Source organism: Falco punctatus, assembly GCF_963210335.1.
Source record: "Falco punctatus genome assembly, chromosome: 6".
NCBI lineage: Eukaryota > Metazoa > Chordata > Aves > Falconiformes > Falconidae > Falco > Falco punctatus.
Window position 1 is genome coordinate 68,303,589 of NC_137585.1, and position 243,793 is coordinate 68,547,381.

Genomic DNA, 243,793 nt, shown 5'->3' on the forward strand with positions numbered 1-243,793 from the left:
TTCCCCCAAAACACCTCTGTAAGGGAACTAGACACCATCTTTCTGCAGAGACCGAGAGGAGAAAAACTTAGCAAAGAAAGCATTCCAACCCAGTGACATGTGGGAGCATGCAGCTTGCGATGTCACATCATGGCCACAACTTTCCGACGGTGTTGGAACAGAAGCAATTCTCAAAAGTTGCTTCCACCCGGATGTTGCTGCCAAGCCACTGCTTTCCCCCTCAGCCTCAAAACGAGCTCTGTGAAGAGCTGGCTGAGTTTTTCTAGGTGACAGAGGGATAGGCAGGGAGGAGAAAGGAGCTAAAAGACCCCTCTAGTCTGGAAAACAGTTGTTAGTGATGTTGAAGCTCATAACATCCTCAAAGAAATCTCTCCTGTCTTTGTTCCCATAATATTTTCTTCTCTTCTGGTCACTGAAGGAAAAGAACAGCTTCATATATTTTAACACATTCACAGACTTTGTTTTACCTTGGCCTTAGCCTTGTTCAAGTCCTCTTGCAGGCAGGAGTTTTCTTTCCTCAGGTAATCATGTTGGTGTGTAGAAGCTTTCAGTGAAGTTTCTGCCATCCACTGCTTTGCAAAAGTGTCAGCAAAGAATCCTTGCAGTGCTCTCACAGTTCTCTAGGGAAACAATGTCACAGGAGTATGAAGGAAAAAGTAAGAAGCCAAAGTCTGTATTCTCAATTACTTGTTAATATAGCGAGATCAGTTCTCTAGGTGCAAAGAAATCTCATCCTCTAGAAGAAGATGGCATCTGCACAGCTGCTCATCTCTAACCATCAATGGCAAGTGAAGACAACTAAAGAGACATCATCTCTTAATTAAGATTTCTGTTTCTCAGCACATTACTCTCAGAAGATGCTGAGGCTGTGCCTTTGTGGGGTTTTGCTCGTTTGCCCAAATCCCATCAGATGCCAATGCAAGAGCCATAGCTGGACTGCAGCCCTTTCCCCAGTGATCAGAGGCAAGGCTTTCTAAAGCCAACTCCATGCATATCCTTTACGCTATTCTTGTGCTATGCAAACAAAAACCAGGGCATGCCTAAGCATTTGTATGTACACGTGTCTATAAGCTCATCTCAAGGCTTGCCAGAACTTTCCGTAATTCCAACAAAACCAGGACCAAGCAGAACCAACTTGACTGATGGACTCCCACACACATACCTTATACTTGTGGATTTTTAGGAGTGTCAGATAGCCTTGAGAAGTGCACTTCTTTACATCATTCCTGATCAGTGCTCACCTCACATCTTTTTTTTCTTTGTCACCTCACTTGTAAAGGCATCACTTACCATCCATTCTCGGGCAGTCGTCTTCTGCATGTCTCCCAGATGGTGACAGAGCTGGAGCTGGACCAGTTGTTTCTGCAGCCCTTCTGCCTTCTTGATGGCATCTTCTTGGTCCTCAGTTTCCTCAAGGTAGAGAGTATGCCACTCCTCTGCCAGCCTCTGAGCCCAACATAAATTTCTTTCTGAGATGTCTAAAGCTAATGTCTTTGCTCAGAGGTCTTTTTTCAGTTGGTCCACTTTGTTTTCCAGCTTGTCAGCTTTCATTTTGGCTTTGCTCAGTTGCTTAGACAAAGTGCTTTTTGTTTCTCACGTCTCAGTGATGTCCTCTTTGACCTTTTCTTGCACTTGAAGCCATTGCTCATATGCTCCCTGACATCTCCACATAAACACTTTCTAGTGTCCAATGACTTCCAGAACTCAGGTGGGAAAAGGATGACTCAGATCCTGCTGTTGGCATTTGGGCTGTGCCGTTTTCTGCCTGTTTGAAGCTGAAGAATAGAAATTGACAAAACTTAGAATCCACTCAAAACAGGAGATAGTGACAGCATAACATAAAAGCAGAAGAGGACTGTCACCAACTTGACATCAGATTTTGATAAAAGAATTTTCAACATCTCTGCATTAGATGTTATTCATGGAAAAGTCTTATTTGGCATTCACATGCAAGTTAATCCTATAACGAAGACTCTCAGTTAAAAATCTTTGGGTTTACTTACCTCCCCCCAGAGCTTTTGCTCTCCTTGATGGCTTCTTCAGCTGCGGGGGACTTGCGGATGGCAGGCTCCAATTATACTGCAGGCTCATCTGCATTAAAACCACATATTTTTGGAACCAGAGTGAGCTAATACAACTCCTTGGTGCCTGGAGTGCTTTCCGAACCATCATGCTTCCAGAGACAATGTTAGCACAAAAACACACCCCAAACCCATGAAATTCAAGCGACGTATCAAAACATGGATTCAAAATGCATCGATTTTCCTGCTTGGAAATTCACTTCCTCTAGCGCACACACCTTTTCCACATGCCAGGGAGATCCCTCAAACTGATCAGAAACTAGCCAAAAGGGAATCAGTGTCCTAAGAATTCTGCTTCCCAGGGACAATGCTGGCAGTGTGATTTTTTCCTGCATCATGAGCAACACCACATCATCATTTCCAAACATCCTCTCTCCAGGGCACCCCATCAGAAGGGCAGGTGACAGGTCTTTTCCCCATCACCTCCTCTGCACTGGAGAGTCTTACCTGCTCTCCCCAGAGCAGGTGTACACCGTGTAACCCCAGCAGCTCCTGCCCCATAGACAGCACTGGATGTTGGCACCCCTTTTGCACAGCCTGGAGCAGCTTCTCCCTTGTTTTTCTGCTCCCTGGGGTCCACAGGCTGTGCTGTGGGACTGTGCCTGCAAAGACAGAAAGCACAACCAGTTGTAAGCACAGCTGACAGCAAGGTAACAGCCTGTTATTATCTGCCCTTGCCAGATTTACCTCTCTTGAGAACAGCCACAAGCACAAAGCCCCAGGGGAGGAACACAGCCCAGAGGTTTCCCAAAAAACACCCATCTGCTGGTGCTCCATTACCTGTCATCCTTGTCGCAGCGGTTGGTGTTGAGCTCCTTCACCCACGGCTGCCCTGGGGCCAAGTTGCCAATGGCAGCCACATGCTACAGCTCCTCCTGGCCCTGTGGCTGGAGCTCACCTCCCTCATTGTCACTGCTGCTCTTGGAGGGCACAGGACCTCCCCGTACCCTCCTCCAGTGCAGGAACTGCCAAATCCTCTTCTGAAGAATATTCTGAAGAGTACCTCCTAAAGAGAAGGTGTCAGGAAGGAAAATTCCTTCCTGGCACCTATTCTGGGGGAGCAATGGCTGGACATTTCCAATGTGCATTTGGGCTCTGGGAGAGTGCAAAAATATGGGGTGCTGGTTTTCTTGGTTGAGAAAGTAGATAGCTCAATTTTTGTTGAGTCACTACCATGGGTACAAAGGCAAGGCTAGAAGCAGCAACAGAATTCCTTCTAGGCACCTTCTCCAGGGAAGCACTGGTTGAACATTTCCAACATGTGTTTGGGTTTGAGTAGAATTCAAAATTTAGGGGACTATTTCATTGGCTCTGAAAGCAGATAGCCCAAGTTTTGTTGAGTCACTTCCATGGGAACCACGGCAAGGTGAGTGCCAGCAAGAAAATTCCTTCTTGGCATTTTCTCTGCGGGAGCAGTGACTGGACATTTCCAAAGTGCATTTGGGTTTCCAGTAGAGTGAGAAAGTGAGGGGACCATTTTCTTGGCTCAGCAAGCAGGTAGCCCAAGTTTTCTTGTGTGACTTCCATGGCTTCCAGGACAGGGTGAGAACCAGCAAGAGAATTCCTTCCTGACACCTTCTTTTCAGGAGCAGTGTCTGGATGTTTCCAATGTGCATTTGTGCTCAGGGGGCACACAAAAGTGAGGGATCTGTTTTGTCAACTCAGAAAGCAGATAGCCCAAGTTTTGTTGTGTCACTCACATGGCTGCCCCAGCTCCACCGGAGGTACTTGCCCGCAGATGGGAAAGTCTGGCCTCTGCTCCTGCAGGGAAGGCACCAGGCAGGAGTTCCGTTCCTAGCCCTCACTGGCCCTTGGCCACCAGGGACCTGCTGCAGCAGCAGCAGGTCTTGGGCTACCTGCTTTGTGAGCTGAGGGAACGGTCAATTATTACATTGTTCTTCTCTCAGTCCTCGTGTTTACACTCCTGGCTGCCCTTCCCATCGCCGGGTGAGGGGGAGCGGGCGAGTAGCGGTGCTTGGTTACCGGCGGGGTTACACCACGGCAGACCCCAGAGCCTATAGTACGGAATTTCATCCCAGCGAGTTACCATCAGCCCCCGAGTGATCTTGTTCTCTCTGCATGACACAGCTGTCCTCTCTGCTGAGGATAAATCCCAGCTTAGTGACACCAACAAGTTTTCTCAGCGCAGCCCTCACCTCCACCCCGTGGTCACCGATGCGACCGCTCCGTGGAATCTGGCGACATTACAGCACAAGTCACCGTTCCCTAGCAGGCCTCCGACACTTCCTAGCACCCGCATGACTGACCGCCCCCTTCCCACCCTTCCAGAGCAGGAGGTCCCGGGCGGCCTCATTAGTGCTACAGCCCCCACGGCGGGGAAACGCGGGCAGCCTCGCCGCTCCGTCCCGGACCCGGCAGCACTCGCCGCCCCGGCAGCCGACAGGGGCCGTCCCCGCGCCGGGCGGGCGGGCCGCCCTCGGGGTCGGTAGGAGGTGCCCGCCCTCGGGGTCGGTAGCGAGGCGCTCCCCGCAGCCATGGCCGCCACCCGGCTGTGGCGACTGCGGAGGCCCATGGCTGCTGCCTTCAGCGGCGCCGCGGCCGCGGGAGCCGGGCTGCCCCCCCCGCCGGAGAAGCTGACGGTCCGGCGGCAGGCGGAGGGCGTCCGGTGAGGCGGCGGCCGGGCCGGGCCGGGCCGGGGGAGGCACTGCTGCGGGCCGGGCCCTCCGGCTCTGGTCAGCGTTACACTTTGTAGTAACCCTGCTGTGTTTAACGGCTTCTGCAGACACATTGTCTTGAACAACCCGCGGAAGAGAAACGCCCTGTCCCTCGCCATGCTGCAGTCCCTCAGGGAGGACCTGCTGCACGACGCCAAGGGCAGAGACCTCCGAGTTATCATCATTTCAGGTACTGCCGCCATTTCAGGCCGGCGGGAGAGAAGCGGAGAGAGAGGGAGGGGGCAGAAACGGGATAGTTGAGAGTTCAAACCGAAATCGCTCACAGAATTGCAGAAAACGGGACGGAAGGTACTTGCGTGTTGCTGTCCGTGCAGCAGCCCAGGAACAGGCAGTGTATCCTGCCGGTGCCTTCGCCCTTCAGTCCTTGTTCTTCTATATTCATCCTGTCCTTCTATATTCATCCCAGTTTCCACCCTCACATACTTAATTCCTTATTCTTGAACACCACATTAACTTGGTTTTTATTATATATTTGTTGATAGTTAACGTGTCTAAGAAGAAACACTGTAGAAACACGTTCCAACGTGTCAGTATTTCAGCCAGTTTACACACAAACAATGTGTTTTCAGAGTTGATGAGCTTTTTCCTTTTGTAAAAATGTTTGGTAGATTTGGGTTTAAAACTATATGTAAATAATACTTTAAACAGAATAAAAGCTAGGTCGTCAAACTAAAAAACTAACATTCCCAAATAGGGGGTTTTGTGCTGGGACATGCTGATCTCGTATGACACTTGTTGCCTTTGGTGGCAGGTATTGATGGTAGCAAACAGGGTTCACAAGGTTTATTCAAATTATGTGCTCTGTTCCTCTGCTGTAAGCCAGGATCAGCCTCGTATCTTTGCCACTGGTTTGTCAAAAATGTTTTCAAAAAACTCTCCAATGCAGGAGAAACCATAATATTGATACTGCAGTCACCCATAACCTACAGTTGTAAAAGACTGTCTCTCACAGCCTAGTACAGTTTTCTTCCATTTAGATATTAACCTGCAGAGTTATTAAAGATAGTGAAACTTGAGCCTGAGCTGTTCTTAAGCCACCTTTTTTCACTTTGCAATTTTAAGATAATCTTTCCCTGCCACCCTCTCAAACATCTTGGAGAAATAGGTTTATTAATTTAGGATGTTGCTGTTTCCTGTACAGAGGAAAACACTGTGTGTTAGTGCACAGACACAGGAGGGAGGAAGTAAGCTAACTTCACAGGGGTGAGTTTAAATATACCTATTCAATGTTTCAAAGAGCAGTTACACATTTTGTGAAACACTTCAGGTTCTTCTTTGGGAGTAGCCTAGTCTGGGAGTTCACAAGCACAATTTAATTTGTTCAGGTTTTCTACTTAGAAAGAAATTGCACGTTCCTGTTGATTTTTAATTCCCTTGCTGAATGGAATGCAAATGAAGAAATCTCAAGATAATAAAAGACTTTTCAGGGAATGCTTTGAGTCTTTAACACAGACTTTGTAGTGTTTTCTTCTTCAGTGACGCACAAATGCAGAAGTGATTAGTTTCCAGGTACATATTGCTGATCCCATGAGCTGACTGATGTTAATTGTGTGGTTATTTCTGGATAGACTGTGTCACAATAATATGATCCGTAAGAAACAAATGCATAGGTAAGGTTGTGTCTGCATAGTTGTAGCTGGAAATCTCACATCCATACAAATACCTGAGAAGTTCTGAAGGATTCAAAAGCATCAAATTAGTTTATTCATATGGCAGATATCCTCATGACAAAGGAAAACTGTTGTAAAGATAGCAAACCTGTGAAGGGTGTTTTGATTTTAGCTGCCACTGGAGGCAAGCAAATCTAAAGCTTCGGTCCACAGAAACCTGCTTTTTGCTGCCCAAACACTGGACATGCTTTTTGGGGTTCACTAGATGACAGTTTTAGCAGTGGAAGAAAAGATACCCCAACAACCCTTTTGGTTCTGCTCTAGCAGAACAACTTTTTTTTTTTTTTTTCTTTCCACGTGGCCTTGAACGCCGTGACACAAAAATCTTCATGCTTATTTAGTAAAAGTTAATCATTAATGCTGGGTACAATAAATGGGGACTAACTGTATTTATTAATCTGAGATCAGAGCACTCCACCCTTGCTCCAGCTGCCCAGTTTACATTGTACCAAGGAGCTGTTTAGAACAGTATCCTTACAGAAACGGGGCTCAGAGGTGTGAAGTGCCTTATTTTTAGCAGAAGTAACTTGGAATACAAGTAAAACTAGGCCTTTAAAAATGTTTATGGCTGTTATTGCGGTTAAATGTTGCGTTATGGCGATTTAAAGTTGTTATAAAACCCAGAAGGCAGTATTTTGGAACTCTGTAAAACTCCCTCCCCAAGCTGCTTTCTGACCATTGACATCTCATTGACATACCTTTAGGGGGGCATTGGTATGCTGCTACCCCTGGTTTCTCGATTAATTCAGACTGACTTCCTGAAATTCTTTGCAGCTGAAGGACATGTGTTTTGTTCCGGCCATGATTTAAAGGAACTGTCAAGTGAAGATGATGTGAAGCATCATTCTCAAGTATTTGAAATATGTGCAGAGGTAAGCAGATGTTCTTATGTGCCACCCCCTTTTGCCTGGTATTGAAGGCAAGCAATGATACTGGTTTAAGGAGGGACAGCATTGCTCATCTTGCTATCTAAAGCACATGCTGTTGCTCCCCATTCCTTGCTTTTTGCCACTCTGTCATTTTAATACCTGATCCTGGTGAAATTATATTTTCCGTGGTTTTCTCCACATGCTAGTAGAAGGGCTAGAATGCCAATGTGCATGTCTCCTATGATAGGTACAGTCATGGCACGTTCCTTAGTTTAGCCAGTGTTCCTTGCAGCTGTTTGGGCAGTGTCTTTCCTAGAAGTCCAGGGATAACCATTTTCAAATCACTTGTGATCAAATGTTCTAGCTGGTAACTCAAGACCATCTTAAACATCAAGTAAACAACGTGAAAATAAGGTCTGACTCACTGGTTGCCCAGTCAGCCAACCAGACAAAAACTTGTCAGGAAGTTAAAGTGAATCCTGGAGCCTTTGCAGGGAATGTCAAACCCCGATTTGATTGTAACAGCAGTAGAATCTGACCCCTAATCATGCTCAGTGTGACCACAGGAAGTAATTTGAAACCTTTTGTTCTAGTTCCCCCCGTAATAATGATCTTATACACATTGTCAAGCACATATTTAGTAAATGCTGTAAAAACCCTGTGTGAAAGTTACAGCTGAAGGGCCTTCAGTGTAATACGAAGAAATTCTCCTGGCAGCTTTGCGGGGATTTCATCTTGGTATGTTGATCACAAAGAAGTAAGTACAAATATGACTGAATGACAGGTTAGTCCCTTCATCAGAAAGGAGCCAAGGTCCAATAGTTTAGCCGCCAGTAGCTTAACATCAATTTTTCAGTTGCAGGGCAGAATACCAGTATGTTGTCAGTGGAAAACTGAACCATGCAGCTTCCAAGTCACAGAACAGGAAAGATTAGGCAGAAAAAAATGTGAAACTTATTCCATATGGCATGAAATCAAGAGCTGGTAAACTCCTCACTTTAAGGACCATAAGAGTTTACATTGTCCTGTATGTGTATCTAGCACTGTACCTATGTTCAGGATTAATTAATAGTATAGCAAGCTTAACCTTGGTTAGTAAAGAGAAATAGCCAAAAATGTCAGCATTTAGAGTTAAAAACAAGCCTAGCTTTCTTTGTGAGTATGGTGCGCTACTGAGTAGTAAGTTTAGTAAGGGACCATTATGATAAATAATAAATGGTGTATCAATTTCAGATGAATATTCCTAAGACCATGAAATTCAGAGATAGGGAGATATTCAAAATCCAGTTGGAGACCGTCCTGGACAACCTGCTGTACCGAAGCTTGCTTGAGTAGGAGGGTTGGACTCATGATCTCAAGAGGTCACTGCCACCCTAAATGCTTCTGTGAAACTGGCAAAGCGAGTTCAGGAAGAAATTAAATATGAGAGATGAAAGGACACTTGAAGTGATCCTTTTTCTGATGTTCGTGGTAGTGATAAGTGCTTTAAACTTTCTACCTGAGTATCCTAAATGGATTTAGGTTTCTCATAAATCATAATTCACTGTTGTCTTACTGTTAAATAACAATGGCACTTTACAGGCAAACATAAATAAAGGTAGTAATTTAGGCTTTATTTAGGATTCTAACTAATATCTAACTTTTAGTTTTAGCTGTTGGGTAGAATAATTGATTTTTGCTTTTTTGGGGTCAATAGAGAGAAAAAGGTGCTTTTGAGGGCTTCCAAAATGGGATTGTATCTTCCTAAATTTCAATACTTAAGTAGGACAGATCTTACCCTAAATGACATGCCTACAGTGTTGTGGACTAGGGGGTCCAGAGTGTTGGACTACTTTTCAGGAACCTTGTATTCTACATCTGTCTATGACTGTTAGTCCTAAGCAGATCATCTCAACTGCTACACCTCTGTTGCCCCATGCATATGGCAGTGTTAGCAATACTATAATGCAGTATCCAAGAACTAAGTACTTGCCACATACAAGATTGAGACAGCTGAGAATATCACTTCTCCAGAGGTTTTTCAAATACAGAACCATAAGTACCAGGGGTGGGTTTTTTCAGAGAAGCAGCTGACTTTGAATTTTTATAGCCACATGAGTACTCTGTAATTGTTTGTCTGCATACATGCTATATTGTTACGCTTTTGTTGTCTGCTTCTCAAGACCCACTGAAAATTTGTTTTTAAGGAAAGATAGAAAGAAGAATGGATACAAAGACTGACCAAATTCAAAACTGAATGTAGGTAATTTTACCTAAGCAATGTAAAATTTGCTAGGCATCATCTACTGGAGAAATTGAAGTAGCAAATGAAAAAATGTTACCTTGCTACACCGTGCTAACATGAAATATTATTTTTTTTGGTCTACATAATGACTGCAGTCATTTAACTAGCATTCTGTATCTTCAGGCATTAAAATTAGGTGAGTTCATTTATTCTGATTGTATGGAAGGACAACCTGCATTAGAAATGTTAGGACAAATTAATCTTTCTTAATTTCAGCTATCTGAAGTTGGATGTCCAACCTTCAAGAGTTATCAGGGAGAGAGAGAGAGAGAGAATGAGCGTGTTTTCCCATCTTGTGTGTAATACAAACAGGAAAAATTGTTTCCTGGCAAGTAAGTCTCTCCCTGGAATGCAGAGTAAGCCTAGAAAAACATTCAGCGCTTGTGTTTGGGGGAAATTAACCCAGTCTTGAGATCATGCAGAAACCAGCAAGACAGGCTGCAGTGCAGAGACCCCAAGCTCCATGCAGATCGGATAACAAGCGTTTCTGCCTTTCATTCTTGTGTTTTCTATTTCCACTGGAGTTAGCAAGACCAACTCATGCTACATAAACACAACTGGGCGTATCGTGGGATGGCAGTGGTCTTGTGCATTAGAACAGGTTTTGCAGAGAGTTTGCTTCTTTTACTAAACTCCAATTAATAAAGCTGAAAAATGCACATGAGGTGCATGAAGCAATTGCAAGTTTTAGAACAGCTACCGCTTAAATTTCAGAGGCTAACTGACTGCTTTCTTTTGTGTATGCAGGTTATGACTTTAATCCAGAAACTTCCAGTACCAGTGATTGCCAAAGTAAATGGCTTGGCTACAGCAGCAGGCTGTCAGCTTGTGGCAAGCTGTGACATCGCAGTGGCAAGTGAGAAATCTCAATTTGCTACTCCTGGAGTAAACATTGGACTGTTTTGCTCCACACCAGCTGTAGCCTTGGGACGATCTCTTCCCAGAAAGGTAGGCTTCCTTCCCAGCTGCTCTTTGTAATTTTGTAAGAAGTAGGTTCCCATGTTAGGAGTTTTAGTTCCATTGCCTAAACTTTATGTTGCTGCAATACAACGTGCAAAATACTTCATTGCAAAAGACACCTTCATAATTCTTTGGACTGGGAAAAAATAATAAAGGGATGAACTCTGTTTAGGGAAAGCAGCTTTCTGTTGATGCAGTTTCAACCAGCAGGAACTCATACCAGCAGCACACCAGCTCAGCAATCCCTTTCCTTTCCAACAGACAGCTCTGTGCTTTAGCCAATGATGTTCTCCCCTAATGAGGAAACCCCTGCAAGCTCAGGATATCAGTCTCACTGAGGTATCAATTCTTGCCAGGCAGTGACGTTTCACAGCCAGCATGACCCGCCTGGGTGTACATCAAGATGCTTTAAACAGCATCTAAAACCCTCCTATACTTTCTTCCTGCTTTATTTTCTATTGATTATGACTACAGGTCTCACTGCATAAACAATAGTATGATCTGTAAAGCTTCCATAACTGAGAAAAGAAATTTTAAGTTCTGATCCAGTTGGGTTCATGCAGACAGACTCTTCAAGCCCAGCAGGGCTTTGCTGAGATGCAGTGTCTTAACTGCACAAGTCCAATTGCTGGATAAGAGCTTCAGCTTTAAACTTCCCATCTGTAAGGCCATCTTGTTCAAATCTAGCTTGTCTGTGGGGTTTTTTTTCCCCAAGTCTGCTATAGTATACAGTTAGAACTGTTTCTGAATTAGTATTTCTGGGGGTTGTGATCACCTTTTGAAAATGTGTGGGATATACTTTTCTCTGCCACTTTTCAAAGTAGCAAGAACATTCCCTACAGTTCTCATGATTACTGGTTTTACCTTTTATAAAATGAAATGTTACCGTTGTTTGTAGCTACCAGAGCAAAGACACTAGTGAAGATAATCAGCTCTTACAATTCAGGGCATTGGTCAATTGCATTAGGAGTCATGGAAAAAAACTGTTATTGATACATAGCATTGAATAGTCACTGACTATTTGGGGGACTTCTTAATATGAAACCTCAAGTACAAGATGCTGGGAACAGCAGAGGACTGAAATAGCTGTGGCTATAAGAAGGACATACTTAAAAACACCCTACTAAATGTAAAACTAATGCAGGTATTTTCAAAAACTACACATTTATGTAAAAAGTCTTTATTTATTATTATATGCCCAGCTTAAAATACCAAGTTCAGTCATTTGACATCGTGGATGATCCATCTCTCTCTTAATTCCTCCTGCAGTCACTAGAGACTGTGAGCTTTTGAAAGGAATCCCAGGGGCGTCAGCCTAGGACAGCTGGAGTCAGTGGGCAGGTTTGAAAAAAGGTCAGCTTTCGACCCAGTCCCTCTCTTTAATGCTTCCTTGACAGTTTAAGAGGCCAGAAGATTTAAAACTTACATTTATCAAAAGAGTAACTTGCACTTGAAGGAGGAGGCTGAAATTCCCCAGACAAACCAAAGCAATAAGGTGGATGAATTGACTTAATACAATACTTTTTCTTGTTCAGGTGGCACTAGAGATGCTTTTCACGGGTGAACCTCTTTCTGCCCAAGAAGCATTAATGCACGGGCTTGTCAGCAAGGTGGTACCTGAAGACAGGCTGGAAGAAGAGACCATGAAAATTTCTCGCAAGATATGTGAAAGCAGCAAATCTGTCCTGGCACTGGGGAAAGCCACCTTCTACAGACAGATGGCACAGGACCTTGATACTGCTTACAAAATGACTACTCAGGTCATGATGGACAATTTGACTCTGAGAGATGGGCAGGAAGGTATTGAAGCCTTTATTCAGAAACGTAAGCCCATCTGGTCACACTCTCAGGATAAGAAGAAATGAATTTTGTTTCTAAGCTAACCTTAGCTGTGCTTTGTGATTCTTCATGCAGTTGCCTTTGGGAACTATATTTTTGTTCTTACTGAAAGTTAGATTTCTCTTCTTACATATGCCAAACACACAACAAATTTATTCTAAGTATATAATAAATCTTAAGAAAAAATCAAACAAAATGTTTTTTTTCAGCAATGAATTTAATCTATGGTTTTAGAAGGAATTCTGTGCTGCAAAAATCAGTTTAATATGTCCCAGGTTATTTAGGGAATTGCAGGAACTTTGAGAGAGCTTAGATCACATTGTTCAGTACCTGTCCCCATAGTTCTGGGTGAGAATTTCCATTTTGTAGTAGTAGTAGTAGAGAATTAAAGGGCTTGGACACGTTCCAGAGGTGATGGTAGAACATATATCATAATGGATTCCAATCCTGTTTAGATGTTACAGACAAAAGCCTGGAACAGTAGTCTGTTGCTCCATATGATTATATCTGCTTATTAACTATATGTTTGTCTCTCTCAGCACTGTGGCAGACGGACATTTTGCCTTAAACATTTCTTGGTACAAAAGGTGCCAGCTTTGCTGACTCGGGTGCATAGCAGGTGTTATAACCACAAGAAAGAATGAGACAGTGGTTTCCAGCCCTGTAGAGGCAGGACTGAGGTGGTATTTTTTCCACCCTTGCATCCCATGGTTTTGGTGCCTGTAAACAGCTAACTGCACACGTGCAAGGGTACTAAGTCATCAGCCTTGGGAAGGGTCTGGTCTGGTGTCACCCCAAAATCATATGAGGTAACCCCAAAATAGTCCCTCTGTGACCGCCCAAGATCCACTGAGCCTGTGTGGAACCAGGCCGTACCTACTCTCACCTAGCATCACACCCACCATGCATATGCATCAAGTTTCTTGGAACCGGGTGGAGATTTTGGGACTTGGCCTGTATAAAAATGGTACCGTCAGCCGCTTGGGTGGGACACCCACCACCAAGATAGCCAGAGTGAAGAGGACCAACAGGACGCAGCTGGATCCACAGGTGGTGATATTTCTTTCTTTTATCTCTCTCCTCTTTTTCTAGCTCTCTCTCCCTCTCCTCCTCTCTTTCTTCTTAGAAACTTGCGGCATGGAACTTGCTTATCCAATTAAGTTATTCAATTAAGTAATTGCCATTGAGTTACTGTATCTACCCACATGCCTTCTATTGTGTGTTAATAAATCATAAAATTGGTTGGCTGGTGTCATTTCACCTTAATTCAGTCCAAGGGGATCGTGAACTTGGTCATTAGTCCCAAGGGGAGGGAACAGCTCCCTTTGGGTCGCAACAAGCACATCCTGGTTTTCCATCAGTTCAAGCACTTGTCCCAGCTCTGGAGAACTTTGCTGTTGACTCCGGTGAGGCCAAGCATGGCTTGGGAGTGTTTAGTTTCACAAAGGGCACACTGTGAAAGCCACTGCCTGTGACTGTCAGCAGACATTTTCACCTGGCAGTGTTTTGACCCAGGTGTAATTTTCAGGCTGTATGTCTTCCGTTTATCACATCATTTTAGATGTGTTCATTGGAAAGCCCATCCTTGCACTTAAAGCTGGGCTTTTACTGACACTGCAGCAGTTCAGCCATGGATTTACGGTCTTGACAACCTCCAACAACATGGATTCAGCTGTTCTTCTGGGTAATCTGTTATAGCACTTTGCAAACCTTCCGGTGAAATATTTTTTCTTAAAGTCCAGTCTGAGCCTCGAAGCAGCATTTTTTTGGCCAGTACCCCTTGTCACATTATCTGACATGGAGAAAATTTCAGTTCCATTATCTTTGTAACTCTCTTCAAGCAGTCACAGGCTGCAGTTAGACCATGCATAGATTCTTCTGTGCCAGACTGAACACGTTCAGCTTCCTCCACTTTCTTTGTAGGTCATGTTCTCTAACCAGCTTGGTAGCCCTCCAGTGGACCAATTGCAGTTTCTCCACATCCTTTTTGTACTGGTTGTGCCACAACCGGACTGTATTCCAAATAGAACCTCACGAGTGCTGAGCTGAGGAGAACAAAATATTCCCTGTATCTGCTGGCCCGTTTCAGCCAGTCAGTATCGCTCAGTATGTATGCATTTTGTCTTATTTGTGATGAGAGTGCACTGTTGGCTCATGTCCCGTTGGGCATCCACCGTAAGGCCAGTTTCAGCAGGACTGCTGCCCTGCCAGGCAGCACCTGGCCTGTACTGGTGCTTGGGGTTGTTCTTCCCCAGGTGCAGAAACTTGCGTTTCTCCTTAGATTATTCTTCTGGATTGAAGCCAGGCCATTTGGTGTGTCAGCCATTCCCCCGGTTTCTCATCATCTGCAAATCTGCTGAGCATGTATTATTGATGATGATGCCAAGTAATATATATGAGCCTCGGTATCAATCGATGTTGATCATGGGATGGTGTCTCAGCAAAGACATTTTTTCTACAGTTCCACCTAGCCAAATTGTGTAGGCTCATCTGCTTTATCCTTAAACAGGCATCTTAGAAAGACCAGGTGAATCACTATATGGATGGGCCTTTTTTTATTTGTTGACAGTAAAAGTAGCCCAAAGTACTTAGCTCAGACTTAGATGTCTTAAGTTAGATCAGATGAGTCCTACCTACAGCTGCTAAAACTCCAAATATGGAAGTATCATGAATCAAGGATTGTTTTAAGGCATGTTTGCTCCTGTGTCCTTGGTTCCCTGTCTTGTATGAATGTTAGTTCATTCCTTAGTTCTACTCTGGAGTGAATCAGATACCTAGGAAAGTCCTGGCACAGTTCTCTCCAGGGACTGATTACTCCTAGGCAGTAGGGATGAGTCCACATGAGTTTTGGCTCGCTCAACCCTTCACAGTGCCCTGATACCACACCCAGAGGCCTTGCCTAACACTCCTGAGCATCCTTAGCATTATGCTAAAAATTGCCCTGCCGGCAGGCCTGCCTTTATTTTGGGCACTTTGAACTGAAAAACTGCCACAGCAAAAAGTCAACACTTCCGTCTTTGGGCCTTTGGGCCATGAAGCAGCACCTTCATAGAGCTAGAGGAAGCCCAGGGCAAGTGCTATGCAATGCAGTTGATGCAGGTCTAATTCAGAATGACCTAAGCATGAGAGCCACCAAGCAAAGGCCATTGGTGGTGGTGTCAGCCTTGTTGCTGTCCCCCTGTTACGAGAAGTGGTCTCAGGGTTCAATCAACCTGCCTTCCACACAGCAGCAATGGGCTGCACTCTGTCAGGTGTGCTGCTGGGGTCCAGGCGTTGGATGACATTTTGCTTCCTGAGTAGCGGTACTAAGTTCTGTTATTCCTTATAGTGGAACAAGACCTGAATAGTTTGGGGTAAAAATCAGCCTCTTCTCTTTCTGACTGGCCTACACATTTTCATTCAGTAATATAAATTCTCCTATCATTTATACGTATCCAGCCCCACACAGCAGTTCTCTTTTCCATCTACAAAGCATATTCAGAATGAAAAGAAAGCAATTTCCAGTTCTGCTGCTATTTTTAAATTGATGAATTAAAACTTGAAACTTGAATTTACCATTAAACTAGTTTGTTTCTACAGGAATGTGAAAAATGTGGATCATTGGGAATAGCTGTTTTAAAAATGTTCCCATGAGGAAAATGGGTAAGTTTTACATAAACTCACATAGCGTATTTAGGTTAGGAACTGTTATCAGCATTTAAGAGATAGAAGGGTTAAATTGGAGCCCAATAACCTTCATCATGTCCTTTTTAATGCAGTAAATTGCTGCACTTAGACTCGGTTCCCACATGCTGCTCTAAAAGCATTAGGAAAGAGTAAATTGTTTTTAAAAATATTTATACTTAATGGCTATCTTGCAACTACTCAGCAAATCTCTACTGGCTCTTTTGTTCCAGGCTTTTAGAATAAGTACATTACCTTATTTTTGCAATCTTTCCAACTAACTGCAGTAATAAAATGGTTTCACTGGCCATCTTAAAACATGAGTGATAATTTAGATGAGGATATTCTTTCCAATATTTAGAAATTCACCTTCTGCAGTTGATTGCCACCTATACAAGATGGGCTTTGGCAGTATTATTAACTCCTGGTTATAATTTCTGAAGGAAAAAGGTCTGCATTTTAAAAGAATAATAACTGCATTTTAAATTGTTATACTGCAATGGAATCAAATTCTGGTCATCTTATTCCTTCACGTGGATACATTGAATTCAAATGGCCTTGTAAGACAGCGGTATTACAAAGACATACAGGTATCCTTGGCCTTTTTCGCTATGAGCAGGCTGACGTTAATGGAAGTGCTATGTAAAGTTAAGAACAGGCATACTTTAGCAAGACAAAACGGTGATGGGAAGTTAACTATCAAAAATTATGTTCCGGTTGTTTATATGATAGGCACAGGGAAGGAGTGTTACCTTACCTTTGGCTGTCGCGACGGAGGGAAGACACAGTCACTCAATATGAGTGATCAGCAGACTTCGTTTATTGTCTCTTACAGTTGCCTTTTATGCCTTGTTATAATTAGCTCATACATATTACAAAAGTTAAGCTCATTATTGGTTAGTTGCCTAAATACCAAGCCTGCCCCTAGTTTCTCTTCTGTAGTTATCTGTTCCCACCTGCAACATTCTTTTCCCACTGCAATCTTCCTGTTATATTTTTGCTTTACTTCAGATAAGCTGAGAGCGATGTGCATTTTTGTCCAGCCAGCTGGACTATGTCTATGTGACCCTTTTCAGCTAGCCAGTTATCCACATTTGGCTTTCCCTGTAAAAGACCAAACACCACACTGCCTTGAGCTCCTTCACAGTTCAAATCCATGGAAGCTGAGGAAACACAGTGCTGTGGATGACTGAGTTCAGATCCTTAAGAACACTGCTTTTCTAGGCTCATGGTCTTTTTCAGTCTAATTCACAGGTGTGTTAAATGTTTCTGTTGTCCTTTCAGGTCGTAAGGAGAAAAAATATTTGTAGGTATGTTTTAACTCAGTTTTCACGGTATTCATTTGTACTACTTCATGCAATGAAGTAATTATGTACTTAGTAATTGTCTGTTCCAAAAATGATGACATCCACAGGAACATTTCCCTCTTGTTTGAACCACTAGACAGAAAAGCTTCAAAAGGTTTTAGAACATTCCTGCACTGGCCCCTGTAGATTGACAAAGCAATATAATTTTTTTTCTGACTTGTATGGGATTTTTATTTTTGCTCACATCAGCCTTTATTGTTTAGTTTAATGGATTTACTGGCCATTTCTGAGAAACAGACTGGTTCCAGTATTGTTAATTAAGTTCTACAGCCAAGAAACAGCAAACCAAATGATAGATTGGGAGCCTTACCACTGTGGCTATCTACTGCCTGAGGAGAGTTTGTCCCAGAATAGCAAAGAGTCTATCCCTTGTCATATCCATTTTTATTAAAGAATCTGCTCTGCAGCGATATCTGCCAGGTAATTAGCCTAGTTTCAAGTGGCCCTGACAGCATGTGGCATACACACAGCCTTCTCTGTAAACTAAGAAGGAGTTCATCTGCATACAGCCTCTAGGATGCAGCTTATCACTGCAAATTACAGAGAGGTATGCATTTTCTATTCTTATACACAGGAACAGCTGGAGTAGAAACTGGTCAAGAAAACGCAAGTGAGGAATTGCCAGTATGAATGTAATGAACTATCGAGCCACTGACCTCAGTGGCCCTGAGGAATGGCTTTGAGACTCTACCTGGAAATTTTAGAAAAGATATATAGGCAAAATCTGGGGATACGATCATATCACTTTATGATGTAACTTTAGGCTGTTCTCATAAACAAGGCAAGCAAAAAGCCGGGGTGCAGCAACAGCTAGAGCAACAGTTGGAACAAGGTTTTTCCTGATTCATGGACCAGGCAACAATCCGCCTCACCACATCAATTAGGAGATGTATGCTGAAGATAGAGTCAGACACCTTTGTCTGATTTGGGTGATGGGCAAGGGATTTATACCTTTCACGTTCCACAGAGCCGAAGAACAGGATGGGACTTCATATAAGCTCATAAACCTCATGATGTTTTCTTAAGGCCACCCAACCCAGGATTGAGCAGACTGGGTAAGAATTAGTTTTGTGCTGGTTTGAAATAACATCCCATAGCTGTGGAGGAGAGAGCTTGAAAATCTGTACTACAAAGGCACAAAAAGCTGGATGTAGGTAACATTAGAAATGCATGACTAACTCATTGGCCAAAGTCAGTGTGGTAGTTTTTACCATCTAGCTCATGATTTCTGAACATTTGGAAGGCAACACTGTGTCCTTCATAGAATTGCCTCTGGGTAATTCCTGTATTGTCATCCCTGTGTTGCAGATGGGGAAATGGAGGCCAAATGTGCTTTACCTGAGGTCTCACAGTGAGCCAGTGGCACTGTAACAGTGGCATTCAGAATGCCAACACCTGCTCCTCATACTTCTTCAGCAACAAAGTTTTAAGCAAAATCAGAGAAAATGAAGGATGATTACATACCCTAGAGAAACTGCAAAGACTTCTGAACAGGAATTATGAGCTACTGCATCAAAGGCCCCATGCTTGACATTTATTGGCTTTTTGATTAACGTTGGGGTAATTTTACTATCAACAGTTTCTCATTAGGAACTGGCAATGTTCTTTCTGACCATTATCTTGCTCAATATCACATTGGGTTGCTACAAAGAGCAGGGATTTTATGTAAAATCCATCCATCTCTGTAGCTGCAAAATTTTGTAATAATTCTACGTTTAAATAATCTCACAGAAGTGCTTGCTGCCTTCTCTAAGCAACAGGGATAATAGAGAAACAGTTAAATTTTCATGAAGGCCTAAAGCTATAGGATAAATCTCATACTGCAATGAGTAGCATTAATTTGTCTTGATTTCGCTGGCATTGCACCTTGATCATACTAATTCTGAATTTAGCCACTGAATAACACATCCCCATCCTGTTCTACACTCACAAAGGAGGGGAAAAAACAACAGAGCTATAACCTTCTATTTCTCCTTTGTATGATGTACCATCTCCTGGCTGCTTGTTGCCAGTATTAGGAATTATTTTTGTCAAACCCATAGCTTTTATAAAAAGAAAATAGTAGAAATGTACCCCTAATATCACTGTGTATTTGAAAGGGTGAAATTGTCCGTTAAACTTCCCTGTGTCCAAATGTAGTCATATTCATTATATGGCCTTTTAAAAGTTAATACTTATTTTAAATATTTGTATTCTGGAGTCACGACAATGCGAGCATCACAGAGTTATTGTATATTTTATTGATCATGTTTGTTATAGAGAAAAAATTGAGAACAAAACCAGGTGATAAAATAACAAATTGAATTTGTAGTGCTAAAAGTTAAGCCACATTCATGGGTTTGATTCATGACTGCTGTTCCTAGCTACTTGATACAAGAAAATTTAATTTCCCCTCGTTAGGTAGAATAGTGTTTTCAGCCTGCCGAAACCAAAACTTGTAATGCTGTGGAAGTAGTTCAAAATAGGAAACATTCCTGTAGCCTAGATCAAAATACAATCATCTCTTTAAACTAACTTTCATAGCAGTGCAAGTTAACCTGTTGGACTTAATACAGATATAGGTATAGGTCTCGACCACCAATTCTGCTGAAGGAAAGTCACCTCCTGGAAAGGCATAAAAGGCATGGATAGCAGGATCTTAGACTATCTGCAATTTGGCTCATTAGAGCCACATGCCAGTGAGGTTTGATGTAATGGGTCATGTCTAAGAAAGCAGAAGCTCCAACCGTAGTCTGCTCACTGAAGGAGTCTTTAAGGACAAATTAACTGCAATAAAGAGAATGTTGGCATTCAGGCTGCCTCAGCTGCTGATGACAGAGAAGTCCTTAGGTCTTCCAAAGGGGACTCAGGTTTTATTCCAGACCTGTCCTCCTATAAAAGTTACAGTGGATGAAATCATTTTTGGAAAGATGAGCAATGTTTTCCCTGTCAACTCTACCCTGTCAACATTAAGGATAATGTAATATATACCTGCTCTGGTCTTCTCCACTTCCTGGCCCAAAATCATTCTCAGTGTAGACAGCGAGTGATGCTTCTGGAAAGAAACAATAAAGAATTAGTAAAACTTATATAGAACATGAGGGAAAGGAGAAAGCAAACGAATGCATTAAGTGATTCTCCTAATTCTAGACACAAATATTTTGTTTCTTATACCTCTTTAATAAAATGTACCCTTCATGCCATTAAAACTTTATCCTCTGTTGTTTAAGGGCATTAATCCTATAACAAAAATCTCTATTCTGAATGTTAAGAGATTATATAAATATAGACATGATGAATACTTAGTCTCCGTTCTCTTTCAAGACCTCACTAGATTAGGTTAAAAATACTTTAAGATTAGTGTGCTTTTTCTTGCTTTTTTGTTTTTGAGTCTTTAGTGTGAAGGCAGAATTTTAATTCTGTTTTATCCTCTCCCTCCTTGGGTTTGTTGTTTGGTTTTTGTTTTCATGAGTGCTGAGGTCATTGCTTCTTGGCCTGCTTACTCCCATACAGCACTGGCCTGAATTGCAACTTTGGTTGAGCTAAGGCAATATATAACTTTGTGAAGGAAAAAAGAAAAGGAAAAAAAAAGGAAAAAAAAAAAAAAGAAGATGCCAACAATATGATCCATTCTCCTTGCAGTCAGAACTTGTAGCTTATTTCTGCTTTAAATTCATCTGACTACAGCTTCCAGACAGGGTAATAGAGCTGCTTTTCTGTGGGCTCAGCTAGATCTTTCAGTATCTCAGCAGCCTTTATGTAAAATGGGGCTGATCATTCTTTTTTTTTTAATTATTCTTTTTTTTTTTTCCTGTCTTTTCTCTGTAGACAAGCTTGCCAGTGGAAAATTGGCTCTCACTCTGTGTACACCTTGCACAACAGCTTAGATGTGGGATGATTGATATGTAGCATCTAAGTTATAACAGGGAGAAAGGACATTAAAAAATCAAGCCATAAACACCGAAAATCTCTGAGAGAGGTTCCTTCAGTTTACTGCAGATCCTCAGAAATCCTTGCTTGCACAACAGAAAACCCATTTTAAAAGTGATGGCACTATTAGCAAATTGTCAGCAGAGGGCAATAACAGCTCACATCGTGAAGCAAATCCTGGTTACTGTGCCAGACCAGTTCTGCCAGCGTTATTTTTCTACTTGCCTGCTCACAAGGAACGAGCCCCTAGGTTAATCAGGCAGCTCTCTGAACAGCACGTGTCTCAGAAAGCACTCCTGGAAGTCATGCAAGTCATGGGTCTAAACTCTCTTCTTCCACTTTCTCTGCAGCCCCTGTCTTTGCATCCTCACTGATTACATCGGAGGATCAGTTGCAGTCCAATAGTCAAGGGACGGTTTGGTACCAAATGCTAGGAAGATCTTTGGAAGCAAGAGGAGACCCTGTTCTGCTTTAAGAAACACAGTTGTGAAAAATACAGATGTGTCTGGGGTCCTGGACCAGTCAGCAGAGCACAGTTTGGGAGAGCCTCGCTGTTCTGGCTTTCCTAGGGAGTTTTAATTGTAGATCCAAATGAGCTTGTGTAAATTGGTAAAAGGTTCTGGAGGGAACAAGTGATTCAGAAAGACCTTCCAGGAGACTGGATCAGCAAACCAGGCAGAAGAGGTGAGCAGAGTGTGACAATCATGCCTTCATGCCTCTTTCAGAACAAAGGATAAATCCACAAAATCAAAATGGATTTCTAAAGCTATCTTCGTCAAAGGAGTTAAGAACAGAGGACACCATTAGATTTTCTCTCTTACAATCCAAGATCAATTCTGCAGGCCAAATCCTCAGCCAACATAAATCAGTGCAACTTCATTCAGACAAAGCTGACAGGATTTTATACTGTCATTCCAGATATATACTGCAATCCAGAGGATGGGTCTCTTAGCCAGAGTTTGACCAGCCAGAATCTGTGTCACCTCTTCCACCCTTCTTAACAGTGAACTAAGTGACACCCACCACCTCTGGTATCCATGGCTCAGTTTCCCCACCTGTAAAGCAAGCTATAAAGTTCTCTGTGACACACTTACAGCAGTGAATGATAAAAACTAATCAACTGTGCTACTCACAGCTTGGTGATGAACTAATGTGCTTGTCACACTGCTGGCCCAGAGTCTGCTGGGTAGATAAGAAAACTGCTGAAGGTGTTAGTCCAGATGGACTGTAAATGCCAAGGCACAACAGGAACTGTTGAAAAATAAAAATATTCTCTCAAGTCCTCTCCCAGCAGGAACAATATTCCAATTGTAATGCAGATACCCTGCATTCATCCCTCATCCATCCCTTAGGGCAAGTGAACACTTTGCAAGAGTCTGCTAATCATTAGACTACTGTAAATATTGAAAAATACAAATGCCAGGTGTTTCTTTATCTGAGCTTTAGCTGTACGTCTGGCTTCATGAAAAGTAAGAAAACATGACCACGCATAATGATACCATTATTAATATTTGGAATTTCAGGGAACAATAGTTATTAGGCTGAATTAACTGATTCTCCCCAAATTCCCATACTGTAGAAAAAGGATGGGGAACAATTACATTGTTCAAAGCCACCACAGTAAACATCAAAAGAGCCAGTTGTACAAGGCTGTGCTGAAGCTACAGAGAAATTCAAATAAACAACATTAAATGACCAGCTCTGGAATGCAGTGAACCCAGGCTGGGTCAACAAGCACACTGATAAGTGTGCCAGGTGACAAGTGGGGTCCAGCCCAGGCTAAATCTCTGGCAGCCCATGGTAACGGGGTAGAGGTTATGGCAGCTTTGTGCTTGGCAGCTTCTAGACAACTCTTACCAGCAGACTGAGTGGAAGATGTAGTTTAACTGCTTCATCAGTTTTTACTACAAAGGCTCTACTCAGACCAGAGTCATCCCTGTCAGTCATGATTCAATGCCTTTTCCACTAGACAGCTTTTCAGCACAGTACAATTGTGCTCCCACACAGCTGAGACAGATGTGATCTGTGCCCTCTGTTTCGTTTTCCTCTCTGCCACTTTTTGATCTTTCTCTGACTCAGAGAAGCTGGTGCACGCAAAAGCCATTTCAGACTATGGCCATCTGTAACCACAGAAATTGAGCCACCACCAGTAACACTAAAAGCAAGAAGCAGAAACTTTGAAAAGAAAAGCAAATATTACCTTGGAGTGATAAGCAGCTATAACAACAGACTTGGCAAGCCAGCATTTTAAGCCAAAAATATGTTAAAGAAATATTTTTGCAACCTTTTTTGAAATATTCTCTTCAAAGAAGCTAAATGCTGGTCTTAGGAAAAAGGTACTGAACATCAGTTTTAAGCAAAGTTATTTTCTTCTTCTGGATTAAAAATCTACATTTTAAAGAGTTTAAACAAAAGTTTATGCAAGCATTTCCATATAGATGAAAAAACCCCAACATTCTTTTATGTGGACAGAGAGTTCCTGTTAAGGCAGTGGTTGCATAGAGGATACAAAAATAGCTGGTAACATAAGTATATACGGGATGCCATTAAGAAATCAGGTGCTAATGAGACTGCTCAGGACTGATTCACGACTGCCCTGTGGCTATTCCATGACAGCTCTTCCAGGAGGTGTTCTAGCAGCCATGAGTCAGATCCCTTCCTCTGTGTCGATCCTTCGGCAGGAAACTCCCTACAGAAAAGCTGGCAGGTATGTCCTTAAAGGCAAAGGAACCAGGGTTTTCCCGTGATTTAGCTCTTCCAGCTGCAAGAACTGAGGCAGCTTGGAGTGAGCACAGATAAAAGCAGCCTGAGAAGTCTCTGTACAACGGCACAGGCAGGAACCCGTCAGCATCGCAAAGGTATGAAAGATGGCTGTGAGCCAGTGTTATTCCTGTTGGTCCTTGAACTGATGCTGGCTCTGACACCCTTGTGATCTTGAACACAAGCCTAGAGGACAGACTCTTTATTGCCTGAAATAAAATCCTGCCCTCAGTTACCCTAGGCAAGGTTAATGACTATAATTTATTAAAAGACCTATAATGATTTGTTAAATGATGTTGAAAATGGTAGTTTCATGAACACAAGTTACAAAGCAACCTGACAAACAAAAGGTTTGCACTGTACTTCCTTTTAAAAGGAACATGGCAGATACATCTATTTCTCACTTCTTTTGGGCCAAGAACAACACATTAACTATATACATTCGTATCTACCATATACATACAGGTGCCCTATACCATATTGTTTCTTGATGCCCCAAATGCAACTGCACAATGGTTTCCTTCCCATTGCATGCAGTCCATGGAATTCACAATAATGGCACCGATAGCGGAGTCTGCGTGGAAAGCAACAAGTGAACTAACTGTAAACCACTTCTCTTATTGCTGTCTTCCTCTAGCAACGTAGTCCCAGCGAAGCAGCACCCTTCCTTTTGAGAACCAGCAAAATATCCATAGGCATTACCTCCCAAGAGGCAGGGCTGGCAAGAAGGGAAGAAATTAGTGCACAGGTGACCTCACCTGTCCTGTTTGTACTGATGTTATTCATAAAACACTTTTATAGCTATTAAAGAAAAGCCCAGTATTAAAGACTAGCAATGTTACTTTGGTATTTAGCATTTGCAAGAGACCCTGCATGGCTGGAACTCAAAAGTCTCCAGCATTCAAACAATTTTCTCCCCTTTCCAGGGTCATATGCTCTCACTAGCCTGTTGTAGATCTCCTGATATCCAGTGTTTGGAGCTTAGGTCCCCAGCCAAAAATTATATACAAGCCCAGAGCTAATTGTCTAAGTTCCTTCCATAGTTATAAACAGAAATAAATGTTTCAAAAGATCAAAACACCGGAACTACTGGAAGGTACAGAGCTGCCTAGCAGCAGCTGGTAGGAAACTGATGTCTCTGAGCACTTGACCTTCGCCAGGGAAATCCTTGAGAGCTGGAGTCTGACACATTGTCCTGAGCATAGGAATATTTTCAGGAGTAGAACAGGGCCACTGTTTTCCTCTTGAAATGCACAGAAGATTGTAAAATAAACTTTTTGAATGCTATTATGTTGCTGTGCACATATATCGTTACTTTGCACTTATTTAAGAGCTTGAATATTGCTTTCATCTTGATGTAAGCCTTTTTTATATACTTTTTTTTTTTTTTTAAGTCAGGAATGTCTCTCCCACTCCAGTTTTAGAGATGCATATGATAGCAGCGTCCTGACCTTAGAAACTGAATTCTTAGTGCAAGATTTGGTACTAATTGTCACACTACCTCTTCCATTTGTCTTTGCACAGCATCAAGAGGATAAAAGGTGGGTGGGTGGAAGCAGTAACAAATGCGCTTTCATTCCTCACTTTTAAGGGTGAGATTTCCCTTCATGGGGGTAGATCTCAAATTATTTACTATTGGAGCCTGATATCTTTAATAGTATCTTCTTTCACCAACAGAAGAAATTATTCTGAAAAAAAGCCAGTTCTCTGCTTGTTGCCACTGCCAGCTGCATGCAAGTACAAAATTACAAAGCACTCACTTAGTTGAAGTGAATACTTCATTAAACAATTAAGCAATAAGGCAGAACAAAGGCTGTGGTTTCCAGGCCTTGTTCTGTAATTGTATCCTACAGCATTAGGAGAACCAATGCTCCCATAGGGTTGCAATTTAGGCTAGGATTATCCTCTAATAACTTTGTCCTGTGGGATTAGAGGATTGCCATGATGGGGAATTTTTTTATCCATCAATAGCAATGTAAAATAGATGATTTGTTCTTGAAGTTCTGGAGGCGAGGATTCACATCTCTTTCCTCCTTTCATCATCTTGCTGTAATGCCTTGATTAGAAGCTTTTATCTCTGCTTTCACTTTCTGAACCATGAAAGCTATCCACCAGCCTAGTTTCTATGAAAGTACAGTACACAGAAAGCCAGTTTATAAGTAAGTAACACTGAGTATCCCCAAACACACTGTGGACACTTTGAGCCTGAGTGACATTGAGGATGGAGAATGTGTAAGCCACTACGTTGAACTAAGTTTGCGCTGAAATTTTCTGTTCATCTCATACAGCACGTGCAGCTAGTGAACTTTCAGGTCAAACTGAGAGAGACCTACAGAGGTAAGGCAGATGCAGGTTTAGATGGCTGGTAAGCAGAGATTGTTTGGATTGCAGATGAAATTTAAATGTCTGAAGTCCATCTACATTCTGCTACAGAGGTCTAAACCCCTTTCTTGATCTAGTAAAGCTCTGATTCAGCTCCTAATGAAATTACCAGGATTTGTTCTACTGACTTGAAGTTGACCCTGGACAGAGCCCACAGCCCTACCAGAATCCCTTTCCAGAACAGTTACAAAACATCCTGGATGGCAACAGCAAGTCCTTGCCTCAAACATGATACATAAGGAATCCCTCCATGCTGTTCTCTTTCTCCATATTCAGTTCTGCTGAAACAGAAAATACATCTCAAATGCAAAATACAGCTCACTGTATGACAGGACACCCTGTCCTTGGGAAGTGGAATTATGATAATCCAGATTCATATTACGGGTTAATGGAAGACCATTAGAAGAATTAACTTCCAGTTCTAACAGGAATCAAACCAGAAATTAAAAAAAAAATATCTAAACCCATAAAACCCCACAATTTAAAAAGACAAGTTTATTTCTGAATATATGTATGTTATGCTGTCTTAGAATAAATAATTTTCTATACCTCTTTGATTCTACTTGCACTTCTCCCCTTTAGAAATAATATGATTAATATTTAATTAAATTCAGTGGCATATGTCTCCATTCCCCATAGGAAAATAAGTTGCATTCATTTCAGACTTACTGACACTGGAAAATAACTAGCTGCCTATACTCACTGGAATGTATGGGAGAACAAACTATCATTAAAAGTCAGAAAATATATGTTTTAAATAGTAGAAGCCAAGAAAAAGCTATTAGGTATATTTTTGTATTGCATTAACGCTACAGGAGCCTGCTCAAATTGGGCCACTTTCAACCAGCTACTGCAAAACCAGTGGAAGGCCATCCCACCTCCCTCTGAACAGACAAAACATGGGACAAGGGAAGTATTTGCTCTAACAAGTAGGATCTGCTGAAGGAAAGGATGAAGGACTAGATCCAATAAGGATTTAGGAGCCAAAACGAGGATTTAAGTGAAAATGAGGTACTGAATGCCAAAAATACACCCCAGCTCCCCTTTCCCTCCCCCCAGCTGAACTGCAGACAAACCCTTGAAGACAGCAAAACTCATCAGGTAACTTCTTTCTCTGTACCTGCAAAACCTTTTCTCATCAGTGAGGTGTACTAACATCAGAAGTAAGGCAAGGAGAGAAATCAGGTCCAACTCATTAGACAAGTCACTAGTATGCCTGTCAGGTTAGGCTCTGGGGCCACAAGGAAGAGGAACATGGTTTGACAGAGACAGAAGGCTGTAGGAAGCCACAAAGACAATATGGAGAGCTCTGGGGGAACAGGGTAAGTCAAGAAACACTGGTGGCGTGGGAGTGATGATGGAGGAGGCAGAAGGGATGGCTTGGGGACAGTGAGATGGCCTCAGCAATACAGGAAGGAGATAAGGTACTGAAGAGAGAAGGAGGCAGGAGTGAATCTGCGTATCCACAAGACAAAAGGAGGACTGTGAAGGCTGGCTGGAGACAAGCTGATAACCACAGCTGCCTCCAGTTGTGCTTCTGCACAGGTACAGAATGGCGTGGGCCACAGCAGTTTCAAAGGCAATTTCTCAATTAATTTAGAACACAAGCTGGAACTTAGATATTCTGGCTTAATCACAAATAGAACTAAATGCTAAAGGTGTTCCTAGACAGCGCCCAATAAATGCTGATTGTGTCTGCTCTCCACAGATCCTGTCTTGGCTGTTTTTTTTACAGCAGGTGATGGTATCTTAAGTGCTTGTCGAGGAATTGTGAGTCTAGGAGACTCAGTTGTCTCTGAACAATCACACCATTCAAACTCACCTGTCACTTTCCACACATGTACCCTAATCACTCAGGGGAGGAATGGGAGTTTCTGTCTGCAGCTCAGAATTTTTCCTGGCCCTGTGGCAACAGATCTGGTTTGAGAGGTTGTTATCTGTCTCCCTCAATGTAAAGTTTGGTTTTGTCCCATGACACTCTAAACAAAGTACAAAAATATCTGTGTAAAAAAAAAAAAGATGATACAAGCTCTGCCAAATATGTTCATGGAATCATAGAACAGCCCAGGCTGGAAAGAACCTCAAAAGGTCATCTGGTCCAGCCTTTCATGGGAAAGGGAGTCTACATGGGATTCACCTAGCACCCTGTCCAGTCACATCTTGAAAATCTCCAGCGATGGGGACTCTACCATGTCCCTGGGGAGGTTGTTCCAGTAAGATTGTTCTCACTGTAAACAATGTCCTTTTTATATCAAGATGAACCTCCTCCTGGTGCAACTTCTGTCTGTAGCCTCTTGCCTTCTTGATGTGGCTTCTTGTGAAGACAGAGCCTCCACTCTCTTTGTAGCAGCCCTTTAAGTACTGGAATACTCTGCTGACGTTCCCCTCGAGTTTTCTCCAGGAAGAAGAGACCTAACTCCTTCAGTCTTTTCTCACAGGGCAGGTTCTCCAGTCCTTTGATTATCTCAGTGGCCCTTCTTTGGACCCTCTCCAATCTGTGTTTTTTCTTGAATTGCAGAGACCAGAACTGGACACAGTACTCCAGGTGTGGCCTGACAAGTGCTGAGTAGAGTGGGGGGATCATGTCTCTACTTCTGCTAGTAATGTCCCTGTGGATGCAGCCCAGGATCTGATTTGCCTTCATTGCTGCAGTGACACACTGATAACTTGCACTCACCTTGTTGTCTCTGGGACACCCACGTCCCTCTCAGTAAGGCTGCTCCCCAGCCACACAGATGCTGGCCTGTATTGGGCTCTTGTGTTTTGTTGTCCCAGGTGCAGGGCCTTGCATTTGTCTTTCTTAAACTTCATAGCGTTCTTGCTAGCCCACTCTCCCAGCCTGTCCGACTGTCTCTATAAGGTGGCTCTCCCTTCTGACATGTCCACCTCGCCATCCAGTTTAGTGTCATCAGCAAACTTGGTGAGGGTGCTTTCAATCCCACCATCCAGTGTTGAAGAGCATGGGGCCCAGTATCGATCCCTGGGAGATCCCACTTCTGACTGGCTGCCTGTCTGAGTAAAAACCACTGATCCCCACCTGTAAGCTGATTTCTTACCCATCTCACAGACCACCCATCCAGTCTGTATCTTGCAGGTTTGCCCTGTTTGTTTTGATCTAGTTCACTACGCAAACCTGACTGACAGCACCACAAAAGTCACTGGTTGGGCACGAGAGAGGCAGCAGTGACATCTGGGCTGGGATGTCAGCCTGCTGCTGAGTCACGGATAAATCCCAAGGTTTTGACTACTGTAAGTTTATCTTGCTGTTTGGAAATCCATTCTGCCAGCTAGGCACTGAAAAGCAAGGGTGTGCTGTCACACCAAAGCCTGTCATTGGCTCTAGCTGTAAGTGCCTTGCCAAAAAGAGGACACGGTCAGTCAGGAGGGAAAGTTGTATAAATGAGTCATGAAGCCTATTTCATGTGGGATTACTAACTGTAAACAAGAATAACAATGACCGTACGCTACCTGGTATTTATACAATACTTTGTACAATAAACCGTGGTCTTGTCTTGAGGTTTCCAATGGCACTCTTCTACAAATAACAAATCATATTACCACATTTATCACAACAGTATGTCAACTATAATGACCATAAATGTAACTCAGCCTTCACGTTGGTTAAACCCTGTTTCTTCCACAGTTATTTCATATGTCAATGCACATTTATTCCCTATTTTGTCTACCTGTTGCCTTATGTCTAAAATGTAAGTTACCAGCTTTCTAAAACAGGATTTTTTTTTTTACTTTATATACCCTGCCTCGCATAAGGGGGCTCCAAATTTTAACTGTGGAACTTTCTAAGCCTACTGAAATTCAAACAAATAACAGATAGCTTTCCACCATTATACATTTTCTTTCTGACTGCTCAGTTCTACTAATTGCTTATCAAACCCAGGCCACACGCTTGGGGAAAAAAAAAAAAAACCAAACAAGAAAAACCCAACCAAAACAACCCTAGAATGAAAATTCTTTATAAAGAAAGTCCAAACCAGGTGAATAAGATCTTCTCTGACCACAGCTGCTTAATTCTATGTGTCTAGTGTCAGCTGTTCGCAGTAATAAATGTAATAAGCACATTCTGTGAGAAGAAACTTGAATTTTGGCCTGTAACACAAGGAAAAGGAGTCAGATTGCCAAGAGGATTTTTGCAAACACAGGCTTCATCTAGTAGCTCTGGTTTGGGTGGCATTTCCAGAGAAGCTGCAGAATGGACTTCCCATGCATAGGACTGTACTGACACTGGCAGCTGGGAATGTTATGACGTCGATGTTGGAGTATGATAGAAGTTAGAAACCCACATAAAATAGTGTTTTGCTCTATTAAGTAGCAACCACAAATGTCAATATCACATGTTAATTAATGATTAATGTTAGAGGAAGGAGATGCATGCCTGACATATTTTTAAACTGGTACAACAAGTTTCCACAGCACAGAAGAGGGAAGTTCTCTAATACATAGTAATGGACTGTGTATTTGGAACTGTGCACCATAAATTTCCCCACCTCCAGGACAGAATGTGTCAACACACGGTTGCTCTCCTAGAATAAAGTTAGTGCTGGGATTAGCAGCTGGTAATGTTGCAGAACAAGGAAAGAAGAAAAAACATACAAATGATGATCAAAAGGAAAAAAAAAAAAACCACCACCTCTTTCAGACACACCTGGGGTAGAAAAATGTCAACAGGGCACATTTTTAATATACAACTAGACCTCGTATTACAAGGTGCTGAGAGTAGATCAAGAAATAAAGAAATAACACTGTGGAGCCAACAAAGCCCTGGAACTGTAAGATCTTCCTCAAGGTGATATCCTACTTAGCAAGGAGAGCTTTAGCTCAGGCAGGATGAGTTGGCATATACCTACAAATAACACTGTAAGAATAATACATTGAAGTTATCTAACATCCCACATTGATGAATTCCAAAGCACTCTGCATTTGTGTTATTAGTGTTCCCACACTGGAAATCAATAAAGTACATGCTTACCTTTAAGTACATTCTTGAAGGAAATATAAAGATATCCTCCTTAACCAGGGTCTACATGCTATATGTAGTAGACACCACTCCCCTTTGCTCCTTAATGAAATAATGCACTTTCCTCTCCTGTACTCTTGTGTAACAGATGTTACCCAAGACAGTCATACGATCCTGTACCAAGCTGCTGGCAAAGCCAAGCATAGAAAATAGAGGTAGGCGCACACTGCACAGCTCCTCCTTCCCAGTTCTGCTATGCCATTTACTTTGGGTAGGTTGCATCCTTTTGAAACATCTCCATCTTCCACAGTTTGAGGTCCTTCCTGCTCTAGGATTATTTCTGCCACCACAGCATGGGTGGGAAATAATGATTTCTAAGAGCATGTTGAAATTTTTAGTGTCACATAAGTCAAATAGTTACTTTGACAGCTGTCCTGGCCTTGTGCAACGGAGGAGGGAGGAGACGTGACTGCTTGATAAATACCAGTGAGTATGATGATATATTAGCAATAAATAGAAGTACAAATAGGCAATATTTGTCATTGAGCTGCTAAATATGCAGGTGGCACGGATTAACAAGGCACGTAAACCTCTTTCCTCTTGGCTGCGGACACAAGCTCAGGCAGGGAGCATGGGGCCCCAGGGAGAGACCGGCTTCTCCTTCACCTCTTACCCTCAACGTTTCCCAGTAGGTCAGTGGAGGAACAAGCCCCACAGACACCAGATCCAACACGGTTTATCCCTCATGATCGGGGCTGCCCCCACCGCCGTGAGAAGCCAGCGCCGGGCAGGGTTTTACCTCAGAGCTCTCAGGGGAACCCGAAGGTATAGTCTCCCACCTTCACGGCTGCGCGCCGCCATGGTGCCCAGCTCACCCCCACCCTCACAGGGGGGCTGCGAGGACCCGCCCTACACACGCTGCTGAGGGGACACTGGGGACGGCTGCTTGGCGAAGCCACCTCAGGCAGCACTGTAGATGCGGGGACACGCGTTTAACCCCCGCTCCAGGGGGAACTGTCCAGCAACACAACGCAGCCCCCCGGGCTGGACAGGGCCGTACTGCAGGCTGCCGCCGCAAGCCGCCCAGGGAGGAGGGAGGAGTACCCGCCTTATGCCCTGCCCAGAGGGTCGGATCAAAGGCGCCCGGTCCCGCCCGAGCTGAGGTGGAGCCGTGACGGGGCGCCGCTCCCCTCACAGGGCGAGCCAGCCCCGCCTGGCGCTTTAACCGCCCGCCGTGGGTGGTGGCCGGGCGCAGTGCGCATGAGTTCGGGGCCGACTACCCGGCGCAGCTCGTGCCTGGCTGGGGCTGTCGCTCCGGCCACCTGCCCGCTGCCGCTCGTCCTCCGGGCTCCTTCCCGCCCTCTGCCGGGAGAGGTGCGGGCTGCTCCCCGCAGCCGGTGAGTGCAGCCTCCCCGCAGCGAGCTCCCCGCGCGGAGCCCCGGCGGACGGGACCCTCGTTTCCTCTCCGGTGTGAGGCGACCCGCTCCTGCCGCTCCGCCTCGCCTCTGGCTCAGTCTTTCTCAGCGGCTCCTTCGGGGAGAGGCCGCGGAGCGCTCCGCGTGTTGATCAGCCCCCGATAGGAACGGTTCGGTATTGGCTTTGTTACTTGCTAAGGGATTTTTCGTTATTCCTCACCCCGCCAGTTACCGCGGCTCCCGAGCGGCGGGCGGGACGGCGCGGCTCCCTGTGGCGGTGCGGGCGGCGCTGGGCTCGGCTTGGGTCGCTGGGCAGGGGAAGGGAAAAGCTACGAGCCAGGAGCTTCCCGGCTGCCTGGGAGGCTTAGTCTGAGCTATGTTAAGGAATTATTTCTTTCCCCTTGGATTTCTTGTTCTTCTCCATCATATACTGTCTAAAAACAATTTGCACGTGCTAACTGGCAGCTTAGAGAGCATAATAATTAAGGAAAGGTTTTGTACCTGTGCATTGTTAAACTTTGGATGTGTGATGTTATTGGGGATGTGTGTGTGACTAAGGGTAATGGGAAAGAGCTGCCTTATTCCTTTTTATTGTGTTCTGACTGCAATGTAATGTTACTATTGGAAAAACTGTTGGCTTAAACAGTAGCAGATTAAAGTATCTTTTTCCACCTCCTATCCCGTCAAGTGCCTTTTCCATCTGGACACGGCAAGCATGAGATGGCTGGTGCTTAAGGTGGTAGTTCAGGTGAAGTTTAGTACGCGTAAGAGAAACCACAGCCTTAAAAACACTCTCGGTATTTTCAGTAATCCAGGATCTCATGGGTGTGTTTCCTGAATAGTTTTTGTTTTACTGTGGCACTGAGAGGAGGAGGCAGCTGAGAGCAGAGCTCTGTTCTTGGTCCTTGCACTGGTGTAGCAAGAGATGATTCCTGCGGTCGCAAGCACGCCGATGAAATAGGAGGGAAATCTGGAGGAGGCTGTCTCTCTCTCTCTCAAAATTTTGCGTGGATTGTAAACTATAACAAGTATCAGAAATGTAAGTAACAATTACTTCCTTTCCCCTTCCTTTTATGAAGGGCACAGAAGGAAAGACTTCTTTCCAAACCCTAAAGCACAAGTCTTAGTTTTAAAAGCTTTTGCAATTTCTGTCTTAGGCTAATAAAAATATATTATTTTAAGACTCTTTGGCTAATGCAGCACTGCAGATGGATTTCCTTGTACAGGTGCTACTGTAAAAAGTAATGATTGTGGCTTTTCTCCTTCCTTTGCAGTAATTACTGCTGTACAAGGGGGAAGCTGGAGTGTAAACAGCAAAGGGGTGTACATGTGTGTGTCCTCAAGCTCACTCAGGTCTCAAAGAAATGAAGATTATTTCTCAAAAATGGAATGATTTTTTTTCCAGCTGTGTCTTTTATCAAGGATTTGTTGGCGTTATTTACAATGGAGAGTGAACAGCTGAAATGAAGTTTTATGACTGGAAGTACAAGTAATACCTGGCATTGGAAAGGAAGAGGGAGATTCTATAGTACATTTCTCTATTTTGTCGGTAGTCTTCTGTTGGTCATAGCTGCTTTTTCTCTGCATGCCTCTGAGAGAAATATTAACCAAGAATGTTGGCAGAGGGGCTTGCTGGTTGGGTATAGTAACTGGAACAACATAACTCCTGAGCAGTTGACACGTCTCAGGCTGACCGACCTTCTGAAATACTGGAGCATGAAAATAAATGAGCATATGAATGTTGCTTTCAGAGCCAGCCAGACAGGCTTTGTCAAATACTGTTACCAAGTCCTCCCTCCTTTTTTTTTTTTTTCATTGAAAAATAAAAGCAAAGAATTTTAATTTCTAGTGTAACTAACTGCCTAAAGATATTCTTTTCAATTGGGTGTGTATTGATTATCCCTGTACCAAGGCAAGTCCAGGGCAAGAATTACTGCTCTGTTTTGCCAGTACTATTTTCAGCTCTGTTTGCCTTGGGCAGGCAGACCTTTATGTACTTACATAAGAATTAAATGTGCATTAAATTAGCTGCTTTTTAAAGTAAACACCTCTCCTTTGTGCTTCAGATGTCTTCTGCCCTCCTCCCTATGCCAGTACAGCAGTCACAAAAAGAAACATAGGAAAACAACCTAAGATCCAGTTGTGAGACTGTGACACAGCCCTCCTGGGGCTGAAAATTATCTTGCTGTCTTAAATACTTTGTAAAACAGGATTTGGTTCACCTTTGCTGTGGCTGTAGCAGTAGTTACATAATGAAATCCTAAACCCGAGTGATGCTGCACCTGTAACAAGACAGAAGTTGACTAATTACAGGGGAGTCTGTGCCTGAAATTGTTTGTATACATTTCATGTTTCTAGAGTGGTGGCTGTCATAGATAGCACCACACTGATGTTAACAGGGAGGACTTAAAAAGAGTAACTTTAAAAGACCTGGACACTTTCCTTGTTGAAACTTACATAAGGACATTTGTATTCAGAAGAGGCCCCAGCCATCACCTGGATGTGTTTAAAACCCCACATAACCCTGGACTAGAGAGCCCTGGGTATTGTATATAGTTTTCCCACTGAGCAGATACTGGTCAACAAATCTCAGCTTTCTCAAGTGAGAGCCTTATTATCCTGGGGTAAGACGTTAATCTAAAGAAAAGTAACTACTTGTCACTGACTGGAGTTCTATTTTTAGTTGGGGTAGTGAGGGATTCTGGTACTGTAAATACATAGGAAATGTGAGCACTTCAGGGATCTTTCTCTGGTTGGTTAATCTATGAACCATTGCCACTGGCCTTCACTTTAGGTAATGGGGTTCACCTGAAGCTGTTGGGGCTGATGTAGTGAACTGGGAACAGAGTTTACTTGCAGGGTGTAAGAGAGAATATGCCTCACAATTGTGGGTTTTTTCTTTCCCCAGTAAAGTCTGTCTTGAGGGTGGACCAATGTGCTTAGCATCATCAAATCCTGTATTGGTATTCCACTGTAATTCCATTGGTATTCCATTTAAAAAAAGCAGCATTTCCCAAACACTGCAGAGAGGATGATGAGGTAATGATGATCTAAGCTGTTGCAGAAGGTCTCTTGTCTTGTGTTTGCTTGGTTGCCTTCAGTAGGTAACAAAGTTTCTAAAATGTAGGTTCTCAAAAAACTAAAAAGGCTGTTCTTGAAAATCCAGAAAGACCAGTTAAGAATGAGGCACAGTATTGAACCTTCTCTTTCTGGTATCTTGAGGCTTGGATTAACACGGTCAAAGATGTGACCTTAAGCATTGTTTCTGAGCAAAGCGTGATTTGGAGAATTCAGTGTAGCAATTGAATTATTATTAGATGATGAAAATGTTGGTTTGTGATTGTTTCCTTTCTTTTCAAGTGGTTGCTACGTTTAATTTGAGATCCAATTCACCAAACCATTTAAGCGTGTGATGAAATACCCTAGTGAAGTCAGCTGGATTTAAGTTTTACTGAATTGGTGCCTTGCCCATCTAGTTCTTTTAAAAACTTATGTACACAGGATTAATTATTTCACTGTTGGCAGCTCTTGCCAGTTCTAGCGTGAGTTGTATGAATGACATTCAGTGTGTTTCTTGAGGCTTCAGCTTCCAGGTTTAGAGGACTGAGAGAATCTTTGTGTTTAGTTTTAAAACTAACGGATTTTGTAGTTCTCCAGTGTGTAGAGGAAAGTTTGAATTGTCACAAGTGCAAACCAGGAATCTGAAAGTTTAAAACAAAATAATGGGGTTAGTTTCATTAAATTTTCCTGAATTCTGGGAGTCTTGCATGGTTGTTAGCACTCAGTTACTTTGGTTGCAGTTGCATGTCTGTCATGCTTCTGTGAGAGTACCCCAAGTTCCCACTTCGCTAAACATTGTTCAAATTTACTTGTCACCCATTCTGAAAATCTCAATCAGAATTGATGTCCCAGGAAGTGTCTGTAAAAATGCTGTTGGCCTGGTAGCTCTTGTTTAGAGGACCATACTGTTGTAGACTGTGTGTGTGTGTGTGTGTCTGGGGGTTTTATTGGTTTTGGGTGGTTGGTTTTTTTTAATAGTCAGCATTTCTATTTGGCTGGCTGTACTATGGTGACAGTCCCTCTCTAAATAAAGGCAGGAATATTTCCTGGTTGCTGGATGTTGAATAACCACGACTGTCTCAGGAATTTTCATTAGCAGATAAGGAAAGTGCACCATAGTAAAATGCATTAGCTTATTATCATAAGCATCTACACTTATGATATGGAGAATAAAAGTTAGAGTTTAACAGTGTTGGCCAATTTTGGTTTAACTTTGTTCCTAAATGTCAAGCACTGTTGATTGTTACTTCAGTTTTATTTTGACTCTTTCTGTAAGAACAGCTTATGAATTTACTGTCTGATTCTGAGGTTTTCATGCTCAGTCTTAGTCAGCTTCCCTATGAGGTTTGTCCTTGGTAGGCAGTACTGTTACTTAGTCTATTCTTCTACCAGAAAGCTTGAATTTTACTGTATATCACAAGAGTAGGGCATGGGTTACCTCTAAAGCTCAAGAATTTACTCTATTTCATATACTGAAGGAGGTAAGAATTCAGTTGCTGATAGCTGTGTTCATAAGGAGGAGATATGTCCATCATACTGGATCAGTTTTGAGGATTTTGTAACAGCAATGGCTCAGTCAAGACATGTCATGGACCAGTTGGTTTTGTTTAGCTGTGATAGTGTACAGCAGGCCTAAAGGTATGTTGCAGGAGTACATAATACAAGGAAAAATTCATTAGGTTATTAGACACAAATGCCTGGCCTGTTTTGGAAAGCCTGGTGGTGTCCTGACTACAACATGCAGGAATCTGAATTCCTACTCTCTGCGTGCCTTGCTTTACATACTTTTCCCTCTGCTGCTGTCAGAGGTTAATACCGATACAGGTCTCAAGGCTGCCCCTATATCATCATTTTTTATAAAACCTATCCCACTGAAACACTTCAGATGACCTCAGAGTGCTTTCAGATGTTTTTTCCAGATGCTTAACTCTCCAGACTCAAGTACTGCTGTGGAGTGCAAGACAACTGATAGTGTACATTGGTGTGTCTGTATACAGCAAACAGATTAAACAAACCATGAAGTTCACTGGCCAGTTCTGTTTCAGTTTCATCAGTAAGAAATAGCTATTCAGGAACAGGCAAAGTATGTGTGATGCTCAGAGTACAGTCCAGGCTTAGAAATCTAACTTAAGAAATGGGTCGTGCAGAGTGTTCTAGAAATTGTATGTATATTGAAGGGAGGGAGAGACTCATTGTGCCCTTTTAAAAATGTATGATAACTCTCTAAAAATTGTTGACTCTACTTACTTTAAATATATCGTGCAGTAAATGGCATGATGCTATCTGCTGACTTTCAGCTCCTGGCTTATGTAGTGGTTGACTTTTAGCCTCTAAATGTCTTCAATTTTTTGTAGGATTTTTTTTTTTTGTCTAATAACCTAGTCTTCAAACAGGGTTGTTAATAAACAATTTTAAAAAAATCTCCTGCTACTATAGGAACAGTTCTAACATTGAACTTCAGTGAAGAAGTAATCTTAGTCAGCAAAACTATAAAAATATCCTTCTTGAAAGGACAGACTCCATTTCACTTTGATGGCAGCTTAATGCAGTCTGTGAGTTATATGCCTCTGTCAAAGCAAAATTAAATCTTTGGAAGTAAAATTCAGTGTTAACTTCTGAATGTTTCAATTTCCTACTACTGGTCTCTGACAAACATGTATGATATGTGACTTGGTTTAAATATCTCATAAAGGCTAGCCCTAGTGTAACTGAGAAGTGATCATTTCAGCTGATGGCATCTTTGGGCCGTTGCGATTCTTTTTTGGTTTAATATTTGCAATATTTTCTCCAAATGGTACTGTTCCTGTCACACTTCTGCACTCTTGTATCATGGTCTGACTTTTTTTTATTAATCCCTAATAGTACAGGTACATATCTCTTAAACCATGAAAAAAAAATAAAACAAACCTGACAAAAAACAACACATTACAATGCATTGAATAGACCAAGCAACAAATCCTGTTGTGAGCAACTTTCATATTTAATGCACCTCTGAAGGTCAGGAGGAACAGCTGTCTGTTGTCCTCAGAGAGAGCAAGAACAGCAGGACAGTCACCTTATTTTTTTGAACCCTTGCTTGTTACCTAGGCAATTCTACTGAAACAGGCAGTGGGGGTAGTCTTGAAATTCATTAGTTTCTTGGCTATTTCTGTCTTAAATCCATTAAGTCCTTCACTTAAAAGAGAGAGCATAAAAATTGTGAAGAGACTTGTGTGTTAGCCATGGTTAGGAGGGGAATTTGTAAAGCTTGCTTTATGCATTCCAGCAGTGTTAGGCAACCTCACATCAGCTGTTGCTGCACAGGGCACTGTACAAATATGTTTTAAGGGAGAAACCCCTACATAAAAAAACCCACAGAAGGGCAGAGGAAACAATGTATATGAATGGGTTATGAGCTTGTTAACACATACCCTTGAAGTGTTGAAGATGGTATAAAAGATAGAAGGAAACAAGATTTTCTCCTTGCTGCCTTTCTGCAGGCTCACAAGGTATCACACAGCTCCTGAGCTTTTCTGAAATGAGTAAAACCTCCAAAGGAGTCACAGCTTACAACACAAGCAGAACCAGTACCGTAATGCTTGCTACTTCATCCTGTGTGCATAGGTCTCTTAACCAGTTGCAGTCAGTGCCTTTATTCATTGTTTGGGAGCTTTGTGAAACATCTGAACTTGAGCTCCAAAATGAGCCCCAGGAGCTTGTGGGAAGCAGAGTTATTTGTTGTTATTTTGAACTTGTGGCTTTAATGTTTATTACTACTGACTCTGGGTGTTCCTGCTGTCCTGGATGTGGATAGCCCATTATGAAGTTTAGACCTAGCTGTGCTAAGGTTTTGCTGTCAGAGAAAGCAGAGCAGTACTCTTAAATATTTTCTTCTTCCTCAAAGTTTTGGCCTATTGATTGGTTTCTTGGTAACTTGGATTAATATCTTTATTTGCTTAGTCTTTAAATGTGGGTCTTGTCTATGATGGCTGTTGTAATCTGGAGCTGAACCCCTTATAATGTAATCTATAAAATGTTTACAAACAGCTTTGAGTATAATTCCAGAAATCTAGTAGTTGTCTATAATATATCACTGAGGGACGGAACAAACGTGGCATATCCAGGGATACCTGGATAAAAATTAATGCTGCAGCTTAGAAGTGCGGATGACAAATAATACTCACCTTATGTTGGATGTCAGTAGTGGTACTCCCCTCTTGCTGGTCCCTCCTTAGAAAAATATTCTTCAGTCCCAATGTCACTTTAAAGTCATGGGATGAAATCTGAAATCAGTGAGTGTTTTCTGTGAATTTGAGTTTTCAAAATTTTCTCTGATAGTCTTGCCTTCTAAAAATGTTACACATTTGTGTGTGTGCTTTGAGTAGCATTTCAGAGGAGTCAAGACTTTTACTGATGATGTTGCCTTCTAAAAATGATATATATGTTCTTGTGTGTGTGGCTGTTCAGTGCCGCAGGGTTTCTTGTAGATGGAGCTGCTGTTGCAGGGTGTGTTCTAGACTGATGCTGTTCTTTTCCAGTTTAGCTTTTTGCAGCATAGCTTTTGGGGTTGAGCCTGGGTGCGCGGCAACCAGAGGTACAGCAGCTGCTGCAGTGCTCTCATGTCTGCCTGTCTTGTGATTTTGAAAACCAGGACCAAGAACACGTTTGTACCTCTGTGGCATCACTTAAGGACCATTATCCTGAGGATGCAGTGTATCTATTTATAGCTAGCTATTAATAGAAGAAAGGAAGACTGTTCTTTATGTAAAAGCAAGGCTAAATCTTAATTGTTAGCCTGCCTTATGAACATTAGGTCTATCAGATGATTTTATTGTGGCAATCCAGTGCTCTGTTTGTGGACTGTGCTTCCAAGACTTGCTGGACCACAGCCTAGCTACACTGTGTGGGAGCCTTCCCATAGGACACAGTTGGTGCTATGGCATGGGTGAAGGAGCTTCGTGTGTACCTCTGGTAATGTCATAGCCCTCTCCTGGGAGGAAATGATCAGCAGGATGGAATTGTTGCTCAGTACCAGCAGATGCTATCTCACTGCTATGAAACAGTAATCTGCTTACCAGGAGTTCTGGTTTCTCAGCCTGACAGGGGAAGGGAGGAAGGAGAAGTAATCCAATTGAATTGGAAATGCAGACTTGACTTTGCTTCTCATGTTACCTCTTGAACTATAACAAAGGGAGAAGCACTTGGGAAGCAGGACCATCTCCTTTCATTTGTACAGTGTGAGATAATGGTATCCAGTTCCAGCTGATTGCATATAACGTGGTACCTCAGAACAAACTGTTCTGAGGAATGCATCACTGCTGTTTCCTGGTCACAGGCGGGGGGGGCGGGAAATTAACTTCTAACAAGGCAACTCCTTGTTGCAAAGGATGTTTTAACATCTTGGAGAGATAAATTAGTTAGGTTCTGTGTTTTACCCACCCCATGTTTGTGCAGTTAGTGCATGAGGATGTCGTTTGTTTGTCATACTTTGAGAATGAAGGAAGAAGTTCTGCCAAAGTGTTTTGGGAGATGACAACGATTCAGAGGGGTATTACAGCACTGAGCACTAGGATAGCTTAAAAGACTGGGGGCTTTTGCTCCAGTAAGTGTTGGTGCATGCGTCTGTTCCATTAAGCATCTTCCAAATGTACAAGCACTGTTCTTCATGGCTGAGTGAAATAAAAGCTCTGTAAGCTTTAAAAAGCAATTTTGCTGTGTAATGTGATGGTACAAAAATGGCACCAAGTTCTGTTTGTGGACCTTTCACCAGGAGTAGTTGGCACAGGAATTAACTGCAGCAGTGTTGGGAAAAGAACTGGATTCTGTTTCCCCCGTGATCTGATAAATGGCATTCTTGTCTAAAAGCTAATAAAAGATGAAGATGCTTGAACTGGGTCAGTTGGTATCTCAGCTGATGGGATTTTATTACAGTTAATGATGTGTCATAATGGAATACACAAATTGAATCTGTAGGACCGGTGTGTATGCAGGGTCCATGCTTGTAACTGTAGACATTTGGTTTGGAAGCACATGAGATGGGGTACAGAACCTTGCTATGTTGGAATTTTAAAGTCACCTTTTAGAATAAGACCAATTTTTTTTTTTAAAGGTACCCATAGGTAGTAGACATGTTCCAGAGCATAAAGATATGGCCTTTATTAAGAAGGACACTTTTTTAGTATTTATTTTTTACTCCTTTTCAAGTATTTTAAAGACCAGATTTAAATGTAACACATTGTTCTTGTTTTCAGAAATGAGTAAGGCTGGCAGCCCTACATAATACACTGATGGCATTCTACGCAGTGTTGGGATCAATAAGAGTGTGATGCCTAGAAATCTCCTCTCAGATTCTCCTGAAATGGCAGCTGAAATCTCTCCAAAGCATGCGCATGGGAGCATGGAGAGGGGTGGCGGTGTGGAAAATCATGGCAGCCAAGCTAGGTGCAGGAATCTTGCCTTGGTAAGTGTTTAAAGAACCTTATGTTTAGTAATACAAATTACATTAGTAGCTCTGTTCACATCCCAGGATTTATTTTAAGTGCTGATTTTTGTCATTTCTAGTCCTAAGTGGTTGCTTGTAGTCTATGAGTTGCTAACAAACTGAAAGGCTAGAAATAACTGCTCTGACTTGGTACAACAGCTTGTTATTCTAGCTCTGAGAGCTTGGAGAGTGCTTCTCTCTTGACATACCACCATTCCCAGTTCTCTGGGAGGAATGGAGCATGCATTATGCTGGCTACTTGGTGCAACCCACCTACACGTGGTGCACAGTTTGGGGTGCATCTCTGCCCTTGCTTTCTTAAGTAGCTCATAAAGGAACTTAGGGTGTTAGTTCTATATGCTGTTTCTTGCTTAAGCTGTTTGTTGACACTACTGAATGAAGGTCTTGGCTTATTCCACCTTCATATAATTAGGTGAGTAACAAATACGTCACCATAAACAAAGCTGTCTTTGCATTAGTGAATATGAGTGTGTGGCCATTTAAATAGTATGTGAGTAATTGAGGGAGTAGGATGCACTTCTGCATTTTTCCAATTAGCAGGATGATTCAGGCAATGAACTCAACAGTACTGTTTGTACTGTGGCAGGCTAAGCCTAGAAAGCAGATATGGTTCCGTGCATGGTTTTCTTATCACAACCATTTGAAAAGCATCCATTTTTAATTGAGGAAAGAACACTACAGTAAACATGCTTTCCCTAAATGAAAATCTAAATCTCTGCTTTGCCTTAAACATAGAATTCTGTATCTTTCCCTTTGCCCTCCCTACTAGCTTCCTTTTTAGTGAAGTAGTTTTCCGTGAAAGAATAAGTGGCAGAAATAAGTTGGCAAGTTGATACCTGTATTTGTCTATATACCACAGAAATGCGCAATGGTTTTGTGATACATCTTGAGCTTTTTGGCAATGGGAGGTAATTGTAACTATGCTCCTTCTTGGCTGTTTCTAATGAAAATGCAATTGTGAATATTATGCTGTATCCTTCAACTTGTGTGGCTAGGTAAAACATGAAACAAGTACTACTAAATTTAGTCCCTTAACTTTTCTGATCTGTGATGGAAAAAAGTTGTGAAGAGTCAGGGTGGAAGAGGTCAAGAGCATAGCCAAGTACACCATTTGGAGTATGTTGTTTATTATATGAAGATTGGTTGGATCTTAGAGAATGGCAGTGGGAGCTGGACTTTGTTAAAGATTTACAACTTAATTTCATGCAGAAATACAAGTTAATTTTACGCATTACTCTGCAGTTTTCCCAGTTATCAACTAGTTTCCAATTACGTTTCCATGGGTTTTATTCTTAGCTGCAGTAGCAGGCATGAAAGTAGCAGGCATTTGAAAAAAAAAAAAATCAGTGTTGAATAATGAGGCTATGTATAAATTGGTATGTTTCTACTGTCTCATCCTGAGTCTGCTGTGTCAGAATGACAGATTCCTTTAGTCTAACTAGATCTTACCATGTGATAACCAATATGATGATGCATCAGCTAGAAGTAGAATCTCTTTCTACTCTGTAATGCAATAATCTCTAGATGAAGTAAAAGCTAGCTGCAGGTTTAGGCAATTCCCATCAGACCTGTGCATCAACAAAAGAAGTTTCTGAAGCCTTTAGTTTGTCTTGTTTGAGTTTGTGCATGAGGGAAGTGAAATGCCTTTAATTCTGGTGCCACAAATCTCCTTCCATGACTGTTCTTCCAGCAATATAGTAGGTGGCATGTCTGATAAGGCTGACAACTAGTATGTGTAGAATAACAGGTTGGGGAATTAAAATGCTTTTCAGTAAAGGCATAATTTTGGTTTCTGAGTTTGAGAAGGAGTCTCTGTTGATCTGAACATGAAGGAAATCTTGCTAATTGTGATTTAAGTAAATAGTAGTCAAGGCTTTAGTGCTGCTTAGGTCTTTCCTTTTTGTGATCTGGTGTGAGGAAAAAAGTGTAATTCTACAGGCTGATGCCTTCTGTCTGTTCAGCCTTGACTGGAACAGGCTTTAGAAATCTTCAGGGTAAAGAGCAGCAGGATTCTTCAAATATTTATTTTTCTATATCCTTGTGTGTAATTTTGTACTAAAAGAGTGATTTTTATAGTCCACTAAGCAGATCAGGAGATCTATAAGAGGAAAAGCTAGTTGCTGGAATATGCTCCTAGAGACCCTAACTTCTTGCTTCATTAGTTTTGTTACAAAGTTCATTAGACCCTTAAAGCTTCTGCATCTTCTGAATAGGAGGGGATAGCTAATTCTGTGTAGAAAATTTCTAATTAAACTAATTCTGAGAAAGTATGGGGCAGACTCTCAGGAACACTGTACCTTCCCTTCACAGCCCTGAAACAGAGCAACTACAGACTTACCTGCCTTCTCATATATCGCCTTTCTGGGTCTGTTCACCTAGAGACACAGCAAGAAAGGTCAGGGTTGACTTTTTTTTTTTTTTTTTTATTGCCTTGCCAAGGAAAGAAGTGCAGCAGTACTTTTTATGACAGGCCTGTACTGCTGCAGATTTCTTCCTACTTGATTACAAAAAAGAGGCTTTTAAGCTTCTTGGTGTCAAATTACATTAGTCACTAAATATAACCTTTGTATTGCATCTGTGGAATTCAGAAAAACCTAGGGATGTGATAATAGAGACAAACATTTGGACTAGCCTATGCTGACTGCTTAGAGCTGGTTTGGCTGACTGTTGGCTGTTCATGCATACTCTGTGTCAGCGCTGGCATTACTTGCTGTGGAACTGGTTGTTGGTTTAGGAATGACTAGGAGATGGACATGAATTGCCATAAGGCAAAAACATCTTAAAATTCTGTGTGTGATCCTTACCAGTTGGCTGTCATCAGTTAAGTTTAATTTTGCAAGATTTCTCACCTTCTTACCTACGCAAAGGTGCTTTTAGTTATTGTTTGACAATTGCAATCCTTAAAACCAAATTTTATTTTTTCAAATGAAAAGAAAGGTGCTGATGTCCTGTCTTGATTGCAGTAGAATTTTCCATATAAATGATAGATTTGGCAGCATAAATCCAGACCTGAACATCTATCACAGCAGCTGAAGACAAGCACAAGAGCCTACGTTTAGATGGAAAGAACGTTTGCTTTGGTATCTTCATCTCACACCACCTTTCATAACCATAAAAGCTCTTACAGATGAGGACATGAATTTGCACATATATATTCTGGTTTCTTTTTAATGAAGGTGGTATCCATGCATATGCTTGGTAAAAGCATGAGGTAAGTGTACCTTCTCCATACATGGAATCTGTTGCACTGTCCAAGGGGGGAGGGTAAACAAAACCACTCTGTTCTGCTTCACAGTTCTGACTTCCAAAACTCATTCTTGAATGACTCTGACATGTGGTATAAGAATTAACTTGCAGTGAAATACAGATGCAGCAATTTAAGGACACTTAATTTGGAGATAAAACTAGGTCTTCACTTTTTTTGAAGCAATTTGTCTTCCTCCGTCGACGGAACAAGCACAGACTGACATCTTAAAGCAAATCCTCTTTCAGTGCTTCACCTTGGTAATTGTACTGTGTATCTATTCTCAGCCATGAGTAACTGCTTTAGTTTCTAGGTGTGAACAACGTGCTAGAACACTAGTATCGCCTGTGGAATCACACTAAAAGGTGCTGGTTGTGCCTAAAGTGAACTGTGCTACTTGGAACTGTGCTAGTAATAAGCTGTGTCAGTGCCTTGGATCTGTTGACATGACTTCAGTGCTATACCTTCTGTATTTCAACCTATCTTACTGAATGATAGGTTTGAGGGATAGTGAGTTCTTGTTAATCTCAACAGATTGTGCTGTGGGCGTTGTTTTAGTTTGTTTTATTTTTGCCATGGTTCATCACCAGTCTTTTTGGGGCAGTGATGACCTCCAGAATTTGGCCAAGTGACTATTGCTTTTGGTCACTAATAAAGTGGTTTAAACTGGAAGATGGCTATGAATCTGAAAAGATGTCAGTCTCATTCCATTTGTTACTTCCTCCCAGTAGCTTCCTCTGTGGCTCTAACAAGACAGTCACTGAAAACAGCTTGTCACTACCAGACACCTTGTATAATACAGGTGACATCTTGAACATTGGTTACATAGACAAGAAGAGCAAGTATCTTGTCAGTAGTCTGAACTGCCTCAGTATCTTATTTTGCACACTTAGTCATTTAACTCAGGGCTGACTTTGTTATTTTGTGGTTATGATGCCTCTTGGAGCCTAAAAGTTAGTTGCTATGACCTTTATCCTTTTGGGATCAGTACAGATAATCCAAATGCAACAGACCTGGCTCTTTAAGTGTACCACATGACTATATTTGCCCCAGGCTCTCTGCAGATGTCCTAGGATTCCAGTGTAGTTTTAGGAGTTAGTGGAAAAGGACAGATTCTGTGTCTGTTAGCCCACTGCCACCTTTTTTTCCTCACAATTTGAGTCTGCAGAGTCTTGTGATGCTGAACTGCACTTTGGGCGCATTCAAGGGAAAGTCCTGAGAGATTCTTTTCATAAAAATGTGGGTTTTTTCCCCTTGATACTGATACTCTATAGGCTTTGCTGTAAAATAAGGTCTTTTTCCATGTCCAACTACTTTGCTAAATAACAATACTCAAAAAATGAGAAGAATTCTTGACTGATACTTTCAATGGATACAGCTGTCTTTAGGCAGGCGGAAGCCATTCCTTACATGGTATGGAGAGAAGAGCTATGCTGTGCTTCATCCACTTTAAATTGATATTAGTATGACTTGGAAGCAGTATGCCTTGGAAAAATAAGAGTTACTGTTCCTAGCAGCAGGGCAAGAAGTAGAGAGGAAGAGGTGCTGGAAGACTGTGTGCTTTGGGCCATGGGTATAGAACTAGGGTACAGAGCGTGGCTTGTAGCAAGGAATGGCCTTGCTGTAGAATACGCTAGTGAGAATTTAGATACTGAAGACAATTTATGCGCTGTGCACAAACTGCATCGTTCTGCTTCAAAGAAGCATCAATCAGGTAGATAAATGTTATTCCATCAGGTGGGCAGCTCTGCTCTTCAACCCTCACTGATAGCCATTCCTGAACCTCCAAAGTGGTTTCTTTGTACTCCACTGCTTTTCAAGGAATACTTGGATTAAAATTCTTGTAAAATGAAAGCCACTTTCCACTTGTCTCACCTTTAGTGCATGTATAGAAATTATTTGTAATGATATAGGTGGTCAACTTTTAATATATATATGAATACATACAGGGCTGTGTCTGCCTACCACCCATTCCTCCTTCTCTGTTTTAAAACATAACATGCTCCATTCTTCCAGCCTTCCTGTGCAGCTAAACTCTCAGCACTCCTTGCTTTGTTCTGGGCCCTATCTGGCTTGGCTGTATCCTTTCCGAAGTTTAGCCATTGAACTGGAACCCTGTGTTCCAAATGAGGAGTGCTGTTATTTCATCACCCTGGTTAATATATCCCAGAATGACATTTGCATACCTGAACAGCGCTCTTTCCTCTTTACAGCACTTAAACTGACCTGCAGTTCTTTCTGTCTAGTATTGCTACTTAAACATTTTTCATCATTCTAATGGGTTTTTCAACTGAATTTCATGTTACAGACTACTGGCACGCTTAATATAGCTCATGAAGGTATCTTCTGCCTTAGTTCTTGCAGCAACATCTTCCAGCATAAGGGGATTTTCAAATACTAAATTAATTTTCTACTGTTGTCAGTGAAGTATCAAGTTCAGAAGTGTAGAGATAAATCTGTTCAGGATTTCTTGCATTACACAATTTGCAATAAATCGTGCTACTTCCCAAAAACAACTCTCCCCTGCCCCCCAGTTACACAGGTACCTTGTAGTACTGCATCTAGTCATAGTTTCCTTATTCATCCATGAGTGTATTTGGGGGGGGTTGGGGGGTGGCAGGGGGGGCCTGTCATAAAGCCTTCAAATCAAGGTATATGACATCTTGTGCTTATACCTATTGGCCAAGTCAGTAATGCTTTCATGAGAAATGTGATTGGTGTGAAATTACTTGATTTTTATAGACAGTGCTTAGTGGCTTTTGCCTGAAATGTCTCCCAATTTTTCTCAATGTCGTTCTAGCATAGACATTAAAGGGAAGAAAACTCTAAGCTTATCAGCCTAACTTTGATAACCAAGGTGATGTCTTCAGAGTTTAAGTAGATCTTGCATTGCTCTATCTTGCTTTTTTGAAAATTAGGTTAGGAGTAATTTAATCAGTTTTACTTCAGTTAATCTAGTGTATTTTTTGTTTCCTCACTTATGACCTATTGATTATATGCTTTGCTAACTATTATGAAGCACACAGGTACAATTATGTTAATAAACTGAAAAAATAACATTCAATATTATAGTCTTCAGCAAATGAAATGGTATTATCAAAATCATCAGACAGTGGGTTGTAAAGGAAGTACTCTTTGACGCAGCACACAATTAAACTATGGAACTCATTGCTACAGAATGCTGTGAATGCCAGCCATTTAAGTGGACTAAAACAATAAGAAAAATTCATGCTAGAAAGCTTATTAAGGGCTATTAAGTACACAGATACGGATGCAACTGGGAAGTCCTTAAATAATGTATTGCTGGAAACTGGAAGGACGCAGGAAAGAAAAATATAAACCTATCCAATATACAGGAATACTCCTCCCCCCAGCCACATTCCCCTGTCCTGTGCATTCCTGGTGGCCGAAGGCGGGCTACTGAGCTAAATGGACTTTTTGGTCTGATCCTGTGCGGTAGTTCATGGTCTGACCTGTTCTTATCTCTTGCTTCCAACTTAGGCAATGCAGTGGTATGACCCATTCTGTTTCCCTTTCCTGTAAATATAATCAGAGGTACTTGCCTTTTTCTTCTGTGCTGAAGCTTTTGTACCTGTTCCTGATACTGTTCCTGCATGTAGAGCTTTGTTTCACTCCTTACAAGTAGGACTGCTTGCTCTGTTATTAACAGGCTAAGGCATTAAGGCATAAGTGCTGTTATACTGGTCTCTTTCTACTACATATTAGGATAGTTTGCTCCCTTCATGTTTTTTTGAGAAGCATCCAGTCATTTCTCTACTGTGGAACTATGCCTATTAATTCTTTGGCACTGTCAAGTGATTTATCATTAATCAGTTTAATCTGGTGTTCTGGTATTTTGCTAATTGAAATTTGGTTCTCTAGCAGCTTTCACAAGGAATTATTTTTTTATTTATTTTTGACTGCTACAGATGTCTTGTTATTTCCCCTGCTGTTCTATTTCTGTCAAAGCTGTACTGGTCTTAAGATTCTAGGCCTGGGTGTGACTTTAAGAATTTCTTCAGATGCATGTGAAAAATTGTGGGCCTCTGATAGATATTAGGTTACTGTTTCGGACGGGTAGGAAAGGGATCTTTTCTATGAAACAGATTCTATTCTGGTCTTTTCCTTTTTTTTTTTTTTCCTTGCTTAATTTTTCCTTTTTTATACCTAACACTGTCATAACAGACTCTTTCCTGTTTGGCGGAAGCAGGAAATGTTGGGCTGCACAGAGATCTAAAATATTAATGCCAGCTGAGCATATTCAGCTATTTCAGCTGTTTGTGTCCCAAATTTCTTCTGTCCAAGCAGTCTTTTTAATCCTCAGCTAAGGCACTATTTTCAAATTTTAAATTTAAGCTGCCTTTTGACAGTAGCTTTAAAGTCGGTAGTGCTAGGTATATGTGAGATCGATCTAATTTCGGGAAGTGTGTTTGTGTATCAAGAGTAGGGAGCTGGTGGAATGTATGAGGTAAATAACTTCAGTAGCTGAAAAGACTGCTTTGACTGTTGAAAACCCTGTTTCTTCAAGGAGAAAAAGATGCCTAGAAAACCAGCCCAGAAAGAATACTAACTGTTCCAGTACTCGGAATATGTTAAAAATGCACTATTTGCAAATGGACTTGGTAACCTTAGTTAAAACTGGCACCAGTTAACTATGACAGAACTCCTATTAAAAAAAAAAAGCTTTACTATATTGTTAGTAATACAAGTGGGCATTTTATAATACCGTACTGTTCTCAGACTAGTGGTAAAGCAAGTCACTGCTTGCTTTACATCTCCAAACTCCTTTGGTTTGACCAACTTGAGTAGGTTTATTTTCACTGTGCTTGTGTGTCTAAAATTGGATGATTTCCTTGTCTTGTAAACTGAAACATGCCCTGTCTGAGGAAGTTTCTAGTCAGGCTGGGTGCCTTACATCTCAGTACGGTGACCTGCCATAACACTGCCTGTTCTCCAGAACTGCTGTTTGTCTTTTTGGCTGAGGAGATGTCATATTGGTCATCTTGGAGGAAAACTGCATGAGGAAAGAGACTGAAGTGCTAACTGAGATAAGGTTGGCCATTCACATCTAGGTATGACACTTACTACAAATGTATTTGCAAAGGGTTGATTACTCATTTCAGATCATTAATCTAAAGGGAAAGTGCTCATTCCAGCAAGATCTGTGAGGGGTGGTAAATTTGGCATAGCTCTGCTGACCAGTCCTTCTGCAAATCCCAACTCACATTGAAAAGTGCTCAGTCTTATAGCACAGAAACAGAAGGAAGGGCTTCTGAAAGTCTTTGCTTCAATTCACCTGTTGTTTTGTACAGCTCTTGATCAAATGTGTTGAGCTCACGTGGGAGCAGGTCTTTTAAATGAACAGTGTGTTGCAGTCATTTCTGTACTGTACTGTATTCTGGATCTGCTGCCACTATGAAATTCTTAAACACAACCTTTTCCTTTGCTTGTGGAAGTCTGGCTCTTGCAATGAGCTCACCCACAGCAAAGGCTTCTTGGAGTCCCTGTTCAGCTCCAGCTAGGGCCTACCTAACAACAGCTCCTTTCCTGTCATTCTCTTGCCTACTAGACATAGCAGCTGTATGAGTATTTGGGTGGGGAAGGAAGGAGATTGCAACATCCATGAAGGAGGGGAAAAAAAAAAAAGGCTTGTCTGTCTCTCACTTCTCAAGTGCAGCCGTAAAACTTTCCTTGGCCTTTGAAAACTGAGCTCTGCCATGTGGTGTGCGCAAGCTGTGGAATACGTCAGCCTTTGAAATTTGTCCTTTAAATAGGCAATTGCAAATGGCATCCAAATTTAAGCTTTTGTAGCAGTTTTGCTGCAAGCTGGAATAAGTTATTTTTTTCTGACAGCGCACTGTGGATGGTAAAGACTAAGTTACAAATATCTACACCCCAAACCACGTTCACCCTGATGACAATAAAACTCAGTCTCTAGAAATGCAGTTGTAGCATGAGCCTCTTGTTGAAACCAACGTTGTATTTCCCTGCAAGGCTTCAGTCTTCTGTTTTAACAGAAAATTGTGCCAGCTGTGACTGAAGGATGCTGTGTTCATGTGATTGCAGCCACAGATCAGAAAACCTGCCCCGAAGTGGCTGGCTGAAACGCTGTGTGTCGGTCTTATGTCATTCATTTATTTACAGGGAAAATGTTGTACAGGCCACACAGGAGAAGGCAACTAAGAGCCTTAAATCACTTATTTTCTCATCTGTAATATTTTGAGTGTTTAGAGCCACTTGGTACAATGCAGCACTTTATAGTTCTTTAATCTATAGGCATTACTTTTCTACAGAGGTACATTGTTCTTATTTTTAATGCTGAGGACAGGGATAAAAGCTTTGTTTGTGCAAGGAGTTAACTGGTACAGCTGCACACAGCTTTTTCTATTCTAATCTAATGTAAGATGATCTGAACAGGCACAGAGTTTGAAGCAAGTTGCTCTGCCCTAGCAAGAACATATCTACCTCTTGGATATTTGCACTGCATTCCTTTGTGTTTACCTAAATACCCCCAGTCCTCCATTGGGAAGTAGCCTTGTTACCTTGCCTGCATGCATGATCAGATGTCCTTGGAGAAGTGAAAAGCAGAGATGAGAAAGGAAATGGTCTTGTATTGCTTTGCTGGTGCCTTCTTAAGTTATTGACAGCAAAGTTTCCAGTATATGCCTGGCAGGAGAGAAATTCAATCCAGAAAAGGGAAAACCTCACTTACTTTTCAACAATACTTCATTATGTTCCAGAATTTACACAGCTCTCTTGGGAAATGTCTTTCCTGTATCCATTGTCTTAATGTAGTGCCTTTCCTAATCGTTCTTTGTCATCTCCAAGCTTCTGGAAAAGTAAGTGTTTCCTAAGGTGTAGGTGGAGGGGAAAGAGTTTGTGCATTGCTGCCTAGCCTAGCTTCTTATAGTGATACTGTGTTAATCAAGAGCAGTGACTCAGAAAGTGAGAACTGGATAATCCAAGTGATTATTTATCACTTCTGTAGTCTAGAGGATTGTTTCCCGCTGGAGAAAATACCCCAAGAAACTTTGCTGCTAGGGAACATATCTTCATATTTACTCTAAATTTTCCTTTCTGTAACTCAAAGGTAAAATCTTTAGAAACCTTTTCCCTCCTTATTATTACTTCTTTGTAATCTATCACGCAACTTCAGATAACTTGGAGATTGCAGTGGTAGAGCCAAATTTCAGCTCTAGCTCTGCCTCTAGAAGCCAAGTCCCACTTCGGTGTAGAGCAAAAAGAGAATCGATGCATTTGTTGGACTGTCCGGAATGCACCCCTTCCTTCCCATGCTGCTCCCTGAGTCTTGTCCCTGAACCTGACACAGCAATTGAAACAGCTTACCCCAGTCTGGAGCCCAAAGAAGTGATCTTAACCCTTGTAAAGGCACAGGGGTGTGTGCAGAGGGTGTTGCCTTTTTTTATTTATGATCTTTTAGCAATTTGTCTTGTCCAGCTGTCGTTCGGCAAAAAAATATCCATTTGAGTTGGGTACTTTAAAGGACAAAATACCAGTTGCTGTCCTTAAGTCATAATTAATACCCCGTAAACTCCTGGCTTTGTTTTTTTTTCCTCTTGCATTGTAGTGGCTGAATGCTCCTTTAGGAAGGGATGAAACATCAAGCAGGAGATGCCTCTGATGTGACTGCTGCCTGTTTCATCCTGCCTCTTTCTGCCTTTGAAAAGGGGTGCTGTGTTTGCTCTCAGTGTACTTACCTGTACTTGTCCGTAGGAGTTAATCTTTCTGGCTTTTTTCTCTTTCCCCATAGGATGATGAGAGTCTGAAATACTTAACTCATGAAGAGCAGGATGTTCTTATGTTCTTTGAAGAAACTATAGATGCCTTAGAAGATGACTTGGAGGAGCCGGTCCTACATGACAGTGGCATCCACTGTCAGTCTCTAAGGTCAACAGAAGAAAATGTGTCCAGTCATTCAGAGGCTGAAGATATCATCGACTTAGTACAGTCTGCACCTGAGAGTAGTGACCATGAAGGCCCTCCTAGCAAAGATACGGAACCAGGTAGTAGTATTTCCTGAAAGTGTGTTTTTTCCCTTTGATCTAGCCCTGATATTCTAGTTCTCATTAGAAACAGCTGAAGAAAATCTGTACCTTCCTCACTACCTTCTGTTATGCATCAGGAGCTCTAAGAACCATGATTTCAATTTGATTTGGGATTTCTGGAATTATTGCTGTTATTGCTACTCTTTGTTGGGTTTTTTTCTCATGGAGTCCATGCATATGATGCTGTTGGACTGTTGTCTGTCCCCTACCTGGTGACAGAGTTGTAACAGAACTGAGTATTATGCAGAGTGATTGCAGCAAGGCAAATGAGTGTTCATCAACGTATTCACACTCTGCCTCTCTCAAAGACCTCTTAATACTGTTGCTAAGAGTTTTAAGATAGCAGATTGTTTGTAGTGCTGAGAGGCACTTGATACACCATTTTGTTACAAACTTATTGATAGTATTTTCTTCACCCTGTAGAGTTTGCTCTCTCCGTTCTTGGAGAATGGATTTATCAGCTAGTACATACAGTGGGATGTAATGTGTCCTCTCCTGGCTGTTATAATAAAAAATAACTGCAAAAGTCTTACAGAAAAAGCAGCCATTGAAACACAGCGGGGCTAACATGCAGACTGCGAATGAATAGCAGGAAGGGGGCTTTTAGTGAATGCATTGTAAATATGGGGATTTGAAGCATAGTGTCGCTTACAAGATGCCATTGCTAGGAGTTCAGTTACAGTTTCTTCTGGCAGTGTGGGCTGAGTTTGAAAGGCTGGGAGAGGAGGGTACGGATGCTTGCTAAGGATAGGTGAAAGAAAGCCTTGTATTCTACTCTGTGTGAAGACTTACTGACATTATTGCCACTTTGTCTTTCAAGCGTTGGATGCTGCCTGGAGAGCTGAGAGCCCTAAGCCAACTGTACCTGCTGACCATCCCACACATCCCCCTGTACCACCACCATTGATGTCAGAGATGCTTCCTCTTCCCCCTCTGCCCCCTCCTCCTGTGCAACATCCAAAACTGCTTCGTTCTATCCCCACTCCGCTCATCATGGCCCAGAAGATGTCTGAGCAGCAGGTAGAAAGCAGGGTGCGCTTCCCCAGTGCCCTTAAGGAAGGGAATTTGGACAGGAAGAAAAGCCCAGTAACCAACGGTGATTATTCTGCGGCTCCAAAGCACCCTCCTGCACCTGCACCCAAACTGCACCGGTTCCCGAGCAACATCAACATAACAAATGTCAGCGGCAAAGAATTCAGTGAGACTATTTCAAAAGCAGCGGTAAATGTCCAGGAGCGGAGAGCTCAGGTGCTGGCCAACATCAATGGAGGAGCTGTTCTGGCAGCTGAACTGGAGGAGAAACTGCAGAAAAATGATTTCTTGTCACGTAACAGAAGTTCTTCCTTAAGGGATCTCTCCTCTGAGCAAACACGGTATGAGGCCCTGACAAAACTTGGCTTAGTTAAGGAAAAGCCAGCTGAGGACCAAGTGGACCATGCTGCAAGCACTCAGCAGCTTAATGTGCAGCCGAAACAGGCAGACACTGTTCCCAATGGATATCAAAACATCCATGAGATTTTAAAAAGCGAGCCTAGCCCTTTCCTTCCTATGGGCAAAACTGTAACAATCAAGCCAGACATAGCTCTTGCTGCTAAGAAGGTCAGCAATGCACAGGAGGACACAGCAAAAAGTTTTAATGATTATAAACAACCTAGTCTAAACCTGGATATGAGGAGAAGATCGGGTTCACTGCCTAGACCTTCAGGATTTCGATCGCAAGGGATAACAGTAAAGTTTTCTGGCCGCGGCTCAACAGAAGAAGCTAGGAGAGAGGCACTTCGGAAACTGGGACTACTGAAAGAGAATGTGTAATTCGGACGGGAATGTTGTGGCAACAGTGGGGAAGTCATATCATGGCTTTGTTGGCTTTGTGCTAGGATAGTCCCAACAGGATTAGGATCAAACAGATTGGAAGAAGAAAGGAGACTTTCTCTGCTTCAGGCAAGTAAGGAGGTACTAGACACTGCAGAATGACTGCTCGTGTTTATCCTAGAAGGACTGGCACCATGTATGGTCACTTACAGTAGCGGGTTTCAGCTGTCCTTCCTGCAGAGAAACTCAGCTGTTCCTCTTTGTGACTAAGAGGAATTTTATTTAAGTAATGCTGGACTATGAGACAGCATCTTGTTAATGAAGTGTACAGTGCAGTATTGTTGTACATAGCAAACCGAACAGTAAATCTTCTTTGTGCTATTTCTGAAGCCAAAACAGAGTTCCCTCCATTTGTCTTGCCCACATGTCTATGTCTGTTCATGGGAGCTCAAGAAAATGTCAAAACTGAAATTTCTGACCAGTGTGACACACCTCCATGACTTCTTGTCTGTGTTATCTGGCTTGGCTTTGTTTCCCTACAGGGGCAGAGTCGCCTTCCTTGCTCTGTGCCCACTTGACTCGAGACTGTACAGAAGGGGGTTTCTGTTTTGACCTTCTTGACAGAGCAGCCCAAGCTTTGAGTGGGTGACTGCATCACTCTGCTGCTTTGCTTGAGGTCTTGCCTTTCTTCCCAGCCACCTGCTGTTTGGTCACACTCTAGCAACCTAAGCGTCCAGTGAAAGACACCAGATAAGCCTCAAGGATATGCACCACGCACCGGTTTTCTCACTGACAGCCAAAGAGTCTCCTGACAATCTGTGACCCCAACTGTTCTGTACCACTGATGATCTTATAGCAGGGAAGCCATAAGAACAAGTTAATTTTGTACCAAATGAGAGAACCTAATGTCTTACCTCTTACATTGGGGTTCCCATGAAAAAACTGGTTTTTTTGAACAATAGCTGTACTACATTGAACAGTTGTAAGTTCTGTTACTTCTAAAAAGCTGTAGTATCATCCTGTAGTATCACAGCCCCAATGATCCTCTGTTCACAGCCTTATTTGATTATGCCCTGCCAATGCATAACAAGTTACAGCCAAAATTCTTGCAGGCTAAGTGGAGTTACAGGAGAGAACTGTATGTAAGAGCATGGCACTGCTGACTGGTCTGAGTTGGCATTATTTTGCCTTTGTTCAACAGACATGCTTTTAAAGATGGTCCCAAAATATATTTTTGTGGTGGTATGATTTTTTTTTATGGCAAAGCTGCTCTTTTACATTAAAACTCACTTCCCTTTTTGTACACATGAAAACATCAAAAATAGCCATTTTAAAATCAAATGCCAAACTCTGGACCCTATAAATTTCTTGTTGTTATTCCTGCATGTTTAAGAGTTCTCAGTGTTTTGGTTTTTTCTAAAGGGAAAAACTCACTCTCTGCACTTTGTAAAGTCTCAAGCAACTCCCTCTTTTTCCCCGAGTAGCTAAGTAATAACCTTGGAGAAGAGGAGGGGAGCAGCTATTGTAGAAACTGGCACACCCTTCAGTGAGAAGCTCTGATGTAACTGTGATAAACAAGTCTGTAGTCCTTGTGATAAAAGTATTTCAGACTTGCTGAGCTGTACTTTTAAGTGAAGCTGTCGTGAAGGAAAGATCTTTGCATCATTTTCAACCTGCCTCATAAGTTAAAGTGGTTTTTGTTTTGGTTTTTGTTGGTTTTTTTTAATTATCTGCTTGCTGCTTAAATTTTTAATTGTGTTGTTATGGTATCTGGCTGGTTCTGTTATGTAGTATTTCTTTCAGCCTTTTCACTGGGTAAGTGATCATGTTCCTCAGTGTGACAGGCTTACTATACATAAGCAATTGGTAATTAAAATATGTGGCCATTCCTCAGTCTGGCAAAGCACTTACACATGCATAATCAAATGTGAGAAGTGCTGCTGAAACAAAAAAGGCTTCCTGTACGCTGAAAGTAAAGCACGTACTTGTTTTGCTGGGCCCAGAGTCTGTAGTCCTAAATCAGAAAGACAGAAAATACTTTCAAGCACCTGGCTCAGTGCAGCCTGGAACGGAGTCCTACATGTGCATGATGCATCATAACTTATCAATGTAACCTGCTAAGTAAATATAAATGTTTCACGACCTTTGTGCTTTTAAATCCTTTTAAAGTAAATTCTTTGTTATAAATGTGAAGTGCATACAACACAATCTTCACATCTAATAGCTTCTTTCCAGCTCTTTGAGTGGTTTATAGCTGAAAGTCCATGCTAGGCAAACGGGGGGGAGCAAACCAAAACCCTGACACTAATTGTTTCATTGAAATGCAGTCCTGTTCAATAAATCTGTAATATAACCCTATTTAAACATCTAATTTATGTGGGTTTTTTTAATATCTGAAGTATAAAGCTGCAGTATGCTGCATTAGCTGGATCATGTTCTTTCATACTTTGTGCTGGGCTGTGTCCTCAGCTGGTGGGAAGTTAAGATTTTTCATTAGGTAAACAGATTTTGGCCCAGTGAGGACTTGGAATGAGGTATTCATTGTGGCCCTTCATTATAGCAAATATCCTACTGGTAAATTCTTCTCTGTGCCTAAAACTGTAGTAAGTAAAGCCATGTACTAAATGAAGTTAAGAGTCTAGCTGCTAATAACCTGTATATAAATTTAGCTCTATTTTGTGTATCTTGTTTTGTGTGTATATGTTGGTGTGATTTTATTTTTTTCCCCTTGTGTTAGAGGTAACTGTCTCACAGAAATCTGATAAATCATCTATTAAACTGGGATAAAACCAATGAAATGATGGCTGATGGAAGGTGGAATTTTGTTCTTTGTCATCCAGTACCGTGCATCTTTCTTGGAGGAGGGAAGTGACTTTCTTTGATAGCCAATACCAACTTAATGGCTTTTCTCTTTGTAACTGTGGATGTAACTGGGGGGGGGGGGGCGGGGGGGGCGGGGCAGTTTCTGTCATACCATGGGTGAAGGAGGAGTAAGGAGAAAAAAAAAAAAAAAGGCAGGGGGGTGCGGCAGAGAGAATTATGTCTGTCCTCTGACAAGAGACGTGTGTTCTCACTGCCAGACTTCAGGAACTGTGATAAGGGTCCTTGCAGAAACCAAGTTCATCCTGAGCAGTGTTTGAAGTAGACAAAAGCCCCCCCTCTCCTAGTGTTTTGCAATACTGAGATGAGTTTTCCAAAAGGAATATTGTTATGTGAAAGAATAGTAATTAATCCTTGTGTTTCTGTGGCTGCCTTCCATGGGTGTTACTGTAAGTGAGTGTGATCCTGCCAAGGGCAGAAATCTATCTTGTTGCACAGGCCAAAGTTCCCCACTAGAGAATATTCCTACCTATCCCTTCCGAGCATGTGCATGTGTGTTTGCAGCCTTTCTGTCTTTTGTTTGGATACTTGCACATCAAGACTGCTAAAACACCTCCAACAATAATTAGTGCTGACTCTGGCATGCATTACTGGAGTTACTGCTGCTGAGTCGAGCAGAGAGGTGAATGTTCCCTGATGAAATGCTGTGCAGCTGAGGTGGTGGCTAAGTCATCTTGTGCTGAGATTTGTCCCGCTACGAGCAGGGAATGGTTTAGAGCCAAAGTTAACAAACTTGGATTGAATAATGATGACAGCATCCTCGGAAGAACAGCTGTTCAGGAATGAGTGGCTGCTTTTTGCTCAGACTAGCCAGGGCAAGGGCTGTCTTCAGTGGCTTCAGTCCCTTGTGCAGGCTGCTCTGAGTAGGAGGCTGGAGGGTGGCACTACCACTCCAGCTCATACCTGGAAGGAATCCTTGAAACAATTCTACTGTTTTGAAGACTTATTTCATATATATATATATATATATACACACAAGCATTGTTGAGCATTTGACCAAATATCATGTATCATAAAAGATAGGTTGGTTTGGTGCTTTTGTTTTTAGAGTGATTTACATTCTAACTCCTGTTTGCATAAGATACTTTTTGGCTACCACCAATATCCTACCTGGGGGCATTAAAAAAAAAAAAAGTATCAGCAGGTCTAGCAGCCTGTCCCCAAGCTTTCCAGGGCTGCCTTGGGGCTCTGGTATGTGTCTCAGCCAGGCCAGGTGGCCTCCTGTAACTGCATCCAGCTCCAGCCTGGAGCCAGTGTGAGAGAATTTAACTTGGCTCAATCTCTAATGAAACTTAAACTAAGTTACAGTGCCTCACCCTTGCCTGTAGGGTAAAACCTCACAGAGCTGCCTGTTTACTGTCAGCCTTCAAGTGGCTGCAGCTTTGGGAATAAGCTTTTGATGTTTTGATCCTTCTGTGCTTGTTTTATAAAATTTGGCTTCTCCCTTAAACAGCTTCAGAAAGTGTTATCCATAAACTTATCAGGGAAGGCATGAGGCTAAAGGTAGGTAATAGTTTTAGCCCAGCAGCTTGGGCTGCTTTTCTGTACTGTTAGAGGCACGAACAGAAGGGCTGTAAGTGACAGTGCTCCTGAATGAACTCTTTACTGTTTTGTAACTGAACTCACCAAGGGAAAAACTATAGAACGTGTTTTTTACCTGGCTGGTTGGTGGTGGTTATTCTTGGCAGAGCAGGAGTCCAGGGTAGCACTGCTCAGAGCAGCGCATACTCCACTTGTGGCATGGGGTTGTTCAGGCTGCGCTGGAGGCAGCTGCAAAGCTGAGTCCTGATGGTTCAGTTCTCGGGTGTATCCTGTGCCCCTACAGCACCCATAACTCCAACTAACTTGTTCTTAGTGACTTGGACCCTAAGCATGTTGTTTGATGTCTTTAATAGGTCAGCACTAAATGATGCAGAGGTGAATTTGAAGTGAGTGGAAAAACTTTAAAGTGTTTACTTTATGCAGACACATTTACCTCTAACCTTTCTTCTGCTCTAAGAATCTAAGAGCGGGTTGACTTGACTTTCTCTGCCATTATACTTTTAATATTTTGAGAGGTCAGAACAGCACCGGCTGCAGCTAGGTTGGCAACAGGCACACAGAAAATGGTTTGAGTGGTGTCTTGGGGCCCGTGTTGGTAGGTTGCATGACTGTAGTGACGATGGCAGAGCTGAGGGAGGAAGGGTCTTGGAGCAGGAAGGCAGCAGCATGGTGCTCAACCCAGCACGGTGAGGCTCTCACTTAGCGCTGCTTGGCCGCTAGCTGAAACGTGGGTTACGGTAGGTAGATGCCTGTTCTGTATGTAGCTTGGTGTGTAGATATGGACGCTCCCTTAGCTGTGAATCTTGGAATAGTAGAATCACTGAGATTAGAGAAGACCCTTAAGATCTTCAGATCCAACTGTCACCCCAGCACTGCCAAGCCCACCACTAAACCACATCCCCAAGTGCCCCCTGCCCGGCTCTGGACACGCTCCAGCCCCTCTGCGTCCCCCCTGCCCTGAGGGGCCTGACCCTGAGCCCAGGCCCCGAGGGGCGGCCGCAGCGGTGCCCAGCACAGGGGGACGGGCACTGCCCCGGCCCTGCCGGCCACAGCGCTTCTGACAGCGGCCAGGGCGCTGCTGGCCCCCTTGGCCACCTGGGCACGCTGGGGGCTCCTGCCCAGCGGCTGTGCCCAGCGCAGAGCCCCCCCGGCCCGGCCGGGAGCAGCCGGCTTCTCCAGGAGACGCTGGGCGAGACGGTGCCAAAGGCTTCACTAAGGCCCAGGCAGGCGCCAGCCACAGCCTTTCCCTCAGCCACCCAGCGGGTCCCCTTGTCCCAGCAGGAGATGGGGCTCCTCACGCAGGACCTGCCTCTCACAGCCCCGCGCTGGCGGGGCCCGATCCCCTGGGAGCACTTGCACCAGCTCCCCCAGTGCCCTCGGGTGGATCCCATCCAGCCCCGTACACTTGTGTGTGTCTCGGTGGTGTGGCAGGTCGCTGACCATTTCCCCTTGGGTTACGGGGGCTCCATGCCGCTCCCCATCCCTGCCATCCAGCGCAGGGGGCTGGGTGCCTGGAGAACAACTGCTCTGGCTGTTAAGGACTGGGGCAAGGGCGGCACTGGGCACCTCAGCCTCTGCCTCAGCCTGTGTCGCTGCTTCCCCCGCATCCAGTAAAGGGTGCAGATTCTCCTCAGCTCTCCTTTTGTTGCTAATGTATTTATAGAAACACTTTTTATTGTCTTTTATGGCAGTGGCCAGATGAAGTTCTAGTTGCGCCTTGGCCCTTCTTACTTTCTCCCTGCACAACCTCATGACACCCTCGCAGCCCCCCCGAGCTGCCTGCCCCTTCTCCCAAAGGCCACAAACTCCTTTTCCCCTCCCCCTCCCCTCCCCCAAGCTCCCCCCAAAGCTCTGTGCAGCCGGGTCGGCCTCCTTCCTTGCCGGCTTGTCCTTCGGCACGTGGGGACAGCCTGCTCCTCCGCCTTTAGGATTTCCTTCTTGAAGCACATCCAGCCTGCCTGGGCCCTGTGGCCCTTCAGGGCTGCCCCCGAGGGACTCTGTCAGCCAGTTCGATGAGAAGCTTTTAGTGCATCACTTCTCGCACGCACCCCTCCACCTGCCCAGGGTCTTGCTCCCAGGTAATCCCTGTGTCATGCAGAGGCAAAGGCAGAGGAGTGGAGTCTTCCCCACGTTACTGACTCCCACACTATAAATAACTTGTCCCCTGAGGTAAGGAGGGTCCTTAGACTAGATGGAGCCAACCCCTTCCACGGGAACACACCCTTCTCTGTGTGTTTTGTTTTTGTTTGGTCATCTTTTTTCTCTTCAAAACAGGCCGCTCTCTTCCCATGTGGGGTGGCTCCTCCCACGTTAGGAAATGCCTGGCTTGAAAAGTTGTCAGCGCAGCTGCGACTACTTCACCTAACAGTCAGATGCATTCTTGTCTCAAGGGTTTTGCCAGGAAAGATTATTTTTGTTAATAGGGCTGGTCAATACTTCTCAGCCTTTGGATTTTTCCACTGGGCCATAATTACCTGATGCTACTTGCAACCGGCAAAATAAAGAAAACCAGAAGAGGCTTCAGTAACTTAAGGATTAAACTGAACAGGCACGAGGAACCAGCTGGCAGGCTTGGAGAAGCAACTCGGTTTCAATGTCCTTTTTGTTCGTGAGCCTTTGCACCTGCCCTGAGCTTTCATGAATGTCTCGTGGAGCCCCAGGAGTCACAAACTAATTGGGAGAGGTTCCCCGGAGCTGCTGAGGCACTGTTATCCTAGAACCATTATTTTCTCAGATGGGTGTCTCTGTGTCACAAAGAAATGCAGCTGTTACAGTGTCTTCACCGGAGGGACAAAGCAAAGCAAGGTTCCACCCCTCATTTTTTTTTTTAAAAGTATAGTTCCCTTTCCCGATAAAACCTGGCATGTATGTTGAAGGTTTGAATTTAGAAGACAGACATAAAATCCTTCGCTCAACCATTGAACCAGGGTGCAGCTCCAATTTCCAAAGCCTGTTCCATAGCCAGCCCAGGACTCTGCTGAGCTGCTGCCTGAGGTCTGTCACACATAGCTGTTTGCCTTAGTCCCTTCACTTGTGATTGCTCAGCCAGTACAGTGTCCCCCGTGGTGTCCCCTTGGCCACCCTGCTCTCAGACTAGCCCTTGCCTCAGTCCCTGCCCCAGGCTGCAGCAGCCACCTGACCAGCAAAACACCGTGTGGGGAAGGAGGCAACGACTGTCTCACCGTATCTATTGCAAAATTTTCTTTATTTGTGAAGCAACAGCCCAACGCGGAGCTATGAGGAACCTGGGGCAGGCTGGGTTAGGACGTGCAGCTAACTGGTGCCATTCATTGCATAGAAAAGTGCTGTCTACCTTCCACGAGCAGCCGCTGGCGCTGCCGTAGCAGAGGAGCCAGGACATCCTTCCTCTCCATTTCCTGGCTTGCAAATGGAAGATTACAGCAGTTACTGAAACAGCACCTGACCAAGAAACTAACAAGACAGGACCAGCAAAGGTCAAGGGATGTTTTGCCAGAGACCAGCCAGACCAGGGGGAAGCCCAGCTTAGCGGGTACTGCTGAACACCACACATGTATTTGTGAGTTTATGCAGAAAACTACAGCCGGGCTCTCCCAGTGAGCTCACATCCGCCCCCCCAGCATCACCACACTCCCTGCCAAAGCCCCACACAGACCCTAGGACAGGCTCCATCTCCATAAACCATGGCTTGTCCTGCCCAGGAGTAACAGGGACCTGATGGAGCTCAGTGCAGCCGTATGACAGGGTGCAAGCATCCTTCACCAGCTGGAGAGCCAGCGTGGAGCTGCACGGGGCTCCGGGGACCCCAGCTCTTGCTGGGTGTAGCGCACGCTTGTGCTTAATGGCAGCTGTCACAGTACTCCTCTCCTGTTGCTGACGGTGGCTTCCCATGCAAGTCACTTCCCTCTCTGATTCAGCCTCGGAGAGCTCTTGTAGTGGGATCACTCATTTCCTCAGAGGTTTGGGAAGGTCAACTTCACCATCAAATGTTCGTGATGTACTTTTTCCCATCATTTCAACGGAAGTTCTCTACTCTGAGCTTTTGTTATTGTAAGCATCAGAAATGTGTGTAATTTTTTATCTGTTCTCTGCTGGCTTATCCGTCCCCATGAGGAAGGGCAAGGGCTGTGTTTCCCAGCTGGGAAACAAGGACAATGATGTTAAGCCACGAAAAAAAGAGCAGAGATGAGCTTGACCTTTGGGTTGCCAGGTTTATACACTAATCCTGAATCACCCTGCCTCTCCCACCACCACACCCACCACTTCAGTAGCATTTCCTTGCCAGCCCAGGAGAAAAACCAGCAGCCTGGAAGCTAAGACTCACGTGTGCAATGAGTTGTTCATACTGTGATTAACGAAGATAAGCCACCCATTGTGCTGATGCTGAGAGGGTGGAATGACACCAGAAGGAAAAGAGTATTCCTACCAGCCGTCATGGCAGGAGGGAGAGTATTTCTTCATTTCTTAGGAAACAGTTGTCAGCGCATTTCTATTTCCGATATACAAGCCAGCATAAAGGTAGAGGATCGACAGGGTCTTCAGGCTTCATGACACAAACTTCATTACCATGGAACATTTCCTGCCTCCTAAACAGGTTTACCTTGCATGATTAGGTTTAAATTTTATTTATGGCATGAGTTCTCCAGCATGCTCAAGCCCAGGAAATAGGCACTGTGTGCCCAGCACGGCAGTTCCTGCTACATCCTGTAATAAATGCCTGGGCTCTGCACTGGCTGTGCCAAGAACAGACTTTCCTCTGTGGCGTATCACCCTGCAGGCAACAGCGATGCTTTCCTTGAAATCAAAAGCTGGTTTGGTTTTATGTTAGGTAGGACTCACAGCTAGTAATAAACCCCTAGTTTCACAGGGCTTGGGATTTGGGACCCACCTGAATAATAAACCACCGACGATTACACCTCTCAGGTGTTACAGTAAGAAAGGGAGAGTTTGTCCAAGTCCTGCTGTTGCATCCGTCTTTCCACTGGAAAAGAAAGGCTGCCGCAGAAGGGATAAGGAACTGGTGTCTGCCTGGAACAGCTTGGCTGAATTCCCATAGAGAAGCAGACTGGTCCTCCTGACCAGGCTGACCGATGGGTCTTCCTCCCAGGAGAGGGTTCTTCCTGCCACAAGCTTGAGGAGGAAGCCATAGCCCTACCACCACATGAAAAGCTTCTCAGAGCAGAGATAAGAAAAGTCCCTCTCACTACTAGGTTACCTGGGCTTCATTTCTGTCACTCCAGGGATGCAACTCATAGCAGTTTAATAACCACTTACTGGATTAATACAGCCTAAGCACCAAACCTCTCTTCAGGCAGTTATAAAAGCCTTACCAATGCATTCAATTCTTGCTTCCCGGGAGAGAACACCTGATATTTAGCTTGCTACGAACAGACATATGAGAGATGTATGTGTGTGCATGTATATATATCTATACATCTATAATATACCTAATTTTAAGAACTGGATACTGGCGCAGCAAGGAGGATGACCAGCTCAGCTGGGCAGTGACACTGAGACACAGGGGAGCTCTGCAGCCAGGACCAGCTCTTCCTCGTAGAGCAGATGTGGACTTCCCACCACAGCCGGAGGGGCTTCCAGCAATTGTTCCCTAAAGAAATGCAAGCAAGGATGAGCGGCAGCCCCGACACCGGGCAGGCACAGTGCGCGCAGCATCCTGGCCCTGCCGGTGCGAAGGGTTTCTGAAGCTGGCTCTCTCAGGGCATCCTCTGGCTCGGGAGAGGCGGTTGCAGTCCCTCAGTCACTGCCGTTTCGTGGCATTGCTATTTTCGATCAGGAGCTGCCCAAGAGGGAAGCCAAGGGTTCAGAAATTAGCGCCTATCTCCAAAATGGGGATTTTTGATTAAATTTGACTTTGATTTAACTAAATTAACCAGAAAAGAGGCTTTTAAGGGACTGAGTGGTGGCTACAAGCCCTAGGAAGTAGGAACAGCAGGTGGAAAACTACAGTCCTGAGCAGGCTCCTTGGGTATCCCCAACTCCTGTACTTGCACAGGCTTGTCCTTGTTGGTAGCAGATCACAAAAACCATCCCTGCGTTACCAAGGGGGATCCAATGGCAAGAGGAGAACTGGCTACAAGTATCTGCTGCAAACAGAGCTGAGCAATGAAACCAGCCTTAACATATTGGGTAATCTATCAAGAACAGGCCAGCGGTGTTATTTCTTGGGGACAAACATAGCGCCAAGGATTTCACACCGTGTAGATAAAATCAGTAGTTTCCCAAAGTCAGAAGTTTCCCAAAACTTCAATCACTTACACCAAATGGATGGAGCAGAGCACGCAGCCAGGTACCTACCACAGCCATGTGACCCAAAATACAGGCATCCGCTGGCTTTCTCATCGCACTGCTGACCCCAGGGCTGCACGGTACCTTTACTGGAGAAGAGCATCACCAGTATTCAAGATCATTTCCCTGGTCCTCACGAGTATTCAGGCTGTGAAACCCATTCGTGAGAATGCGACGTGGGTGTCCTTACCAAGACAACCTTGAGGTACTACCAAAAAATTGCAGACAATTCAGAGATAAATACAACAACATTTTCAAGCTCTTGGGCTGTCAACCCTGACTTGTTTCCAGCAGAAAAGGCCACTCTCCTTTATCCCACATGCAACGGGAACTTTTTTCTTGCAGGTAAATGCCAAAGAACAAATAAACATCAGCAAAATCTAGGTTTCTTTCTCCTTTTTAAATGTCTGAACCATTTTTTTATTTGCCTGGTGGCTTGGATCCAGATAGTGGAGGGAGGGAAGGAAGGACTGAGTCTTTTTAACAAAACACCATTTGTTCTTCTAATGACATAGATAAACACCAAGTGTTTTAATGGCACAATCATACCCCAACAATAACTTAAAAGCAAACTTTATAATCTAAACAATACAAGTAAATGTTTTGACATTTACTCACTTGTTTGATTCCTGCCCAAAATAGCTTCCTACTCCCAGCACATTGGGATCTCCTTACCAGTGGTTGGAAAAAAGCTATTTCTAGTTGAGTTCTGAGAAGAGACTATGAAGCGTCATCTCAGATGAGCATCTTCAGCGGGGCAGAATGGCGTGTGGCTGAGGGAAAACCTCAGTGTAGAAAAAATCAGTGGTGAAGCTGAAAAGGAAAGGAAAAAAAATATTTATTAAGGGGCAACAACAGGCTTGTGGTATCATTATTATCATATTTATTTTGAAAATATTCACTCACTTGGCTAGGATATGTGGTCTTAATACTACAGCACCACATTTTGAGGATAATAGTAACTATCACAGTTTTTTACTCACTGTTTCATTCATCTACTTTAATTTATACCCCTCTGACAGAAAAGCACAATGACCATCTTGATAACAAGTGTGTAGCTGACGGCAGCTCAACAACCCTGCTCGGGCAGCGCAGCCACTGCTGCCAGTGCCACCAGTGCTGCTGGTCCTTCAGGTCCAACCTGCATGGACTACTAATGGCATGCTCTTGGTCGCAGCCGTCCTGAGTCGGTGCTGATGCTGAACAGCTGGACGAGCTGTGAAAAGCTATGCTGCCAGCTGACCGAGCCCATCCTGGGTGATCTCCCCAAGTCAGCACTTTCCGATAGCACCATATTTACTGAAGTCAAAAGCGTTCCCACGTCAAGCACAGAGAAGGCTACATCAGCAAACTGCCGAGCCCAGCAGCGTAACTCCTCGCAGCTCTCATCGCGCTGCCCCTGCCAAGCCCACAATTACTGCTTTGCTGGAAAGGGCAAATCAAAAAAAAACTGAAAACTTGAGCAAATCAGGCAATCTCCACAATACAAAAGTACTTTTCTAAGCCTTAACATACATAAAATTACATTCTGTGTGTGCACTGCGGCATGTGCATCAATGTGCTTGTATATATTTTTAGCTCCATAACAAAGAGGACAACAGTTCTTCCCTTTGAAGACCTAGAAAGTTAATAAAATTATAGCAACATACAGCTGAAAACTCAGCAAGTCAGGAAGAAAAAAGATTTATACCTTTTCTTCTTTTATTTTATCACGTTACAGCATTGCAATGGTAGAGAAAGACAGCAGACAGCACCAGCTGGAGTTCAAGGTGTTGCCTGTGATTATGGACGTTCCCAGTGAACCCACCACTTTCCCATTTAAGAGCTTCCCAGCCACCTCGGCTCCATCCTGGAGCAAGGACCTACACAGTACCTCAGCTCAACAGCCTTCCAAGTGATGCCCCATGAATCCTGGAATGGTTTGGGTGGGAAGGGACCTTAAACATCACCTAGTCCACCCCCCTGCCATGGGCAGGGACACCTCCCACCAGCCCAGGTTGCTCCCAGCCCCGTCCAACCTGGCCTTGGGCACCCCCAGGGATGGGGCACCCACAGCTGCTCTGGGCAGCCTCTGCCAGCGCCTCACCACCCTCACAGGGAAGGGTTTCTTCCTGATACCTCATCTAAATTTCCCCTCTTTTAAACTGCTGCTTCTTGTCCTGTCACTACGGGCCCTGCTAGAAGTCTCTCTCCAGCTTTCTTGAAGCCCCCTTTATATCCTGAAGGGATGCAGTAAAGTCTCCCCAGAGCCTGCTCTGCTCCAGGCTGAAGAACCCCAGCTCTCAGCCTGCCCCAGGGTGCATCCCATGTGTCCCATGGACTTACGTATGTTCAGGTTCCTCAGCTGCTCACAAACCTGATCTCCTCCAGTGGGAAGGCCTTCATTTCCCCAGCCCCTGCCCTGAGCTTTGGGGGCTTGAGAGCTGCAGGAAAAGAGATTACCATCTAACACCAAAGCCACACAAAAAATATATGAAGTACCATCATGCAACACGTTTTCTGGTTGTCAGCAAGCCAGCTCAACAAGCCTCACATCTGTGAAGGCACAACTTCAAATATCCAGACCTGACTTTAGTCCAAATTCTTTCCAGAGAACGATAACAGAAATCTTTTATGCAAGAAAGAATTTCTCCATCTACGTATGCTTTCCTAGATTTAACTACTTCCATGCATGCTCAGGAACACTGCCCTAGAAATACTCTTTGCAAGAGCATATTTAACTAGCATCCCTTGAGAAACATTCCTGGAGGAACATCCTCTCTCCCATCAAACAATGCCACACCTTGAACTTGGCGTGATTCCCCCAGTGACCTGCTGCACCTGCAGGTCACCGTACTCCAGGCAAAGAGGAGATGCTCAGGGGGCTGGAGCCCCTCTGCTGTGAGGCCAGGCTGGGAGAGCTGGGGTGGTTCAGCCTGGAGCAGAGCCGGCTCCGGGGAGACCTTGGAGCAGCTCCCAGTACCTAAAGGGGCCGGCAAGAAAGCTGGGGAGGGACGTTTTACAGGGCCCTGCAGCGACAGGACAAGGGGGAATGGCTTTACCCTGAACGAGGGGAGATTTAGATTGGATACTGGGAAGAAATTCTTTACCGTGAGGGCGGTGAGGCGCTGGCAGAGGCTGCCCAGAGCAGCTGTGGGTGCCCCATCCCCGGGGGTGCTCAAGGCCAGGCTGGACGGGGCTGGGAGCAACCTGGGCTGGTGGGAGTCCGTGGCAGAAGGATGGCACTAGATGGTCTTTAAGGTCCCTTCCCACCCAAACCATCCTACAAATCTATGATATTAGATAAAACTTCATTAATAAAAATAAAAATGTCATCAGGATAAAGCAGCGATATTCACAGATAAGACAAGCACTGATCAAAATACAGGTTATTTCCCTGTTCCTGTACCGAAAGCAGGCTGCTCACCTCACCATTTTCAACTAAATATTCTTTAAACAATGACAAAGCATTCTAATGACATAAAATGAAATGAAATTCCAATGACATCTAATGAAATAAAATGACTATGGGGTGCTGTAACCCCTACAGCAACAAATTGTACATGACTCGGGTGGAAAAACATCTGTGAGGCTGTGGGGCCAGCACAACAGAGACGCAAAGAATAGATAGGATGCAAATATTTTTTTTTGCTGTGTATGTTCAACCATCATTGTTTCACTCGCAATGACTTTTGACATAAGATTTCTATTCAGCATACCATCAGAATAATTTATTTTGAAATTAAACTTCAAAAGATTTTTGAGGTCAGCCTGAAGCCCAGGAAATCCCCAACTGACCACCAACTGTTTTCAGCGAGTAATTTTATAAATGTATTTCCATTGATCCAAACTCCATCCAAGACATTAGATTGACACATACAAAACAGCTAAGGTGAACTCACATTTTATGTTTATGCAGTTATTCAATTCAGATAAATTAAATGCTTTTGAAACTAAGCAGCATGTTCAGAAAAGGAAGCTGACTTCAGTTTGAACCACAATTAGATGCTTAATTTGCTATTAGGAATTCATAGGTATTTTTCATCAGGGAAGTGGAAATTGGATTGGCCCGCTGGATACAGTCATACTGCCGTAAGAAGATGTTCCTGGAGGAGCTCAGAGTTACAAATGTGATTAATAAACATACCCATAAATTTTACGTGGAAAAAATTCATAGGAAAAGAAACAGTTGAAACGAAGACCTGGCCTTCCCACAATGTACTCCTCCTTGTAGGGCAGGTACATCCCACAGCCATGGCACGGGAAGTACCTTCTCCAAGCACAGGGACACTTGCAAACAACTGTGACAACGTGGGGGTTTTAAGGTGACTGTACACTTTCAGGATACTTGCCTCCTTACTAAATGATATCCGGCAGCAATCTAGCAAAATGCATCTACACATGACATCGTAAAACCTTCAAGCCACGCTCTGCAAACTGGAAGTTGTCTACCAGCAGCCTGAGCAGAGCAGTCCTTGGGGAAAATGTGCTCCAATGATTTGAACATCTCCCAACCCCTGACTGCTGTTACAGCGCACAAATGAAAGGAGCAGACTTAAAGCTGCGCTTGCACTTTGTTCACTCCCACTGTTCAATTTTGTGATTACAGAACACAACGTTAAGTAGGCACATTGCAACAACCTTGAATTTTTCTGTCCAAACCACATCACTTGAATTAAGGTAGGCCAGTTTTCCAGTTCAGTTTCCCAGGTGGCTGCAGCAAGCCCTGGCTCCACACAACACCAAGGGGGCAACAGGAAGCTGCTGCAGACAAGGTGGTGTTAAGCCACTTCTTTCAGAGCCACTGTCAGCATGACAGCTTATGGTATGTGAAACGATGACCTGTTTCACAACTCCTTGCTGAACAAGAAAACCTTGCCTTTAGTAGGTGTGCTTCCAGTACATTTCTTGGGGTAGGAATCCTCCTGCTTTGGTAAAATGCCATCTGTTTTTACATTACTTGTCCGAGCTACAGCCTGATGATATATCACAAACTCTTCAAAACATCGTTTCAGAAGGACAAAGTCAACGTAAAGAGACAGACACCAATTCTAAATTACAACACTTTATTGCAGCATTGGCAAAGATCAGATTTCTGAAGCTGGTGAAGATCGGGCGGCATTTCTGTATGAAATGTTGCATTTTACAAGTCTCTCTTCCTACATGCAGAAACCAAAAACAGTGGTAAAAAGGATTTTAAAAGAGCTAGAAAAAAAAATTAGTAGTAACATACAGATGAGCTCCTTAACCCAATTAACTATCTCTACCTGAAAGCAAACAAAAATCTATGCTAATAAATAACAGATTGTCAGAAACAGACCAAGAAACCTCCATTTCTACTTAGAAAAAAATAGAAATTCTACTTGTTTCCAGACTTAAACCTTGTGGGTTTTTTAAACTTTTTGTTTGTTTCAATAGACACAGAGGCTTATCAGCCCATGAAGATCAACAAAATATTTGGATCCACTCCTTGACATCCTTCTGTTACGCTGACTGGCACATTTTGGTTTTCAATGATACATACAATGGGCTCAACCATATCCCTGTCCTTAGGCTGGTGTCAGGCTGTTCCAAGCAGTTCAAGTCAACACCCTGTGTTAATCAACTTCACATTCTATTTTAAACCTCAACAGATATTTTACCTTCTTGCCTCTTTAAGTTTTTCACACCTTCCCACCTCCTCCTTCCTGCTCATCTGGCAGCAAAAGGCTATTCCTTAACCAAAACCTGTATTGCTGAGGAGTGTTTGATAAGTTAACCTACTTGTCAGGGGTTTCTTTTAGATTTCACTGTTTGCTCTACATTTTTCTATTGTAGATTTGCAGCCCCCAAGGAATATCCTTCCAACACAAAGCGCTTGATTCGGAGATAACGTAACTTGCGCCAAGTTTAGAACTCTGTTCTCCCACATACTGAGCTGTCCAAGACCTTTTCCATTCCAGTGTGATTTATCTGAATTTCAGGTTGATCTTTGTTTTCACCAAGCTGCTCACCAGTCAAGTTAACCATCTCATTCATTTACTTCTGCTCTTACAAAAAGATTAACCCTCAATGTGGTTCCCATTACAAAAAGCTTTTTTTTTTCCTTTTTTTTTTTCCTTTTTTTTTTTTTTTTTTTTTTTTGGTAGGCCATGACTGGAAGCTTCCACTTGTTCTGTGTGTATTTGGGGGGGGAAGAGGGGAGGCTGTTGTCTCTGCCCCATGGCCCCAGCCTGTCCCAGGTTTTGATTCTGAACGCTCTAGACTGACATGCTGAGATGTGTCCACTGCTCTCATTTAATCACTGGAGAACTCCACTATCCACAACATCAGAGATACAGGACCTAATGAAATGACGCTTGCTGCTGGATCAACGTCTCCTAAGAAAAGGAAAGATAAAAGAAATAGTTTAGTTATAATATATCCAGTACTATGCAGGTTAGCAACCACTGAAAGCAACTGCTAGCAATTTTGATATTCTTTTACCCTATACATACTCAAGTTAGGTATTTCTATTACCTGCACTAATTTTTTTCAAAAGATTACATCAGATATAAGAAGGTAGATAATGTGTTTCAGGAAAAAGTCCCCTATACAATCTCAGCAGACGAATCTAGAATTGTTCAGAAATAGCTGCCTTATTCTCCCAGATGAGATGCTAAACTACTGAAGTGCACAACTGATTTGTCAATTTGTTGAAATACAAGTTATACTAAATCGTTTTCATCTTTTTGTGCAGTTTCTTAATGTTTAGAAGTACTGCAGAAATGTCAGAGGGCTTTCCAGAGTCAAATAAACATTTAGAACCTTTCTAGAGTCAACAGTTGTATTAAAATCTTCAATCATCCCTTGTTCACAAAATCATGTCCCAACCTAGAAAAAGTCGCATTTAATTACTCTTAAGAACGTAAATATCCATTGAAAAGTTACATCAATTTTCAGGCATGTGACTCAACAAGACCAGAGTAATCTAGCAGTAACGCTAATCCAGTATCCCTAACTTCATCACCACTGTCAGTTACTGGACCTGGGCTGCTTTTCATCTGATTTCTAGACTGCAAATTAAAATCTAGTAGTACAAAGCAAAGTTAAAATTAGACACCATTATAAGAAAGCTCCAGGGCTACACACCCAAGTCTTTTACCATGTAAACGAAACAGTTCCTATTTCTCTACATTAGTGCATAAACCCCAAGCATTTGTGGAACAGTAATTTAATCTAAACTTAGTTTTTATTGAAAAACTTGCAAGATAAATGTTTCAAGTATGTTAACTGGACATAGTAACTATAAAGCTTTCACAGTGATACTGTATTCTTATGTATTGCTTTGTTATGTTACCCAGTATTTGTGTATTTTACTTCAACATACTGTATGTTTTTGCCAGGAAGTACTGAGCTGATGCATCACTAGAACTTACTGCAGTATTGCTTCTATTACTTGGTTTTCACCACCTTTTAGTGAAACATAATATAATACTCCAATTCTTTGTGGCACACTCAATATCAGGAACACTGGCTATATGTTTGCAAAAGAGAGGAATTATAATTTTAATATATTTAGTAGAATGAGATTTCACTTGCAGAATGTTACAACTGAGAAGAAACTTCCGACATCAATGAATTGCAGAATCATGCTTTTACCTCTCCCTCTCCCTTTAAAAAAATAATTCTGCTGTTGATGGGAAGGGGAAAGGCTAGGACTAGCTGCGTGTATTTAACTTCATAAAAATTACTCTCATCCAAACCAGCATGTTGGTGGCAGGTAAGGGAGAGTAAGCAGCGTTTCAGTGGATTACGGCAAGGTGCTGCTCATAAAAATCTTAGTTGTAGTTTTTCCAAACACAGGTATTTCACATGGCATCTCTCTCCAAACTAGTAAACTTGATTCAAACCTGTATCTGTGGCAAGGTCAAACTTGGTACACAGTTGTAATTAAAAAAAAATCCTGAAATCTATGTGCAAAATATATCTTTTTTTCTGCAATCTACTCCCCTCCCCTACTTCCTGCTACCAATGCAGTTATTAATTCGTGTAAAAATCTTATAATGAGCTTCTCAATGCCACTGCGTAAATATTAATAGTGCCTACATACTCCATGTGATGGAGAAACACATAGATACACTTTTACATAACCATGGCCACAGTAGAAAACTGGAACTCATAAAAATGCACAGAAACATTACACTGTAGTATACGCTACAAAATAATCACAAACCTATTGCACATGTGAAGTTGGGAGAGTCTAAGTCAGCAAGACAACATTATGGCTTAAAATGAAACGTGCCCAGGAGAGTACATTAAATCAAGTAATTTCTGCACATCACTGATGTGTCCAGATTATATAAAAAATCTTATTATTTCTTAACATGTGAGACCTTTGAAATTAAACTGCACACTTCTGCCTAATCCCCTCAGGTCCTCCATCAATCCACAATGCCCTATGCATTTCTGAAGTACTGTATTTCTTCACAAATTTCAGGCACCTTCCTTCTCTGAACACCTCCTCTCAGAACTCACCTGGTGCTTTGCTTTTCATGACTAATCTCGGTTTTGGTGCTCTCTGTTGTCTCTCTCCCCTAATCACATTAACCACAAACAGGAATGTGAAACAGGAATACAGTGAACACCTGAAATTTATTTTTCTGTTTTAAGCATACACTCTTCCACGAACAGCTCTTTTCTTTGTGTGCTTTATTCTGCTGAAAGCACTTTCTTGCTTTCAGATGCATGAGCTTGGGAGGGGACAATTTCTTAGAGGGGAAAACAATTCCTGCTCCAAGCTGCTCCCTGCACGACAGCAGAGATAACTTACAGAGACCGATCTTTGTTTTCTCAGCTCTCCTCCCACAAAACTGCCCTTTGACAGTACGTATGCATTCCTGTATACTGGCAAGAGAAGAAAAATACTGGCAGATAGCAATGTAAATCCTGGGAAACTTAAATTCAAGCACTCGTCAAGCCACAGTCTGCTTCTTTCCTATCTCACACATCTATGGCATTGGACAAAGTATCCCTTGTCTTCCCCATGGCAGTACGCAAGTATGTTCACGTATCAGACCATGAGGTGATTTGATTCAACAGAAATGAATCCAGAAACAGAGATTACAGACTTACTGTACCTTAATACGGGCTGGAGAGAAACATCAACAAATGTAAAGTGTTTAGACTCATTCTAAACACTTTGCTACTGCTCATGTGACTAAGCTCTCAACAGCAAAATTGAAAATTACGTTCTGTAGAACGTGAGCCTAGCCATTTCGTATTGCGAAGAAATAGCACTGGACTTTAAACAGTATCAATTTAGCAGTGCAAGAATATATTATCTGGAATAATCATATTTCAGACCATGTGTTTCCAGACTAATAAAATACTAAGACGCCCATGGCATTTCCTAACAAAATCTGAATTATCAACTTCCGTACTGTAAACAGCACAGATTCAAACAATCCACAAAAGCTAGACTCACCTATGTAAGAGAATCTTAAGTTGTGCAAATTCTTCTATATTCTCATCTGTTCAACAAAAATTAAATAACCTGACTAAATAAAATCAAAGTCATAGTATGCCAGATGGGTTATTACCAGGAAGGTGTTTTGAGGATTGTAAGGTAGTTTCCAGAGGGCCACAAAACTGCAGAGGTTTTTGTCTGCTTTATTAGTATGATTATTATTGAAACAACTCTTTTAAACAAAGAGTCATTATAAACAAGTATGCAAATAAATAAAATCTTGCCTTCCTTTCCCTCTAAACTCTAATTGTGATCAGGGTCTCTCCACCTTTGCTACATGGGTTAGACTCCCACCTACATTTGCAGAGCCCAACGAGCACCACCTTGCCAAGACAAACACCTGAGAACCTGGCTTTTCTTACTTTTTTTGGTTCAATTCCAGTGCAGACCATCAAAAGAAGTTGCAGGATTTGGCCATCCACCTACCCCCTTCAAATTCCCACCCTGGGCTTCCTCCCATAAAACAGCTGAAGAGGGAGGCTGGAATTTCCCTGCTGAGTTTGGATGGCTTTCGTGGAAGGCTACACTAGCATGTGTATGTATTAGGGAAAAGGATGTAGTACAGGATCGAGAATGACAACTGAGAAAAGGTAAAGATGAAACTAGTAGTGAAAAAGATGGCAAAGAGTAAGGTCAATTGAGCTACCACACAATTAAATAGATGACTGAATTCTTTAGTATCTGTATCTAGTACTTATATCTAGAATGTAAAAGTGGGAGCCACTTCATCATAAATCTCTGAAACTAGCAAAATATTACTGCTAAAGTGATGACCTTTCAATTTTATTTTTTTTAAAGAATACAAGAGATCATTGAAAATGACAACTAAAAATTTCAAAACCAGCATGAATAACCAAGAAATACATTTGTTAGTTGAAGACAGTGCCACACCAACACCCAGGAGTCTGTCTCATTTTAGAAAATGACAATGGTAGTCTATGACAATCAGCCAGACTGAGACTAACAGAGAAACTGGATTTAGGCTGCCCAAGACTTCTGGTACGTCAGTAAGAAGTGAATTCAAACCTTCAAAATACAATATTGGTCAATACATCAGCTACATGGCAGGTGATGTATGAAGTGTGTTTGTCCAGTAGCTGAAACAGGAAATTGTGTTAAATTCACATTTTTCCTTATTACCCCATGCTCTGACTTTTCAGCATTAATGCAATACTATTCATTATGAGAATATTTAGCTAATAAAATCCTAACATTCTGTTACTGCCGTTATGCTTCACTTTTCTTTATTAAGTGGGTTAAACAGAAGTAAGAGTCAGATGCAAACAGAAGATGTAAAATTACCAATTAACTTGAATATCGTTTAGTTTATCATAGTGCTGCATCCCAATGAACCTTTTGACACAAACAGGTCCTCTTTCTTTACTATACTTTCAGAACAGCAGTGAGTTTTGAGGTTACTGCTTTTAATAAGGAGAGGTTTAACAAGACAAAAAACCTCCTTGGTAAGGCTCACTTTCTCTATGGTCAAATACTCACTGCAATTCTTGGTAATCAATGTTTTAAAACAGATTTCACAAAATGTGGTTGCTTTCATTTCACTTTATAAGCAAGCCATTTATCAGGTATTCATCCTCTTTAAAGAAAGGAAAAAAATATTTTTGAAGTGAGAGGCCAAAGTCCTCTTTTAATACACAAATGCTACAGAACTGAAGGCAAAAGTGAAAAGTGTTGCCTTCCCAGTTTGCTGAAGCAAATCAAGGAACCCTACTTCCACAGGAGTCACAGTAAATTATCTTTAAGGCCAGTCAGTCTTGAATGTACGAGTCCCAAAAAGAATCTCCTCCTTGCAGGATTAGCAGGTCTTAAAACCTGAGGCTAAACCAGGCGATTACAAGCAAATAACAATAAACTCCAATTTTTGATCCAGGATTTTGCACATGTTAAATAAGAAGAAATCTGACAAAGTCTGTAAATCTCACTTCATTTAATTCAATATAGAAAAGTACATACATCACAAAGTAAACACTGTGAAAGATTTCTCTCTTGTTTTTTAACAAAGTGCATGTTATATAGCCACAGCCACTAATTAATTCTTTCATTTACTGTGGGTTTATCACAGGCAAAAGAGGCATCACATCTGTGGGTGGTTTTGGTTTTTTTGGGTTTGTTTTGGTTTAGCACCCCACTAGGCCCAAACTGAATCACAGAAAAATTTAGGTTCCAAGGGCCCTCTGGAGGTCATCTAGTCCAAATCCTGTGCAGACAGCAGGGCTAACTGCAAAGCCAGATCCAGCGGTTCAAAGCCAAAAACATACAAGAGAACAACCAGTGCTGCCCTCATGAATTTCTGAATCATCCATTACGATAGGTCTATTTGGATTTTACTTGCTAAAAGATGTTTGAAACATGGTGCTTAGGACATGTCAGCAGCACAACAGGATTTGGTGTTTTTACCTTTACATTTCTCTACTCAACAGTACTTAAAATGCAAGGAAGTCCTCATCTCAACTTCAGCTATCAGAACCCATTATATTGTACATTACAGTGGAATCAACAAGGAGATTTATTTGCTCAGATTATCCCTAACCTCAGAAAATTTAAAATAAAAAGTTGCATACCTTAAAGAAAGTAACATACATTATTATTTCCAATAAATTCAAGTTACTATTGTAAGAAAATAACTTATCAGTTTTCTGTATATACAAAGAAACAATGCAACACAGCTCACTCATCACAAGTGATAACAGCATCCCGTAGGAAAGTGAAAACTTCTCTAAACAGATACTAAAATTAATAGCTCAGATCTCTCAGCAAATCGGAAACACTCTGGTGTCCTCTAAGCCCACCGGGTAACTTCTTAACTAAAACATGATGGGAGTCTGGGCAGAGACTGCAGTCCACCCTTCGAGGTCAGAAGACAATCTTTAATATTCCCTATAAATCAGAAGCTCTAAAAACATAGGTGACAGACAATCTATACCTGAAGTGGTAAGCCACTGGTGGACCCACAGTCTCTGGTAAGTAAATCTCTGCTTAAATATCTTTCAGTTGGGGTTAAGAAAAGCAAAATTCCCTTACTACAGGCTAAGATGGCTCAACTGATGCATGACCACAAGCCTGAGCACTGCATGACACAACAAATAAAATATGCCTGCTAAAACAAATTTCCTGGTCCCTGCTCTAAGGAGCTTACAGATTAAAAGGAACAAAGAGTAAATTACATAATATAAAACTACATCAGAATTGTAAGTACATGGCACAGCTATTTGAACAAGCAAACACTACTTAAACTGTTTGCTGGACGTCTGACCTAGTTTACAGTGAAGTCCTAAACTGTATTTTCCCTAAAACATTTGAAAACAAAAAGCTTTCAAAAGAACTCATTTAAAAAAAACCCTGCAAATATTGCACCTGCAGGTCTGGCTGCTGTTTTTAAAGAATAACTGCAGTGTGCTCCCCATACAGGTTGCAAGGCATTTGGGAAAGATGACCCAAAGAAGAGAAAGCTGCACAGTTATTTATGAAACACCTGCCGGTATTATGGCAATTCAGTGTAACTGAATAGTTTCTATTCCTGTGACAGTATTAGGCCACAATGCTATGAAAAAGCTAAAAGGACAGCACTGATAATTTTATTGAGTTATATTTGGTTAATTTAAAAAAATATTATTTTAAACTGCAGCCTGTTTTCAAAAAACAGAGGGATTGTTTTGTTCAAGCAGTATCTGTATAGGGTCTCATTAGAGTGAGTGATCATCAGAGTTATTTTGTAACTATAAAAAGGTACCAGAAAGAATTTGGTAATGGCACTGTAACAGAGGTTTAGTATATTACATTAACTTATTGGTAGTTTACAAAGACAAACCCATTAGTAGGTAAACTCTCCCTTCCCAGTTGTTGCTCCTATCTATCCACGGCCAAAATTAACTTGCAAAGAAAACAGAAACATGAAAGCAGTCTGTGTTTCACCTGAAACTGTCTATTCAAATTTGTGCTGCAGGGTTAATTTAATAGTTTATTTGCAAGCTTAATTTGAGTGAGAAAGGACACACTGAGATACATTAAAGTCTCAGAATTACTATTAGGCAATCTGGAATGATTCTTTTCATGTTAATACTGGTTTTGGTATGCTCTCACACACCATAAATCAATGGTTCTCCTCCTCCTTCCCCACCTTTACTATATTTACTTTCCATTCATGGCTTCAAATACAGAGGTATAGCTCTCAAATTCACATTCACCAAACTGAAAAAGCACAATGAGAATTTCTCTAGACATTCAATAATATCCTCTCCCCTCTCACTGAGAAAGCAGACTTGCATCCTTTCCTCTATAAAAAAGAGGCTCAGATTCTCCCAGTCATTTCACAACTGAAAAATAATCCTCTGGCTTCCAAACCTGTGTCAAGGAGGTGTTAATAGACACCGTGTTAGAAGCACAAAACACTGCTCAGTATTTTAACAGAGTGCTTTAGAATGGAAACTACTAACAAATGCACTTGCAAGTACACAGATCATTATCTATTTCAATTATGAAGGTAATTACTTGCCTAGAACCGGAATTACCACATTTAAAAGAAGATTGTCCTACCTCCCACCAGTTTTAAAGATTAGATCTGCGTTAGGTGCTCCCTTCGGATGCTGGTAACGAGGCCGCCGTTCACGATTAGTATTTGCTGGAGCTGGACGCTGTGCCAGAGACTGCAGCATCTCTGTAATTTTACACAGAAGGAAGTTAAACACATTTTCTATGCATCATTTTAAAGAGGAATTTACACAAGGATATTTCACCACCATGTAGTAAAAAAGACATCTTATTTACAATTGGCAATACTTCAGGGTTAACGCTCAATTTGTTCCACAACAGCTAATTTGTAAAAAGTTACTAAATTGCATAGACAGCTTTGTCAAATCCAAGCTACCCCGTAATAAGAATTTGCATTTCCAGATGTTCTTACAGAAGCAACTGCCAGCAATGCTTTCCATCATAGGTGCTTACAAAAAAGCCCTGTGACCTTTTCTTCGTAACATATCAGCCACCACTTCTTTTATCAGTGATCAGGGACAAAGCTTCACAACCATATGAGAAGCCACAACATGAAACTACCCTGAAATAGTAACAACCAGACAATGCTACTGCCAATTAAAGACTCAGCAAGAAACCTGTCCTAAAATTAGGCACTGAGAACTCTAAGCTGGCCATAATAGGATCCTTTTACAGAGAAGGCAGGAACCTGAAGAGGGTGACTCAGCTGACCTACATTACACCAGCTGTCCCATGGATGGAGTTTTTCACTTTATGATCAGTGAGAAAAAATAGGTGAGTGTAGAAAGAAGCCTACACTACCCTGTTTAGACCTGGACATCTAAATTTTAGGCAGTTTAGGCTAGGTAAGTATTGTACTTTGGCATTTGCTAAAAATTTCTAAAATGTCATTTTTTTTAATGATACAAAATTTCTCTTTAACAGGCTAAGTTACTGGTTAAGTATCAAATATAATTACGAATACATCATAGGAACCTCCACATAAGCTCTGCCCATATGTTAGTGCATCTAATGGAAAGTATTTCTGACAGTCCACCTGTACAAGAATCTGCATTACTCAGCAAACAGACAGATGGAATAAATGAAGGGGAAAATCGAATAAGCTTTTAAACAGATTATGTTTGAAAGTCTGCTCTGTCTAGTTCTCTAATCTCTGGTAATCTCATTGGAGACACATAGCCATCATCTGCTAGAAACAAACTCCTGCTACTCTCACAATAACTTGCACAGGGCAAAACTAGAGACTTCAACGAGAATCTTTTGCCATTTACAAAATGCACATAAGGCTTTCAGTAAGTTATCCACCCAATCTTTAAGAAACTGGGAAATCATGAATGATTTTAATAGACAATATTGCTGTCAACAGTTAACAAACCATGTATTCACGCTCCACATACTCCCCTACTGACACCTGGAAAAGGCAAAGCAAGCCATTCAACACACTGACAGTCCTTTTTTGTAAACATCATGAAATAACATCCTTTAAACCAATTCTGTATGCCGGGAGAGATCTCTGTTGGCAATGACAAGACTCAGGGAGAAAATAAGAAGAGATTATGGTACACTGCCAGCCAGACAGTAGAAGCAAGGAATGAATGAGCAAGTACGCACATGCCTGTCTCTTCTGTTTTCCAATGTAGGTGAAAGAAAATATTGGGGTTTGTGAAAAGTCAGTAACTGAGAAACTGAGTAATGGAGAAGGTAACGGAAGAAATGGCAGGGGAGCACAATGTATTAGCTAGGCTGAAGGCATGTCAACCTACCTTTGGTTTTAGTGAAGAAAAAAAGTTATCTACACAGAAAAATACTAGCCTAAATTAGAGATCACCAGTTCCTAATATTTCTTTAAATGAAAAATGTTATTTTTAAAATTACTAATAAATATTGCTAAAGTATTAAATAATTATCTGATACTACTTTGAAGTACACTAGTGAATTTTAACCTATTAGCTACCTTGTGCAGATTAAAAAAAACCACAAATGTAAGTGCAAATGTTAGGACAACTCTGAGGCATTTTTCCAGAAACTGAGACTTCTTCCTCCACTGGTAACTTCAAAGCTTGGAACAGAAATTTAAAACCAACTTTTTCTTTCAATGGGTATGTACCAACTGGTTACAGGCAAGCTGACACTTCAAAAGTAACAATTAAATGCACAATATCTAAATAAAATATAGTTCCAAAGAGAAATGAATATGGCCTGTTTAACCTGATTAAAAGGTCCCTTTTAGTTTGGTTTTACTGTGTATATTATCCAGGTTAATAAAAAAAATCAATACCCATTTAAAAAACGGACGCCAGTTATGGAAAAAGCTTTCTTCCACATTGATTACCCCTGTATTAATGCTTTATACAGGACACCTAGAAAATCTATGAGAAAGTAGAAAACAATTACCAATTACTGGTTATCAATTAGTAGCAGTTGTCTGATTCATTTCTCTTGGACATAATCAATGTGATCCTTTTTTGGATATAAAGCACAATTGCTCACAGTAAAGTCTTAGATTAAACAGACATTTATAAAGATACTAACAAAGTCATATGCCAAGGCATAAACCCCCAAATGACCTGACCAGTAAAAATATCAGAAATACCATTAACGAGGAAAAACCCACAAAAAGCCTGAGAAAAGCACCTAAATGTCTAATTCTAGAGTCTACTGTTTCTCTTCCTTTTTTTTCACAGGTGGGCTATTATAGGAGGGGAGTGTCTCAGAAAATAAGTTGATTAGGATGTTTAATACTAAGAATGTACTGTGTTACCATTTCAGAGCTCTGTAGACACTCACTTTGGAAAAAACCTCACTTTTATGAGTACAAGAACTAAACTTGCAATATCAAAGTTCTGAAAGAAGTGTTAGATTCCACTCTGTTTTAGAATTCGAGCTGCTTTGAGTTTCCCATTTCTTGATATTTTTTTTTTCTAAATTTTTTTTTCACTAAATAACCTCAAATGAGATTTCCTGTTAATTAACTACTTATACTGTGATTACCACCAGACTACAACATCTTTACAAAAAAACAGAGCAAGTACTTTGGAGATGTTAAATGGAAACACTAACGCAAGAACTGATTACAATCAACTTTATTGGTCTGGTTTTATCTACCATCTTTGTAAGCCAAGGAAAGTTAAGCCTGAAAAAAGAAAACACCAAACCACAAAACAAACCACCTAACAACCAAACACATCAAATGCATCAGTTTAGGGGCTATCGGATCTGTTGTATTAACTGTTTGCTTCAATCTGTCCAAGTACCAAAATGCCTGCCTTACATACCTCTAAAAAACAAATTAGATCATATAATTTGTACAAAACTTTATTTCTGTTAATATATTCTTATGCTCCATATTTGTAGCACTCTAGAACCCTTAGCAATATGAAGCTGAGGTGACAGTTTTTATTTTTCAGGTGAAGGCTAACCTTTTTGTATTTGCAAGTCTTAGCTAGACTGATGAAGATTCTAAATACTATGAATATCTAAAATAACTATTAGTATCTAAAAAGCAGAGTTTAAGTTGCACAGAATCAACTCCTCTTGTATCCAACTCAATTGCCTTGCAGTAATGGAGACAATGCCACAAACATCAGATTAATATTGTGTTATCTTATTTTTAAGGAAAGTCTCAGTTCTTCCTCTTTCCCAAAATAATGCTGAGATCTGAGGCCCACCTGAAATGTCTCTTCCATGCAAAAGCTGTAAAAATTTCTTCAAGCACAGAGACCAAAGAAAGAGTAAAATAATGAATGACAAACTAAAATACAGGTGTTCCATGAAGTATTGCAAACCAATATTCAGAACTTGAACTGCTAGCTAGTTATCACAAACAATATTTTCTCTAGATCCATGAAAGTTCCTCTGAAAATAAAAATTAAATACTTGGTGATTTTCATACCCTGGTAGTCCTCTTGTTCTTGCCGTTCATTGATATCCAAAGTGAGCTTTTTCATCCTCATTCTCTCTTCCTGTTCAGCTTGCTGTTGGTTCCAATGATTTGCAGCAAGTTGGGAAGACATTGGTACATTTAGGATCTTAAACTGCAAATGAAAACACATTTGTAAGTGCTCATCACAGAAAAAACCCCACCCCAAAACAATCCAAAATGCAGAAGGGTTATGGTTATTTCTACGTCATTGTGATGAGATACTTTCTACAGAAGTTTCTACTTCTACTACTAAAAGGATGTTGTTTCTTGGTTTTGTTTGTGGGGTTTTTTTAAACTCTTATTTCACATAAGGAACCATGAGAAAATACAAGACACTCAGATCTCCTAAAGGCACTGAGAACATATAAAAAATGCTGACGTGCTGCTAAGGCAAAAGATTATACACACAGTACTTAAGGGGAACAAAACCGATCCACTTTCTCCAGAAACACATAGCTGTATGCTTTATTTCTTATTTTCATACAAGCCAACGCCCTCACAGTGAATGACACTAGTCTTGAGATAAAAGCACCACGGCTGGCTCAGAAAGCTGCATCTCCCTCCAACGGTCTCTATTTTCTAAAGAGATGAAGCCCCTGAGCAGAATTTCTACTATCACTTGTGATAACAGAGAAGAAAGGTTCCAAGCATTTCAGATATCCTCTGGTATTCGTTCCTTGGCTGGTACTTTTCGTTTTAGGAATGATTCGAGCTCCACAGGGCTTCTTACTAGTCTGGAGACAGCTGTGGTGCCAAATTTAGTCTTTTCCTCCTCCCCCACATGCAAACACTCACACTACACATTCAACCGATTATCTGATTTGCTTTAAGCTATGGTAAAGGTAAGCTTAGTACCACTCCTACGGAAGTACCCTCTCTCTGAAAAATACAGCTGAGATTTTCAGAGAGGCACAGAGAAGATGCTTTCTTTTTCCCTAGCCTCAGATAATCCAAGTTTTTATTTCCACAGAAGCTCCAGAACAGAAAAGTGATTCTTAATCTTAACTGCAACTGAAATAATAGTTTTCAGAAACCTCTTAATGCTAAAGTCTGTGAACATATTTAGAAAAATTTCACTTCCTCCTTCAACTGCATGTCCATTAGAAAGAAATATTTTCGTGCTATATGTAGGGTAATGCATTTAAGGATAATCACTCTCAATATTCCACAAACTGGTACTAGTCTGAATCCTGCTGCTTGTTCTTGTAATCTATTTCCACAGAAACAGAAGCAGAGCAAACTTCTAAGTGTTCTTTTCTGCTACGCTGTCAAAAGCTACAGACAGAAAGATACACTATCAAAACCTCTGTTGGAAGGCATATAGTAAAAGTAAAATCCTCACTATGTATGGTTAGTATTTAATGCAATCATTACTAGAGAAATCTCAAGGTATCTATTAGATAGTAGTGCCCCACTAGCAGCAGATGAATGATGAGTGTGAGAAGACACCAAGTACTCAGATGCAGCATTTGAAAATAAACTGTGTTTGAAACAGTTAAGACAGACCCTTGCAAAGACTTGACAAAAACCTGGGTACAGTGAAACCCTATAAACGACATTTATTTAGATGAGACAGATCAGGCAGAAGATTTTTTTTTTTTTTAGGGGCCGGGGGAGGGTAATAGCATATTATACTAGAAATTAATACAAGGTTGTTATTAAGGTGTGCAGGGAAGAAAAAACCTAAAAATTCTTCAAATTCCAACAGAAAAGTAAGCTTTAGTTACTTATTACTGAGAAGACTATGCATGTTCCCAGATACTGTCAAATGAGCTTTACACAAACTACACAAATATCTAACCCATTATCAGCATTTCATGATAAAAATAATTCCTTAGCTTCACCACTAAGCTCCTCATCCATTTTAATATGTCCTTTATGTTTTATCAGTACTATGGGTTTATCAGCTTAATGGGAATGGTAAGTGTTTTCAGACAGAATGCTTCAAGTATAAAAAAGAGAACTAAGGGTGCATATTAAAGAAAGAAAAAACAACAGACTGGTAATTAACAAAGTATCACTGAGTCACTGTCCCAAGGCATTCAGACAGTTGCCATCTGAAATCAAACTACTGATGACAATTGCTAAAGGATATGATGATTAGTGAGCAAACAAAATATTTTTGATTTGCAAATAATGAAGAGGTATATTAAAAACCTCTTATAAAATCTGTGCGATGAGGACTGAGCATAAGGACTTCGCTTTGAAGACGGCAATCTGAAGAAGAAAAATTATCATTCAGAAGACTAGGTTACAGATTTCATAAAAACATTACTGAGATAAAGAACTTCACGTAGGAGAAGGTAATGGATATTACCACTCTTTTACAGAAATCTTTCAAACGAAAGGGTATCTTTTGTCTTAGGTGTTAACCAAGTTTCTGGACATTACGTGACTTGCTTTTTACTGTCTAAATCTCACCTTAGCTCACACCTACCTGGCACAAAACTTCTTGGACAGTTTCAAAAACATCTAATGGTATTAGATAGACCTCCGCTCCGATCCTTTATGATAGCAATATTTCTTTATTTCCCCTTGTCCTCTCATGGCTTGCAGATAAATCATGATGCCACTGCCTCATTTCCAGTAACAACGTTCAGTTCTCTGCTACTGGTTTTCTACGTTTTGTTATACAACTTCCTTGCTCAGTTGACAGCTGAAAAACCCACCCATCTACTGCAAGACACTGGTCTACCCAATATCCTTGCTATTGCATGTTTTAGTAAATCACAGTGTGACAAAGGCTAAAAATATCGTGTCCTTGTCACTATCAGCCCGTAATGACTATTAATTTGGGTTGTATGCTGCTTTCAGTTGTTCTTGTGTTGCTTGAAAAAACTAGCTGTCAATGCCCCACCAAAATCTGGCTGAACACCGGCACATGAGCTGAGTACTTAGTGACTGGACCTCAACTACCAAATATTAGCCTCCAGAAGGAAGCACAGCACATACCATTTTCATCAGCAAGTACTCTCTTACTGTGTGAATTTCTAGTTTCAGCAGCACTGTTGACAAAGCACACAGAGACCAAACCAACTGCTAAGATAGCAAGTGATTAGGTTGATGTCGTAGTGATGCAGTGATGCTTATCATTCCACTGGCAGTGCAGATGAGAAGCTACTCACAGCCTTCCAGGTTGTCTGCAAACTCCTTTTGACTGTTTTTAAAAAGCTGAAAGTTTACAGCTATAACTTAACACTAAAGTAGGCATCCATCACTTCAAAACTCTGCACATTCTGTTCATGCAGATTTAAAATAAAGTTCCGTAAGAAGGAATAATTATTTTCTTTTCAACTCCACCTCTTCTTCTTTCCTGCTTATTTTTCTATTAAAACTGACTGCTAAGACTTATTTTTCTGAATACAGAACTATAGACAAAGAAGGCTTTCACTGACTCAAGAACTGCAGTAGTCTATAAAGCAACTGTTTTCTACATTTCTAGAAACACTGAGAGGAGTTTTGGCAGGAAGAGCCTACTCCCAAAACCAAATACTGGGGGAGGAGCAGGGAAAACTCCTGAACAAGTCCTGCTTTCTTCTTAAGCCACACGTTGGCTATATTTTCCCCTCACAGAGTACGAAGATCTTAAAATTCTTGGTAACTACAGATACTCCCAGTAAATTATCCTGAAAAAGCTAAACACCCTTTTTTTTTTTTTAATAGACTTCTCTTAAATCCCTCCTCAGCCCAATGACAACAGTTGAAACTCCCCACTCAATCTCTGTAGAACTTTCAGTCTGGTTTGGGCTGGGGTAGAGTTAATTTTCTTCATAGGAGCTGGCATGTGGTTGTGATTCACATTTGTGTTGGAAACCGTGCTGATAACACAGGGGTGTTTTCCTTATTGCTGGGCAGCGCTTACACAGTATCAAGGCCTTTTCTGCAAGTCGGCTGGGGGGCACAAGGACTTGGGAGGGGACACAGCCAGGACAGCTGGCCCCAACTGACCAAAGGGATATTCCATACCATATGACATCATGCTCAGCATATAAAGCTGAAGGAAGAATTAGAAAGGGGAAGACATTCGGAGTGATGGCGCTTGTCTTCCCCAGTAACCATCACATGTGGTGAAGCCCTGCTTTCCTGGAGATGGCTGAACACCTGTCTGCCCATGGGAAGTGGTGAATGAATTCCTTGCTTTGCTTACAGACGTGGCTTTTGCTGACTTTACCTCAGCCCGCAAGCTTTCTCACTTCTACTCTTCTGATTCTCCCCCCCCATCGCACTGTGAAGGGAGTGAGCGAGCAGCTGTGAAGGGCTTAGTTGTCAGCTGGGGTTAAACCACAACAAATTGATATACTACACTCAAGTTCCAGGAAAACAGAATAACCAAAGAAACAGAGTAAGGAAATCAGTTAATCACCACTACTAAATGCAAGCACGTATGTGCCCACTCAAATAGGTATCGCCACTTCCACTTTGAAAGCAGTTAGCACAGCGCACACTCAGTAGTCGAAGTGTTTTATAAGAGGCATCACTTTCTACATTAATTTTTGAAATGTCTTTCATATGAAAGAAAAGAAAGACTCTACTTTGGGTTTATATACTTCAACTGTTACACTACTGTCACAATTCAGTTAACAAATGTCCAAACAGAGTAATTACAGGGATCTAAACACTTAAATGGTACAGATGCATGGAATGAAACAGTGCCTTGGGTTTCCTTTCCATATAAACTCATTCATTTTCACCATCGATTTACACAACAAAAATGAAAAGGTTCTTTCGAAGACTTAAACCATGATGAGAAATGCATGTGGAACATGTCAGGTATTTATTTGTATACTATGCATTTGCTGACCTAAGAAAATTCAAACATACTGAGGGAACGAGCCAAGACAGATATATAGCTTGGCTGCATGAAGCAAGGCATTTGTTTGGTTTATCTACATTATTTCCATTTAAGTTTCTCCAACAGATTCACTCAGTGTGTTCTGGAATAGTCCCCTATAAATGTCTTCAGAGATAATGACTTTTTTGGCAAGGTGAACAAATTCAGCCAAATGGGAGTTACTCAGGAAATGGAAGTTAGCAAATGACATATATCTTGACTTGAAGCCGAAAGTGTTTTCAGAAGAATCTGTAGAATCTTAAGATTCTGGAATATTCCTTTTTATTTTTTGCTACTCCTTTCAACATTCAGTGGCAGTCCATCAATCGCATCCATTCATCTTCCACAACTGCACTTCAAATACATTTAAGACATACCACTGTCCTACTGGTGTAATCACCAAATGTAACTAGCAATGGTATAATTTAACCGCAGAGTTTTTCCACGTGATTTCTATTAACAGCCAAGAACTCCAAGAAACTACATATGGTATTTTCTGTTTAGCAAAAGTAAGTTATCTGTACCCCATTCTGAGAAAAGGGTGAGGAATGAAAACACCTGTGTGACTCAAAAGTCACAGTGTGACTTTAAGTGAAAGGATTTTAGTTATTTAAACAATATCTCTGCCTTATGTAAACTCCTACCTGCTGTTTGTTGCCTTTTCTTGTTAACATCACAAATGGCATTGTGTCTCCAGACTCTGACTCTCCTTCCCCACCACCAAGCGGAGGACCCTTCTTCAGTTGACTTTTGAGATGTAGAGGAATAGCAACATCCAACTGATGTACTTTAACAGATTCACCACTCCGTTGCTATAAAAAAAAAAAAAAAAAAAAAAAAAAAGAGTGGTAAATTATATAAATGATCAGATACTAAAAATGTCAGTTAAGTCTGGCAACATGCATATTTTCATGACTGAGAAAAGGTTTAATCTCCCAGGAAAATGGAACAACATAGAAATAAATGTATTAGGCTTTATTACATTTCCCTTTAGTTTCCTTGCTTGTGAAGAAGACAGTTAAAGGGACAGAGTACTTCAAATTTTAAAGTTATTCTGAATAACAACCTTCTAAAGAAAGAAATCTAGAGACTTGATTAGACATACTTGAGAAAGGATATTCTACATTCAAGATTTCTTGTAGCCTCTTAGTAATGTATTCCTCATACAGGGTTTGCTATACTCAACACTATTGATTAGATGTGACTGGAACAAAAAAAAAAGAACTTAAAGGTTACGTAAACATAAATGCAGCTACATTTTAAATATATTAAAACTTAGGCATGGATGCTTTAGGATCAAGTCAGAAGCATCGTATAGTATCTGATGTAGCTGTTATATATGTCAGCATGTCATATATTCACTAGGCAAACAACACAACATCTATTTTACTAAAAACTACTTATCCAAATGTGTCAACTACAGAGAAGAGGCCACAGTTAAGAAAAAAAAAATCATGTTCTTTACTACAGGAACCTAAGTATTTCAATAGCTTATTTTAAAAAATAATAATTAATATTTTTAATATATTTATATTATATAGAATTATATTTAGAAGTTTAATTTAAAATTTTTTAAAATTAAAACAATCAAATATAGTTAGCTGTACAGCAAATTATATTAATTCAAGAAAATAAATATCTATACCTGAAGATTTTCCAGCATCATTTTATCCAATGCCTGAATGAAGTCCTCATCTTCTGCACAAGGGACATGCTTAAGTCCTCCTCCTTTAATCATTACTTCCTATTGCAGTGGGAATAAACATTCTACTACGTTAGTTTCAGAAATACGAATATGCAGTCTAGAAATAAGTGGAACAATATCCTTATTGCTTATTATGTATCATACATAATCAAAAGCTTTAAAAAATTGGATTGTTAAAGAAAAAAAGCTTTCAGCCTGAATTATTTTCTTGAAGAAATATTTTCTGACCCTTATTGCATCAATTATTATGAAGGCTGGCCAGTCATAACATTCTGACATACTAGTGTATGTGCACAGATATGTATGTACACATTCTAGATATGGCAAAAAAACAAAGAAAAGTCTCTATCCTTACCACACCTAATTTAACTAATTTTTCCAGTAAGTCCATAAAGTTAGATGGTCTTTTCAAGACAAATACTATCCTTCAGTATTTGGAAAGCATAACATTGTTTCTAGAACAATGTGTTAGGGTACTGGTAATGTTCATTACTTTCCTTACTATGTAACTGCAGTTCAGGCTCAACTGGATGGGTTCTTTTGCTACAGGTGTTACAATCTCCCAATCCCAAATTTGTATTTTAGCAATTCTGCACTTTGTAGTTTGTCTCCTTTTTAGTTTTGAAATCTAGTGGAGTGTAACTACTTTACCTTGTTGTATAATACCACTTTGCTACCATTGCTAGATTGCAAAACTATCATTTATGCAATCTTTTCCAGTCTAGCTACCACCTGTGAAAGCGCACAGTCCTGTGAAAACATGTTGTAGTAAAGTTGACAGCGTCAATATTTTCAGAAGGTAATCATGAAAGTTTGCAAATATAAAAATAAGCTCTAAAATGTATTTGAAAGAATAGCAAGGAGTGTTCTTGCCGTATTTTCCCAGACATGTTAGGAGCAGCACAGGAAAAAAACATTCAGTAAAGAAAACCAAAGATGCAAAATTCCATTCACTTATCTTAAGCTACAATACATACTGTATTCTCCTCATCAGTTTCATTTTCCTTATTGGAGTCTGTAAGATAATCTGTGTTTTCTTCCTCCTCTTCTTCACCTTCTTCTTCCTCATTGTCAGAGCCCTCCTGAAATATTCAATGAATAACTTCTGACTATTTTAAAACAAAAAAGGCCACTTGCATCTGATTCTTCATTCACCTTTTCTGTACCTTTCCTACCCGCTCCCCAGCCAAACCTGTTTAGTTCAGTTCAGCCTCAGTAAATGTGTTATGTTTTGCATTTAATGTTTCGGTCTGGACTCACTCAGCTTTATCTGACATTTTCATACAAACATACAGCAGAAAACTGGGAGCAATGGCTGATACACGAGATGGTTGTGCTGCTACTCAGAGAGAACTCGACAAACTGGAGGAATGGACTGGCAGGAACTCATGAAGTTCAATGAAGGGAAATGCAAAGTCCAGCATCTGAGGAGCAAGAACCCCGTTCCACCAGTACGGGCGGAAAGCAGCTCCACAGAGAAGGACCTGGGGTCCCGGAGGACAGCAAACTGACCAAGAACCAGCAATGCACCCTTGCAGCAAAGGCAGCTGACAGCATGCTGGGCTGCATTAGGAAAACACGTTCTTGACATGTCAAACGAGGCGGCCCTTCCTGCCTGCTCAGCACTGGCAAGACACATCTGGAGTGCTGTGCCCAGCTCTGGGTTCCCCAATACACAACAGATATGGACACATGGAGTGAATGCAGCAATAGGCTGTAAAGATGATTAAGGGATTAGAGCACCTTTCATAGGAGGAAAGGCTGAGACAGGTGGTGGTGTTTAGCCTGGGGAGGAGAAGGCTCGGAGTGGGGCGAGATCTTCTCAATGTGTCTAATACCTCAAGGGAGGGAACAAAGAAGAGGGAGCTGGACTTCTCTCAGTGGTGCCCTGTGACAGACCCAGAAGCAGTTGGGCCCCGACTCGGACACAAGTTGAAAATTTCTATTTAGATGTAAGAAACCCCGCCTTCTTTACTGTGACGGTGCCTAAACACTGGAACAGATTACCCAGAAAAGTTGTGCAGCCTCCATTCTTGGAGATACTAGAAACCTGATTGGACACTGCCTCAGGCAACCTGCTGTAGGTGACCCTGCTTTGAGCAAGGGAGGCTGGACAAGAAGATCTCCAGAGGTCCTTTCCCCACCCCACAACCACTTCTGATTCTAATGATACTATTAATTTGTGGGTAAAGGCACAAACCCAGCCAAACTTCAGGAACTTTAACACTGAGAAGCATGGATTGGAAGAAAGCTTACTAGTAGACCAACAAACCCAAGCATAAGGAGAAAAGTATTTCCTATTACCTTGATGAACTCATTTTCTCATAACACTACCACTACCACGTAAACTGCTGTGTCATAGTGACAAGTTAGAATTTCTATGTACACATCTTTTTTATTGGCTCCACCATTTTTGATTCAAAATGTGATTGGCAGAGTAAACAAGGAAGGTTTTTATGCTCCATAACTCTTATTTATTCACATTATACAGTCATACTCTGAACACCTGTTATTTTTCCTACACAACTGCTCAGACATCTAGTCAATGCTTTTGCTTCTACAACAGATAAAGATAATTATCTGAAAGTGTTTTCATGCCAAAAAGTAAAGGCATCTTTTTGTTGAGAAGCAGCACATACCCTGAACAAAGTTATCAGGTTCACATTGCTGCCATAAATTCTCTAGAATAAGCCTCAGACACTGTATTCAGTTTTCCCTATATACAAAACTGGGATGGAAATACCCTCGGAGTACTGAATGAGTTGTGCACACCCACATTTCACCTGCTAACTCCGTGAGATAGAAGGGCTTCAGAAAATAATGAGTAATCAAAATACCGATTACTCATTCTTTTTATGCAAGGCAAGTAAATGATTAAGTTCACCTCTTCTTCTGGCTCATTTACTTCACTTTCATTTCCAGATTGTTCCTCTGTCTCTGCTCCACCTTCTTCCTCCTCTTCATCTTCTTCCAGGTTCTCTCCTTCTGTAATGGAATCTTTGGAATCTTTGTCATTCACAATTCCTGAAATGTGGAAAAAGAGAAAGAAGTAGAACACATATAACCGCTCAAGTTATATGTGGAAGATCACTGCAAAAGTCCATTGTTACTGAACATTAAAACTTCCAATGGGTTGTAATACTTGACTTTTGAATGAAACATTTTCTATATAGCTACCTTACTCACAAAGGGTAATAATTTCCCTGCCAGAAAAGGAGGAAAACGTTATGAAGAATGTTTAAAGTCTCCCATAAAACAGCAATCAAGATGCTGCACTGTGCAAACTGCTTCAAAATATCCAAAAACTAAATGTGCAACCTTACTGAAACATAAGCACTGTTATAGATGCTCTACAAAGCCAGCAGAACCACAGAACACATCAAGACCCTGCAGTCTTAGTTACAGTACCTCACACTACTGCCAATTTACAGGTTTCGAAACAACTATATTCTCAGACTGTAATAAAACTTTCTGACCCTCTTTTCATGCTCTGAGGCTGCACTTGAACCTATGAGGATGTAAATATATAAAGTCTTTAAGAAATGAGTCTCTTCCAAAAGTATTATCTAGTATGCTCACCCTACTTGCAGACAGGACTGATAGTTCTTTCACTGTTTTACTTCATCTTCTAGTTTTCCTTACTGTCCTGCTTGCTGTCTCTCAAGACGTTTTGGTTTACTCTGTGTGCACATTACCAAATGTAGCTCCCTAAACCTCTGCTTTCTTTTAATAAGGTATCCTTCAGTGTAATACCCTTATCTATACCATTCCCACAGCAGTGAACAATGTTTTAGCTTCTTTCAGTGTCCAATTTAGTCTTAGATATAGACTTCAATCAGAATCGTTTTCAGAGAAAATATTAAGAATTGAGCATGGTTCTGATTCGGGGGGGGGGGGGGGGGGGGGGGGGCAAAAATCAATCTGTTTTTCAAGAATGGTCACTGCAAAAAATTAGTCATCCAATGCAAAACAGAACAAGCTTCCCGCATATACACTGTTGTTCTCATACATTCTTTTAATTTGGTTTCATTAATTTACAAAGCCACTTAATCCTCCAGAGGATCATGGTTTGAGCTAGCAGAAAGCAACGCTGATACCAGTCTTCTGCAACACAGCAGAACTAAGCAAGCAATTTTTGAAAGATTTTACTAAGGAGTCAATACAAGTCACTATGCAGTTCGTCATTCATGTTTTGACATCATACTGACCACACCTGGGATGGCCATTAGCGTAAAGTCTTTTGGAGAGCAAATGAACACGTCAGTTCTGTATTCATGCCACTCCTCGTTTGTTCTCTCCATATGCAAAGAACAAATGCAGGAGTACACAATTCCTGAGCAGAAGTCTAGATTCTGAGGGCATATCTCATTGGTTTTTTGTTGGTTTTTTTTTTTATTTTTCTTCCAGCTGTCTGTAAGAGATCCAATACGCAGACACACACAGCCAGGTCTCTGACAAAAATTTGACTAAGATCACAAAGATCAGCTTTAGAAGGAGGTGAATTTTCAGAGCAATGCTCAAATTAAACAAAACTCAGAAATAAAATTAATAGTATATACGGTTGTATGGTAGTTACTGAGGATTTCAGTTCTGTGTAAACACACACATACGCTTCCTCCTTCATATTCCAGTCATTTCAAAGCATTCTTCTGCCCCCCCCATTTATTAATACTGGGCTCTTCAAAGCACGTGCTGCTCCACAATTATGCACAAGTTCCTTTTGAATGACCCTATATTCTTACTGGTAGAAACCCACCAGAGCAGCACAGGAACCAACAGTCAGTCCCAAAAGCACACTCTGCAGGCAACAAGCCACCCACTGTTCTGCATAGAATTACACTTAGGACTGACAAAGAGCAAAGCACACCATGGTCTTTTGCACAGTACCTTCTTGGTGTTACTGTCCATGGGCTGGGAAACCGTGGGGACAAACTGAATCAAGAACTGCAGATTTATTAGAGCTTTTGCTCAAGTATTAAAAACCTCATTTCCTTCAGACGTGCTTGCACCTATCATCATAACCTTTTCAAGGCATTTGTAGGAGAGAAGTGCCAAGTGTCTTTCAAAAGACTATTACAGTTTATGTCACTACTTGTAAATTGCTTCTTGGTTATCATTTGGAAAGCATAAAAGCTGGTATTTAGATCATACCATAAGGAAATTTTTATCTACGTTACTACATAGGTAATTTTAAGGCATGTCAATTAAACAAACAGCATATTAAAAAAACAAATTCCACGTAAAACAGAAGTTGCAATGTTTTACCTGGCTCTTACACATACTTATCCAACTGGATTAAAGGATTATTCTTAAAAATTCTATTTGTCTAACTAGATGAAGTGCTATTAAGGCTCTAATTAACACTTAAATAGTGTAAAATTTACATATGAAAGCTTTTAATGAACAATCTTGTCTTCAAATAAAAATAGATTAGAAAACAACTCCATTTAATGAGAAATGAGCACAGTACTATTCAATAATTAGTAAGAACTGATTTGTAAGAAGTTCTAAAAGTTAATATGACAATAATAGTTTTAGATACACACTAACCAGTATTTTGTCAACTGAGCTGTACTGCAAACCCAACCTTTTTCTCCAGGAATTACTGATTTTTAACACAGCAAGATTTATAAATACATATTACTGTAATCTTAGCAAGAACTACAAACTAGCACGGAACCTTGCCAAAAGGTAAATATTAAGAAAAAAAAACACTTTAATAATCTAACCAAAGCTCTAATTCATGAAAAGGAAATCACCCTCTGGCCTCTACTGAAACGTAAAGTCCATTCAAAATTATTCCAAAGGAAGTGTAATGCTCAAGGTACCTGATTGTGTTTTAAAAGCAAAATCTGTTCCCAGATTTTTGTAGTCTTACACTAATGCTTACTTTGACACATTAACTTTGGTGAAATCCAGAACTGGGGAAGGAACACAGAGTTGCAAGCAACCAATCTACCAAAATGACCAAGCTGGTTTTCATCAGTGCTTACCAACCAACAGGCTGCAGGAACTGAGTGCACAGATACTACTTGCTTTTCGTAGTAGAGCATGCTTTCTAAATTTTTCTGATTATATTCAGTTTTCTTCCTCATCATTTGCACCATACTACTGCATATACTAATATAATGTATCTACAAACAGACACACTCTCCCACTCCAAATACTACTATATTAACAGTATTGGTATTGACTTTTTTTAAAAAAAAAATAATACATCACTTTAGAGTTATGGAGAGCCTATATGATCTCTATGGTGATGAGAGAAATGCAAAGAAGTTACACAAATATTCCTATCATGAGACTAAAAAGATTGTACCATGCAAATAACAAGTTACCCATCATTACCACCATACAAAAGACCATTTAAAGAAATACAGGAATTATCAAAACCAACTCATTTCGCTTGTACACTTTCTTACCTAATTTTATTAAGAATTCTCGTTCCAAGTCTTGCACCTGTCTGATAGCTTCTTCCAGAGAACTGCAGAGCTTTATCTTTGGTCTCAGCAGTTCCAGAGTATCACTGATCATATAGTCTATGTCTATAGGAAATGGGTGGTCTTTTGTCCAAACATCCAGACTTTTCTTCCACCAAACATACCGCTAGAACACAAAATATTCAAATAAATTATATGCACAGTGGCATTTATAAACTATACAAGTTATTAATGCTTACCTATATTTGTACAGTAAAAACCGCAAAAGATTTCACATCACTGCTCTCCTATTTCATACAACTGTCAGATATTTTGATATCACTAAACACTGTTTGGTAACACTGGGTATCACAAATATTAAGAACATGATCCTTTTATCATAACACTTGCCAGAAGTATGAAGACTGAGCAAAAAGGCACTGAAAAGAAACCACCTTCTAAGGGTAGATTCTTTCTATGAGAGATGAGCGCTTGACCAGCCAGCTTTCAACTCCTTCCTCTGTATATTTTCAAGAAAATTAATTCCCCCAAAGGCATATTATGAGGAAAAGGGGGGAAACATCAGAAAAAGTTTTAAGACTGCAGCTAGCATGAAGTGACTGATACAGTTTGCTTCATAATAAATTAGCACATACCCTTTACAATAAAAGTGTAAGAAATAAATGCTGATCCTAAGTGAACCTAACAGTGGAATCCAAGAACAAAGGTGTTGCAAAAATCACATCTGAAAACAACATACAAGCAACAGATTTTTTTATTTAAAAGGTGACATGGTCAAAAGGAACGCTTGTCTGAAACCGTAAGGTGTAACAAAAATACAATGACTTTTTCACTGACAAGTTTATTTTGGATTTAAAAACAAGACCATGCTGTACTTCAAAACATCATTTTACATCTTGTATACAGATGAAGGATAACCATTCTGGAGGTCTGAAATAAGTCGTTATCACCTATTTTTTTAAAATATCCTTGTTTTAGTACAATTTGAAGAGAGAAGCAGAAAGACAAAGAAATTAAAAGCCAAAGAGTTTTAGCATGAACTCCATGGGCTGGAATTCCCCATTTTCTGAGGAACCCATTCCAGTGTTTAAACACCCCCTTCATGAAATCCTTCCCCCCCCCCCCCATTACATCTATTTAATCAGAACTTTCCTTGCTGCACCTTGTGACCATTACTTCTCATCCTTTCACTGTGCACACCTGGGAAGTTCTGACTCCTCCTCTACAAACACTATTAGCTGAGGACAGCAACTTAATGAGCATTCTCTTCTCCAAGCTGAGTAAACCCACAATGTGAGCACTGGCAGCCTCCTGATCATTTTGGTGACCCTCCACTGGACCCAGCTTAGTTTGCTGATGTCTCTCCCCTCATCTGCCAGGAAGCCCTGACCTGGAAACAGTGCTCCAGATGGTCTCACAAGTGCCAAGAAGGAAAGTGAAAAAAGAAAAAAAATCATTCAAACCTCTGGCTACACCCTTGCCAACACAACACAGTATGCCGTTGGCCTTCATCACCCTAATGGTGCAAAACTTTATGTCATGTTCATACAGTACAGGAGTCCCAGACCTTTTCCTGCAAAGCTGCTGTCTAAGTAGTCAGGTACCAGGCAGTATTGCTGCATGGAGCTATTCCATCCCAAATAGAAGACCTGATACTTACCTTGGCTGGAATTCACAAGGTTTCTGTCAGCCCATTTTCCCATTTGCTGAGATCCCCTGAAGGAGGGGAACCCAAACCCTTCAGTGAATCTACCGCTACCCCAGTGTCCTGCAACTTTGCTGGAACAGTAACATCTACATATAACTGAACATATACATCACTTTAAAATAAAACTGCTATCAGACAGACAGGATTCTAAGAACTATAGTGCTAGAAAACAATGTAAGTAACAGAGTGACTCACGTTCGGCTTGTTACAGAAATCTACAGAACTACATAGAATTTAGTTTAGCATACCTGAAAATATACAAGGAAGCAATCAAGTTTACGTTTGCTGGATCCTCTGTCAAAATACTGCCCACAGGTATCGAGGATAGTACAAACTAGTCTGATTCTGAAAAGATGCTCTGGAGGGTCCAGTGGACTAGGACTACCATCAGGGTTCACACCAAATGATGTGAAAGAATACAGAGTTCGAAATATTACAGCTGATTCCACCATTCGGTAATTGTAAAGCTCCCCCAAAAACTTGGCACTGCTGATCCGCCGTTGGTTAAACTTTGGCTGGTTAACCTTTATCAAAAAAGAAAACAAAAAAATCACTTTATCATGCAGACACAACAGAATCTTTGTAAAAGGTTTGTTGTTTGGTGGGGTTTTGGTGTTGTTTTTTTTTTAAAAAGAAAAAAGCAGTATAAAAAAAATGATGCATTTGTTATAATTAAAGATGGTTACTTCTGGCTACATACACTAACAAAATTAAACGTTAAAAAGTAGTTATGAAAGCTGGTCAACTAACAGTTATTATAAAGTTCACATACATTTAGCACACGCTCTATCTTGCCCAGAGAATTCTTGTAAATTCATCTATCAAAATATGGACTAGTCTCCAAAGTTAAGGTGCATGAATCTGACTACACTGTGAAAGAACAAGTTGTATGCCATTACTACAAGGGGAGCACAGCAACTATCCTAGTAATGTCTGCAGTTTGCTGGGGTTTTTTGGGGGGTGTTGGTTTTTTTTTTAATTTAAATAAACCTACACAAAGCAAATAACTGAGGTAAAAAAGTCATCAAACAACAACCCAGAATCCAAGGACACCTTTCTTTAAGCAAGATTATTTTACTATTTTCCTTTCAACATAAGTAGATGAATATAGTTTAGTAAGAATGTCAGTTGTTTACCTCCATTCCTAGTCGAATATCCTCTAGTACTCCATCCACAACATGAATTCCAACATCTTCCTGGTATAAGACCAACCCTGCTAAGAGGTTGGCTACACAGTGAATACTATTATATTTCACATTCCAGATGTTGATCATACAACATATAACATAGTCTTTTACTTCCGCATCCTGCCAAGGCAGCTTGCGCATCTGTCTCAGGACCTAAACCAAATTTTAAGACAAACAACATTTTAGCAGGCAAAGTAACAGGTTACTCACTGTCTTCCCCACATCTCTCAGCTGGGAGGAAATCTCTGTAGGCACCTGCAAGCAATCTCATTCTCTTTTTCAAGCATCCTCCAGATCTGCAGTAGCTATGGAAAACTCCATACATGTAACCCAACTTCTGTTCTCTAGCTACTAATGAAGCTGTCCAAATCTGTTCTGTAATTTCCTTGCTCTTACAGTCTGTATTTAACTGTAGCCTTTTATCTCTTACTCTGAACACAAGGTACTTAGCACAAAGATTCTCATTTCATTCTATATTTGTGCAGCACTTAACGCTGTGGAGAACACAGGTCCATGAATGGAACTCCTATGCATTACAATAAAAGAAATTAAGCTATCTTAACATTTTTTTATTCCTACTTGATCTCTCTTGCTTGCAATTAAAAAAATTATAACCCTCCCCAAACCCTGTAGGTACTATATCACTTCCAGTAAAACCTGTATTAAAGATTTCAAAAGGGCTTGCCTTCTCTGTGGTGACTTTGGAGAGATCCTTGTAAAGAAGCTTACGAATATATTCCTGCAAAGGAGGACGTTTTTTCTTCACAGTTTTTTCAGCTGGAGGGGGATTACAGTAGTAATATGCATTTTCTACCATTGTAACATAGCGTGCATCAAGATGCATTGCTTGTTTTTTTCTCATCATTTGTTCCTGGAAATAAATGCAAATGTTCAACTAAAGACATTGATATATTACATTTTCAAGTCAAAGGCTTTTACATCTACGTTTGGGACAAAGGAAACATGAAAGATCACAGAAAAGTAAGTTAAAAGCTTGGGTAGAGAGAAGAAAGGACAATGCATGTATGTAGTTCTGTGTTGCTATTTCCAGGATCATTTTTCTTTACAATCCCCATTTTAATAATGGTTCACCTATGGCGAAAAAAGTTTCAGGACAGTATTTAAAGTTTAACTTGAAATCTAATTGTTATGATTTAGATAAATGATTAATAAGATTATTAGCAATTCCATTCAAATCATGATTTTATTTAACTAAAGTAACTGAAATATTGATGTCTTGACACAAGCATAATGAATTATCATAAGAACGGCAATCTATTTTCTACATCAGTATGCAACTCCAGAAAGTTTATACTGATGGTTTCACATTGCTTTTCAATGGTTTAGGCAATGACATTTTCCTTATTACATGCTCCATTGTTGTTTACCCAAGCAGAATAGGTAGTTTTTCTTGCAGTCCACCACAATGTACGACTTCGGGGAAAAAAATTAGACAAGTAAAAGGTTACTACATCAACACTAATTACTATGCTTAACTGTCAGGTTTGTCCTAATTTTCCTCACTGAATACAATCTTCTCTCCATATTTCATCTTGAATATGTACTTTAAGATTTATGTTGTGGGTTTTAAAAGTTTCTTGTATCTAAAAATTCTGTACAAGAACTAAAGTAGCTGTTCTAAGCCGCTGATTTTTACAGTTAAAGATGACTACGAGCTTAATTCCATTATAAAATATTTTTATACACATGTGTATTTATGTATATATGTGTGTAATTCTGTAAGTTGCATTGCATTTTTATGTACAACATATGATCCCATATATTCTAAATCACTCTAAAGTGGTTCAACAGAAAAAGAAACTGCACTAGTTTAGACTATTATTTAATAGAGGTTGGCTAAACAATAATTTACAGCATCAAACAGATAAACAAAACTAAGGTGTAAGTACCGTTCTATCACTATATGCAAATGTTAGTATATACATTCATGCAGTCCAGTAAACTAATGAAAAGGGTTTAAACCTTTTTTGATCATTAGTAAAGAAGTACAATTCTTCATGCGGTGGACTTTCCAATAAGATTGAGTAATTTAAAGTTTCTTTTACAAGACAGTGGTTCAGTTCAACTGAAATGTAAATATACTTAAACAGCTCCTTAACCTTGAGTTTCAGCTGCTAATTCAATAAGGAAGAGCAGCTTTGTGTAACATAGTAACTCAACAAATAATGTGATTTTCGTCCTAGACTGCTCTATTCCTAGGAAGACTAATCTGACAACAATGCTAAGGCATTTCATTTTTAACCTTTTCCATGACACAAATGGCCTCCCCTTTGATTCCCTGAGACTGCTCCCTTCCAAATGGGAAATTTCTGTCAATTAGTAGCAAGTTTACCTACAGATGCTTAACAAATGCATACATAAATTGTGGGGAAAAACCACTTACAGTACAAAGTTCCAAAACCTAACAGTGTCATCATATACGTTAATGTCACCTTTGTAAATTTTTCACCTTTTCTAGATGCATTGGGAGAAAATACATCTTTACTGCCTTAATGACATTTATCATGCTTTACTATAAACTGAAAAATGAAGTGGGGCAAAGTAAAGCATACCAGAGAAAATGGCAGAAGGGCTTGCAAATAAAATTAAAAACTCACTAAAACTACATAATTTTTCTGTCCTCTTGTTATAAAAAGTTGTACATTATACTGTAAATAACAGGTTATAATTAAAATGTTTCTTCCCAGATGAGACAATAGGCATTTCCCCACGTCTCAAAATCACTGTAATTCATAATCTTTTTGAGCAATCCCAAGTATGTATTCTAACTCTAAGTGGATGGTATTAATCTTAATCTCTGTTTAAAATCATCACTATTTTAACCAACCATGTGTATTTCAATCCTTTTCCATTTACGGCATCAAGTCAGATGGACAGGCAACAAAGAGAAACCGTAACAATACACTGCCTACAATAACAAAAAACCTTGACACATTTCAGAAGAAAAAAGCAAGACCTGCAGTCTAAAGCACTTTAGGCTAACTAATTTTCCTAGGCTAAAATGAAGAATCACAAAGGTAAAGCATTACATTTAAAGATTAGGTTTCTGGTTTTCCTCTAATAAAAAGATATCACAAATAACATTAAAATATCCAAAAGTTAAAACAGCGAAAGGCTTTAGTGTTTGGTTTTTTTCTTGGTACCAAAACCTCTCTGTATGTAGCGTATACTGCAGATGCATTTCAAAAGAAAATCTGGGGAGAATTAGGACATGCTCCCCTGGTTAATAGTCTTGCTCTTGCCCCCCTCAAGGTGATAACATCAACCTGCATTGCAAGAAATAGAATTTTTGCAAAGCAGACCAAAAAAAAACCAAAAAGAGAGAGAAGGGGGGAAAAAAAGAGAAGTCACCAAGTAAAACATAAGGAGCAGGAAAAGCCCATTTCAGAAAAGCATTTCAGCATGACTAACATTTACATTATCAGATTGTAATAAAGATTGTAATAAGATACTGAAACAGTTCAGCTTCTCCTTCCCTTTACTACCCACACTACCCTGCTACTTGTTCAACAGTTCAAAATCAAAATTCTAAACTTCTTGGAAGCACAGCACTGTTATAGTGAATTAACAGTCTCATTCTAATTGTAATTCTACAATTACACTGTCACATCCTCCCACAGTTTCAACTCCGTCTATGAAAGGAGTCTCCCCAAGAAACGAGCCACTGTGTAGCTTAAGTTCTATATGTTTATGAATAAAAGTGATCTTGCCCTAAAGCTTTAAAAGACAATTGTCTAAGTCAAAGGATTAAAAATGCATCAGAAGTCTTTTAATACCGAAACTTGGTATTCTTTTAACAAGGCCAGAACAGCGTAAGACAAGAATTTGACATTTTAAAATGATTATATTAAAGAAACATAGATCAATGTAATACTGATCTTCCTTCCAAAGCACCAATTAAAATAATCCAATTCAAATAATCTATTTATCAACAGACCAAGCCTAAAGCCAAGCTAGTTTTACATCAGTATTTTAAATTACGTAAGGATATTGAATTTGAAAGACTTGCCAAGAATGATTAACAGAAATAAACATTGCCCTGATAAAGGAATCTTTAAATAATTTGCGAAACCTGACAGTAGTTCTACAAACCCAGAATGTGACCATCAAATGTTTCTCTGAAGTCAGTGCCACTAAGTTTGTGGCACTCTCACAGAACAATTTAGTTCCTAATAATTAATTTTCCCTAAATAACTTTTAAAATCCATTCTTAGCTATGACTTTCTTCCACACCAGGACAAAGCAATATTGTCTTTAATAGGAGACATATGGCCTGTTTGACATCTTACTACATAATATATCGTCAGCAGTGAAGATTTAAGACCAATAATTATTTGGAAGATCAACAGGCCTTAATTCTACCAGTAAGAGTCATTGGTAAGATCAGCTTTACACTTCCTTAGATTTTTACCACAAAATCCTAATTAGCTTGCTTTAGGAGTCATCTTTTCTACAGTTTACACTAACTGGTATCACACTTTTTAAGTAAAAATGAAATCTCTACATTCTACAGGGCAACATTAGAAGAGGCAGCTGTTAATATCGTTGTAGAATATAAATGTTAAGCTTAATTTACATCTTAATAGATATTCCAAACTTACTTGTCATCTCTAGCTTTTCTCCTGGTTCCTCAATGTGTAAGAAAAGGTTACTTATCCAAAATCTTGTGAGGCTTTAAGCCTCAGTTATTGACAGAGCATTTGTGGTTTGTCTCACACTTCACAGTCAAGTCATGTTTAGCATTCATCCAACAGATTTCAGCAATACAGCTAACAATCAGCATTTTTGCAGTGCATAAGACTAAAAGCAGTCCGTTACAAAAAGCAACTCTGGTAAAGGTATTTGATTTTTCCTGACCTCTAAAATTTTTATTAACTACAAGAAATTGGTAGCGGTGAGTAAAGTGTCTTTTAAAGACAATGGGCTAGTGTTTTCAGGGGAAAATACTTCATTATGGACAGGAATATATTTAACAACAAAACACATCAGCTGGCAAACCTTTGGAAAACTGAGAGATTGAGCCTTTCAAGATACAAAGTACACTGCAACAAAAATCACAAGCTGAGAACTTGCAAATTATTTGCCAATCTCTATCCTCCTGTGACTGACTATGCCACTGAAACAACGCTACAACATTCTAATATGTTCAGAAAGAAATAGCATTTTGTAGAAAAGAAATCGTATGATGTACCCAAGTACGTAACAACTACGTCTTCATTAACTCTACAGCATGAGAAGGGAGGCTATAGAGTCAAGAAAATGACATGTCAAGTATAAGCCTGTGCTTTGGTAAGGAGGAGAGAGAGCAGACCCAGCAGTATTTCAGAGTTTAAGTGCTGTGTCTCTACAGAAAGAGATTCCAAACACTTACAACTGCTCCCTTCCAGAAGGGTAAAATGTCCACTTTCTCCCCCAAACACAAATACTACTTTCTTTACTGCAGATACACATGTCTATATAATTCCTGCAGTGCACAGATTTGAAGGGAACATTAAAACATCTAGTCATACTTCTAATACAACAACATGGCCTATTAGTAGGTCTGTATCTGCTTAAGTTGCTTTTAATTTAACGCAATTTCCTATAGGTAGTATCTATTGTTGATGGACTTCAAACACGTCTGACTCAGTCTCTTGGCTTGGACACAGACTTTTAGGATTGTCTCAAGCCTGTAAACATATTATTCAGGGCTCAAATTCATACATTAAAAAAGACCCAAAGTTAATCCTTGTTATTTTTAAATCTTTGCCAGTACTTACCTAGACTTACAGATACCACTTCTACTCTCACCTTAATTACCAATCTCTATTTCTAAACCCCCTTCCTCTAGCATCTTCATAAACTTTTTCTTCAAATTCAGAACCTCAGGTTGTTATGCAGGGCACATAAAGGCACACTCTCACGACTATCTTCACCTCCAGTTGAAATATCTTACTATCTCTGGTTCGATTTACCACCATTTTCCCCCTCAAATAGCATCTCAGGCATGTTCAGGTACAGCTACCATGTTCTTTCAACCTCATCCTCTGGTTTTGCCCTATCTCTGAATTATCTGTAGTTCAAAAACAATAGGTTTTTTGCTTCAGAAACTAAATTCTTTATTTACATTTTAAGTCATGAACAGATTTATAGGTCAGCTGGAGTTCTCCAGCATACTTTCAGAAAGCTGTTCTCACAGGAGGTGCAATCTCAGAGCTGAGACAACACTGGACAGGCTATAAATAACAAGATGACAGGTCCATAGGACTACAAACCAAGGCTGATAGAGCCAAAGCAGCCCAGGACTCGCACATATATAATACTAGTCCATCTCAACCCCATTCTGCAATGAAAAGGCAAGATTTCAGGAAAATTGATTCACTGTCCTCCCATACTTGTCTTCTTTTTATTAAAGAATCTTATCCTCCCTGAGCAGCCAAGATAAAACTTAATGAAAGTTTTCACTTACAAGTGTTTCAACATTGTAACTGACAATTAAGATATTAGTCACAATCATTGTTACAGTGAGACCACTTCACAAAGCCAGAAAATAGAAGAATTGGTTTAATTAAGTGCAAGACACCCTCCCCCGTAAGACGATGAGTCTTCTCTTACCAAAAGAACACTGGTTCTTAAGTGAGATTCTGGTGATCTAAAGAGGAATCGTCCACAGGTTTCCAGCAGAGTACATGCCATTTCAATATGGTGATGAGAGAAGTCTGACAGAAGCATCTGGTATATGTTTATGTAAAAACACAGCATGTTAAGCATCTTTTTCAACCTTTCAAGCAGAAAACAGTAAGTTGTATCTACCAGACTTTACATTCCATAGTCTTTAAGAAAAAAAACGCTAATTGATTTTACTGATCAGATGTCAACAAAACCCAAAATATTCATCTTATTAAAAAAAATATAAGAACTGTCTAGACCCCAAATTCTGACTCCAGAAAGCTGAAACACAGGACAGTTCCTAAGTCTAGCATAAAAAGACTACAATATTAAAACAAACACTGTAATTTCTCCCATATCCCTTCCAACTCGGGCACATCTCCTTTAAAATTCCTGCTGCTAGACTGGAAAATCACCAAATAATACTGCAAAAGGAAACAATAACCTCAGAGCACATCTAATTGCATTGTATTGTTTAAGTTAAGCAATAACTACAAATTAATAGAGCTTTGCATTTTACAATAACCTATAGATGAGAGAAGAAAAATGAGTAATTATTTAAGCATTCAGCTTCAATACCTAACGAGTCCATAAAATGAAATTATTCCCACCAGAAGCCATCTTAATTCAAGTGAGTCTTCAACCACCTTTTATGAAAGGCACTTTTATTTTTTAAAACCCATTTTTAATTTGGTATTTGACATCAAGGATAAATTTGAACGTTTAACAGCATGCAAATCGAGACGATATGCCTAGAGGTTAACGCTTTCCACAGATTTTTGTTCCTCAACAGAAGCATCTGCTAAAATGGCACATAAGCCTTTCCTTGCATCACTGAAAAACTTTCTGCCTCTAACCTCTCCCCCTTACTGTTATTTTCTCTGTAAAAACATTAATTGAAATCAACATAATGAAAGTTTTGCAATGTCTAGTAGATAAGTAGCAATGTCTACCATCACTTCACACAGAAAATTATTAGCAATTTGATTATGTCCAAAGGTGGAAGTTTATTTTAGTATATTCCTACCACTACAAAAATTAAAACATTCTAACTTCTAGAACAGCTATAAAAAAAAAGTCTCCTCATATACAGTAGCAACAGACATTAGGGTTTAAAACATCTTAAGCAATGAATTAATGGATAACATCATCAACAGAGATACGAAGGGGAACAGGACACAACATCAGCACATACAGTAATACAGGACTGTCACAACACTAACCTTTAAACAGTGGAGAGTATCATTTTTGGAGAACATCTTAAACTTGGTAAGTTCACCAATAAATCTCACAGTTTTATTCTTTGTTTCAATGTTGATCTGGTCCTTTTTTCTTACCTAGGGGAAAAAATAAAAGTTTTATTTTAGGCCCTCAAAAATACCTACCTCTTAGAAATTACTTTGACCTGAATGTGTACAATAAGCTTGGGAATTCAGCAGCGTCTGGTATTTGTGTGGTTCCTTATGCTCTGTTTTTACCTATCACTGAGGTTCCTAAAAGTTTCTACAAACTTGTTTCTTTAGAAGCTTTTCATTTTCTTTCCCCATCCCCCCAAAATACTGAAGTCCTCTGACATACTTAATGTTATAGACATGCATCCACCTGGCCACCCCCACTTTAAGTAGCGGTTAAATATTCTAGATTCTATATTTTAAAAATCAACAAATAGTCTCTATATGAATATGACCACTTGTATAGTCCATAAGAAAATATTAAACATTGGCAGCTTTTTTAAGCCAGGTTAATAAAGTAAAGACTTTTTTTTTCTTTTAAAATTACTGACATCCAGCATAATTTTACTAACAAAGTACAAATTTATATCTACCTCTAAACATAATCCACAAAATAAAAAATGGTATTCCTCCCCAACAGAAAAAACTTGAACTTCAGATAGTTAAGACTTCAGTACATCTGATCAATTCATACATGTTTTTAACAGCAGTATTAGAAAAAAAATTTGAAATCTGTGCCATAAATCTCAGAAAACAGTGAGGGAATCATCACTGTGCACCATAACCGATTTGATTACAGAACTTAGAAGAATGTGGAAGAAACAATGCCACAAAATACGTTTGTGAGGAATATAAAATTCTGGTTGATGAAAACTGTAAAAAATAATTTGACTTAAGCACTACATTACAATAATAACAACTACATTAGAAAAGTAACCTTGTAGTGGGGAACCTGTTAGAATAGGTTGGTTCTCATTTTGAATGCAACTTATTAATTTACAGAAGACTAAACGCTTACTGTTAAAGCAGTTTCTAATTTTTGCAACTTTTGTTGTAACTGTTGTACAGTTCATTTTAATACATATATATGCAGGCATACATGGTAAATTGTAATTCTAGAATAAATTTGCTTGGCTGACAAATATTCACTGAATTTAAGAATTAGTATCAACGTAAAAACAAATGTTATTTTATTCCCCAAGGGATGACTTATTAGCAGACTGGTTAATCTGAATGCAAAAAACTGAATCAACAAAACATACATGAAACCTGAAATCCCCTTTCAGCATGGAACAAAGATCCTCTGCTACATCAGACATACACGGATGCAATGTGGCAACCAGTCTTGCATAAAATGGTAGCAAATCCAACCTGCAAACAAAGGAGTTTATAAAATAGACAACTAATTTATAAACAGAAATGCATTTCTGTCTACAAATATGGGCACCACTTTACTTGTGACAAGAATGAATGTATGTATATCGACAGAACTACGTACATGCAGTTTTATGGGCTCACACTTCAGACTGCAGCATCATTTAAAAACAACAAGACAAGAAGGTATGCCACCACATCCTACTGGAATCCTTCAAAGTTAATTTCCTTTTAAAACTACTGCCTTAGGTGAAATGCCAAACACCACCTTACCTACGGAATTTGACCTTTAAGAAATTACCAGATACAAACAAAATTCAGAACCCATTTCAACATTCAAAACGAAAAATTCTTCCACAACTCCATTTGTTACCACTTTTTTTTTTTTGAGTAGCAGCAGACATAACCAGGAAGGTAAAAACATCTTTATTTCTAAGGCAGTGAACTTCTACATGAATGCAGTAGTTATTACATAAAATAAAGCTCAGCAGATGTGATGTGGCAACCCTGTTCCCCAAAACTCAGCTAGCAGTCCCACAAACATTACTTCAAAATTTTCTATAGAACTTTCCTTATTTTCTTTTTCAATCCTGGATTATATGCCTTCATACCCATTTCAAAGTACTGCACACTTCCCTTAGGGAATTCTGGAGGGCAATTTGTATTTTCCTTATTTTGTACTTTGTTCCTTTCCATCAAAGACTATCTGGTTGTAGAAATGGGATAAGTGCTCTTAAACCTGGTTTACACCATCCTGTAATGGGACACAAAACGTAACACTGCTGCTTTGTGTCAATGTGTATGTATCACTTAAATGCAGAGAAACCAACTGCACTCTGAGGCCTCGTAATATTATTTAACGAGCTGAAAGAAGTCTTCTTGGTTTATTTTCAGAATGTAAGTCAATGCTCCAAACAGATGAACTGTAGAATGAGCCTACTGTTTTAAGTGTACAGAAACATCTTAAATTTGCATGCCTCAAGTGAGAAATTGCCTATAAGTGCCTGTAAGGGAAAAACGGATCTTGAGTTTACACTTTATGAAGTTTTAAGGTTTTCCCTACTGCTAGGGAAAAGAAAAGAAAAAAAAATATCAAGAGAAAAAAATCTAAAAGCATAGCTGATACATTGAGCTTGCCCTGGCATGAAGTAAAACTGGAAAAGCATAAAGACAAAAACCCCAAAACAAAGAATACTCGACCACCTCCCCTCTCCTTTCTACTGCTATGTCACTAGAGACATTTCCAAGATCTTTAATATCCACTCACAGAAAGAGGGATAATTATTTATTTCAATTGTGGATTAGAAGCGTCAGAATATACTACCTGGAAGAAGCAGCCATAAAACTCCTGGTGAAACATTGCAGGTAGCCCAGTTACCTATTCAACAGTTTTTATTCTCTCTTGTTAATCAATAACTGAAGCAGTATTTACATTTTTCAAGCTTGTTGGAACACACAGTCACGAACGACTAGCCACAGCAAGTTACTATGATGTTATTAAGCATTTAGCCATTAACTCTCAGAAAAGTGAAAGTCTCATGACTTCATACACACCTACAAAAGCTCAACTAAGAAAGGACTTTGGCTGAATTGAGGAGGTGTATTTGAACTGAGGGGATTTCTGTATGGCATCTCTTTTAAGAGAAACAGCTGAAAGTTTTATTCTGGTCTGAACAAGTACCTGCCTGCTGAAAGCTAATAATTTCATCTCTGTGTAAAGTGAACATACCTGGGGGAAAATTAAAGTCTTAGAGCACATTGTTGTTATTCCCTTACAGAATACAAAAGGTTTCTTCATGGGGAAGAATACCAAGACTGGGTATTTAGAAATAGGTGAAATATAATAAGGAAAAGCCTTAGGTCAATTACAGTGAAATTGGCAATCAGAGATTGAATCTGTTCCCTCTCTCACAGGGGAGACACAAATTCATGTTCAGAAGTGGAGCTCTCACAGGATCAGTGGCACCATCTACTGGTACTTGCATAAAGGCTTATCAAACTGGGTTTTCTTTTCTCCAAAAGCATTTCTTTTTCTTGAGAAGGCGGGTAGAAATTAAAAAAACCCAACAGGAATCCCACGGGATTGCTTTCCCTTCCTACTCTTCTACATTATGAAGCAAGACCTAGCATCAGGGATGAGTCAGTTACTATTTGAAGCCCCTGTTAAGCATCCTAAATATAAACTATCACAGTAAAAACCCCACTACTTCTGACCATTGTTATTTTGACCACACACTTTGGGTTTAAATCTAGTTAACTCTGGATCACATGGACTCCACTTCAGTGAAATATCTGAGTACATCTTTTCCTGTAAGTTTCAAATGTTAAACAAAACAAAACAAAAAAAACTCAGAAAAATAAAACAACTTCACTCAAAATTAAAGTCCTAATTGCAATCTCTCTAGAAAATTGTATATCCAGAAAGTCTATACAAAAAAGTATAAAATATATATATAAAAGAAACCTACACCCAGAAAGACTGAAGGGGCATTTTTACATTTATTAACTGGGATGCTCCCAGAAAGCCAGCTTAAAGAATGAAGTAACACAGCAAGAACTCCTGCCTCAGAAAAATAATCATAAACCAGATAAATGCAGCGTATTCACAGGGCCTGAACAGGTACAAACTGCCACCCGCACTGTTCAGTGGGAAGAGAATGATGCAGCGGACCTTGCACGCTGCCAGATAACCACCTTTTGCTTTTCTTTCTTTGCCATGGCATAAACTCCTTGATCTCAAGCACATCCCTCAGTTTTATCCTTAAATGAGACACGTCACTGAAATACTGTTAAATCACGTTCAATTGAACAAAAAGAACCTGAGGATTCTCAGGATATATTGCTACAGGACTACAATTTTTTCAGTTAAAATGCTCAGAAATATTCAACACTCAAGAAGCAGTTAATTAATAACAGTGAAAGATAATGCTAAAAACTTCTGAATGACAAACAACGGATCCTTTCCTTAGTAAACTCACAACTTCATAGACCACCCTAGATGGCAACAGCAAAAAAATCAGAAGCCACAACTCCTATTTACTGTTTAGCATTTGGCTAGAATTGTTTTGAATTTAAGGCATTTTAAACTTTGCACATTGAAGCTGAAAAATGTGACAGAATTGCTGTATGCAGTTAAACATAAATAATTACATGTATCTGTACAGGAAGATAATTCAGTTAGATAGCAAAGAATTACATATAAATACCCTAAAGCTGCAAGCAGTATGGGTTAAATCACTGTATTGTCACTTTATTGCAAACTATGTAGTCCTGAACTAAAAGGCTAATCATTAGTTTTAAATCAATCCTCCAATGAAAATCTGAAAGCCACTTGTATGCTAACATTGAAAAATCTTTTTAAAAGGCTTTCTGTTCTGTTGGGTTGGAGGTTCAGATCGCAGCTGAAAATATAAATGCCATCCATTCATAAGTATTTACAGAGCAGTGCAATGATGTTGTATACTAACACTAATCTACAGTTAGTTCAGGAAACACTGTCCTTTTCTGTCAAGTTCAGGTTTCTGTCTTGAAGAATCCTGCATTTGTCCCAATCTATCCAACCCTAGGAGCAGCAAGAAAGCTCCCTGGCAACACTGCATAATGACTTCGACTTTACGGTGTCTGCCTTACTCCTCCTACATGAAACCAGTTTGTACTTTCTTGGTAAAACTGTTGTCCCTGCACATTTCCTAAAACTCTTAAGATCTCTCAAGAGTAGAAACAGAACTGACTGTTATTGAAACACCTTATTACTGCTGCCAACATAATAGCTAGACTTGGACAGCATTATCTTATATGCTTGGAGACTAAATGCTTTGGAAAATATACTGGGTTATCTACACCCTATAAAGGACACTGTTCCTCTGAGTCTTTCACAAAACTACCCAAAACCAAAAACCCCCACAAAAAAAACCTCCTCCAGGACATAACCACAACAAGCTTTCTTCTCCCATGGTATCCCAGAAGGATATTGCAGAAACTCCTGGAATTAGTAAAAACCAGTTGCAGCAACAATAACGGAAGGTAAAGACATACCATTGTGGCTCAATGAAGAGATAAATGAAGCAAAACCGCTGTCAAAACATAGCATACAAACCTTCAAAGCAGTGTATTATATAATTTTCTAAATCAATTTGTAGCATTTTATAGCAGCCATTAGTACTGTGTGCCATATACACAATTCCACAAGGATTATAAACGTTGATTTCAAGACAGAAAGCAGAACTGCTCCTTTACTAACTGCAGTAATAAAGCAAATCTAAATAATAAGGATAGATTGCCATTTGAAGTCATCTGCATCTATGGGCAATTCAGCAGGTATTTTCAATGCAACTGTCCGTGGTTCGGAACAAGCAGCTCAGTCCACATCCTGTTTCTCCCGCTTAGTAGTCAGGGACAGGCACCACTAATGCAGGCAAAAGAACAGGCAGATATACACTACTGAACTTCAGATCTTACAGCTGGAAGATGGAGCATTAATTAGTCCAGTAGGTCTCTGAGCAGACAGCAGAAAAAGGTATTAAAATACCTTTTTTGTAAGTGGAATATTAATATTTGCTAATATTAACAATAATTAATATTTATAATTAAAAAGCAACAGTGAGAAGATCAGCTGAGCCATTTCAGTATTAGTTCCAACTATTAGAGAATTGAACTGTCATGAAGATAGCAGCTTCTTGAGCCAACCACACCATCTATACTAGTCTACTAGTTCCTACAGAAAAATTAATCTTTTTAAAATTATTATAAAACACATTTGTGGGATAATGAAACTACCACTGGGAGGACAGCAACAATGTGGAGACTATATATGTTTCTGGGAACTTACTGTGTTCCCAGTACAGCCTCATCAAAGACACATCTCCTTTTTTTAAGTACTACAATACACAAAAGAATTTAACTTTTGCTTTCATGGTATCTATGAAACCAAGCTGCTGAATTTACAAGCCATTATGATGTTGTTCTTTGAAAAAACCTCTTCCACTGGGGACAATGTCAACAAGTTCCTTCAGATCATTATCATCTAGCACACTGCAGTGGATTATGCAAAAAAAAGAATGCATCTTCAAGGAGATTCTAAGACTTAACAATCAATTTAACCTATCTGGAATCCACAGCACCAGAAAGAAATACAGAGCAGTAGTACAAATATTACTGTATGTTCACAGACCAGCCAACAAGCCACTTTTATTTTGCAAACATGGAAAATCCTCTATTATGGTAGAGCTGAAGACAATAATTTAAGTCATCGTGCTGATTTATATTGCTGCAGATGTCATAGACCATGAAAAAAAAAAGTTCTTCTCAAACTGTGTTCTGATGCATTTCATGATTACCAGCAGGCTGATAAATGGAAACATCATTTCCTCTACACCATCATTCGGACTGAAGAGCACCTAGTTATGTCTAGCACAGAAGATATTCAACTGCCTGCCTCCTCTATCAGTCATATTTCAGGCACAATCAGGCCTCTATCAAAGCCTCCAAAGACTGAGACGTCAAAACCTTAATTTTTAGAGAAAAGAATGCGTAAGAGAATGGAAGATTATGTGTACTATCTAACTGCAAAACCTAGTATCAACATAAGAGTCAGGTTAATGGATACAGTCAGCAAACAAAACATTGCTTTATATACAGCTAAAAGAGCCGGGTTATTAGCACAGCAGATGCTTATTGCAGATGGGGTGTAGAAATAAGCTAGAATTAAGGTTGAAAACACAGTGTAGGAAGTGATTAAAAGGAAAACACCACAACAAAGTGTTTATTCAAAGCGGTAGTCTACACAAGTTTTGAGACAAAATGGACACTCAAACCATGTTTCTTCCCCCAGTGTTAAAAAGGAATGGAATCAAAGTGGTGTGAACTCTTAACAGGATATCCAAGATGTTGATGAAACACTTGAAACTAAAATCAGGATCAAAACAACCAGGAGAAACAGGGCAAGGTGGAGCTGGAAGAGCGACTCCTTCATAATTGCACCTATTTAAGTTACACCTATTAAAGGTGTAAGTTTACCAGAGAGCAGAGAAATATATTATTCTTCCAATGAATTTAACATTTTTATTTTAACATTTGCAATCATTTTGTAAGCAAGGCTCTTCCTGGAAGTGCAGGGACCTTGCTTACACAAAGAGAGACAAGGAAAAACAGCAAAACTCTACATGGACAGAAGAGGCCAGGTTCAAACTATTCTACTTGCTTTCTCTAAACTGGATGGTGTGGAATCCTCTCCTGCTGCAGAAGATACAAGGCTATTATAACAACTATGTACTGTATCAGAATTAACGTACCACAGAAAATCCTCCTACCTAAACTACATTGTGCTCTAACTATTCACAGGTTCTTACATAAAGCGGTGCAAGTTCTCCTAAATTAAATATATTTTCCTTTTTTGATAGAAGGTAGGTTTTGTTGGTTTCATGGTTAAAAAAAAGTAATGAAAAGATTCACTATAAACACACAAGTACCAGAAAATTGAAGTAATTATTAAAAGAATTTACACTGCTGTGGCAAAATATTGTGTGAATTGCTTCATCATGAATCCTAAATATTTCTTTGGGGCTCTAGCATAAATTGGTCCAGAAGTGCACATCAGTAATAAACAAATGCTACTTGGAACATACATTGGGTTTCAGTTACTTAAGCAGTTAAAAAATATACACATATATCATATGTTAAGTTAAATAACCAAAGGGTGGATCCAGCTTGTTCCAATTCAGTTCTTACCTCTGTCGAGGCACTATGAAAAGTGCTCGTACTAGTTTTCTTCTGTTCGCTTTTGTATTCATATTCATGCAAAAATCCATTGCTGCCTATAAAGAGAATAGTCAATACAGTACTTCACCTTTAATGGAGTAGGTTTTTTTAAAGCAATATAGCATGCTTTTCAAAAGCATCTTTTAGAGCTAGTGCTGTTACATGCAGCTGCTTTAAAAATAACCAGAAAGAAAAATCTTCATTTTTGTCTAGAACTGACATAGCCAGAAAACACGTCCAGTTACAGGAATACAGACTGATTCTTTAAATGAACACAAGGACGAAAGCAGCTGTAGGTAGATGAAGAGTAATTTATGAGGCAGTAATGGGAGGAAAAAGGAAAAAGTCAAGTCTACTTCCAAAACAAACACACATGTAAGAAAATGGCCAGACTAAATCAGTATCACATGGTATTTGGGCAATGGCTGACTAAGTGAGAAAAAGAAAATATTTCCTCCAGGTTAAAAATTAATTCAGCTACCACTAGACTCCAAAACTTCAAATCTTTATTTCTGATCTATTTGATCTAGCATTATAGCTTTTAAGAGTGGAAAAAATGAAAACTATGACTATACCTTGTCTATGAGGTCTCTGTTGACACAGTTTGGAAGCTGCTGGAGAAAAGCATCTACTATAAGTTTTAAATGAGATCCAGTACTGGCTTCTTCATCCTCTTGTTCTAACAGAGTGAAATAAACAAGCAGCACACATCTTTAAGCTATGAAATATCATGATTTACAATCACATTCCCAAAACACAATGCGTTTGTAATGATCAGTTAAACATTCATCCACAGATTCAAAAAAATAAGATACAAAGATGAATACAAAATTTCATTTTTTAATGCAAAAAAAATAAATCCATTGATTGTCTATGCTGACAAAAGTCAGAAGTATCACCTTCAAAACTTGTATTTGTATTAATGAAGTTCCTTCCCTCCTAATTTATACTGTCAGCAGCAGCATCAAATATATATTCCTAGAAAACTATGGTAACTTCTTGAGGTGATAAAAGGAGGATCACAAGAAAGCCCAAACATGAAGGAAAATAATACAGGAATGAAAAACCCCAAACACCTTAATGCAACTGAAGATTCTACTTTTTTATGTATGTTTGCTCTGCAGGAGGAATAGAATTTTTGATCAAAAATGTCCACTCAGATCATTCTTTCATCTGGTATGCTCTTGACATCTTTTCACTTGAGGCTCTAAAAGCTAGAGGCCAACCTAATTCCTTCAGCTTAAAGAAACAAGAGTATAGAACCATAAAGCAACAAGAAGGGAGGGTTGATCATGTAGCAATTGCAAGGCAAGTGACAACTTGTTTTTCAAGCAAATGCTTCTGTGTAATTAGCAACATGGGGAGTAGTGACAGTGACCTGTATCTACTGACTGAGTCAATAACACTACTCAGGTAGAAGACTGCAGGCCAACTCTACCACTGAAATCCAGATTTTCTAACATTAACTGTAAAGATCTCACCAAACCAATCCCCCTAGTTACCCTCCAATTGGAAAACTGTAGTATGCCTCAAAAAATGTCCAGATTTTACCAGAGAGGCATTTAGTTTGCTCTATAGCACAACACAGGTCAAAACAATGAATTATAACACAAATACTCAGAAAGAACCCTTCCTCAGCCAAAGGAACACTAAAGAACACTACTTCCTGAAATAAGGATCATCATGAAGCTTGGTTTTCTTTCAGTTTGAGGATGGTCAGTAGTAACAGAAGTACCTAAGACATATGTGAAAGGAAAACAGGCACAGACTTCAGAGGAGAATATGGTGGTGGTGGTCGAAATCACACTCAAACTACAAAATACCCAACACCTGGTGAAGTCACTATGTCTTTACAGACTACACAGTAAGAAAAACCAGCATGAGAACACCCATTCCTTTTTCAAGTTACTGAAAGGCAAAGAGATAACAAAGATGCTACACTGTAGGACTTTTTTTTTCTTTTTCTTGTTTTTGTTTTTGTAAACTGCTAGGGGCAGGGGTTGAGCTTAGGTAGACAAATGCTAAGCATTGCTCCAAGGAACACTGCCAGCTTCCCAGTCTTGAAGGTACTAGAGATTAAAGCAGACAACATTTCCTCCTCTCCAGCACAGGCAACTAGAAGTTGGAAGAACAAGAAAGAAGGGTTCATTAAGAAAGGCAGAAAAAAGGAAGGTGTTCCAGGTGGCTCAGACAAAAGACTACCACAAAGTTTTAAATGCTAATGGAACCCTGACTCTCATCATCCATCTAAGCAGAGCTGGAGTTCACTAGGATGCATGCAACAGCTCAAGCCAGATAATTTTTACTAGCAAGTCTTGTTTTAAGGCATTTTTCCATCTAGATATTTATAGGCACACTTCAGAACATTCTTTTATCTTCCCCTTTTTCCCTCAGAGCAATTAGTTGTCTCACCTCAATCTTCTACTCAAACTGACTCAATGCTCTTGAAATAAATTAAAAAAAATAAGTCTTTGACAATTCAGTCACTTTCCAAGACAATCTTTCAAGATGCCCCGCTACCACATTCGATCTCAACAGTTCCCAAATATAGCTATTCTTTCACTGGTCCTCTCCTTCACTGGAGGGCCACAGATATTCTTAAACTGTATTTCTAAGTATTTCTTTCTCATCGTAGTACACAGATACTTTTGAAGTGGAAAGGCTCTTTTATAGTACCTGAATCAGGTTTGGGACTTAAGAAAGAAAATTAAGAATTTTACAGTGACAGGAAATGAAACAGTCGTGGCTTCCTTCTCTAAGGCAAATGACAATTCTAGGTATTTAATTCGTGCAAAAAAATCATTCATTTCTTGATTTTCACCTTGATCCTCTTGAGTTCCACCATTTCATCACCACCACATTTTTACAACGGCATTACCTCTTTTTAAATATTTACTACCAGTAGTTACGTGTAACAGTTACAGTTAGACTATTTGTAATAGTCTATCTGGGTGCAGATCAAATCATGCAGTATGATCACTGTAGAGACTGAAAGTAAATCTCTTTTCTTTTTAAACACCTTTATATTTAACCAAAAATGGATGCAACCCTGCAACTTCCAGGGAGCAGAACTGAGAAAGCATTAGAAGACACCAAGGACTTACTGAAGTCATTCTCCTGCAACAATCAGTATCAAACAATCTTCTACTTCAGCAACAACAGTTACTTGCCTTCCCCTCTCCCTACACACATACATTTTCTGAGAAAACTCTGGCTCCCTTATTGGCAACATCTTTTTTTTACTTTTTGCAAAACTCTAAACTTAGAGCAGTCTCTCTCCTAGAAAATTCACTCTGCCTGAAAGCTTCAGTCTACTTTGTACAGCATCACCCAGACAGTGGAAATAGAATTGCTTTTGTAATGCTAGTAGCTATTCCTCTGTAAGACAAATTTCTGTAACGAATCTGATGATGCAGGAGCCCTCACATTCAGATGGTATAAACCAACACCATAAGCAAATTGTTGGCTGGATCCCGCTCTCTGCACAACACTCAGGCATAGTATTAAAGATCTTGTTGAATCAAAGCCTCACTAAGGAATGTGTTCAGAAGCCAGTCTCACAACTCCAAAAAATATTTCTTAATGACTATTTTTAGATTTTTCTTCAATTCCTGGTTTTCTGATAGATTGCTAGCTCTCTGAACAGTGTAGTAAAATTAGAAGGATTGACTTTGAGATTCCTGTGCATTCCTGTGCAACCTGCTCTAGGTGAACCTGCTTTAGCAGGGGTGTTGGACTAGGTGATCTCCAGAGGTCCCTTCCAACCCCAACCATTTTGTGATTCTGTGACTTAATACTTCCTTCTACACATCTCTGCTGCTGAACAACCTTATAAAAACTGGTGCTAGATCAATATGTATTAACATCACTCTTCATGCTTCCAGTACCCTTCATGGCTTTCACCCTGTCCATTCCTTACTTAGCATCTTTGTCTTCATTCACACAGCTTCATTTTTACCATTTTACCTTCTCTCTTAAAAATAACCTCAAAACTCACTTCTTGCAGCATGTTTTCCGCCACTATTTTCAGCTCCAGTGCTATCTGCTCCCTTTCTCTTCCCTGAGCATATTGAAAACAAGAAAATTAAGATTCACTCAAAGTTAACACAATAGAGAAACAAAATAAATTAGCTGAATTCCTGGTAAGCAAATCTCTTCAACTAACTGCATCAACTTTCCTTTTACATGTCATATCTTAAATTTAGCTAACTATAGACTCCAACCAGGGCAGACCTGCTTTAAAAACATACACTTTGGAAAACTGCCTTGTCTGCCTCGTATTTGGATGGGGGAGAAAAGACTGAAGTGACAAGTGATGCAGAAGTAACAGAAGATATGCAGTGCCCACTGTCTGACTGGACTGTCTACCCCATTTATCCTGTTTTCCCCTCTGTAATTTACTTATTTCCTCTGTCAATGAAATCTACACCCCAAGTCATCACCTTACATCAGGCTAGATAGGGCTTTGAGCAATCTGATCTAGTTGAAGATGTCCCTGCTTATTGCAGGGCGGGCAGACTGCTTTAAAGGTCCCTTACAGCCTTTCTATGATCTTAGACCCCACTATACCTCATCCATCCTCCCTTTTTATACTAAAGGCCTGTACCTCAACCTAGGAAGACACTGTTTTATGTTTGTAATAGTGTCAAAATAAAGTGGTTTCATTCTTTGCACAAAATACTATCACTAACTTACCTCAAGTACAGATGCACAAAAATTCAGTACATATGAAGAACTATTAAAGCTGTATTTTGCAGCTGCAGGACACCTAATTTTCCTGACTTCAAACTTAAGTGAATTTTACTTAAGAAAAAGGCTGAAAAAAAATCCACCATCACAGAACTTGAAACATCATCTAAATTCAGAATTTTGTTAGTTCTGTATATCTAGTACTACCAACCAGGGGTGTTCAGAATTCCATACATACCCACCAAAACAACCCAATCGTGCTTCTCTGTATGTTTCAAGTGAAGTTATCACTTACAGGCTGCTAATCTGAAGCCTAGTTTTCTAGCAAAACAAGGATTTTGCAATCATACCTATTACAATTTCCATCATTAATTTATGAACTACTTGTCAGTATCAAAGAAATTTGATACAAATATAGAATTCAAAGACACTAGGTTTCCACACATTTCACAAAAAATAAACTAATGAGGGAAGACAATCATGAAGCAATAGCTCTCCACCAAGAAAGAGCCTACACTGAGCCAAATGACATTACCTTCAAAAAGCAGAAAGTAAAAAGCTTTCTTTAAAGGCTGGCTGTTTCATGATAAAAAACAAACCCCATTCTAACACATTTTCAATTAACCCTTGAGATGGGAGTACATTTAATGCTCAGTCAATAGCTAGTTTAAAAACAGAAGCTAGTATTGATGATTAATATTCAATATTATGGCAAAACATGCATCACCTTCCTTGTACAATCAAAAGCATGATCATCAATCCCTTCTGTGCTACCATACGGACCTCAACTGCCATTGCCCACCCGTGAGCTAGACCTACACAGAGACTGCATCATCTATTTCTGATCTCATCTGTATTCCCTCCTCACTTCTACAGGATCCCACCCTCATGTTATTTGGCTTTGTCTTTATTTTTGGAATAATCTTCATCCTCCTATCAAGTCAACAATCCCCTTAAAAAAAAGACAAGAATGAAATACCCACGTGCCTTTAGATGTCTACTGACAAAGTATTCTTGGCCTACTTAGCAGGCTATGACCAGTCCAGAAGGAACTGCTCTTTTTCCTTTTGATTCCAAGAGAACATCTATGGGTACTTCCCTTACAGCCAGCTGGAAACAAGCTTTACACTGTTTTGTTTGAGTTCTCTGACCAGAGGATAACAACTCACTGAAGGTGAACATCCTGCAATTAAAACTTAACATCTCTAACCAGCTTCATGAGCTGATGACTACTCAGAGAACACTATAAATGGAAGGGAAAATTTATTCCCAAGAGGATATGACTTTTCCCAACATGTTTGGGTAAAGAAAAGAAAAACCTAAGGAAATATTACATACAATTATCTTGACAGTTTTTCTTTCAGGAGGAGTCTGAAAAGATCTGGCTCTGGAGCTAACTTCTTTGAATCTGTGAGGTGTCACAGACCAGCATAGTCCCAAGATGAATTTCAGCTCATCTAACTTTAGGTACACAAGAGAGTCATCCAATTTAAAGATTGACATGCCCTAACCCATCTGTATTGCCACCTGAGAGAAACTTGCACTTTCAGTTGTTCAAGCTACTCAATGCCCGAACTGACAGATCCATTCACGACCCTGATCAGATGAACCCATGCTTTAAACACTGATACACATGTCTTCGCCAGGGTCTGAACTTCTCTGCTTTCACTGTGAACCCCATGGCTTGAAGTTCTGGCTTTAACTTCCTAGCTTTTAAAGACCAATGCAGATTCAAGCAAGAGGATGATTAGATTATAAATTCACTAGATCAGGTAGGATTTTCACTTTTAAGCCACAGAATCTCCAGCCAGTCAATTCTAGATGTGATTTTTTCCGTACACACACACATTCTAAACACAGAACAAGTTTCCTGCTTCAGAAGTTAAAAGAATCTGCACTGGCCCTTGGAAATCCAAAGCAGCAAAACCGATGGGTCTTACCAACTGGGCTCAAAGAAAACTCCTCACTTGCGCCTTTATACAGCTCTCAATACCTGCTTTACCCCTATTTAGTACTACTGAAACAAAAACTTGCAATTCATAAGAAAAATTCTCAAGAATCATTTTGCTGCTGTTTCCCTTAGTAAAATTAACACAGCTAGATTTTCACAGATGCCATTTGCAGCCCTTTACGCATAATTAGAGGTTAGAATTCTTAAATACTGCTGTGTAAAGCTGTAACATCAAAAGTCTTTAATGAATAACAAGACAGAAAGGCAGAGATGAATCATAGATTTCAAGGGAAGTTAAAAACAGAAAACAATTTATTAGTACCCTAAGCACATTTGATGAAAAAATCATTTATGCATTGAAGTCTATATACTCCTTTCTAGTCACTTTTCAGACAACTGCCTCCACATTTGTTTTTAAAAGCTGTATGAGGGCAACAGTAACTTTCACTATATAAAACTCCATGTATTTTTCACTTGTAGCCGAATGTCTTGTTTTGATCGCATTTCTGACCACAATCCTAATGGTTTCTAGCAACTACTTTCATAACTAAATAAATCTCCCTGAAGTCACTCTACATACTGACTAAAAACCATCAAGCTCAAAAAATGCCACCAGGGAACAACAAAGAATTCCTAAAAACCATTCTTTTTACCTTGCTCGTCAAGCAGCTTTTTTGTAAGATCTTCTGCCTCATCTCCACAGTCTAACTCCAGGGGATCATCATTAATATCCAGGTTCTCCAGCTCCAACTCCAAATCCTCACTCCCAGATGCTTCCTTGTTATCTTTGGCATCTTTTGAATCTATTTAAAAGTTCAGTAGAAATATTAAATTATTAAATATACACAGTCACGATTAGAATACAGGAAGACTCGCATTTTGTTAAGTGTCTTCATCTTGTTAAAAGGAAATGGGACAAAGAATACCAACTTCTTGAGACAACACTGTCTCATCTGTTGGGTCTCAGTGGTTTGATACCCTCCATGCAGCTTTAACTACACGCCTAAAAATTGTAAACGTTTACCTACACTGGGGCCTGTAAAGGACTGCCAACAGTTTTTAGTGCTTTGGTTTGTTTCAAACTATACTTGGTACATCTTCATTGGATGACATGCATACATTGAAATGGAACAAGATTTCAGAAATGTAGCAATCTAAGTCCAAAAGCGCTTAAAATGTGATTGCCAGGCCATCACATGAAAGTACAAGCAAACAAAACGTGCATACTGGGAAGGTCAGGTAAAAAAACATCCTCCAAAAGCCTAGTAACTGAGTATTCACAAACAGTATTCAAAAAGAGCCAGTTTCAAAGATACTAATTCTAATGCCTGCACTACATATTCTTCATAGCTCAACTGATAACAAAATGGACAAAGCAAGGTAAACAAAAGTGTTTTACACAAAGGGAAAAAAAAAAGCAAACAGCAGAACAGGAGGAAGCTACTAAAGAAATCATGTGCTATGTAGAAGGTCAAATAAAAATCATATTTTCCTTGAAAACAAATAATCTATGAATCTCTAGATGTCAAGAAAAATATTAGTGATTCCTTTCTGAATTTTCAACAACACCAGTCCAGCATACAGCATTTTTCCAAGAGACTGCTATCTACATATTTTGCTACTCTTTCAGGCCTCCTTCAAACCTCACCTGCAGCCTACACATCATAAAAAAAGTAATTTTCAAGGCAAATAACTTTATTAAAATACTTAAATTCTTCAAACAAAAATGTGACAACTTCTAAACAGTGCACACGTCATATGGAAACAGCAGATTCACAAAGCAGGCAACCTGTTTAGAATGACAGATGAGATTAATCTGGAATGGACCTTGGTGAGGTCTCCAGTTGAACCTTCTGCTCAGAGTGGCTGAGCACTCTATTCACATCAGATTTCTCTCATATTTTTTCCAGTTGTCTTGAAAAATCCTTTAAGACAGAGATTCCAGTCTCCCTGGGCAAGCTGATTATCCTCACAGGGAAAGTTCAGAATTTAGAAACCAGAAAGAAGGCCATGGGCTATAAAGTTGAAATTCCATTAATACTCAGCCCTGACCTACTGCACGTGTATTAGAAAACCACGTGGCCTGTGTCTTTGCTGGCATTTCCTCAATGCCAGAACACTGCTCTTATCCAAACATGCACCTTGTTACACTTTGAGCCAGCGATGGTGAATGTAATTTTTATCCTGTTATAACTGAAAGCCTACCAATGCCTGGCTGTGAACCTAGCGCTGCGTCAGAAATGAGGAACCACCCAGATCTTTAAATCTACTGGAATTTCGTACTGAGACAGTTAGCTACCGTTAACAGTTTAGTGGAAAAAAACCAAAACAAACACTAACCATTTTTCAAAGAAGGTAAACTTTCAGGTTTCCCACAGAAAAGTTAATGTTTACTCACACTGCTTAATCTCCAATTATTTTAAATTTAAAATCCCATTACTATTACAATGCATTTACTTTTTTTTTCTTCCTTAATACCATACCCAGATATAACCCTTATCCCACAGTTTCTTCCCTAAAAATTCATCCAAACTGGTGTACTCTTCTGATCACCACAAATTATTTCATGAGACTCATTACTTCCATCAAATTTGTATACCTGTTGGACAAGATATGTTAAAAAAATACTCATCTAAGCGTTCTACCTCTTGATTCATCTTTGCCAGATTCCTTGTTCTGGGAACATTTTTCATTATCTTTAAACAAAATTGCTGGCACAAAAGCCTTTAAGTCAATGAGATTCTCATAGAAGTTTCTAGCATCTTCATCTTCCCAGATACCCCCTTCCAGGTCATATTCTCCAGGCTTTCCTGGTGTGAAAATATCAATACCAGGTCCATGTTCTGCAAAAAGAGTGAAACCGTAAGTTATTTGCACACATTTCTGATTTCCTAATGGTAGGCCCCTTGAAAGATTAAAAACAATACTTTTAGAAACACATTAATGCATTTATTACTACTACTGTTTTCACTTAAATATTGCAATGTATAAAGTGCTTTTAATAACCCAATCTTAATACTAGATACATCAGTAAGTTATCTTAAAATTGTAAATTTGACAGTGATAGAAAACACAGACAGTATCAGCGTGAAAGTCAAATCAAGCAGCACATTATGTGGTAAATTAAAAGGAAATCTGTAACAGACTAACTCCATTAGCATAAAAAGTAATCGCTTTGAGTATGATAAACTGTACCCCATTATAGTTTAAGAACAGAAGTTTAAAAAGAATAATTTAAATTTAGAGGCATTCAATAAATACAACTTTAAGCTCAAAATCAAGAGATAAGACTAAAGGTACAGTCATCATTTCAACAACATCTCTAAATCTAAAAATTTGAGATTAAGGCACTGAATAGCTCTGCCAGCTTAATGCTGCATTTCTCCTCAGGGGGCCAGAGAGCCACCTAGTGACTCACCCGGTTTAACAATATGTTCCAGCTCATAATATCATGACCCAAAATACACTTCAAACCCATTGTTGAACAATTTTAGATTTCAAAACTCTAACACAAAGTTCTTTAAATATTAAAAAATGCATTATATTAAATGGAATGGATTAGGTTAAAAACATTTTTAGTTTTCTATTTATTCCTATGCTACTTGAAACAAATCTAAAGAGATAGTAAGTTACCATAACTACGTGGCATATACAACAGTTAAGGTTACATGAGGTTTAATTATATTGATTAAAAAGTGTATTATTCTGTTATATCCTTAAGGGGGAAAGCCTAAATAAAAAGAAATCAGTGGAAAGCAAACATCAGAAAGGGTTTGGTTAGCTTTCCCACCACATCCAAGTGAAATCCAGCATTCTGTTTACTTGCTTTAGAAGATGGCCTACCCTCAGGTGTTGGTTTCTCCTGGGGCAGGTCAGGCATATTTTCATCCAAAAGATCAGCTAGAGATTGAGAATTTGCCAACAGCTTCTGATATGACATTGCAAACTCCTCATATTGTTTGTGTCTGTCTTCACTCAGCTCTCCCTTGGAATGAAGAATGCGCCTATAAAAATCAAAGTAAGACCATTTCTTTCTTAAAATATATTTGAGCTATGCTGAACCACTACCAATTTCTCTGAGCAAAGCTAACCTTCCCTCTTCAAGGTATCTGTGAGAATTCTAGTTTAGATCACAATAGCAAAAGTTTGAGCAATTCTGGTTTTTTTCCAACCAACCATACAGAACTACTGATTTTGGTATCATTGCGGATAGTACAGTCAACAGAAGCTCTAACTTCAAAGTCCAAAGAGAAAGGCTAACTTATTTTTTTGCCATGATTATCCTGTTACAGTCTTGCACTATGAAAAGACTTCTGTAGTAAATTAAAACATTCAACTTACATGAAAGCTGGATAAAAGTTGCTTTGCATCTGTAACAATATATTTCCACATTGTTCAAACAATTAAGTGGGCAATCATTGCCAGGAGGCTCAAAAAAGTTGCATGTTAAAACAAGTCCATTAACTCTCTAACAAACCAAGTTATGTCAAGACCATCAGTCCAAATTAAGAGCAGTTACATTTATTTTTTCATTTGCTCTTTGTTTTCTTTTATGAAACTATCCATACTTAAATTAACATTTGTAAAATGGAAATCTGTTGTCAAAAGCAACTTGCATTTGAAGGAACGTAATCACTGCTTACAAGTACACAATAAAGCAGTTTCAGAATGATATGCAAAACAGTACAACTCAATGTTCTTTACCAAATTACAATTAAGACCATGTTGGATTTTAGACAAGACAAAAAAAATAATCAAGAACTTTCAGTAGTTTGAACCAAACATACAGAACAAAGTAGTCTCTGCTAGTACAAAGCTTGCCACAGAAGACTGATGAAAGACTGTCATTCTTGATTTTAAGTTAACTAAGAATAAGCTCATTGCTCATTAGCAATGTTCTAGTTTGTCCTCAGCTAGGGCTCCCGAGAAGTGCATTTTCCCCTCTGTGGCAGGATCTACTCTGCATGAACCATTCTTATATGGACAAGGCACAGTTAGTTCTTTACCAGTAAGGGACACACTCTGGACCAACGGAGCTGTCTGAGGGCCTACCACAGCAAAGATACAAACGGACTCAGATCAAATGTGGACGTTCAAAGGGAAGCTGACAGAATGAGCTTGCCTTAGCAAGTTTCCAATTTGTTTTACAGTAATTTGGATAATGGTAGTAATATCAGACTGACTAGCTGTGACCACTGACAACACACAATGAGATGAAAGAATCAGAAGATAAAAGTTTGAAAAAAGGTGCAATGTCATAATTCCTAAAGCAGGTTGTATCATTACATAATTAATAGGCTTTCATTAAGCAGTAAGTATACAATCATATTCTTGCCAAAATACCCTAACAATTTATGGCATGAAAATTCCAAAGCAGTCTAAGCAACATTGAGGGATATCAATCTTAGCTCTTCTCAGTTCCAGGTTAATTGTAAAATGAAGGTCATTTTGTACACAACACATTCACAGGGCGAGCAACAAAATCCTTAATATCTGCTCAGAACCAAAACTTGACATAAATATCTTGCTAGAGGGCAAGAAGCAGTAACACTAGCAGAAGTTCTATTTCTTGTCCCTTTTACAAAACCACACATATATAACATGTATTACCTGCTCCTGCAAATTAGAGCAAAAAAAAATAATAATTAAATAATCACTGAAAATTTCTCAAGTGCAGTAGTTCAGTTTGGATTCAGGAAACATGTTAAGTGCCAATTCATAGCCTTTCCATAGAGACAGCTATCCATTAGGTACCTATTTTAAGTTTACAATATACCAGCAGTCTCAAACACGAGCACAGAAGCTCCATGCTATTATTAAAAAAAGCAAAGTGCTGTAACAACAGTACAGTAGTTCCAGTTCTTAGTTTCAGTTCCCAGAAGACAAGTATTAACAAATTCAGGCAAGTTAAAACCTACTAAGTAAACTTCTAAAAGCACAATTAATTTTTGAATACAATTAAAAGTACAGCACACAGCACTTATCTTACTTTATGTCTCTTCAGAATTTCATGAAGTCTCACAGCGCAAGTTCAGCAGTTCTTAAAAACATCCTTAATTAAGATAAAAGAAGTTTCTTCTGTATCTAACTCTTGTTTTCGAAAACTCACGCTAGAATTTGGGAATCAAGTTGTTTCCTTCCAATGACCCAGCCTGCACAGATTTTCCTGTGCCCTTAGCTGGGTAACCAAACAACCTTCTACTTAAGGTAGTTTTCTTCGTTATGCACTTGCAGAAAACCTTGTGTCTAATAATGTTTTAATTTTACTTAAATGATTCAGCAGGTAACACAGTATTAAAGCACTGTTAAGGTTAGTATATTAATTTCCAACTAACTCAACCAATCTATACAGCTTGAGTTATGTCACACTCACTGTTGACACAGACAAATTCAAGAGGTATTTACCTGACAAACTATCGTAACCTAAACATATGACACTATTGATGTACAAGAAGGAACAGTCTGCTGCCTGTTCACCTCATTGGTTCTGGAATAACAGTGGGAATAAAAGCTGTTGCTCTCTACAAAGTGGATCAGGTTTCAAATATAGACTTTTTTCTGGTAAGATCATTGCTTTTCTAAAAACAAAAAAAACCCAAACAAACAGAAACAGAAAAAAAAACCACAAAACACAAAGCTACAACCTCCCTGCCCCCCCCCAAGAAAACCCAACCCAAAAGCAAGCAGCCAACCAACCACACAATCCCCTTTCCCAAAATCCAAAATTTAAGAAGATTTCTATAGTATTCACAGACTTCTTAGTACGAAAGTTTCTATTTTTGACTTCATGCCTTGCACCTCCATAGCATGCAAATGACAAGCACCTCTCTGTTACAGACATGCTGTAAGCAAATAAAATTAAGCTGGAAAGTTTTTTGATGTCTTGTTTCTTTAACAAAACTTATTCCCCAACTTTTATTAAGCAGTTAAAATACACACTTTACAGTTCAGGTAAATAATAAACTTATTCCAGTGATAAATGATAGTTCTTCATATTTCTTCCCCAAAACAAAGCTTTGCACCCAAGTTCATAGGTGTAATTCAGATAATAAGGTGCATAAAGAGGTCTCTAGTCTGATCTATTCAAAGCAGGCTCAATGATGAGAACAGACCAGGCTGCTCAGAGCTCTATCCAGTCATTTTTATTTAAAGCATATTTCCCTTTCCCGTATCACTTAGGTTCTTTCGTCTTCACAGTTTCTTAGCATTCTTCATATCTCTGGGATTTTTTTCACTTTATTTCCTATCATACAGTCTTTGTAACACTCACTCATTGAAATCCCAGAACCAATTGTCACTGTGAAAGTATAAAAGTTTATATTCATCAACTTTTAAAAAATAATAACTAATAACACACTTTAAAGTAATAAGGTACTTCTGCAAGTTAACAGTAGTTCAAAAGTCAGTTTATAGTCCTGTGAAATAAAACGCCTAGCTGACCAAGACCTGGTGGGACTGCAGCACAATACCACCAGCACAATGGATCCAAGTTGAAAGCCTTGGTTTACGAACATCAAAATTTAATGTATTCTAAGCATACATTTGGCTCTGGATGTTCAGCCTCCTAGTCGAAACCTGTGCCTACACACAATAACACATTCATTTCTCTCTGCCTGAAGTGCTTCCAAAAGGTTTTAAAATGACGGCGTTTTAAGACCAGCAGCTGGGTTTAGGCTGTCTCCAATAATGACAACTCAGGATGCTCTGAAGAAAAGCAAACAATTACTAAACAATGTGAACATGGTAGAAATTAAATTATTCAGATTCCAATGCTGTGTATATCCAGACCCTTCAATATTAGTACTTCATATAGACATTTAAGAGGATTTGAATCAAATTGTCTATACCCTCCTACATTTTAATATATAAAATTTGCCCACATTAAAGTGTAAGGGATACCTTGTTAATCTAACCTAATTTTTCCTCCATACTGATAGGCTAAAAGAAAAAAAGTAAACAAGCCAAAGCCATTGTGGCACATGCTCCATTAGGTACATGTGGGTCGAAAGGGAGAAATCAGATTGTGCCAAAGGGAAAAGGACAGTACCAGCTGGGAAGGCAGCATTACTCTCAAGCTGCTAAGGGAGCATCACCAAAGTAACAGATTTAAGAGAATTAAAGCAAAAGGTAAACCTCTGTTTTCTTTAGATATGCAGAGTCTGTTTTGGTTTTGCTTTTTAAATATTCAGAGAATATCTAAAACTTTTTTTTCATAAATTGCAGAATATACTTATCGTCTACACATCACCAACAGACTTTGTTTATAAATACTGCAAGAAATCTAGGCATTTCATAAATAAAACTATTTTTTCTCCATAAATAAAAAGCAACATTCAAGTGTCACCTGTTTTGTCTTTCAATATTTTGTAGCTCCCTGTGGTCCCTTTTCAGGTGTTTGGTCAAAGATGTAAAGTATTCCTTCAACAAATTCTGGAAAGGCTGTTGTTTCTCTGGGCTAATGATCTCACTAGGAGGAAAGCTCAGGTTAAACTTCTCTGCAACAGTTTTTACTTTCCTTGGTACCAAACCGGCAATGTCGTCTCCACAGTGCCGACAAAAGCTGATAACCACAGAAACATGAGTGTGGGATTCTCGATCAGCGTTAATAATATTTTTAAGCTGCTCATAGATTAAAGACAGACCTTCCTTGTCAGTGAAAATCCCAACTATTGTCAATTCTGCAATGAAACGCAAATCAGTTCTTAACTTGGTAATGTTGGGAGTCTTCTCTTCCTTCCTTGCTTCGAAATGTTTTTTCCAAGCCTGAAGTAATGAAGGAGCAAAATCAGCATAGCGCTGGTGAAAGAGAGAACACAAGTGCACAGCACAGTTCACATCTGATATTTTCAGTTTGGCTTCCACAATAGAAGCTACTGCTTCTGCAATGTATTTGCTTAAATTCAGGCTATTAAAGTCATGGGACAAGGAGTCCCTTTGTTGCTCTGTAATGGTTTTTAACTTCTTAACAAAAGCTGTGTTCTTCTTCAGACTAGAATCCAGTCTGCTGAAGAAGTTTTCCTCAGGGCGATTGTCTGGTGCATTCTGGTTTTTGCTGCGAAGCTCTTTTCTTGCCTGATGGCGCTCCCAAGCCTCCTGATGGAGCTGATGTGCTTCCTCTTTTTCCCTAAGAGAAATAAAAATTAGTCATTTTCTTACAGAACTTTACTTTAACCAGGTTAACAGTTCAAAGAAAAAAAAATCATAGTTGGAAACCCTCCAGTAGTTCTAACAAGTTAATCATAGAAAGCTGAAGCATCTGCTTCATAAACTCAGTTTAAACTTCTTGCTGCAAAAGGCAAGTACTACTTGTAACAAAATGAAATTTATCAAATGTTTCTATGCAGAACATATTAATCCCAACAGACTTCAAAAATATAAACCTAAAACTCCATTTACTCCCCAGGAAGAGATTACATTCTTACAGAAGAGGACAACCACCTTTCAATAGGTTACTGTATTACACAGTTAAGGGAAATCTTTTATTCCCAGACTACTGAAATTACACAGAAAATTTTAAATAGGTTAAATACATCTGTCCCAGCTAGAATTTGGCAATGACATTGCCTGAGTCTTAGGAAGTGACATATTTCAAACACAAGAACGTCTGAAATCTTGCCTTTATTGGTCTAAAGACGCCATCTTCAACACTGTAGTACCTTTTGATAACATGCTAAGAAACACTGTCTTGGTAGTATCACATTAAACCGCCAGCTTACATGCTATGTTTGCCATCCAGGTATCAACCACCTATGATTGATTAAAAGAGACTACAGCCATCCTTCACAGTACATTTGCTCCTGTTATGGTCTGTGGTCTGCTAGAGCCTGTTTTCCCAATTTTATGACACTAACACTCCTCTATCTTAACAGAAACTGCGCTTCTCCATTTCGCTCACTTTGACTAGGGTAGACTTAATTTTCTTCATAGAAGCTGGTATGGGGTCACGTTTGGGATTTTTGCTGGACACAGTGCTGGTAGCAGGTGTGTTTTCATTACCACTGAGCAGCACTGACATAGAGCCAAGGCCTTTTCTGCTTCTCACACGACCCCACCAGTGAGCAGGCTAGGGGTGCACAAGAAGTTGGGAGGGGACACAGGTGGGACAGCTGACCCCCCAACTGACCAAAGGGATATTGCAGACCATACAATGCCACGCTCAGCAGTATAAAGCTGGAGGAAGAAGCAGGGAGATATTTGGTGAGATGGTGTTTGTCTTCCCAAGTAACCATTACACATGACAGAGCCTGGCACTTGCTTGCCTTACTGTATATTAGTCTAGTCCTTATTAGTGGCTGATTTTTGCTTTCACTGCTTGTTGTAGTGCTGTATTGCTTATCATCTCACTCTCCTGTGCCTGTGAACATTATGGTAACAGCAATGGCAATGCACCTGGGCTGGCAGATGGCCAGGGCATCACTAGTGTTTTGGTGCTGCTGTACTGGACAGGCTGGAACTCCAGTGTGAACTCAAGTCAAAAGGACCATGACCTGTGGATGAGTCCACACAGGAGCAGGACACCCTGAAGCATCTGTGGTCGTGGGTAAGTCCACACCAGAGCACATGTATCTCAGAGCATGTGCAGCCATGGTTATATCGGTGCAGCCAGTACACCTCTGAAGGGACTGTGGCCCATGGAGAATGTCACACTGGAACAGGTGCACCTCAAAGCATCTGTGGATGTGGGTAAGTCTATGCTGCAGCAGGCATACCCTTGGAGAGACCGTGGCTCACAGGTAAGTCTCCACTTGGAGCAGGTACACCCACAAGGGACAGCAGTCTGTAGGTAAGACCACACCAGAGCATGGGCAAAGGAGTTCACTGCAACATTAAGCCCAACGGTCTTGTTCACATGGACCAGGGATGGAGACTGTAGCTTTAAATCATTGTAACCCAGGATTTGGGATGCATGTTATAGGAATTACTATAGCAGAAACTACTTGTTGCTAGCCAGGCTAGGAGCAAGGGGAGGAGTTTACTGCAACGTTAAATCGTACAAACTGGCCCAAATGAATCAGGGGTGGTGATTGTAATGGGAATACTTTTAAACTGTTTTCACCCATTATTTCAGTTGCATGTTACAAGAATGACTATACCAGAAACCACTCAAACTAGTGGAGGACAAGCCTTACAAGAAGCAGTGCAAGTGCAGCAGTGACCTGACCTGAGCTGGCTTCGGTGCCCAACACCTCTATGCAACACACCACCTCTCCTGTCCTGAGTGACCACCATAACAGATGGAACACAAAGTCATGGACAAAGTGGACTCAATGGACATTTTGTGGACTTTTGTAGACATTTTATAGGGGTCATATAAAGACTAAGGGAATGACATCTATGTATTACATCAAAGGACAGGAGAGGGGGTGGTGGTTAATGATGTTCTAATGGATAGTGTGACCTTAGCATGATGTAAATAGTATGGAATAAGGGCAGGAGAAGGTGCTGGTTTGGGCTGGGGTAGAGTTAATTTTCTTCATAGGAGCTGGCATGTGGTTGTGATTCACATTTGTGTTGGAAACCGTGCTGATAACACAGGGGTGTTTTCCTTATTGCTGGGCAGCGCTTACACAGTATCAAGGCCTTTTCTGCTCCTCATCCCACCCCACCAGCAAGTCGGCTGGGGGGCACAAGGACTTGGGAGGGGACACAGCCAGGACAGCTGGCCCCAACTGACCAAAGGGATATTCCATACCATATGACATCATGCTCAGCATATAAAGCTGAAGGAAGAATTAGAAAGGGGAAGACATTCGGAGTGATGGCGCTTGTCTTCCCCAGTAACCATCACATGTGGTGAAGCCCTGCTTTCCTGGAGATGGCTGAACACCTGTCTGCCCATGGGAAGTGGTGAATGAATTCCTTGCTTTGCTTACAGATGTGGCTTTTGCTGACTTTACCTCAGCCCGCAAGCTTTCTCACTTCTACTCTTCTGATTCTCCCCCCCATCGCACTGTGAAGGGAGTGAGCGAGCAGCTGTGAAGGGCTTAGTTGTCAGCTGGGGTTAAACCACAACATTTATTCAAGCATAATTGTGCATTACATGGTCATCACATGGAAAATACTATCAAAACCCCATATTAGAGACTAAAGTAACAGATGTTAGAGGTGAAAACCCAAAACTATGTAGGAGTTACAAAGCATACCCAGCTAGCCATGTAAAACACTACATAAGTAACTCAAACAGTTAACCTTTTATAATTCTGCCCACAATCCTGACAGCAGGACTACAGCATTTGGCACAATTAAGCCCTTAAAAGACAACTTACTTCAGTTGAGCAGCTGCTTCTTCTTGTTTCTTTTTCTCTTCCTCCTCTTGTTTCTTTCTCTCCTCCTCTTCAAGTTTCTTTTTTTCTTCTTCTTCTTTCTTCTTTTGCTCTTCTTCTGCCTTTACTTTATCCTCTTCTTTCTTCTTCCGCTCCTTGTCTTCCTTTTTTCTTTTATCTTCTTCCAGTTTTTTCTTTTTATCTTCTGGAACCTTTAAAGTCTCTCTCTTCATGCCAACTTTGACATCTTCTTTCGGCTTCTCCCTGGTGCTTACTGGTCGCCTTTCACTAAATTCTTTTTCTTTATTATTTAATGTAGATTCTTTTTCATCCATATTTGCTGGCTTTTTCCGCTCAGCTGGCATTGTGTTACCCAGGGAAGTCTGGAGAATCACAAGAAAATAAATACTTTTAGCTTGTTGATGTATTAGCCATTTCCACAGACCACCCATGCTCACTTAGTTCTTAACTAAGTAAGATAACTCACAAATGCCTCACCAGAATAAAATACAGCTTTAAAGCAAATTTTATTGAACTAAGGAATGGACCTAACAACAGGTAAAATCTAATGATTTTGTTATGGCATTATACTGCAAAATTGTCTTCAACAAGACTTGTGAAGTAAAAGCATTTGAAGTTTTGACAACCAGAGGAATACAAAACTTTTTAACAAACTGAAGCCCATCTGGAAAAAAATAATCCAAGACTGACAAAAGCAAAGTATTCCCAATTTTAAAATAAGTATTTGATTCATCAGCATGCACCTGCACCTCACTGACCTTTCCACACATCTCCTAAGCATACTCCCCCTTCCAGAACCTCTACTTAGGATCACAGGATAACCAGATAGATAGGACCTCAAGTGCGTCCATCTCCTGCTCAAAGCAGGGTCAGCTATGAGGTCAGAGAAGATCGCTCTAGGCTCCAGTCTTTAAAACTGCCAAGGATGCAGACTGCACAACCTCTCCAGCCAACTTGCTCCAATACCTGACTGTCCTCATTGTGCAAAGGCATCATCTTGCCCTCTCTTTCTCAGCTTGAGAAGATTTCCCCAGTCTTCTCAAGCACTCTTCCCCATAGCACAAGTACCAGCTGGAAGAACATGCTGTGCTAAGATGTACACACAAACCTCCCTGCCAGCAGAACAAATGGAAGTAACAGAAAAACAACAATTAGCAAGCATTATCAATGGCTCCGATTTGTATTTCTTTCTACTCAACCAATGCTATTCTGGAGGCTCATAGGAACTTCAGCATCTTTGGGGTTTCTAGCCCTCTAAGCTTTAGTTTCATTTGACTAAGGATACAAAAGATAACATATAGTGAACAAGGGTAGAATCACAGAATAGCTTGGATGGGAAGGAAACTGTGGAGGCCCCCTAGTTCAAGCCCTTGCTCAAAACAAGGTCAAATCAGATCAGGGACTTAGCTATCCAAGTTTTGAGTATCTCCAAGGACAAAGATGCTTCGGTCCCCTCTGGGCCCCTGTTCCAGTGCCTGGATAACCACACTGTGAAAAAGCTTTTCCTAATGCCATCCTGGAATTTGCTATGCCCCGTTTTATGTCTATTTCTTTTCATCTTATCCCTGTACAACTTTGAGAAGAACCACCCAGCTCCATCTTCTCTTTAACTCTCCCGTTAGGTTGTTGTAAGCAGTAGCGAGACTTTCCTCTCTCTTCTTACAGATTAAGAAACCCAGTTCTCTCAGACCCTCTTCAGAGACGTCCTTCAGCCCCTAATGACCTTGGTGGCCCTCCAGTGAACTTGCTCCAGCATGTCAATGCCGTTCTTGGAACTGAGAGTGCACAGCTGGATGTGGTGTCTAAATTTGTTTTGCTAAGCACTAAACAGAGGGAAAGACTCACCTTCCTCAACCAGCTGGGTAACTTGTTACTACAGTCTAGAATGCAGCTGGCCTTAATGCAAAGCATTCTGCTGACTCATGTCCAGGATCAGATAGGGCTGGACAGGACTGAAAGAGGCACCTAGAATCACCTAAGCCTTATTTACTTCAGATTAAATTAACTTCTCAAAACAAAAAGTAATTTTCACATATTTACGTGCTTCCATTTAAGCACATACATAGGCAGGACTGATGGGACACATTGCAAGTGATACCTCCTAAATAGTTTTTTATTAGTAACACCAGTTTGATTCCCTATTACCACCCCTACTTTTGCCTTTCTCACATTTTACTCAGACTGGACAATGAAAATATGCTAGATTCACATGGATAATGAGACACTTGCATTCCAATGTAGAGTGCTTCTAGTATTATTTTTAACTATTTTTGAAATATATTTATAAGTAAGACATCATGCTAAAGAAAACCTCTGTTTCTAACTAAGTATTCCACCTTCCCCCACCACCTCTCAATAAAATGACTTGTATACTATTCCATAAGGAACACTGTGCTACAGTTTTTTATATGCTTGTCCAGGTCCTCTCAAGAAAAAACTGTTTACAAAAGTCCACAGTATATTCAGAAATGGGCAATGACAACTTCCCAATGGAGAACCTATTTGGGGCTTGGCCTCTCTGGCAGCAAGCGGCAACAGCGCCAACGAAGAAATATTTGTTCTGACACCAACTTACAGAAGTGAGACCAATCAAATCAGCATTGCTTAAACAAGTACTAGCAAATGTGGCTCCCTAACACATGCCTACAACTAAAAGGTTTCACAGTTCAGCATAATCTGAACTCCTTAAATTTCACAAACACTGATCTACATCATCTTAAAACAGCATTATTACGCAATGAGTACTTAACCAAGAGGGGGAAATCAACAAAACCCAAACAACTAAGCATCGCCCCCAAACCCCTTCATATTAGAGGTCTAAACTAATTTTTGTGCCCTGTAGGGCAGTTAAGTGGGACCTGCTCCTCACACATTCATCTGAGGGATGCAAATCCTCTACAAGTCCTGTTTTGAATTCAACATAACTATTTATTAATCTTTTCTCACTACAAATGCACGTTGGAAATTCCATCACTTTGAGACAGCTAAAGCATCTCTCCCACCATTTTTAAGAAAAGCGTTTTGAAAGGGAAGCTTTTAGCATTTAAACATCACCATAATGTCCTACTACTAAGATTAGGTCCATTAGAACATTGCGTAAGACTCTCCAATAATTGTATCAAAATGTTTTTCACCAAGAAGCCTATTAAACAAAAAGAACAGAGTAACACATTCATTAAAAAGAAATTTAGATTCCAGAAGATAACAACTTGGGAGCCAAGTTTAAAAGGAAAACATTGGGAAAAAATGTTTTCTTGATTAAAGACATGCTGGAAAGGCAAGTCACAATTCCAATACTCTGGCTTTTATCTTTGTCCCCCACCTGTTGTCAGTAGGGCAATTCAATTAATTTGTAAAACAAAAAAACAAAACAAACCACAAAACAAGATATGCAGCTACACATGTAACTTTTAATGCAGTCGCTTACAAAAATCATCACAGTTCTCAAACCCTTATTAAATTTAGGAACTCAGATTTCTGTTTTAAAGACATATCTGACATTTGGCTTGTACAAAAGCAAAATAGTGAAGATAGGATAAAAAGAAAAGGGATGGAACATAATAGGATACATTGTCATCTTGGCCACAAGGCAGCATTATCCACTTTTCCCTACGAACACTGACTACCAAAATAATCCCAACAATCTATTTTACAATAGATTTCTGTCCTGTATCACGTATCTTACAATACTCCTTACTACCTGCTATGTACATAGCTGCTTATCTCACACTTCTGATCATACTGCCAGCTCATTTATGCCTAACAGCCACTGATGGCAGGAGGCAGACAGTGCGGCTGCTGCCTCCAAGCTACACACAGACTGATTCAGCGGTCAGCGCGAGTGCCAGCAACAGCACAGACAGAACAGAACTGTCCACTGAGCATATGCTATCACCCTTCCCTCAGCAAGAACGGTAATGTAGCCGTTGTTGCTTTTCCTCAGCTGCCTGCTCTCCCAAGACCTGTAGAATGTTTATACCTTCAAAATATCTACCTAATTTGACTGAAACTGGCTGAAAGGTTCAAAAGTTGCAGGAAGCAAAGAAAAATGGAAAGAGACAGGTAGCAGGCTAGCCTGGCTCTCATTTCCACAGGAAATAAGGCTGAAGATAAACACTTTGGTCCAGATTAAGAGAATGACAAGAAATCAGTAAGAAAAAGTTAACCATTAAGAGAATTTCTATTTAATACCTAATGTTTATGTGAATGTACTGATGAAAAGACACAATAATGACATGAACTTCATAAGCAGATAAATCAAAAGAACCGGTGCTCACAACTGAAAATCAGAAAGAACAGAGAAGACAGATACAAGACAAGCATCCATGTGCTTCTGGACTCTTGACAGTCCATTTCTGTAGTGACATTTAGAAGCTTTAATACTCTATCTTCTTCGTTTCATCACTTACAGATGCTATTTTTCAAGAGAAAACCATTTCCCTTAATTTTTCTATTATTTGACATACCTTAACTCACTCCTAATTAAGAATTTTTTTATTGTACCTGAATTTCTACTTAGTTTTTTTTCATGCTAATCCTGCTATTTGAAAAAGCAATGGGACTGAGCTCATGATACTGTAGGCTCAGAAACTTCAGAAATAAGTCTTGAAATATGCAGACAACATTTAAGAACAAGAATCTATGTACTTACTCTCAAGGAAACCAAAGATTCATATAAGGTATTCAGCATCACTAACTCATTCACCATTCAGAACATATGGATAAACAGCAACACCCTGGCCTGATACGCTTAAACCCTCTCAAATCCGTAAGAACAGCCTACTGTCACAGACTGCACTACCATGAACCAGAACCTCGATCCTTACAAACACTAGTTGGGAGGGGGAAGGAATACAGCTTTATTAAATAAAGCATACAGAGATTTTTTTCACACTCTTTTTTACTGCTGCTGGAAATTTATCACATAAACATTCCTTTATGCAGCTACTCTATCACAAAAGAGATAAAGGAGGTGAAAGAATGTAAGTAAGACATCCCAGTCCTGACCATGTGAAAAAACTTCAGAGAGGAACAAACTTTTCCACTGTTACAAATCACACCCCTCGAAAATTAAGTTTAAAGAATCGAAACGCAATTAAGGTCTCTCTTAAAGCGAGGAAAGGAAAATAAGAGAAATAGCATGGTGAATCAGAAGAAAGTAAACTTAACCACAACTTTTGAAAGGTGATAGACTGAGCAAGCCAGGCAATCACGGTGCTGAGAAGTCCCCCCTGTGCCCCGGCAGGGGAGGCAGGCCTGCCTGACCAGCCGGGCAGTTTTACTTTCGATTCCATACGTCCCGGAGAAAGTGTTTTGCTGTCACATCTGCAGGAACACGCTTTTCACTGGGAAGAGGCCTACAGACACGCCACTAAATACACGCTGAGCAGAAGACTCCTCAGCGAACAAGCCTCCCCCCTCGCTTCCTCCAGGACGCCCCTCACACGCCGACCTGCGCGCGCAGGCCCTCCCGCGAGCCAGGCAGCCCCCGGCTCTGCCTCCCCCGCCCGCCCCGCAAGCCCGAGAACGGCCGCCACCTGCCCCCCCCAGCCCTCCCTCCCCTTCACCTTCACGTCCCGCCCTGCCCCAGCACCCCTCAGCCCTGAGGAACCCTCGCCCCGCTCCGCCTCACGGCCCCCGCCCCCGACAGGCCCCCGCGCCCTCCCACCGCCTCCCGGGCCCTCTTCCCCACGCAACACGGCACGGCCCGGCACCGCCCTCCGAGCCGCCCGGCGCCCCCGCTCCGATACCTCCGCCCGGTGCGAACATGGGCCCGGCCTCCCACGGAGCGACGACTCCACCGCCCGCCACAGCCCCCTCCCGGCGCGCGAGGCCCCCTCGCTCTTCTCCCCTCACGACGCCCGCCTCGTTCCTTGCCGGGGCGCCCGCCGCGCTGCCTGACCGACAGCACCGCCCCGGCCGAGCCCGCCGCGCCCGCCCACGCCGCCCGGCCGCGACAGGAAAGGTAGCGCCGCCTAACCGCGCCGTGGTAGCGGCTGCAGCCGGCTCGGCCAGCGGCGCTTCCCGCCGGGCGGGATCAGGCGGTGCTGAGGGCAGTCCCGGGCGGGGTCCTGGCGGCGGGCGGCCCTGCTCGGGTTACCGGGAGGCGGCGGAGGCGGAAGTAACGGAGGGAGGGGGCGCCCGTACGGCGCCTGGGGGGTTGGCCCCGGGGTGGGGTGTCCGCGGGCCCCGGCGCACTGTTCGGCCTGTTGCTCCGCGTGTCGTCGCTGCGATGGCGTGTCGGTGACCGTGAGCCGTCACGTCGCATCGCGCTCGTCGTCATGTTCAGGGTGGGCTGCCTGAGGGGGCCGCGCCGCGGCTGCGGGGCACGGGTGGCTGCGGGGCGCGGCGCTGCCTGAGCCGCTCAGCTGTCACCGTGATAAAACACTGGGAATAACTCTGGCGTAACACCAAGTTACTACATCAGTAGCAATTTAATGAGTGTCGTCGGCTGTGTTGCATAGCCTGAAGCTGGTGCCTGCACTGAGGCCTGCTGGCTGTCCGGTGTGCCAGCCGCTTGTGCCTACCCGGTGTCCGGAGGCCCTTTGCAGCAGTCAACGTGCCAGCACAAAACCCCCCGATTTGAGGCACTCACAACCTGCGTGCCCGGGCTCCATGTCAGCTGCTGGGCAGCTCTGGAGGTGCTCAAGCTGGAAAAAGCTGGCACAACCCAGAATTCCAGATGATAATCTGCTATTTAATCCTCATTTTGAATCCAGATCCATTTTTCTTGAGTATGGGAGAATGTTTACACCGCTCCACGCCTAAGCACCCAGAAATACCGGACAGTGCCAGCTGGCAGGCCTGAATGTGCATAATGAGATTATTCAGCTGTTAAAGCCACCTTTTTATTCAGAGGCAAGAGTCAGTCCAAATTTAAGACTGTTCACTGATGTAGAGGTTTAGGTGTACTCTACCCACCAGTACAGGACTAGACAGGTGGGTTTTTTTCAGGAAAGACCTCTCCTCCCTGTTTAAATTAATCACAGACACATCTAAAAATCCCTGAGTTTGAAAGGGCAAAGTCATGCTTATTATTTACACAGGATCATTCCAGTGTCCCTACTACACAAAGATTTCATTTACTTGCCAAAATATCTGAGTTATCAGGTTGATTAAGCTTGATTCACTAGAGAGAAGATCCATGTGCTAAACGTGGAAAAAAAGAAGTTAAATGGGGAGGCTAACTCCAGGTTAAGTGTTGGCACTTTATTTTCCAAAGGCACCAATCCCACAGCCTGTTAAAGGATGCCTTTGAATTATTCCTTTTTGAGTCTGTTTTGAAAAGGCGAACTCAGCATTATGTTAGGCTGAGGTATCAGTTTCAGTGGCATTCCATCAAGAAATGTTGGCTTGTTTTCTTTTGAAGCATGATATTGCTGCCTTTTCTAACATGACTAAAATGCACCATCAAAATTTTGAAAGGAAACAAGTTCCTTCTGTATTTATACCACACTCCCACGCAGTACACCTGTGTCAGAACTCTGTTCTGTAAAGACCATGCAAGTAAATCTTGTTTTACCTTCGACAGCTCAGAAGGCTTTTCCTTATAAAGTACCTGTTTCATCGGTGTACATACTGATCAAGTTTTCCTACTAACTTGCCAAAAAGAAAACCAGGTAGATCTCATTTCCTGAGCCTCAGGTATAAAACATATCTTTCACTTTTTGTAATTCCTGAAGCTCTTATTCCCAGCTTTTTCAATATGTTTCCTCAATTAACTGCCACCAAACGTGGACACAGTATTCAGAGAGGAATCACAGTCGTGCCAAATACTGACCTAATGTAGAATCTGTAGGTGTCCTCAGTATTTCCTTGTAGCCAAATCCAGAAGATAATCTTTCTTGCCAAGTGAGCTGATATTCACATCACTTTTTTAGACCCATCTGTTTCAGTCCTATGATTTTCAGAGGTAATTCATAGCCACTATTTCCTGGAAAGGAGCTATGTTTTAATGCCTATACTCTTTCAAGGTATACAAGCTTGCGTCTCATCCTGTTAAAATAAATTGCATTTGCTTATGCCCAGTCCATCTTGACACTCAGATCCAAGTTAACCTCTCTTCACCACGTACCTCCAGCTGATAAATTTTGACAGGACTTAATTTGTGGGCAGTTTTTTCAGGTTGATATAGCTGCTGAAGTGGCAAGGACTATAATCCCTTTAGAAATACTCTCAGCTGATGATTTTCTGTTTAAAATATTGCAAGTTTAGATCTGCTAGGTAGTCAATTGCATACTATTTAGTATATATACAACCCTGATTTTCAAGCATTTCTGGTTTTCTTATCCAGAATGTCAGGTACTACTGAATCAGCCTCACATAGGAGTCCTCTAAGGCAGGCTTTCTGTGCCAGAAGGGTCAGGCCAGGAGAGGCTCCTTGCAAAGCTAGAACATATGCCCTTAGCAGTGGTGTTTCTGCTGGCACAGGCACCACTTTCTCAGGTTTAGACATGAACCAAAGTCAACAAAATCTTCTGTTGACCTAGATATAGTTACAGCAAGGCTTTTGCCACGTCTAATCATGTCCTACGCAAGATGATTACACTGGCAAAAGTCTGCAGAGCACTTCAAATCTTTACTAACTGAATTTTGAATCACAGAAAATGCCCAACGAGTTAACTTGATGAAATATATATTCCATAAATACATGCTTAGACTTCATTAAACTGGTAAGTGAACCCATATATACAAATATGCCATTACTTCTCCAAGATCCACATTGTGTGATGGAATCATCTCCTTTAGTCCTTTTTAACTTGGGGAAAAAAATTTACTGTTCAAACCCATTCCTATCAGTGCTAGTTGGGAAATACTCAACAAAGTCTCTATCTGCTTTAAAGCAAAGCCACAGTGCTATTTATTTATTTATGCTATTTGACTGATATTTACTTTAGAACTGTGGAAAAGTATTTCATCATCATGCAATCTGTCTGCAACTTTTGTCTTTTTTCCCAAGCACAGAAAGAAATATTTAACTATATCAACCTTTTTTGCCTCTCTACTGTAAACGCCAGGAAATCATGTAACGTTGCAACATTATTTTCAAGGTTTCTTTGTTCTAATATACATTGAAAAAAACAATATTCAAAGCCATATTTCCACTACGCTTTACTCTGTTGGCATATGTCAACTGTCCTTCTGTAGCTGCATCCTTTTGCTTTCTTTGCAGCATTAAAGGATTTATTTAAAACATTAAAAGTGTTATTTTTCTCCCAAATTGGCTTTTCTAAATCTGCATAAACCCAGCCATATGAACTCAAGGAACACAAGTGGTCCCTCTGCAAGAACTGTGAATATCTTAAAATCTGTGTCCAGCTGTGGTGTCATAACTGATTCAGTTGCAAAATGCAGTTCCACCTGTTCCAAAAGCATATAACCGTGGTTTGATGTGAAGGAAAAAAATACTCTTTGAGTTCCCTGTTGTGAAGGCAATATACAAAGTAGATTCATGAGCACAACCAAACCTGTGGAAAGGCAACTGGCCAGCTGCATTCACACAAAGTTTACTGAATGACAGAACAGCTGACATTGGAAGGGACCCCTGGAGATCATCTGGTCCAACCCCCCTGCTCAAGCAGGGCGACCTGCAGCCAGCTGCCCAGGGCTGTCCTGACAGCTTTTGAGTATCTCCAAGGATGGAGACTCCACAACCTCCCTGGGTGACCTGTGCCAGTGCTCAGTCACCCTTGCAGGGACAGAGCGTTTCCTAATGTTCAGAGTGAAGCTCCAGTGTTTCAGTTTGTGCCCATTGCCTCTGGTCCTGCCAGTGGGCACAACTTGTTCTCCTCTTTGTATCCTCCCTTCAACCATTTATGTACACTGATAAAATACCCCCAAGCCTTCTCTTCTCCAGGCTGAAGGGTTCTAGTTCTCTTAGCCCTTCCTCACATGTGAGATGTTCCAGTCCCTTCATCATCTCCATGGCCCTTCACTGGACTTTCTCCCCTATGTCCATGTTTCTCTTGTACTGAGCCAAAAACTCTACACAGGTGAAGCCAGATGTGGCCTTACCAGCGCTGAGCAGAGGGGACCTGCTGGCAGTACTTCAGCGAATGCAGCCCAGGATACCATTTGCTACCTTTGCTGCAAAGGTACGATTGCTGGCTCATGTTCAGCTTGGTGCCTGCCTGGACCTCCAGGCCCTTCTCTGCCAAGCTGCTTGCTAGCTGGGTGGCCCCCAGCATGTGCTGGTGCGTGGGGTTGTACCTCCCCAAGGTGTAGTGAAAAGTTATTACATTGATTACTGCTTATGAAGAAGTGTTTGCCTTTAATTAGGGATCGCTTAACTTGGACAGGGAGCTCAGGGAGCTCGAGGACAGCTTTAATGAGCAGCTGGGGTTTGTCCTGAGCCCCCTCAACCGGCAAGATGTGAGCAGGACCATCCAGACAATAAATACTGTGTGCAGCTGTGTCATGGTGGTAACGCCACCGCGCTTGGGGGTCTGGCCAACGTCCCTGGCATGTGTGAGCCTTATGAATCATCAGATAGTGCATGCCTGCAATTAGCCTAAACTTAAAAGTTTACATACACTAGGTATGTAAACTGGTTTTGTTTTTCACCAACTATGAAGGCTTGCAAGCTCCAGGATTGGGCCAGAAGCCTCACCTACGGGTGGATGCACTACGTAAAAATTCTCCCAGTTACCAAGAGACTCCTGGTGCCAGCTGCAACGGGGCTCCCAGCTGAAGGGTGGGCCTGGGCGGTGTTAAGGTGGGAATTCATCATGTCTCCTTTTCTTAGTCTCGGTAATGCTTTGCAGTAACAAATTGGTGCTTTGCTGCTGTTGCTTTTTTATCATATTGTACATAACTAGTAGTTTCCTTTTATCATATTGCATGCTATTTTTCTTTATTGTATCCTAATATATTAAACTGCATTTATTCTTATATTTGATTTGGAATTCATTTTTGCTTGGCAGCCAGTCAATCAGCAAAACACAGGTGCAGGACTTTGCACTTGTCCTTGCTGAACTGCACAGTACAGCTGTCGGCCTGTTTCTCCAACCTGCTGAGGTCTCCCTGGATAGCAGAATCCCCGTCATGGATCAGCCACTCCTCACACTTTTGTTTCATGGGCAAACTCCCTCTGTGCCCCATCATCCTGATCATTGGTGAAGATGCTGAACACAACTGGACCCAGTGTTGACCCCCAGGGTACACCACTCCTCACCAGCCTCCAAGCAGGCTTCACCCTGTTGACAGCCACCCCCTGGCCCCAGCCCTCCTGCCAGTGTGCAGCCGCCCCCCCGTCTGCCCCCCCAGCCCATGCATCGCCTGTGAGAGGGTGCGGGGCCTGCCAGGCAGCAGCCCCCAGCCCCTCGCCAGCCCCACCACGGCAGGCAGCCCAGTTGGTCAAGCAGCGCCAGGCCATGCTGGCGGCTCCTGACCTTCCTCATCCTCCTTGTGTTTCGAAACGGTTCGCAGCACCTGAAAAGCAAAGCTTTTCGGTTTTGTTCCAACTTTCTTCCTCACGGCCTTTTTTGGTGGGTTTTGCGGAGATGGTGAGGTTACCATGCCGCCCCCAGCCCAAGCACAGCCCAGCACGCCGTAGGCACAGGGTGAAGCTTTGACTTTCACCGGAGGGTGAGGCAGCCTTTTAATGGGAAATACCAGGGCACTGGCACACATTTCTGCAGCCGCGGAAAGGATCAAACAAGCAGTGCGGGCGGTCGAAGCCACGGGGGGCACCGGCGCAGCCGCCCCCCCGCCGCCCGGGCCGGCCCCCTCTGGGGGCGCGGGGCGAGAAGCGGCGGCTCCGCCCGGCTGGGGGGCGGTGGCGGCGGCGGGGCCGGCGGTTGGCGGGCGGCAGCAGCAGCAGCCATGGCGGCGGCGAGCCTACGCTGTGCTCCGTGGCGGGGCGGCCTGCGGCGCTGGTACCGCACCGAGCGGGGCGTCTACGGCTACAAGCCGCGGCAGGCGGTGAGCGGGCGAGTGGCGGAGCGGCGCGGCGCCTGGGCGAGCGGCAAAGCAGGTCGGGCATCGGGCACCTCTCCGCTGCTCGCCGGAGCCGCGCCGGGCTGAGCGGAGGGCGGCGGGGGCTGCCGGAGGGTCTGCGCGTCCCGCCGCGGCTCGGGGGGCGGCTGGGGTCCCGCCGCGGCGGCCGCAGCCCCGCGCTCGCCTGAGGGAAGGCGACGGCCCTGCGAGCGCTGCGGGGCCCAAAGTCCGAGGGCGCCAAGCGCCGGTCGCAGGCGCTTCGTGTTCGGTTGCTTGTGCCTGAACGAGCGCCGTGCGAGGCCGGCGGGGGCCGTGCGGGGACCGTGCGGCAGCGCTGCTCCTCTCCGCGCCGTTTGCTTTGGCTGCCGGGGAGCCACCGGCCCATCCCCGAGGGCTGCCGGCGCTGCCTCAGGCGTGTGCCCCGCTCGTAGGAGTGCCTGCGCCGGGCGCCTGCCGCTCTCCCTCGTTATGTTACGCTGCTTGAACTAGCCAAGTACAGGTAACGCTCTCCTCTAGCAGTAACGGCGATGCTTGTAGCGCACTTACTTTTAGCGCGGAAAGGTAATTTCAAGCACAGAGCTCTCTGGGGCCCTCGGGAGACGCTGGTAGGATTTAAGCCCGTCGCAGAGGAGCCGGGAGCGCAGCCGGTCTTGTAGCTCCTGGACACCAAGTCCTATCACTAAGTAGCCTCCTTGTTAAGCTAGGAAGGGGTTAATATATTTTTACGTTACATTTTTCAAACTGCTTTCTTGCTGAGAGTGCTGTAGGAGATGTTAGGGTCGTGTTCTGTTGTAGAACCTGTTAGAGAAAAGGACCGGCTTTGGATGCGCCAGCTGTGTGAACATAATAGCTGGAGCAGAGTGCCAGCAGTGGAAACACGCGTGTCAGAGAAGTAACTCTGTGAAATGGGCTCCGAAATTGCATTGTTTTGTAAAAATCAAAGTCTTCAGACCTGAGTGGTGTCAGCATTGCATCTTTATCAGGGTAACTCCCCCCACTCGCTACTGCCTGGCCCCAATTGTTTATCCATTATAAACTGGTTCATATCATTACTTTGTAACAGATTCTGCTTGCAATATATTGTATTGTTTTACAGTTTTTCAACCTGGGCTGTGGCATGTGCTCAACGACGGCAATGTTGTGGGCATGACCTTTCAGCTGGTCAAGTTTTGTTTATGTTGATAATTTTTTTTACCTCAGTGCAAAATGCCTGCAACAACGTGTTCCTCTGTTCCTCGTGTCTGCTGAAAAACATTTTCACCTACTCAAATTTTTAGTGTCTGGCCTAGCTCAGCACATGCATGTACTGCTGGCTAGTGGCTCCTGTGGATACACTACTGAGTTCTTTTTCAATTATAGAACCTGAGTTGTTGTTAAGACCCTATCCTGCCATTCCAGCAAGGAACAGGGAAGCATAAGTGGTATGATCGATTGGCTGAGGAAATAAGACTTTGCACACTTGTAGTGTGCTGATCTTGAGTTGGACATACGTGTTGTAAAGAGATTCAAAGCAAAGTGAAGTAGCTTTGCATATGTTTACAAGAGCCTGTTGGGGGAAATCTGGAATGTACTTGTTTGAGAATTGGATGGGTGAGCAGATTTAGCAGTTTGATGATGGGAGCTGTTGTGGGGTGTTAAGGTGAAAACAACTGCTTAGAAAAACTGTCTTTACAGCCAGAATCTTGATTATCAGTGGACAGAATGCTCCTGTGTTGGTGCTATAAATGGATTAAATGTGAACACATGTGCGATGCTGTTCTACTTTCTTTTTGGTTTTAGTTGACCATGCTCTTGCTCGTTTAATAACTGCATATGCTGAACATGGCCACAAAGCAGCCAAAATAAACCCATTGTTTGCTGGCCAAGCTGTTATGAACATTGTACCTGAAATCCAAGAGTTGGCGGAAGTTCTTCAAGGGCCTCTCATTACTACAGGTAAGTTTGCAGCCTTATCACAGCAAATTCTCTTCACGGGTGATTTACTGAGAGGCTGTGGCCTCTGCAGATGAGCTAAATATTGAGTGTTGGTTAAATCAGTAATGAACTGTTGGATGGGAAATTGTTAACTTCAGCCTACTTACATGTTTGTTGCAGAAATAATCATGTGATGAGGAGCTACCTTGTAGCATCTTTGGAAATCATGAAAATTTTTACTTGTTGTTACAACTACTGAGATTGTACATTCATTTCCTGTGTTGCTGTAACATTCTGTGATTTACCATAATACTTAACATGGTAGTGAAGCTGTCGGAGCATTGGGGCAGAAGTCAAGACTTGTCTTTTCTTGGATCAGTTAGACTCTTGCTGTGGCCTTGAACAAAGGAGGCTCTTCATGCTTTATGTTCTTTGTCTGCAAAACAAGTGCTTAATTATTTGTGATGCAGCTGGGATCAGAGCTCATCTCTCTGAGCTGCAAGATACCAAGTGCTATACTGAGTCACAAAACTAGTGACTTTGTGTCATTCACAGTAAACCCTTTCCAAAGGGCATTTGGAGCACCTTACAAATAAGGAAGAGACCCTTGTATTAATTACATTGAAGTGCACTTATAAAATAATTTCTTGAGTTTTGTTTTTAAATGGAGGAAAGGAACACAGGACATTAATTTGTATGCTCAAAATGTCAATGTAATTGCAAGGCAACAGTTTAGGTCTTAGTGCTTCTCCCTCCTTCCCCAAAGTGGCTAACAACATTTATTTCCCACCAGGGCTTCTGAACATGGGAAAAGAAGAGGCTTCCTTAGAGGATGTGTTGGCTTACCTTAACCATATATACTGCGGGCATATTTCCATAGAAACAAGCCAGCTTTCAACTTTGGAGGAGAGAGAATGGTTTGCTAAAAGGTTTGAAGAGCTAAAACAAGAAGCATTCACACCTGAAGAGAAAAAGCACTTGTGCAAACTGATGTTGGAGTCTCAGGTACCTTGTTCGTTATTAGTGGATTTTTATAGAATTCTGGAGTCTGTTGTGAACCCTTTACTGCTCCAGACATTACTCATGCAGATAAAGAACAATCGCTCTCCTGAAAGGCTTTTACAGGGTGTAAGAGGAAGAAGTACAAGGTTTTGCCTGAAAAAGTGCAATATACAAATGCAGGAATCTCATTGGAGGTTGTTGCTGAGTTTACTTAGCAGCCATCATCGAAACAAATAGCAATACCTTTTGGTTTGTGTTGATTATTTTGGAAATTATTTCTAGGAAAATATTTCCGGGCAGTTCCAAACTCAAAAGGCTTTTAGAATTAATTAGAACATACACGGTATGTAATGTACATTCTTGTAACCTATATTCTTTATCATTTGGAGACACAAACAATGACCCTACAAACCCACGAGTAATCAGTCTTTAAAAGTTAGGTTCTCTTAGGCTAATGATCTGACAGCTTATGTTAAATGTTAGTGATGTGAATGCAAGGTTGGGCAGAGCTCTGTGAAATTGTGTGTTGTGGTGTAGCTGTTCTGTGTTTTCCTTCATCCTCATGCTGATCTGTTTACTAGCTTTTAAAGTATGAGGTCTCTCAAGGTTTTGGGAGAGCAAAGAGTCCAACCAGAGAGTTGGACTGAGGTGTTAGCCATATAGCACTGGTACATTTGTTGCTTTTCAGCAAAGGAACCTTTGTTTCATGCATCCTGTACAGAAATGGAAGATTTATGTACTTGCAAAATGTATAGCAAAAATTTATTGCAGTAATTCTGTACTGTGAAAAATTTGCGCTTTTTTTCTCCCCCCTTTTTTCTCTCCACGTTATCGAGAAGGATGGAAAAGTAGAAGAGCAGGTTCCACAAAAATGTCTGTTTCCAGTTTTCAAGTGAAAGGAGTGTTAAATGTAATATTTACCGATGACTAAACAGAAGTGTATGGCACATTTTGTGTTTTTCTTGCCTGTTTGGCAGTTAGAGGAATTTGACAGTGACACAGGAGGTTGAAACTGAGACCCTGATGTACCCTATCTTGATTTCAGTATGACCAGAAATATGCTTGTATGAGTGTAGAATTTAACCCTGACAGGAAAAACTGCTTCTAGGTGTGGCTAGTTTTGTATACATTATTCCTTAGAACTAAATGTTGCTTAACTAGAAGGAGTTCAGCAGTTGGCTCAGATCTTTGGCTGTGGCTCAGTCTTCCCTTCTCAGTTACAGACTTGATTTATTTTCAGTCTTCATTTGCAAAACACTACAGACACTTCCAGTGCTTCCAAAACTTTGTCACTTAGGAGAGCTGTCTAGGTCACTTAGGAGAGCTGTCTAGGAGTAGATGAATGGAGTGAAGTGAGAAGAAAATGAAGTAAATACAGATGTGTGTATTTTCCTTTTCTCAAGCATTCTTCTACCTATGCACTAAGGACTGTGTCCAATAGTAATCAAAATTAAACAGTGTGCTTCTCTAGCACTTTGCATCTCAGAATAGTTAAGGTTTATACTGTAAAAAAGCACCATTCCTTAATTTCTACCTAAAATAGCTAAATGATCAAGGAATTTGTAAATTGCTGTGGTATTGTTTCTTTGTGCATCTCCTTCCATGTTGGATGGAGAGAGTTTGGTCCTCAATTCAAGATTTTTCTGCTTAAGAGGAGATAACAGCTGATTTATTGTAGTCATCATAGCTTCTGGTCTTAGTTTGTGTGGGTGGAGAATGAGCTGAGACATTTAAGGAGTACGCTTAGGTTCCTATGTCTTAAAGGTACAAACATAAATTTCAATTTTACAAACAGAAGACTGCTGCTTAAAATAGCTCAATACTGAAGTTCTCCTGTTTTTAATAGGAGTTTGACCACTTCTTAGCCACAAAGTTTGCCACAGTGAAGCGGTATGGTGGTGAAGGAGCAGAGAGTATGATGGGTTTCTTCCATGAGTTGTTCAAGATGTGCGCGTACAGCGGTGTGACAGATATCATTCTTGGAATGCCTCATCGTGGAAGACTTAATCTTCTCACAGGTTTACTTCAGCTTCCACCTGAGGTGAGCCATTTATATTCTCCTGGGCAGTTGCTCTATGCCTGGTTTATTTGCACTAAAGTAAAATCGCAGAAGTTTGTCATGCTGCAAATCCTGGAGCAATAAAAAAAGTTACCTGTGTGAGTGTTTTCCCCTCCTGTCAGCACTTCAGCCAAATACCCACAGGAGACTGTTAAAAGAACTCTTAATGAAGGGGTTTATGTGCTGTTATCAGAAGCATCCTTGCAATTTCAGGAGCAAGAGAGCATACAGTTATGTAAATATTTTCCTTTCGTTGTGTCAATGAATCGGAAAGGAAGTTTAACCATATTTATTTCCATGCAGCTCATGTTCCGTAAGATGCGTGGTTTGAGTGAGTTTCCAGAGAATTCAGCAGCCATTGGGGATGTTCTCTCCCACCTGACATCTTCTGTAGATCTCGACTTCGGTTCCCACAGGCCTGTACATGTCACCTTGCTACCTAACCCCTCACACTTGGAAGCGATCAATCCAGTGGCCGTGGGCAAGACACGAGGAAGGCAACAGACTCTGCTCGATGGAGATTATTCCCCAGAGAGCTCGGCACAGCCTGGAGACAAAGTTATTTGCCTGCAGGTATTTTGTTCACAATTTGTAACTAGTCTTTGTAAGGCTTCCTGGACTAGCATGTGAACAGAAGTAGCATGTATAGAAATATCAAATGAAACCTGAATTAATGTAGAATATCCAGAACTGGGATCCTCTTTATGGAGAAAGAGGAGGGCAAGGAAAATTTCTGGGTGACATATTGGCATTTAAACAATTCCACTTCTAAGATTTCTGAAGGACTGATTCTGATACCTTCCTTTTATTTTAATAGTACTCTGCATTGAGTGCCATGTATGCCTTTCCTCACAGACAACTTTTGCATTTAGGTCACCACTGTTAGTCTTCTTTAAATTTAAATGGGTTTGGAGAAGAGCTGTCAACAAGGTTGCAAAATTATACAGGAGGATGTAGAATTTTGTCATTTTATCATGGTACTGTTGAAGAGTCTTCTGGAATTGATTTTTACTCCTTGAACTGTCTTTTATAGCTGTGGAGGCAGTTCTAAATAGCTCCTTCATAAATTTTCTTTTCTTGTATTATATTCAACTTAGAAATATGAGTGAGTTGAGCTGGCAGTAAAAACAAGTTGAGGTAGAACTGTTCTCCTGTGAAGTATAATAAACGTGGAGGAAGTTACAGGTGGAAGTGCAAATGTATTTCAATTAAATAAATCTTTTGCTTCCTCCTGGAAGGATGTGGATACTGAGAAAAAGCAGAAAGGAGAATATGAAATACTGAGAGAACTGGAGGCACCTTGGGGTTCTTACTGGTCTTATTTTCTTTTATAAAAAAAAAAAAAAAAAAAAGTCTTTGGGGCATGTGAGTACCGGGAGAAAAGTTTGTTGCCTGATGCATCTTCTCATCTTCCAGTGCAGTTATGTCAGTTAGTTTGATAAGATATTATTGTTTATTAGATTCTGTCGATCTTGTAATGTTAGATCTTCACCATGTAGTAATGAGGCTACCACTCTTTAAACAAAGATTCTTCAGAATAAATGGACCTTCCCTATGCAAGAAAAATGTTTTATTTTTGGAAGGGGTAAGTGGTAAGGAGGGTTGCATAGTAGAGAAGAACAACATTGAGCTAGCCGCCTCTTTGTTATCAGTACTGTGATTGTGTTTTTAAGAGGTCCAAGAATTACATTTAAAAAAAAAAAAAAAGGCAGCAAATTTTTCCAGTTGTGATAGTTAACTGCTCTCATTCAGCTAGTTTGGAAGCAGGCAGCTCCTCTTTCAGAATCTTGGTTTGGAGATTTCTCTTTGGGCTTTCTGTTTTCATTGCTGCTTTCTCTCCAGAAATATGCGTGGAAACTCTGAATTGAGGTTTACTCTGGCATTTGTTCTATTATTCCACCAGCCTAAGTGCCAGAGCTTGAGGGTAGAAAGAGTAAAGATGAGCTAAGGTGCCAGTGTCAGTGGTGAGCGTTGTTGTCCAAGGTGTGAAGATCTTATTTTCTAGAACTTCATGGGGCCTGGAGTATATGAAAACTACGTGACTTTTCATGGTTAACTACCATGGACACTTCTGCAATGTTTAATTGCCTATCTCCGCTGAAAAGCGGCTTATTTTTCGCCTTCTCACATACCTTAACTCCACTTTGTGGAGTTCAGGCAGTTACTGGTGTTTATGATTTGAACTGAAATCGGAGAATAAGGTCTCTCTGAAATAAATTTCACATTTGATGTTCCACTGTCAGGGTCACTGTTTGAATTAAACTTGATAGTGACCTTGCTTTTATCTTCTTGGGTAATGCTGCCCAGAAAAAATATGTGCTAGCAAAAATTGTTTCCAGCTTTCAGCTAGAAGGAGTTGTGCCTGCACCACAGGAATTGAATCCTCTGGGGTTTGAGTTGCATATGATGAGTTTTGTGTAGCTGGATAGTCACAGTGTCTGTAGGCTTTAATGCTTTGGGATGTACTGAAGGCCATAAAGTTCTTTCAGATACTCTAGGGTCTTCACTCAAATGGTATCACTGAGATACATAGCCTTCTTAGGCAGCAGAAGAAACCAGAAGGGAAAAGTGAAAATTAAAAAAAATCTCTGTATTAGAGCTGTATAAAACCCAGTGCTGCCATTTCACTGGGTGATTGCCCCTCTATTCTCTTCCAGGTGTCCTTGCACCTCCAAAAGTCTCTTAAGGCTTGAAAACACTATCCCATAACTAGAAAATAGAACTGTCATCTGCTTTCAGTAAGAAATCACATCAGTCTGCATAGTGGCTTTGATCTGCAAAGCATCAAGTCTGGATTTTGAGGAAGCTGTGATCATATTGATCAATGGAGAACTACCTCTAGTTTCAAACCACTGAAATGCCAGATGATGCTCATTCTAGTATCTCTCGCCTTTTGGAAACCTGGGTTGGGAATTACAGTAGTCTCCCCTCCCCTTCGAAACTTTTGTTTTTTGCTTGCAACATTTATTTACAATTTTGAAATGTAATCAAGAACTTCCTACTGAAAGCTTTTATTGCTTTGGAATGCTTCCATTAGTTCCTTTTCTACTTTTTTTTTTTCTCCTGTTGTGTCTGTTCTTGTCTCTACTTGGTAAGGTGAGAGTAGGTATAAGTTCCAGTTCACTGTCATTTAACTCTCAGCAAAGTATGTAGTGAATGCCATGGTGACTGGCTTCCTTTTGTTCAAGGACTTGCTACTGACTGCTGCAGTTTTCTATAGTCCTGATGCTTGTGGTCACTTACACACTGGTGAGTCAATTTAAAGAGATTACAGGTCAGTTTCAGGTAGTATTACATCAGGCAGTCATGTACAGATGTTGGCTGCTATGACCTTGTGTTAGTGATAAGACTGTATAAATCATGAAGGCAGTCTGAAAGGGGTTAAGAAGTGGATTCTACTGAAAATGTGTCTGTTCTACCTACTCAGTTTAAAATGTCTTGCTTAATGAGTTATAGTTTTGATTTTGCTCTTCCTCCATTGCTTTCTAACGAGACTTTTCAATCTTCTTCCCTAATATAGGTTCATGGAGATGCTGCTTTCTCTGGGCAGGGGATTGTTCCTGAAACACTGACCCTCTCTAATCTACCACATTTCAGAGTTGGTGGAAGCATCCATTTGATTGTTAATAACCAGCTGGGCTATACCACTCCTCCAGAGCGAGGAAGATCATCTCTGTATTGTAGTGATATTGGTATGTACAGTTGAATCAGAAGGAAGATTGCCTGTTCTGTTGGACAGGTTTTTTTACTCCAGTGTGAATATACGCTCTGCTACGGGCTTTTTATAGCAAGTGCCTATCAGCTCCAGGGAGTTAGATTAATATATCTCCATTTTCATGATAAAGTAGAAATTAAAATTATCTCCTACTAGCAAAAATTCAAGATGCTAAAAATATGTCCCCCTCGTCTGCTTTTTGGCAAAGACTAAATATTAAGGGAAATCTTGTCACATTTTTACAGGGTGTTATAAAATACTTGCAAAATTACTGTGAAGTCTTTATATATAACTCATTTTTGCCATGTCATTGACAGCTTTTAAAAATGTATTGTGACGGAGTGTATAATAGATGTATTTAAATTTAACAAGATACATTTAAATCAAAATCATTCTAGTGTGTTTCATGACCAAGATTTATAAGTCAGTTATTCCCGTGTTTTTCTGTGGTGTTTGTTGTCAGGTGAGCTTGTTGAGCCTTCAATTGAAAGACGAGGCTCACTGCATTTCTAAGCTTAAAGTAGAAGTCTTTTGTTTTGAATTGGTCTTTCTTAGCGATAAACAGATGTATTATGATCAGCAGGATCAGAGACGTAGTAGTTAGTTCCTTTGTGTATGTCTCTTGTAATTAAAAATACACTACTGTAAAAATACATCAAGTGTTTGTCTTACGGTTTCATCAAACTGTGAACAGGTAAATTCACTAAATCTGATAAGATAGATAGCATATGTTATGACTACTTTTTCCCTGGGCTGCTTTTGTGTTGTGAGGTTGGGTATTTTATGTTGTTTCTTTTTCTTCCTCCTTCCTTAGTTTTCTTTTCTTCTTACCTGGTCAGTGAGGAGGGGAGTGTTACCCATTTAAGCTTTGGGATTTTGCTAGGGACGGAAACCTGATGTGGGTCAGGAATGGCTGAAGGTTCTTAATTTCCCAGAATTTGGGCAGATGAAGTATAAGAGGAGCACTTTGTTGCTGTGAAGATTTGCAGCCAAATTGTCATACAGGAGAGGGTGTTAAGATGTTTGACTTTTGCAGCATTTTCTGTAACGAAGAGACTTCCCTGCCTGGAGGACGAGTGAATAGAACAACTGCTCACAAGGGAAAAGATTGTTTCTGGCCTGTATGAATTCATAGTAGTGATAGCTTAGGATAAGAAGGAAACAAAAATCATGTTTTCTTTGAAAGAGAAGCAATCAAATAGTTCTCTCCCATTCCCCATAGACTTCCATGGAGATTAATAAGATGCAGGAACTGTGTATAAATACAAAGTCCTCTGGGAATTTAGTGCTGGTAAAGAAGTTGTGCTCAAACTGTCACAAATACAACAGGTTGGGCTAATTGCACTTTCTCTCGGGGAAGACGACTACTCCTTACCCCAGCTCTCATCACAAAGAGCATCTTCTGTAGATTTGTTTTTGTTAAATATGCTTCACATGAATTGTCTGTGGCTTTCAGCAGAATAGGTGTGTGTCTGCTTTCTTTGGAAGGCGTTGGGTGTGATTGCTGTTGTTGTTTTGAATTCCTGGGCAGGTAAAATTGTTGGATGTGCAGTTATCCATGTGAATGGGGATGATCCTGAAGAAGTTGTGCGTGCCACACGACTGGCTGTCGAGTACCAACGCCAGTTTCGCAGGGACGTGATAGTAGACTTGCTGTGCTACAGGCAGTGGGGCCACAATGAACTTGATGAGCCATTCTTCACCAACCCCAGCATGTACAAAATCATCAGGTAAGGGTAACACCACCTGATGGGGGAACCCAGAATGTCTGCACCAACTCAGTATTGCCTGCTAGCATAGTAGAATTATCTGTATAATGATCCTCTGCTATACCGACAAGTCTTTATTAGTGTAGCTACACTGTCAGCAGCCCTTGACTAAGGTGTGAGTCTGACAGTGTTAATGAAGGTAACCACTAGTATTGGTTCTTGAACATGTGGCTTGATGCTTCTTGGAGAACAATCTTGCACGTAGCCCTTGGATTTCAAATTCATGATTGCTAGTAATCAGAAGGCAAAGTTGTCTTCTGTGTGTCAGAGGGCAGCATAGATAATGTAGGAGAATAAGCAGGAAGCCAGTAGGGTGGTTGTCTCTTCTTTGCCCGGTCCTTCTGGTTCCAAATGGGGGCTCATCTTTATAAGCATTTAAATGTATTCAGATTCCATCTTTATCCCCAAAGAAAAATACACATAAAAATGTACTAGCCAATGAATTCTTATATTTTAGGTGAAACATTTATGGAATGGATGGCTTGATTCTCAGCTAATACTGAAATCTGTAAATTTGTTCTCAGCTAATACTGTAAATTTGTTTGAATATGCACGATAGCACAGACTCAGCCTAACTGGGAGGGGGTTTTTGACTTGCTTTTACCTGTAACTGCCAATTATAGGCACTTTTTTAAAAAAATGAAGGACTGTAAAGCACATATCCAAAAGAATTGTTATATTTCTGGAAATGCCAGAAAAGCAAACTTGATGCAAATGAGCGTAATGCACCAGGACATCGTTTATTTTAGTTTTCCATGGTACCTGATGGTACTAAGGTGGTATTTCCTTGTTCTGCAGTGACACTTTTCAGGCTTAATATCTATGGGGTTTGATTCCCTCCCTGACAGATCCCGTAAGAGTATCCCAGATACGTATGCAGAGCACCTAATAGCTGCTGGACTCATGACTGAGGTTGAAGTATCTGAGATAAAGACAACATACTATTCTAAACTGAATGATCATCTTGCCAACATGACTTTGTATAGTCCACCTCCTACCAACCTGCAGGCTCACTGGAAAGGCTTTGTCGAGCCTTCAGCTAAAATCACCACTTGGGACACGGGTATGCCTATACCACTTCTGCAGTTTATTGGAATCAAGTCTGTAGAGGTGCCTGAAGAACTCCAGATGCACAGCCATCTTCTGAAGACCTATGCACAGGTCAGTAAAGCATAGTGATGCTTCTAGTCTCATGGATCAAAGATGTGACCTGTTACAGGGAAAACTAAAGACAGCAAGGCTGCCAGTTAGAGAACAGCATAGTATTATCTAAGAAAAAACAAGCTCGTGCTCTTTTTTGAGCCTGAGATCGTAATTTTTCCTCCAGTTTTGAAGAAAGGCATGTTGTCTTCCCCAAATCTGACCATATACTTAATTTTGTTACTTCAACAATATTTCCTTGCAATGAAGAAAAAAGCTTATAGAAAATAGTTGTTTATTCTTAGAAATAATACAAACTATTATGATAAATTACAATCATTTATATACTTTATGATTATAATGAATACTTTGAGAGAATGAATCAGGAGCTTTTAATAGTGTGCACACTTTCCAAAGCTGGCAGTGAATGTTAATGTTTTATATGTATAAACATAAGCATATGCATGTGGCCAAGTTTATCAGTCAGTTTTTGATAGCTCGTAAGTTTGTGTGCAATAATTGGATTGGTTTGGGTTTGTGAATGTTTCCCTTTGATGAATTATGACCACATGTGAGTGTCTGGTTGGCAGCCATAGAGAGGCCATGAGCTGAATATTTCAGAAGACTGGTGTTCTTGTCTTCCCAGCCCAAGGCAAGAACACCACACCTGGGTAAGATCATTTGTCTGCAGTTCTGCAGGCCAGAACAGGGGAGAGTTCTGGTGACTGAAATACTTAAGCCTGGTATCTTCCGTCACTGCTAACCAGACAAACCAAAATTTTGTCAAGAGTATGCTCTGTGCTGTGCTAAGATTTTTAATATTTTCAGACTTAAGATCTAATTTGTCAGATCACAGTTTGTTGACTGGTAGGTGAACATGTGGGTAATCCGTGGTTCTGTGGTTCTCAGGGAAACCTTCTTCAGGATGTGCTGAAGTAAGACTGTGTGTATTCCAAACCAACCTAAGCTGGTGGCAGGAATATAGCATTTCTCTCTATAATGGTGGAGGTTTTTTCCTCCAGCTTCTCATACTGCTGAAAAAGACAAAATGATAACTTTTCCTTGTTTATTTTAGTCAAGAGTTCAAAAAATGGAGGAAGGAAAAAATCTGGACTGGGCAACAGCTGAAACTTTAGCGTTTGGTTCTCTGCTGAGCCAAGGTAAGAGGCAACTAGAGAGCAGACAAAATATTTTGGCTTTGATGTCAAGGAAGTATAACCTTAGAATTCTTTGGTGTTTCTAAGTCTGAAGATTGATATGATGTATAAATTTGACAATTTGCATTTGCATGGTACTACGAGAAGGTAGATATGAATCTTGTGTGTCGCTGATATTTATAGATCAAGTACTAAATGTCTTCAAAGAATTGTTGCGCTCTCCCACTCCCAAAAAACATTTGTGCGTGGAGCTAAGGACATGAACAGTGCAGCTGACATCAGCGGGGCCTCCCAAATCCTTGTAGAGTGTGTTTCATGATACTATTTCTTTCTCCTCCTCTCTAGCCTGAACTTACATCTCCATTTACATATGATACAGAATGCACTTTTTTTGCAGTTTGCTTCAGTAAATTGAAGCATAAAGTAATTCTTGGCAGCAGAGAGGAGAAAAGAGAAATGTCTGAGCATCTCTGTGCTTGTGAGTTGGAACTGCTGGTGGTTAAGAATTCCATCTCAGATTTGATGTTGCTGGTAAGGGAAAATCCAAGAAGAGGCATAACAAGAGAAGTAGTATTTTAAAGTAGCATGGTGTTGTCCTGCATGTTTTCTTTCTACATGACTTGCTAATCCACTGTTTTGTTTATTGCTTGGCAAGGGTTTAATATCCGACTAAGTGGACAAGATGTTGGCAGAGGAACCTTTAGCCAACGACATGCAATGTTGGTTTGCCAAGAGACAGATGATACCTACATTCCTCTGAATCATATGTCCCCAGACCAGAAAGGTTTCTTAGAGGTAGGTTCTGCAGTCCACAAGACAACCTTCATGAAGTTGTGCTGAAACAGAATGCATATTTTAAAGCTGCTGAGGCATATGTATGTAGCCTGTATATTCTGGCAAATGTCAGATACAGAGACATAAAAATTAACAAATTTAACAAGGGGTTTTGCTTTTCCCTGAGAGATAAGATTCTTTTTCCCTCGCTGTTTTCATTCAAAAGCAAAAAAACCAGGTGACCACCAACTGCCTTTAGGAGTGCATGTCCTCAGTGTGCCTAGCACTGATGTGCCTGGTTCCAAAGGTTCTTAACCCTGGGTCATCTTCTTCCTCACCCACCCCTCCCAACAATTTCCTTTTGTTAGGTGAGTAACAGTCCCTTGTCTGAAGAAGCTGTGCTTGGTTTTGAATATGGAATGAGTATTGAGAGCCCTAAGTTACTGCCAATATGGGAAGCTCAATTTGGAGACTTCTTTAATGGAGCCCAGATAATATTTGACACTTTCATCTCTGGAGGTGAGTGTACAAGGAGCTAATATATTTAGAAATCAATCATTTATACTAAACACTAGAAAATCCTTCATCTTTAAAGTAAAAGGGCAATGTGCTGAGAAAACAATTCTGTTTTCTCAAGAAGTCTTGTGAGCTTGCCTATGTGGTCCTGACTCTGTGCAGCTTTTCCCTGAAGACAAGACATCTAAAATGAAAGACACCCCACCCTTGGCAGAAGACAGTAATTCCAAAAGACAGTTCGTTATATCAATAGTGTTTCTTCCTGGCCTCCTCCCCAGTTTATTTTACTGTGTGTATATGTAGTTGATAGCTTTTTAGGCTGTACCTTTTCTTTTTGAGGCATCTGAAAAAGTCCTGAAGCAATACAAAAGGAAAATAGTGATTATTTAAAACAGACAAATAACCCCACAACAAGGCTTGACAACTACCCTCTAAGTTTCACTCTAGCATACTTTCTGAGTGCTCAGATAAAAAACCTCTCTGAGCTGGAACATGCTTGAAAAAATGCTGGGATGGATTTCTGGAGTGAAATTCACTATATGTAAACATCCAGTGTTTTGGCATCTAGCCTCCCTTAGGTCTCAGCACTCCCTCTGTAATCATAGATGGAAATTCAGAGGCCCTCTTAACCCACCTGTCTTCAACATGCATTTGAGGCTGGGATGAACACCTTCTGGATTTGACTGTAATCCCTTTAAATAGCGCAGGAGGTTTGACAGAGCCCAGGGGAAGTAGCCTGTGGCTAGCAGTGCTGTGCTAGCTAGGCCTAGCTCACAGTATGCTGCCTGGGTCACATCTGCAGAGAACTAAATGACAAGGTATGCAGGAAATACACAGTGAATTATGGTTAGGGGTTTTCTTACTGGAGAGTTAGAGGACACCTCAAAGTCAGGAAGGCAATTCCATTAAAAGGATTCTTGCTGTGGTGATGTTTTAGACTACATTTTAAAATCTTCACCTTACCACGTGTTCCACATGGACACTTAAGTCTTCTGGCAGCCCAAAGTTACATTGATAATTTCAGAAACTTCAGATCGTCTTATGTGTGCAGTTTCACTGTTGTGAATCTCATGGCAAAATGTCAGCAGCATGTTTCAGGCTTGTATATAATGATGTGGAAATTAGCTATTTTATTTTCCCGAGTGTTTGTACGAAGTAGTAAGTGTTTTGTGGCTTTATGTTCTGTGGAAATATTTCTTTCCTTCCTCCTCATTGTGTGTTTTTAGGTGAGGCTAAATGGCTTCTGCAGAGTGGGATAGTAATTCTTCTTCCCCACGGCTATGATGGTGCAGGCCCTGAGCACTCATCCTGCCGGATGGAACGGTTCTTACAGGTACCTAGCCACACCTTTCAGACTCACAGATCTCCCATCGCAACACTGGTGGTCAGTGCTCTGGGAGTCTTGCTGCAAAGTGCCCCATTGCTGGTGTTCCTGCTAGTGACAGCAGAAGCTGGAGGCATACCAAGATCATACCACCGTGATGAGATAACAACAGGCTGGGCTGAAAGTGGAGAAAGAAACCATACTGTGATTAGAAGGTGTAGGTCTAGAAGTGGTGAGGAAGCTGTTCTGGTTTAAATGCTGCCACAACAGCTTTGATGCAAGACTCTGATTGAACCTTGTAATAAATGCTTGCTGTTACTGTTGCATCTCTGTTACCTGCCCAAGTAGGTGTGTGATAACCTGGAATTTCCTAACATGAGATTTGCATAGTGCTTGCAGGGGCCCTGTGCCTACTGCACACAGCCCTAGTGGGACATGCTTCAGTACTGCCTGCTGTCTTTTTTTTGGATTGTTGCTCCTCAGCCGTGGCACTGTGCCACAGAACAAGTCCAGTAGCAAGAGGAATTGCTGAATTGCAAATAGCAGACCTCTAATGAGCGCTTTGTATAGCAAATATTTTGGGGGTTTGCATCAGAAACAGGCAGCCACCCTCTTGAGCAAACCACTTGCAGATCTGTCCACTAGCCACAGATCGTACAAACAAAATACTGGACACTATTAAATACCAGTTAGTAGCTATGTGGCACATTAAAAAAAAAACAAAAACTGAACACCCAAAACAACCCAAACCATGACTGTTATGCCCCTGTGACTCCAGTAAGTAAATGAAAGCCTTTTCATCTGAGTAATGAGGCTTAAGGAGGTGTTTACAGTGTATTTGGAGGCATGCTGCCACTCTGGTGAAGTCATGACCTCTCTGCTGTTATAAAAACTGTCATGCCCTGGTTTCACTTTGCTAGAAGGGGGCAGTTCAGATACAATCCTACCAGTTCAATGCTAAAGCCGTTTCTTCTCTGACATTGTTCTTCCCTTGCAGTCAACGTCTGAATTGGGTTATTTGCTTTTCTGTTCTTACACTAGTCAGTGTCCCATATGTGTCTAGATTCTCTCTTGCATAGTTGGTTTACTGCTGGCTTCTTGACAAGGTATTACTGTGTTCCCCTTATACAGATGTGTGACAGCTCAGAAGAGGGAGTGGATGGGGACCAGGTCAACATGTCAGTTGTGCATCCCACTACCCCAGCACAGTATTTCCATTTACTCCGGCGGCAAATGGTCCGAAACTTCAGGAAACCTCTCATTGTTGCTTCTCCCAAAGTGTTACTCAGGCTCCCTGTAAGCTGAAAACTTTTATCTTCCTGTTTCTTTTCTTACCCCTCCTCTTCTTCCTTCTCTTCTGTGTTCTCTTCCCCTTTCTCTTTGTTCTTCCTCTGTTCTCCGTCTCTGTTTTGAGGTCAAATTGATGAAGTTTTCTCTGTTTGGAGCTGGATAGGTTGAGAATTAAAGCTGGGTGGAGGTGAGCTAGAAGTAGGGTTGATTCTAGGTCTGGTGGTGTTATTGGGAATCTTATCCCACTTTTTGTCGGTGGGAGTGGGAATGGGAATAGGAGGGAGAGGAAAGCCTGTATCTTTTGTGCTTATCAAACCCCTGTCTGGATATCTTCTCCCAAACTCTGGCCTCAGGGAAAATGCAGCAAGATTTGGTAACTTCCAACTCTCCCCCATGTAGGCTGCTGTATCAAGTTTTGAAGAAATGGGCCCAAGGACAACATTCAAGCCTGTCATTGGTGACAACTCAGTAGATCCTAAAAGGTAGCTCTACTTTCTTAGAGGAAAGGCTCAGGAAGGATGTCCTGTCCCTTTCTCCTACCTAACAGCTTGAGCTTGAGGTGGTGTGAAAGAGGTGACTTTGGGGGGGAAAATGTGTTTTATGGTGGGTGACTTAGTTTACTTATTTCTCTCCTTTTCTTCTGCTTACTTTTTGGGAGTTACCGTATCTGCATAATAGTAAAGTGTTCAGGCTTTCAGCCTTTGCCCTACAGGGAGGCTGTGATTACAGTTAGTTAGACAGGTGCTGTTCTGTGCTGGGCCCATTAGCTAACAGTCACCGGGAGCAGCCATTATGTGAGTCATAGAATCATAGATTTGTTTAGGTTGGAAAAGACCTTTAAGATCATCAGATCCAACCATTAACCCATCACTGCCAAGCCCACCATTAAACCATGTCCCTTAGCACTGCATCTACACGTCTTTTAAACACCTCTAGGGATGGAGACGCCACCCCCACCAGGCAGCCTGTTCTAATGCTTGACAGCCCTTTTGGTGAAGGAATTTCCGCTCATGCCCAATCTAAACCTCCCCTGGCGCAACGTGAGGCTGTTTCCTCTCGTCCTGTTGCTTGTTACTTGGGAAAAGAGACCGACCCCCACGTTGCTACAGCCTCCTTTCAGGCAGCTGTAGGGAGCGATCAGGTGCCCCCTGAGCCCCCCCTCTCCTGGCTACACACTCACAGTTCCCTCAGCCACTCCTCGCTCCTTGTAGGACTTTTGCTCCAGCCCCTTCCCCAGCCCTGCTGCCCGTCTTCGGATGTGCTCCAGCCCACTCAGTGTCTGTCTTAGTGAGTGGCCCAGAAGAGATGCAGAATTTTTGTTCTGGTGTTGGAACACTTGAGCTGATGAAGTTATGGCAATAATAAATTGTGTGTGTATATTTTCCTCCCTTTATGTATCATAGTGAATCCTCTTCACAATAGTACCCGAGTCTGACAGCGTTGCTGATGTTTGCACCCTCACCCACACTCAAAGGCTGGAAGTATCTTAGCATCTTGTTTTGTTTTTTTTTAAGTGGGATGGTGAGGCACAAAGGGTGAGGTTAGGGAGCTGAGACCTCTCAGATTGCTGGAGGGTATTCTTTATCTCCGGCAGTCAGTTCCTCTTTGGTGTGGGAGAGGATTGTCGTCTGGAAGTGCTTCTCTCTCTCTCTTGTTTATTCTCTACGGAGAGCACATAGATGACTAGCTTTGACTAGTTGTTTAATTTTTAGATATTTAAAGTTAAGCAAGATGAATCCCACTGTAAGGTAGCTTTCCCAGGATTACTGAAGAAATCAGACCTCTGGGCTGTGGCATACAGTGCCCAAAGGTTAGTTTGCCACCTGTTGGAGGTGAGTGGGAGAGAAAACAAAGAAAAGAAAAGATGTTCTAGGCTAGCAGTTCATAAACTTCATAAACTTGTCTTCAGAGTTTGGCTGTTAGCTGAAGGTGTGAAACTGTCCTGCATAGAGTTTCTGCAACACGCTAAACTTTGAAAAAATTCTTACTTTTCTTCAGTGTTACCCAGGTGGTGCTCTGTTCTGGTAAGCATTACTATGCTTTGGTGAAGCAAAGAGAGACACTAGGAGAGAAACAGCACAACACAGCTATTCTGAGACTTGAAGAACTGTGTCCTTTCCCCCTGGAAGCTCTACAGCAAGAGCTGAGCAAATACAGCCATGCAAAAGGTCAGCCAGATTTTTTTTGTGTGTTTTACCTTTTTTTTTTTTTTTTTTTTTTTACCTTTGTGTTTCTAGACTTTTTGAAGTACTGAACTAAATCTGTTGCCTGTCTTTTAGGGTGAAGAGTTCTAGTGGCTTTTTGCTCTTTGTTCTTCCTCCAGCACATCTAGTGTTTCTGGGGTGGAATAATACAAATTTTTACCACTTGTGCTAAAAGAACTTGTCTCTCTGCTATTGATAGTTTCCATAAAGCACTACTAAAAATTACAGTGAACCTTTAAGTAGCTTTTGAAAATGGCAGTAGACAAGCAGAATATACTCACAGTATACCCTAATAGTGGATATACTTTTGGTTTGACTTGAGCAAGCTGTGACCTGCAAGGGAATTCAATCTGGCAAGCCTTCATTTCAAAGATAGTGCCAAGACAAAAAAGCTAGAGGTGCTACAAAGAAAAAACTGTTTTTCTTGAGCTGCTGAGAAGATAAATATATGCATTTTAATGTACCCTTATCCTTCCTTTAGTCTTCATCTGGAGTCAGGAAGAACCACAGAACATGGGTCCATGGTCCTTTGTGTCACCACGGTTTGAAAAGCAGCTGGGGGTTAAGGTAAGATGGTCCCCATGGTGTTTTAGTCTTTAAAATGAAGTTTGAAGTTCTCCTTGAATGCAGAATTCTTTGGTGCTTACCCAAAAAACTAATCCTGATGCCTAAACCAAGTAAGTGTTCTAATTTAAGCTACTTACGCTCTTTATAGCACCATTTAGCAGTAATGAGCAGGACTGGAGCTTTCTTCTACCCTGTGTTTAGTTAAAGTAGACAGGATGAGGAAAGATCCCAGGTAGGAAACAACATACTTGAAGTGAGCAGGAGGAGAATCCAAAGCTGCTGTTTGCTCTGGCAGATCGTGCACTATAATGTTGCTGGGAGCCACGGTCTCTGGGAGATGGAGGATAACTTCCTGCGTTACTTCAGCTGGGACTGCCCAGCATGTGACAGTAGATACCCCCATGGCATCAGGGCACCTCAAGATGCAAACCTATGCTGTTGCTTCATTAATCATTTCCTCCTGACTCAAATTTCAGCTCCGTCTTGTGAGCAGACCTCCTTTACCAGCCCCAGCAGTTGGCATTGGAACCCTACACCACCAGCAGCAGGAAGAAATTCTTACCAACACATTTATCTAAATTTTCAACACATGGACTACTCCTGCTGTCAGTCATGTTTGGTGCTTCCTGCTGTGAAGAACAACAAAAGCCAGACCCCTAAGACTATTTTCTCCAAAACGGAAAAAAAGAATGGAACAAGTTCCGTAATGATGAAGCAGTTTTTTCATGAAGGGGAATACCTAAAGATGAGAGGTGATGCCCTTTACTCTAGATACTTCTTCTCTTGCAGTATTTTCTAAAAAACATCTTTTTAAAGTTAAAACCCTCTAAATAAATCCAGTCCAGGGGGCAGATCTGTGAGTTGACTATAAAGTACTTTGTATCACATTGCTTATCTGCACTTGAAAGTTCCCTGAGATGGTGCATTATGTGGAAACAGTTTCAGTTTCCATGGAAGTGTTAGTGCTCTTTGGTCGAATAAATGCTTCCCCATGCCTGGGAATGAGCCGTTTCTATAGCTGAGTGTCATGGATTTTCTCATTTCTTTTCCTATGGGCCAGGAGTTAAATCTGTTGCAGCTGTTGATGCTCTTCTGAATGCATGAGTTGTTAAAGCAGGATTCCTGGGGGGGACCTTGCAGGATGGCTCCTGAAGGCTTCAGGCACCACTGTTTTCCTTGCCTGGAGAAGCAGTGCTTTCATAGGAGCTTGCAGGGTGGAAGGCATGCTGCAGACATTGTGCTGTATTTTAAAATCATGTTTTTTGGAGACCAAACCGGTTTCTGGAGGCTAGCTGAGGAGTGAAGACCTCCTACGTGGAAAATTCTTCTAAGTGTCCTTCTGGTTTGTTGGTTGTGTGTTTTTTGTTTTTGCTTAACCCCAAGACTGTACTGTTAAATTGGTTTAGTATTCTGTGTTGACAAGGAATGTGTAATTTCTCACCAGTAAAGCCAAAGGGAAGTGCATTTAAGAAACCAGCTCTTTCCCAGTCCCAGGCTGCTGTGGTGGTTATCAGTTCTCGTGACTGGCCTGTTTTCAAGGGCTTACTTCTGCTTGGTTTCTTCCTTCAGTGGCCCTTGGGTTCCACACAAAGTCTTGCTCATGCTGGAAGAAGGCTGAAGTTGTGACCAAGTAAGAGCAACAGAAAAGAGTCCAAAGGCTAAACAGAGAAGTGCAGTGAGGCGGCCTGCAAAGAGTTTGAGGGACAACTTGCTGAAAGGTGTGAGTGAGGCCTCTTTCGAGTACACCAGAAGCTGGAAGGCTGAGAGGTGGGAGAATTAGGAGGTTGAAGTGACTTACCAAAAAACCTGCTATAGCAAAAAAAGCCCAAACATCACTACTTTTTTTGGTTGGTGGTTGTTTTTTTTTGTTGGGGGAGATCCTTACGGCCTGTTAGGAGGTTCGTGAGCGAAAACTCTTCTTTGCAGTGTAGGTATTGCAGACTTTGTATTGAAAAGATGTGTCAGTAAAATGGGTTATAGAAAGCAGCAAATGACAAAACAGGAAGGTAACCAGCCAGGTTTTCTGAAGGAGCTCAAACAGATGCAGGTATTCAAGCCATTTGAAGAAGGTCCCAAGATGCACCTTTGCTCCAGCAATGACACAAGCTGAGCAGGAGAGGACAGTCAGCTTTAGCTGTGACAAGCAAGGAGTGACCACGGGTCTTCCCCTTCCCACAGCTTCTGCTGATGGCCCTGAGAGGGCTTCTCCTGAATCCTATCTTATTGCACCAAGAACAATTCTTCCCTCTACAGCATGTGGGAGCTCTGCATCCCTTTAGAGGACTAGTGTGTCAGCTATTGCTCCACAAGGGATCTGTTAGGGCTTCCAAAAGGCTCTTGCCCTTCTGCTTGTCTTAACTTTTTCAACTGAATGTGTTTGGAAGAAATGTGAAAAAAAGCCCTTTGCCCTCCAATCCCACCTGCTGAGACATTTCTACAGCCACATGCTCTGTACCTCAGCAGTCAGCATCCAGTTCCTGGCTGGAAAGCCCTGGCACTTCCTGAGGGAAGGTTTCAGCACAGCTGTCATCTGGGGAAAGGAAAGAAATAGGTCTTTATTGGGAAGCAAAAGATAAATGACCAAAACATGAAGTTAAGCAGGAGAATAATGAAGCCAGATGGCAGAGGGAGGCAAAAGCTGCCCAGGCAGATCCCAGTGTTGATGGCCCTCCTGCTGCCCCATGGAAGCTCTCCCATCCCCACAGGCTTTTTCCCAGCATTTTTTCTTTTCCAGTCTAGTTGTCAGTGTGAAGTTGGCACCTCCCTACTCCTCTCAAAGTTACCTGGGGAGCATGGAGCGTGCTTGAATAAACAAAACCCACCACAAGCCAAAAAGCTTTTTGAAAAGAATCAAGTGGGGTTTAAGCAAATCCAGCACTTCTAGATGGAAAGTCACGGTAGGTGAGGAAGAGCAGATCACAGGCAGGGTGAGATTCATCTAGGGAAATGGCTCCCCAAAGTGTTTCTGAAGCCTACTTCGGTATTTTATCATAATTAATTCACACATTAATTCATTAACTTTATATGACCCAGAAATAACCTCTGTAATCTCTGTTCTGTAGTCCGTTTACATGACTGACTGCTGTAGCACATCCATCACAGTGACATGAAATCACATTTCTTCCACTTTGCTCTAGCAAACTTCACAACTTCTCAACAGCTTTACCTGCTCAAGACACGTGCTGGTTTAAGCTTCCACTCTGAGATTTCTAAGGATTCCTGCCATGGTCCTTGGACAGTAGGCTCTTGCAGGTTAAGTTGCCTTTGCTGAGAATGGCTGAAGCTCTGCCTGTCCTTCTGTTTTAACCATGAATATTGTCTGGGACAGCAGCTGCTCTCTCACAGGGATATGGTTACATTTTGTTTGGATATAATACATAATAATATGTATACTTCAGTTTGCTGGACACTTTGCCCAAACAGGCACTTTGTGTTGCACTTGATACTTACTTGTACAGTTTGCCTCCTGATGCTCTGCTCACAAAGAACCTCTACATTGATAACTAGAAAAAGGAGGCTAAAGACTAACAGTGCTTTGGCTGCAGCTATAGCTCAGGAAGTTGTAGAGCTCAGTCACCAGCCTTGACTCCAAGCTGACGATTACATAAACTCATGGGTTTTTTTTCACTATGACAATACACCCAAGGGAAGAACAGACTTAGTATTTTTGAGTTTCATGTTGCCTAAACCTGACCTTTAACGCACTGCTCGCACACGGGCTGTGCAGGTTTGATTATCTAACCAAGCAACACGCTTGAGTGTTCAGAGCCTGGTTTATCCTCCTGGTGGGATGGGAGAGATGGCTATTTCTGTACCACTGCTTGGCTGAATGTCCCCAGCCCAGTGTTGCTGTGTTATGGAGCCCCCAGGGATGCTGCAGTAAGGAAGGGAGAGCTTCAGTACAGCTTTCCTTGCTATTGCTGATGCAGATTGCCTGCAGAACACTGCTCTTCTGTGATGGCTAACAGCTACCAGAAGCAAGACAAAGCACTTGCTGATTTAGGGGTTAACACTATTTCTCCCACAAATTTTGGACATGCACGAGACTGTTTTCCATCTGTATGCCATGCTCTGCTCTACATGTAGACTTGACTGTCCCTGTGTAAGTGCTGGGTTGCTTTTGGAAAAAAAAACATTTTGGAAAAGAGAAGCAGAAATTGCAAAAGGCCCAGATGAGAGTGCTGCTTGACAACGGGAGCGAGTTTCCTGTGTGTGCAGGAAACTTGCATCTGGAAAGTGCCAGATAAAATGATATACAAGTTGGGTGAGTGGGTAACAGAGCAGGTCCCAATCCTTGGACAGGAGAGCTTTGTGGGTCATTAACAAAACCAAGGTGAAGCTTTACGTGCTGTTAGATAGCAAGAAAATAGAAAGAGAGGAAATGTTAAAACACTTGAGTGTCATGGTGTGTTCAGGAATTTCAGAGATGTGCAACACTAGAAGACAAAAAGTGAAGACATTGAAGGAATGAGATGTTGGGTAGTTCATTGAAGACAGCAGTAACTCTTAGTGACAGGAAGAAAACGCATCAGGAAAACAATTTAAAACAATTATTTAGTAACAGTGATGTTATTTTAGTTTCAAAAAAAAATAACATTTAGCCTGAATTATGAAGGCACAAAGTTTTGAACACACGGGTATTGATTTCAAACAAGCAAAGAAAACAATACAGCATTTTGATTTTTGATTTATTTTTTTACTGCCATCACTGGGAACCCATTTGTGAGTCACATAGTAGCATTTTTTCAGCATGCCTGAAGTGGTGCATCTATGTTAGTATGGACTGAAGAAACCTTCTGGATGTTTAATCAGTCACCAAAACGTGGACCAGCAACTATAAATAGGAGCTGTGAGCACATGAGCTTAAAGAACTTTTAAGATAAATACAGATAAAAATCCAAACAAAGGGTAATTGCAAGAAACTTCCTGAATCTCAGCTATTAACCCAGCTATTACTCGGAGATTACAATCTACAAGTAAGATGCTAGGTCCATTAATCAGGCCATTTGTCAGACTAATCAGGAACTATAAGTGAAAGTAATTGCTACAGGGTAGCTCATTAATATTTGTAAAATTCTTGACTATATAAATTGGAAGAAAAAGCCTTTATTGGCCCTTTCAGATAAGGGAGGCTAGTGAACAAAATTCTTTACAGATATTGTAGCAAGGTCTTGGTTAAGAGGATTTCTTCTCAGGGACTGCAAAGCAAAACCTTACATATAGATTCAAGTACTCCTTTCACATGTCTCATGTTCTTTCTTGGTAGCTTAGTGTAAAACTAGGCTAGATGAGTTGCTCAGAAGAAAATATTATTTTAATTTATTGTATCTAAATCCTGCAATGAATTCTGTTAACTCTCATTTTACAGACCGTCGCCTATTGTAACTGAGAGCTCGGAAGAAGGTTATGATACCCGTTTTGGTGCTACCCGTTCCCAAGTCTGTCTCCATTGTCAGGTTCACTTCACCCACAGAGCTGTGCTTTTACCAAATTACCACGTAGAGCCATCAACGTGGCTGGATTAGGGTACGCACCGGTACCAAACCGTTAAATCTGTGCTTCTCACATCGATGGTTACCGTATCGATGTCATGAGGAAAACCTCTTTAATCCCCCTGAGGACTCAGGCAGGAGCCCGGCTGCGGTGTAGGGCGAGGAGGAGGCGGCGTGCCCGCACCCCCGCCCGCTCGCTGGCAGCCCGCAGCGAACCGCGGGGCGCCTGCAGACGGGCCGAGGCGGTGCCGCGGCAGGAACGGCCCCCCGGCGGCGCGCGGGGCGCGCTGGGAGCGCGGCCGCCCGCGGGTCCTTCGCCGCGGTGGCTGCCCGCCCGCCGCCTGCTCCGCGCCGCCCGGCCGCGGGGGGGCTGCCCCCGGCCCCGCCGCGTGTCCCGTTGCCCTGGGCCCGGAGGGGAGCGGGGCGGCGCTCAGCGAGCCGCCAGCGGGGGCCGCGCCGCCCGTCCTCGCCGCGGCGGTGGCGCCGTCCCCTCGGGGCAGCAATAGTCGTCCGGAGCGATGCCTGCGCGCGAGGGGCGGGGCCCTGCGCACGGCGTCACGTGGGGGCGCCGGCCGGCGGCGGAGGCAGCGGCGGTGACAGCGGCGGAGGCAGGCGGCCGGCCCCGCCGCCGCCATGGGCAGTGAGTGCGGGCGGGGGGCGGCCCGGGGAGGGGGCGGTGGCGTGGGGGGCGCCGCTAGCGCGAGGGGAGGACGTGGCGGGGGGCGGCCCGGCGGGCTGAGGCGGCGGCGTGCCCGAGGTGCCGGCCCCGGGCGGGGCGGCTTCCCCCCCCCCCCCCCCCAACAGCTCTGCTTGCGGCGGGCGGCGAGGCGGGGGGGCACCGCGCTGCGAGGGGTGCGGGGGGTTTCCCTGCGGGCTTAGGTCCCTCCTGCGGGGCTGGGTGCGTGCTTTGGTGGGCTGCCTGAGGGGGTGGCACGAACGAAGGGGAGCGGTGTCACAGCCCAGCGCCACGGCAGCCCTGCCGCTTGGACCAGGTACCGCTTTACTTGGCTCGCAGCGCAATAAACATTTTCTTTGACGAGGTACTGACGGTGGTTTTCCATGGCTGTCCGAATGTGCTGGGGCTGGGAATCATGTAGGACAAATTCCCCACCAATCGAACGTTCTTTGATCTTTATTTCCACTCCTCCACCCCCCACCCACCCCCAGCTGTTGGAGCTTTTCAGTGTTTTTTTAAGGAGAAACTGTGAAGAAAGCTGTATCAAAAGTTAAAATGAAATTCCCCGAAATTATGATTAGTTATTCTGATCAGTTATTCTGAGTGTTGCAGTGATTTAAATTAACGATTTCTCACCATATTTTACCAGCTGAATTGTTTTCTCAGCTAACTACTAATCTCAAGCACATGATACTAATCTCTGTGTGGATATTTTTTGATGTGAATATCCTTTGCTTCTGTGTTTAACTAGTACAGACTGATACTAGGTCATTTATTTTTAGGTGGAATACAATTTAGTTCACTTCTGGTGATACAGTGCAGCTTCTCATGTAGAAAGATTCCAGCTGCGGAAAAAATAATGGTCCAAATCTGATCAGAACAAGAACTTTGCAGGTTTTTGCTCTGTTTTCAGTGGTTTTAGAAAGAGGATGTTAGTTTTGCAACATTGAATTAACCTGTGTGTTAGGTGAAATAATTCACTTACGAAGTGTTAATTACATTTGTTTTTTTTCTTTTAGAAGTTAAATAAAGTTGTATGAGTTTTATAAATTTGTGAAGGTTCATTAATATATTTTTCTCTCTTCTTTTGCGTGTGTGTTTGTTTTTCTGGAACAGTAAAATTTTTAGAAGTTATTAAGCCATTCTGTGCGGTGTTACCTGAAATTCAGAAGCCGGAAAGAAAAGTGAGTGCCACATTATGTTCTTGCTCACAGATAAGAGGATGTTATGATAGTTCAAGTCCACACTCCAATATAAATATAGTAGGCCCTAAAGTAGGACATATTGTTTGATGGGGGGGAATCCATGTTAAGGGAAGAGATTACCATGATGATGAATTCTTAACAGCCTTCTGGTAAGTTGTTCCACTTGGTAATTATGCCAACTAATTTTTTTAAAGAAGTCTCATCTCTAGACTAAGTTTATTTAGTTTCAGCTCCATGTGATTGGATCTGTTTTAATACACTAGAACAGAGTTCTGAAGCAATTTTTTTTCCCTTGTGGATAACAGTGTTGTCTGTGGAAACCACTGTTGACTTTGTGTACTGGACACAACTCTGGGCGTTGAGCTGGCTTATGTATTACTTTGAAAAGGCTTGCGCTATAATTCAGGAAGCACGAATTTAGTTCTTTTCCCACAAAGTATTGTCTACTCCCATAGCTGTGATTCACCTTGATGAAGTGGGAAGGTGCTCCATGATATAGTTTGGGTAATTGCTTCTGTTCATGTACTGGATATGACACTTTGTTCTGAACTAAGTGAACTGAGTTCATTTACAGCCAATCTGTCTGTTCCTCGAAATTCCTTCCATTTCTTGGCATATTTTCTAGATTAAAATTAGTTAATCTCTGCAGATCAGAGGAGACCTACCTTGTAAAAAAAAAACAAACCCAAAAAACAAACCAAAAAAGCCCAAACCAAACAAAACCCCCACTGTTTTTACTTCCAAAACTCAAGGAAGCATGTATCACCTAGGTGACAAAGGTTCTAATTAGAGTAACAAATTTACTTAATATTCATTGTCATGACTGACCTGAAATTCCTTAAGAGCTAGGTTTTGATTTTTATATTCTTAAAGGGAAATGTATGGTTTGGAACATGACACCATCCAAAAGAATCCTCTCTGTTGATGAGAGATTCCCAAAGGACCGGATGCAGGGATGTTTGTGCCAGTAACTATAGCTGAGCCTGCTGGATCAAATGGAGAAGATAAAGTAAAACCTGCTGATTATTCCCTTCTGGAATAGTTTTTTTAAAAAAGATTAGGTTTTATCCCCTGTCTCTTTGCTCCATCTGTCTTTCCTTATTGCTTTCCAGCATCTTTCCCTCTTGGGACAGGTTTCCAAACAAATTACTTAGGTCAGACAAGGGCATTTTCAGAGCAGAAATCCCCAGAGCCAGACCCCGTGCTAAGATCTGGATGCACCAGATCTGGGTGGCAGGTACCCATCTTTGTTTCAGCAGCAGTGAACCTTAGTGTGGTCTTCTGATGCTGATTTACAGCTTATCTGTGATCAGCTGGTTACATCTATCCCATTTTTGTCTAGTGCAGTGGATGGGAAGAGGAATCTACAAGACAAATCTACAGATACTGATGTTTCTGTGAAGCTGATTGGCAGTAGTGATTTTTCTCTGGCTTTTTGTTTTCTTCCTCCCTTTCTATTTGCCAGAGAGGCATTAGGGCTTATCTGCCCATGACCTTCATCAGCAGATGAAGGATGACCAGAGAGGTGCTAAAACTCCTGTCCTCTGTATTTGGGTCACGTTATTACTATCTAGGTCACTGACTAGGCAATGACTTCCAGTTCCCAGCTTTGTACAAATCTAGAGTGAAAATACAATTGGGAACATTTTTCCTAAACTGAAGAGCCCTTTGACTATTTTAAGTTACATTCCTTGCTTGTGTGTAGTTTATCAAGTGACCCAGGTCATTCCATATCACTGTGATTCTTTGTTACTTACTGTTTTCTTGCACGGTGTCACAGGCAGACATCATTAGTAATGGTTTTAGTGGATTAGTTAAGGTCAGGCCAAGAAATGAAGGTAACAAAATAGAAGAAATCTGTTTTCTCTAAACTTGTATTGTTTGTTAAGTGAAGATGAAGTTTTGATTCGGTTGGGCTCTTGTTGAATCTTTTTGATATTATTGTTGAGGAGAGAAATGGGCTTTTTCTGTCTCTAGGGAGTGTTGCTTTTATGTTTCGGTCAACTTGATTAACAGAAGCCATTGCTGCTTTTGTAGTTAGTAGTATTGGTCCATATTTCCCTCATATGCACAGATTTTTCTAAGTAGAACACACTGTTCAGAACACCGAGAAGATGATGCTGAAGTCCCTTCATTTTCACAAGTTTTAAGAAAAATGTCAAAGGAATAAAATGTCCAATTGGTTCTGATCTCATGATGAAATAAATGTACTGTCCCTGTGCTTGTTACCATTTGTGGCTGGAATATTTTGGTACCAGTTTGTATTTGCTGTTCCTGGCATATGAGTTCAGGTGCCGCCTCTTTCTTTCTTTGTCTTTTTGACTTTCTTTCTTTGTCTTTTTGAGTCATAGAGACTGTTTTCCTTGTGAATAACTCTGATTTGGGTGATAACAGCATTTCTCTAATGCTCATATTCACCACAGTTACAAAGAGAGCCAGAGCACTTGTAGAGCCTGACTGATGTCTCAGAAGCTGACGATAACTGTTGGGCTGCAGATATAATTTGGTTAAGCATTCTTCTTTTTGGAAGTCTGTACATAAATTCTGAAGTATAGAATTCAAACAGCCCGTGGTAAAGTCGGTCGGCACTGCATGAAGAAAGACAAGATACTGTTTGGATTTATTTGCTGTCACTATTTTTCTTTTTTTAACTTTATACTGTAAGTATTTTGAGCATCTTGGCCTCTTTTCAAAGAGTGAGGCAGTATCAGTAAATAAATTACCGGGATTATTTTGCTTCTAAGTGTGTGATTTTACTTATAAAGGTTATAGACTACTACTGGGTTTTCTTTTGCTTGAGAAGCTGTGCTGCTGCATTGCTTTTATATTTCCTCATTTGTGGGTGTTCGGTGCCTATAAAACCAGGCACTAATCCTTTTTCTTGTTACTTTTCTACAGACAGATTCGGTGGTTGGAGGCAGAAAGTTAGTGTTTCTGCTGTATCTGTCTTACATGTTAGTTCATGTCACGTTTTAGTAGCTGCTGTGCTCTTGTGTACAGTGAACACACGTATCCTAATGTTTACGGTCCATGGAGGAGAGGTAGGAACTTTATGAGTGCATTTCTTTCTGTCTCCTGCTTTGAGTAATCCTCTGGTTCAAACTTAATCTTGTGATTCTTCTTTTCTTGCACCTGGTGCTAGTAACAGTTGCCTCAAATGTTGTCACCCTTGGATTCTCTTCAGTGTGTTACTGACTAATGATCACTGAGCTGACATTCTTTTTAAAGTAATACATAATCTACATTGATAAAAATAATTCGGAGGGGGAAAAAAGAGAGTCTTCAAAAATTACTTTGTGGTCAATGTCCATGAACATAATGGTGAATTTAAGCTTCCTCTAACACCCTTTGAAGAATTTAATTCAGTATTTTGAATTGCTGTCCAAAACTCGTTGTTGTTTTTATCACTTGTCTTCACAGCAATTAGATTTCTTTAAAAACTTCATAGTGCTTTAGTTTAATAACTTCCAGCCTTACAAAAGTGCCTCCAATCTGCTGAAGCCTAGAGCACTAATGACTGAAGATGGTTTTTTGCATTAATCTTTCATTTTGTTCTGATTATTTTCATGTTTTTAGCCATGCTGTTGCTATAAATACCCACTGTATTACAATATTATACATAAAATACATTCTACTGACTGCATGTCAGCTGTGTTGCCTGCTAGATCCAGTAAGTTTTCTTTGACTACACAGAAGCCCATGACTGTCTCTCTCCATAAAGTCTGAAATCATATTAACATTAAATTCTAATGAGAAGTCATGCCTTCTGGTTCAGTATCTTCACATTTAATTCTGAATGATACAGCATTTAGTGCTAATGTGAGAGTACACTGAAAATTCTACATAAAATGAATGCTTAATTTCTACAATCTGTTCTGTAGATCCAGTTCAGAGAGAAGGTACTATGGACGGCTATCACACTTTTCATTTTCTTAGTATGCTGCCAGGTAAGTATTGATGTTTTCTGTGTTCAGAAATTGTTGTTCTGTACATACAAAATAGAATACTGACAGCGTGAGAAGTTCTTGTTTCATGTTGACCTACCAGTTTCAGTTATTTATTTTTATGGTTAAGTATTTAAAGTTCAGTTAAAGAAACCTGATTCTCTGGAATGAGTATGTATGTTTTCAGAAACGAATTCTCTCTATTTAGTTTAATATACATAATGTTTTTTCTTGTTTTATGAAGGGTCATAGCATCATAGAATGGTTTGGGTTGGAAGGGCCCTTTGAAGATTATCTAGTCCAACCCCCCCTCCCAGGGGCAGGGACACCTTCCACCAGCCCAGGTTGCTCCAAGCCCCATCCAACCTGGCCTTGGTCCTATCAAATGATGATACTGGCTGCAGGGTAAATAGCTGAGCTAATTATTCATTGAATAGTATAAACAAACTGAGCAGTTTTATGCGTTCTTTACGCTCTGTTCATAGCTAAATTTAAATTTTAGAAGTGACAAGTTTGAAAGTGAAATAGAAATTATTGTTTTTACCTGATAATAAGCTGATCGATTGTAAAGATTGCAGGAAAATATTTTTCTGAGGTGTTAAAGTTGACATTTAGAACTTGTTTTTTGTGAATATACTGGCAAAGATGTTAGCTAAACCCCCTCCATAATACAAGTCTTTTTAAACATTGTTATGTGATCATTACTCCTAGTTGCAGGAGTGCCTGGAACATGTACTTGGGTTGTAAACAGATAGTGGTTTGTTTTGTTTGGGGTTTTTTTTGCTTATTTAAAGAATAGACATTGCAGAAAATGAGAATTACTTGATACACATTTTTAAGAACTTTTAGAACTCTTAGAAGACTTAAAATGAGCCATACATCTTCAGGACAAATCTTTTTAGGTTATAATTAGTAACTTACCCATTCCAGACTCTGTAGCAGTAGTTTAATAATTTTTGTTTACAACTTTGAAGGACCGTTAAAAGGATTTAAAAACCCAGTTCTTTGTACCTACCTGTTTTTTTGGAAGTAGGAGGCGGGAATAATATTGGAGGTAGAACATGTATTTTATCTGTGCTTCCTAGCTGCTGGATATATACATAATTAAGATTTTGAATCTATACAAAAGATTATAGTAGTTGAATAAGGGAATCGGATGGTGCAGACTAGAGTTTACAATTAATCTATAAGATCACCTGGATTCCTAGTCTACTGTTTTTGTGATTAAGAAGAGTTCTCAAGAGCTCAGAATCCCTCAATATCAATATATTGGAGGTTTTGTGTAAACTTGGCTAACTTCTGATAGTTCCGTATGGTATATTTTTAAACATATTCAGAATTTGACTATTAAACTTGCTGGAGGAAGATACTTACATCGCAGTTTATGCTGTATCTTTAACTTGTACTGAAAAGAACAATTTTTTAACAAAAAACTCACCTCAAAATCGCTGCAGAAATTTTCATGAAATAAGTAGTGAGAACATCATCTAATATTTTTCCCTGTTCTGTTAATGGTTTGTGGTGCCTAACCTATTTATTTTATACTTTTTATGTTCTTTTGGGGAGTTGTGGTGCTCCAGAATCATATGTCAGACATTTACATCTTCAACTTCAGTAATCTGTTTTATGTGCACTGACTCTTCTTTCTAGAGGTTTCTGCTTTTTCCTGTGGAAGGGTCTTAGTTTAGTCCTCTGAGTCCTACGCCGCTTGGAGGATTAAAACAGAGAGTGCCAGTATGTCTGGTTTAGTTTAAAAAAAAAAAGAAGAATAAATAAAAAGTTGGAATAAATGATACGAAACAGTATAGCAGTTGAATCATTACTTGTTAAGATGTTTGGATTAATGCATGCTTTCTTTGTGTGTCTGTTAATACTGTTGTGTGCTTTGACAGATACCTTTGTTTGGAATCATGTCATCCGATTCTGCAGATCCGTTCTATTGGATGCGAGTCATTCTTGCATCAAACAGAGGTTAGTAGATTATTCCTTTCTCTGTTGTGTGTTGGTATAAACAGTCCAGGGGAAAAACAGTTGGCTGTTAAATTTCCTGCGACCCAGATGTCATATTGAAATACTTTGTCAAGTTCTTAACCCAGATGTAGTTAAAATTAACTGATACATGAGGAGTACTTCACCTTAGGAATGAGGTTTCCTTTGACATGCAAATGGGATTAATCTTGGTTCTCGGTTTTTGGAATAATGTTGTAGTCTCTTTCTGATTAATATATGGGACAGGGAATCTTCTGCCCTGCCACTTAGGAATAGCACTGATATGCAGTATGAGAGTGTTTCCTTCTGTGTGCAAGTCACACAGAAGGAATAATGTTTTGGCATCATCATGGGTACGTAATTTTATAGGTGTGAAAGCTAAGGGCAGAGATGAATATAGTTCGCTAAACTAACTAATTTTAGAATAGACAAGGGGATTCCAACCAAATATATAAGAAGAGTTAAACTAATTCTAGAAGTCTAAAACTTAGATGGGTGACCTAGCATGTGTGACTCTAAATGAGGACACTGACCTCATCTATATCTTGGAAAATTGGTTGGAAATAAGAAAATCACTGGAACCCTGTAATGTGAAGGTGCAAATTATTTAGGAATGGCAATTTTTGGCACACATGTGAAGATAATAAATTAAGGTAAATAAGCTACCTGTTTCAAACTCTACTGCAGAATCTGCGTATAAAATTCTGTGTCTCACTGGCAGTGTATGCTACTAAATTTGTTATCCACTACCCAGACAGAATGGTAATGGTGGCCAAGAAAAGACTAGAGAGACTGTGAAGGCAATAAAAAGCAGGAGCCAGAAAGTTAATTTTGCTTAAGTCAACTGACTAGATGTCATTGGAGGATGTGTTAAAGGTTTTGACATCCTAATTTTCTTGCTGTTGGAGACGTAGAGGTTTCCATGAGAGATGATGTAATATTTAACATGGTACTGAACAGTGTGTAGAGTCTAGGATGTAAGTATGAAAGAACCAGATTATTACAATGACTTCAGTGCTTTCACATTTTGGTAGCAGGCAAAACACATACACAAAAAAGGAAATAAAAAAATAGTTGTGCAATAATGCTTAAAATTTTCAAAAATCGGAACTGAAATGAGGACTCTGGTAGTTAGGCAGAAATGAAAAGAGGACTCCAGACAGTAGCGGAGGTGCTCAAAAGCCCTTCGTTAAATTCAGATTACTTAGTAAAGACTCTTCAGGAAATTAAGCTATTGTGGGATAAGAGGGAAGGACTAACAGCTTAAGAACTGGTTGAAAAGACCAGAAGAAATGTCTCCACAAATCTGTAAAGTTCCACAAATTGAATATTGCATGCAGTTCTAATGTACCATGCCACGACAGATAAGTGAACTAAAAAACACTCAGGAAAAAGCACCGAGAATCTAAGGTAGATATTAACGTATATGAAGAGATCCCAAGAAAATAAGGATTCTTTGCCATGAAATGTGCATATCCAAAATGTCTTTTAAGTCTTCATTTCTGGGAAAAAGTGTATAGGGAATGGATAGTCACTTTTTGCTTATACTGTAAGAGGGAAGGGGCAGCCAATGGTGTTACTAAGCAGCCCATATAACTCGAAGTTTCTGAATGCATTACTGGCAGAAGTTGCCAGAAGCAGTTTCTGAATAAATGACTGGTATATGGGGAAAGGGAAATACAGAATGATACTTCCCCCAAAGAAGGGGCCCCTGTCAGAGGTGGGCTGTGAGGACAGCTAAGCTTCTAGGCTGATCAGGTATGGAGATGCTGTTTCTTCTTCTTTTCGTTTTCCGTGTGACCTTACAGACCATGTTTCCCTTGTCACTGGTTCTCGTTGTAACTTTGCAAGTCTGCAGTGGCTAAATAGTTTTTGATTAATAATTTTCTTGGTAATTTTGTGATGGAGCACTACTGTACTGCATGTGAGAGCAGAGTTATGCTTAAATGTACAGAATTGAAAAGAATTGTAAGCTGATTCTCTTTTGAATCTCCGTGGTGGATATTGTGGCTTAACATCAGAAAAAATGTGCATTATTTACATGGTCACTCAAGGGGCATAAAAAATGGTGACCAAGTAATTTGATCTGGCTTAATTGAATACTGAACTTGTAAAACGTGTCCTTACCTGAACTTTTTTCCTTTAAGGTTACAGCTTAGGAAATGTGGAAAGTTTCATCACTTGGTAGTTCTAGTTTCTTAATTTTCATCCAGATTTTCAACTTTTTGATTTCTTAAGCTTTCAGCATCTTCAGGTAGGAGAAAATTTTCTGGTATTAGCCGAAGGGCAACTTAAATTTCGAAAAGTAATCTCTTCATAATGCTGTTCCTCAAAAAAGATGATGTGGGAGAATGATTCTGTATTGAGATGAGACAGGAGAGTATATTGTACAGGCAAGAGGCAGGCTATTTTCCTGGGTTTAACTGTTTTATGTACATTCAGATCAGCTCCCATACCACATTATAATGTAACTCACACAGGTATCAGTACTTGAATAAGACCTTGCTGAGAATATTTCTAAATTAGAGTATTAGGTGGTAGTTCCAGTGTTGCAGGTGCATCAGTCTGAGGATGCAAGCAAAGTGAGTGATGCCTCAGTTTTATTACACCAGACGAAGTGATTGGGAGGGAAAACCAGGCAGGTTTTCAGCAATGCACACCTGTGTGCTGCAGCAGTGGTCTTGTGTAAAGTTAGATTGCCCTGTTCGAGTTGTATACGGTTGGAAGTTCATAACTTGATGGCGTTGCGCCAGTAGGTGAGTTGCCAGAATAAGAGCATCTTAATGACACGTCTTTGTTTTGTTAAAAACTAGTTTAATCCTAAACTACCATGCTTTTAACTAGAGTCAGTGATTCTGAGAGTGGCATTGTCAGCCACTGTGGATCTGCAGCACTTTTCTTGTGGTCTTCGAAATTAAACCTCTGGAAAATGTGATGGTTGAAGCACTGATGGAATAAACAACCAGGGACAAGATGCTTTTCAGTGAAAGGTTCCTTGATATGATATGCCAAAAAGCTGAGCTTCAGTGTGTGTTGACCTTTAGTGTTAGTGTGGTTCCACAAAAATATTTGAAGAGCTACATAGGTTTTTAATGTTCCCTTCAAAAATACAGATTTTAACAGAGCAGCCTTCTTTTGTGAGGAGATAATGGTTTTTGTTTTGATTATACTTGTACTGGAATATACATGTTTGAAGTGTTACGAAAAATGTTCCTTACAGGTCATAAACCTTTCAACAGACTTAATATCCTCCGAGTATAATTCTTTAGGAGAGATACTTCAATGGCAGTTGTATTAATTTTTCTTCCTGTTTAGGTACTTTGATGGAATTGGGTATCTCACCCATTGTGACATCTGGTTTGATCATGCAGCTGCTAGCTGGAGCAAAGATCATTGAAGTTGGTGATACTCCCAAAGACAGAGCATTGTTCAATGGAGCTCAGAAATGTAAGCACTGTTCCAATTAAAATTAATAAGCATATTCTTATTGTTGGGAAAGCAGCCTTCCGAAGTGATACTAGATGTGAGATTTCTTTGGTAGGTGATTTCAGCAAATTTTTTTAAAGAATTTGCTTTCTCTCTTGTTTTAGTATTTGGGATGATTATTACCATTGGGCAAGCCATTGTGTATGTTATGACTGGAATGTATGGAGATCCCGCTGAAATGGGTGCTGGAATTTGTCTTCTTATTATAATTCAGGTTTGTAATGAGCTATTTTGTGTGTAACAGACTGGTTAGATACAGTATAGCTGAAAGGAAAAATGTATGTCTGGTTGCTGTTTATTTTTAATGCTAGAGAGCATCATCCATTGTATCTGTCTGCCTGTATAGGAGAAATGCTAAATATTCTGTAAAGGAGGAGAAAGATGGGACAATTAGTATCAAAAATGTTTCAGATAGGAGTGGCTGCTTAATTTGAAGTAAAGGAATTAGTAGACTTTGAAAGCAGTAGCTGCTGTTCAGTTCCATGGTGGATTTCTCACTAAACAGCACAGATGCAGCTTTGAGACATTATCCTGTAGAGCAAAGCAGTAAATGCGCAAACTTCAACGCTTTTCTTGAAAAAAGTGCTTACTGAATAATCTTTTTGCTAGCATCTGTGTTGAAAAGTCACAGAGATCGTTGCCAGGTGAGATGCGCAGGCGTTTGTACATGAAAGGGCAAATGTACTGCATGAATGATATTTAGGTGAAAAACTAATGATCATGCTGCAACATGATGAATTAGTAATTCTTGACTTGATTTATTCTTGTTTCTGCTCAGTTTTGTTTCTTTTCCCACAGCTGTTTGTTGCTGGTTTGATTGTGTTGCTGTTAGATGAGTTGCTACAGAAAGGTTATGGCTTGGGATCGGGTATTTCCCTGTTCATTGCTACCAATATCTGTGAGACCATTGTCTGGAAGGCTTTTAGTCCCACTACCATCAACACTGGCAGAGGTACGTGTGCTGTTACCAGTAGTTATAACATGTTTCATTGGATGTATACTATACATAAACTGTCAGATGTTTATTGAATAGCTATTAAAAAATATTTTAACGTGTAATGACTAGCTTCTAAAGTCAATTGTGTAACATGTAAGATGAAAATGTTTTCTGATTTAAGTGAAGATTAATAACCTACAAGTTTGGTTTTGCGGAGTTGAATTGCAGTAGTTAAAATGGAGTTTGAAACACCTTGACTGAAGATTTTTGGATTTCCAAACTGAAATGTCCTTGTTGTGGCATCATTTAATCCACAGAAAGAGAGAAGATAAGAAGTTCTGTATCTTCAGAGGAGCTGATTATGATCCAGCTGTTGTTTGTGGCTATAGGATACTTCTACAGTTGATGCCTCCAAATTACTTTTTAAGCTGGTTTGAGCCTTCAGAGACTACCATCTCTTCGTTTCTTAGCCAGTCTTTGACAACATCTGGTTGTCAGAGACCCTAGAAATACCAAGTTAAGATACAGGCTGTTTGCATCAAGATGTTAACTAGTTTAATGCATATGTTTGAAATCCTGAGCGATATTTTTTTAGTTTGCTTTCATTTTCATCTGATTTTTAGTAGTTCTTTTGAATGGTACTACTGCTTTTCTAAAGCTGTTTTTCTCCTCATTTATTATTTCTTCCTTCCAATCATCATCCTACTCCCAGAAAAGAAAGAAAAAGATTACTCTTTCATTTGTGTGACTTGGTTAGGTTATTTTGTTTTTTAACCAGGAATAATGTTTTGGTCTATTATTCTAGATTCTATAAAAGCTAAACCAGAATCCTCTATTGTGATGTATTTGTTGTAACAGGTTTTATGTCCTATTGCGTCTGATTTTTTTATGTGTCATTCTTAAAATTTCTGAAAGGAAGATATTTTTTTAAAATGTTTTTAATTTCCAGATTAAAATTTCTTTTACTTTTTTGCTTTTTGCAGGAACTGAGTTTGAGGGTGCTGTGATTGCATTATTTCATCTTCTGGCTACACGAACTGACAAAGTCCGGGCTTTGCGGGAAGCTTTTTACCGGCAGAATTTGCCCAATCTCATGAATCTGATTGCTACAGTGTTTGTGTTTGCTGTAGTCATATATTTTCAGGTAAAATGAGAAGTTCCTCTCCACAGCTGTGTAGGTAGAAGTGCATGGACCCTAGACACTGTAGTCACTGGGAAAAAATGTGAAAGTTAAAGTAGAGTAACTGCAGTATCTTAGCTTTGAGTGAGGAGCTTTGTGTTTCAGTGTTGTTTTCAGTAACATACCTCTGTGACAGTACAGCTGTTAAATTTTACAGCCAGATGTACTCAGTGATGTAATCTCACATTCTATTAACTGCCATACATACTATGAGAGTATTTTTACTAAAAATGGATTCTGGGGATTCTGGAACTGCAGTCGTTGCAGTGCACAGATAATGTGCTTGATATTCATTGTTGAATTAAAAGAATGCTTTTGGGCAGAGTTAGAGAACCTTGCTTCTTTGGGGTGTGTATGTTCTAGAAAACAACCATGTGATTAATGTATAGCTTATTGGACTTTTCCCTAATTGTCTTGAAATACTTAGCTACTCTTTCTTTTTAAATTTAAGTATTTACTAAAATGTACACTAAAGGAGGGTCCATGTGGTGATTTTTTTTGTTTCCTTTTTTTAAATCTGTGTGGCTAAAATACAAATTTTATTTTTTTTTTTAAGCTGTTGCATGAGAGGCAAAAAAATGAATTACCTGGTTTTCAAATTCATGTGGCTTTTCTTGGGTCTACTCCAATAGGAGCCAGCCCTGGAGACCAGAAGGCTGGGATTACTACACAAAAGCCTGCTGTTAACTGGCTAGTTAAGTTAAAGCCATTAAAGGCTTTTATCAATCCCTATTCTGTAAGGGGTATTTTAGAAGAATATAATGTAGCAGATGAGAGATAATGTTTATGTAAAAAGAATGTAATACAACCAAGCAGTAAAATTTTTAAGTCCTTAAAATTTGTGATCCAGACTGTAGCAGAAAGCCATTGGGATTTACTGTCTTGCTCCTTTTTTAGCTAGCAAGAGCTTTGTGGTCAGGAATAGCTTTTAGGCACCCTAGGAGTAGCTTCTGTCTTGGAAACAAACTTGGTGCATCTGTGTTCTTTCCCATAGGGGTTTCGTGTTGATTTACCGATCAAGTCTGCACGATATCGAGGACAGTACAGCAGCTATCCTATCAAGCTCTTCTATACCTCCAACATTCCCATCATTCTGCAGTCTGCCTTAGTTTCAAACCTCTATGTCATTTCCCAGATGCTGTCTGTTCGTTTTAGTGGCAACTTTTTGGTGAACTTATTAGGACAGTGGGCAGTAAGTATTTTACCACTTCAACTGCATAAAATTATTTGTATATATTTACTTCATTGTGAAACTTGGTAATGAACCAGCAGAAAGCTGGAATACTTACTTCTTAACAGTGTTGTGGTTTAACCCCAGGCAGCAGCTAAGTACCATGCAGCTCCTCACTCACTCCCCCACCAGCAGGAGGGGGAGAGGAGGATTGGGAAAAAGGTAAAACCCATGGGTTGAGATAAGAATGACTTAATAATTGAAATAAAATATAATCACAACAATAACAATAATTGTAATGAAAAGGAGAGAGGAATAAAACCCAAAAGATGGGGGTGGGGTGGGGGGTGGAAAAAGTGATGCACAGTACAGCTGCGCACCACCCGCTGACGAGTGCCCAGCCAGGCTCTGAGCAGCGATCAGTCAGTGGCTCCCAGCCAGCCCCCCCCAGTTTATATACTGGGCATGATGTGGTATGGTATGGAATATCCCTCTGGCCAGCTGGGGTCAGCTGACGTGGCTGTGCCCCCTCCCAACTTCTCATGCCCCTCCAGCCCTCTCCTTGGACTGAAAAGCCCTTGACTTGGTACAAATGTTACTCAGCACTGAAGTTTTTAGTTGTTGCTATCAACGTTATTCCCACACCAAATCCAAAACGCAGCACTACACCAGCTCCCAAGAAGAAAATTAACTCTATCCCAGCTGAAACCAGGATAAACAATTGTATATAGAAGCTGTTTTAAACGTTGAAGAGGAGTTCCTCTAAAAGACAGGACAGGAGTGCAAGAGGTCTGTGAGAAGTAACTTAACTGCCTTTTTCTTCCCCTCTCATAGGATGTCAGTGGCGGTGGCCCTGCTCGCTCTTACCCTGTTGGTGGCCTGTGCTACTACTTGTCCCCTCCAGAATCCATGGGTGCAATATTTGAGGATCCTGTCCATGTAATAGTTTATATAATATTTATGTTGGGATCCTGTGCGTTCTTCTCGAAGACTTGGATTGAGGTGTCTGGCTCATCAGCGAAAGATGTAGGTGTTCTGATAAAAATACATAAATGTTTTCAAACGCTGCCTCTACTTTATAATTGACTAGCTGCTAACTAATCAGTTCCTAATTACTCTGACAAAATATCAGGTGACTGAAACACCCCAGCAGTTTCGTAAAATTATGGTTTTTGCAGGTTGCCAAGCAGCTCAAAGAACAGCAAATGGTGATGAGAGGCCACAGGGATACTTCAATGGTTCATGAGCTTAACAGGTACGGAAATGCTGACTTCCAGCTGGATGGTTAAGAGTGCTGGGGAGTTGTCAGCTAGAGCGGATATTCTTGGAAGAATCTGAGACCTGTTTCCACTGCAAATGTCAAGTTTCTTCCCATTCAGCTGGCACCTTTTCTGGTAATGCAGAACATGTTCATAGTAAGAGGTTAACCTGTAGTGTCTTTTGTTTGAGTGGCGTAATGAGGGAATTTGGGCTGAGTCTCTTCCATGTTTGCAAAAGGAAGATCCCTTGATTTTTACAGGTGTTTAATTCACCGTTACTGAACTAAGATGACACTACAGAAGCGGTATTTTGTGCAGTATGCAAAGCCTGCAGATCTGTATTGAAAGGTAGACTTACCTCTATGTACTTAAGTCAAAACAGTTATTCTTAGTTCTGTGAAGGTCAGATCACACATATATATAAAATTATTACAGTATGAATTGAAGAGCTTTGCCAGTGTTCAGTTATTCACACACCTTTCGTATCGGTGAATGTTTTATTTTAGCTTCTACTTTGTGCAAATACGGAAGATAGTAAGAGCAATGGCAGAGTTGCATTTGCAACGCTGAATTTGTTGCTGAATAGTCCGGTTGGTTGTTCTAGTAGTAGATGTATTGTTAGAATCCTTCAATGAAAATTCATTATTACAAATTCTTTTTCTTTTTTTTTTCTCCTTTGGTCCAGGTATATCCCTACAGCAGCTGCGTTTGGAGGTTTGTGCATTGGTGCCCTTTCAGTATTGGCTGACTTTCTAGGGGCCATTGGGTCCGGCACTGGCATTCTGCTTGCAGTTACTATTATTTATCAGTATTTTGAAATATTTGTAAAAGAACAGGCTGAAGTTGGAGGAGTAGGTGCATTATTTTTCTAGGTGTCCAAATATTTCATGGTTTGTGTGAAAGGGAATGTATTTTGACAACATGCGTCATTTAGTTCAATAATGCTGTTTTCTTTTTAATTGTTTTCAAGTGCTACATGTCCCATTACTGTAATGGGCATTAAGCAATGCCTGTGTGCAGCGTTAGTACCAGCTGCCTTAAGAATAAAGTTTACATTATCTTGTTTAAGTATTATCTAGTGCTGCCTGTAATGCTGGAAACCAATTCATCTACCTTGCTGTTCAAATACTGCAGTGAGATGGTAACATGTATCAGTTCGATATCGGTAAACATTTTTGCACACGGCATTAAAATGTTACGTTTATTTCCCTGTCCTTGATAGGAAAAAAAATATATCTGGGTTCAGATTGCCACGTGCCAGTGTTCCTGACAAAATTTATTTGTAGCCTGTGTTTTACATTAATTTTTTTATACTTTTTTAACTTGCATCTCCCCATCATTGAACTCAGCACTCCTTATTCCTTTGCGGTGTCTCCACTCAGGCACCTTTCTCTTAGCTCCAGGGTTGAACAAGCAAACATTTTACCGGAGACTGATACTCATCTCACCTGTGAACTGGTTCTGTGGTGGATTTGCTGCATGGCCAGGCCTGGGGCATTTCGGGCTCTTGCCCTGGGCCTTCCATGAGACAGCACGCTAGCTGCTGTCACCCTGGCAAGTCAGCCCCATAGTTTTGTTTAAACACGTACTTGTGAAAACTGTGCCACTGAAACATCACGTCCACTTTGCTTTTTGTGAGTCTAAAGACCGAGGCCTGGTTCCTGAAGTGGTATTCATAGAAGGGGAAAGGGGGAACGAGGAGTTCCTGCTGAAAAATTATTTGTCGCACTTTGCAGCGGCAACGTAACAACTGTAAATGTTAGACAATAAACTTATTTAATTAAGCTCTCTCCTGTGTCTTATCTGCGCGAGGTGTAATTCATACACAGGTTTTGGTCATTTCTAACGCGCTTTGTTAGAGAGGTAGGCCTGGAGGGTGCCTTTTTTCTCTCATTATCCTTTCTAATACGTATTTCTGATCAGGTTTTGGCAGCCTTAATTGAAAAACAAATCTCAGGATTCCTCCCCTTAAAATCACTGGGCTTTTCTGCTCGGCTGTAATCAATTACTTTTTCCCTTTGATTTCATGTTCTGTCTTCTGTCGCGCTGAACTTGAAAGTAACTCTGTTTGTGAAGGGAAGAAAATCTTAAGCGAGTTCTCTGCTTCATTGCTAAGCGAGGAAAGCCTTCCTGCTTATGCATCTCATCCACGTTTGTGGACGGTTTGTGGCTGACACTTTGGTATCTTGAAGCAGTGGTGGTGGCTTACATGATTAGAAGCAGGTGACCACCCACGTAGGTACACAGCAGGTTGGTTTGGCAGAAGTGTTTCCTGGCAGGGACTGGACTAAATGGAGGCACAGCCGAGCAGGTGGAGGTGTCCCAGGAGAGGGGGTGCTGCGCAGCTGTGCTGTCTCGGGCGTGTCAGCAAGATTGTACCTTGAACAGAATGCCCTGGCTGGGCCATGTACAGTGCTGGTGTGCACCAGTGGATATCTTGTCTTCACCATCATTGTCATTGTTTTCTTAGATCAAACAAACCAATTTTCTCTTTCCAGATAGGGGGCTGGAGCATCTCCCTGGTGAGGAGAGGCTGAGAGAGCTGGGGCTGTCCAGCCTGGGGAAGAGAAGGATGGGAGGGGACCTGATCGGTGCATGCAAATACCTTAAGGGCAAACGCCGAGAGGGGGCCGGGCTCTTTTCAGTGGTGCCCAGTGACAGGACAAGGGGCAACGGGCACAAACTGCAACACAGGAAGGTCCATCTGAATATGAGGAAGAACTTATTTACCTGGAGGGTGGCAGAGACTGGGACAGGCTGCCCAGAGAGGCTGTGGGGTCTCCTTCTCTGGAGACATTCAAACCCGCCTGGGTGTGACTGTGCAGCCTGCTCTGGGAGAATCTGCTTTAGTTGGGGTTAGACTAGATGGTCTCCAGAGGCCCCTTCCAGCCCTGGCCTGTGGTAGCTTTAGTTGCGCTGAGAGAAAGAAGCAACATCTTCAGGTCTAAATTATAAAAGGAAATTCCCGAAAGTACTGTTTCAAACACAGCAGCCAGAGCACACACGCTCCATCCCATTGCTGCTGCCGCTGCTGCAGAGAATGACCTACAGCTGTCACAGTGATACTGCCTGTGCACGTGGACTCGGGAGCTGCACGTTCTTCCTGCCGTCTTCCTTTTTTTTGAACAGGTGGCATTACACCCACTACCGTCACTTCAGCATCTTCCTTATACCAAAATGTAAGTGGAATGATCAATATAGTCAGAAATGAGCTGTTCTGAAAATTAAGCAGCATTTTTATTATGATTATTCGGTCAAGGCTTGATAGCAGTTAGAAGGAACACTTTTTGTCAGTTACATAACCCCAGGTAAAAACATCACAATCATTCGTACATCAGCATCGCTCCTACAAACCTTTTTTTTTTTGCTCTACAAGAAGAGTTATACTTCTAAGCCATCTAAATTGGGCAGTTTTCAACTAAATTTCTCATCATCTGGTTTTAAAATTTCATAAAAGGAACTTGGAGCGGTTTTTCTGCTGCACGCTTCAGGGCCAACGCGTAAGTATAAACCCTGGCATCCACTGCAACGTGTTCTTCTGCTACTAGTTCTGAAAATAAGAACAAAAATGTTATGAGATGCTGTTAATACTTCCACAGAAATTTAAGTCCTTTACTAAAATGAATATATATAACATTCCAGACATAAATTCTTAATGCTAAGACCTAATGCTATCACTCTGTCACCTGGCCAGGTCTCTCCCAGCTTTTTAAGATACAGTATTCTAGGATGAGAACTGTGTGAGGAGCTGAGAGGAGAGAAGCTAAGGGTTACCTGAAGCTCACACAAGTGCATTTAATGTGTGGGAAAGCTCTTACCGTCAATTCTTTGCAGTAGGTCATTCTTTGGAAGTGAAATAACTTCCACAAATTCTAGGAGAGAAGAAATTAGTGATCAGTAGTAGTCCTGCTTCTTACTGTTTAGAAGGGGACCTGGCCCTAGTGCTTATCACCAATCCGAAAGCTGTGACGCTTCATGTATTGCAAAAAGGCCCATGAAATGGGGGAAGGCAGTGACCTGGGGCCACTAAAAACCAGGTTTGGCAGAAAGAAACTGGAAAAGAGCTGGGAACAACAGTGTAGCTGACAGCTATGGAGGATAAGAATCCTGAAAGGAGACCTGCTCCTTTCTGAGAACGGAAAATTCACTGTTGAACTGGAGTTTTGTTTGGCTTATACTGGTACAGTAATGGATTGTAGATGTGTTTGAAGACCAAAACAGCCCAGGGACAAAGGGTTTGCTCTTGGTGAATTGGTGTTGGCTTACACCTCCCCTGTCTATCTGAATTAGTTGTCTTTGGAGCTTGATCTACAGCTGTTGTGGATTCAGGAATTTGTGTTTCCTGAGATACTGGTGCTACAGATGCAATACTTGTAGATAACTGACATGATAATGCCCCACAGGAATTTTCATGTCTAGGCCAAAGTCAATTTCATGCGCGTTTGATTAGGGTCAGGAGATTAACCAATCCCAAAATAGTTTTAACTGACATTTTCTAAGTAAAACTTGCTGTACGAAGACCACACTTGACTGTACTGCCAATGGGAGCACAGTTCCCTGACGTACCTCCATCATCTGCAAGTAAAAGAAAACAATTGTAGTAAGTTAAGGGTTTTGAAATACACTATAGAGTTTACAACTAAACCCTATTTTGACAGCTGACTGTGAGTGACAGTGCAGTTACTCTGAGGGTCAAGCCACAACTAAGAGGAATATCCAGGTTCACAAGTGCTATGGCCCTCACCTGAAGTTTAGCACCTAAATTTCTCATTCTGGTTGTGCCAATATCTGACACTTAACACAGATGTTTCTTGTGAATTCCACAAAGAAACATATCTCTGCTTATCCAGACTGCAGGGTATGATCTAAAGGACCTACAGCATCTAAATCAGCTGGGACAGAACAGATGCAGTGGTAGGGATAGTTCTTCTAAACACATCCTTTTCTTATCTTCTCCAGATTTTCAAATAAATGGTACAAAACTCACCAAGTTTTTGCTTAGGTCTTGTATTCTCAGCCTCATCTCCGTTAATGGTGACGCTCACAATGTGTGTTGTGCTGTTTGACAAACCTGGGTCCAAGCAGAGAGCTGCCAACAAGCACATGTAGATTTTAATTTTTTGAAAGCAGAAATCATGCACCTTGACATTTTAACAAAAGCTTTCACATCTGGTATAATGCCAGAGCATGTATTTGGCACATGTTCGTGCTGGAAGAGTTGTGAAAAGTTTGGTTTCACGTTGTCCTGGTTTCGGCTGGGTTAATGTTAATTTTCTTTTCAGTAGGTGTGCAGTGCTGCATTTTGGAGTTAGTATGAGAATAATGTTGATAACACACTGATGTTTCAGTTGGTACAAAGTAATGTTTACACTAAGTCCAAGGGCTTTCCAGTTGCTCAGGCCCTGCCAGCGAGAGGGCTGGAGTGGCACAAGAGCCAGGAGGGGACACAGCCAGGACAGCTGACTCCAACTGGCCAGAGGGATATTCCATACCGTTTGATGTCATGCCCAGTATATAAACTGGGGGGAGCTGGCTGGGAGCGACCAATTGATGGCTGCTCAGGGCCTGTCTGGTCACCAGTCGGCGGGTAGTACGTAGTTGTATTATTTTTTTCCCATCTTTTGGATTTTATTCCTCTCTCTCCCTACCCTTTTCATTACAATTGTTATTATTATATTTTATTTCAATTATTAATTTGTTCTTACTTCAACCCATGAGTTGTACCTTTTTTCCAATCCTCCTCTCCATCCCGCTTAGGGGAGGGGAGTGAGCGAGTGGCTGCATAGTACTTAGTTGCTGGCTGGGGTTAAAACACGACACACATTCTTAAAAGTAATGTTTTTGAAACTCTCAGCTCTTTTCTGGATTCCTTGTAAGACTTGTTTTCAGCAGCTAGGTTTACTTCCCATTCCACAGACTGAAGATTAAACTGTAATTCCCTTACAGACTTCCTTAGTCTATTAGAGTCTTAATTTTGCCATCACCTGTCTCCATCTCTCTCAGTCCCCAGCATGCAGTTGTACCTGATAATCAAAAGCCAAGTCTCAACACGAATGACTGAAATCATATGTAAGCTGTCTCACCTTTCTACCTTTTCAAGTTTTATTTATGATCCTTGCTTTGCCTTCATTTTGTTTTGATTTATGTAGGAAGCGTGGATTGGCAACAATCATGTTCCAAAGGATCTCTGGATTCACTCAGATTATTCTCTCCTTTCTTCTTTGTGGTTGGAAAGCTGAGTAGTGTCACCTCCCTACAGCTGACATTAGGGTGACCTCCACTCAGACTGCATCGTGCAGCTATTTTTTCTCCCCAAGTTCATGGATGCTGTTCACAGTTGAGACCTTTATACTAAAATGCCAAATCACACCTTGAATAATTGGGTTTTGTGTAAAGAATCTTAATTAACAGGTACAGCCTTGGGATACTACTCCGCTAATCTGCACAGATTTTTCCTTTGGTTTACAGCATTTCAGACCTTTAAAGTACCCATCAAAGACAGAATTAACTTTGGGTGGGAAAATAAAAAAAGCAAAGACCTGGAGTACATTCAACGACTTCCCCCTTGTACCCGGTTTCTTCCTCCAGCTCCCGCAATGCAGCGCTCTCTGCAGTCTCGTTTTCCTCGATGAGGCCTGTGAGACAGGTAATACACAACAACAGAAAAGGGAGCACTTAGCTGCAATACCCATCCTGAGCCCTAATCCAGCTTTATGGAAGAGGTGAAACACCCTCACTACCCTATTTTTACAGAGGGATAAACTGAAGTGTTAGGAAGGGTTCCAGTTCCCGGATTCATCGTGCTGATGCCCACATCTTCTGATTATCTACAGAAGCATGCTACCTTCCCAGGAAATGGCAATAATGTTCTCATGAGGGAAAGAAGCTTTGACTCTTAGAGGAAGGAGGAGTGGAGGAAAATGTAATATTCTACTACCAGACTACTGTGCAAAGTGTCTCCAGTCTGCTACAATGAGCTCATTTCACATTCTTCATTATCAAGTATTCCTATTTCTGAACAGCACACCAAGCTACAGAGCTCACCATGGTTTTCTGCTTAGAGCTGCTTCATTAAGATCGACACTCCAAGCACATCTAAACACACTTAACTGTCAGCTTTATGTGACTCAAGGTTTCGGTCACTTACCTGCAGGAAATTCCAAGCAATAGCTGTTAATTGGGGGCCTGAACTGTTTCACTAGGACAATGCAGTCGTAGTGGAGAGTTCTCTGTAGCACAGCTATCACTGCTACACCTACAGACAGTGACAGAAGACACAAGTACATAGAATTGGAATACAGCAGAAAGTGAGTATTTAGTGTTAGATCTGGAAAGGAACCCAAGCACTGTTACTCTGAGCATTAAATGTTTAGGTGCCTGCTCCAGAATCCTGAACGATGAATTTAAGCTCCTTATATCATGTGTGGTAAGACATAAAAGCCCAAAAAGGAATCTTCAAAGTACCCCAGCAAACAGGAGGCACACATGCCAAGCAAGACCAAGGCTTAGCTCACCAGTATCTTGGGAAGGGCTCTCTTGCCTGCAGAGACTGTTTGGAAGTCACAGTATGGAACCCCATCCTACACTCCTCACATGGCTAAATCATGTCCCTCTTTTGTCCAAAGACAGCTCTATCCCTAGCCCCTAACAGCAGACCCCACTCAGTCTGTGTGGTGCTCTGTATCAGGGCAACCATGATGTCTTTGAAATGACTCCTGTTCTGAAGTGAATAAAATGATCTTGGGAAAACACTCCCACCAGGAAGCTCCTGATTCTTCAGCACTTAAGTTACCATTTCATTAGCTTAGGGGTACAGCAAGCTCTGCTGAGCTCTGCTGATGCTGTTCCGCATCCTCATTCACTCAGAAACAGATCAGCTCTACCTCTGCACAGTGAATTTATCAGAAGAACTTTCACGGGAAGAAATGCAAACAAAACAAGTCACCAACATCTTACCATCAGCTGAAACTCCCTTTTTGTTGCCAGTACGCTTTACAGTTTCCCAAGTTCTGTTTAACACAGAGAAAAAAACCAAATATATATGTAAGTTGTCTTCTACCCTTGCACCTGACCGGCTCACAGATACACTATTAATAGAAGGCCAGTCTGTTTTTTAACTTCAAATTTTGACAAAATATGTAAATATGTATAGTGAAAAACAAGAAGTAATTTGAAAACCAGAGGATGTCAATTAATCCTTGCAAACAGTTAACAAGACATGGCCTTGGGAGACGGAATACATATCATAAATACTTCAAGCCAAGAAGTAACATGACAAGCTCAAGAAGAACCAAATGGTTAATGAGAATAAACAGAAAATGACTTGAACTGTGTGTGAACTAGCCTAATCAGCATACTAAAAGGTCTGCCCTCGAGCAAAGAAAGCCCCTTACTAACAAAGCCCTCTCCCTACAAAACATGAGGTGAAAAAAAAAAAAGAATGCTGTACCTTTAAACGGAGATGAGGCTTGTAAGAACCAATGAGACTTCAGTGTGACTAAACTTAATTGTAAATAATTGTTCAAAGAGTATAAAATGTTTTACTGTGTGTTAAGAGGTGAGCTAGTTTTTGTGTATTACCACCTAGCTCCCTACTTTGCACAAACTAAGATAGAAATACCTCAACTCAAGTCTGTGAACTGGCGCTGTGCACTTCTGGGACAACACCCTTGCTACTTTCATTTAAAAGCAAAATATACTGTCACACAGTGAGGCCCCATAAGAATGCAGCTGGCCTTAGGCATGCCCTGTCACATACCGGAACTATAAAATGTCTGTAGTATGATTTTGGTTTGTCTACATAAAGGAGGGATAGAGAAAATAATTAATGACTGCTTAAAGATGACTAAAAATAAGGGAAAGATGTAAATGATTATCACAGAACAGGCAAGTCTTTCCTGTAAATGTGTAAAATAAAGCAATTTATATATGAAACATGTCAGATTTTGAAATAAAATTCTGTAACAACACCATGTACATTCTACCTTTTATCTTGCTTCTGTATAAGGTTTATAGTGTAAGTTACTGTGAACTCTCAGCTCAGTTACTTGTGCACACAAGTAGCATCCAGGCAATGAAGACCAAAGCTGCTCTCTCAAAATAAACAATGGGATGAGTAAAAAAGAAAAATCCACCAGCAATAAAAATCCTTGCACAAAAGCTCCAATCAGTGCTATTCTTTAAAAGGATGCTTTGCTGATTAATTGGGAAGGCCTTAGAGAAAGAAATCACTACAAAATCTAACACGTTAAGGGGAGGGAAGTAAAGCCATGTTGTTACATCTAGATAAATACAGCAAAACTAAAGCATAGAAAAGAACCGGACAGGCGTGATAATATACAAGAGGGCAGTAATTTGTCAGCAGTATGCAAGATCCAGCACCATCAGCAGGGAAAAAGGAGCTCTCAATGAAGCGCCAGAAAAGCCGTGAGACAGACTGGTCATCGCAGTGCTGCTGCATAGCTAGAACTTGCTTTTGCATGGCATTGTTAAAAAGAAGCATCGTTACAAGGAACTGGAAACGCAAGGTAAACCAGGGTCCTCTGTGCTCAAAAGCATTTAGGAGCAAATTTGATCCCACATGCTAGCATGCCTGCTACAGGAAGTTTTTTTTTTCTCTCTACAGTAAGAACTATAACGAAATTGCACAATGAGATCTCATCTTGTGTTGAGTAATAGGTTTGTAACTCTGTATCCTCCAGCCTGGGGGTGGTCCGTATAATGGGGAACATCACAGGAATCTGAAATTTCAGAAAGGCAATTACCTGGTTTTACCAAAGGGATCAGTGTAAGTTGTTTCTTCAAGCCTCAACCATTTTCTTTCTACAATTACCTAAAATAAAGAATTCTTTGTTAAACACATTATAAGATTAATCCCAAAGATAACTTGTGGCTAAGGGGAGAAACACAATTATTTTTGGATTCTCTTGAAGCAAAATCTCAGCATCAGAACACACGCAGGAACACACAACATTCCTACAGCTAACCTGGAAAAAATCCCATTTACCCTAAGTTGTTGAAAAGGTATAGAAAATAAGTCCAGTAACTTTTCTTAATGTGACTTTGATAACCAAGTTTCAATGAATTCAATGGGATTTTATGTACTGAAAAGTCATCATCTTTTTAGAAGGATTTTGCAAAGGTCATAGTTCAGCTGAAGAAGAAAAAGGGTCACTGGTCTGCACAGACTGTAGCTCCTCTAGTCATCGTGAGTGCCCACTTATCAGAGAGCATGGCCCGACAGCTAAGCATGCAAGACTGAAAAGCAAACGATTTTGAAACTTTCCCTGCCACGATCTCAAGACTGTGGCCTTGCGTAACTGCTGTTTTCTGTAACCACGGGCAGCGATACATACCTGCCCTTTTAGGATTTCTGAGCACTGCTGAGCACTCGGCATCACTACAAAATGTCTTTTCTGAGCTAAGTGACTTTATTTGCTCTGCGATGTTACCTTCCATTAATTCCTTTAAAAGGCAAACATTCCCAGCTATTAGCCCAGCAGTTTACTTCTTCTAATGTAACTTGTATTTTAAGCTTTGCTGAAGGTGTAGGCAGACAAGAAGCCTATCTCCAGAATTTATATCAATTTGGCCATAGGTCTGACCACAGAAATGAGAAGTAATCAGTAAGATGAACAAATCACTTCTTACTGTCTAATGAGACACACTGCTGACAGCAATAGAGCAAGCACAAGCAAAGGGAAGAAGAGGACCTGGGAAAAAAAATTACAAAATTGAATTGCAGCAAAAGGATGACGTCTGACAGGTCATTCACATGGCTGGCACACCACTATCCTCTAGTGCAGGACAAGGAACAAATAGGGCCCATGTGGCCATGGAGGTCTTGGACTTAAAAGTGAGAGATTCACCAACTCAAAAAAGAATATAGAGAAATGAAATGTAGTATATGATGCAGCTATAAGTAGGGTACGGAAGCACACAGTACAGCATCAGCTGGAGGCAGAAAGACGAATCAGAAGTGATTCATGTGTCCAGTAAATTAGAACTGAGATGGATAAACCCACATAATTCTTAAAACGTGTTCTTCAGAACAATTATTTTGATAGGCAACTGGCATAACAATAGTATTCCTATGGTTGTAAATGTGGCTACACATTTTTTACACTTAAAAGTTTTGGCATTTATTTTGGAAAGTACAGTATTTCCATGTAAAAGAAATTGGACAAGGAGAGCTATATGTTCTCAATAAGGTTTTCTAATGGCTTTGTGGTCACAAAAACAGAACTGGAAGGGACATGATGAAGAATATTATGCTCATTACGGGTACAAGAAGTAATTCCATTTAGAAGCATTCAGGTATATTTTAAATAGCTTTGTATTCACTCCTAAATCACTGCAGAACTGGAGTACAGGAAGATCCACAAGAAAAATAGATGAAAATCACATTTCATTGGTTGTCCAAGGAGGGGAATATATATTTTTCAGTTAAGTAAACAGCCAAATATTTTGTGTTAATCAATTTTTTTAAACATTGCAGAGAACACAAAGGACTACATTACTGATCATGGTCCCACATTGCTGCAGCATGCGACAGAACTGGCAGATCATTACCCCTGTCACCAAGTTACCATTTGCTAAGCAGAAAGGGGAAAATGGCTGAAATCAGAACCACACTACTGTTCCCAGGAATCTTAGAGGGAAAAAAATCCCCAGTCTGTAAGAAATTAGACATGTCTCAACTCTAAAAAGACAAAAGAAAAAAAAAAAAGAACAAAAGTAGGCTTTACGTATACAAAACAAACAATGTGAAAGTATCAGATATTCTTAAGTATAGCTCTTCGCCTCTACTGTCATGGGGCAATAATTAAAAAGTACTATAGGACATGCAGCATAAACCTTTACAATGGAAGTGGTTTCACAACCTTCTAAAGTAAGATAAAACTCCTGTTGCTAACAACCTACAGGGTGAGAAAAAAGAAAGTTGCCAAGTTTCCCTGGAAGAAAAAGATAAATTTATCACCTGCCTCATTGGGTGCATAATTAAAACCTGCAGAAGCTGCCCTAGAAGCAAAACTTCTGCTTTGCTAAATCCCCTATTTAGGGCCTAAAGACATTTTGCAGAATGTGTGGCACTTACTCTACTCAGTTTTAGAATGAGTTATTTTTATTGCTTTATCTATTAATGTGATAGCAAATAACATCTGCTTTTGCTTACAGCAGCCTGGTTGTGGGTTCCCAGAAGCAGGAAGAAGGAAGTAAGATCAGTCACCACTTTCATGGAAGAAGTGGAAAAGGTTGCCCAGAGCAGCTGGGGGTGCCCCATCCCTGGGGGTGCTCAAGGCCAGGCTGGACGGGGCTTGGAGCAACCTGGGCTGGTGGGAGGTGACCCTGCCCGAGGCACAGGGGTTGGAACTAGTTGATCTTTAAGGTCCCTTCCAACCCGAACCATTCCATAGTTCTATGATTCTAAGATATTCCAACATCAGACCATGTAGTTACTGAAGAGTTACAGAATCACTTTTAATGTAAGGGCCACTGGCAGAGGCATGGTAAATACTCTCCTGTATTAATCCCACTAAATGACTGAAAAAAATAAACAGCTTAAAATATGTAAGATCTTATTACAAACTCCCAATGCCATCAGAAAGTACAACAATCCAAAGGAGAAGAACAAAGAGACATTAGAGAAAAAAAAAAGAAAAAAGAGGATAAAATGAAAATATTACCTGCAAAAACACAGGTCTTAATAAAAAACCCGAAAAGCTTACAAAAATGAAACCGTTTATGCTTGCAAAATATTCATATTAAAAAAAAACCACACCCATAAATATATCCCAGCAATGTGAGTCTCTCCTTTCCTGATGAAGTTTTGGTACCTTGAAACCTAAAGAAATTACAAGACTGTTCATTCCAAGGAAGGAACACTGGAGAAAAGAAACTACATTTGCATTATAACAACCATGTGATGCTGTTGCCAAACCTGCCTAGTTCAAATTATGGTGAAATCGCTCCTAATAAGCACGCAGAAATACCTCTAAATTCCTTCCTCAGGACCTGACATTTTCTGATTCTGTGAAGATGCAAGCACAGTATTTTTGAAAAAATCTTACTACCTCCTTACTAATGTCTTTAGAACAAGTGTCTAAATTCAAACCCTTTCAGAAAGCAACAAAGAAGGTATAATCCTAAGTGTTAAGGAAACTCTTAGTGGTTCATCATCTTAAAGGAACAGAAAACAAGGCTATTTCATGACCCACCAATTTGTATAGAGGTATCAGTATTATTCTCGAACATTGAAACTAGACTGAGCAGACAATACGAGAAAGAGATGCAAAATCAAAAAAAGAAGCAGCTTAAAATAATGCAACACTGTACATTTCTCTCTGCCCATTGGTAATTTGTATGATTATTTCATCGAAGAGAAATGCCACCTTCTTTAAACTCTCTGACCACCAGGAAGAAGCATTTTGTCTATTGAGCAGATTTTTACAGAAGTACAGCATACATAGCATTTCCTACTCTGCCCTCACAAACATATTGATCAGTCTCAAATAACTTACTTAACAACAGAATATGTGTCAACCCAAGCATGTTATACCTCTTCTTTAAGGACGAATTGTCTAGCAGTTTTTGGAACTTCTGTGGATGTCTCAGCTGCCATTTTCAGGAATGTCAGGCTTTCCCCCTTCTGTGCAAAGTCCAGATTACTATGAAACAAAGTCAATATTTGCTTTCAGAGTAAAGTTAAAAGGTTCATTTCTGCATTCTAAATTAACAAATAAAACTTGCTGGAGAAAGTTAGGGACATGTGATGGCAAGTGCAATTCCTATTTTCAGCTCCACCTGATGGTTTCAGAGTCAATCAAAGGAGAAGCGGCAGTTTGGGTCAAATCCCTGACTTTAGTCCTGCCAGCTGCCAAGCAGCTACTGGCTGAAGACACCCTCCCTAATTATTCCAGGGTCACACACAGAGACAAAACTGATCCAATCCAATTGTTTCATTCTGATCTAGGTGAAGTGCTCTGTCAACACAGTGTTGCCACAACAGGGCTACGCACTCCACTGTGAAAGTGGGAAAAAAACTTATACCAAGAGGACTTCAGCAGTAAAACCTGCCTGCTACTGAGAAAGAATCAGAACTAGAACCTACCTCCACCTTACACACAACAAAAATAAACACGTAAATGACTCAATCCTCCCCCAAAAAACCAAGGTCAAAAAGTCACCTGTGTGTCACAATTCTAGGTGGCACGTGGAATTAGCATGACCAAAGCATGGCAGTTTCTCTTAGTGGGAATGCTGTGGCTAACACCGTGCAAAAGGCAGTTAATGCATGGCCAGAGCAAGGCTCTGCACCTGCATCAATGCCTCGGCCTGCACCCTAATGCTCCCTAGAAACCTAAGATTGTCTCAACCCAGTTCTACCTGAAAGGCACACCAGGGAGCAGCAAAACATGATGCATCAGAGATTCACCATTAGTCCCTGCCTCACTGCAGAGCTATGGCGCACTTTCAGCACGGAAACTCTTATTCCAAGGAAGCTCATCTCTGATACCAAGCTTCAGTACTCAAGTCCTGAAAATCTGCATGAATCACAAGCAAAAAGACAGTGCAAAGAAGCAAACCAGTTTAAGTGTTTAAAGAAGAGATGAGATAATCTCAAAGATCACTATCATTCTCAGTGCTGATGGTCATAAAGTTTCCACAAAATCAACAGTATTCCTTCTGTTGACTTCAACTAGAGTTTAATAAGGCTCTGTGGGGTCTCTAGCAATGAAACCAGAACTGAGTGATCACCTTCTCTGTCACACCCAATTTTAGCGCTTGCATTTTTTGCTTCATCTTTATCCTTTTATGATAACATCTACTGCCTATTTGTGAAACACTTAAGAATATGTGGCAACAGTCACCTTTCTTACATATTAAATTTGCATTTAATTCCACAAAGTAGTTAAAAGCAACTGGTAGTACAAAATATTTCTGGTTATCAGCAGGATTAAAACCAATGTACAAAAATCCATTTCCTCAGCATGTACACAGGGCAGGCTCCTTCTTAAGTCTCAAGACAGTCTCGTTGGATGAAGTAGGTCATAGTAGTCAAATGGTCAAGTCATTTTTATGTAACGTAAGTCCTGAAAAAGGACCCTGAACTATTAAACCCAATTCTGTTATTTCAGAAATATGTTCTATAATCCTTTCTTAAAGCACTGAAGCTCCACCCTAAAACTACATAGATTTACTATCTACCTTACTACTATTTGTATGAAAAACTGTTCTAGAACCTCACATGCTTATCCTCCAATTCAGTTGGCTGTTCCCCATTTGTTCTTGAGTCAGTTATGTCTCATACTCCCTTCAAAGAGCTGTAGCTGGACAACGGCCATGGTCTTTTGCTGCGACTCTAAAATACAAGATCAAGCTTTCCACCAACCTTATGCAAAAGAAGCGCAGCGCAGCACAGCAGTTCCAAGGGATTCCTGGTCATTCAGAGGAAACAAAGGGGACTCTCTGTGATGCCTGAAGTATACAGCTTTAAAATTACAAAAACCTACCTCACATACCTAGCTACAACAAATTCCCCTCCTATGTTTGGAAAGAATTATAGCCTTTTTGATCGACAATATATCAAGAGAGTAGATAGCGAACCATAGTCTTGTTCAACTTTTTTCTTTTTTTTTTTTTTTTTTTGATAGGGCTGAATAAGTCTGCCTTTTTAGTCTCCCCTCACAGGAAATCCCATTCCATCGATCATACTAACCCTTCCACATAAGCCTGCAAGTATCAGTGTATGTTTCCAAAACACAGATCATCACAACTGTACCCTAAATCCCACAAGCACCTATAGTAATCGTTTGTACAACAGCATTAATACTTAGCTATATCAGTTACAAATACATACTAAATAGAACCTCATCTAATAGAAGAAGCTGTTTTTACACAACTTGCTCTCTTCTGCAGTGGACAGACTCAAGGGTAGCTTGTGAATTAAAATAACAAAAATTTACACCGCTTCAGTCATTTGAATTACCACTAAAATCTAAAAAAAGCGAACACGAGAGCTCATCTATCTCAGCCTCTGTAGTTTTGATCTCCTCCACAAGTGGGTGCAATAACTCTACGTGTGACATTTTAAACAGTTCACCAAAAAAGTATTTTTTTCCAAATTCAGTTGACTGTAGACAAGTGAGAATTTCTGCTGTTAGAAAGCTGCAACATCATTCAGTTAAATGAAGGGTGCAATTCCGGTATCTCACATTAGTCATACTGTCAAGGGTGGCAACACCTTTTGTTCATCAAAATCAGCAGCAACTGAAAATTAAACTTGCACACTACAATGTCAAGTTTCTAAAGCTCTATGTTAGATTTCAGAATAGACCTTGTCTTGCAGCCCTCAGACCGGAAGGTTCTTCTATCTCATAATATTACCACTGTATCATTCGAGTTAAAAATGCAACACACAGCAGCCTGCGAACCTGACTGCCTGACATACAATTGCATGAACTCTATGCTTCAAATTTTTTAATAGCTACCAGTGTGATCTTAAGCATATGTCAAAGTGTCCACATTCATCAGTGTCCTTAGCACGAATCAATTGCACTTGAACCACAAATCATGCAAAAAGTTTGGCCTGCTTCTAGTATTGCAGTCTACTGCTGGCAAATCATGCTACTTGTTCCATTTATTTAATTCATGTGGTCAAACTCAGACCTTAAAAAGGTATACCATTTTAAAAAGGGTAACTTTATTCCCATTGCTTATCCCTTTATTGAGTGGCTTCTTTTCAAGGCAACATAGAACCATTCCACAGCTCCCAAATTATCCTTCCCAGGAGTTAAAATCTTAAACCAACTGAGGTCTGTGAATCAGCTTAGAGAGTAGCCGAGCCATCAGGGCTTTCTGTTAACCCACCCATGTCACTACAGGTGGATTAGCTTTTCTACATCACTTTTCAAAAGTCATTCTACAGTAAGTCTGCCTCTTAAAAGACAAAAGACAAACTACACATCCTAGCTGACAGCAGCCAGGTTTAATGGAAGCTCAGCAAGGCAAGCACAAGATAAAACAAAATACGGGGTTTCTTATAAGCAGCGTGCAGAAGGGACGCTGGTGGCGTTTACGCACCATTTACCCAACAGCGTGCCCGGATGCGTGTGCTGAAGATAAACATCCCCAAAAGCTCTTGAGTCCCTTGAAACTTGTGACCATCGGGCAGTGTGCTGGCATGTCAGCAAAATGACTCCAGCAACAAACCCAATTAATTAGCGTAAGTTAACGAGAGAGAGGGAGAAGAGGGGGAGGAGTGTTTTGCCAGGATGCTTAGCAGCACGGGTGACCAGCACCAAATAAAATAAGGAAAACGAACTGGTTCTGGCCCCGCAGAAGGCCCCACCCAGCCCACCGAGCAGCACAGGGTCAGCAGCAGCCCCGTCCCGGGCCCAACCTGCCCGGCGGCTGCGGCCGGCGTGCGGGACCTCAGACGAACGTTAATATCCAGCTACCGCTCGGCCCTACCCAAAATAAAATGACACGCAGCCCCGCCTGAGGGGGAAGGGGGTTCTGTCGGTACACAGCTCCGCTGTAACACCGGGGAGGGGATACCTTGCAAAGGGACGGGCAAAGAGGGCAAGCAGAGCCCGCCGGGCGGGAAACGCACCCGCCGCTTCCTCAGGGCCACCGTGTTTTCAGCGTATCGCCTGGACACCCCCGCTCGGGCCAGGCGCACGTACGAGGCCGGGAGAGCGGCCCGGCAGCTGGGGGAGCCGCGGGCGGCGGCCGGATGGCAGCGGGAGCGGCGCCAGGCGGCGGCGGCCGAGGGGAGCCAGCGGCCGTGTGCGCCGCTCAGGCGGGCCCGAGTGGCACCGCGCCGTGTGCGCTGCTGATGGCGGCTCGGGTGGCAGCCGGGAGCGACGGGAGGTTCCGGGTGGAGCGGGAGCTTCCGGGAGCGGCGCGGCGCAGCGGGCCGGGCCGGGGGTGAGGATGAAGAAGGAGCAGGTGGCGCACTGCCAGTTCTCCGTGTGGTACCCGCGCTTCAGGGCTGTCACTATCCGCAGGTGAGGGGGGCGGCGTGGGGTCGGGGACGACTGAGCTCTGGCGGTGTGCAGCTGGGCTGGGTGTAGGTAGGCCCGGGCCTGGGCCAGGGCCGGGGCTGGGTGAGGGGCTGCGAGAAGCGAGTAGGCGGCGTGTGGGGGCGAAGGTGAGGGTGAAGGTGGGGAGGCGTGTGGGGCTGGGCTGGGTTGGAAATGGGCTTCTGCTGGGGCAGGGTTGGGTGGGATAGAGGGTCCTGTGTGGGGCAGAGCTGGGAGGGAGGTGGGAAGGGCTTGATGGAGCTATAAACTGGAGTCCCGGGAGGTGGGGTCTCCTCCCTGCACCCTGAGGGGGCTGTTTGAGCAGCAAACTCCCTCTGTGCTTCCTGCTCTCCCGGTGGGAGCCTGCACTGAACACCAGCTGATACCCACATCACTGCTGTTCCCACTTGGTTGCTCAAAGAAACTGAGGCTGAACGCACCCAAACCAAGTGGCTGACTTTGTGTTTGTGTGTCTTTTTGGAAGCCGTGGCAAATTCTGCTGTTTCTAAGGTGTGGCTGCAGGTCACAGGATGGTTACAAGAACTATCAATAACTCAGAAAAGTCAAGCTCCAGATAGTTGCCCTGTTGGATTGAAAAGCAGTGACATAAGGCTTTTAGTCAAAGCATTTAATCTTTTATGTTTTTTTCTGTTTAGCACATGCGTATTTTGGGTAAGTTTAGTGATAGTCCTGCATTCTTTGGACATTCAGGTGGTATTAGCAAATTGTGGCTTGGATCTGAGAAAGGAAACCTTTAGTTTGAGCAACATGTCTCCTCGCTGGCCACACACACTCTTTCTTTGAATTTCATAGAGCTTTTGAAGAAATGGGGTGCTTGTGAATTCCATCTAAAATGTCTGCCTCATGTTCCTCTGCCCCCCTGAAGGGAAAATGGGCATTGCTTTTTTGGAAGGGGTGAGAGGGGAGAAAGATAATTTTTTTTTTTCATAGTGTTAGAGAATAAAACATACTGTTGTTGAGGTATGTTCTGTTAAAAAACAAATTATTTTTATTCAACTCTTCTTGTTATTTTAACAAGTAATAATAATACGTTATTAAAGAAATTCTTTTTGTTTCTTCCAGTGTTATACTTCCCCTACCAGAGAATGTGAAAGAATATTTGCTGGATGATGGAACACTTGTGGTTTCAGGAAGGTACAGAGTGTTTTCCTTCCACCTTTGAAGTATTAATACTGTTTTATATTTACAGCACTATTTTGTGTACACATATTGTGTTTTGCATAACGAGTTTTTAAAATTTGACCATTCTGGCTGCAGTAAACCTTGTAGTGTATGAGCATGTGAATGGGCTGACTTGCTGTTAGTAAAACTTGACTTGCTATAGCCTGATGCAGATCCTAAAATCCATGTAATAGTTTCATTCTAGACCAAGTGGAGACAGTTCTTTCATTTTTTTCTCTGCCTTTCCTTGTGGAGTCTACCACTCTCTCAGGTGCTGGTTGCTTTGATATGGTTAGCACCAGTTCAGAGGCTTGACCTGTCCTGCTGTTTACATGCCTCCTGCCTTATCCAAGGGTGAAGTGACATTACTAGCTTAATTCTCAATAGGATAAGCTATATATAAAACCTTAGTGATTATTGAATTTGTATAATAATTTGCACACATGTAAGCCATGGATAGGACAAAGCTGAATGTCCTGTATGTATACCTATGCCAAGTTTTGGATGGAGAAGGATGAGGTGGATATATGTGAGAAACAGCTGGAAAGAACCCAGGCCTTGCTCTTTGTTTTCTGCTTAGAATCTCACAATATGGCTTCCTTCTAAAATGATTATTGCATGCATACATCTTGTTAATGACCAGACTCGGAAATCAATCTGCACTCCATCATTTCCTAACTGGTAGTTTGCCTCTCCCAGAGCAACCAATTAGGCTATGAGTGTAAGGGAGCTACGTCTGATTTCTCAGAAATCAATTTATCTAAAATTGAGGCTGGTAAAACACCCTGTAAAGATGAAAGGCCTTTTTAAATTTTAATTTTTTTTTTTTTTAAGTAAAAGGTATACAGAAAATTAGAATTGTTTTTTTAAACCATACTGCAGAATATTGCAAGTTACTTAGCAGCAGCCATTTGTTTTTTAATAAGCCTTCAGAAAAGCTGAAACTGAGGGTTTGACTTTACAGCTATGTTATACAAATTCTGCTGTCTTCAGTGGAATGATGGACAGCTGTATAATTGACTTAAGTCATGTTTTAATGTTTCCAATTCAAAATCCCTTTTAGAAACCAGTTATTCTCAGAGTTGAACTTTCTTAGTGGTAAGTGAATGTGATCGTGCAGTAAAGGCCAAGATCGCTTTTAATCCTAAGTGAACTGGTATCTGACCTCTAGATGTCAAAAACTAAATTGATAGTTTCACCCCTGCAATAGTATGTTGAGGGACTACAGAGACAGCTTGTTGAAGAGTAGACTTTTGGCAGGGACATACATTTGAACTTACCCTGTTTGCTACGCTGACTTGCTGTGAATAAGTCTTCAAGGGCTTGGCCTTCTCCAAGATCTTCACACTCAGATTGGCTAAAGAACTTGAAAAGTTACCTACAAGTTCAAGGGAATATTTGCAGTTAAGTGCTTTCACCCAGATATGCTAGTATTTACAGTTGCAGATCTCACCTCTGTAGAAAAAGGAGCTTTTCAGGAAGAAGCTAATGACTACGTATCCACTTTCCATAGGACCTTCTTTTCTGTGTGGAGCGCGAGGATGTTTTCTTTCTGAAATTTAAAAATTTTTACTTGGGAAAGGAGTATGGAGGCAAAGCATAATTTAAATTGAAATTTTTTTTAAAAAAAGAAAAAATTGTTTAATTTGTGCTTCTGTCAGTACAGTGAAGTTGGAAAAGAATGATTAATAGGGTGTTGAAAAGCTTCGATTATGGTGTTTTCAGAGCAGAAAGTGATCTGCTAATTTGAAAGAAGCAAAGTGTTTTGGGTAGGGCCCAGTGTTAGTGCCAGGGTGTTTGCTCTTTGGTTTGCTGTACTGGCTTGCATTGATCTTTCTCTTGCCAGGGGTTTTGAGGCCTGATCTTCTTCCAGAAACATTTTGAGATCAACAGCTGGTAACTGCTGTGGAAATGTAATGTATATGTATGATCAAGTCAAACTCCAGTCTTAATTTTTTTTCCTGCTAATTTTTTGATTTAGAGAAGATCTGCCAAGTCATTCACAGGAGGGGAACGATGATGCAGAGGAAATACAGGTCAGCATAAAATGTAACTTAATGTCAAGTCTCCTGAGAAAAATATGAACGTGTAACCTGTTCTGCGTAATTTATAGGTGAGGAGAGTAGTTCACGAAAGTAATAATCACATGGTAGTTGCACTGAAGAACTTTAAAACATCAGTTATTTATACTGTGATGTTAGGCGAGGTTTAAAATGTTTCTGTGCTCTTTTACAGAGGGGTTTTTTATTTTTTTATTTTCTTAGTAGTTGCATTTGTTGTAGTGAGTAGGGAATGTTGAAGGATGTTGGAATTGAACTTAATGCTGTTTCATGTCCTGAAAAATTAGGAGGAGGAGTACATTTGGAGGACTTATTTCAAGAAACAATGAAAGTTTCTGAGGCCATAATTGCTCAGAAGGGCACTCTAAAGCACTTTTAGCATTTTTCTTCTAAGTATAAGGTAACAGAAGGTACAGAAAGGTGGTGTAAGAGAAATACAGATGAAACTAATATATCATGGGTCTAAGGATGGAAGTGCTGGAGCTGGAGACAAGCTTTAGACAGGGAAGACTTTGCTGAGTTCTGAAATGTCCCAAGTTTGTGCTATAAATCACAGTTAAAATATATAGGTGTTGTCTCATACCTATACTTTAGAATAGTACTTCTGCTGAATGTACAGTATTTTTCCTGTCTTGATTTACAGACGTAGTAATTGGAGGGTGGTGGTGTTACGCTACAGAGGAACACCAGGCAGCGATTTGGTCTGTGTGTTGTAGGAAGCTATGTGAATTCTGATGTTCTCATAAATTACAAAGGATGTCTCAGGAAAACAGTAACATTTGATTTGTTCTTCTTTGAACAGTGGTCAGATGATGAGAATACTACAACACTTAAGGTAGGATCCTGTAAAACCTAATGTGAGTTTGTAAGCAGTATCCTTTCTGCAACCTTGTGATATGAACTTTTTGCCAGTTAGAGATACCTGTTGCTGTATTTAACATTTTTCAGACCTTTCTAGACAGATGGCAGTGTAGATGCCTGCAACTTTAAAAAAAGTTTTGCTAGCTTAATTTTATTTAACTAAAAATAAAATGCTTTTCTTCATCCCCAACAATCACACACTTGTTAGACTATAGGAAATGAACTGAAGTATGGCTCTAAATATAGCTGTCTTTCATTTTCACTGCTTTGAATATCTCCCAATTACTTAATCAGACTGGATGCAGAAGAAATGAAGCCCCTGCAGCTCAATTTTCACAGCTCTTTTCTTACACCTGTGCCATTATTTCCTCCCAAATACATTTCTTTCTGTCATCCTTTTTTTTTCTCCTTTTTTTTTTTTTTTTAATTTTTCCTTTTCCTGCCTATGCGTTTCTTGCACTGTGCCTGGCTTAGAGTCGGGATCATGATGGATATGAACCAGGCTTCCTTGATATATTTTTTTACATCTTTTTTGAAACTTGCTATTGCCCTATTGTTGTCAGAGAGTTAACATACTTGTGTCGGTTGTCTGCCATTACTTCAGTCACATCTGCTCCCTAAGCGTTGAATTGTTCACATTGAATTAGGTGCAATTAGCAGCACAACAGTTCTGCTCTGAGCTGTGTGTATGCTAGCACAGAATTCATGGCCTAGATTTTAAAACTAATACATGCCAAATTTGCACATGCTAATAGCTTCAGTCCAAATATCTAAGCGTTGATGAAGTAGATGCTTTAGATTGTAAATTGTTCTGAACAAGGATTTTGGCATCCATCTTACCTTTTGCAGAGCTCACATTAATGTTGCTAAAGAAATCGTATTGGAATTTTGAATCAAGCTTCATTATAGTATACAACACAACAAGGAAATATATAATCAAGAGGTATGATACCCATCAGAAAGGTATAGGCCAAGTGATTTCAGTTTAGCTAGGTGAGCATTGTGTGCTGTGTACGGATTGCAGCTTTAACAGCTAACATTTTACTGGGGCTGGCTGCGATGGGGTTAACTTCCAGCTGTTGCTGAACAATGCTGCATAGCATCAAGGCTTTCTCTTTTCCCAGTCTGCCCCAGCCCCTCCCCAGAGGCTGGGCTAGGGGTAGGCAAGAGAAGGAGAGGGGACAGAGCCAGGGCAGCTGACCCAAATTGTCTTTAAGGGATATTCCATACTGTATAACATCATACTCAGCAATAAAAGCAGGCGTAGAGGAAGAAGAGGGGTGTTTTGGCCTCCAGGGTGGCTCTTGTTAAGAGACTGGTAGGGCTTTGTCTTTTGCCAAACCTGGAACTTTGAAAATGGTTAATAATGAACATGGTTTGTGCCTGCAGCTAGTTCCTACAAAAATACAACTACATTTGGTCAAAGAAAGAGACTCTAAAAGTAGAATTTCACAATGTGCTCTTTACCATCTTGTAAGTTTGGTGGATGATTGCTCTGAAGGCTTCATCTATGGCAAATACGCTTTCTCCACCTGAAAACTAGGGACTGCTCTGAGGTCAGTGAGTAAATGGAAAGCCTTTTGTGCTTTTCAGTGTTGCCTGTTAGCACTTCGTCAGCAATGAAGAGTGAAGAAACCGCTTGTGTGGAATGCAGAAGGGTGGGGAGCTGCATCTGGAGTTACTGCAAGAGATGAGAATGGATCAAATAGCGATGTGGAAGCTGAACAGGGAGACAGTTAGGGAACATAATGTGTAAAGAATAGTGAGACAGACTGGAGGCTGCTGTTCTGCATTCACTGTCAGCCTTGGGCATTCATAGCTTACTAACAGTGAATCCCAGGTTACAATTCTCTGTTGGTTTCTTGGCTCAGGGAGCAGTAAAGTGGGCTGTGCTTGTGATTATTTGGATTTGATGGCATGCCTGAGTCATTAGGTAAACTTATTTCCCTTTTCCCTTTTATATTCTGAAGAATTAAATATAGAATTTTAGAAAATTCTGTGTTTAAAAAAAATGTGCATCAGTATTGATGGTTGCAAAGTCAGGCATTCAGAATTTAGGAAATGTTAGAATCTAGCTTGTTTATGGAGCCTTAGAGCTATGCTCTTGTGTATGTTTCTTCACTTGTATTAATCAAATTACACGATGGGCATTTCCCCAGGGAGGGTTAGTATGTGCTGGTATTACATATATAGTGTGACTCCTGACTTCTGTCAAAACAAGAGGAGATTTGATCAGAATGCAGCGGATGAAGAGGTTTACTTCTTGTGAGAACAATTTCTAGAATTGAGTGAAGCTCTAAAGATAAGAGAAGTGCTTTTTCAGTTTTTCAAGTGTAGTTTCCCATGGAGACTAGATAACATACTAAGGAAAAATTCAGAATGTGTAAAGTTCAGTCTAGGTCACCACGCTACAATGTGAGAGGTTTTTTTTTAAGTGTTTGCATTTGGGAGTCCGCAGAAAGGAGACAGAAAAACATACGAACTTTTTTTGGACACTTGTGTGGCCGTGAGGGCCTTGTAGTTTTAGAGACGGATTAACTTTAGCATAGAAGTTAGCTTTGAGTTGAATTCAAAAGTACTCAGGCAGAAATAATGTTCTTATATACTTTTTGCTGTAAATCCTATTACATGAAAAGTCTTTGACGTATGCCTGAAATCCTTTCATATTATTTTAAAGGTCAGCAGTTTTCCTATTGTACCACATTCAAAGTGGAGTCTATAGCATCCTAAGGAGGCTTTTTCCCCTCTGTTACTTTTCACCTATTTTCCCCTCTTTTGATGCAGTGTATTGTTAAGGAGCTACTTTAAAACCTAATGTAAAGAGCAGATAAGTGAAAGTATTACTAACAACATTTCGTAAAACTAAAGCTTAAATGAGGGCTGTCCCTCATATTGCTTATGAATTGATTAGTTTATTTTTGCTCTCTTACTGTGCTCCTAAATGCAACTAGAGAACTATTACAAAACAGAGCTGATCTCTTTTGTACCTTATAATACTTTGACAGGATGCTACAGTATTTCTATTTTAGATTTTTTAAAGAGATGCTTAATTCTAAATAAGCTATTTTTGAAAGTTTGCTTGTTTTTAAATCTTCTTGGCTCTTATTTGTATACAATAATCTACCATTGGCTATAAAACAACAGGTATGTATTTAAGGTCTATTTGAGTTGTACATTTGCCACCTCTTGAAGCTTTCATGATGAACGTTGTGGAGTTTTGGGTTTTTCCCCTGAAGTTCATGGAGTCTTGCTAGTAATGAAAGTGAGAATTGGAAACACATTTTCAATTTTCTGTGATTGAAAGAATGTCAGAGTTCATTTTTAAGTTATTTATTTCTACAAATGCACTATTTTTGTGGGGTTCTTGTTTCCTGAATTTGGACAAGTTTATTCCTTCTGCAATATGTATTTCAGATAGTGTTTAGAAGATGGCTACACTTCACTACTAAATGTATTAAAACTGATATTTCTGTTGTTCTTTGTTCAGGCACCAGAATTTCCTGAGTTCACAGCTAAAGTTCAAGAAGCAATAAGTTCCTTGGGTGGTAGTGTTTTTCCTAAACTTAACTGGAGCGCACCAAGGGTAAGAATGCTGATTTTCAAAACTTGTAACAGATGTTATCATAAGGATGCTTTTGTTTGTTTTATCTTAATGCATTGAAAAGTAGAAGAGACTAGTGGTTCTGGTGAAGGACGAAGTGGTAAACAAGATACAGTGAAGTATGATACAGCAAATTGTTCTAGTGGGTTAGACCTAGATGGTGCACTTTGGTGAGACTGATGCAAGACAGCACTGGCTTTCTTATGTAAAACTGTGTATCCTTGTCACAGGTAACAGTGTGATGATGGTCACAATCTTCTCATTTAAGATACTGGTTGAAAACTTTGCCTGGGATAAAGATTAAAAACCCCACATTTTTTTTTAAAGAGCAGTGAGCTTCCCTCTGGTTATTTTTAGGTACTCTAGCTACACCTTAAGTGTAGTACACCCAAATGTGTCTGTATCATGTTCTCAAGGGAAACTTGTGTTCAAACAAGCATTCCAAGACAGTGCCTGGAAGCAGTAAGCCGAAAACTTAGTTTTTAAAATTGATTTGTTCTGCTTTCAACAGATTATTTATAAAAAAAGCAGTAACTATTGTGTCTCTTGTAACAGCTAATGAAGTTTTCCTCAAAATAAAAAAAATATTTTCTGCAGGTATTTCAAATGTTGTGTAATATTTAGAAGGATCTGCAGCTCACATTCCTTCCTGTTAGTAAAGCTGTGTTTTTGGATAATCTCCATCTTTGTTTAGGACGCTTACTGGATAGCAATGAACAGCTCTCTGAAATGTAAAGCTCTCAGTGACATCTTTCTCCTCTTCAAGAGTTCAGACTTCATTACTCGTGACCTCACTCAGCCGTAAGTAGATTTCTAGCAGACAATCTTATTGATACCCAGTCAAAAAAGCCACCAACCCTCTGAGGGTAACTTTTCTTTTGAAAGATCTTACTCTTTACTGTACCGCAACAATAAATAGCTGATAGAAGAATACATTTTCATGTTTAGAAGTTGTTCAGGCACAGCAGTATAAGTTTCAGGCACAGTAAAAAGTTAGTTGCTCTTTGAAGCTCCCCCCCCCCCTTCCCCCTTCTCCTTTATCTCCCTCCACTGTGCAAAAATAATTGCCAGGTCCAATTTAGTGCAGAGAATTGCAAGACATGTTGTCTTCATTGTTACTTATTATGAGTGAGTCTCTTCTAGTAAATCAGAATTGTTTACTTGGCTTCAGTCAACAAGAGATGAGCAGCCTCCATTTTATTCTTATATTCTCTTGATTTTAATATGCAAATGAGTGAAAAGCAGAACAGGAGGACATTATATTTAAGTAGCACGTGTGAAATCACGCTATGGACTAAGACCATTTTTATCAAGTTGCTTTCCAGAGCAAGAGAAGTTTTAATTCGGGGTTTCTTTGCCTTCTCACCTCTTTTGGCATTCATTTGTTGCGACCTACTTTATTGTTGCCACTTGTAGTAATACAGCATGAATTTACCATGTCCCTTTCAAAATTTAAAGCTGTTGAAGTTTGTGTGGCTGCCTGGAAGATGCCTGAGACTTCTGCTAACGTATTCCTAGAGCTCTTTCTTAACCCAAGTTCTTGTAGGTCTTGAACAAACACTTCATGAACTGTGACTAAGGTTAATCATTTCAGATAAAATTATAAATATGATGTGCTTGGGGTTTCTTTTATCTGCTCACATGAAGAGAGTACTTAATTGTATAGGAACAGTTTCCTCCCATAGTACCTGCATCTGATTCATGTCACTTATTTCTAAAATACAGCTTTTTTTCTGAAAGAAAACGAAATTGTTGGAATTCAATGTTCTTGTTACTATTATAACTATTATCTTTTTTAGAAAAGCAATATTTCAAAGAAAAAGGGCAATCCATGGCTTGGTATGAGGGATATTGTTATCCAGTAATTATTCAGTGCTTATTTGTATTGCTGGCATATTTGGGAAACTCAGTTGAATGCAGGGCCCTTGTTCTACATGCATTGTAGAGGGTTACCAAGCATAGTAGTCCTGTGTTAATTAGCTTATGACATGATAAGGATTGTCTTGTCTAAAATGTGAAACCAGTTGTGTTAATGCTGTGCAACTGCCTTCTTTTTTTATTCCAGCAACTCTAATAACTCTTTTCCCCCTGTTTGTTGGTACATTAAAAAAATGATAGGTAGCAACATCCTCATCCTTATCTCTGCATTTATGGAGTGCTAGCAACACTCTCAGTCCAATTCTGATGCTAGGTTTTACATTATGTCTAATCTACACCATTGTGAGGTGCAGGGGAAGAGACTGAGAAGGAGGGGTGAAGATGCTGGAGTGAGAAGAGAGTTTGAAAAGTATGCTGGACTAGGGAAGCAGTTGTGAGCATTGAGAATTCTGGGATCACAGAGAATGAAAGAGACGGGGGAGTTGAGAAATCTATAGTGTGCATTTCAGATGTGAGTCAATAGTGATTCTCAGAAGACTTTGGTGCTTTTTTTTTATGGTTTCCTCTAGTGGGAGGCTAGGTGACTTGGCCAGGTGTCTTGAGGATGGTTTTCTCAGAGGGTTGAGCACTAAAATTTGAGTCTTTTGTTGTACCTGCTTTCAGGACTGAGTCTTGTGGATCTGAAAAGAACTGTGACTTGTGAAGGGCTGATACAAATAATACGGGTTTTGTATTGTGCTATCCTCATGTATAAAAAGGTTCAGCAAAAAGCACCCTCCGCTCCTTGGAGAGTTCCTGTCTGGTTACCACTCTCTAATGAGTTTGGGACACAGTCAAGGATTTAGTAAGCACCAGTTGATGTAGAAGATGTGGCAAATCTGTGTCTGTGTTTGGGCTCTTAATTTATGCCGTTTGTGTAGTAGAATGAGTAGGTTTGACCACCTTCACTGAGACTGAAATCAGTGCATTTTCTGTCAGGTTTTATCTCTTCATCAGATAAGGTTGGTGGCATCAGCTATTCACCTTGCTCCTTGCAGACAGCACTGACTTAGTGGTAGAGGCAATGATTACATTCTAGCTCCTACATTGTGAGATTTCACAGCGTGGGTGATAACCTGAACGATCAGTAATTTCACCTGAAGTTCACACCAGACTGAGAACGGTAGTGGCTGAACAGCCTGTAGCCGGCATGTTCTCTTCTACTGATCCTGCTCCGGGAGAATAACCACTAGCTAGAAGGCAACACTCAGATTGCAGTAGTCTGATCCATTTAGATACTTTTTTCCAGTGTGGTAAGACCTCACACCAGCAGATAGCATAGCTTAGCTAGTGGGTGGCAAATAAGCAAACTTTGTGACATGATTGTGGGATCATCACCTAATCTAAAGATTAAATTTAGTTTGAGAAGTATTGTATTTATTTCCCTTCCTATAAAGTCTAATCTAATGTTGGTATAAGTTTGGGTTATGTTTTTTTGTGTTTTTTTTTTTTGTCAGACAACCAAACCAACAGGCTTGGTTGTTTTGGTAAGGTAGAGTTAATGCAGGCAATGCAACCTTCTGGTTTCTGTGAATTTGAGTGGAAGTTGTACTTATGACTAGGGAAATGTGTGTAGTGCGTAAAACCGCTCTGGTCTGTATGTATCTTGTATTTTATGAATATGTTGTACTTGATTAAAGCACATATTGTTGTCCAGTTTGTGCATGGTATTTCTAAATTATTTCTAAGTTATTCGTACAAAACGTCCCCATGCAGACGGTGAAATGATTATTTGCTGAATCAGAATACTAGTCTTCCTTAATTATACTATTGATTAGCTGCCAGTTGCCTAGTCCTTAGCAAGCAGAAATTAAAAATGTAGCTGGCATAAGAACCTGAAGTGCTGAACAGATGAAAACTGGATATGTAATACATACATCCAAATCCCTTGGAAGGGCTACTCAGAGGGAGGATAAATGCACTAGATTTCTACTTCTTTCATTAACACCCAGTACGGCCCAAAATTTTCTTGCCCTGCATAAGTAACACCTGAAATGTTGTGTACTCTTCTTATTTGTTTTATTTTCTGTTCAAAAAATCCGCTTCATGGGTCACAATATGGAAAAGACTTTGCAAATGGCAATTTGAAGATCTGTTCGTAATCCAGCTTTGCCAGCGAAGTGGGACTTAAGGCAAACCACTTTCTTTGCCTCTTCCTTCCTCTCCCATTTCCTATCTGCTTATATCTGATATCGATCTATATACATTATTCAGGTCAGGCAACTGCCCTTGCTGTAGTTCTCAGCTGTCTCAAGTTCCAAGAAAACTTCAGCTAGGCAATACTTCAATACAAACCATTTAAAAATATGGTCTTAATGCAAATAGGCTGAGCGTGACTAGATAAATTTTGACTCTTTTAAATGTTTGGATTCTCTCATTACATTGACACTGTTTGGTTGAAAAGTTCAGAATAATGAGTTAACTTTCCTCCTTGTTAATTTTATACAAATTAACAAAAACTTCAGAGCAATGCAGTTGTTAATGTAGTCAATGTTTCTGCTTCAAAGTAAGCATTGCATTTTACTTAGACGAGTTCACAAAAAAACTTGTGGGTGGTGTGATCATTAACTTTTTGGGGTTTAATGTAGGCTTTCAAAAGCTTAGTGTTGTGAGTATGTGATAAAAAACCAAAATCCCTTTCTAATTGGGATTTCTGTTAAGTGATTAAAAGTCCTCATTTGAACAAAAATCTTGTCAAAGCCGTGTTGAGTGCATTGGTTTAGAACAGTTTTCTTCCTTATTGTTAAGAATGTGTGGGCTACATTTTATTAAGACATGACTGCCCACACTGAGACTGGTATAAATATTAGCAGTAGTTCTAATTATATGATAATGCCCTTTCAGTTATAAGATAAGCTTGTGGTTATGTCATGCTCGTTAATAAACCTTGGAAGTTTTGTCAGACTTCAGAGACTGCTGCTGTTCCGTAGAGCAATACTGGAAGTTCTAGATCTGCAGATGCTACCATTGGGATGTTGAATGCTAGAAGTGTTACTATTTTTCCAGTTGTTTACTAATCACAACCATAGAGGTGAAATAAGAACTCCTGTAAGTTCAACCTTGTTGAAAAGCAACCTAATGCAGAGCACGTCTTTTGCGGGGATTGCCCTTTGACTTATTATAGAGGGGCAGTATGAGTCACATCCAAGAAGGATGTTTCTGAAGTGCATTTAAGAGTTGTAAATTGACTCTCAGTATTTTGTTGGACCAGCTGGTGCTACAGACCTGTTCCTTCCAGAAGTTCATTCCTGAAAACTTTGAGAAGCTGGTTAAGACAGGTGAAGTAAAGAGTCTAAAAGTAGCCACTCAACCCTGCTTAAGCCCAGGAAACAAAGCAAAGGAACCATCTATGCCACATTTAGTCGGTAAGAAATACCTACTAGGTTAATGGAGCAGGTGAAACAACTCCCACTGGGCCAGGGAAAGGTTTCCAAATGTATTAATGTGCGAGATAAAAAGAAACATGAGGGGTGATGCAATTTTTTAAAATTTATTCCGTTATTTATAAGAGGGCTAGGTTAAAATTTTAAGCACCTGTTTCTGAGAACAGTTGAGAGAGCCTGCTTTTGAATGAGTATTCAGTCGGTGAGGCTCCTAAGCACATTGTTTAACTTTAAAACCTAGCAGATGTTTCAGTCCTTTTTCGTTTTAAGCTAGCATTCTGGCTACATTTTTGGTACCAGACTTAATGCTTCTAAATACTGAATTGAAAATTATAAAGACATTATAGTTTTTCTGAGATATGGAGGAATAACAGCCTGTGTTCTCCTGATAGAACATAGGAGGCAGCGTTGGCTCATAAAGCTGTGACTTGGCACTCAGGATACCTTTCTGCGAGAATGGTAGCTGTTGGTTTAGAGTTTAGACTTCAGTATAACCTCTTCCCAGCTAGGCAGTCCTACATGATAGGATGTGGAAAATGAGGCCTTTGATGATTACTTTTTTTTTTTTCCTTGAGGTTTTACTTGCATACCCTTTTTCCTAGCAATTTGCAATTTATTATTAATTCCTAGCAATCCTCTTTTGAATAGTGTTTGAGTTTCTTATTTCTTTTAGTCCTTAAAGTTCCAGCAAGGTTCAGTATTCAAGAAATAAAAATGGAGTTCAAAGGTTGTTAGAAGGTTCTCCTTCATTTTTTATTTATTTATTAAGGTTTTAAAATAAACTATGAGGTAATAGCATGGGAACTGTCAGGTACAGAATAACTTCTATGGTTTTCATTATATTCATAATAGTTTATTATCCACAGAATAATCTGTGATGTGCAAATGAGTTCATGGCTCTTTTAGCAGGATAACTACTGGAGGTCTTACAAACCTTCTTAAATTGCTGTTCTCAGTGTTGAAAACAGAACCACATAGTGGCTTCATGTAGTGTGTCCTGTTGTCAAGTGTATGCATTTGGAGATTAACAGCTGCTACACAGAAGAAGACCTTGATCCTTATGTTCTTGACATCTAAGTATAAATATGTAAGCAAGCTGTTGAGGACAGCACAAGGCCTATAAGCAACTTGACCACAGCACAAGGCCTATAAGCAACAGAGTTTAATTCTGTCACCCTTAGTACAAAATGACAATTTTCAAAGGTTTCAGAAAAGTGAGCCCAGAAATATCTCAGTTTTAGATTCCTGAAGTCTTTCTGATTGTTCTTTCAGGTATCTCCAAACCTGAATAGTATGCAGGTTGAAGAAACCCGGTGTAGCCTTCTGCCTCTGGCCATGTGTAATAGATGAATTCAGCTGGGTCTAAACAATGAATGCTACAATAAGTTGGTAAAAAAAAATAAAATTGCAACTGCCTCAAGTTGCCCAATATTTACCCTCCAGAAAGGGGTGGTAGTAATGTCCTATTGTCGAAAAAAGTCTCATTGTACTATTTAGAAGAAAACTGAAACTACAAAAACCTGAGTTTATTTTCTTTTGCTGTGTTCTCCCATTTTCCCCCTCATTTGTACTCAGTCCTGTGTCATTAAGACTTAAGAAAAATAATATTACTGCATCCTGCAGTATTTTTATCAATATTCATAATTTTGCCTGTTTGCTTGATTTGACAGCAATACCTGAGCGCTCTGTGTGGCTTGGGATGGCACCCAAGGATTTAATTTTCTGACTTATAAGGAAAGAGGAAGTATTTTTCCCCACATAGCTCTTGCCCAAAATATTTGAAGGTTGAGCAGGGGATAATTTTGGTTGTTTGTGACTGTTTTTTGACTGCTGGAAAAGACTGCATGTTACTGGAATGAAGCAGGTACCCCGACCTCAGATACGGAACTCTGTGAGATGTAACACAGGTCCTAGTGTGCAGGGACTGTAAAACTCTGTGTGCTGGACTTCAGCTACCTTTATATAAATAGTTTATGATTGGTTTTGTGTGTGTGGGATATTTTCTTGAGCATGGTAGGCATATATGCTAGTGAGGGAGGAATTTTGAGTTTAGCTAAACTGCGAGCTCTCATGAGTTTGTTTCTGTTGCCTTGACAGATCTTAAATTGTGGGGAATATAAATTGTAGTTGAAGGATGTTATCTGTTTACATGGGCTTATAGATATATATGATCTGTTTGATTACAGTACTTTTGGAAAGCATGCCTGCTACTGCCCTTCTTTTCTGCATGTAGTGGACATTAAAGTCTAAAATGTGTGAAACATATTTCTGCTGGCAGTATACTGAATGAACTCTTATGATAGCTCTTCAAACTGAAGGGTGGGCAGCCATGTCTTACAAATGCAATGCTTACGTTAAAGATGTTATAGACTTTTGGATTGCTTAACAGAGTTCAGTGCCAAAGGGAGGCGGTATAAATGTTTCCATTTAAGACTGTTGCTCAGCAGTGGCCCTTTACATGGTTCTGTTCATCAAAGTAGTTTGTTGCCAATAAGGTTAGGGAGTACACTTGGAAGGAAAATGTTCTTTTGCTAGTTCCCTATGAAAGTTACAGGATTTATGGCGAGGTTTGCTGTAAACTGATAAAAGTTGGCTTGGGTCTAACTGACTCCATTCTTGATAGTTCCTGAAAGGTGACACCCAGTCAGCTACTCACAAGGGACAAAACCTTGACATCTGCTTGCAGTTATAGAAATAGTTGTATTTATTCCCACTCTCAAGAAATTTGTAGTAGTATTTTTTAAGGCTCTTAATTTAGAAGGATACTGTGCTGTGGAATCAGAAGTGCTGAGTGGTGCTGGTTTGCATCCCTTATTCATGGAAATGAACTGCTGTAAGGCACGATGATACGTCTCTGTTGTGTGGTTTAGGAAGTTAAACATTAACAGTACCAGCGAAAACGTGATGCAATGGAACTAGATTAGATTGCTCAAGTTTCTTCTTTGAGAATCCAGTTATGCTAACATAACACTAAAGAGGAAAGGAACATAATTTTTGATTCAAACAGAAAAAAAACTCAATAATGAATAAACAGATAAACAGTCATGTTTTAGCTACATCCCTGTCCAAATTGAAGTGCTTCCAAGTTACAGAAAAAAAATTTCTCCCCCCCCCCAGTCATTGTCAAAAGGAGTTTTTTTATTGATTTATCAAATTTACTTGGTTTGTATGTCTTGGAGATAATTTAACAGGTTTTTGTGATTCACAGTTTGGGGTTATTTTTCTCACTGTGGCTAAAATCTTACATGTAAAAGCGGGTTTTGATGTTTGTACCTTACTTTTCCAGATTTATTCACTGTAGTGATGATTCCCCTGATCCTTCTTTGGACTATGAGGTAGGACACTTTGCATGATTTCTAGGCAATTTAAATGAATTGCTTACAGGCAGATTGCCATTTGTGCTTGGGTATGTGCCCATAAAATTTGTTCTGTTTAATTGTGTTCCTTGGGCAGCGTGGGGACGTCTGGTTAAGCATTACAGGTCATAAGGAGTTCAAGTTCATTTAATTACAGATCAGATGAGGTAAAGATCAGACTTTTGAAGCTTCCTTGTGATTTCCTCTCATGTCTGTCAGATTTGGCCAAGAAGGACAAGTTGAACAGCTGAAAGTCATATCTTCTTGACAGCATGCTGCTTGTGAATATCACAACTGAGGTTACTAAGAGAGAGAAGCTAGCTGTAGTGGCTGGGGACATCCTGAAGTGGTCTATCATATCTTGTTTAATACGCTTGTTAACAGACTAAAATGTTAAACTAGTGATGTAGAAATTAGCAATGTTTCAAACTGTTCATGTGGTGCTATTGCTTTTGTGATAGCATGTGGTCATTTCTCTAATAATAGTTTTTATGTAAATATAGCATTTGTCATCATTCTGTGGGCTTGAAGGGCTTTGGAAAAGTGAATGAACCCTGTTGTTTTTAATGTACTATCTAGTGTGCTTTAAAGGTGACAGACATCTAAAAGTTAGAACAAAATGTTTCATGTTTACACGGTAGTTAGGAATGTCATCTTTGATTACTGAGATTTTTCGACTTCAGTTGATAGGTGTTGGGAGTTTCCAGTATCCAGTAGCAGCAACTGAGGCCTTTAAAATAGTGTGGATCCATTTGAATACTTCAGCTTAGGAATGCAGAAACTTGAAAAAGTGCCAGAGATATGCTTCAATTACCAGGCAATCTGTCCTATTGACTATTATAGTTTGGTTACTATTTCTATCCCATGTCCTTATTTTAACTGGTTTGCGCCTTCAAAGGCGTCACAGCATTCTGCTTGGGTGTATACCAGAATAGAGGTTGATTTGGTTAAATTTAATTCTGCTCATCAGCTCTTTTGACTAGGAAGCAACTTTCTGCCAATTCCATGAGAGATTTGTAATGTACAGCAGGGTTTTTGGTGTTCATGCTTTATCATTAATGTAACTTTGAAGTTATTTCATTAATAATTTCGCAGTTATAAATGCCGTACAAAGTGGAAGAGCATAAGATAAAGGTGGGAGGGGGCCTCAGGAGGTCTATAGTCCATTCTCATGCTCAAAGGTGGGTAAGCGATGAGATCAAATTGGGTCACTTTGGTGTTATATCAAATCTGGTCTGAAAATCTCAGTGGATGGAAGCTGCACAGCCTCTGTGAGTGAGCTGTTCCAACGCTTGATGGTCCTCATGGTGAAAAAGTTTCTTCTTATGTCCATTCTGAACCTTTCTGCTTTAAACTGGTTTGGACTAGGTGGTCTTTAAAGGTGCCTTCCAACCAAAAATATTGTGTGATTCTGTGAAGCTAACATTAAGTCTAGTCGCTTTGAAGCATTTGCCAATTATATGAACTGCAGGTTAAGATTGTTTTTTCTTACATCAGGAATAACTTCAGAGGTCATCTTATCATTACAGCAGAACTGTAGATCTAGAAGGTATACCTATTGACAAAAAGTTAACCTGTTACCTTTCTGAAACAATACTTTGTCACTTCTTTTTCCTCTGTAGCTTGTTCTTCGCAAATGGTGTGAACTAATCCCTGGTGCAGAATTCAGATGCTTTGTCAAGGAAAACAAGCTTATAGGTAAGGGTTTTCTTAAAGATAAAATTATTAGGTGACGTTCTGAGGATTTTCTCGTGATTCCTTGAATCAGAGCTAAATCTGAAGACGGTTCTTTCTTACCTTAACCTCATTTCTGGAATTAATGTTTTCTTCTTCCTTCTGTTATTTAGAATGCTGTATGCCACACTTCTCTTTCCACTGTATTTGAAAGCATGATAGCATGCTCAATATTACAGTGGATATACTCTTAAGTTTCTGAATTAGCAATTAGAATTCACCCAAAGGCTGTTTTTTGAGTGATTTTTTTTTATATTCAGGAGCGATTGCATCATCTCCAACTTGCAGAATCAATACAGAGGTAGTTGGGTGTTATGTTGATAAATGTGACCACATGTGGATATCATATGCAGAAAGTGGGATGTCGTAACATGTCCATGGATGTATGAGGTGTCTGAGTTCATATTGTATTCAGTGTAGCTTAGTCAGAAAACCTATTGATTTGTTACTCTGGTTCAGAATCCTAAGTGTAAAATGTTTCAGGTGGCACTGAACATCTAGGGCATCCACAGTATGCAAAGAGCTAGTGGGTGCATCAGGAGACCTGTGACAGCTGGAGAACGGGCAGATTGTGCTAGAGCATGTATTTTAGGCAGCTCTAGGGCAAATTTAGCTGAATTACACTCCTCTGGTCATACTGACTATTCTCTGCTGACTATAACAGGAACTTAGACATCTAGTGCACATACAAGTGTTTTAATTGAGGCGTTTAATTTCAGGCTAAATACTATTCTGGAGTTTGAATTCAATTTTGGTCTGGTTTACCATGGAATTTTTAAAGATAAACAGAGGTGTAAGTAGAACAGGACTGGTGCACATTTGTCCATAACAAGATTGAATAATTCCACCTAAACTCTTCTAACAAGGAAATGTTACAGCAGTGACGTAGCAGAGCTCTAATCCAGACTTTATAGGAAATAAGATGATTTTTAAAAAAAAAATAAACCAGAGTTTGCTCATTTTGTCTGTCTCATATCTTTGTATTCACAAGCACCAAGATGCATATATACAAATGGTCTGTCCACAATTCCTTGTGGTGATATGGAAGGGAAGGGACATTAGCTAGCTAGTCCTCAGTTTCTCCTGACTTCTTCTCAGCATGATGACTATGTGCTTGGCTTGCATGTGCCTTTTTGTACCTGTTAGGAGCTGTCAGCAATCTGTTGCTCCATCCTGTCCCACCTCTGTGAATCATTAGGAATGTACCCTGTTCTTTATTTCCTGATCTGGATGTCCTATGGAGCTGCACATAGACATTTTGGGATGTGCTAATCTAGGTGCTGTCAACACATACCATTTGCATAGCCCTTTTATTTGGCTGTTCCTTCTGGTGCTTCTACGCTCATCTTGCCGTTCTCTCTCCGTTCATGTGAATTGCAGGGTTTGTTGGAGTTCTCTGTAGCAGAGTTTATCTTGCTGGTAGCAGAGATTCTCCATTAAGTTGGTATTGCTTAACAGCTACCAAAATAGCTTTTTGAAGGGGGAAGAGCTGAATCCTATCCTGTTATGTGCTGCTGGAACACCACAACTGCCCGATATATGCATCACCACAATAACCTCTAAAACATTTGAATGTAGATCTATTATAGAATATATATAGTGATACTTACTTTCAAATACCTCAAAGCGTTTGTATGCTGGCTAATTAAACGCTGTACATTTCATTACTAGGTTTTAAACCTAGTAGATCTACCACTATGAGTTTTTTTTAGCTAGCACTCAAGCTCTGTTTCTGGAGACTGTTGCAAGATTTTTCACAATATGTTCCCATGCTCTTAAAATTAATAAGCCTGTCAGTCAAACCAAAGAGTGATACTTGCACAGTGAAGTGAATTTTCCAGTTACATGTCTGCATCCCCTGAGATGCTACTGTCTCTTGATTTTTGTTCTTAGATCTGATTTAAGCTTTGCAGTGGTATTAATAATTCACAGTTCCACTGACATCATAAACTTTATATGAACTTATATGAACTTTATTGAAGAGCACATCTTTGGAGGAAGTCAGCATTGTCTTACAGTAAAACTTTAATCTCTTGAGTTTTGTATATGGTTAAAAAAGCAAACTGCCATCATTGATACATCTTTTTGGGGGTTCTGGCTTTTTCTTTACCTGAGTAGCATGAGTTACTCATTCTGCAATGATGGGGCATGTCTTGGCTTGACATTTGTCCAGGAGGGTTTTGCAGTGGCTTATGTTGACACATCCTGTATGAGAACTTCTGTCACTTCAGATGCATGCAAGAATGTAATCCTGTTGATGTCAACTTTAAACTGTTGTCTTGTAGACAAATAAATGTCTGAAATGAAGAGCTTGTGATGTAGCTGGGATGGTTTATCTAATGTCAGATAGGCAAGAAAGCCTTCAGAGGGGCAAATGGGAGAAATATGGTACTAGACTGCATGCCATCTCATTGATTTTAGGATTTAAGGTTTTACCTGTAGTGTCTTATCAAACAGATATGTGTTTTTCCATGCTTAAAAAAAAAGTGGTTAAATAAGAATCTTTATGGTACACTAGGATCTATCATTTTTGCTGATGTGCAAGCTTAGTGTCTGTCCCTTTCATTTCATGGTTCCAAATTCTGGTCCCTGGATCTGATGTGCAGAACAGAAAAGGTTTCTGACCAGAGTAACCAGAGGGAATAAAAGTGACAGGAAAAGACAGGAATTGGAAACTTAAATACAGGCAGAGGTTCCTACTGAAATTCACTTAAAAATAGTCAAAGTGTGTACATATAAAATGAGGTTCACAAAATGCAGGGCGGAACTGTTCAAGGAAAAGATTTCTAATTTAAGTTCTTTAAATATAAGGGAATAAAGCCAAACAGTAAGTCACTAGTAATGGTTGAAACTTGGGGGAACCCCATCTTCTGAAATATAATTTATGACGTGCATGTCTGATAACTGCATTTTGCCTGGTTGGGTTTTTTGCATGCCTAAAGCTCTTTATAATCAGCTGAAATTATTGACAGGTATATCACAGAGGGACTACACTCAATACTATGATCATATCTCCAAGCAACATGAGGACATCTGTAGATCAATACAGGAGTTTTTCAAGAAACAGATACAGTACAAATTCTTGGATGAAGACTGTAAGTATCTTAAAGCTTCAGTTAGCAAGGGGAGGATGGGGGAGGGAAAGAGGATGTTTATGAATGTTTTAAAATATTTATTGCATGCATAGTTGCAAAGACATAAAAACAGAAATGAAGAGTCTACCTCTCTGAAGTTCTTTTGCAGGGTATTGAAAGGGCTTGCAAGGGCAAACTCCATGGAAATGAGACCTGGCCTCCTGCCCCCTTGCTGTTGCTAAGCCAGGCTCGTTTCCTCTACAGTGCACTGAGTTGCAATGTGCTAAATCCCAATTTACTGCTGGACATCACTGTTAAAATGGGTACTTCTCAATAAATGATGGCATCCCCAATATTTTAAGTGTGAGGTTATGCATCTCTGTCTTCACAGCTATTGCTTTCACAGGGCTTGGTTCTTTTGAACTTGGGGAAGTCTTACAGCTCTTGTGGCTAGAGCATGCAGAGCAGTGTAGTTTTTGAATGACTATAAAACTGGCAACAAAAAAACCCTGAAGGAATAAGCTGGAGCTTTTCAGGAAAACACAATAAATGAGTGAAAGATCCCTTCAGAAGGCCTAATGGCTGCTGCTTCTTTTTTTTTTTTTTTTAAACTTTTTACCCTTATACTTGTTTTTAATTAAGAAAAATTCTAAACCTGAGAAGTGAGGTAGGAAATGCTTAACAAAAGATATTCAGGAGTAAGAATACTTGTTTATAAAGATGTTGTCAGATATTTTCTGCTAAATTATTGATGTATTTCTTGAAAAAAGGATTTATAAGTTTCTTTTCAAGAAGTTATAAATTCTTCTAGAATATGGATGCACAGCAGTTTAGCTGCTAAGACTAGAATAAAAGCCACAGTATTTGGTACACCTAAGCAGCCCAAATGAATTGTCTTGTTCTTTAAATGCAGAGTCCTTTGCAAATTTCATTGGAAATAGTTTCATGCCATGGTTTAGTAAGAATTGAATCGTGTTCCTTGTGATGGGTGATCAGTAGTGGTGAAAAATACGATGAAGAGATTTAAATTGGGTCTGGCGGGGACCAAACCTCAGTTTAGTAAAATATATAAATATAAGAATTGTCTGGCAGTTGTATTGTCTTCTATAAAGCTTTGAAAACTCAAACTTTAGTTGAGTTTTGAACATGATTAATCATTTTGCTGAGCCACCAGAGCAACCAAATAGATCGGTCCTGTCTGACTTTCTGAAAAAGATGCCTTCTATGCCAGTCTCAGTTATATTAAAATTCTTAATAATGTGATGTAGCAGGATTACTTTATTTCAGTCCAGAGAAGCTCTCAAGGACCACGGCTTGGAGAAGACTAGTCATCTGGAAGTCAGTATACTAATTTAATAGGTCCATAGCCCTAATGTTTTGAAGTAAGATCAGTCATATAGATCTGACATTCTGATTACTGTCTTTTAATTTTCCTCTGTGTTCCAACATAATTTTAGCTGGTATGTAATCAACTGATAGATAAGAATTCAGGGCATTATTTTTGGAAACTGATGCCTAGATTTAGGCAGTGAAACTGCTGTCTGGGGAACTGAAAGGTCTGAAGTGTCATCTTATGTAAAGGACATAAAACTATGCCATCTGAGTTACCTTCTGGGAAGAGGTTTCAGGGTGACCTTCTGGGATGAAGGTTTGTTAACCTTTTCTTCTTCGGCACTAAATGAAGGTGACTTGTCCATTTGCAGAGAAATGCCATGCAGAAAAGGTTTTCTGGTGGTTTTGGGGGGATTTTTTGTGGGTTTTTTTGGTTTGTTTTTTCACCACCTTTCATTCATCCCCCATCATATCCTTTGATCCACTGTCTGGTAGCATATGTATTGTTAACAATAAAAATCTGGATTTGCTTGTTTGTTTGCTTTTAAAGGGAAAGGTATTACAGCTTTTTTTCCTGAGTTCTTGTTTTGTTGGGGATTTTCATGCTGTTTGCTCTGCTTTTTCCAGTTGGTCTGGTAGCATCTCCAGATGGAAGAGTTGAGTCAGAGCAGCTGAAGCATTGCAGAGTCAGAGCAGTAGGATAACAGATGGGTGAATGCTTTATAAATACTTCTAAATGATGTTAGAACCTTCTAAATACCTTTCATAAGAGCCCAGTAAGAACACTGTTCTGGAGGTGTTGATACCGTGGAGCTGAGCTTTGGTTTAGTCTCCATTTTGAGCAATTGCTGGTAGCTTTACTACAGTCTTTCTGGCACACAACACTCCTGCTCTGAGGTTGTCCCTAAAAAGAGGTAACAATTCATGTTTTCTTTTCTGTGCAATGTTTGTGAGTGTCCCAAACTACTCACCATTGTGCAGTCAGTCTTAACAGGGATGTAAATCCCACTAAATGCTGTTAGCCTCAGTGATTGCCATAGGCTTGCTTTAAGCTGACAGATGTCATTTTATTGTGAAGCTCAGATGCAAGTTTTCCATTAATGGAACATGACTAATAAGAGTACATGGTACAGGCAACAAGTTCAGTTGAACGGCTGTAGAAGAAATGCAGGATTGCTGTACTACTTGTGTTGACAGTTTCCTTCGTCACTGAGGGCTTGTCTTCTTGAGACGCAGTTCTGGACAGACATTTCAAATTGACGTAACTGAGCTTGTGCAAAAAGCTGGGTGGATTTTTAGGCTGTATGTATGGTCAGAATTTGTTACGTGACTGGCTTTGGCACTGTTGAGTTGTGGTTTTTTGCCCTTTGCTCAGCCAACTTCACATGAAATGTTAGATTAAGCTGCTGAGTAGCTTTACATGCATGGATGCGATCAGTCATCATCCCTGTTACTGATGGGCAGCTTCCTGTGTAGTTGCTGAGGCTCAAGTGTTCTTCAGTCATATCCTGAGTTTAGTTTATCCTGCATGTATTGGGAAATCTCTTGGCTGAAGTATTCCCTTCCTTGTTAGTGAAGGAAGTGACAATACAGTGTTTGTCGGAGGTTTTTCTAAATCTGGCACTTTTTTCTTTCTTTCTGCTAAACTGGTACAACTTCTGTGTGTAGTCATGCCTGAATGCCTGTCGATTTCCCTGGCTGTATAGAAAGACAAAGACTTGTTTAACCATACAGAACAGAAGCTAGTAGAAAGATGCATGTACAAAGATTCACGCTTAATTAAGTCAAAGGGAGGGACGACAAGGGGGCTACCCAAGGCACCTTTGCGTCAATCACAGCGTAGCAAAGGTTCTGTTGGAAAGAGTTGTCAGTAATGGGTAGGTGTGCTGTATTTGCTCTAGGTTACATTAAACACAGCCATTTCACTGCCACCTCTTCTCAGCACACCCACAGACCCCTTTGTTCCTACAACCTGTTTGGCTTGTTATCTGCTGAAGTCCTAATCTCTGTCAAGTAGGAGCTTTCTCTTATTAAATGTTCACGCAATGTCTAGCACAGTGGAGTCTTTGATCCTTCCTTAAAATTTCTCCGTTCTGCTGTAAACCAAAGAGCAGTAATGTCAAAGATAAGCTTCTCTCTGGACTAAGAGTTTACCAAATGTCCTCCATGGGGGGAAAAAAATCAACAGAAGAAACTAGTGTTACATGGAGAAACCCAGCAGTCAATCTTTCAGTGCATTAATAGTAGTTCTTGAAGTGTTTCAACTCCCCCTTGGAAATGAACCTAATTCTGGCTTGTAGTTCTTTGGACATACTGACTTTGCAGATTGTGCTGTGTACACAAGTATCTATTCAGATTTAGACAACGTGTGTGAAATTATATGTCTTTTAAGATTAACATATTTTTTTTCTCCTTTTCAGTTGTTTTTGATGTGTACAGAGACAGCAGGGTAAGTGGATGATAGGTTGTATAGAATTGCTTATTCTGTGGAAACTCTTCTTGAAATGATACAGAGATGGACCAAATAATAGTTTCATCTTCCTAGATGTGGTCCTAGCAGGGGAAAAAAAAAAAAAAAAAAGGAAAAAACCCCACCCAACTCACTTGATGTTATTCTGTTTTCTAGGTCTTTTTCTATGTTAGAGACTGTCTACAGTAGGAGAATAATAGGATTAGAGGTGTAAATATGTCTGTGCCAGTCATGTAATTATTTAGTAGTCTGTCTTAAAGCACGTAACTTTGGCTTCAGCTGCAATTCTGTCAGTTCTGTGAATCTATTCGAGGCAATTTAATTTTCATTATGACATGGAGAGTCTTTGCTGAATAATTTAGAATAGCATAGACTGTTTCATTTGGAAGGGACATAGGACAGTCCTCTAGTCCAACTGCCTGACCAGTTCAGTTTGCTGACCAAAAAATTAAAGCGTGTTAAGGGCATTGTCTGAATGTCTCTTAAACATTGACAAGCTTGGGGCATTTTCTTTTAAGTTGGGTACTTAATATTATGCAACATTACTACATTGTTTTGGTGAAGGACTACCTGTTGCTAAGGTTCCCTCTGCACAGTGCTTACTCCAGGTACTTTTGATGGAAATGTGTCTGAACACTCAGCAGAATGGCAGTGACATTTCGGAAAATAAGGTGGGGGTGATATTTTGCTGACTTTAAAAATCTGGGGGATTCTTATATAAAAAAATGAAAATAATTCCTGGGCTTCCCCCCCTCCCCCATCCCCTGTCCCGTGGTCGTGATAACTTTTACTTCATATATGGAAGTCTAGGACATGAAGGGATAATTGTCAAAAGAGGATATGAATGTGGCATGCCCAGTTTGTGACAGATGGAAGCTAATGTTTTTTTTTCTTTTCAAACTGTTCCAGGCTGTGGTTCTGCCTTGGCAGATCAGAACCCTGAACATCCAGATAGTGATGGAGTGGGTAGAAATGTCCCATCTGAACTTCAGGTGCCAATAGCAGATTTAGTTACCTTGACCTCTCCCAGTGTCAATGGAGAGAAATAGGTCAGATGAATTGTGTTTGAAAGGCACACACGTATTGCTTTAAAAGCAACCACAACCAAAAATGGGTTGTGTAGCCTTAAATGTCAAAACCTGATTTTTGGGAATCATATCAGTGCATGAGAAGCTTTAATTTTTTCCAAATCCTAAGCCAGAAATGCAAGAACAGTGGCTATATACTTTTGTTATATAGATTTGTGAGTCTCACTGTTTGACTTGTTTACAGTTATGGTGTTGGAAGTCTTTTATTTGAGTTGGGACTATTTGTAGTAAGTCCCGATTCTGATTTTGAATGTTGCTAAAGTATTTTGAAATTGTGTAATAGTAAATCATGCCATAGTTTGCAAAACAGAAGCTAAACAGGATTATGTGTCATGTGGAAAACAGCTGTTGTACTGTTACTCAGCTCAACTTTTAACATAGGTATCTAAAAATCAGGCTACAGGCTAAAACCAGCCATGCTGAATGGTGGTGAAAATTACCTGCCCAGGCTCAGGTCATCAGACTTCAGGATGCTGCCAGGCAGAATGAGGAGCAACACCTCAGCGTTCAACCATGTTCTACCATTGCATAGTCTGCCTCGCAGCTGAGGCATGGAAACGTATTATTTAAGTAAAAGGTTTCAGCCTGTGTGTTCTCAAATGTGCAGTGTTTCTTCATCTGTCAAGATAAAGTATAGCTGTTTGTAGGTACCTCTCGGTGCCTTCTACCCTCAGGTCTTGTAAACTGCCAGATAGCCCTTTGTGCGTCAGATCCCCCTCCTTTCACACGTACTTCTGTGGTTTGCAACTGTGTTATTCATTGCTCCCTTTGTATGCGAGTTATAGGCAGCACAAGAATATTGAGTGTTGCCGAGTGTGATTAATTTCCAGAGCCCGTGCTCCTCATCAGGTTGGTTGCATGGCAACCTAACGTACGGAATGAGAGAAACATCCACTTTAAATCAGATGTGAATGAAAGCAACCCCCTCCCTGTGTTTGCTTTAGTTACTGGAGAGACTGTATGGAGTAGGCTGCCACAGGTTCTGCTCCTTGAGTTTGAGGGTGGCAAAGAAGCAGTGGTGGCCTGGCTGAGAATGACGTTTTCTGTGTCCACCTTTCCTGTTGCTCTTCACCGAGCTCATCTAAGCAAGTGCCTGACTTTGCAGACCAGTCATCTTTTAAGGAAGAAACGCTGTCAATACAGTCTTCCAAGCTGGGTGATCTGCAGAGCTAGTCCTGAAGAAGTTATGTTGCAGGACTGGTAGCCTGTTCTCATTTGGATCCACTTTTTTTTTTTTCTTTTTTTCTTTTTTTTTACCTGCTAGCCATTCACAATCATAGTGCAACAGCTGAGAAGCCTGACAGGCTCTGCTGGTGCTCTTTGTTAACAGCTTGTAACCGTGTTCAAGACAAGTCACTGTGGTAAGACAAAGAAATGCAGCCAGTGGCTTCAGACCACTGCTAGCTCACAGCTGCTCTTGTTAATGTGCAAACTAGTGCTTTCTCTGCCTTGTGAGCATTGTCACTGTGCGTGAAGGTGCAGCTGCAGTTAGGGCGATGTAGCAGTTCAGTGACATTTTAGCTATCTTTTCACTTCCTTTAAACAGTCCTTGTCATAGGTACTTCCTTTCAACAGCATGTTGCATAATCCTTTAGTAAAACAAAGCGTGAAGCTGACGTGATGTGCTAAATCTATCGGTTCCTGTTTCAAGATGAGGAAAAAAATCTCAATGTAATATGAGTTGGTTTTGGGTTTTTTTTCTCTCCAGTTATGCACAGCTCTCTTTCCTGGCTCATGCATTTATGTGCTGTCATATGTCAAAGATTACTGATACAAGAAGATGGCAGATAAATAGCTTTACTACTGCTCTTTAGTACAAGTGATCTGAAACTGCATTTAAATCGTGACATTGCATGTAAGACTTGAAGGAGCATTTAATCTTAAGATAGTTTGGTTACTGACCCAGAGTTATATACGCTCCCTTTAATGAGCCCTGAAAAGGAATATTTAGTTTGTTTTGCCGCTTCTCATTAATTTGCAGCGACCAAAGCTCAGTGCAGATTTAAGACCGTCTCAAGGAAACAGTTGTTGTAGAAATTGTACTGCTCTCTGGCTGCTCACAAAAAACAGGTGTCTCTTCCAGTAGTCTCAAAACCAATTTTTGGTTTTTTCCAGCGTACATTTCTTCCCTAGAGAAATTATGAGTTCCTATGAAAAAGCTGAGTTTCATGTCTTTGGGGTGAGGAGGAGTCTCTGTGATAGCCTTTCATAGGGAAGTCCTTTATGAAGTGTAAGCATTTCTGATGCAAGGAGATTCTCTGAACTGCTGAATGAACTTTGCCAGCCATTGCTTGTGTGTGTGATTAAATGGATTCATTAGCTTGTTTTTCTAGTGTGATAGAATAAATCTAAAATTACAGTTTCCTCCTTCTGCTGCCTTGGAGCTAACAAGATGTCCCCATTAGCAAAAGTAAAACATCGCTTATATAATAAGACTTTGTGACTGCCTTTTGAAGATGAACAGAGGTGGAAAATGACAGCAGAGCTTGCCCTGTTCTCTCTCTGCACCAGTGGTGTCAATATTAGTGCAGAAGTGTTGCAACTTAGCCACGCAGATCTGTGCTGCTTCACCCTTCCGAAACAAGTAAGAAACCACTCAGGTCTGTGTCCCTGCAATTTGCTGTTTCTTTTGTAGGCGTCTGGTTTCAGTACTGCTGTTGGGGTGCACTGAACTTGCTCTGCGAGAGCTGTACCCTGTGGCTCTGCCCTGAGAGAGAGAGACCTGTGAAAGCCTGCGTGCAACCACACGCCCGCTGGCTCAGTTCCAGTTTACAAGTAGTATCATTGGTTTCCTCTGTGCTGGGACTTCCCCCCCTCAGTAACTTGCTGTGGACCGTAACAGACCAGCCAGAGCATTTCTATTCTCTATTGTATGGGTTTCCATGGGTTTCCTATTCTACAGTGCGTTAGTAGCTGTGGGGGTGACTTGGGTAGTGTGGGTGGGAGAGGAAATCTCCATGTTACTCTGTGATTGAAGGCTTCAAAAGCATCTTTGTAAGTTAGAAACCAGATGGCTGTAGTGTAAATCATTGAAGATCTTTGCTGTTTGTATCAAGATAGGGAAGGCCTTTTAAAGAAAGGAGATCCCTCAGGAATGAGGGAAAGGAAGAGAAGGGTAAGTAAGTTTTTAGTAGCTGCCCAGTCTTCAGGTTTGGTTTCCAGTTCCAGTTGGTCTTTAACAAAGACAATAAAACCCTTCAGTCCTGCTTATACTACAGCAACCTTTTTCTTTCCATATTTGATAGATCTGGTTTCTTCCAAATGTAATACTTTTTTTGCAAATCCTTAGTGCAGGTGTAGTCATATTTCATTATAATTCATTGTAACATTTCATTTTATTAGAATAGATGACACTTCCTTGGGTAAGAAAAGATAGCTCTGTGCTGGTGATTGTATCTTAAGATGACTCAAGGAACACAAACTTATTTCTTGCTCCTCTGCAGACACCTCTTTTACCTTTAATATGCCTTGTTAGTCTTTCTGCTTTCTTTTTTCAGTTAGAAAACGGGTATGCTCTTGTGCATACTACCAGTACTGTTTGGAACACAAATATATTAAAGATGAGGCAGGAGAAACTAGTCTGGACTGTTAGTAATGGCTATTAAAAATGCCTTTAAGTTATTCCTTATTTATCTATACCTGTGCAGCACCTTCCAGCTTTCATGATCTCCATTAGCATTTTGCAGACCTGCTCTGTATTTGCTGGGTCCCTTCTGAGACCAAGAACAGCAGTTCCTGTAGACTGCTGAATGTACAGCAGTGCTGAGGTGACTTTTGATGGAAAGCAAAATCCCTGTTTGGGGGGGATTTTTGTTTGGGGGTTTTGGATGTATGATTTTTTGGGAGTTTTTGTTTGGGTTGGGTTGGGCTTTGTTTTTTTCTATTCCTTGCTCATGCTGTCTAGGGATCTCGGAGGACCATGGGGATTAGCCAGAACTTCTGTGGTCTTGTCTGAAAGCACCTTGCATAGGACTGAATTCAGTTTGAGTTCTGTCCGATCTTCAGTTTAATAAAAATAAGTAAAATATTAAGTCATAACTTGCTGCATTTTAAAACTGTCTACTGTAAAGGATGTTTGAATATTTTAAGTGCTTAAAACCAGATGATTTCAAATTTGACATCATCTTATCTAAAGACCAAGCATACTACGGTAATGTGTGTGCATTCTGGGTTGGGTTGTTGTGGTTGTTTCAGTTCTGTGGCTTGTTTTAATTCTTCTGTTGTTCTGTTGCAGGGTAAGATTTGGTTAATAGATTTTAACCCATTTGGTGAGGTAACAGACTCTTTGCTGTTTACGTGGGAAGAACTGACCTCTGGGAAAAACTTGAAAGGAGACCAGGGTGAAGGGGAAGCAACAGAACAGGTACAGCCCTGTGATGAGGGGGACTGGCTAACATCCAACAGGCGTTACGCCTTCCTGCCTTCCTTCTGTCCCTCCATCAGTCTGTTATAGTCAAATTGGGATGCAGATCCCATTGAAGTAAATGGAGGTCCTTATCTCATGAAACATAAACTCTTCCTCAGAAGAATCTACCTTAGCAGACAGTACTTAATCTCAACAAGTACTGGGTGCTCGTTTTAGATGCCTGCAAGGGAATTTTTAGTTCAAATGATACAAGCTCATATTACAGCTTTGACCACATTGTGAAGATTATGCCTGCCCTGAAACTTGGTTTTGTGCGGTTTGGATGCATTCTTCTCAATTTATCTTAAAATCTGCTACTTTTCTATTTAATCACTTGAAGTTCTCCTTTGTTCTTGGTAGCTGTCATACAGTTTCCCAGAGTTCCAGACTTATGTTTGGGGGGAGGCAGCAAGAAGCTTAACTTCATTCTCTTCCATGTATCAGATACCCTCAGGGAAGTCTTGTCCTCTGGTTGAACTCTCTGACCTTGCAGAGCAGGGTTTTTCTGTCCCTCTTCCAAGTTGTATTGCCTCTGTGAAAACAAGTAACTTCCCATTGATACAGAGAGGGAGGGATAGTCTTCATTTATTTGTACTCCAGCTTTCTTCTCACTGCCTGTTTGAGACAGTCCTCACATCTTAAGGAGCCCTCGGACAGCTGGATAGAAGATATAAAGTAGCATGTTATCTTGGGAAACACTTGGTAGTTGTCTGAGGAGAGATGGCAAGTCAAATAGCGTGGGCTTTTGTCTATTTTTTTCTAGCTGTTAAACTGCATTAGAGGTAACTGAAATGGTATGCTTTATTGAGCCAAATTTAAAATTTGAGCTTCACTTTAGTTCTGTCGCCATTTTCATAACACACTGCAAGGGAAATACACCTCTCTGCAGGATATCATTCATGCTGTTTTCTCTTAGTCTCACCATGTGGCAGTTGCTGTATGAAGACCATTCAATGAACCTTCCTGGTAAAAGCTGTCTCTCCTTTGTTAAAACACATGCCCAATTCTTGAGCTGTCCATGGGACACCTGAACTTTGTTTTGAGGATTGCTTTTTCTTAGTGCCAGACCCTTTGCAGTTTTCTGTGGTGTAAGCCTGGATAAAAAGTAGTGACCTGTCTTCATGCGTCAGCTTACATCTAGTCTAGAATCTGGTGTGAAGTTACCGAACTTCTGTCTTTTAAAATGAAGCTGCTTATTGCCACACAGTGGGCTGTTACGTTGTATGTCAATGTGTTGAACTGAAAATCATACAAATTACCCAAAACCTTTTGCTTCAGTTGAGTGTTTAGAGATATTTTTTTAGGGAGAGATTCTTTTCCTTCAGTAAATAAATTGGTTGGAAAGCTTAGGTCATAATTTCACTAAGGTTGTATTTGCAAACATGGGTTTAAACAAGGAACCTGTGAAGAGAATTTTAGGGATTCTATCCCTAAAATATATATAATTTTATATTTTTATTATATTTTTTATTTTTATATAAAAATATATTTTAAAAACAAAAATATATTAGGGATGTATTTTCTTCATCCACATAGTTAGGTAGATACTCTTGCCTGAAGTTCCTTAAAGCTCTGTTATTACAGCACTGTTATAAATGTATGTCTATTAAATGCATTAACAATTGTTACATTTTAGAAACTTTCAAGTGAGAGAATAAATGCCTTTATGTGACTGTTAGTAACGTTTTAACTTTTGCTCTTAAGTGGGCAGAGATTTTAATAAGAAAACTACAATATTTAGGAAGTGCAGGTTTAATTGAATGAATGCCAAATAAAATCATTGGCAAAGTGACTCAGTCTCACGGAAAACATTGCTAGTTTTATTCACGTACTCTGTTCTTGTCTTATCCAATATCTTTTCCAAAGGACTGTCCAGTTTTCCGTTGTACGAACAGTAAAGTTACTGTCCAGCCTAGTCCATACCTGAGTTACCGACTGCCAAAAGATTTTGTGGACCTTTCTACAGGAGAGGATGTTCACAAATTAATTGACTTTCTTAAACTGGTAAGAAGTAGTGAAAAAAAACATCTTCTGACCTGTCATCTTTGTGAAATGGCAACATCAAAATGCCTGGAATTGTGCTTTTGTAATTAACATAGGTTACATAATTACAGAAAAAGTAATGTATGAAACCATCATATGATGTGGTGTTGGGTTTTTTGTTGGTTGGTAGTTTGTTTATTTTTTTAATGACAAAGAATAATCTTTAATACTAATTTCACTTACGTTAATAAATTTTACCTTTACGGGAAGCAATGAATGTTTACTGAAGGATCTAGCTGTGTTTTCTTTCTTATTTAAATGTAAATACAAACATAGTATAAATGGAAATGCATTTTGAGTGGTCAAAGCTAATGCTTTTAACAACTTCTTTGAAAGTTAGAAAATAAGTATATTAGAAAAAATATAAACACCTGTTCCTTTTTCAATACAATTTTTTTCTTTGTTCCTTTGACGAACAGTGATATGAAAACACGGTATCTTTATAAGCTAGGGAAGAGAGGGCAGTTGCCTTCATCTTGACCACTGATTTCTGCCACCACCATCATGTTCTCTGGTTCTTGTACATTCTTTTGGTTAATGTGTGGGACAAATCTTGTTCTTTACTGGGAATAAAATCCTGTAGTTTGGGATGGGGGAGAGGGCTGATACTGCTCTGTTCCATTTGCTGGAAACATTACCTGTTACCATTCAAAAATGGATTAGAAACGCAGTCATTGTCTAATAACCATTGTATCTGGAAACACTTGTTATGATTTATTAGTGTTGTTACTTCAGGTAACTTTGTCCTAACATTATGAACTCTCCTGTTCTGCTGACAGAAAAGAAATCAGCAAGATGATGACTGAGGTATCAAGAAGCATTACATTGAATTACAAGGAAGAAATGTGGGAAAAGCTATATTTAGCACAACTATTAAGCTATTGATTTAAAAAACCCTGCTTTTTATAGTCCATGAAAGAACTGAAGAGCTGTTCATCCTGTGTGTCTGCTGGCTTGTATAAAAGTGTAGAAAAGTCTTTTGCAGGGAAACATGAAATATTAGGGTGCATTCTCACTGGATTCCGGGCTAAATGCAATTATACCCTGGTACAAGCAAGCAACAATCTGAGTGCAACTGAACAACTGCTTTCTCATCTCATAATTGAAGATTGATGCCATTGAAGTATGCCATCAGACTCTGCAGTGGTAAATATGATAACATTTAATGCTTGTGCAGTTACAACATCAAGCATTCTCTGAATTTAGGCACAATCTTGCTTAAAATATAGTCACAAGGAAAGAAAGGAATGTTTTTTTTTCTGTAGTAACCTTTTAAAATTGTAAATTGGCTTTATTTTGGGAGCACTTCTCATCCTTCCTTTATATATAAAAAAAAGAAAAGATAAAAAATGTGGAGAAGAGATTTTTTTCCTTTGTTATGAGGGTTAATGATTCATTTCAGAGAACAGCTAAGATGTAGTAGAATACTTAATGTTTGAAAAGTTTTCATTTCAGGAATTTGAAATTTTGAATGCATTTCAAGTAAAGTAATATTTTCATGGTAGCTAAAGCTATGAAATTTGTTAAACTTCACGAAATTTCATTTTTCATAGAAAAGCTTTCTTGAAACTTATTTTTTAACATGATTACATACTAGACATCATCTTTGGCTTTAATATAAATAGTTAAACATAACATCAACCTGTAGTTTTATATGTGGACTCAGTTTTGTTTCTTTTGTACCACATCTCTGAGCTTTTTAAGAAAATGATTACTCTTTCAGCTCTTAAAATTCTAGATTCATTTGGTGGTACTTTAGGTTTTTTGTATAAAAGGAAGCTTGGCTAAATCTGGAGAATCAGAAGCTCTTGTTACCAGTTGCTGTTATTTGGAAGGTGGAGAGAGGGCAGTTTCAGACAAAGAGCCAACTAACTTTTGAATATAGGTGTTTGCATCACATTGGTAATTTATTGACGGTGTGCACAACTGTTGAAACGAAAGGACATTTGGGGATGCTTATAGCCCTGGAAACTGATTCCTGTTTCAAACTAATTATGTGATCCTTTGTGTATATAAAGCTGTTCATGTTTCTTTGCCTTGCTTTTCTGTCAGATTGATATGGTGCTCAGTTACAATCTGTTCTTAGATGTTAAATCTGAGCTTAGATGTTAAATTATTACTTACTGTCTTTATTTAGGTTCAGTTTTGAATGAATACTGACTCTTAAGTTAAAGATTATGCAGCTTAAGAATCCAGTACTACCAAATACATTGGTGAAACATCACAGATTAAAGCTCCTGGAGTCTTGAGAGTACAAGATCTGCCTAACCCTTGAAGTGATGGAATCTCCTTCTCAATAGCTTTTTGTATACAAATTGGAAGATCATTAACTCAGGGCTGGGCTATACCTAATCCTGCCATACTGTGGGACTTTGGATGAGTTTTTCTCACCCTTACTAGAGGCATTATTTGAGTATAAATGTCTCTAAAACAGGTAGGAACTTCAAAATATAAAAAAATCAACAAAGCTTCCTTTTTCTTTTAATGTTTTAGCTGTAACTTAAACTATTGTGATATCTAACCACACTTCCTTTACATGGATGATGCCCTGGAATTTCCAGCAGATTCATAAGTGCTTCTGAACTGCAGATTATTGTCTTTAAAAATAGTGAGTCTTGGTTTAAAGCTGTAAGATAGTTTCCTGCATCCTTTTTGTGGGCTCTGCTAATTAACTTACCGTTATCACAACTTTCTGTGCTGGATATTCACCAGAACATATACAGTGTTGGGACCAGTTTGATGGGACCCTGTGCACTCCAGAGTGTCCCTTTAGGCGAGCAGGTTGGGGAGCGGTAGCCTTTTAACAGTCCTTTGTTTCTTGATGTTATTATTTATCCTGAAAATGGCATTACCGAGTGAACTGACCATAATCAGTGCAGAGCTCTTAGACTTGCTGCTTTATGTTTGCAAGAACTGCAGTTTTCTGTGCTCTACATTTATAGCTGAGTGTTTCTAGGACAAATGGCAGTGGAATCAGACACTGCCCCAGCACCTGGCTCCCTAAACAGCTTTGCTTGTTGCTAGCCTGTGCTGATCATCTAGTTAAAGGACCACCATAATAACATGCTGTGCTCCTGTCTCCTACCCAGTGTGCTCTGGCACAGCTTACTCCTCCATCCCTCATCGGTTTCAACAGCTTTTTAATATACTAAAAGTTTATATAGTTCTTTATAGTTGTATGCTAGTGGTAAGTGAATTCAAAGTTTGGTTTTCTCCCCTATGATTTGCTAACGGGTGACCAATCTGAATTAACAGACTGCTCACCCAAGCTATCAAACACTGACTAACTTTATTGCAGAGTTACAGGAACTTATGCCACTTTCTCTGGGCTTAGTCATCATGAAAAACAATAAAAGGTAGCAGAGCAAAAATACTAGTCCCATGTTCAGCTCCCAATACAGAAAGTCCCCACTATAAAAATGTGTTCTACGTAATCATATTCCCCAAAATACCATATCCTTACAATTCAAATACATACTTTATTTTGCTTCTTTCTCTGACTTGTTGAATTTTGTCTGCTAGATTAAAGATTCCTCTTCTGAAAGAATTTTCAGCCCATACGACCTTTTGATCTGGGAGGATAAGTAACAAACATATTCCTCTTGGGGAGGTGAGGAAGCTAGTGTTGATACATAAGATCAGTTTTAAACTGAATAGTAGATGACGCTGTTTTAATTTTGTTTCAGGTCATGATAAAATCAGTTTCTGCCTCTAGCTATCATACAGAAATTTGAAAATGCAAAATTCCAATTGATCAGGTCTTTGTTCATGTGATTCAGTGATATGATCACCATTTGCTGCATAAGAGCCAACTATATACTACATATTCTTAGTTACATCCTTAAAACATTGTATAAAGATATTTGTAATCTCACCTAGATGACAAATGTGGGAAGTGTTAGAGGGAGGTAGCATGCAGTCATTTTATACAGATCATATACTTGCTAAACTCCTCAGAAGCCTGGCTATATTTAATGACTCAAGTGTAGTGAGGTGCAGTTCTTGGACTGCAGCTCTACCAGGCGTGCCAAAGAAAAGTCTTCATTGTTTCACAGCCAACGTTTGCAATGCTTTATCTCCCTGATGGATGGTGGGGATCAGGATTCCGGTAACCCCATAATTAGTAGTTGTTAACATGTACTGGCTTAGTTCAGGATCTGGAATAAGGCTTCCGTACTTCAGGGCTGAAGACTGTCCATTCTGTTTGTACTCATTTGACTCTTCTTTCTCCAGTGATGTCCACATCTTTCCTCACCCACCAATCTAATATTTAGGTGAATGTTACGATTAGAGTAAGCAGCAGCATAGGTAATACTGATCTGAATTAAAAAAACCTCTCTCTGTGCACTTTTCCTTCCCTCTTAGAGATGTTTCTGAGTGGTGCTCTATAATATCCAAATAAAACCCTGTAAGCAGGAAAGTAATAGCCAGCTCTGAGTCTCAGTAAAATGAATACCACTTGTTGGATTCTGGTCACAGTGTATGGCTCGTAAAAATCCCTATAACTGTGTCTGATGTTCTTAGATAGGAATTTCATGTATCTCATTCTTAAGCACTCACCTGTTGCTGATGTCCAGGATGCAGTGCTGGCCAGAAAAACATTCCCAGTGAGATGGAGTTCAGATGCCCATTTAAGCAACATAAATCATTAAACTAAACTGTCATGGTTTCAGGCTTTCAGGAGAGCGTTGTCAGATGAAAGGGTTCCAAAGCAGATCAGTAGCAGCATGGAGATAGGTAATGGCGTGGTACAAACCTGTGTAAAAATGCTTCTGGTACCTTTGTGCATGACTGAGTGAGTTTAGCTTTCACACATTGTCCCAAACTGAAGTGTCAAATAGCTGGAGAAGAACACAGGATATCTGTCAGGGAGTATAAATAGGCAGATCAGCTTGGCAGCTGGTAAATAATTTCAACCTTGTAAAGGCCAAGAGTATACAATTCAGGTTGTGTTTGGATAGCAAGTCTATCACTTCAAGAAATGATATTGAACTAAAATACATATTTTTGGCTAAGAGAATATGGGCCTTGAATTGTAATAAAGAAACAGACCGTAGTGCTTTTGATTCATGATGAATACTTGGTAATGCTGATATTTAGAGGCTTAATAAATCTGTGTTAACAGAAATTTGCCTGGATGTTGAATTAACAGTGTCTTTATTTCAGTTTGAATTTGATGACCTCGGTGAAGAGAAAGTTTCTGACTTGTGGCCATCCTGAAATTATATAGAATTAGAATAAGATTTGCTGCCATAATTGGGGTATTTCGTGCAGACCTGAAGCTTTCTTAAAGATACAGAGTCCTTAAGCAGCGATGTGCGATTGCAGATTTTTATAGTAATAGAGACATGGGCACTGCAATAGGAGTGTGGGGTGGGGTATTCTTTTGGTTGGGGGAGGGGACATGCGACCTGCTGTACCTCTGTGTGCAAACTATTGTGGCAAATTACTCCCTAGCTACTAGGAGTGTTTTGACTACTCTAAGGTCCTCTTAATAGCTGACCAGGCTTCTTCCAACAATGTCTTTTGTCGGGTTGCAGGGGAAGGTTGGATAGCAGGTCAGTCAAAAACGCTGACTTGTCAGGACCTTTCTT

At 40.6% G+C, this 243,793-nt stretch overlaps 7 protein-coding genes and 2 long non-coding RNA genes across 16 annotated transcripts; 5 read left to right on the forward strand and 4 right to left on the reverse strand.

The window, feature by feature from the left end:
- The first annotated feature begins 4,572 nt into the window (after window positions 1–4,572).
- On the forward strand, window positions 4,573–13,641 carry ECHDC3 (enoyl-CoA hydratase domain containing 3). Its single transcript, XM_080391735.1, has 5 exons — window positions 4,573–4,707; window positions 4,825–4,946; window positions 7,222–7,319; window positions 10,348–10,548; window positions 12,096–13,641. The coding sequence occupies exons 1-5, from the start codon at window positions 4,577–4,579 to the stop codon at window positions 12,423–12,425; spliced, it is 882 nt and encodes a 293-aa protein (XP_080247861.1). The 5' UTR covers window positions 4,573–4,576; the 3' UTR covers window positions 12,426–13,641.
- A 28,555-nt stretch (window positions 13,642–42,196) lies between these two features.
- Window positions 42,197–57,897, forward strand: PROSER2 (proline and serine rich 2; the record flags this gene model as incomplete). The annotated part of the gene is given in 4 exon segments (XM_080391719.1): window positions 42,197–42,224; window positions 42,227–42,369; window positions 53,427–53,679; window positions 54,542–57,897. Coding segments are annotated over 4 exon segments (1,416 nt in total). The 3' UTR covers window positions 55,534–57,897.
- On the reverse strand, window positions 57,242–62,748 carry LOC308065633. The gene is made up of 2 exons (XR_013928862.1): window positions 61,254–62,748; window positions 57,242–60,827 (listed from the first exon to the last, which is right to left on the reverse strand). It is a non-coding gene; the product is annotated as an uncharacterized lncRNA (long non-coding RNA).
- Window positions 62,749–71,264: 8,516 nt separating this feature from the next.
- On the reverse strand, window positions 71,265–141,071 carry UPF2 (UPF2 regulator of nonsense mediated mRNA decay; the record flags this gene model as incomplete). Of its 2 annotated transcripts, XM_080391689.1 has the most annotated exons (22): window positions 140,711–141,068; window positions 134,943–135,322; window positions 131,021–131,800; window positions 126,520–126,680; window positions 125,322–125,519; window positions 123,330–123,479; window positions 116,612–116,715; window positions 116,007–116,092; window positions 109,169–109,277; window positions 107,898–108,011; window positions 106,621–106,737; window positions 100,691–100,876; window positions 99,955–100,158; window positions 99,067–99,342; window positions 97,093–97,276; window positions 93,555–93,694; window positions 91,648–91,752; window positions 90,611–90,709; window positions 89,610–89,777; window positions 84,105–84,246; window positions 80,258–80,378; window positions 71,265–72,578 (listed from the first exon to the last, which is right to left on the reverse strand). In XM_080391689.1, the coding sequence occupies exons 2-22, from the start codon at window positions 135,302–135,304 to the stop codon at window positions 72,569–72,571; spliced, it is 3,816 nt and encodes a 1,271-aa protein (XP_080247815.1). In that variant the 5' UTR covers window positions 135,305–135,322; window positions 140,711–141,068. The 2 variants fall into 2 exon arrangements, with proteins under 2 accessions (XP_080247815.1, XP_080247816.1); XM_080391690.1 differs by lacking the exon at window positions 71,265–72,578 and having other exon boundaries at window positions 80,254–80,378; window positions 140,711–141,071.
- Window positions 141,072–146,721: 5,650 nt separating this feature from the next.
- Window positions 146,722–167,345, forward strand: DHTKD1 (dehydrogenase E1 and transketolase domain containing 1). Its single transcript, XM_080391703.1, has 17 exons — window positions 146,722–146,934; window positions 148,677–148,832; window positions 149,605–149,816; window positions 151,660–151,854; window positions 152,176–152,445; window positions 155,393–155,564; window positions 157,119–157,317; window positions 158,205–158,517; window positions 159,572–159,656; window positions 160,309–160,448; window positions 160,796–160,946; window positions 162,170–162,276; window positions 163,399–163,563; window positions 163,957–164,039; window positions 165,556–165,725; window positions 166,243–166,328; window positions 166,805–167,345. The coding sequence occupies exons 1-17, from the start codon at window positions 146,784–146,786 to the stop codon at window positions 166,904–166,906; spliced, it is 2,757 nt and encodes a 918-aa protein (XP_080247829.1). The 5' UTR covers window positions 146,722–146,783; the 3' UTR covers window positions 166,907–167,345.
- On the reverse strand, window positions 158,423–172,004 carry LOC308065629. 2 transcript variants are annotated; one of them, XR_013928857.1, is made up of 4 exons: window positions 171,863–172,004; window positions 168,784–168,858; window positions 160,404–160,489; window positions 158,423–158,581 (listed from the first exon to the last, which is right to left on the reverse strand). It is a non-coding gene; the product is annotated as an uncharacterized lncRNA (long non-coding RNA). The 2 variants fall into 2 exon arrangements; XR_013928858.1 differs by lacking the exon at window positions 158,423–158,581 and adding an exon at window positions 158,588–159,530.
- A 323-nt stretch (window positions 172,005–172,327) lies between these two features.
- On the forward strand, window positions 172,328–189,451 carry SEC61A2 (SEC61 translocon subunit alpha 2). 3 transcript variants are annotated; one of them, XM_080391716.1, is made up of 13 exons: window positions 172,328–172,460; window positions 173,613–173,680; window positions 177,583–177,648; window positions 179,538–179,616; window positions 182,950–183,081; window positions 183,225–183,334; window positions 183,919–184,072; window positions 185,041–185,201; window positions 186,232–186,429; window positions 187,243–187,434; window positions 187,587–187,663; window positions 188,353–188,381; window positions 189,050–189,451. In XM_080391716.1, exons 1-13 carry the CDS (start codon window positions 172,454–172,456, stop codon window positions 189,205–189,207), a joined length of 1,431 nt encoding a protein of 476 aa, XP_080247842.1. In that variant the 5' UTR covers window positions 172,328–172,453; the 3' UTR covers window positions 189,208–189,451. The 3 variants fall into 3 exon arrangements, with proteins under 3 accessions (XP_080247842.1, XP_080247843.1, XP_080247844.1); XM_080391717.1 differs by lacking the exon at window positions 188,353–188,381; XM_080391718.1 differs by lacking the exons at window positions 172,328–172,460; window positions 173,613–173,680; window positions 189,050–189,451 and adding an exon at window positions 176,608–176,742 and having other exon boundaries at window positions 188,353–188,738.
- A 1,431-nt stretch (window positions 189,452–190,882) lies between these two features.
- On the reverse strand, window positions 190,883–205,476 carry NUDT5 (nudix hydrolase 5). 2 transcript variants are annotated; one of them, XM_080391737.1, is made up of 9 exons: window positions 205,227–205,472; window positions 201,226–201,334; window positions 197,432–197,499; window positions 195,624–195,676; window positions 194,815–194,922; window positions 194,207–194,302; window positions 192,655–192,756; window positions 191,486–191,539; window positions 190,883–191,217 (listed from the first exon to the last, which is right to left on the reverse strand). In XM_080391737.1, the coding sequence occupies exons 2-9, from the start codon at window positions 201,286–201,288 to the stop codon at window positions 191,108–191,110; spliced, it is 654 nt and encodes a 217-aa protein (XP_080247863.1). In that variant the 5' UTR covers window positions 201,289–201,334; window positions 205,227–205,472; the 3' UTR covers window positions 190,883–191,107. The 2 variants fall into 2 exon arrangements, with proteins under 2 accessions (XP_080247863.1, XP_080247864.1); XM_080391738.1 differs by lacking the exons at window positions 190,883–191,217; window positions 191,486–191,539 and adding an exon at window positions 191,547–192,242 and having other exon boundaries at window positions 205,227–205,476.
- An 18-nt stretch (window positions 205,477–205,494) lies between these two features.
- Window positions 205,495–243,337, forward strand: CDC123 (cell division cycle 123). Of its 3 annotated transcripts, XM_080391732.1 has the most exons (13): window positions 205,495–205,678; window positions 206,777–206,848; window positions 208,857–208,911; window positions 209,738–209,770; window positions 213,284–213,379; window positions 214,092–214,198; window positions 221,984–222,032; window positions 223,676–223,751; window positions 226,760–226,882; window positions 230,614–230,642; window positions 235,986–236,114; window positions 238,023–238,160; window positions 238,979–243,337. In XM_080391732.1, the coding sequence occupies exons 1-13, from the start codon at window positions 205,605–205,607 to the stop codon at window positions 239,003–239,005; spliced, it is 1,008 nt and encodes a 335-aa protein (XP_080247858.1). In that variant the 5' UTR covers window positions 205,495–205,604; the 3' UTR covers window positions 239,006–243,337. The 3 variants fall into 3 exon arrangements, with proteins under 3 accessions (XP_080247858.1, XP_080247860.1, XP_080247859.1); XM_080391734.1 differs by lacking the exons at window positions 235,986–236,114; window positions 238,023–238,160; window positions 238,979–243,337 and adding an exon at window positions 231,573–235,979; XM_080391733.1 differs by lacking the exons at window positions 230,614–230,642; window positions 235,986–236,114; window positions 238,023–238,160; window positions 238,979–243,337 and adding an exon at window positions 227,020–227,216.
- The last annotated feature ends 456 nt before the right edge of the window (window positions 243,338–243,793 follow it).

Coding starts and splice junctions, on each gene's coding strand:
- DHTKD1 (XM_080391703.1), top strand. CDS start 146,784: ATGGCGGCGGCGAGCCTACGCTGTGCTCCGTGGCGGGGCGGCCTGCGG. Junction 146,935..148,676: donor CTGGGCGAGCGGCAAAGCAG/GTCGGGCATCGG, acceptor TTTTGGTTTTAG/TTGACCATGCTCTTGCTCGT. Junction 160,449..160,795: donor ACCAGAAAGGTTTCTTAGAG/GTAGGTTCTGCA, acceptor TCCTTTTGTTAG/GTGAGTAACAGTCCCTTGTC.
- ECHDC3 (XM_080391735.1), top strand. CDS start 4,577: ATGGCCGCCACCCGGCTGTGGCGACTGCGGAGGCCCATGGCTGCTGCC. Junction 4,708..4,824: donor CGGCAGGCGGAGGGCGTCCG/GTGAGGCGGCGG, acceptor CGGCTTCTGCAG/ACACATTGTCTTGAACAACC. Junction 4,947..7,221: donor CCGAGTTATCATCATTTCAG/GTACTGCCGCCA, acceptor AATTCTTTGCAG/CTGAAGGACATGTGTTTTGT.
- NUDT5 (XM_080391737.1), bottom strand. CDS start 201,288: ATGGCAGCTGAGACATCCACAGAAGTTCCAAAAACTGCTAGACAATTC. Junction 195,677..197,431: donor GATCCCTTTGGTAAAACCAG/GTAATTGCCTTT, acceptor TGTGTTAAACAG/AACTTGGGAAACTGTAAAGC. Junction 194,923..195,623: donor AAAGGGAGTTTCAGCTGATG/GTAAGATGTTGG, acceptor CACTGTCTGTAG/GTGTAGCAGTGATAGCTGTG.
- CDC123 (XM_080391732.1), top strand. CDS start 205,605: ATGAAGAAGGAGCAGGTGGCGCACTGCCAGTTCTCCGTGTGGTACCCG. Junction 222,033..223,675: donor ATCCTTCTTTGGACTATGAG/GTAGGACACTTT, acceptor TTTCCTCTGTAG/CTTGTTCTTCGCAAATGGTG. Junction 226,883..230,613: donor CAAATTCTTGGATGAAGACT/GTAAGTATCTTA, acceptor TCTCCTTTTCAG/TTGTTTTTGATGTGTACAGA.
- SEC61A2 (XM_080391716.1), top strand. Junction 183,082..183,224: donor GTTCAATGGAGCTCAGAAAT/GTAAGCACTGTT, acceptor CTCTTGTTTTAG/TATTTGGGATGATTATTACC. Junction 187,664..188,352: donor ATGGTTCATGAGCTTAACAG/GTACGGAAATGC, acceptor CCTTTGGTCCAG/GTATATCCCTACAGCAGCTG.